The 218,363-nt window shown below is 36.5% G+C and overlaps 7 protein-coding genes, 54 non-coding genes and 1 pseudogene across 64 annotated transcripts; 3 read left to right on the top strand and 59 right to left on the bottom strand.

Annotated features, from left to right (window-relative positions):
- The first annotated feature begins 1,361 nt into the window (after positions 1-1,361).
- Positions 1,362-9,806, top strand: LOC579890. Its single transcript, XM_030972892.1, has 5 exons — positions 1,362-1,712; positions 2,719-2,898; positions 5,980-6,576; positions 7,843-8,007; positions 8,367-9,806. The coding sequence occupies exons 1-5, from the start codon at positions 1,362-1,364 to the stop codon at positions 8,736-8,738; spliced, it is 1,665 nt and encodes a 554-aa protein (XP_030828752.1). The 3' UTR covers positions 8,739-9,806.
- Positions 9,807-15,717: 5,911 nt separating this feature from the next.
- Positions 15,718-59,027, bottom strand: LOC579944 (phosphatidylinositol 4-phosphate 5-kinase type-1 beta). 2 transcript variants are annotated; one of them, XM_011667661.2, is made up of 17 exons: positions 58,644-59,027; positions 51,866-51,912; positions 47,997-48,107; positions 46,613-46,752; positions 43,073-43,190; positions 34,894-35,046; positions 32,707-32,850; positions 30,866-31,021; positions 29,976-30,053; positions 29,364-29,535; positions 28,385-28,511; positions 27,482-27,565; positions 26,905-27,038; positions 24,498-24,533; positions 21,958-22,113; positions 21,016-21,322; positions 15,718-18,583 (listed from the first exon to the last, which is right to left on the bottom strand). In XM_011667661.2, the coding sequence occupies exons 1-17, from the start codon at positions 58,705-58,707 to the stop codon at positions 18,298-18,300; spliced, it is 2,313 nt and encodes a 770-aa protein (XP_011665963.2). In that variant the 5' UTR covers positions 58,708-59,027; the 3' UTR covers positions 15,718-18,297. The 2 variants fall into 2 exon arrangements, with proteins under 2 accessions (XP_011665963.2, XP_785126.4); XM_780033.5 differs by lacking the exon at positions 24,498-24,533.
- A 1,676-nt stretch (positions 59,028-60,703) lies between these two features.
- LOC580004 (radial spoke head 14 homolog) lies at positions 60,704-68,651 on the bottom strand. The gene is made up of 8 exons (XM_780085.5): positions 68,488-68,651; positions 67,492-67,600; positions 67,043-67,129; positions 66,366-66,577; positions 64,091-64,239; positions 62,998-63,114; positions 62,040-62,214; positions 60,704-61,033 (listed from the first exon to the last, which is right to left on the bottom strand). Exons 1-8 carry the CDS (start codon positions 68,578-68,580, stop codon positions 60,950-60,952), a joined length of 1,026 nt encoding a protein of 341 aa, XP_785178.2. The 5' UTR covers positions 68,581-68,651; the 3' UTR covers positions 60,704-60,949.
- Positions 68,652-69,920: 1,269 nt separating this feature from the next.
- On the bottom strand, positions 69,921-83,872 carry LOC580066 (integrator complex subunit 10). Its single transcript, XM_030972575.1, has 16 exons — positions 83,651-83,872; positions 82,412-82,479; positions 81,730-81,833; positions 81,103-81,159; positions 80,594-80,685; positions 80,001-80,082; positions 79,055-79,340; positions 78,538-78,710; positions 77,613-77,737; positions 77,146-77,284; positions 76,359-76,441; positions 75,158-75,295; positions 74,244-74,438; positions 72,625-72,790; positions 71,836-71,929; positions 69,921-71,315 (listed from the first exon to the last, which is right to left on the bottom strand). The coding sequence occupies exons 1-16, from the start codon at positions 83,822-83,824 to the stop codon at positions 71,153-71,155; spliced, it is 2,139 nt and encodes a 712-aa protein (XP_030828435.1). The 5' UTR covers positions 83,825-83,872; the 3' UTR covers positions 69,921-71,152.
- A 1,347-nt stretch (positions 83,873-85,219) lies between these two features.
- On the bottom strand, positions 85,220-103,654 carry LOC580429 (isocitrate dehydrogenase [NADP], mitochondrial). The gene is made up of 10 exons (XM_780487.5): positions 103,344-103,654; positions 98,686-98,780; positions 92,247-92,412; positions 91,579-91,739; positions 90,789-90,932; positions 90,101-90,237; positions 89,006-89,157; positions 88,130-88,242; positions 87,411-87,601; positions 85,220-86,947 (listed from the first exon to the last, which is right to left on the bottom strand). The coding sequence occupies exons 1-10, from the start codon at positions 103,453-103,455 to the stop codon at positions 86,869-86,871; spliced, it is 1,350 nt and encodes a 449-aa protein (XP_785580.4). The 5' UTR covers positions 103,456-103,654; the 3' UTR covers positions 85,220-86,868.
- A 1,257-nt stretch (positions 103,655-104,911) lies between these two features.
- LOC373388 (NAD(P) transhydrogenase) lies at positions 104,912-113,453 on the top strand. The gene is given in 2 exon segments (NM_001123513.2): positions 104,912-105,039; positions 109,643-113,453. A coding segment is annotated over 1 exon segment (3,201 nt). The 5' UTR covers positions 104,912-105,039; positions 109,643-109,647; the 3' UTR covers positions 112,849-113,453.
- A 4,738-nt stretch (positions 113,454-118,191) lies between these two features.
- On the top strand, positions 118,192-156,635 carry LOC594652 (protein FAM214A). 3 transcript variants are annotated; one of them, XM_030973622.1, is made up of 12 exons: positions 118,192-118,400; positions 130,931-131,142; positions 137,728-137,942; positions 139,344-139,469; positions 146,221-147,925; positions 148,928-149,056; positions 149,428-149,495; positions 149,837-149,948; positions 150,540-150,698; positions 151,523-151,591; positions 152,042-152,214; positions 152,671-156,635. In XM_030973622.1, the coding sequence occupies exons 1-12, from the start codon at positions 118,385-118,387 to the stop codon at positions 152,825-152,827; spliced, it is 3,141 nt and encodes a 1,046-aa protein (XP_030829482.1). In that variant the 5' UTR covers positions 118,192-118,384; the 3' UTR covers positions 152,828-156,635. The 3 variants fall into 3 exon arrangements, with proteins under 3 accessions (XP_030829482.1, XP_030829480.1, XP_030829481.1); XM_030973620.1 differs by lacking the exon at positions 118,192-118,400 and adding an exon at positions 127,774-127,995; XM_030973621.1 differs by lacking the exon at positions 118,192-118,400 and adding an exon at positions 129,796-129,882.
- Positions 156,636-160,770: 4,135 nt separating this feature from the next.
- On the bottom strand, positions 160,771-160,889 carry LOC115919598. The gene has a single exon (XR_004061948.1). It is a non-coding gene; the product is annotated as a U5 spliceosomal RNA (small nuclear RNA).
- A 509-nt stretch (positions 160,890-161,398) lies between these two features.
- On the bottom strand, positions 161,399-161,517 carry LOC115919613. The gene has a single exon (XR_004061962.1). It is a non-coding gene; the product is annotated as a U5 spliceosomal RNA (small nuclear RNA).
- A 697-nt stretch (positions 161,518-162,214) lies between these two features.
- LOC115919591 lies at positions 162,215-162,333 on the bottom strand. The gene has a single exon (XR_004061941.1). It is a non-coding gene; the product is annotated as a U5 spliceosomal RNA (small nuclear RNA).
- Positions 162,334-162,846: 513 nt separating this feature from the next.
- LOC115919558 lies at positions 162,847-162,966 on the bottom strand. The gene has a single exon (XR_004061912.1). It is a non-coding gene; the product is annotated as a U5 spliceosomal RNA (small nuclear RNA).
- A 697-nt stretch (positions 162,967-163,663) lies between these two features.
- Positions 163,664-163,782, bottom strand: LOC115919590. The gene has a single exon (XR_004061940.1). It is a non-coding gene; the product is annotated as a U5 spliceosomal RNA (small nuclear RNA).
- A 513-nt stretch (positions 163,783-164,295) lies between these two features.
- LOC115919588 lies at positions 164,296-164,414 on the bottom strand. The gene has a single exon (XR_004061938.1). It is a non-coding gene; the product is annotated as a U5 spliceosomal RNA (small nuclear RNA).
- Positions 164,415-165,111: 697 nt separating this feature from the next.
- Positions 165,112-165,230, bottom strand: LOC115919587. Its single transcript, XR_004061937.1, has one exon. It is a non-coding gene; the product is annotated as a U5 spliceosomal RNA (small nuclear RNA).
- Positions 165,231-165,743: 513 nt separating this feature from the next.
- LOC115919586 lies at positions 165,744-165,862 on the bottom strand. Its single transcript, XR_004061936.1, has one exon. It is a non-coding gene; the product is annotated as a U5 spliceosomal RNA (small nuclear RNA).
- A 697-nt stretch (positions 165,863-166,559) lies between these two features.
- LOC115919597 lies at positions 166,560-166,678 on the bottom strand. Its single transcript, XR_004061947.1, has one exon. It is a non-coding gene; the product is annotated as a U5 spliceosomal RNA (small nuclear RNA).
- Positions 166,679-167,190: 512 nt separating this feature from the next.
- LOC115919596 lies at positions 167,191-167,309 on the bottom strand. Its single transcript, XR_004061946.1, has one exon. It is a non-coding gene; the product is annotated as a U5 spliceosomal RNA (small nuclear RNA).
- Positions 167,310-172,788: 5,479 nt separating this feature from the next.
- On the bottom strand, positions 172,789-172,881 carry LOC115919560 (annotated as a pseudogene).
- Positions 172,882-173,393: 512 nt separating this feature from the next.
- On the bottom strand, positions 173,394-173,512 carry LOC115919595. Its single transcript, XR_004061945.1, has one exon. It is a non-coding gene; the product is annotated as a U5 spliceosomal RNA (small nuclear RNA).
- A 697-nt stretch (positions 173,513-174,209) lies between these two features.
- Positions 174,210-174,328, bottom strand: LOC115919554. Its single transcript, XR_004061908.1, has one exon. It is a non-coding gene; the product is annotated as a U5 spliceosomal RNA (small nuclear RNA).
- Positions 174,329-174,840: 512 nt separating this feature from the next.
- LOC115919594 lies at positions 174,841-174,959 on the bottom strand. Its single transcript, XR_004061944.1, has one exon. It is a non-coding gene; the product is annotated as a U5 spliceosomal RNA (small nuclear RNA).
- Positions 174,960-175,656: 697 nt separating this feature from the next.
- Positions 175,657-175,775, bottom strand: LOC115919553. The gene has a single exon (XR_004061907.1). It is a non-coding gene; the product is annotated as a U5 spliceosomal RNA (small nuclear RNA).
- Positions 175,776-176,288: 513 nt separating this feature from the next.
- On the bottom strand, positions 176,289-176,407 carry LOC115919585. The gene has a single exon (XR_004061935.1). It is a non-coding gene; the product is annotated as a U5 spliceosomal RNA (small nuclear RNA).
- A 697-nt stretch (positions 176,408-177,104) lies between these two features.
- On the bottom strand, positions 177,105-177,223 carry LOC115919584. The gene has a single exon (XR_004061934.1). It is a non-coding gene; the product is annotated as a U5 spliceosomal RNA (small nuclear RNA).
- A 512-nt stretch (positions 177,224-177,735) lies between these two features.
- On the bottom strand, positions 177,736-177,854 carry LOC115919593. Its single transcript, XR_004061943.1, has one exon. It is a non-coding gene; the product is annotated as a U5 spliceosomal RNA (small nuclear RNA).
- Positions 177,855-178,551: 697 nt separating this feature from the next.
- Positions 178,552-178,670, bottom strand: LOC115919552. The gene has a single exon (XR_004061906.1). It is a non-coding gene; the product is annotated as a U5 spliceosomal RNA (small nuclear RNA).
- A 513-nt stretch (positions 178,671-179,183) lies between these two features.
- On the bottom strand, positions 179,184-179,302 carry LOC115919583. Its single transcript, XR_004061933.1, has one exon. It is a non-coding gene; the product is annotated as a U5 spliceosomal RNA (small nuclear RNA).
- Positions 179,303-179,999: 697 nt separating this feature from the next.
- Positions 180,000-180,118, bottom strand: LOC115919617. Its single transcript, XR_004061966.1, has one exon. It is a non-coding gene; the product is annotated as a U5 spliceosomal RNA (small nuclear RNA).
- An 891-nt stretch (positions 180,119-181,009) lies between these two features.
- Positions 181,010-181,128, bottom strand: LOC115919582. The gene has a single exon (XR_004061932.1). It is a non-coding gene; the product is annotated as a U5 spliceosomal RNA (small nuclear RNA).
- A 697-nt stretch (positions 181,129-181,825) lies between these two features.
- LOC115919581 lies at positions 181,826-181,944 on the bottom strand. The gene has a single exon (XR_004061931.1). It is a non-coding gene; the product is annotated as a U5 spliceosomal RNA (small nuclear RNA).
- A 512-nt stretch (positions 181,945-182,456) lies between these two features.
- LOC115919592 lies at positions 182,457-182,575 on the bottom strand. Its single transcript, XR_004061942.1, has one exon. It is a non-coding gene; the product is annotated as a U5 spliceosomal RNA (small nuclear RNA).
- A 697-nt stretch (positions 182,576-183,272) lies between these two features.
- Positions 183,273-183,391, bottom strand: LOC115919616. The gene has a single exon (XR_004061965.1). It is a non-coding gene; the product is annotated as a U5 spliceosomal RNA (small nuclear RNA).
- A 513-nt stretch (positions 183,392-183,904) lies between these two features.
- On the bottom strand, positions 183,905-184,023 carry LOC115919580. The gene has a single exon (XR_004061930.1). It is a non-coding gene; the product is annotated as a U5 spliceosomal RNA (small nuclear RNA).
- Positions 184,024-184,720: 697 nt separating this feature from the next.
- Positions 184,721-184,839, bottom strand: LOC115919615. Its single transcript, XR_004061964.1, has one exon. It is a non-coding gene; the product is annotated as a U5 spliceosomal RNA (small nuclear RNA).
- Positions 184,840-185,352: 513 nt separating this feature from the next.
- Positions 185,353-185,471, bottom strand: LOC115919579. Its single transcript, XR_004061929.1, has one exon. It is a non-coding gene; the product is annotated as a U5 spliceosomal RNA (small nuclear RNA).
- A 698-nt stretch (positions 185,472-186,169) lies between these two features.
- On the bottom strand, positions 186,170-186,288 carry LOC115919576. Its single transcript, XR_004061928.1, has one exon. It is a non-coding gene; the product is annotated as a U5 spliceosomal RNA (small nuclear RNA).
- A 697-nt stretch (positions 186,289-186,985) lies between these two features.
- Positions 186,986-187,104, bottom strand: LOC115919555. Its single transcript, XR_004061909.1, has one exon. It is a non-coding gene; the product is annotated as a U5 spliceosomal RNA (small nuclear RNA).
- A 512-nt stretch (positions 187,105-187,616) lies between these two features.
- LOC115919611 lies at positions 187,617-187,735 on the bottom strand. The gene has a single exon (XR_004061960.1). It is a non-coding gene; the product is annotated as a U5 spliceosomal RNA (small nuclear RNA).
- A 697-nt stretch (positions 187,736-188,432) lies between these two features.
- Positions 188,433-188,551, bottom strand: LOC115919575. Its single transcript, XR_004061927.1, has one exon. It is a non-coding gene; the product is annotated as a U5 spliceosomal RNA (small nuclear RNA).
- Positions 188,552-189,064: 513 nt separating this feature from the next.
- On the bottom strand, positions 189,065-189,183 carry LOC115919574. The gene has a single exon (XR_004061926.1). It is a non-coding gene; the product is annotated as a U5 spliceosomal RNA (small nuclear RNA).
- Positions 189,184-189,695: 512 nt separating this feature from the next.
- LOC115919610 lies at positions 189,696-189,814 on the bottom strand. The gene has a single exon (XR_004061959.1). It is a non-coding gene; the product is annotated as a U5 spliceosomal RNA (small nuclear RNA).
- Positions 189,815-190,511: 697 nt separating this feature from the next.
- LOC115919573 lies at positions 190,512-190,630 on the bottom strand. Its single transcript, XR_004061925.1, has one exon. It is a non-coding gene; the product is annotated as a U5 spliceosomal RNA (small nuclear RNA).
- Positions 190,631-191,142: 512 nt separating this feature from the next.
- Positions 191,143-191,261, bottom strand: LOC115919602. The gene has a single exon (XR_004061952.1). It is a non-coding gene; the product is annotated as a U5 spliceosomal RNA (small nuclear RNA).
- A 512-nt stretch (positions 191,262-191,773) lies between these two features.
- Positions 191,774-191,892, bottom strand: LOC115919608. Its single transcript, XR_004061958.1, has one exon. It is a non-coding gene; the product is annotated as a U5 spliceosomal RNA (small nuclear RNA).
- Positions 191,893-192,589: 697 nt separating this feature from the next.
- LOC115919572 lies at positions 192,590-192,708 on the bottom strand. The gene has a single exon (XR_004061924.1). It is a non-coding gene; the product is annotated as a U5 spliceosomal RNA (small nuclear RNA).
- A 513-nt stretch (positions 192,709-193,221) lies between these two features.
- LOC115919571 lies at positions 193,222-193,340 on the bottom strand. The gene has a single exon (XR_004061923.1). It is a non-coding gene; the product is annotated as a U5 spliceosomal RNA (small nuclear RNA).
- A 512-nt stretch (positions 193,341-193,852) lies between these two features.
- Positions 193,853-193,971, bottom strand: LOC115919607. Its single transcript, XR_004061957.1, has one exon. It is a non-coding gene; the product is annotated as a U5 spliceosomal RNA (small nuclear RNA).
- Positions 193,972-194,668: 697 nt separating this feature from the next.
- Positions 194,669-194,787, bottom strand: LOC115919570. The gene has a single exon (XR_004061922.1). It is a non-coding gene; the product is annotated as a U5 spliceosomal RNA (small nuclear RNA).
- Positions 194,788-195,299: 512 nt separating this feature from the next.
- LOC115919601 lies at positions 195,300-195,418 on the bottom strand. Its single transcript, XR_004061951.1, has one exon. It is a non-coding gene; the product is annotated as a U5 spliceosomal RNA (small nuclear RNA).
- A 512-nt stretch (positions 195,419-195,930) lies between these two features.
- On the bottom strand, positions 195,931-196,049 carry LOC115919606. Its single transcript, XR_004061956.1, has one exon. It is a non-coding gene; the product is annotated as a U5 spliceosomal RNA (small nuclear RNA).
- Positions 196,050-196,746: 697 nt separating this feature from the next.
- Positions 196,747-196,865, bottom strand: LOC115919569. The gene has a single exon (XR_004061921.1). It is a non-coding gene; the product is annotated as a U5 spliceosomal RNA (small nuclear RNA).
- Positions 196,866-197,378: 513 nt separating this feature from the next.
- On the bottom strand, positions 197,379-197,497 carry LOC115919568. The gene has a single exon (XR_004061920.1). It is a non-coding gene; the product is annotated as a U5 spliceosomal RNA (small nuclear RNA).
- Positions 197,498-198,009: 512 nt separating this feature from the next.
- On the bottom strand, positions 198,010-198,128 carry LOC115919605. The gene has a single exon (XR_004061955.1). It is a non-coding gene; the product is annotated as a U5 spliceosomal RNA (small nuclear RNA).
- A 697-nt stretch (positions 198,129-198,825) lies between these two features.
- Positions 198,826-198,944, bottom strand: LOC115919557. The gene has a single exon (XR_004061911.1). It is a non-coding gene; the product is annotated as a U5 spliceosomal RNA (small nuclear RNA).
- A 512-nt stretch (positions 198,945-199,456) lies between these two features.
- On the bottom strand, positions 199,457-199,575 carry LOC115919604. Its single transcript, XR_004061954.1, has one exon. It is a non-coding gene; the product is annotated as a U5 spliceosomal RNA (small nuclear RNA).
- Positions 199,576-200,272: 697 nt separating this feature from the next.
- On the bottom strand, positions 200,273-200,391 carry LOC115919612. The gene has a single exon (XR_004061961.1). It is a non-coding gene; the product is annotated as a U5 spliceosomal RNA (small nuclear RNA).
- A 512-nt stretch (positions 200,392-200,903) lies between these two features.
- Positions 200,904-201,022, bottom strand: LOC115919599. The gene has a single exon (XR_004061949.1). It is a non-coding gene; the product is annotated as a U5 spliceosomal RNA (small nuclear RNA).
- A 666-nt stretch (positions 201,023-201,688) lies between these two features.
- On the bottom strand, positions 201,689-201,807 carry LOC115919603. The gene has a single exon (XR_004061953.1). It is a non-coding gene; the product is annotated as a U5 spliceosomal RNA (small nuclear RNA).
- Positions 201,808-202,320: 513 nt separating this feature from the next.
- Positions 202,321-202,439, bottom strand: LOC115919600. The gene has a single exon (XR_004061950.1). It is a non-coding gene; the product is annotated as a U5 spliceosomal RNA (small nuclear RNA).
- Positions 202,440-202,978: 539 nt separating this feature from the next.
- On the bottom strand, positions 202,979-203,097 carry LOC115919589. Its single transcript, XR_004061939.1, has one exon. It is a non-coding gene; the product is annotated as a U5 spliceosomal RNA (small nuclear RNA).
- Positions 203,098-203,480: 383 nt separating this feature from the next.
- LOC115919614 lies at positions 203,481-203,599 on the bottom strand. The gene has a single exon (XR_004061963.1). It is a non-coding gene; the product is annotated as a U5 spliceosomal RNA (small nuclear RNA).
- Positions 203,600-204,607: 1,008 nt separating this feature from the next.
- Positions 204,608-204,726, bottom strand: LOC115919556. Its single transcript, XR_004061910.1, has one exon. It is a non-coding gene; the product is annotated as a U5 spliceosomal RNA (small nuclear RNA).
- Positions 204,727-218,363: the final 13,637 nt, after the last annotated feature.

Here is a 218,363-nt window from a genome sequence, read left to right as displayed (position 1 = left end):
CAAATGACAATAGGCCCTTCGTTGTGAAATTGGGCCCGTTTGTTAATAATTAATTGTTTCAATTAGGACATCCCCCCCCCCCCCAACCCCAAAAATTGTATTTAAAAATAAAAATTATAAGCTTTTCGACTCTGATGGTTCCCCACTTATGAAGAAACATAAATGCATGGTATATATTCTTGTGCAGAATCAGCAACGATTCTGAATGCATGTTGTTGCATAAATAAGTTAATCTAACCTGCCCACTGACAAACAAGCCAAAAACTAATTTGATTAGGAGTTTATCACAGTACAATAAGTCATTTATTCTTGCTAAACATTTGAATAAGACATCTGTCTGATGATACCCGCAAGAAGGCCGTTTCTGCCATTGAAAATAAATAGCTATAACGGGCAGTTGACGAAATGTACTCAATTGTTATAGGGTAGGCCCTATACATGTTTTATAAAAGTGACCCTTCGTGACCTCTTGAATACACACAAAGTCGTGCTTTCTCAAGTTGTTCTCTCTCTCTCTCTCTCTCTCTCTCTCTCTCTCTCTCTCTCTCCCATCTCCCTCTCATAGGCCCAATAGTGAATTCAACTTAACAAATAATACATAAACGAACAAACTAACAAAAGACATATTCTGTTTGTCTTTTGCCCGACATTTCTCAAGCTGTCATTAATTTGCTTCTCTATTTATATTTCAACTGTTGATAGTCCTACCCCTTTTGCCTGTTACCAAAATGTATATTAGGACTACATTATAGGCAATTATCATGGCAGTCATATTCTCGTAGAGGAGAGACTAGCGCCATCTTCGGTTTGAAGCTATAGCGGTTTTTTTTTCTCTCCATTCTCCGCTGGCATAACAGTATCTGTCCCATTTTGTCCAATAGCGCGTCCCCCCCCCCCCCTTTTTTTTTTAAAGATGATATCAGAGAATTGGGGAATAAAATGGCACTGAAAATCATGATGGTCCCACCCCCTCCCCCTATTTCTGTTTGTGCTCGACAAAGGCACATTTGAGGGCCTTACACGTCCCCTCTTTTACAAAATCCGAGATCCACGCACCCTCCCCCTCGTTCATGACGACCCTTTGCTTGTAACATTGGCCTACCCATCGGCGTTGAATAATAACTGTCTTATCTTCACTAATGGTTAATTCCTGCAAAAACCCAATCGTGATACAATCTGGTCAAAGTCCATACAAGTACAAACTTCCTTGTATTGTTTCCAGACAAACTTTTTGACACTTCCAAACAAACCCTTGCATGTGAAGCTCTGTAGAAGTTGTTTTTCAATAAATTATTCTCCATTTTGTTCTCTCTGTAGATGTAATGTTGTGACCAATACATAGTAAAAGAAAGCGTTCAAAAATGGATATCGTAACAGTGTTCGTTTGGTTACTCACGTGCATCGGCATCGCTCCTCTTGATCCTTCGACTTCAGACGGACTCGTCGATCACCGTAGTGTTGACGACCTCGTCAATTACCGTAGTGTTGACGAACTCGTCGATTACCGTATTGTTGACGACCTCGTCGATGGGAATATTCTGGACGTGCTACGTCAAGCGGGAGCGACCACATTTCTTTCTTACGCTGAACGATGTCCGTGGGTCCTCCACGAACTTGGAAGTCGACCAGGATACACGGTGCTCGCGCCGACGAATAATGCATTCGAGAAGATACCAAAGGTCATTCACGATGCTATGAATTCAAGTGCTCAGGTGAGAATATCATAATCATAAACTCCAATTTGAAATTGTTAACTGAATAAAATCCTGACATGATATATTTAAACTTACACAGAAGTGACAGAACGTAATATAAACATGTTACTTGAAACAAATCATCATCAAAATAAAATAAAATTATTTCAAAACAAAATTGTAATTACTGAGTGGATAGATGAATTAGGGTGAATGGAAGTGCCTTGGCCCCCTTGTTTTTTTTTATAGGGGGAGGGGGAGTCATATCCCGGTGGTGGGGGCAACTCTGGTCAACAGGAAATTCGAGAAAGTTTATCAAAAATAAATCTGCAATTCTGAGAAATACACCAAAGCAGGGGCGTACGCAGGATTTTTTCAAGGGGGGGGTTTTAAAATATTTTGCTCCCGAAAATTTGAAAATCGCGCCGGCCGAAAAGTCGCTCAGTGGGGGGGGGGGGGGGGGGGGGGGGGGGTAAGCGGACACTTTTTTTTTTTTTTTTTTTTGAGGCCAAAAAAAATCGCAACGACTCAGCCGGCAGAAAAGTCGCTCAGTAGGGGGGGGGGGGGGGGGGGGGGGGGGGGTAAGCGGACACTTTTTGGTCTCAAAATTTCAAAATTGACATTTTTTACGTATGGGGGGGGGTAAGGTCACCTTATTTAGGTTAGCCGTGGGTATAATTTTTTTTTTTTTTTTTTTTTTTTTTTTAAATAAAAAAAAAATAAAATAAAAGCCAAAGGGGGGGGGGGGTTTTAGGTTTTTTTAGGGGGGTTTACATACATTAAAATACCAAAGGGGGGGTTTGAACCCCCAAAACACCCCCTGCGTACGCCCCTGCACCAAAGCATAGCGATTTGATTTTGTATGATCATCTTCTTTCCTCGTCATTTTCCTCCGCTCCCTCCCTCCTTTTTTCCTCGCCATTATTTTGATGCATGGGGAGGGGGCATGACTGGGTCCGCGTAACTACACCCCGTGTATATTAATGAAATGATTATAAGTATATGTTTCTATCCCATAATACAGGTGACGGAATGGTACCTCCGTTATCACATAGTACTTGGTGTAATACCACGCTCTGGAATGAGGAATAACCGTCTGGTCCCCACTGCCTTCAAACCTCCACAGTCAATGAATGAACCCGTCCAGATGATGAGGTTTAATATGTACACGGTTTGGAACAGTATGTTATCAGACCCCGAAAAGGTGAGTATGCCTATTAAAGTTTTTCATGAATGTGTAGTGAGTCCATTTTTCTTCTTTAAACAAAAAATGATTAGAGTCTTAACTGTGCAATCCCAAGATTTAGCCGCAAACTGTGTGATTTCCCTCCATTTCCTAATAATCTTCCACGCCTGGGAGACACTAAACTCCCAGGCGTGGAAGATTATTATTATTATTTTCTACATGTACAGACAGTGTGAGTCAAAAAAAAGTTTACACCTAGACAATTGCTAATTATTTTTAAAATCATCCATGAACAGTAACTTATTATACATCTTATGAAAGAGTGTTTTATCCCAAATCTTTTGGTATCATTTTTGTGTTGTATGTGTTCACGCTTGGATGAACAGGTGTCATTGTTTGCGAGAGTGCAAAAATCGACTTGCGCCAAAGTGATGCATACAGTATGTATTATGTTGGGATTAGCGGAGTGAGAGAATGAATTGAATGTATCAATGGAAATGCATTGCATATGTTATTTGCGAAGGGCAAAGTCACACACACCCACACACACGCGCACAAATGTTCGTTGATATTTGATATTCGATATTTGATATGTGTGGCATGATTAATTTTGTTAGGGATGTTATTTGGATCTGCAAAGACCGAATTAATACCCAAGACCGAATTAATACCCAAATCCCAATTGTTTTATTCAAACATCACATAGGAAACTTTGGCGCAAGTCGATTTTTGCACTCTCGCAAACAATGTCTCCTGTTCATCCAATCGTGAACACATACCACACAAAAATGGTACCAAATGACTTGGGATAAAACACTCTTTCATAAGACATATAACAATTTATGTTCATCGATGAGTTTCTAAATAATTAGCAATTTTCTAGGTGTAAACTTTTTTTTGACTCACACTGTACATCGCTTAAGTTCAGTTATCATAAAGAAGTTTTCTTCGGAGGGGACTTAAACAAATTGGGAACTGGAACCGCTACTGGTCTACCCGGCCAGAAAACTACAAAATCTTCCTTCGATCCTTACTCCCTTCCTTCCACCCTCCTCCTCCTTCTTCTTTTCCACTGTTCTTCTTCTTCATCTTCTTCTTTTCTACTTCTTGTTCTATTTCTTCTACTTCTTCTTCTTCTTCTTCTTTTTCTTCTAAATTCTTCTTCTTCTTCATTTTCTCCTTCTTCTTCATCTTCTCCTTCGTCATCATCATCTTCCGTCTTCTACATCTTCTTCTTCTTTTCTTCTTCATCTTCTTCTTCTTCTCCTCTTCTTCTTCTCCATCTTCTTTTTCTTCTTCTTCTTCTTCTTTTCTTCTTCATTATCTTCTTCTTCTCCTTCTTCTTCTTCATCATCTTCTTCATCTTCTTCTTCTTCTTCATCATCTTCCTCTTTTCTTCTTCTTCTTCTTCTTCTTCTTCTTCTTCTTTTCTTCTTCTTCTTCTTCTCTTCTTCTTCTTCTTCTCTTCTTCTTCTTCATCTTCTTCTTTTCTTCGTCTTCATCTTCCTCTTTTCTTCTTCTTCTTCTTCTTTTCTTCTTCTTCTTCTTCTTCTTCTTCTTCTTTTCTTCTTCTTCTTCTTCTTCTGCATCTTCTTCTTCTTTTCTTCTTCTTCTTCTTCTTCTGCATCTTCTTCATCTTCTTCTTCTTCATCATCTTCTTTTTCTTCTTCTTCTTCTTTTTCTTCTTCATCATCTTCTTCTTCTTCTTCTTCTTCTTCTTCATCTTCTTCATCTTCTTCTTCTTCTTCTTCTTCTTCTTCTTCTTCTTCTTCTTCTTCTTCTTCTTCTTCTTCTTTTTCTTTTTTGTTCTTCATAATTCTTCATCATCATCTTCTTCTAAATAATAATAATAATAATAGTGAACATTTATAATGCGCCATGTCTGTCAAAAATGACACTCCTGGCGCAGTTGTGTGGAAGTTGTATTGTGGGCAAGAATTCAAGAAAGAAAGTAAAGTACACATATTAAGTTACAGTTTAACATACTTCAGGACATAATTTGCATTAATACAATAATACAATACAAAGCATATTACAGTAAAGTTATATAAGGGTAGTACAATGTAAGACATAATTAAACAAACTAATATGGGGAGAACAGGAACGTTTTTAACAAAGACTTGAACTGTGAGTAGGAGTTCTCATTACGGAGGTGAGGAGGGAGTGAGTTCCACATTTCAGGGCCAGAACTTGAAAATGAACGCCTTCCCCAGGAGTGCGTGAACGTGGGATGCAAAGAAGTTGGGTACAGAGCGGAGTCGTCGTGGTGGTTCGTAGAGGTGTACTAGGTCTGTACGAGGGTGCAGTGCAGTGCAGTGAATAATTAGTGCTTGATATTATTTATAATTTATATTAATATTATATATATTAATATACTATACTAAATATATTTCACATATTCAAGAGAGAGAGAGAGAGAGAGAGAGAGAGAGAGAGAGAGAGAGAGAGGACAAGAGAAATGAAAAATGAATGAATGACATGAATGACATGAATGAATGAATGACATGTCGGTTCATACTTTTTCATGTTGTATATACCTATGTTTTCGTACGTTATAGAAATTCTACAAATTCATCATTATTTTCCTCTTCTTCCTTCTCCTCTTTTTCTTCTTCTCCTTCTTCTTTTTCTTCTTGTACTTAATATCATTTCTATCATCAGTTTAATGTTGTTATTATTATTATTATCTTTAATAAGTAGTTCTTTTATTTTCTTATCTGTCTGTAAATATACTATTTTAACTTATTAATTTTATACATGTCTGTAAGGGACCCCACTGGAAATAAGCTCTCGAGCTTTCGTGGGTTATCCTGTTCAAGCTGACTTTTTTTGATCTGTTATTAGTATATTGTTGTATGTTGGAAGCTTCGGCTTGTCGAATAAAAATCAATCAATCAAAGGGGGATAGAACGCGCTGGCCCTGGGGTGGGACGTGAGTCACGTGATAAATCACGTGACAATACTTTGGTCATGTGTTTACATTCACACCCCTTGGAAGTTGGAGCTGGGCTGACTCTCTGAGCTGCCGGCTGAGCTGTTTATCAAAATACTCATTTCGGTTCAACTAGATCTAGGTTAATACCGATCAAGCTTTTCTAGCTATTATTACCAGAGGACATGCCATTCGACATGAAGTACATTAATACTTGTGTTATCTTGTGCATTTTAATGGGAGGAAGTGTCATCCATGCTGAGCTTCGGGAAAATGTCCGGGGTGAAAATCCATCTTTTAATCCTTCACTTCCGCGTGTGATGAATGCATTTCTCATCCAGCCAGCAAAATCTCTTGAGAAGCAAGTCCATCCCAAACCTAAATTTGATACTGCTACTAACGTCCTGGACGTGGCTAGGCAAAATTCTGCAACGAAATTTGCAGATTTCGCCACAAACACCTCTTGGTTAAACGCGACGCTGCAGTCCGGTCCCGGGAAAGTGACTGTCTTCGCGTTCTCCGACGAGGCGTACAGTCGCAGCTCCCCGGCGGTGAAGGCAGCGTTGGCAGACGTCTCTGGCAGGAATCAGATTCTGCAGTATCACGTTGCATTGGGGGCACATTTGAGCCATGACATAGCTATCCGTGGTGTGGATAGTGTTGTTTATTCTTTGTATCCATCTCCACCTTTCAAGCCCACCTCCCAGTACCAGCCCATCCATGTTGATTCATATGTGGTGTACTCGAACGGAGAGCGTATCTCGGTATGCCACCAAGAGTGATTTTCTTGCCTTCACATTGAGATCTTCAACTTCACTTTCACTTTCAGTCATACGTAGATTCCTAGTCCAAGTTTTAGATGTGCAAAGTCTTTATTGAATCTCCATTTTAGAGTGATTTTTTCCTCTACTCATTGCCTGACAAACCTATGGCTATCAAGACTTGTAATAAATGAGAATATCCAAATTGAGTAGAAAAACAAAAGAACCAAGGCTAGTGGATACTAGTGCTGTAGTCAAACGTTTAACCGTCCGGTATCCGACCGCCCGTGGTGGATTCCATTTTCAATTGGACGGTTTCGTTTTCCTGTTTTTTTTAATTTTTTAATTTTTTTAAAGTTTCGATTTATGCTCCTTCACCTGGCACTATGCGTGTTGACTCACCACTCCGAAACTAGAACAACACTCCAATTTGTATGTCATCTTGGTTTGAAAGTAATCTTTGTAATAGCTCTCAATATGTAGTTTATAATAATAATAATTCAACCAACTTTTACAGACGACGTAACACAAGGTTCTATCCTAGGTCCTCTACTGTTTTTAAATTACATTAATGATCTTAGACTTACACATTCTTCTAAAAACAACATTGTTACTATTATTTGTTACAAGTTCACAAGCACAAATCAGCGCCTTCAAATGCACCTCGCAGTTAAATGAAAGTCCTTCCCGCTTTTTCACACGGACCTGGCTTGCTGCCGACAGAATCGGGTCAAAACAAAACAAAACAAACAATTTTTTTTTTTTTTTTTTTTTTTAATTCGTTTATCCGAAACAGTCCAGTTTTGACTGGCGGTTAAACGGAATTGGAGATATCCGTGATTGGGAGAGGCCATGTCTAACTTCTTTTTGGGGTTATTTAGATTAATACTGTTGGTCTATGCATCTATCAACCTTGCTTGGTTAGTGCTTGAAATACGTAGTTGGCTCAGTGATTAAGATAGTCAAATATTTAAGCTACCAGGTATAATTTTAGAAAATTGTGATATATCTTTTCGGAAATATTTTGTTATAAAACCTATTAAGGGTTTTTATGTGGATTGTCGCTTTACTGTACCACCATGTACTTGATCACCAGGGCAGTGTTGATGTCTCGCAAAACCATCATCGGTCTAGATCACTAAAGACATCCTCCAGAAAGGCTTGTTGATACCTAACTTTGAAGGTCAATGATTTAATCGACATACAAAGATGCTATTCATCTTATTTGCCTTATCTTTTTCTGTATAAATTTCTTTGATTTTCCCACAGGTTGTGACAGCTAGTGGTTCTCGTGTTGTGAAGGTTGACCTAGTGGCTAGTAATGGGGTCGTCCACATCATCGACAGGGTCATCTACCCAATACCTACAGGATCAGACATGGCCAAGTACCTTGAAAGAGAGCCGAACTACAGCTCACTTTATGCTGCTCTTGAGGTATATTTCAATGCAGTCAGATTCCCTTATATATTGATTTTGGAAACCCTGCATTTGTGGATGTTTGACCAAAGGGCTCAAATGGGGATAAAGTTTTTAACGTGATTGATTAATTGCTCACATAAATTCTTTGTCATTCCACTGCCTGAGTGTGATACCCCTGATACACCAGTGACATACATGTACATGTTGACACACAGATCGACGACGAACAGAACAAAGAATTACATTTACCCTTAGTGGTCAAGATCACAGTTTGTTCGGGGGTGTGACTAGGATATTATGTAATAGAATTCATCTTGGAGGCATATGATTTCAAACCTTTTCTGCCTCATTTCTTATTCAATCCATCTTCTTAGGCCGCCAACCTCACACTGGCCTTGTCTACCCCAGCCTTCAAGCCTTTCACCCTCCTGGCCCCCAGCAATGCTGCCTTTGGAAAGCTCAGCAAGGCTCAGCAGGACCTCTTGAAGAACACCACCATCCTCCAACAAGTGCTTACCTTTCATGTAGTGGTAGGGTCCTACTACAGTGCAGCCATCTATGAGGATTTCCAACTCCATTCCTTGGAAGGATCCACTATCTACTTCCAACAAGGGGCGGGTGGCACCTCTGCTGGAGGGAGGATGGTAGTGAAAGTCGACACGACTGTCACCAATGGGGTTGTTCATGAATTGGATGGTGTGATGTTCCCTCCATCCCTTAATCATCTCCTGTTAAATGATGTGTAAGCTTCTCTCATGAGATTTGTTTTGATTCTTTAAAAGATAAATTTGAGTTCTGGTCATGCGATTTTTGTATGATCAAAATCAGCCTTGCTGAAAGTTAAATGCATTGCACACAAAATAATGTATGTATAAAAAAAATTGCACACAAAGTCTGCTGTGGCGTTATTATTATTTTTCTTCTATTGTATTGCCTTTGTTAACTTTATAAAATACATATAAATAGACAAGGAAAAGTTGTATTTTAAATCGCATACCGGTAGTAGAAATTATTCTGCTTTTTTAACTCGACAGAATACTCTTGAAGAGTTTTAAGATATATATATGTCATTTTTATTTCATATAATGTGTACCCATATACACTTCCTACAATGTTTGCGCCTCTTTCTTTACATATTTTTAAATGCTGCACGCTAAGTAGGAAATGTAGCCTAATCGCAACTCTGCATCATTCTTGCCTAGCACATGTATTTCTTCTCTTTCAAGCTTGCATTTTTTTTGCTTTATCATGTTTTTTATTGTTTGTTACACAGTTAAACAATCAAAATTGCAATTTGCAAATAGATATATGCCATCTATTTATAAGTAACAAAACATAGAGGCACACATATCAGTCCATCAATCAATGTACCGGTACATGAATAATACATGTGAGCCTGATACAGAGAAATAATTGTGAACTGTACTTTTTTTTTAAAGTGATGTAGCTTTGTTTTTTTTTTTTCTAAAAGATATATGTGTATTTGACGTTACTTCCATAAATTTTATATTATACATGTGCATGTATATGCAATATTATTTTATCGATCAGAGGGCTAAAAAAGTATGATACTTGTTGATGACTACAATATGATGAGCTTCAAAGAGGCTGCTTTTCACTTTTATGTGGATTGATTTTAAATGGCCATATAATTTAGAGCTTTATAAATGATTGTTTTCCTAAGATGATACGAGTAGGAATATGGGGATTTGTCAAAGTGTCATCAAATCCTAGACACTGCTTAGCATTGTGTTAGATATTTGTCATTCATTCCATTGAGATCGTTCACAGGCCAATTTTCAGAGAATTGAAAAAACTACAGCTGGGCTGTAGCAGCCAGGTATTTGAAAATGTAGCTTCTTTTCAAAAGCTGTTGTCTTCATAAAAATGAAGGAGATTGTTACAAAATTCTTAGCTTTCTTAACATGAAATGATGGCCCCACATCTGGGAGAGTTGCCACCTGTGCATGATGAGAACCCAATGCACTCTTGTAAAGGAGAAGGGGAGACCCTGGTGTAGTGGTACATACATCTGAACACCCCAATCTGTTATACCGGGAGGAGATACCCAATGGTTATAGTGTCCCCCCATCCAGCACATGTACCTCCAAATAGATATTAATGGTAAATCAAATTTGATTATAATAGAAAATTTTAGGTGATTCACAGATATATGATAATTTAGGGGGAGTCTACAGCTACAGGCCTGTGTTTCATTTTTTAAATTTGTTTTATATTTAAGAATTTAAGGATCTGATTTGTGAGAATTAATGCAATAATGAAGTTTGATATATAAGCATCATATCTTCAGTACTAAAAAAAATGATGATCTTGTTGCAATATGCAAAGTCCAATCATGGTGATGATGTAAAGAATTTTAGATATGTCTTTTGTAAAACAATTGCATTAAAAAGATAATGTTGGTACTGTACATCTGTTTTCAGTGGAATGTTATCATGAGTATGATAGTGTATTGTGAAAACATTATTAAGCAAAGATGACGAGTATGAAAGGGGAGGTGGGAAATGAGAGGAAGGGAGGGAGAGAGAGAGAGGGAGAGAGATAGAGAGAGGGAGAGGGAGAGAGAGAATAAAACCATGACAGAAGATAGTCAAATGAACTATACATTTGTGTACGTGCACAATGTGCAAGTAGGGAGGGAGAGAGGGAGAATAAAACCATGACAGAAGATGGTCAAATAAACTATACATTTTTGTACATGCACAATGTGCAAGTAGGGAGGAAGGGAGGGAGGGAGAGAGAGAATAAAACCATGACAGAAGATAGTCAAATGAACTATACATTTTTTACATGCATATGTGCAAGTCTTGAAGTAGGTGTCATTTAGAAACCTACTTTATCAGATAAAAGACAAGTGTAAATTTACTTGCTGATTGCATTTTGTTGACTAATCATGTTTTTAATATCCAAGTGATTTATAATTACACCTGTACACAGAATGGTCTGCTCTTTTAAAGGGTGTTCACGAAGAATCCCTGAATTTCTATAATTTTATACTGTACAACTGCATCTTTAACAGAATATTTCTTAAGTGTACAATTTCTTTTTTACTTCATCAATTATTAAGCACCATTTTAAATCTCTGGACTATATTCCAGAATGTGAATTTAGAATACTAATCTTGGTGAAAACCAGTTTATCTACTTGACCAGACTTGATAGGTCAAGGATTTCATGAAAATTTATACTTGTTATCTCATATCTGATCTGAGGGAGTTGATAGCAAAAATGTTCTTATACTTTACAGTCTTTATAATCATTAAAATCATTTTCAGGGAGACCATTTTTTTTAGAAGACAAGCCCAAACATGTCAAAAAGCGGTAAAAAGATCTTTCATATAATAATCTGGAAACTAAACCATCTTTTATTTTAGGAAGAGCTATTTGAATTTGAATCTGAATTAAAGAATCATTGGTGTATGACTGTGCATGGGTATATGAAGGCATGAAGCTGCATAAACGGTAGATAGCTCATAAAGAAATCTGCACACACAAAAATAAAAAGTTGGAATTGAGCTTCATTATTAGTCTGTGTTCTCATAATACCAGCCCGATACCTAGAAAAAGCATTCATTTTTTAATTACTTTCCATTTTTCATTTTTTAATTACTTTCCATTTTTCATTTTTGATCAGCTGAATGACAGGAAGAGTTCCCTGCACCCTCTTACTCTTACTGCTGATAATGTATTCATTGAAATGTTCTTGTTACACACTGAAACAACACAAAAACTCCATAAGACAGCAAATTTTGATAAAGTGGTAATACAATTTATTCTTTGCATGGCTTGGTCATGCAGATATGTGTGCTACAGACACTAGTCATTCTATAACACCAAGGAAAAAATGACAGGCATTAATATTTTGGTTATTGGCTTCATATTTTTGCTTTCAATTATTATGTACCTTGTAAGGATATTTGTTCCTTCGCAATAGTTATGAGCTATTATCAGAGATTGATGCAGACAAAACAAAACTTCTTTGCTTTTTTAAATTGATTGAATTTAGTGGTACATACTGGTACCACAAGCAGTAATTTGTGTAAGGTTGAGGTCTATTGAGCATTACATTAAATGTGCAAGCACTATGATATTACATTTCCACAACAAATAACAGTAATATTATATGTTCTACAGAATTGTAAAAAAGCATCCTTATTTTTCAATAACCATTTCTTTGGTGTTTTTTCCTCCTTGTACTTTGTAAATATTGATTTCACAGGAACATTGCTTTCAGCTTGAGACACTCTTTTTTTTAATTTCACAAAAAACCTACAAATGACAGAGTACATTCTCTTCAGAGTTTCGTTTTTAAATTTTGTAATTGATTGCTTTGAATTGATATAATTGAGTAACTACCACTAAATTGCTTTCCCAGATTTCAAAGCTGAAAACCTGGCCACAAACCATGACAAAGGAATATTGTCTGTTTTGAACAAGAAGGGTGTTAACTGTGTGTGAAGTATATGAGATAATGCCCTTCTGGCTCCAAACAGACATTATATTGATAGCATGGTGATTTTATTGTTTTGTCACATATATCCATATCTCATAACAGCTCATAAATAAAATGTTTAGAATATTGATGACATCACTGGCACGAGTCTGAGATACACAGATTTGGTTGTCTACTTTTCTAATATTATAAAGCTTTGTTTTATAAAAACATAAACAAAACTTTGGTGTATTTCTTTGTACCTTTTTCCTCAACAAAAAGAATCAACTGACAAATGCATATACCACAATACCGTTTTGACAAAGGTAATAACAATATATTAAATATATACCACCCAACTTTACAGGGGTAAGTTTATTCATCACAGTATTAAATCCTTCCCTCTTTCCATCTATTTTCTGCATCGAGTCCAGCCATTTTAATTTATACACTTTACATAATTACATTGCTTACATACAAATGTGCACCATAGTTGAAGACAGAGAGGAGAAACAAGAGGTTCTGTTGTCCCCTGGTTTCAAAATGTACAATTATTTACATGGCACACTCAACTTTGAACTCTTGTGCTTCTAAAGCTTGACACTTACTACGAAATACAAATTCCTGACCTACAGAAAAACAATGCTTGGAGAAAGGGGGGGGGGAGGGAGGTACACTACCAAAACCACCACTACCAAAACCACCACTACCCAAATTTGTTCAACAAAATGAGGTTAAGTAAAACACAAAGATTTGTAATGTGGGAACCGTGTTCGAAAACTTCCCAGGCTTGTACATCTATAATGAACTGCACTCTAGAACGTGAGCAGAAAATGTCCCTTGCAACTTTTCTCAGTTTCTTTCCACGGTAAACAACTTACACTAGAGAATCTGAGAATGTGTACTCGATGGAGTACCATTTTACATTAACCAGATTAGAGGCAGTTGTGCCAACACCTTACAAATATAAATAATTTTACTCTGTCTCTTTGAAGCATGTACAGTACCCCCATCCGCCCCACCCCCCTCCTCTCTCTCATGTTCACGAGAGAATCCCCTTTTAATAAAATAACGACCTTTTATTGTTGCTACACTCGTTTTATGCCTCCCATATTGTAATACTCTTGATGTTGGCTCTGAACCTTACACAATAGGAAACATTTTAGTAATTCCTTCTTTGCATTTTCTTGGCAGAATCAGAACAAACACAATTGCAAAGACTTTCGAGAAATCAAGTCAAAGGCAATTTCAAAACCCTATCGTCATGATACATGTCCAATTTAATGAATTAACACAATTGAATGTAGATTACTGATAATGATCATAATAAATTGAAGTTTTATTGCATTCGTACTAAGACTGGCACATAGTTGGAATGACAGGTCCAATGTAAGATAAAAAAAAGAAGTCTTTATTCAGTGTCCAGTAGATTAAGGAACAGTGTGTTGCAGTTCATCTGAAATTTTGAAACATTCCCCCTATTTTGACACCATGAAATCTGCTTGTGGTCTATCTTCTGCAGTGTGTCCTATGCGACATATGACATTTATCCATTTTATTTCTTCAAAAAAATGAAAATCTCTTGATATACCGGTAACAAATTTGCTTACGGTTCTCTACAGAATTGGGAGCACAAAATTTTATTACATTGTCGTACCAAGATATTTTTCATTTTGGGATGAAAATAAATGGGGAACAAAATGCATATGTCATACACAACACATTGCATGGAATCTGCTTTAGCCATCACCTGTATAGAATGACCACCTGCCTTTTCCCCTTTAACCAGTGTTTCTTGAAACATGTGTCAGTGTAAATAAAGACCATCTACCTAGAAAGGCCACTTTTTGTGTCTCTCTTAGAGGTCTTTCTATGCAGGTTTGAGAGCAACAAGCCATTAAAGGAATGATGCACAGGCAGTTCAGAGACCTCCCTAGGCAGTGGGAGTCATGTCAGTACATATAGATTATAGATGCATGCTAAAAACAGGGCCCCACACACTTAACTTTTTAACTTTGTTGCCGTTGTGTGTGTGGGTGGGGGGGTGGGTATGCCTGAGCCCCATGTTAGGATTGAGATGTTTTGGGGTCTAGGCTTACATTTGGGCACCCATATTGTTAGTGAATTGCAATTGTTAGTGGTCAGCTCTGCTAAAGGTGCTTCCATCTTACCCTTAATTTATCTTTAGATATAAAGCAGAAACCATCTCTGCAATTGATTGGGTTAAATCTAATTGAGCCTGCAGGCAGCTTATCTGCAAATGTTCTGCTACTTCCACAGGCAAAGGTTACTAATGTCAGTAATCTATTTTATATACCTCACTTAAGAAATCCAGCCATCTGATTGGTCGAATTGCATTCATAAACTTCAACTGTTCCTGTAAAATTCCCGGTAACCATGCTTAAAACATTTCAATATTTTTAATAACCATGGTTATTAAAAAAATAGGTCAGCCTCCATGGTTACCCCATAGGTTTACATGTTAAAAAATGGTTTGAGCGATGGAGGATACCGTATGTGTGCGAAGGATTGGTCGGTAATTTCAATACAATTGAATCTCGATCGATCTTACCGACAATTTTATCTTGCATTGTTGACATGAAGACGAAGATAAACTTCCAAAAACAAAAAAACAACATCTGCCGATAGATCTTGATCTAAGTTCGTGCCAATATGCATTGCAAAAGTAAAAGAAGAGTCCGTATATGGAGCTTTTGCGAAGCATTCATCACACGCGAAGCCGGTTTCAATTCATTTTAATGTATATATTGTACAAAACCGCCAAGCGTGTGAATAGAGCGCGATGGCCGAGAGGTTTGAGGCGCTGACTTTAGATACATCACCTTTAGTACGCAAGAGTTCGAATCTCATCTTCGACCAAAAAAAAAAGTATTTTTTATTTTTTATTTTTTAGTCTATTTTTTTTCGGCATATAAAAGTATTAATGACTGCTTTAATATTCGAGAAATAGTTGTTTTCATACGCTCTCGGGAAGGTTACAATTGGGCTATTCCCCTCGGCAAGCCTCTGGGAATAGCACAATTCTAACCTTCCCTTGAGCGTAATAAAACAACTATTTCTCTCAAAGCAGTCATTAATACTATACTACATAACTGTAGGGATAACTTTATATTAACAAGTTATCATGTTACTGATGTTTTGCAGCTATTGTTGAATTCTTTCTTAACTACAGTTTGAAGTACTCAAAACATCTGGCATTAAAATGAATCCATGAGACAAGAAGCACGACTAACGTGAAACAACCACCTAACATACAATACTACATTTGACCGTTTATTTTGTTGTTGGTTTTCTTTCACACAGCAAGAGCCTGTACAGTTTGAATCCACAAATTGATCACAATGCTTCATCCACTTTATTGCTTTGGTTATCACATTCATGTGGCACATAGAGAACAGACTTGGTACTGCTGTACAACATGACAATCAATACATAGCTCAATAATCCAGTCAATATACATATCCATCATCACAAACCGTTTAGGCCTGTTCACATATGATGCGGAAAACTGCAGCAGTTTAAAGTGGCAGGTTTTTTTTTTTTAAGTGTAATGAATCGCAGTAGGGATGGAAAAAAAAAGGATCTGCACACAAGGCCCCTTACCCTATAAACTTTTACCTCTGTGTTATAAGATACAGAACTGTTAATCGCACTTCAATTATTTTTTTCCCATGCAGTGTACCGCAGCAGTTTCCCGCGGCATATGTAAACGAGGTTATATTCTTCAAGCTTGGTGAAGTACACAATAAAAGAGGTTGAAATATATACCAATATACAGCAGAGGTAACAACTTGAGAGAAAATCAGGGGGAAGGGGAGAAGAAAATACATCCAATATAAAAAGGTTTGACCTATTCTTAATGCGCCTGCACATAATAAAACAATATAAACAAGTGACAATTGAATAATGTATCAACGTGTTCATGGAAAATGGTTACACAAAATATAGTTGAGATTATGACATAGTCAATACTATTTATAATAATGCTACAACTGAAATATTAAATAGCTGTAGTATATACATCTATAGAGGTGTATATTTTTATATACAATATACACATACGGAAACAAACGAAAAAAATAATACTTGGTCTTACTTTAATGATATGACATTGTTTTGTTTTAAAGTTTTAAATGATACATAATACCTTTTGTAACAAATAAAAACAAAGAAAGTAATATTTCACTTTGAAATTTGATAAATTATAAAGAAAAATATACTCGCTGCATGAACAGCATTATGCCACATAACATTCTGTCTTTTCAATATGCATTGACATCATACAAGGAAAAAATATAAAAGGAGAAAATGGTCATTTAAAAAAAAAAGATAATTCTCACATGAGTTTGGCGCTGTTATAATCCTAGGCTAATAAAATGTTGATATGTAAAGCTAATAATCAGTGCACTAGAATCTGCATTTTTTCTGGATAAACGGAAATGTAAAAATTACTGCTGCCACATTTTGTTTGTTCCTGCTACATATATGAAATAGCCCGTTAATTCCAGACAGTCTTTGATCTATTGAACTGTGCACCTGGTCTGTTCTTCTTTCAAACCTAGTTTACTTTATTGCAGCTCAAAAAAGGCCAAAAGTATAAACAGATAATTTTCTATTTAATTTAATCAAGCATACATGGAAAGAGGGAATGTGATGTAATAATTAATAATCAGAAGTGTGGATTTGACCAAATTAAATGCCGCAAACTGTGCATTTCTTCAAACAGGCTTTTAATTGCAAAATTACTTTTTCATGAATATATTATGTTGCAAAGCAAAGCTTCTTGTTTTTTAAACAAAATATATACACTTACTGAATTCGAGAAATCTTTATGGAAATAATACTGGGTTCTAATCAACTTATCATCTGGATAACAAATTCCACTAAAAAAAGTATGATGAAATCAAAAACATTTTTTTTATAAATAATGTCTGTGGAACAACATTTTGAGGCAGAGGCAATCTACTTTCTGTTGCAGTAGATCTTCATCGTTAGCCTGAAAACTAATGTTCTCATTGCACTGAGTGCCAGAAGCTCTATACACTTCCAACTTGTCAAAGAAAAATCAAGAATGCAATAGAACCAAGGAAGGGAGCAGGGAAAATGAAAGAGGGACTCTCGGATAATTGTGGATTTACAGTAGTTTTCTTATTCGGTATTCAAATCCTACTCTTCAAACTGGGCAGCAGGGAAAGGTCATACTAAGGTCATACTGAGGTCAGCATTGGATCAAGCATAAAGGTCAAAGGACAAAGACTGCAAATATTCAACTCTGTTGCAACAAGAACATTTCTCTCTCTCCTACATTGACAAGCCATTCAAATCTTAATAGGGGGAAAGGTAAAGGGGAAATTTCATAACATGATAATTGGGTCAAGATAATGCATGGATTTGGATATCAAGGAGAACATGCAGGTTAGTTTGTATCATGCTAACATGGATTAGGGGTTAATTTTCAAAGCTAAACACTTTCCATATTTTATTTGTTAAGCTATTGTTAACACACACCCAAAGTCCGTATGTTGATCGTGTTGGATGATGCCATCCATCTGTGATTCCATTTTGCTGCTCTGGGCAAATCATGATAACGGATCAGATGCCACCTGCACAATCTTGAAAGAGTTGATCCATTTAACCAAAACTCAGCACAAACACTTATTTAATGACATGACACCATTACGTATGCACTCACATAGCACTGGCTTGATAACTGACGTGAAGATCTCTCTGCCGTACTGGAAATGACACAACTGCTTTTTAAAGTCATACACCGTTTGCAACATTAGAACCACGTAGCACGGCAAAGTGGAATGCCAACTATGAAGGGCTCCCTCATAGCCAAACGCTTCCTACATTCCCATCAATCTCTACATCTTCCCCTTTATCCTCTTCATGAGTTCTTCCTCCATTTTCTGAGCGTGAAAGCCCATTCACATCCACATCTCCTTGCATCGTTTCTCCTGCTTCTTCCGCCGTCGTCGAGACGCCTCCTACGGACAGGTTCTCCCGGCTCCCTTTGAGGATGATGTCATGGTACTCTGACTGGTGGTAGGGCGAATCAAACTCGTGGGACTTCCTAGGGGAGGACTCGCTACCGGTGTCTAGCGTGCTGCTGCCACTGTAGGAGGGGGGTGGGGAAACAGACGGGGTGGTCACGGTGGGGGACGTGGTTGGGGTGGGATTCGGGGTGAAGGGTAACATTGTCGTTAGTGTCGGCCTGTCACCGCATTCCAGAACAGAGAGGGGGGTATGTATGCAAGCAAGGAGGTCAAGGATAGGTGGAGGAGCACGAAAGGCATGCGTTCACATTAATCATACACAACAGAGCAAGGAGCAACCAAAAAAAAAAGCAAGCCAAACGATAGCAGAAGCAGGTGTAAGTCGATTAATAGGATATAAATGATAAATACAAAGATTATCCGTATGTGAAGGTTGTGTTCAAAGAAAATGAATAATTCATGACGGCAAAGATTGAGGCAGAAAGCAAGGGTCAAGGGTCGAGAGAGAGAGAGAGATGGGGAGAAGAGGAGAAGCATGGGTATTAGTGGTTACAAATAGAATGCAATGCTCTAACCTAGTCTACCAAATGAATGAATGTTAATGTACTATGAAAGTTAGAGATTAACGATTTTAATATGAAGTGAAATATGACAATGTGATGTGAAAGAAAGCATCACTAAACTAATTTCAGCAAAACATATGTCAGACCTAATACTTAAAATTCACATTTCTTCATTGATCTATTTCAGACTGTTTGCCAGGATCTAATTCGGTATAAACTTATTAATTATCCTCTTCTTTCCTTATTAGATGTAGCTTGTCATACTATCAAACTGTAACATTAACAATATATTTTTAATAATGTCAGCCAGAATTTCTTTTACGTAGGTCTCCCCCCCCCCCTCCCGCAAAAAAAAAAAAAAAAAATGCATGAGACTGACGAATACATACATGTACTTTGTAATGTCGTAATATAGCCATGACCTCAATGTTATCTCCCTGATATTCTTTTCTCTTTTTGTTCTCTTCTACTTCATCTAACTCTCAAAAAACATGACCTTGTGAGCAAGGTTTAGCAGACATTACAACTACAGTAAACTTGAATGCATACAGATACATCTACAAATACACAGGTAGGTGTATCTGTTATTCATACGAACATGTCACATGACTCTTACAAAATAAACTCTACAGCCAATCATCTAGGGGCGGACTGGCCATGACCCATGAGGGCTTCAAGGAGTTTCCTAACGCCTCAATATTTTGGCTAGAGCCAGTTAATTAATGTCCAAGGGCCGGTTTGTATGAATCATACATATGTGCTTGTCATATCAAAATTCCCTACCATATTTCAATCCCAGTCTGCTCCTCAAGTCAATTATTACATCGTACGATCCATTCATACGGTATTGAAATTGCTAGAGAGGAGATTTCTTGTAAGTCTTTCAGATCCTGCCAAACCTGTTTTTCTATAAACCTTAGCAAGGGCGACACAACCAGTGCAACTGCAAGAGGATAGCTAGTATGTGCCGTACATAAGCATAGTGTCTGTTGAGAGTCAGAAGGGCGTTAACGCTGTAAAATGGAACGAGTTAAGACCCTTCTGGCTCTGGGCAGACAACACAAGGCATCTACAATGCACAACACCATGAGGGAAAAAAAGTGTAACTACAACTCGAAGATAGAGTGTACCAAGGATACAATGGCCACAGAGGTGTGACTGAATTTTAGATATAATAGGATGAATAAGGGCACACGTTAATGAGGCATGATGGTTGATAAATACAGAATGCTTTTTCCAGTTCCCTTATACTTGGGGAGCAGATGTATCAAAGTAATAATCAAACTTTGACATAGAGGAAAATATTGTTTGCTGAGAGCCAGAAGGGCTTTAACTCATATCATTCAGTCAATGTTAGAGTTAAAGCCTGTCAGGCTCTGAACAGATAAGGCTTGATAAGAAACTTGTCACACGATCTCAATAATTCCTGAATAATTATCTTCCCATTATTCAAAATATATGTCGTATATGACTGATTTCTTTGAACTAATGAAGCCTGAAATTACTAGGTCAAAGGGTTTTGATCTATTTTTAAAGAGAAATAACCTTCCAACTATTTGATAGAAGATACACAAGAGAGCACTGCTAGGGCACTAAAGCCATAGACTAGATTTGTTTAAGTTAGTCAATGATAGCAATATGTAACTGGAAAGTTTCTCAAACCTTCCAACTATTTTTTCCTATGTATGTTCATGTGATCAAGCTCCACATTTGGTCTGTCATATTCTTTTATAATAATGTTATCATAAGGAGAGCTTTCATATCGAGAAACTAATCTCCACCTCCTCCTTCATACATTCCTACAATTCAATACGTATGGTTATCATATTCTCCAGCATGTTTGCAGCTTCAATTTTCTTCTAAGTTCTATGAAATATCTTAAACAGGAATCCCTTGCTTGCCATCCACAAGCATCATTTCCTTCAGATGATTCAACCACTGTCCCCGACCCTCTAGCGTCTCCTAATCTCACATACACTCTCTCTCACCTTTGCGTATAGTCTATATTCTGTTCTAAGTGTGCCGCTGATAGCTTTCGCTCAAGTTCCTGCATGGCTAAGCCACTGCCCTCGGTCTGGATGTTGATGTCCAACAGCGAGGCTTGGTCATCGCTGACCGCTGTAGTAGTCGTTGATTGCTGCTTGAGCCGGAATGCTGATTTGGCGGGCATTGCATTCTCAGCGCTGGCGTCAGACGTCTCTGTTACCTCTACTGAAGGCGTGTAGCCGGAGGCTTCCCCTCCAAGGGGCGGGGTACTAGGAACTAGGTCAGGTCTAGGCTCCTTTGGACGGGCACCTAGATTGTATGTGATATCAAAATAGCTCAGTACAGAGTATGACAAGTCCAATCAGTTCTAAACCAATTTGCAAGATTCTACAAGAAAAATCATTATCATTACATTGCCTATGTTCATGCACAATATCAGAGCAATTTCCCATTTTCAGGTAAAGAAGTTATTACTTCTCTCTCATTCATATTTCTCGCAACTTATATCCAAGTCCTAGAGACTTTTTGTCTATAAGGAAGTTTAAGCTGATGTTTCAGAGTAAGTAGTACTCTCTTAATCCCTTCCTGCCATTCACAATTTTACCAAGAATCCTGGGGCACCAACAACAGCACAAATTACATAGAAATGACTGACGTCCACTCAAGACATGATGCGATAAACCACTCTAAATAAAATGCTGCTGCACAGCAAAACAAATTTATGACAAAGTGAAAGGTAGTTTGGCATTTTAAAAACGAGAGGAGCATTACTCAACAAAAATTTGAAGCATACCCTCTAATCAATAGACATGATCAATAAGATAAAGAAATGAAAAGCACACTTCCCATAAGCCATTTTCTTTTGCTGCAACACTTTTTTGTTGAAATGGTTTAACAAGCCATGTAAACAAGGCTTCAGAAAGATCAAGAGTACCATGATATACCTGTTTCTTCTGTTGGAAGTGTCTTCTTGGAGTGGGGTTCTGAGAGTACAGGTTCAGTTTGTGACCTGGGTCGGTTAGCCCCACTGCTGTCCGCCTGCCTGGAGCTCTGGCTGTACTGACCTGCTTGACCCCTCTTCTTAGATGGCGAGTGTTTCACTGCAAGGAAGATATAAGTGCAGAATGGAATCAGTAAATGTTATAATTATTTCTTAAGTTAATGAGTATTACAAGAAAAGTTTTAGTTTATCAACTTATCTTGTTGCAATAACAAGCCTAGAATACCGGTACATTTTACATGTTTATTAGTTCATTACCCACCCAAAGATAAAGATGGGACTGATCAAGATATTGCTACTATGCATAAATACAATTAGTCATCCATGATATCAAACATATTAAGAATCAGCTATCCTTGTTTAAATCCAGTTTGAAGACCTCTTCATTTACATGGTTGCATTGAACAACAAACACTACCTGTTCCATTTCATCTTTTGAAAACATCAATAAATATTGAACTTTACAAGAAGTTAGATGTCTAATGATTCATTTTTCTACTATACATAATTTATAAAGAAAAATATCTACCAAGTATGGAATACATGCATAGAGCTTTCCTTTGTTTTAAATTTGTAGAAGTTTATTTTCGAAATAAATTGCAAAATATGTGCAGGTATAAAAATGGCCATAAAATCTTCGATATGATATTTTTATGAAGAAAATGTCCTAAAATATAACTACTGCATGACTGAGAAGTTTTCTGCATCTTAACACAGTAATTCAAAACATTCCATTGTATGTTTTGCACCATACTAAAGTGATATGAAAGTTATCCTTTCAAACAATTGAATCAGAACTCTAGAATAAAGTGTACATTCTTCCTTTCTCTGATACATTGTTATTTAAAAAAAGTGATAGTTCCATAAAAAATTAGATTAAAAATATAATCCATATGAATCACGTTAATCCCTAATTAAGAAGATATACACCTTTGATTACATTTAGATACAGTACCGTATGTAAAAAAAAAAGTAAAGAGTTTGGAAAATCCTGCAAATGAAAGAGTTTAAGATCTAGATGACTTATTTGTTTTGTTTTGTTTCAATGATTTGATGGAAGAGGGCTTTTACTTTACCCCCCCCCCCCCCCAAAAAAAAAAAAACTGTTTATTTTGTATTTAATACACCATGTAGGGGATTCAATATATGATCATACATACAGGAAGGGTTACTTCCTGGAAGAGATATTTGTGATTTCATAGTCTATTAATAACACTTGATATTCATATGCGTGATGTAAATTATTCATAAACATGGAAGAACTACAAACACTTGTTGATAACAAGATTTGAATAAGAATTGCCAATGATGCTTCCATTTGGATACAAGTGCCCTGTCATGGACCCATTAGTATAAGCTCTTTCACCAAGTTACACTGCTAACTTTATTTAGTTCATATGGCTGATGTAGTTGACCAAAGGAAACCTGGGTTGATTACAAGTGATATGCAAATGGCTCTTTGGGATCCTCTTTATGGTCTATGCAGCGTTAAGTACATATTAAGAATAAGTAAACTACTAACCTGATATTAAAAGGAAATGATTAACTTGCACTAATTTTGGTATAAAATCTGACAAATGTCAAAATGACCCTCCACCTATTAAAGAAACCATTTGATCTTACTCTAAAAAGCACAAATACAGCAAGGAACTGACTGTCAATGTCAGACATGCAACACACACTCAAAAAAGACTAATAAAGCAGATACAAATTTCATGCGAAATCTAACCAATTATGAAAGATCATTCTTCCCCATTATTTCAGATAATATCCAGCAATAAAAAATACCATATCTTTACCACTGCCCTCTTTCCAGGAAGCAATATAGAGTTGTGAAAAGCTTTTTTTTTTTCCTTCCCGCTACAAATACTACAAGGTAAAAGATGTTACAATGAACTTCCATGAATTAGAACTATATAGTTGAGACTGAATATTTGCAGGGGGTTGGGGAATGAGGGCATTCTGAGGAGACTACAAGATACTAGATTCTGCTTGGTACTTCACTGAATACTAATTAACATCTATCTAAATAATAATGATGAAGTTGATTTGTAAGAAATGCATATTTTATGGACTACAAAGTTTCTATAACTTGATCTATTTCAACACTTATTGTACATTTGTTTGATTCAATCCGAGTATGTATCATTAGTTACATAAATATACATGTAGGTACGCATTGTTCAACTAATAAATAACTACACAGTGCCTGCATTATTTGTACAAGTGACATTGAACTTTTTAAAGCCTTTTTAATAAATAATCCCATTTGTGTTAATAATCCTTTAAATAAGGGAAATACAGTTTTCCATTAAACTTATGAAATATGAGTTACCATATAACGAATAATGTACATCTACATGTACATGTTAAGAATGACTAAACTGTTTTTTATATAGAATACCAATCACCTTTTCAAGCATGGGAATAAGGGCAAAAGGTTGAGTAAAAAGCAATGATTTTGAAGAGAATAAAGTCTGTTACCATTGATTAATGGGGTTGCATCACTCTCTCTTCGAACTGGAGACAAAGCAACGTCAATTAATATAAGAAATTAAATGAAGTACAAATAATAAATACATAGGCCCGTAACTAGAAATGTGCCTGATTTTAAGTCAGATTTAAATTTGCAGTCTAATTATGGAGTAGGCTCTCAAAATCTTGAGTTTGGGTAATGATCAAATAATGAATTCCAACAGAATCCAACATAATCATTAAAAAATGTTCATATTAAGAAACAAATAAAATAAGCATCTCTAAAACACTAAAACAAAAATATGTAATGTCTAGTAGCTGGCAAAATTAACTAAGGCATTCAGCAAAATTTGAGGTCTATGTCCTGGTAAAGCATGTTGTCTACAGTGTATCTGCAGAGCCCTTGATATTGCCCTATATCTGTGTTGGTAATTTTCAGGTATAATGATTTCAGCAGGTTTTCATGATTTTTTTCATATTTGGCTGGTTATCATAACATAAAATGTATTATACTGATAATATGATGATCACTATGACATCTAAAAACATTCCCTCCAAATGTAGTGTCACTGTAAGTAATCATATTTTATCTTTAAACTTGATACATCGATCACAATAATAGCCAGATTTGGGCTGGAGGATTTCTATGATAAACAAAGATACAAGCATGCAATACAGAGCTTCATAATGTACTTAGACTGCTGATTTAAATCTTAGTCTAGGTTACTCAATAAATGTTTACATCGAAAGGTAAGAGGGTAGAGCTGCATGCTACATGAAAGCACAATGGGGTAAAAAAAAAACCACTCAAATAATAAAAATTGAATGATACAAGAACAAAAAATTAAAGCACACAGTAGTTATATAAATACTATTTCAATAATACATAGCCACTTTTATTGTGTAGGCTAATATTATTAGCGGGTTAGGTTAATACAATCATGCACTTCTTTGAAATGTACCCTTACCATTTACATTTAATTGCGTTAAAAGGATTGTTTTTGTTGATAGTGAAGAGCGCAAGTATAGCTCAACATAAAACTATAAAACTATGTTATTCAAAGATTGTGCCATGTGCGCACCTGTTTAGATTAGTATACCCACTGTTTCTAGATACTATAAACACCATTGTGTGATGCGAATGGAGAAACGTAACATGGGGAAACTTTCAATCTGTTTTTATTGCATTTCAATGTTTTTATCTCTGCTTTTAAGTTAACTATTCTAATCTGCATGGAACGGCTGATGTGTATTTCTGAGAAGTCTGCTTTCTGAACTCAAATATATATGTCAGCTTGCATTCTCATCCATATTAAGTGCAATATTGTCTATGCCAAATCCCAGCCAAAACAATGGTGTTCTACATCACTGTTTATGCACCCAAATGTGTCTCTTAAAAGTGCAAAGAAATAAATTTGATTTCTATCATAATTACATGTACATCTTTGTAGTTCAATTGGATAAGGAGTATCTCCCATGGAGCAAAGTTCATAATGAACGAACCTCATTTTTCCCCCATAAAAACATAAGCTTTTCATAGTCTACCATTATGGTTGAACATTATCTGAGCATATATTTTTGTTTGTTTGTTTGTTCACCTGCAGAATAGAAGGGGTGAGTTACATGTTTATTTCTATCACTTTTTCCAATTTCTGACCCAAATAGACAATATTCAATATTTTAATGTTTACGGTCCTTTACAAGAGCTTGTACATACATGTATATGTAGCACCCAAAATTGGAAATTATCAGTAAAATAGGGGAAATGCAGACACACTCACTGTAAACCAAATTCTTCATGGCATTCGAAAGACCAAACCGAACCATACCACTACATTACCCCTAAACGGAAGAAGATCTTGAGAAACGTTATCAAATGAGAATAAATCTACAAGAAAGAAGAAAACATCCATAGAGACAGCATCTCAGATTGTTACTATGGCAACTAAGTATAACCAAGCAATAAAGTACCGAAGTTCTAACGTCATATTGCATGTTGTCAAGGTTAGTGTTTTTTAAACAACAGAGCCTGCGCAAGAGGTTCACTGTGAAATCATTCAAGCAATGGGCTGGAGCAGGGAAAATTAAGTGTTTGGGGCTGGTGTGATCACCAAACAAATGTTGAGCACAAAATTGTTTGGAACCAGCAACCTTGATATTAAACTTGGCCAGTATGATGTCACATTTCAGTACTCTATACTCTTCACATAGTTTGCCTCAACTATATCTTCTTTATATGATGTATCCCTCTCATCTAAATCAAAGAAACATGATTGAACATTTTAATGCAAAGTTAAATCACTATAAATAATAAAATAGAAAAGCACAATATTTATCTCCACTGACCCACAAAATACAAAGCAAAGATATATATATGTATATAATTATGATAAAGACATGAAAAAGATCAACTTACGAGGTATCTTCTTGAAGACATTTTTAGCCATGAATTCCTTGAAACGGTTGGCATAGAAATCAGGTCTGTGAACTGAGACTGTATCACCGTCATGTACAACTGATTTCCATGTGTGTTCTAATTTCTTTGTTAATCTAGGAAATAAGAAGAGCAAGCAATCATCAAATAATCCCTCATATATAACTGTCATGGTTTAGTGCTCTAGCTTCCATATTTTGTAAAATTTCAAATAAATGTCAAATTTTAAAGTGATTTGTATGAAGGTACCATCTCCTTGTTTGCTATATCTTTCTATTACAAAATTAGGAATGTAGTACACACCAGCATTATGAACAGCTGAAGTTGTCTCTAACTTTAATATCAAAGATTATTTGAAATACATTAAATATCATAACTTTGTAGACATAAGGTAACATTTCTACTACTACTACTACATGTAAGTTCCTTGCTTCATGTGGGAAATACACAAATATAATCTATACAGTTCATGACAATATTTCAGTTATTATTGTCATGACTTCAAATACTTCCATCTTTCACTTGAATATTCAGTGTTTTAAGAGATTTTATTACTTACTTGTAACATTGTAAGATGTCTATGATGCCTATGAAGAGTAATAATCGGTCTCCTTTTGAGTTTTTAGCTGGAATACCACCACTCCTAAAAGAGAGATGGAGAAAAATAAAAGGTGAAATACAACTACGTACTGGGGTATTCATATCACAATTAAAATTTCAAGAAGCACCTATTTATATGATACAAGTTAAGAAAAATAGTAATTATTAAGAAATGTTCATCCTGTCCTGAGACAAATGTATTAAGATGGCTGTGGGTGGAATCTCTTGTGAAATTATGTCAAATTTTCCCCTTTTGGCCACTCCATACTAAACTGGTTTTAAACAATGGTTCGGGTTTATATCAACTTTGAGAATTGAGTTAGTAAAGTCTTATTATTCATCATCTCCTCAAGACACTGTGTATCTTAATAGCACTTATCTATGAGCTGGCTGGACATCATTCTTAAACTACCAAAGAACATTGAACTAACAACTAGTGCTGTTTCTTATTTATTTCAATTTTTAAGAACTGAGTAACGTCACTTTTTTCTGATGTCTTGTACACCTAACAAATTTCTCATTTCATGTCATAGAAATGCTTTTTTGATTCTGTATTTTAATAGATTAGTGAAATATGGCATAATCGGAGCACCAGAGAGCTAATTTCATCACCCTATTTGGAAATCTTAGGTATAACCAGATTTCAACAATTAGGCAAATATTTTTTCATACCTGAAGTAGCTATTGTTCGCAACTGCACTGTACCAAAAAGGTAAAAAAAAGTCTAGGTGGCAACATTTTAAAGTTTATTTATATTTTCATTAATAGAACTCGAGATTTCATATCTTTCATTGTCTCCTTTACGAATCTGCAAACCTAAGATTAACAAACAAGACCAAGCTTGAGAAAGTATCAAACTTACTGTTCATCCTCTCCTCCTGACACGTATGTATCAGACTGACCCTGGATGGCTTCTCTCGTCGTTGAGAATGCAGCTACTCTCTGTCTGTTGTTATAGGAACGTGATCTTTCTAACCTTGGAGGTACACCTTCAAACAAGCATTAAAATGGATGAAATGAAAGTATACAACTTATGAATATCAAAAAGAATCCCCCAAACGCAGAGTATGATTTTAAAGTTATACACTTTGAAAAGAGTAACAGATAGATAGCTGATTGGTAGTACATGTAGTAGATTTCAGGGGATAATTCTTTGAAAAAACAAAGCTTATCTGTCACAACGTCCTTTACATACTTGCATCTAAATTTCCAAACCAATTTCATCTGAAATGAAATGCAAGCTTTTAAACAGAGTTTGGGAAGGCGAATGGCGGTTTTGTATTATATACTACCAAAATCGCATTTATATCATAGATATGACAATTTGCTTTTCCCTAAATCAATTATCTAGATTTAAAAAATAAGAAAATGTTTTTCTTTGTCAATTCTTGTAAGGTTGTAATAAATCTGTATCTTTTAGATTTTTCTGCATTTATCCAAAGATATTTGCTGTCAAGGAGTTGGTCCTCATTCACGAGGGCTATTATTTCGAAAATCTGATCACGACCATAACAATTTAAAGCTATAGCATATTCTTTGTAAATGAAAAGTGAAAATTCAAATATCTAGCTGACCATTTCATAATGTATCAAAATAAATGGATATTTCTTTCCTAGATAAAAACAAAATTTAAGAATGCTTTCAACAAACAACTGAATTTCTTTTGTTAAGGAACTTGCTGAGTTCACAAATTATCGCTAAGACTAGACTGGACACATTGACACCCAAAATCTACATCCAGAACCCCTAAAATTTTATCATGAGGCTCATACATATAATCCCTTACAAATTTTGATGTGGACTCCATAAGAAAATAGTCAGAATGTGCCCTGTTTTAATACCTGATGATGAATTTAGAGGATCTTCGCCATTGCTGTTCTCTGTAGGTGTTCTAGGTGTCCTCTCTGTAGGTGTTCTGGGTGTCTCAGGATAGCTACCAGGGTCACCAGGGTACTCTGAAGGATGATCATCTAGACCTGATGGAGTGCCTGGGTTTTCCCTTCCTTCTTTGGCCTGTTCAAATAAATGAGCACATCATCGTATAGTGTTCAATTAGTTTTTGATGATCTCACACAATACATACAAGACAAAAATATTACTCTGTGGATACATCACCAGACTGTTGATCAAGTCTCAGTGGTGGCACTAATGTCCTCTAGCAAAGCATTAATCTACATTTGCTGCTCTCATCACAGGTGCAGTAAATGGGTACCATGAATACCAACTTACATGTAAACTAAGATAACCTTGGCCCCATAATTGTCAAATTGATATTTGTTTTAATGCCACTCAAGTGTTTTTTTTAAACCAAACCACTTTAACAAAACTTTTCAAAATGCATCTTAGTACAAGATGAAAATGAAAGTTTTCAAATAACAGAAAAATTGTGTGTTTCTCTTGCAAGGCTTTGAAATAGAAATAAAAGTGGGCATAAAATGTAGAAGGTCATTTACCATGTCTCGTATTCCTTGGTCAATATTATGAATACCAAGAAGTAAACTGTAGTCCATGATCTTGAAGCTTTCAAGTACCTGCAATGAGAGAAATACGATAAAAGAATCTCTAATGATATTGCTGTATTAAACAATTCAAAAACTAAAACATTCTTTCTATTTGTTTGATACCTGTAAGCTCTGCTATGTGCCACTGTGGTGCACTGTGGTGCAACTGAAAGCCATAAAATCTACTGAAGAGTATTACAATACAAACAATACACAGGATGGCTGGCTTATCTCTATGCAACGAACCAAAATTAATTAAAGGTTAACATAGAATCATTATTACTGCAATTTTTTATGGGGGAAACAACTCTGAGCCAGGATAGAGCATGTTACAGTCATCCCACTCTAGATTCACCTGACAACCCCCTGCAATGGTTTTATGATCCAAGTTTAGGAGCATTTGTACCACAATCAACTTCTTATACTGACCGAAAGTCTGATTTCAACCCTAGCCATGGCACTACATCCTACCCATAACCCTGTATCTTTTTAAAGACATAAGCCAGGGCAGAGAAATTTTGGATCAACCTTGGTGTAGCATGGCAAATACTGGTTAACGCCATCTACGACTTCTTTTGGACAACTGCACATAAACGAATGGACTTGATTAACGGTCAGCGCGCACTAGCATTTGCGAAACAGACAGAATTTCTCCTCACGCTTTGGTTTCGCGTATGTTGAACGCACGTGAATACTGTGGGCGCATCATCTGTAGTCGTATTATACCCAATTGGCCCCAAGTCAGGCCACGGGACAGACACGTAATCTCGTCATGCTACACCCCCTTTAAACTGCATACTCCTCATGCTACACCCCCTTTAAACTGAATACTCAGTACTCACCCTGCAGTCCCGTTGTATCGTCTTGAGTAGAGCATTATATGTTAACGCATCTAGGTGCAGCCCCTCGGGATGTACTACCATGAAATCTAAATCCTTTAATGTTGGCGATTTCTTCTGCTTCTCTCCTTTCGAGGCTTTCCTCTTGTATGTCGAACCCTGAGAATAAACAAATAGAGAAAGATTCATAGCTGCCAATGTCAGGTATCCAAGACGTGAAAATGTTGTCTGCTTACATCCAAAATGGCATTCACTCTATGTAACATTACATAAGTTAACGTCCTTCTAACTCTCATCAGATGACATCTTTTAAATTTGAAGGTGCACTACACTATCTACATGTACTGTACATATTACTCTTTCATATGATGTTAATAACAACATGAGCATAACAAGTACAACAAACACTGAACTGATCGTGAGAGCTCTTTTGGTTGTGGTTTTGTATAAGTGATGATTTCTCTCAGCAATGTTAAATATTTATTTCTTACTTTATTCCTTTTCCAGAGCTCTTTAGGAGCTTTTGAGAGCTGAACTGCTATCTGCTCTCATCTCTATTTTTCTTTTTTTTCCTTCAAACAGAGGTAAGGATGTACAAAAACTACAAATCCTATGATCTACTCATAAATCATTGCATATTTTTCCTTTTTACTTTCAAAAATATATAATTTTTTCTTAAAAAAGAAATGAAAGAAAAATCATTAATTCACATCTATGCCATATCAATCACACCCGACTAGTTCCCTCTACATTGGCAGGCTGAGGGAAAACAAATATACATAAACAATGATCCACACGAGAATAAGCATGACCAACGGAAGTCCCCTACATGACCCTATCCTACTATTTGTTTGGACTTGTCATCCTACTACCAGGCAAACATGCAATAATGATAAGCAGTTGACCGGTCAACCTCACGATCTAATGTTTTCTGACAAACCCTAACCTGCACCGAGTTGACAAATTTCACTGCTAATTGAACGGTGAAGCAAAATTCCTAGGAGATTGTACAAATCTAGTGCCTGGCACAAAGGTCTACAATTATATTGTGGACTTTGGAATTCATGGCACATTGCAATGTCCCTCAATTACTTCATACATGTACATGTCCGTGTAGGGCACTGTATTTATTAAGCTACTATTATTTTGTTTCAAAGTCAAACATTCCCTACTATATCTCATATTTTGTAATATAATTGTAATAATTTGCAAGCCCTACTGAAGGAAGGATCACACAAGATACATGTATCTATTAAAATGATACGTTTGGTGGCAAATTTTTGTCATGATACCAGAATACATGTATGGGAAATAAACTGAACTTGTCCCATAGGTAGGGCTCCTACCATTTCTAAAATATTTTTATATCTGATGATTGCAATAATTTGGAAGCCCTACTAGAGCTTGTATCAGACAGAATATGCGGTAAAATGATAATTTGTTTGATAACATAATGCTTGGTGATTTATAGGACACTTAATGACAAACAGTAGGTAAATGTAACAGAATGGTACAGAAGATATGAGAATGTGGCAACAAAAAGTGTTGAGTCCCCTCTCCTGTCCCCTCCTCATTTAATTTAATAATGCAGGACATTGTAATAAAGTCAGCTATCTATAAATTTGGATCATCTGTCAAATTCATAACAAGTCAAACAATAAAGCTATTTTGATTTACCTCACACCACCCAGGTTAATCATAAATCACGATATTAATCTCCCATTATGCATACAAATATGATCTTTGTACTTTGGAGTGCTCGAGGGAGAATGAGAGAAAACAGTAAATGGCTCTCAATCATCACAAAATATTAAAAAAAACATCAAATTAGACATTATGCTCACCTTCAGATCAAATTTTTGATGCATCTTCAATGTTGAAGGTAGAAGGTTGTTCATGATGACAAATCGGATATTCTTGCCACCGCTTTGGTATGTGTAAAGACCATAGAACTTGGGTAGTAGTGTCCTGGGGTTTTGTACAAGATTCTGCATGAGAAAAAGAAGGAGGGTTTATAAAAGAATCATGATATTTACTTATTAAAAACATGAAGAATACTACACAAAAGAAAGTACCAAAAAATGTCTGCTTTTATTTCCTTTTGTGGATATACACATGCACTCTATGGCAGTCAGAATTGTTTATCTTGCATTTATCTAGCAGAGTCTGTAGCAATAGCAATCTGGATAAATTGCTCATGGCAAATTACATTTACATACTAGAACTACAGCATTTCAAAGAATGACTGACAAGCCTTTCAAAAAAAACTAAAACACAATGAGTATACCACACTAAAAGTGTTGCTACCAGTAGCTTGTTCACACAAGAGTATAAATGGATAGCAAGTGGGGTGGAATAAATAGCTGCATGCAACAAAGGTGTAATACAAGGCTCCATGCACACTAACTTTAATGGAAAGGGGTACGAATTGAACTTTTTAGAGTCTATATGCATGAGCCATACATGTATGTAAAAGAAGTCTGATGATTTTGGGGGGTCTGGACGAGGATTTTGAGGGGTCTGGACTAAGATTTTTGGCACCCATGTGTCTAGCTTTATGCCGGTTGGTGTCGAGCCATGTGTTATGTGTGCTCACTTTATTGTGTAAATGTGGAGCGCATATCACGAACATAAAACGCAGCAGTTCAGCATGTCATATATGTGAACGAGCCTCAACCCTCCTCTGATAAGCAGTTATCATAAAACCCATGCATCATATATTTAATACATATGATTAAACTCATATTCTTGTATATAAACATACAATGTTTACCCATAGCCCTATGAGATCGATATATCATCATGGGTCCTCCAGCGAAGGATACTCAATTAAAGATCTATTGTAGAGGAGGAACGTGCGGGAGGGCATCCTTGATTCTGGACAGAATTAGATTGACCAATTCAATCTCCTCTACAAACAGGTATCTCAAACACATGATGGATTTTTCACCCCACCCCTCCCCCCCCCCCCCCCCCCATTCCCTTTCCCTCTCTTTTCATCTCTCCCTCCCTTAAGTCCCTTCCTCCTCCCACAAACTTCTTCAAGGTCTATGAAACTATACCCAACCTCCATTTTCACATAATGATCTATCATCCATGTCAATTTCTCTTTTACGCAGGACAGGTTTGGAAAACCATTAAAGGGATCCGGTAACTTTGTCTCAGATTCTGAAATAAAATTTTGGATTTAGCTCATGATGCAATGATAATTATAAACCTTTAGGTCAGTCAGGAACCCCATGACTTTTACAAGCCGATCGCCTGTGTGATAATCAAGATATTTATGATTGGAATTACAAACTTTGAAAACCGTTCGCCTGACGGTTTTCACAACACTACAGTCTATTGGGGAAAACGAGTATGGTAAAACCGGTCACTCAAAGATTTTACTTTTTTGAGGCACTTCTTGATCATTTTGAAGCGCAATTTTTTTAGGGCCTCAATATTACACCATATCACAGACACTGATAACACGTAGGGCCGTGTATCTCAGATTTAACATTGTTAAACGATCCCTTTAAGTCAAAATGATAGCAAGTCAATCCCACATCTTTTACATGTATGTCTACGTCATTATATATTGTACATGTTCATCATCTGGATGTTTCAACTGCCACAGCGATCAATATAAACTAGCCTGGCATCAAGGAAACACTTTTTTTTTAAATTCTGTGCTCAAATCACGTCTCCTGGTTTTCATTGTCTTTCTAAACATGTTATACATTTACACAATACAGGTGGAGATGACAAAAATTGAATTTCCTGATTGAGACAATGATTTTGATACTTAGGAGAATAAAATTGACGAAACCTAGCTGAGAGAAAGACTAACACTGCACATGAAAGACAGGTGCAAACGGAGAGAGGTCAATGTTATCACAAGAAAAAATGTCCATGAAACATTGCTGCCTTGGGTTGGAGAAGGGGACATACATGTTTCTCCATGTTAAAACAAGAATCAAATTTATCGAGCTTCACCATGAAAACAACCTCCAAGACAGTTTCCGAACAAAAAAGTATAGAACGCTTACCATGTAATAGCCTGGTAGTAGTTTCTGTAAGAAGTCTGCTTCTTTGTGTTGTGTAGTCTTAATGATGAATTCATCATCCAAAGTCAGGTAGAAAACACTTCCACTAGCACCAGCGTTTGATAATTCTGTCAATGTTCTGTCAACCAATGATATCTGAAAAAGACAAATAAAATTCCTAATTATTGCAATATTTAGTCATTTTATAATATGATCAGGTACATGTAGACTACATGTATGTAGTACCTGGGTTAGACCATTCTTGCAATGTCTCGTTGACAAATGATATCAGGAGAAAAAAGACAAAAATTCTAATTATTGCAATATTTAGGGACTGCATATAATCAGGTAGACTCTACTACTATTATGTATTACTGGGTTTGACAGTTTCGTCAAATTCCTATAAACAAATGATATCTGAAAAGACTTTAAAAATTCCAATTATTGCAATATTTTTAATTTTAGACTTTGCAAGCATATATCCTTCTCGTTCGGAGAAGGACAAACCATTTCCAGTCCAATTTGATCTGTGATATACTTTTTATTTGCAATTAACAATGATTCATTTTGTTTCGAAACTTCGCTTTTCACAATCTTGTATAAACATTTTCTACAGGATAATTGCTTTCAGTTAACCTCCCTTCCTTCCATTCACTCTCTATGTTGTTGTTATTATACATAATTTATGAAATTTCAGTTTCTAAGACTCTTCTATCAGGATTTTGAATGTAAAACCAGAAACTTTTGTGATGAGACACTTTCAGGACTTGGAAACGGTCATTATAATAGCAAGAAATAATCCAGGAAGTTGCAAAAAATCAGTGAAATATCTGTTGTGATTCCATAATTTTACAGCATGGAACTTGATGTATCTCGCAAAATGAAAGCTTCTAGTTTATTAACAGTACACTACTCTATGTGTGAGCATCCACAGTGAAGTTTGTGTAAATAAGCTCACTCACATATCGGCCTAAAATTTTGAAGAACACAGTTTTTAGTTATAAGGTGTGTCACTGTGTTTCCTTTTTGTGTATTTCATATACAGTACGTTGTTATTTTTAACTTTTCACAACTTTTGTGAATTATTGTTCAGAGGTGTATGACTGTATGTACAAACATGTACAGAAAGCAGTCAGGGTTATCGTCTCACAGACAACTTTCCCCAAAATATCTGTTTCTCTCTCTCATCTACAAAAATCCACATAAAAACTATCGGCTGAAACTGTAAATCAAATCTGCAGCACAACAGCTGTACCATGTAAAACAAGGTACATGTATGTATGTAGATGTAAGTTGTACCATTTATTTGTTATTCTTAAAAAATGAAGGCTTACAGTTGATATTTCCCCTCTCCTCATATCTCATGTGTTGCTTTCATATTGAAACATCCTGACATTAATATACTGTAGAACCACAGATTTACCATATTTGTATAAATCTAAACAAAACAGACTAAATTATACATGCATGCCAATGAATTTAATGATCCAAACTTAAAATACATATGCTTACGGGTACAATCCTAGAGACACTGGTATTCACGATAAAAGATCCTTTCCATCCCTGTTTTCTTTTTGTTTCCTTTCTTTATTTTGGTACTTCATTTAACTATTTTCGAATTATTCTATTTATTCATTTATTTATTAATTTATTTATTCATTAATTTAATCACGGATCCATTATACGTATGAAAGTGTCATTATGCCTTACATTTTGTTAGCATCAACACAATATACCATGGTGGTGGTACATCTGATCATAGAGTTATTCAATGAACACAATATTACACAAGCAATAATACCCATGAAGCAAGCACGCACACTAGAATACAAATTTCACCTTCGGATAAGGAAGAAAAATACAGTATCTGACGAGAGAGAGAGGGGGGAGAATGGGAGAGTGGGAGAGTTTGAGCATTGATAAAAGCCAACCAGAGTGAGAGAGTGAGAGAGAGAGAGAGAGAGAGAGAGAGAGAGAGAGAGAGGGAGAGAGAGTATGCTGCATTTACTTCATGCATGTTGCATGTTTGTAGGCATGCATGGAAAATGTCAATCCATTATGCTAGGGACTAGACTGAGCCATCGATCACTTCCAACACTTACCTGCTTACGATAAAATTATCACAATGCGCATGTGTGCATGTACCTTTCGCATTGTCACAATGTCTGCATAATTTTGTGTCACTGGCCATTAAAACCGTGTGTGCATATCATACATGCGCAAGAGAATGTATGTACATGTCCATGTTTAGGGTAACAATCTATTGAAAGATAGCAATGGTAATTTGTTTTAATAAAAAATTGCAATTTCGGTGGCAGGATGCAATTACATGCATGTCCCTTCCTCCCCCTTTGATCGCTTTGATACCATTTTCAAGCTCGACTATGAATAGGCCTATCCTTTGTTGTACATCGGCGCTGATGAGAGCAATAAATGATTTGAGATCCAAAAGTAATCAGGGTCTGCCCTCCTCCCCCTCCCCCCCCAAAAAAAATAAAATAATAATAATTAAAAAAATATATATATGGAAATGGGGGCTGGTGTCAAAGCCCCACAGAATGTACATGTAAATTAAATGTTTTACAAGTAACATTTCGAAGCCAGTAATATGCAGGCATGATTGTATACCTTGCTCAATAAACTTGGGATAAACAAACCTAAAGAGAAATTCCAAGACAAAATTTTTTTAATGAAAATTGGCAATGAAAAAACAAATTGCCTCAATGTAACTGGGGCCAAAGTGATGTGGTAAGGCCTACTAAAATGTATGCATCAACTAATGGACTAAAATCATTACATGCAGTAACCATAAAATCAATTGCATACATGTACAACTGTTTTATCTGCACAATCGTTAATTCAATTAAACCACATTATTATAATGTACAGCAGTCGTCATTGTGAACAGATATCATGAACACCATGAGGGAGTAAAGCCAGTATGGAGTACATTAGGTCCACACTGCACATGAAATGTCTGTAGGTATGTAATACACAATGTGCAGATTGCAGAATACATGTAGTGACACATCTTGTGAAAGATGCTAATCCTACATTATTGAAAATTGAAAGCATCATTAATCAACACCAGCGCTGACATCACAGATGTTACATTATCCACCAAACAGATGCACACTGCGCACCACCGTGGTGTGTGTGATACATCTGTCATTGGATTTGATTCATAAATATGATGTAATGCTACACATACTGCTCAGTGCACACACACACACACACACACACGGCGGCTATACTAAGGAGCCCTGACGCACCTTCAATGTTAAATCACTTTTCTCAGCTGAATAATGCCTACAATGTATCATGTATGAAGCACAATCGTGGCTTTTGTGACAAAAATATCAAAATGAATTTGAATGTTAACGGCCTGCAGGCCTACATACATGTACAAGGGGGAAAAGTAGAAGTGTTTGAAGGCAACTGTGCTAGGTACAAGTTGCCATCAGTTTGAAAACTTGATAGAGATAGATGTATATATATCATTTCATAAAAATGTACAAATTATCAACAACAATTAATAACATATAAAGGTGTTTTTTTTTCAACAAAAAATTATAATTTCCAGTATACCTAGAGATATCTGATATGATTTACAAATCGATACCTCACAATCATCATATCACAGCAGCTGTTACCAAACTCATTAGCTATGTCCTCACGACAACATCGTTGTTATATAAATTCTAATTTTACTCCCAATTTCATTTTTAATGACCCACCAAGTCCTCACAAAGATTAACGCTCCAACAAAACAATGCAGACGTAACAACCTGGCGAAACCCTGAAGTCAAATACCTCCGCATGACACATGCAGTATAATTATGTGCATGTAACTTCAAGTCAGGAGCCTCCAAGCACTGCTTGTAGTTCACCATCAGATTGTTTGCGGTTGAAAATGATATTTAATTCTAAAACCACAAGGGCATCAGGATAACCCAGAAGTTGAAACCATGAGCTAAGCTTAAAGTTAACTTTTACGGACTGTCGTGTTAACCTATCTACACTACGCTCCAAAACCTACATTTCCATCTATTTGCTCCTCATAGAATTGTTTCAGTACACTGCACTGTACTGGGAAATGAAACAAAAAATACTAGGGTCTGCTCTTTCTAGAACCTGTCTATCTTTATCTCTAGCTGAAAGTCAGAAGGGCATTAACAGTATGTAGAAGTACAGGAGTTACCACCCTTCTGGCTCTCAGCAGACATAATATGGAGGCCAGAATAGGTGTGAGAGAGAGGAGAGAGTCTCGATTCTGATTCCAATAAAAGGCTCCTTTGTTATACTACATGTACATGCAGTGTTATTATTCTGTGGCATTGACCTTGGACTTTCAATGACCATGGATTTCTTCACCGTACACTGTACATGTAGGTAGTACTCCGTAGAAGTAGCATGCAGGCCTAGTGTTTACGTTGCTCCAGATCCATATTGTGTTGACACCGGACACGGTCAAGTACACTGTAGGCTTAACAAAACTTATTTCACTGAATGTTCATTCTCTTTTTTATTTCATCTTATTCATTCAGGGATTTTGTGGGGATTAATTAAAATTTCCTTTCATTATTTAGGCCTACTTCTGGAGTTGAAAACTTGGCTGTGGAGCATTTTGAGATATCACTAGTTTGAGAAATACCTCAGTGGGTCTATGGTGTACAGTAAATAGAATGTTGTCTGGGATTTCCACCATAGGTCATCACTTCATTTTATTGGCTATTTCGGTCTGTGAGGTTTTTAACTTTCCCAAAGCCCTTGTTGAATAAGGACAGTTAATATCTAAATTGATCGAAGGCTGAGCTCTAGATGGTTGAAATAATCCACAGAAGAGACTACATGGTCAATCAGACGTGTACACCTTCAACCAGGCAACCATATAGGATATAACCTAGGCCATTACCAAAGGCACAAATGATTGCTACAGTAGATGTATAGTAGGTCTATACATACATGTAGTCCAAACTGAGACAGTCAGATGTGTGACCTTTCCACAAACTCTATACTTGTAAGAGTGTACACCTACATGCTACTACCAGAGACACGTCTCTGATGCTAAAATGTACATGTATGCCAGCCAGCCCGCAGCCTGGAGTTTCTTGTCTAGGTGCACACGTACACATGTGGACACCCTCTGTGAACTTCAAACTTTATTCACAATGAGTGTTGGAAAGGATACTGCTGAACAACTTTCTACTGTAACGGTCACAAAACACCAATCTGCAAAGCATTTCAGCAAACAGCCCAGGAATAGAAGTTACTGTCACCAATAAGATGGCATTAAAACAAAATAAGCAATGAAGTACTAAATTCCTACATGTTGTGAGTAGCCTATCATATGGTCTATTTAAATCAAACATCATTTGGGGAGGGGGGGGGTGGCTAACAAAGGCTGTAGCTGAACAGCTTAAAATTTCAGAGATAAAAATTGATTACATATTTTATATTGAGAATTTTTTTAGCTCTCAAACAAATGTATCAGTATCACCAACACAGACGAACGATCATCAAATCATTTTTTTTTTTAATTATCATTAGTTTATTACAGGTTTCTAAAATGAACTGGAAAATAATTAAATACAAAGCTTTTAGTCAACACACAAAAAGAAAGTAATACACTGTACATGTCTAGTACACATTTTGCCTTTGCAAATGCAGACCAGACACAGCTTCTCATGCCACATTGGGAGCAAATTGCTTGGTTAGGAAAATCAGTATGGTGCTATACCAGCCTACATGTACATGGACATATAAAACGAATCAATTACTAATCACAAAATTAAGTAGTTGCAATAAATTGGGTGCATGTTTGTAACAGCCATTTTGACTCATTCGTTACTTTGAGATTCATTAATCACTCAATCGATGAGTATGTATGTTCAGAGATAAATTACAATTGTTCAAACATCTAAAGTGTTTAAAACTATTAAATATACTTGAAGGCCCCTATCAAATGGCAACAAACTCTATTTAATCTACTCTCTATTTCACATTGCACAGCTATAATAATGAGCAAAGTAGTGAAGTACAATTAAATTATAATTGAATTAGCAACAAATACTTGGCATACAATCCATCCACGATATAAACGCTCCTGGATTTCATCGACTGGCATAATATAATTCAAATTGAATTTGGCAAACAGCCCACAAGCAAAATCAGCCCACTAGCAATCAGTTGTAAAATAGGTGTAAATTTCTTTTCCTGCATCGCTTCATCAATTGCGCATAATATATGCCTCGCAAGTCGCAACACTTTACTACAACATGTTCATTTCTAAGTTCCGACTGATCAATCCTTTGTGATCAACATTCAACATGAAATTTATAAGGCTACATTAACTTTCTACTTGTTCCCTGATTGATCATCTATCCCTTTAATTTTTCAAGACGTCTCCATCAACATTGACTATTCCTCAAGACTGCATGCATACGTGTAGGAGAAGACATCACACGCTCTCCGCATCTGATATTAGCCGAGCAGACTCGTGACCCCTAGGCACGGCATGCAAGCAATAATATTGCGCTTTTCTCTCCTCCACGTCTAATAATAGTGTCCTAGAAAGTACAATATTAATTTACCACCAAAATGTCAAATCCCCATGCCTGATATGAGGACTACAAATCGGCTTTGAAGTGTTTGACAGTTTCTGGCCGATGGGGATAGAATATGGGGGAATGAATTTTGCAATACATGTATTCTAAAGCCTTTCTTCCAAGATCAACACATGGATTTGAACTGTTGGTTGCTACAAGAAATAAACTTAAATCAAACAAACAAACAAAACTCTTGGAACTGAGAGCAGTTTATAATGTATAAATGTTCTCATGTATGTAGCTCAGGAAAGTCTTTTTTAAGAAGAACCCAAACCTTTTCAGGAAAAAACAAAAACAAACCAAGGAGTTCCTACTTCCTACAGAGAAAACAAAATTATGATATGCACTGCCTTTTCAAATTGAAATACTGGTACAGAGAGCCAACTGCACCTTGCTTGCGTATTTTCACAGATTGGATCTACATGTAATAACATTTAGATATTAAATCTTTGATCAAAGCTGATAGTCCTATAAACAGCAACAAATTACTCATTAATTCTGTTAGTTTCCTAGGTAGGATTGTCCTCGGAGATGGGTCTAAATATAGTGCAATCATTGCTGAGTGCTCTGCAATTATAAAAACTTGTTTACCAGGACAACCTAATTTTATCCTGACACAGTTTTATTAAAAGGTAATATTGACTACAAACATGTCAATAACACGATCTATTTTCATGAAAAATGCATATAATTTAACAGGGAGGTGGCTTCATAGATGAGTTCAGTTGAAAGATGACCGCAGCAGTAACATTATATGTATCCAATATTTCCATTAGAATCACTGAGTAAAAATATGCCATATGGGCCAATATTTCCATGTACACATACATATATTTTCATGGATAACAACTTAACAAGGGCAGTTACTCTATCAAGACATGGTTTTTTGTGATGATTATCTCAGGACAGTTTAACATGTTCGTACATGCATTAATGACCAGCTTATTGTATGTGTTAAGTTATCAACACTTTACAAAACTCATGAAATAAATCCTTGCAAAAATACAGTCTATAAATTATACATTATTACCATAAACATGTTAACACAAACTATGAAAAAATAATTTTGTTTTCACTATCATGAAACCCCTGCAGAATTCACAAGTGGTTGAGGTACATGTACATAAAAGTTTCATGCTGCAAAGTCAGTCATCATTGACAATTTGCAATAGTTTCAGGTCTTGAAAGTGTTCAGATTATGTTAATGTATTTTTACGCAACATTGATGTTTCGGCACCTCTTCAATTGATGTTGCTAATAATCAATTTAAAATTAAATACCTAGATAGTAGATACCAAATTTGTAAAGCTACATTAAAAATCAAAGGTAGAATGAATAGATTGTCTAATATCCTTGAGGTATAACACTGAGACAGTATTTGTTTTCAAATGTTTTTTTTTTAAAGTCATAAATATAACTTCTCATGTGCTATGTTTCAGTCTGTGCTGCTGGTAAGTCTTTATACAATGTAGGAAACGCCATTAAATAGATACATAAATAAATCACGTTTCCACCTTACAACGCTCGGACCAACCAAAATGCATTTATCTATGTCATCAACAAGTGGTACTTACCAAAAAATCATCTGGCTGAATACCAAAGAGTTGTCTGAAATATCTGAATGCAATAGGAGCGTAGGTTTTGAATCTGAACTCGGGATAGGAATGAGCAGGCGTGATGTTACTGCCTTCACTGCAATGGAACAGACAAAAGTATATGGTTTAAAAACATTTTAAAAATGAAATCTACTTCATATGCAATTATGAAGATACTGATGAAAAATGGCTGATAAATCTCACTTTTGCAAGGCCAAGTTAAAGTACTACATGCCAAGTTATTTGAAAGTTGAAACCATTCTGTACAACACCAGAGTGAATGAAAACTATTAAAGAGAACAGTGAGCAATGTAGATTTTGTAACATGTGAAGTTTAAAAGGAACTCTGAAAATAGGAAAATAGAAGTCTGGTTAAGAAAAATAAACACAGAAAAATAAACAAAGGAAAGACACAAAATTCACTGTAACTACAGTATGTAGCAAATGACAATGAGATCCCATACAACATAAAAGTATTGTTTTACACTAAAATACATGCATAGAGGCCTAAACATGCACATTGTACACATTGCTCTACTTGAAAGATAAAATGGTATTTGTTTCTCTAAACACAGATAATCATCACTCAGCATACAAAAGGTTTATCCCTCAATTAAGAAGTTTCTGAGGAAACTTTACTTGCACAAAATCCACTTAAAATCCATGTAGGCCATCACATGCAGCTGGATATCTTGCTATGCTCTCACAATAATGACAAATTTCAATTTGTGTAATTGCATCAACGAATTATGTACATGCATGGAGTCTGATGATCAAATTTTCTGATCACTACACACATAAACATTCTGCCCTATCTCATTTCAAATGATAAAAAAGTTCTCAATTACCAGTATGATGTTATCTTATACTGCCATTAATTTTCCCCCAAATCCTCTCATTTTTGCTTTTATACAACATGAATAAACCACACTTCCTTTCCAGATTAAAAATGTTGATAATCATTCAGTTAATTAACTTAGTTTTGCCCAGATTTTAGTTGAATTATTAATTTTTATTTACATTCTTTCCTTACATGTCGTCGCTATTCACAATTATATGCATTATGTACATGTACACAACGTACATGTAGTCTTTTGAAATGTCAACTTTATAACATATAATGAGTTATAAAATAAACTTAATATAGTAATGTACAGTATATATTTAAAAAAACTTAATTTTTAATGTACAGTGTATATTAACTGCATTTAAGCACATTTCAGTTGTTCAAAGCCAAAAAAAAAGGTAGAAAAGTTCATCTCTGTAAATTTTATTACATATCCCTCTGTACACATCTACAAATGTAAATGTAAACGACCATTCAAAACACATGTGTACTCACTGATCATTATCTGTACAAAATATATTCTAGATATGGCTTGACAACAACAAACATTGTAAAACCACTAACAAATCACAAACCAGGTCAATGTGTAAAATAGGCCCCCTTGGATTAACATGCTTGTACATGTAGGCTAATATCAGTTAACCTACATGAATCTATGATGATCAAGAACCATCTTTACAAAGATCAATTTAATCAAAGCGAATCATATCTATGCCTAAAACGGGGCACACCCTCTATCTAGGCAGAAGGTATTTATAAGTCAGATGAAATGAGTCATCATGGCATACATGTACATTTGTTGACATTGTATGTACATGTACATTAGTTTGGTTTTGGAAATGGTCTAATTGTGGTGTTTTTCTGAATTCCATGTTGAGTACTCCCCCCCCCCCCCTTCTTTTTTCCCCTCTCTCTCTCTCTCTCTCTCTCTCTCTCTCTCTCTCTCCTTTTCTCGATATCTCTCTTAGAAAATTGACATAGAACAAATGGTTGTTGTATTCCATATATTTTGCTGAATTGATAAATAGAACTTGAAGATCTACTTACTATCTACATATTTTTGTGTTTGAATTTCACACACACAAAAAACAAAGCTACAGATAAACAAACAAACGAACATGTTTGTTTGTTTCCTCTATTGATGCCTAAATCTTTTTCTTTTTTTCTTTCTTTCTTTCTTTCTTTCTTTCTTTCTTTCTTTTTCACTCTCGCACATTTCCATTAATTGCCCGAACATCTTCTCTGTAATTCCTCCTCTCTCCCTTTCCCATCGACCACACCATTCTCCAATTATGTACATGTACACAACAAGCACCAATCCAAATTTAAAATATCTTTGACAACGATATGCCATTTCATCTTCATTAAAAGTGATCAAACACAGAAAGAAGGATCTCATATCACTAAAATTCATAAAATACTTGTTTGCATGATGGTTGCCACCCATGTTGTTTGTATTTCTGATAAACACCCACTCATACACATTACTAATGGGGCTTCAATCAGCCTGACTGAAAACGCCTTAAATTCACTGATGTACACTCATTCTAGTGTGACGTATGTGAGGTCAAAGGTTGTATTTGTGAATGCTCATAACACAGGGTTGGTCATTTTTCAGACATAAGGAAATTGCATATAGGTGAACAACCTTGATCAAGACATCAAGCATAGCAGACTTTCTCTCATGATTCAGCATATAAGAATGTTCCTATATTATAGCCCCCACATTTCAACTCTGAATCCCTCAAATTTAGAATTTGTATCAGGGGCGTGAGCTTATACATGTACATATACAAACTCTAGAAGAAAAATCAATCTGTATTCACTGTGACAACGGTTAGTATGGTGCCCCTGGGATAAGCATTAATGAAAAGAAATATGTATGAGGCTTGCCTGGCAAAGCAACAACAATGGATGCCATTTAAATTCCATCTAGGTAGATGTATTTTATATATACATATATTTTTGCATGAAATAGTTTGTTCCTAAAGGCTCAAGAAAAAATCAACTTGAATGTGCATACTGTAGATGGGTACATTATTATCAAATGGGCCTATTACAAGGATTCTTATTTCTTGTTTTTTGTTTTTTCATGTTTTTAAGTGCAGAATTCAGAATTCCTCAGGGTATTAAATAATTTGGTACATTTGACATTTGGCCCATCATGTTGTTGTTTGTTCATCTTTATTCAAGAAAGTATACATGTAACATAATAATAAAGATGTGACATAAAACCCAGGACAGAGATTTGTATTACATTAAATGCATCTCATGCAGGGTTGAACAATTACAATACACAAAAACAAAACGGAAAAGAGAACATTATAACGTCAGTGTTTTAAATGAAAACATTAATAATTCCTAACAAAATAACAAAAACAAAAATAATTATTACTTTCTTAGTTAGCAATGCCTCATATACATATATTTTTGCATGAAATAGTTTGTTCCTAAAGGCTCAAGAAAAAAATCAACTTGAATGTGCATACTGTAGATGGGTACATTATTATCAAATGGGCCTATTACAAGGATTCTTGTTTCTTGTTTTTTGTTTTTTCATGTTTTTAAGTGTAGAATTCAGAATTCCTCAGGGTATTAAATAATTTGGTACATTTGACATTTGGCCCATCATGTAATGTCTATGTATTATTCAATGAAATATGAAATTTTACCTGGGAAAGAAGACACTCTCGACCACAGTGAAGTCTTGCAGTAAAACGTCTCTCTCTCTCTGATCTTTCTTGGCCGATATGCTGCCCACTGAGTGACCAATACCCAGCTGTATGGCGGCCATAAGAGTGGACGAAGAGGTCTGGCATAATATAAAAAGATCATTGGTCAGTGCTACAGGTCGTAGCATCAACGATAAAAGATACTGATGATTGACCATAACATCCTCCACAAACATACCTTGGACTTTCATTTTGGAAAGCAATGAGAGCATGATATTCAGACACGTAAACAATCCAAAATGATTTTCCTTTCTGGACAAGCACGACATCAAAGACCTGCTTCTTAACATGAAAATGAGAACAAGCAAATCTCTCTTTGGCAAAGAAAAGTACAGACAGGCCACAAAAGAGGACAATCAGATTACAGTTTCCACTTGTTTTATTTTCTATCATGCTAACACGAGGTGCTGACGTTAGTTCAGAACTGAAAAGGCTTTGACTTTGAGATGAATGTATGTGATAACGTTGCTTTCATTTGAGCTAATTGGGGGTTATCTAAAACATCGTATATATTAAGTTGGAACTACTTATACCCTTCATGTACATATGTAGGTCAGGCAGGTCTTTATGCAAGGAATCCTGGGAGTTATGTAGTTGCAACACATATTTTCACCTTCCTAATGGAAGTAATTTACGCTTACATCAGATAAAATCCACATCAAGTATCATCATTGTAAATTTAAGATAAGAATTTTGTGTGAGTGTCGGCGTGTTATTTACGCTGCAGTTGAACTGGGTTGATCATAGCCACTCCCCGTCTGATTAAAAATGGCAAGATCTAAACATTTTCTGCAGGAAAAAGTAACTTTACATGTAGATGTATGCTCATGCACATGCTAGATGGCAGAATCCCCTTTCTTTTTCTCCTAAAGAGTCCTAAACATTTTAGAGACACAGCTGTACATATTTAGAGTCATTTGTATGATTTAATGTTTGTTTTCCTTTTTGTTTTTGATTTGTCCTTTTTCATTGCAATTTGGGATATGATAAAAAAAAATCAGTGATATTGACCTATTAACTATTGTTCGTTCCTCATCATGTTAACATGTTAACAAAAGGGTATACTGGGCAGGAATGTGGGTACATGTGGGTACATGTGGGGGAGGGTGAGGAGAAGTGAGGGATGGGAAGAGGGAATGAATTGGAAAGGGGAAGTGAGAATTAGGAAAGAGAGTGAGAAAAGAGAGTGAGAAAAGAGAGTGAGAAAAGAGGGTGAGGAGAGGGGGGTGAGGAGAAAAGATGAAGAGATGATCTTAGAAGAGGACGAGGGTTGCAGAGAGGGTTGCAGAGAGGGCTTCAAGAGGGCATTCTTTTATATCCTCACCTTTTTATATGTGACCTGTCCATGTGTGTCCACTCTCCTGTGGCCAAGCTTCTTCTGCTTGGAGGTGCTCCCAGCACGACTGGGATCCAACTCTGAAACCGTCATGCTTTGCTGCAATAGAAAACAGACCATGAACATATTAAAAAGGGAAACAAATAAATATGTGATATATACATGTACAATGTTCATGTAGTAATAATGATATGTCTTGTTTACCCAGGGTAGCCTCGTCAGTATTAATCATGGGCACCTGGTAGATGTTAGGCTTTTTAAAAAAAACACTACTACCAGTAAGAGTCACTAAACTAACACTGATTCACTGCTAATGAATTATTAATACTCAATCTCAAATGTTTTCTTCTCCATATGTTATGTATAATTCTCTCTCAAATAGAAAAAGCTTTTATAATAATACAGGCTAATCATAAGCTCTGCCATTCCCCCTAACCACAACCCCTGAACTATTGAGATGTACTGTTTACACTGTTGGGACACTGAAAACTAAAGACAACAAAAATCACATACAGAAAAAAAAGGAAAAAGAGACATTTGTGTAGGCAATAATCAATTATGTGATTATGTAACAGAAAGCAGTTTTGCTTTTGAACTGATGGCAATTACAAGACAATTGTTTTGACTCATGTTTCATACATGTACAATACATCAACTACACTTCTGGTATGGGGTGGGTTACAGTCAATTACTGTTCGGTCAAACGTGTAACGTATTGTATGTACACCCTGTAAAGATCGCTCAAGGTAGGTGTGAAAAACTGTCTTACAAGGATTGCATACAAAACTTGTTAATAGAGGAAACAAATTAAAAAGTAGTCTTTACAGACCAGTGGTCTTCCTCTTCCTCTACATACATGTAGCTCTAAAGCTAACACACTTTTGGCTTTCATCCTCATAGTAAAGATTATTATTTATGAAGATAACAAAAATGGTGGCTTGTGGCATACAGGACAGTCCATTGACATGGAGTCTGGCAAAATTACAAAAGATGTACAGTGTACAATGTACTTATAATCATATCGTCATCAGATGTCACGGCAGTGTTCAACCAGCATAATTTTAGGTTTGGGTTATACAATGTACAAGTACTTGTACAAGCATATTCAAGACCATACGCTACAGGGGCTTCAATACACAATGTACATGTACATGTACATGTAGTATAATAGCCTATGGATTAATGCATCATTTCTAAACAACAAGTCTCACTCCCACATACATAATGATGGTAATTGGTAATTTAATATGGCAACTACAGTACATGTACATTACATACATACACCTACATGTACATGAAAAAGTTACAAAGAGAATACACAATAGTAGAGACCCCAACTCACAAGAATGAAGCATATATCTACATATGCACATGTACACTGTACATTGAATCACATGCCAAACCAGTAGCCTGGGACAAATTTATGTCTCAAAATATATTAGTGTACATCAATTAATATCCAAAGATGGGACTATGCCTTTCATGAAATGAACATTTCTTCTTGCAAGCAATTGATAAAATATGGACCCTCTAAATCATCCCACTTCGCATTGGGGAGAGGTTTACATTTTCTTTTCAACATATAAAATGTAGTTTATTTAGGCCTAAAGTTTTGTAACAGGCTGACCTTAAAGGTATTACAAAGTTTTGGGAAATTTTGAAAAATGGGTGGATAGTGATTCTTTACAATTTTGATATATTTGGATGCCCCTGTGGATGTATTAAAAACACCAGAAATTTTAGCCCCTAAAACACTTCTGCTTTCGAAAAAATTGAATATAAAGATTTACCGGTACTACCGGTAAATTTTGATAAATTTCAAATAGCTCCTACAGCCGTACAATGGTAGCTGCGACCATGAAAATCTCAGAGTATGTAGTTGTGGTATATAATTTCAGAACGAGAATAGCTAATCGGTCGATTTTAGTCAATAAACATTGTTTTATAGCTTAATTAATATCTTGACCTTGAGAGGGAGCTATTCAACATAAAGTGTTTATTATTTACAATTTCATAACTTTAGAGTCGATTTCGACCGCGACAACGATCACTGAATATTGTAGGATCGTATATGCTTCCAATATGTTCATTGGAACCAAATTCATTACCCCATACCAAAACTTTGTATTACCTTTAATGAACAAAAATATGAGTAAGGGATTGTCCAACTACTAATTTTTGATGGAACAGAAAAATTATCAGAATCAGAATCATCAGAAGAAAAAGAGATCGATGGTTATGCATAAATATACAAAGGAATTTGTATTCTATCTACAAAACACATGTATATTACGTCTACATAATGTAAAGACACAGTGCACGATGTACAGACATTAATCTTGAAGTAAAATTACCAAAAAGGTCCATTAACATGACATTCATGGGCATTGTTTTGAAGTAATCCGAAGCATTTTAACCAACATACAGAAAGTATGTAGGGTATATCGGGCCATTGGCAAAATATCCTGAATGTACATGTATATAATGCTAATAAATCAACACTTCCTTTAAATGAGCATTAATAACTGAACCATTAAAGTGTGTAATCATATCATATTTGATTTTAAACTATTTTGCATGGACAGTTAAACGGTAGACATTCCTAAAGCCGCCCACTCAAAGGTACAAAAGGACTGTTTGAATAGCAAGGTGAACAATTTACATGTACCCGTAAGTACCAGGATACCCAATGTACATGTAGCTTTAATAAATGAACGCCTAGTGTACACTGTATCCTATTCCTTATGTTTTCAGTATTAATAATAATCATAATAATATCCACTTTTATATAGCGCTTCATACAAATGTCTCTAAGTGCTTTACAGATCTATTACCCCAGTCATTGGATTCAATACTTTCAATAGCATTGATTTTATTCACAGTACAATACATGTAAAAACAATGGCATAATTTATATTTCCATGGATTAGGGTTTCTTACTTAATAAGAATATCATGGAAGAAATATACCCTGATAATGATATTCAAATGCACTCATATTTAAAAAAATGAAAAGAAAAAGTTGAAAAGTTTGGACCAAACTTTCATGCCACATTTATTTATATGCAGCGCATACATGTATCACTTTCAAAAAGTCTAAATCAATTTCTTCTAATTTTGATGATTCTAAAACCTCTCAGTAGTCAATACATGTTGAATAGACCCCAAATGAAATGTACAACTTAATCAAAATTGTATCAATTGCTTTCAGAATTTCCTTTTACAGTGTAATTGCATGACCAGTACTCAACTTAATCTTTAAAACAGACCAGTACATGTTATGTACATGTACATGAAGTAACCAGCAGTGGCACACTGACAATACTGGGAATGAGGTAGGTTTACACTACAGCCTTGTACAATAGACTCACAGGGTCAATGGGTCAGACAAAAATCACATCAATTCACACACCATAAAATGTTTCAATTAGATCAAATTAAAGTATTTACATATATCTGCATAAACAGGCCTCTATCATTTTATGGTCACACAACATGCAGAATGATTTTACATTATGAACATTGTCTAACCAGCTGACCAATTTTTCATTTTTTTACAAGTCCATATTTTAATTCATACATCATCTTGATTAGGTAATGTATTTGTATTTAATGTGGGCCTAACACTATTTGAGCCAATATTTTGTAATATAAATATTTTGTGGATGACTTTTCTTGAGTAATTGTTTTTCGCTTAAATAATAAACACATAAACTACTTACAAAGCAGTGCCAATACATTGCCAACTCGTTTTTGCATGTTGTTAATTTTATGTCTCTATAACTCACAGTATTCACAAAAACATAATCCTTAAACAAATAATACACAAAACAAATTTTGTAAAATAATAATACTTACATCTAGGTTTTTCGGTTTTGAAGACAGTCTAATTGATGAGTTTTTTGCTGCAAATAACAAAGAGAAAAGAAAAAAGAAAAATGAGACTCATTGTCATCCTAGTCATACCATTGTCATGTTCATGTAAATTGGAGTGTAAATTTGCCAATTCATAAATGGAATGGCCAAAGATTATTGTAACAACATATTTGCAAATTGGAATGTTAATGAGAGCAATGACACACTACACACAACAAAAATAAAATGACTAGCAGTGTGAAACTTTCAAGCAGCTGAATCACTCCAATTCACAAAGCTCTCTTGTATGTGAAAGTACTGGTTTTACAGTACTCATTTGTCAGAATGTGTCTGTTTGGAGCCAGAAGGGCATTAACTCCTTTATACATGTTAACACAGAGCCAACGCCCTTCTGGCTCTGAACAGAGGAATGGGTTCACTTCATAATCAAACTGCAGTAAGTAGATTCTAAAACGTGATCGGTCTTACAGCAGTACAATTTCCCAATTTATAAATTAGTTAAAAACTTAAAATAACATCCCAAATCATGATATCAAAAGTCAAGAGAAACAGTCCATTGGTTCCCATTTCTCCAGCAAGCTCTACAACACATCACCATGGTAACCTGCCTCAAGATTATTGTTGCCTTGGGAATGTCAGATTTGCCTATCTTGGAGGAGCACCATGCTCTGTAATGATATGAATGGTGTGCATTGTGCATACAAGATGAATGTTGTCTTTACCCAGCATACTTCAACACTGTCTGAATGGGTGGCACTTGAAGGGGCTTGTCATGCATCCCTTGCAGGCTTGCAGCTTTATTCATGTGTAGAGGTTCCACCCTGATTCATCAGGTCTTTGTGCAAGTGAATATGGGGAAGATTAAATATTTCCTAAATATTTTGTGAGTGTTATTTATGGGTTTTTTCATAGAAATTTTTTGTTTTAATTTTGGGCGGGGTCAGATATTTTTCTTAAGAGCCCCATGGCTAAACCTGCACATGTGTTTTCCTACATCATTTTGATGATATTCAACAAGTGATGGGCCATACTTAATATTTCGTAACAGCTTACATATTTGCCAAGAATAGATTTTAAAGGAACAATAATGATGAAACCCACACTTACCCCTTTTAATGTGTTTCTTTTCATCAATATGTCCAATCTTTTCAAAGATGCATGTACATGTAACTGTAAGTTTGTAATTTCAAACATTTACTTTTTGCATTATAAGCATTTGATAGTGATATACTGTACATGTACACTGTATGCTTGAATATAAGGAATACAAATTCTTGTGCGATATCATATGTTTTCATTGTGTTGCATTGCTAATTACTACCTACAGTAGAATTCCACAGGAATTTAAGCAATAAATGCTAATTGGCAACATGAATACATGTATGTTCAGTATTCACTGACATAACAGAAACATGATTCAGAGTTTTAAAAAGAAAATCTGATTCATTTTATCATTAAAAACTACTCTATAGATGAATTCATTCGGTCACAGACATGTTTATTAAGTCATTCACTTACAGTTACATACAGAGATGTAACCTCTTGACACAAAAAAACAGACTGAGTATCCTAAAAATTCAGATTTTTGAGAGAAAAATCAAATTTTCACGAAAACTCGACACTACCACTGGCCCGTCGGCCCCAGGCCAGTAAAATTTTCAGAAAAATGTTTGCTCTTTCATTAAAATTTAATGAGAAAATAGTAAAGCAAAGTTTTTGTTGGGGCTGCGGGGGTTTACTGGTACATGTTTCTACGTTGGTGTTGTTGTTTTTTTTTGCTTGTTTTTTTTAAAGATGAAAAATCGTATTTTAAGATTTTAAGATCGTATTTCACTCTTATTATCATACTAAATACGATTTAATCCTACTGGTTGGCATCTCTGTACATACATGTACATACAAATACAAGTACCGGTACATGTATTATGCTTATTTTCAAGCCTGCTGGTACAATAGTCATTTACCAAAATAAACAGTACATGCTATCTCATTGGTTAAAAATATTGGTATTAAATTTATATATTTTGACACAATACATGTTTAACCTGTAGAAATACTATTACTAACTTTGTTTGCACTCGACTTTCCCCACATGGTAGTCTGAAGTAAGACACAAGACTTTATTTTTGGTGGATATTGTCATCTGTGGGGGGGGGGGGGGGGGTAGGTGGGGACAGAAAGGCACTGACCTACATGTACACAGCATAACATCTACTTGTTTGTAGTTATGTACATGTAAGAGTATAATAGACAAGAGTCAACATCCTTCTGGTGCTTAAAAGATTTTGTCCTTGTTATTATCAGATACTACTCGTAAATAATTGGGCGACTCCATGAGATATGTCCTGTACAAAATGTTCATCCCCAAAAGAAGATTTTTTTTTACTACATGTACATTTGTATGTCCTAAATGGTTATAATATAGACAATGTACAGTGTCATTCATTTCTGGATCCAGTAACTTGTCATTTCCTATACAAGTACAGTGAATTAGGTATAAACTTGTAACAATGTTTCAAACCCAAGTTAAAAGAACTACTGTAATTAACGTGTGTAAACCGCCCTCGTGTAACCGCACCCCTCTTTTTCGCCCTAAAAAAAATAAAAAATAAAAAAATTGCCCACTCTGTCGGCAGCAAGCCAGGTCCGTGGTTAAAAAACCCACGCGGGAAGGCCTTCCTTTAACTGCGAGGTGCAGCTGAATGTGTAAGATCATTAATGTAATTTTTAAAAAAGCAGAGGGCCTAGGATAGAACCTTGTGGTACGCCGTGTAATATAAGAAAAATTGGAGGAATTATTATTATAAACTACATATTGAAATCTATCAGAAAGATTACTTTCAAACCAAGATGTCAGACAAATTTGAGTGTTGTTCTAGTTTCAGAGTGGTGATTCAACACACCGATTACTGAGCTGGGAGACATTGACAGGCATAGCGCCAGGTGGAGGGGAATAAATCGAAACTTTCAAAAAGGTGCGGTTAATACACTGTTAATTAAGGTATATATCCATTTGTACCGTATTTGTCATCCATTTTCTCTGAAGACATGGCGATATCTTGCCAATGTCGACTTAAGACGAACTCTTTAATTAATCTTTGGGTAAACCTTAAGAGTACTGACAGAGCTTGCAGTGTACAGCAAAAAGTATGCCCATGAGAATAACTGGACCTCCATCATCCATGTATTGTGTGCATAATACAAGGTACATGTACAGTACATCATGAATAATCACTTTACTATATATGGGGTGTGATGTGTCATGTAACATTATGATTTCTGCGAGCTTACAGAACAAAAAACAAAACTTCAGCCAACAAATGGGTAAAATATAGAAGAACTATGTTGTATACTTCTGCAATGGTCCAATTTTCTTATGTTGACAATGATGTCAACAAAAGACCTGTCAATGATGGCACTTCTCCTACATCAGGGCTTAAAGATAAACTTTAGTACTGGTAATGCGATTGCATTGTGAAAGAAAAGGTGTGGAAAGGATCAGAAACAGTTGATCATGTAGCATGTAAGTATTGGTGTGCACTGCAAGGTTCTGGAGTCATCAAAATCATAATAAATTTGAGTCTTGGTAAAGTAACAAGCACTCACATAGAAAGCTATATATGGGACAACACACATGGTGTCGGGGCTAGTACTACCTTGATTTCCTTGTCTTTCTATGCTCATTACTCAGCCAGTATGCATTTTCTTCCAAAATTGTTTGGCACATGTCATTTATTTGTAATCTTGAACATTCAGTGTAAGTTTCGTTTGATTATGTGAGAATTTTTTTTTTTTTTTTTTACCAGTACTGGAGTTTATCTTTAAATTAATGTAAGGCCACCAAGGCAATGGCCGTGGATGCCCTTTTGATTGGCCTTAATGCCCCTCTCATTGGCCTTGGAGATTTTTTGTGCCCTTTCCAATTCTTCCTATTTTTCCTATTTGTGCTGTAATATTGGAATGTGCCCTACAAAAAAGTGGCCTTGCCCTAAAAATATTGAAATTTAAGGCCTGCTACATACATGTATTAGATTCAAATCATATGGTTCAGAAGAGTTACTAACAAGTTTGTGTACATAACGTAAACACAGTTTTACAATGCTTTTGTTTTTATTCAAGAGCTATTCGAATACATACCTACATGTGCATGTAAGTTAAGATACCGTACATACATTGTAGCTATCGGTTACAATCTACTACATGTACATGTACAAATGTCCATGCTATAAAGTGGATAAGAGTACTCATCCAATATATGAGGGTACATGTTTGTACATATGTACAGTGTACAGTAAATCTCAACCAAAGTGCAGCAATACAAATTTGACATTATAAATTGTAATTTGCTACCCTCTATGCCCTAATAGTACTACAGTACCAACATACTAAAAGTACATGCAAGTACCGGTAAGTTTATTCAACTTCTGTTACACTGTAGTCCAAATGATTGGATGAAGGGTATAAATGGATTTAACGAAATGTACAAGTACAAGTAGGCACCACATAACACTATCCATCATAAATATTCATCCTTCTTAATATTTTCTAACTAAATTTTTAAAAGATATATGAAATATTACATGTAAACTTCTTTAAATTACCATTTTAAATCAACTGTAAGGATAAACTACCTGTCTGGACACATAACTTCTGGTTTTGTAGTTTGATATATATTGTAGAATAAAACAGATTTGTAGAATGTGATACTTTTTCTACTTTGCATAGCTGCATTTCATATAACTGTTACACCCCTCATGTCTTTTAAACAACTACCATTATTTAATCCAGCTTTAATTTTTGAGATTGCAACTTTTTTAGAAGTAGATTTATCCAACAATTATTTTCTAATGACATCTACACATATAAGTTTGTTGTACATGTAATGCTACAACAATTTTGTCTCACAATGAATTCAGATCAATGAATTAATGTGGACCCTGTGTAACCCTTGGACACCAATGTATCATTTTACGAAGCAGTCATAGCTAAAATTTTGATGAGATCCCATTGAAGCGCTAGTACATGTAGACTATTAAAACATGTTTCAATTTTTTTTGTCAAAACATGTACCGTACATGTACATTGTATGATGGTTTCGTGTAACTATTCCAAGAGTCAAGAGTCTCCAGACTTAACAAAACTTATTTTATATTTACATGAATTTAATTAGACTATAAACTATGAAATAACAGGATTGAATTGAAGAAGGCAGGAGAACCCAGAATGTCTGTATGGATAACGCAAAAAAGTAGCTCTACAGAATATCAGGGCAACCTTTCACCAAACTGTCATTAGTTCTTCAAGTTCGACATCCCATTCAAATGCATGCTAAATTGTCAACACACTTTCAATAGGATGTCGGTGAACTTGTTCTTATGTCCGACAGTTTTGTGAAATGCTGCCCAGATTTGTACAGAGTAGTTGTTGAATTGATGTTAATGATGATGACCCCATATGCAAAATAAGTTAGCAACAGCTAATTTCATTTTGTTATGAATCATAGCCATAGTGTCTACATGTACATGTATGTAATGTCAATTTTTTCATGGTTTTGGAAACCACTCCTTCTTCTGCATGCACACACTTAAAGACTTATTTAGAATCATCGTGCCCAGTTGGGTGGATGCGTTACATGTACATGACCTTTCTTGAAATGTAAATGTTACGGACAAAAGGTAGGGTAACCTACGACATGACCCGACGCAATGACCCGATGATTCGAAGTAAGCCCACTTGTGTGAACAGTCTACTCTTATCTGTAGTCTAGTCTCTAGTCTACAGCTAGACTAGAGTCTAGACGCAGTAGACGGGGTGGGTAAAAACTTTAATCAACACAATGAATGAAGCCCTACTCACTAATGAGTACTGACTGTGTCTCACTCTCTGTGCAGAGCGAATGGTAGTTTCCTATTTCCTGATAATACCATACATGTAATAACAATGTATTCTCACCTATCTACTTACATTTTTTTTAAATCTTAACATATATTTTGATCAGCTGATATTGCATTGTGCTTGCATTGAGTTGCAGTGTGACTGATGTTTAGTCTATCTCTGAGTCTGACTCGGACTGAGCTCTGTTATTTAAAGATAAAGTTGAGTTCTGGTCATACTCATACGATTGCATTGCAAAAGTGTGGAATGGATCAGAAAAAGTTGATAATGTATTGGTGTGTACTGCAAGGTTCTGGAGTCATCAAAATCATAATAAATTCGGCCCAGTCTTGGTAAAGTAACAAGCACTCTGTACACAGAAAGATGTATATGGGCCTACATGAACCAAAGGGTGCCGGGCCTATACCTATAAGACCCCTATAGGCCTAGAGGATCTATCTTGATTTCCTTAGCTTTCTCAGAGTAAGAAATAAGAGTAAGATTAAGAACTAACTAGAGTCTATGCTCATCACCACTCAGCCAGCAACATTTTCTACCAAAAGTATTTGGCAAATGACATTTATTTGTAATCTGGAACATTCAGTGTAAGTTTCGTTTCGCCCGTTTGATTCTGTGAGAAGTCAGTTTCTTTTTTTACTAGAACTCAAGTTTATCTTTATTAATGTTCCATGCACAAATTCCCATTCATGTTCATAGACAACGACTGTAGACCTACGCCTAACACACACAGTTGAGTCTACTGTCACAGGCTCGCTCACATTCCACGGCTCATTTTCCTTTCAAATAAAAACTTAAATCGCATCATAGAAGAGATCAAAATACATTAGTCTTGGCATAAACTATTTAAAGAATAATCTATACATACCACTTGTTTCAGAACCATGCCTTTCTCGCTCACGTTTCGCCTTTTCGGCGGCCGTATCCGCCATTATGAGATGAGAGATCCCTATTTAGAAAACAACGTCACCGACACAGTCAGTTTTTGCATGCACCACCCACACACACCTGCCGGCTGGTTTTCCCTCAGTATTCCGGCAGAGACAGAGAAGAACCCTTTCCAAACAAGCACTTAAATTAAATGGTTTTCACTGCGTTCCCGTAATAAGAAAGTTTAATCTTCAAAAATTGAATAAATACTGCAACAGCTCAATATACTTTTCATTCTTGGGAAAACACATTTTCTGTAAATTATAGTTCTATTCCCGCACATACGTATTCTCCTCCACTAGCACTACTATCGTATGACTGCTTTCTTTTAGGTTTTCAACACCTCGCCAATAAAAGTGTGATGTCGCCATCTGTCGTTACATACCTTACAACCAATACGCTATATGAATGCAAAATTATGCCCATTCTCATCTCAATATTCAGAACAAAAGGATTATTAAACATCGATAGTGTAAAGTATTATTTTGTAGGATAATAATCGTCTGTGTCATGTTGGCTGCTACAGTGCTAGAGACAAAATGGTAAAACAATAAATGCAACAGTGTCATAAGGACAGGTGCCAACTCCCAAGCATGTCCATTCACTATCCACTGTTCTGTGTTTTCCCCCTTTTTCTTGTATAAATATATATATATATATATATATATATAGCAACTTTCTTCTCACACACTTACACTCAGCACACTGAATGTCATACCCCCCCCCTTTTTTTCTTTTACTAAATTGTCATTTTTCTTTCACTTGCTCTTGCAGAATTGATTTATCAGTGGCTATCCCTCTCTCCTTTCCTCCTCTTTCCTATTGTCCCGTAGCCCCCCCCCCCCCCTCCCCCTCTCTCTCTCTCTCCCTCCTCTCTTCTTGTCCTGCTCCTCCATCTATCCCTCATCCTAATCTTATCTCCACCTACCAGAGCCGACATGTTGTTGCCACAATAGAGTAAAACCTTCCCTAAGCATATGGCACTTGCTTTTTCCTCATTAGTTTAATAGGTTTAATTGGGTCATTTCATTTGGTTGAAAGGCAAATAATTGTTTTAAAACAGCATTAAAATAGACACAATGCTTCATGAAGAATAATGGACTGATAGAGAATGTAACATTTTAATCAAAAATAATACAATCATAATAACAATGTGTTATCGAAAGTAAAAGCTTTACCATCTAATATGGAAAAAATAGATTGAACAACTATCTAATTTTTGAAGAAAAAAAAGATTAATGAAATAAAATTTATAAATACGACAGAACCGCATAATTGTCATGTCTGCATTTCATTTTTTTAAATTGAGAAAGAAGCTGTTAATGTTTTTCTTAAGACTTTGAAGGTATTACTATTTACTACTCAGTAAATGTCATTGAGGATGGAGAATAGATATTTTGAATTTCAAAACACCTTGAAATACCTATGAATAACAGTGTCCTAAATGTAAAAATGCTTGTACTTTAGAACAGTTATACAATAAATGATGTTATCTTGAGGACTAAATGACAATGTTTCATGAATTATAAGTCTGTTTATGTACACAATATACATATTATACATACATATACAAAGTATTTACATTACACTTAAATACCGTGACAATGATATTACAAGACACAGTAGATGCAACCATTTTGACAAAAATAAAAAAATCTCTGCTGTCTTAACTTCACACTGGCCATCCCTTGAATTCATTTCCTACAAAATATTAAGTTTTATATTGCAATAACATACCATGGTGATTTTAGATTAACCCATTGACTACTGAATTATCTAATTCCCATAGACTTAACACAGGGACCACCAGGTTCCAGTAAGCAATGGGTTAATCAAATGAAATGCTTTAACTGCTTCCATGCCAAGGGCAGCACACACAGCCCAAGAATGTGAGTGTTGAATAACATATACAGGTATTTGGACTACCAGTTTCCAACACAAAAACAAAATTACCGGTAGGTGTCTTCATTGCGAAGTTAATACCCATGCATTTTATGCCAAATTTATCGAAGAAACAGAGTGTTATATAAAGTGAATTTTACTCATGAAAGTTCATTTACTATCACAAAACTTGGTGGCAAAGAATTGATAGATATTAATCTGATTAGAAACATGAAGACTTTGAGTATTTGTGCATTTTCCCCTCAATATCTCAATTAAAACATTGAATCTAATATGATTAAATATTAAAACAAGAGTACGAATTAGCTGTTTTTTGGGGGTGCCAAGGTTCTTCCTTCTTCTTCATGGTTTCCATGTAATGACTTTGACGGCTATCTCTGCTGCTTTCACTACAGCTGCAGACTCGTCTTCTGTTCTCTTTCTTATCTGCAATTTGAAAGCACAGAAAAAAAGGGAAAATGATATATTTGTAAATGAAGGCATAGCATAACATTTCTGAGATATTAAAACAACTGTAGAGTCAAAAGTATGTAGTTTCAACTGACAGATAAAAATATATCATTATCAAGATATCAAAATAGCAACAGTAATAAGATTTTATAAAAGTGTAAATTGGAAGATAACTTTGTATAAAGGAAACAAACAGCAGTATTACTTGGTGCAATCTTCATAATTCATTATTTTATATCAACAGAAAATTAGTTAATTGTCAACACAAGTAATACTACTTTTAAAAGTATGCAGCCTTTTATGGTACACATTATCACTCTAATTAAACAATATCGATATCAAATGGAAAACCTCTTGACTGTTTGTCTAACCCCCAAGTGTTGGGATTAGAATGATTAATGACTACACTTGCAGCTTTGATATGAAGTTGCAATTATATGCCTTTTGCTAAATTCTGCAGATGAATAACTCTGCAGGTTATTGATCACTGTCACTGATAATCATACGTTTGGACCTCACTAATCTAGCCAACTTAGACATTGCAGGCCTAAAATACACAAAACAAAATCAATTCCAATTATACAATGTCCATTTCTCTCCCCATCCTTATCAATGCCTATACAAACAAGCAAAATACTTTAACATCATTTAACAAAGTTAAATCTGAGATGAACGGTCCTACGTGTTATCAGTGTCTGTGATATAGTGTAATATTGAACCCCTAAAAAAATTGGCTTCAAAATGATCAAGAAGTTCCTTAAAAGAAGTAAAAATCTTTGAGTGACTGGTTTTACCATACTCATTTTCCCCATAGACTGTAGTGTTATGAAAACCGTTAGGAAAAACGCAAAATTTGATTTCGATTTTAATTTTGATTTCCTGACTGACCTAAAGGTTTATAATTATCATTGCAGTATGAGCTAAATCAAGGAATTTGTTTCAGAATCTGAGACAAAATTACCCAATCCCTTTAATATCTTACCCTGTCTACGTTCTCCAGCACTTCTTTTCGTCCCTCTGGTGCCTCTGACAGGGTGGTGATAGCAGTGATGGCGTTGAGTCGTACCTCACTACTCTCATCATCCACTAGCTTAACGAGCTCAGGTATGGCTCCAGCCTTGATGGCAGTGTATTTGCCTTGGGTAGTGATTGTGATTCTATTGTAGAGAAGATGAAATGGTCCATACCAAAGCAAATGTCATTTTATTTAGTGTCATATTCAAGGATTATTGTTTAGTGAGGGCAAGAGGGAAGAAAGCTCATGATATTAAACACATCACTTATGCTATTCTAATAATCAACTGCTTTGATTGTAGTCATCAATGGAAAGACAAGACAAGATGATGTGCAATCATATACATGTACCTAGTAGTTTGCTACTGTTTAAACATAATTTACAGTTCAGCATTGTCATCATGGAATCAATTTCCAACTTGTGCCATGAGTTTCATTAATATCTATTTTTAGTCTACTCAAGTTTACTATAAAGCCTGTGGTGCTTTATCATTGTGTCTATCATCACCCTAGGTCAAAAATGCTTCTAATAAAACAACTCATCAGTTGTTTGTAAATCTTTATCAATAAGCTATATTGGGGCCATTAATATAATATAATCAACAGGACCCATATCCATAAGACCTTACTAAGCCTAGTTGTCAACTAGCTATGTACAGTAATATACCCTATGTAATTAGTTGACAACTAGCTGAGTACGGTTTAAAAAATGAAGGGCCAAGTTTACTTCAATCTTTGAAGTAGCTGGTAATATTATGGGACAAAATACATTGGAGATGGCTTGAAACCATGTGAACATTCCAAGAGTTATCTCTGTGACCCTCAATAAGTTGCAATCCTGCTAAACACAACATAAAACTTCAGTACCGGTGTCTCTTGCACTACCTCCACTGTCCATGCAAGGCATCATAGAGAAGCACACTTACGTCATGATGGCCCCAGCAGCCTTGGATCTGACATCAGGATCTTCGTCGGAGAGGAGAGTGACAAGAGAGGGCAGGCTGTTACACTCACACGCCTTCCTCTTACCATCAAGAGGAACACTGAAAAGATAGAATGATCAAATATTGTACTTATGTATGATACATGGCAAGCACTGAATCCAATGACCGGGGTAATAGTATATCTGTAAAGCGCTTAGAGACATTGTATTAAGCGCTATATAAGCGGAATATTATTATTATTATTATAATTTTACAAAGGATCTATGTTCTAGCGTGGTTAGCAAGGGGTTTAAACAAGTAACAGCAACAGGTCTGAACTTTGATTGTACAGGTTTGAAAATCAATAGCAGGTTAATATTCATTCTCAACCAACAAAATAATCATAAAGTTTTTTTCAAAATGCTTAAAACTATAGCTCAGATTAAACAAGAGTGCATCAAAGAACCTAATTAGAGCCCTTCAGGAAGCCCTGGAGCGGGACCACAAGGGACTTTGAGTTTTGCATACATCAGCTCATACTTCTTCCATATTCCAATTTTATATGTTTTAATTTTAGTTTGTGGACCATCCTGATGCTCCAGTCGCTTGGACATACAAGTATAATTTACAGAGTCAAAAGCTATCAACATAATGTTCATTGAACAACCATGTATGTTCAAACTGTTCAAGTGACAAATCAACCCACTCTTTTGATACCATATTGAGAGCCATAAAGCCATGATGCAATGGCAGTTTCATTCACTCCTATTTGTAAAATTAGAAGTCTTTATCAAGTTTCTTGATATATGCAATGGAAGTAAAACTCATGGCTTTGAAACAAACTTTTACAAAACATATATCAATAATACTATGGACTGAGACTGGTAAATGAGAGATATTGGCTAATAGTGAGTAAACTGGAATAAAGCATCTCTTATGGTGTTTAAGACATGTTTCCCCTCGACCAAATTGTAATAAATGTTTGTGAATGTTGAGTACTAATTCTCAAGCAGCTCATTTATCACATCATAATCCAATACAACTGAACTGGAAGCATCTTATGTCTTTTTACCAATGACACTTGAATGGAACCTACCTCAGGTCCATGACATCCCTTGCAGCCTTTGCTCTGATGATAGGTGATTCATGGAGGAGAAGTTCAGTGAAGACCTCCATTGCTCCAGCAATCAGTGCCTGGACCTGATCTAGTCTCATACAGAAATGAAGGGTGTCCAAAATATATTCCTGCAGAAATAACAGAACGAAAACTTTTATTTGCTGATGAACGATAAATTATAATCAAACAACGATAATTACGAACTCATATAATGTAACTATTTCAAAACAAATTGCAGAGGAGTTCAATTTTACTAAGACATGCATTCAACACAACACTACTCAAAAGCATATCTCAACAAATCTATGTTTCATCACAAGTAAACTGTAAACTGTTTCTACACTTTGGTTGACTTATGGAACAGACAAATTGACTTGTGTCACATGTACAGTGTCTATAAATATGATATACCAATAAATAATATTAGGCAGTCCACAGATTCAGTTCCTGAAAAAATACTGGAAATTCAAAGAATGACCTTCGGTGAAAGCACAACTGCCTACCATTAACATGTGTCTAATTCATTCCAGCAAACTCCATTATTGGTGATATTATGTTGAACTAGATGGAATTCGACTGCGCGCAGTCGAAAATGATGCCTCCGTCATAGAGCAATTTTACAAACCGAAACGGAAGAAATTTTTCAAATTCAAGTTCAATTGTAATCCATTAACATGTTCTCAGAATATCGTGATTACAAGCAATTTCTCATATACATATATGACCCTTTGATCTTTGACCTCATGACCCTAAAATCTACTCAGTTCATTGGCTCTGCAAGATTTCCTGAGTTAAATAGTAATCCATCTGTCAGTTCTAATGAGAATGCGTCCACAAGCTATTTTTGCATACATAATGAGCCCATGACCTTTGATCTTATGAACCATTCATTGGCTCTGCAAGATACATAAATGATCTAAGTTTGGCAGGAATCCATCAATCTGTTCTAATGATAATACGATCACAAGCTATTTTTGCATACATAATGAGCCGCATGACCTTGACCTTTACCTCATGACCCCAAAATCTAATCAGTTCATCAGCTCTGCAAGTAACATACATGACCTAAGTTTGGCAGGAATCCATCAATCGGTTCTTGAGATAAGGCGATCACGAGCTGTTTTTGCATACACAATGTGCGCTGTGACCTTTGACCTCGTGACCCCAAAAACTGATCAGTTCATTGGCTTTGCAAGATACATACATGACCAAAGTTTGGCAGGAATCCATCAATCGGTTCTTCAGATAACGCGATCACAAGCTGTTTTTGCATACATAATGAGCCCTGTGACCTTTGACCTCGTGACCCCAAAATCTAATCAGTTCATCAGCTCTGCAAGATACATACATGACCAAAGTTTGGCAGGAATCCATCAATCGGTTGTTCAGATAACGCGATCACAAGCTGTTTTTGCATACATAATGAGCCCTGTGACCTTTGACCTTTGACCTCGTGACCCAAAATGTAATCAGATTGTTTTCCTATAGTGATACACACTATCACTAAGTTTGAAATTTAAATCTCCAGTGGTTCTTGAGATATCATGATAACAATCTCAATGTATGGAATTTCATAAGTTGACCTCTGTGACCCTTGACCTTTGACATACGTGCTCCAAAATCTAATCAGATCGTCTTCCTATGGTGATACATACTATCCTTAAGTTTGAAGTTTAAATCTCAAATGGTTCTTGAGATATCGCGCTAACAAACTCAATACAAGGAATTTCATAAGTTGACCTCTGTGACCTGTGACCTTTGACCTACGTACTCCAAAATCTAATCAGATCGTCTTCCTATGGTGATAAATACTATTCCCGAGTCTTAAGTTTAAATCTTAAATGGTTCTTGAGATATTGTGATAACGGTCAAACGGGACGGACGTACGGACGTACGGACGGACAACCCGAAAACATGATGCCTCCGGCACCACCTTCGGTGGCGGAGGCATAAAAATAGTTATTCATAATCAGTTTCAAAACAAAAACATTGTCACTGATTGTAAACAAATAAAAATAGATAACTATTTCTCATACTGCTTTTTGACCATACCTCAATTTCATCTAATTACATGTTTAGTTTGTCCATCAAACTAACACTGGACGAGACAAGTTACAGTCTTTATTAAATATAGTACACCAATAAAATCCTGAAGTCCAGGGAAATATAAGCACTTGTACTGGCAAAGATGTCTACTACTACTACCGCCATTTATACAAATTCCTAAGAGCAATCACTATTTTGAAGCCTGTACCTTGATTTCATCCACTTCAACCTTGAGTTTGTCCACCAGGATTGGGATAAGATGGGTTTCTACCACCCCCTCGGCTCCGGGGTGGAACTCTGTTAGCATCTCCATGGCCATGTGGGCGTTCCGTCTCACGATGTCAAGCTCATCATCAAACAGCTTGGAGAGCGGGAAGATGATACTGAAGTCAATGAAGGCATCCCTTCCAATATTGTGACCTGGAGAAGAGAGATGGGAGATGATTGTGATGACCTGTTTCTATGTCATCTTTTGAAAAAGGTTTTACATCAACATATTTGTAACAATATCCAACATTTATTTTAACCATGTTTTGGTCAAATATAACAGTAGCCCTGAGTAAGTGATATGCTAGTCTCTTGTAATAACTAACTCAACTTCTTTGCAGTGTAACTGGCTGAGTTGTATGTTTTTTCCACCTTCCAACACAAACACATTCCCTCACAAATTTCTGAACTACAAAGTTGAGTCCATCGTTTTTAACATATGACCTACACACCAGTATACATGCAAGTTCAAATGATCATCTATCTTTGGGCAAATGTTTTATTTCTGTTAATAATACACTCATTGATCAATTAACAACATATTCAAATAAATAAATCACTAACAACTAGATTACTTTTCTTTGCTTTGTTTTAGGGATCTAGGCCTAGGTAACTTACCTGATATGATGTATAATGCCTCTGTTGCTTTATGCCTAACAGTTCCATCTGGATCACTCAAAAGAGCTTTAAGGCTTTCAGCTACACCTGAGAATTGCAAACACACATCAAATAGGATTATAACACATGCAAATAAGCATGCAGTAACACTATATACTTTTGTATTCTATGTCAAACAGATGTAGTCTATTTATAGACATGATGTAATACCAAACAGTAACCTAAATATAGGGTCATGATGGTAAAAAAATCTGTATAAAAAAGTAATAACAAATCTGATCAAATATATTTACTTAACAACATATATATTTGAAAAAACTGAACTCAATTCAAACTGCATCAATGATTTGAATATTAAGAACAAATTTGGTCTACTCATTTCATTAACATTATTGTCTATTAATAAACTCAAGAGTCAAAATATTATTTGTTACTTTTATAAGGCTTACCAACTTTAAGTAGTGCATCTGCAATGTGTTCTGGATCATGAAGATAGTCACATAACGTCATTAGAGCTCTTTGTCTTGTGATGAGTTCTGGGTCCTTCAGCTCACGATTCTGAACAATAAAAAAAAAGTTTAAGTAGAATGGTAAGAAGCTTGATTTACAAGGAAGATTATTGTTTGTGTAACAAACATCACAATACTAAATAGTTACAGCCAAAAAATGTGCTCAAGCTGTTTGTCAGAGCAGTTCAACAAGCAAAATCATGACACAGCCACTGTTTTCTTGTGAAAATTACAGGGATTTTGAGATCCTTGGCACATAGGAACAATTCAAGAATAAACAGAAAATAGTTTAAAATCCTTTCAAGTTGATCTAAATAGCCGAGCCTTCAAACTGTAAAGTGTGAAGGCTAAGGCCGACAATCCTCCCCCCCCCCCCCCCTCCTTGGACTCATCTTCTTCTTGACAACAGACTAAATTGGAATCTGTAAAATGTAGGCCTAGACTATGTGCAGTAGGCCTATTTCCTGAAGATAGAAGATGGAGTCCTGAATTCAAGGTAGTTCTTCTAATAGAGAAATTATGGTAATTATTCTGACTGAGAGTGAGAGTGAGACTGAGCCCGTTTTCTCTTCTTGACTTGAGAAGTTAAGATTGAGACTTTAAAATTAAAGTTTAAAAAAATAAGACAAAACTGCTTTCGCCTTTACTTTACTAGTCTAGGTCTAGTTCTTATTTTGACATCATAGCCCCCTTTTTTTTTTAATAGTTAGAAATTGAATACACTATTCCATTGGACAAAATATTTCATCAATATTTCTACACAATACAACAACAAAATTACATGACATTGAATTGTGAACTGGCCTGGGTCATGGATTGGTTGCACTGCACTGCACAGTTTGGCTCAATTCAGATGTCACTTCAGTCCCATGCGTTCATTTTACTGTTTGCATTTTACAACTCTCAATATCAATCATCATATCAGGCGATTCTTACCAATTTGGGGAGAGCCCTGTCCCCGTAAGCTAGAGGTGCTTTTGTGACATCTATGTTTGGTGGTAACTGTGTAGTTATTCGAGTTGTAGCCATGTTAATTTAGATAATTTATCCGAGATTTATCCTAGACCACCACTCGCCAGCGCGTTACGTTGCTATGCGATCGAACGTACGTACGTACGCGTACGTACGACGTCGACACGCACGAACGTGGTACGTGGTACTGTACGGCATCCGAGTGGAGAGAGAGAGACAGAGAGACAGGGGGAGAGAGAGGGGGGAGAGGGGAAAGAGGGGGAGAGAAGGGGAGAAAGGGAGAGGAGGGGAGAAGGGGAGGAGGGGGGAGAGGGGGGGGGGGGAGGGGATGTGATCATGAAGGGGAGGGTTTAACAATTGAAACTATCAGAGAAGTAAAACATCAGAGCATTTACTAGGAAATACAGGGGATGAGGGGAACTATACAAAGAGCTTTGATATAAAAGATGCCAGATTAGACAAGAAAAGAAAAAATACTGGTCATGGGGGTCCCTACCCTTAAAGTTTAAACTGTGCCTAAATTGCCTAAAAAAGTTCTAGTAAGTACTCATAGTGGAGAATCGATGGTGTGTCAAGGAAGGGGATATATGTCGTTGTTTTTTACAGTATTAGAAATGTGAGTCAGAAAAATTTCATAAGGGTTCTCAGATTTTGTTTTTAAAAAAAAGGGCGAGGGGGAATGCTACACAAAACAAAGAAATATAGATGATGCAATCCCCAATCACACCTGTCACGTGGTCAGTTGCTTTCTCTTCTCTTCTCTTATTTCATTGATCTAGTAAGACCAGGGGGTGTTTCACAAAGACTAAGATCGACCTTAAGTTGGACATATTATTTATGCCAGGCCATTCATGCTACTAATTGCTCCTTCCATTATGATCTTTAGATAATAATATTTTTTCCTTCAATAATGAATTATCAAAAAAATTTAATGCTGTAGATTTGCGACTATGATTTGTACGTCCCTTGAGAAGCCAATGCCAGTAAATGGTGAGAGCAAACAGTGGCATGAACGGCCTGCCATGGTTAAATCGATCTTAGTCTTTGTAAAACACCCCCATGGGCAACCACCACCACCCCCCCCCCTTCAATTATGGCTAAACTCACACTACACCACTGCATAATTCTATATGCAGTATTTGCCACTCTCCACCCAGGTGTTAAATGTGAACCGGTAGGTGTTGGATCGCCTTGAGGACCTTGCAAGGTCGATATGTGCGCTATATAAGAATCCAATATTATTATTATTAGGCTCCCTTACCATTGCCAGTCCATGAAATTAATTCAAGTTACCTAATGCTTTGAATGGCAAATAAATATATGAAAATATATCACAATTAGCACAAAACAACAATTAACAAAATACAGGTACAATACAAACACAATGGACAATAAAATTCAGGTATACAAGAATGTACATTTATTTACAGAAGTGAGAAATCCATTCCCTTGCTCAAGCAAGACAGCGGGATATGCATGCTGAAAATGAATGGTCTGTACCATTCAACAATATACTGTATTATCAAGAAAGATTTATACACACATGATAAAAAATATAAGGATTTGAAAAAAATGGAATTGCAATGCACTAATTTATTGTAGGAACTGTTTTTTTCCTTCTTAATATGCCTATAATCTTGATAATACTGAAACTTAGAGATATTATTAGAACTTTTTTAAAGTTCTCATTAATCTACAAATATGAGTTTGTATTAAATCACTCTAATATATCTGTTTATCATTCAAAAGTAGGTGGCCAGTTGTGCAACTACCGGTAGTATGACACCACTATGATTCACAGCCAATCGAGGCCTAATCTCAGACTTTCTGCAATTTTGATGCTCTTATCTATACGACAGTTTGGAACCCCAATTAGGAATATCAACATTTTTGAAATCCCATATAAATCCAAATATCAATTTCTTTCAAAGTCAAAAATAGATCTAGCTCATAATGTGGCCATAAGATTTCATGAGACAAAAATTGTCCTACATCAAAATTTCAAATTCATGAAACTTTATAGAATTTTGAGGAGAAAGAAAGGTTTTTCTTAGAAAAATACATCATATTCAGTATCAAAATTTCGGCCCTTAAAACTTTATAAAGCATTGAAAGGGTAAATGACAGACTCCATCAATCTATTCTGTCTCAGCTATCAGAAACCTTGAGATTGAAGGACTCATTCTTTCAAATCATCCCAGGCAACTTTTCTATTTAAATCATAGGTAATTATACAGTTTTATAGAAACACACTCAAGTTCATATTTCCATTACTCTTTCCTTGAAAGACCGATCTCAGATCAGTCATTAACAAATATAAATTTGATGAAATCTGTGTCTTTCATTGAAATGTAAACAAAGAAGGACTACTCTTTGTTTCAAATCCTTCCATTGAATGTTCCTGTCTGAATTACTCATAATTTTCAAAATTCTACAATGTTCATATTTCACTTATTTTACCCAGTCTACTCTCAGCCAGTCTCAGCAAATGTGCTTTTTGATAGAGTCTCTCTTTCCCTTCAAATTCTTCCTTCTAATGTTCAGGTCTGAATTACACATGATTTATACAATCCTACAATATTCATAATGTTATTGCTTTCTCCAGGTCACAGGCATATGTAGCCCTCTCTTAGCTATCAGCAAATGTGAGTTTGATTGAGTCTCTTTCTTCCATTAGGAACTTCATGATGACGGCTTCCACATTATCATTGCTTCTCATCACCTGTCTCTCCATACCAGCACGGAAATCTTCTTTCCCTCCTCTCGTTACTCCTCTCGTCACTGTCCGTTGCCTGGGAGATGGAAGAAAAATCAATCATTCTCATAATATATGCCACAGATATATAATCTTAGTAATATATGCATACTGGTACCAATACTGGTCCTTAAATCACAAGCTCAAGTGTATATACAGTGATCAAACATATGCTACAGGGTATATTTCATCAAAGTTATATGGTTAGGGTGAGCAGTAAATTTAAATTTCTAGTTAGGTTTTGAGTTAGAAATATGGCTAAGTATTGGGGTGGGTTACGATTCAAATTTGGAATTCCACAGGTGTTAGAAATTGAACACAGTTTTCACTGGAGCATCCGTCATGCAATCATACAGAATGTTTTGATTCAGCATGAATTTTTGGGGGGGAAATTGCATACCTTTTATCTTTAATACCGGTAGACGTTTTGTTATGGACATATATAAAAATACTTCTTGATAAGTATCAACTTGCTAAGGGGATATAATTAAATCAAGCAAGTACATCATTTACAAATATATCATTCACAATACCCCTTAGGTATACAATATTCTCACCTTTGGACACCGGAAGAGGAAGGAAGAAGATCCAGATTGACCTTTCCTCCATCTTCTGTTTTCAGATGAGCAAACTCTTCCAGGATATCAATGTCTAGTCAGAATTAAGATAAGGAATGTATCTTTTTCAAAAACATGATTTTTTTTTTTTTGTAAAGAAACTTTTTGCTTGCACCCAGTATTAAAGATCACCTGCATTGAAAACAAGTCAGAAAACTGTTTGGAACCAGCGGGATATGAACCTACCATCTACTGCTTGCCAAGCAGCGACTCTAAGTACTGTCTACTACTTTCATGACAAATTGAAACCATTTAATAAATCAATGAGACACAGACAGTTATAATATATGATATGGTGCTTCACTCATGATTCCCTGAAAACAGCAATTCCTAATCAGATACTTATATTTCATCTTTAGACTCGAGAACAACAAAAAGTGTATAATTAAATTTAAGAAACAAGAGGTCATCAGCATTAATAACAATTTCCAAATATTCTTGCTCCTTTGACACATTGATGATGCCCTACCATTCATCAATTTACTATCACTTTTTTCACAAGTTGATTGCTGTTTAAGTTTTTGCTTATATATTTATTGTAATTCATTTCTCTCTCATCAAATACACTCAGCTAAAAAGTAAATTAGACACTATCTATAATAAAGACTTTAAAATAAATACCTAATATAAACTTACAATACATATATCACATACATTAATCCACCTTAAAATTATATGCAATTAAAATCATTGAATAATTGAAAATATATTTGTAATTAATAAGGATACTGACAACATAGTTGAGAAAGCAGTGGTAGAAGAAACTGCCTTGTTTTCTGATTCTCCTGATGGCCTCATTGAACTGAGGTTCTTCTCTCGACCAATAATACTGCATCAAGACAATCAGGTGACCTAGTCCAGTGTCATTGGAATCTGCTCTGTGAAGGACACGTTTCTACAAGAAAACAAGCAAACCAGATTAGTAAAATTCAGAAAGGAATATTTTATCACATTTGTAACAATAAGAATACTACGATCCATTAATGAACATCAAGGTTGTATAATTACACATCTACGGTTTGTAAAGAGAAGAGCGTTTGGTTGATTATTCATAATGGTACCTATTAATCAACCAAAGCCAGTTTGTCACATGGCATACTCGTGCATTTGTCCATAATTCAAGCTTCATTTCCTTACATCTTTTTTAATCCTCTGCGGGTGTACAAAACCTTCAATCTCATATTTCTCTTATCCATACAATGTGGTCACAGGGCTAAAGTAATTTAAGGGCTCATTTTATAATGTGTCAAGATGCTTAGGCCTAAAAAAAAAAATTGATGACTTGGCGTAACCCGCCCGACCCTATTTTTATCGCCGACCCTACGCTTTTTTTTTTTTTTTTTTTTTTTTTTTTGATAAAGGATTCTGAAATACTGGAGACATTTTTTAACTGTTTGTTATTACAGAGCCATTCACAATTGTAAATATTTTCACAAGTTGTAATTGGCTACTCTTTTCAACCCTCATTCTTCAAGATTTTGGATACATGTTAACATGTTAACATGTTAACCTCTAGACAAGTTATAAAAATGCTAGTCAATACATTGTGAAAATACTAATATTTGTGAACAGCCCCTTCTAAACCTACATATTCACCTGTTTATCCTGTTGAAGACAGTGTCTGAGATATCTTAGGCTGGGGTCTGTTGGAAACCTATTAATGCGTTCGTATGTTTGCATTTTATGTGCATGAGGGTGTATGTACATGTACATGTATGTATGCAGGGGGGGGGGGGGCAGGTGTATGTATGCATCCCCCAGGTCCCAAGGTGATCAAGATTCAACAATTTCTTGCTCACTTTGCTCACACAGTGTGTGTGTCCATATATGTGTGTGTCTGTGTGTGTGTGTGTGTGTGTGTGCGTGGAGTTATTTGAACATATTGTGGTCTACCCTTCTCATCAGATCATCCCCAAGGTCTGAGGACCTATCTACGCCACTGTATGTATGTATGTGTATGAATGGCTAATTTCATGTATGCAAATATAAGCAACAACAAAAAAAAAAAAAAAAAAAAAAAAAAAAAAAAAAATCGCCCTACCTACCCTAATTTTCAGTGACCCGTTACGCCAAGTCATCAATTTTTTTTTTAGGCCTTATGGCATGGCATGTTAAAAACTTGAGGGAAAACGTATATTATACATTTTTTCTATACCAGAAGTAAAGCTGCTGATTAACATCGCCAATAAAGGTTCATACAGAAGAGTTTTGGCAAGGAATTATGAAATGTGTTTGATTCCACTGCATGATTTTTCTTCTTCAATTCTTTCAGGATTACAGTATATTTGCCTGTTCAGCATTCTAGATTGGAAAATGAAGACAATTATTTTCTCTGTTAAGATAGTCACCTTGAATGCAAGCAGCACCAGTTGTATACAGTAAGGTAACAGCATAGAGGGACTGGCTGAAAGGATATGAAGTAGTCTACCAGATCTCCCTGCCCCCGTCAATGATCCTTCACTTACTATGCCCCTGCTTGGATTACCCTCCACATAGGTGGTATTCATGATGGTGATGGCTTGCAGAACACAATCACATGCATCCTGAAAAAGTGGATCAAATTTAATTATTATTTCATTTTCCCAATAATTCCTTTTCTTTTTCCGTTTTTTAAATCTCTTCCCTGACATGGTAACAGGTGTTGATGATCCACTTAACCCATTGTCTATGGGAACCGGTTGGCCCCTGTATTAAGTCAATGGGAATGAAAGAATCCAGTAGTCAACAGATTAATCTACCGGTAGCCATACAAATAATTGTGTGCTCAGATCTGTCTCATTATGTGTCATTCACTTTACTTTCCAAAACCCTTGAATATATGCAGCTACAGATAATATGGGCTGGAGTCTATAGAAAATTGTGTTCTACCAAAACCAAATTGTTACCAAATTGTTATAATTTTCATTGAAGTACACAGGACTAATGGCCCATGAAACAGATAATTTTAAATCTGATCTGCACTTTGAATATACTATAGTCTAATCATGATTACCAAAACAATATCTTCAATCAAAAATAGTTGAAAGATGGACAATTATGTCAAACACATACCAGTATATCCAAATAAAAACAGTACTTACAATATTTACATAACTTAATGTATATGATGTTTACAATGTAATAATTTCAGTCAGTGCTGTTTAGCCAGATTATCATATTAAATAAATGAAACATCAATGTTTTAAAAGATGATACAGGTAGTGCAGCCTGCATTTACTGTGACTTCATCATAACATCACACTTGACCAAGAACTGAACTTACAGCTAGCCTTGCCATAGACTGATAGATACAAGCCAGTTGAATCAGAATCTTCATTCGATCAGGGTTGTCAAGGGCTGTATCATCCTGTTCTGCTTTTAACCTTGATTGCAGCATGGAAATAGCTTGAACATTCTCACCCTGTGAAAACAAAATACAAATTGTTTTATAATATATAAGAAGAATTTATATTTATATAATATTGACTGGCCTTGAGGGGTATATCAGAAATATTGACCAAGCTCAGATCATATTGCCCCGAGTCGAAAGACGAGGGCAATATGGTCTTAGCGCGGTCAATATTTCTGATATCCCTCGAAAGTAAAGCCAGTCAATATTTTTATTGTTATCCAAATCAGACATCTAGAGCAAATACAGAAATCCACCATGACAATCTCAAGAACTGAACAAACTACCAGCACTGTGCATCCAGTGCTTGACACAATTTTCGATACACTGCAAACAGTGTGCATTTGGTGTGATTATTACGTCACAATAGAGTGCGCGCAAAGTGCTCAGGTTCTCGTACGCATAATAGATGCGCAATGAAAATGAAAAAATACGGCGCGGTCAATACAAGATGCCCGGATGCGAGACCGTGGAAAATACCAAGGTATATTTTCACTCGTCTCTACATGCAAAGTCAATACGCACAGGGAGACCAAGGAAAATACAAAGAATATACCCCTCCGTTCCCACTGCTAGTGAAAACTAGGGCAATACGGTTTTGTAAATGACCAGCTCAGATGTCTGATACGGGTAATAATACATCATACCACATGATGTCTAGTAGGATTGGAATTCCAACTGGAGGATAACCTCTTGAAGTTAATCTTGTGTTCTGTTACAAGTAATATATGTATATATATTTTTTTTAATTGTCTCAAAGCAATATTCCATCTATTATCACACAGAAGGTGGGTGGTTTAAACCATAAACAAACTAACAAACACTTGCTGGAAATAACATGTGCCAGAAACTATACTGCAATAATGAGACCATGTGCTGTGTATATGATTATCTCAATATTCTCCTACTTTGTTGCTCATTACACAGCTATTACACATTTTCTACCCAAAATCTGTTTGTAGTTTCAAACCTTCTGTTTGAGGTTATTTGGTTCGGTATGATTTTTCTGTCATAAAAATTCACTTTTTCCATAAAGAGATAATTTAATAATAACCTCACACCAACATATACTTACCAGATAAAAGAGTCTGTCAGCTTGGAAGCTATTGAACCAGGACCATGTATCTGCTTTCCATCTGTGCAACAACCAGGTGAAGTCTGTCAGAAGAAAATATATTCAATCATCTTTAGCACAACCAATCTTTGAAGGTGAAATTTGTATTGGCAGTACTGTGCATAGTCATGGGCAAATATGGAGAATGGTCCTCTCTCATTGATCAAACTATGTAGAGAAGTTCTATTTGGCTTTATGTTTTCCTATAATAAAAAATATATCATTGTAAGATAACTCTCTCTAAATGTGCTGATTTCAATTTAGCCTCTTAACATGTGACATCTTGGTACAAGTTACAGGAAACAATATTCAAGAAGCAAATTGAATATCAATTTGCAAATCTTATTATGGTACAGGTGAGTGCTGCAAAACAAACTCAAAAGAGCACATACTGTAAGACAACATTTTCAGACAGATTACCTACGATAGAAAACATGATTGCAGGATGTGATTACAAGCACTCTACAATTCTACTTGTATTTTCATGGTACTAAGTAGGGCAAAACAATAACTTCTACAAGATACTGATATCTACACCTCTGAATGAATGAATGGATTGAACAGTGTCTTACAAAATACAAAGTGAAACCTTCCTTTAGACCACATGATCAAACTGAAAGATGAGAACAGATTTGCATAATTTACATAATAAAGTAAGATCTGTAAATCCCAATTAATACAGACAATAATCTACATCATTCTATAATTTGGATCATAAACCTTGTGACATGAATCAATGTGAACAGACCTTTGATGAATGTATCGTTTGAGTTGAGTAGTCGCCAGCAGTTCATGGCAGTGTGGAAGGCCTCAGTGATCTCGGCTGAGAGAGGAGTCATCTCTGAGGGTAGGATCACATCAGAGACGTCGTCTGAGCCATCAGAATCCTAACAAAATTATGTAGGATGAAAACTAAATGTTAGATTAAATATGTAATTAGAGTATCAACCACACAAGATATTCTATCAAGCACAGTATAGTAGTTTCTCGTTCTACATGTTCAGATCAATAAAACAGAGTGTCTTCAAAAGAAACAATGTCTGTGATCTGGTGATGTAAATGGGTACCTGGTAGGAAGAAATTACTGGAATTACTGTGATGTTTAAGCATGCAACTATGACACAGAAGTGTTAGTGCTGGTGATTATCTTTTACACAGCAGCAGATGAGCTGGCAGGTAAAGAACTAAAACATGCTAAAAGAATATGTCACTCACTATATGGGTCTCTTTGTCTGCTTCTAACTTGCGCTTCTTGTGTGTGTGCTTGTGTTTCTTGGACCGTTTCTTGGGTTCAAGGTCTTCAAGCAATACGTGGGATTGATGGTGATGACTAGATGAACCTGAGAAATATAGAGAAAGAAGTTTTTTCTAGTAATCATTGTACAAGCTATATACCAGGGACTGATATTCATGTATATGCTCCCATCATGGTGAGTTTACGACTACCAGTAGTCTCACTCTGTCCACAAAGCGTTGTGAACCAGTGTAAATTATCTAGGAGTGGTACATACATTTACCTTGAGAAAAATAGAGTAAAAAAAATAGTGGCTATTTATGTCATTGATTTGCAGTTTAGCGAACAATAATCATTTTCTTTGACTAACCTGCATACTGATGTGGTTTCATGGTGGATGTATAGTGGTAAAAAGACAGAAAAAATCAGCTGGCATGGGGAATTTTAAAAATAAAACTGACATCTATCAACCTTCCCCACTAACTAGCCGATTTTGCTAGAATCAGGCAGAAAGTTTGCTCTTAATTTTCTTTTATCTAGGTTTAGTTTAGAAAAATGATGATTGGAAAGGAAATAGATAGTGGAGCCAGATGTAGTCTTAGCAAGTGGTAGGAAAACCTAATGACACTAAACTGGCAAAGAAGATGGGTACAGCCTCAAATACATTAAAAGACAGAGTTTGAAATAAGGTATTATTAATATTTTTTTACTTCCCAACATAATTTCTAACCCCGTAAAGCACTTGTTGGGCATAGGTTAAAATAGGGTGTATCAACAAAACCTCCTTGACTTACCTCCATACTGTTGAGGACTCATTACGGAGGCATAGTGGAGGAAGTCCTATTGAGTAGCACTAGTTTGGCATAGGTTAGTATAGGGTGTATCAATAAAACCTCCTGGACTTACCTCCATACTGTTGAGGACTCATGATGGATGCATAGTGGTAGGAAGCCCTAAGAAGAAGAACCAGACTGGCATAAAAGGCTGCTTTAGGGGGCACCTTCTCCCCTTCTTCCCTGCTGTTAATACTGTGTCTCTGAACATGTTTTTGGATGATTGACCAGCTCTCCCCTAAGCCACTGTTAGAGACCAAAACAAAAAAGCATGGCAATATGATCAAATGACTCCTTGTACTTGTCAATATTGTATGTTTTAACTTCTAAATTTTCATAATCTTTCGTCCACATTACCGTACTTGAATCCCATATTCTGTTGTACCTCCTCAATAATATTTCTTGTTCTCTCTAAGCTGGTATAAAACTATTCTTTCTTTTCTGTTATCTTCTCTTCTCTTCTACTCTTGCTTCTCTTCACATCTCTCCTCTTGTCCCTCCCCCCTCTGTCATCTTTCTCTCTCCCCCTCTTCTCTTTCTCTAAATATTCTTTCACTAATTTCCTGGAAGGAGGGGTAGGGTATCCTCACCTGCCAGGTGCCGCAATAAAACCGCTCTCCCATTGACAACACTTGGCAAACAATTTCAGTATGTGTTGGAGGTTGACCCACGGTGACCCCCTCGACAGCTCTGACCCTTCAACTCCCAACACAATATTGGTCATGTGATCCCCGCTGGACAGCTTCTGTGGGTGTGGTTGTGTTGCCATGGTGATGAAGAACTCCATAGTCTTGTGCAACCACTTAGAATTGTCCTTGGAGGAGCAGTGCTGGCCGAGTTTGTTCATAGATAGTGCAAATGGAAGTACTTCATATACTGTAGATGGCAGGATTGATGGGGAGGGGAAGAAAAGGGATTCATTATTTCCTTTAACATCTATAATACACAAGTAGCTAGAACTTATTAACTGGTTGCATATACATAACAAAATTTCTTAGATTTTACACATGTACAGGGTTTACATCGTTTTTCAAATGACTAAGGCAATGATAAAAAAAAATACATTTCTTCAATACAAATGACCTAGCTCTTTTGAATTCAAAGATATTGTTATTTTGTGTTAAATACTGTCAAACTGTTTCCATGCAATATTATCTATTTGTTTTCATTTCCTATTTAAAACTCCATGCTCCTTATTCACATCACAGGTTTAAATCACTCCACTCTTTGAAACTGTTTGTCAACATGTCCAGATGAAATCTAATTTGAAAATATTAAAGATTTCAAAAAATAAGGCTTACCTTCAAATCACTTGACCAAAGGTATTTTTACTCTGCAATATTTATCTACTTGCCCTTACGCAGAAATGATATTTACATTCAGTTCTACATCTCCCAATGGAAAAAATTTCATTTCAAATGAAAACAATTTTCAAATAAAATAAATGCAATCAATCCTAAATTCAATCATAAATCAATGTGTAAATAAGGTAATGGTTATTGGGAACAAACAACTTTATTACAAAGATCATCTTACCCATAAGCTTCCTATACGGGTTAGCCACATTTTTGAAGCCCTCTTTCTTCTCAATATCCAAGATACTATTCAACAGAAGAGACTGTCATAAAATGAGAAAAACGCAAATCAATATTTAAAGATGGTTGCAGGAGATATCATAAACTAAGAAGCATTCGAAATGCATATTTGTTTCACATTATTGCATATTCATCATTTTATTATCACACAAAGTCTAATATTTGAAGAAGAAAAACATACCATTCTTGTATTTGCATTATCAGTACATAATAATTATTGAATTACAGGGAATTTTGTGGAGGGTCTTGCACAAGCTAAAAGCCTCTCAGATACCAAACTCATCTATCACTTTAATATAATTATTAAAAAGAGTTCAGTGTTAATCACCAGAAAACCCAATGCAATTTGTGTAAATGAATTCTGAACAACATTAAAGCAACCTAGTACACAAAGCCTTATTTTTGGTCATTGAAGATAAATCAGTTTTAAAGTCAAAGTTCTTTAGACAGGATTGAGCAAGAGAAACTGCACTCAAGATTGGTGAATAAAGAATGATATAGCTATACAACTCTGTCTTTAATTCTACAACATACCACTTCTTTCGGTCCATCTTTGTTAAATCGCTGATTGATGAGAAGCTTGAGACGAAGCTCCTCTAAATCATTGTGGTTCTGCTGGCTTAATTCTAGATGTGGAAAATAAAGGAAAATGAACATAGAGCTCCACATGGAATCGAACATGTTCAGTGATTGGAGGTAAGGTACCTGGTATCAAGCAAATTCTATTTACAACATACCATCAACCACTACAATATCACAAAGTTTGTGAACATTTCTCATAGCTTTCAAGAGATATATATTGATTGTATTGTTCTCAGATCATGGCTACAAAAATTAATTGGGTACAATCTTTACAATAAGTGAATTTGCTTCAGTTACAGGAAAGAAAGTCTTGCCAGTCCAAACAAACATGCATGGTACACCATTGGTGTTCTTGGGCAGGATTTGCCACCAACAGCACAAATGGGATCATCACGGCCCAGTAACATTTAGAACTACATGACCCTGTACTTTTTAAAAAATCCGTAATCACATTCACATACTTGCACAGTGTTCCAGTATTTCCCTCTGTATCTTGGTTGGCAGGTGCTCATACACATCTATCGAAGAAATTGTTAAAAGGCAAGAAAAACATATATGATTGAAAAATAAAATAACTGAATAAACTCAGCATCAGAGTTCGGCTTGATCCTTTCATATATCATATTTACATATATCAAGAGAGATTATTTCTTTTAATCATTTTTTAATAAATTGTTACAATTATTTTTTTAAGAATCTAGCTTCAATGCTAATAAAGTTATGAAGACATGATTCATTTTGTTCCCAGCATTTCATTGGAGGATATACAGGTGTAAGGAATTTTTTTTTATAACTCTATTCACATGGCATAACCAGCACTTACTAAAAATAGCAGAGAGTAGGAGCCCCCCCCCCCCCCCCCACACCATGTTTGGAAATTCTGTTGATATTCGAGGCATGGGCCAATTATGAAATGTTTTGAATATCCAATCTTCTTACTTCTGATAAAGTGATTAACATTTTCACAACATAGATGACTGTATGAGATTTAATCCATTGGCTACTGAATTCTCTCATTCCTACATTCTATATACAGGAACCATCTGTTTCCTGTAGGTAATGGCCTAATGGGTTTAAAAAAAAATCACCTTTGAGAAAAGATGCGTGTGTGTCCTTGGAGTCTCCAAGTAATGACTTTGAGATAGCCTTCAATTCATCGTCCAGTCTGCCATCCAAGGGGAAATTCTTAAACCTTGTAAAAATGGAATAAGACAACAACAAAAATGATTAGTGTATTTGAAAATATACCAATTGCTTGTCATATCTAAGATAAAATTATTTAATTATAGCAAAGTATAGAATCAAATAAATATGGTGAAATTGAGATCAGCACAGAATAGACAAGGAACTATCAACTGCTGGAATATATTTCTTCTAATGAATTCTAATAAATTCTACAAAATGAAGCATATAATTGTTTGTAAATTACACTGCTCAAGATAGCTTGTTGTATGAGCCTATTCACAAGATCTACTGGGCTGAAAGAAACTGATTCAAAAGTCATCTCACTGGAGTACTTGTAACACTATCACTGGCAACAGCCAGTATTGTAAAAGTTTGGGAAAGGTCTCAAGGTATTACCAACTAAGTAACAGTAACAGTAATAACATTTTCATAAAAATAATTGATATTAATCTACATGCATCATTTTCTAAACCTCCTTCTAACCATATATCTGTTTTGACTCAGGAGCACAGACAAATACAAAAAGTAAACTTCAGCATATCCATTTCATATTTAATTTTGTAATTTTACTGTATCCATACTTACATCTCAAGGAGAATAGATGCTGCCTGTTTGACATCTTGTGCTGTTTTCTCAAAGCAGTATGCCTGATACTGTACCAAATAAAAAGATTAGGTTTGATTATCAGATTTTTCGAAATGCCCAACCACAATCAATTTCTCTGGCTCTTTATACTATTTACTGGTAATTGCCGGTTATAGGGTTATGTTCCTTTTGTTCTTCTTCCTGATGAGTTAGGTTCACTATCTGACTAACATTGTTGGGACACAGAACACTGAAAAACCCTGCTTCATGAAATCAAATCAGTATTCTATTTACCTGAGCTATGGCAAATGAAAAAAAGTTTTTCATGCATAGCATGGCGGAGAGGCCATTCAGGTGATTTAGCTATGTACTCAACAAAAATACATGTGACACATATACAATGTGCAAACATCTGGGCAAATAAGCCACAAGGATTTAATTGACATTAGCCCCCAAATTTCATAAGTTTAGGTATATTTCTTGTCAACTTGCTAATAGTTTGAAATTGGTGTGACATCCACTTCAGTCAGCTGCAGAATCTATATTTTGCATTCATGTATCAAGAATGTGGGCGTAGGTTAGGGACCCATTGATTTATTTCAACAGCAATTTCACACATCAAAAAAAAATTAGTGAATAGATCTATCTGTTTTTTTATTTACAATCAATTTTTTTTCAACAAATCAAGTTAATAAAAAATATCCCCTAAAACTATGAATAGTCTAGGCTCCAATGATCTGACTTTGTTAACAAAATGAATAGCGTATGGTCTTGAGTCTTGACATCATTCATACAATATGACATCTCCCCTCCCCCTCTCCCCTTCCTTATTCTATTTAGAAGTCTTTGACTTTGTCAATGCTAATATGGTCATTTTTCAAGAAACTTCTTTTTAAAAATAATTTTGACAAGTTCTACAACAATAATGCAAGAATTAATTCCATGTTCGTGACCATGAGTCATGACATGATTAACTCCTTTAATTTACTTTGCAGTTTAATTTATGTAAAAGATTTTGCTTTTACACCATTATTCCTTAATTCTACAGAGTATAGCAGAAGCCAGAACTTAGATGATCCAACTTCCATCTTTATTATTTTATACTGAACTGGCGCTGCGCTGGCACTGGCAGTGCACTGCATATGCAATTAGGCGAATTCCGACTAGGGGGCAATCAATTTCTACTTCGTCTTCTGTCCCACATACTGAATATCACGTTGGAAAAACTGTCTAACTCACTTGTATTTTGAAGTCATGCGGGCAGAGGATCTTTGCTGTCAGGAGAAAGGCCTTACACGCGAATCGATCATCTTGTTGTTTCAAGCAAGTTTGAGATTTTTCGACAAACCACTGTGAAACGCTTTGCGTGCTTCCCTTTTTCATTTTTTGGTCGGGTTCTCCATTTGTCTCCATGATGATTGCATGAAAGCGGACGGCAATGTACGTCCTAATACGTAGATGGCGCTAGAATAATTCTTCTTTTCCTTTTGTGTTCTTCTCCAAATAAGCTATCAATCCAAATTTCTCTCTATGTGTGTTGATTCAAATTATAAATAATCAAATCTTTGGGATTTGGTGATGTTGATACTCAGACTTGAAATAAACTAAGCCAATTGACACAGATCTGCCAAAAAATTACATCACACAAAGACCGATATTCTCTAGTTGCTATCCTTTACAAAATTAATAACATCATCATCCTCACCATCATCTTCATCATCATCATCATTGTATCCTCAGTGCTAACATCATCACCACCACCAACATCATCATCATCCTCACCATCTTCCTTGTCATCAGCGTTATCGTTGTCACCATTGCATCCTCAGCTCTACCATCAACACTACCACCAACATCGACATCATCATCACTACCATTACCATCATCACTACCACCAACATCATCATCATCTTCACTACCACCAACATCATCATCACTACCATTACCATCATCACTACCACCAACATCATCATCATCTTCACTACCACCAACATCATCATCACTACCATTACCATCATCACTACCACCAACATCATCATCATCTTCACTACCACCAACATCATCATCACTACCATTACCATCATCACTACCACCAACATCATCATCTTCACTACCACCAACATCATCATCACTACCATTACCATCATCACTACCACCAACATCATCATCCTCTTCACTACCACCAACATCATCATCACTACCATTACCATCATCACTACCATCAACATCATCATCATCATCATCACTACCATTACCATCATCACTACCACCATCATCATCATCACTACCATTACCATCATCACTACCACCAACATCATCATCATCTTCACTACCATTACCATCATCACTACCATCAACATCATCATCATCATCACTACCATTACCATCATCACTACCACCAACATCATCATCATCACTACCACCAACATAATCAATCATCACTACCATTACCATCATCACTACCACCAACATCATCATCATCACTACCACCAACATAATCAATCATCACTACCATTACCATCTTCAGTTTAAAAAAATACCATTTGTACAAAACTCTACAATTTTCTTGCTTCTCATAATCAGAAAATATATCCCTCTATGTAACACAACATCAGGGGGCCCCGTTACTTGAAGCCGTCATAAGTCTAAGTTCGTAAACATCCCATTGAAATGTGTGTAATAGAATTAACGCGAGTTTGTATGGGATGTCCACTTCTGACGGTTTCGAGTAACGGCCCCCTGGGAAGTTAAACAAGGAACAACATACACATCAGTGAGAAAAATAAATCAGAATTAGACAGCAGTGGCTAGTGGTTGGTGGTTTATTTTATTGTGCTACACACGAGGCCATACATCTCCAAGATCATTCCATCAAGGGATGCTGAAACATAAAGCTTCCTCCTCAATTTCCTATCTAATACAGTGGCGATCAAGGTGGTACAACTAACAAAACAAAACACAACATTCCCTTTGGTTGATAACATTGGAATATTCTTCTATTTCACATACCCTGGAGGGAATAAGAGAGAGAGAGAGAGAGAGAGAGAGAGAGAGAGAGAGAGAGAGAGAGAGAGAGAGAGAGAGAGAGAGAACCACATAGCACATAGCACAAATCTGATGCCACTAAGATCCCAAACATATTGCTATTCCAAGGATAGTCTCAAATCTGCTGTCTAATATTCAGTCAATTTCATCACATGATCCAGCAGTTAACCTCATATTTATACAGCATAGCTGTTCATAACGATTATTCTAATGTATAATTATGCAAATGTATAAAGTCTACAGAACAACTAGTATTCATGTGTAAAATTGTTAAGGTTTACCTAATCACATATAGAAAATGTTGAGAATCAGTTAATACAATAAAACCTATTAAGTTTAATGACACAAGGAGGTAATCATTTGCCAGTTACACTGTTGTTAAATATTTCTTTCATCTCAATAAACACACTGATACAGCTTCTCATAGAAACATCAGTATCTAACAAATATATCACAATCTATATTTTTAAGTCTTGAATCCCTGAATACTCATGTGATGTATTGCTACATTTGTGACCTTCCATATTTCTTCAAGATGAAATCTCCAATACATAATTGGAGTAATATAATTTATTAACAGTTTGCACAAAGAAAAACAAAAACACTCTTATACCTGTCCTTAGCTGGCCTGCACTTGACTATAAATATATACCACTGCAATAACAAACACAAATCACACTTCAAGTGAAAAATTAAATAATTTTAAAATTAAATAAATATTTCAATATTTTTTAGGAAAAAAAAGAATGTTAAGGGATTTTTAAGTTGAGGTCGTTAAAAGAAAAACAGGAGTCTACTGAATATACACCACATATTGATCATTATGAACGAATGATTGAAATGATTGAAATTCTCTATCATTGTTCTCTGTTATAATATGGGTTTTAGAGAGTATACAGTATAACCTGAACTTTTATCATCTTTGGCAAAATTGCATCTCTCCATTCCAATACTCAAGAGATAAAGTTAAAAAAATAATAGAGAATCACTTCAATTAAATCCTCAATGATTTCAGTAAATGGAATAAGAATTGTTTGATATTACCTTAATAGCTCTCCCCATCCCTATCCCGAGTCCATCCCTGATGATAAATCTATGATCCCTATCTCGCCACATAAACATAGAACATAAAATCTCCCTTGCAAACATATTCCAAGCACAAAAAATAAATCTCATCAATACAGCCTTGTCACTGCAGTTCATTGTCAAAGAGCATTCCTCTTCTGTGTGAGAATGTTAGATTCTGTGATATGACTTCTGTTTAATATTTCATTTGTGAATCCGAGGCACTAGTTCAATTGGCAACAAAGACACACGCTGCTCGGTTTAGGTGATGTATATTTCTGTTGGGATGAAGAGATCCATACAGAAGATGGTTCATGCTTTGTTTGGGTTGGTTTATGTTTTTATCTTTACTTCAGAGCTTTGTCCAGGTTCACAGAGATGGCATTGAGGAAGTCCATGGTGTTCAGGTAGTGCTCTGGTTTCACGCTGCAAAAAGAAAAAGAAACAAAAACACACATCAAAATAACTATTCTCTTTTTTAAAAGACCTATGATTGGGTTTCTAAGAATTTGACATACCTGGTACCATGCTTACTAAAGGCGAGTGTCTTCATTACATTTTGTTCACATCCTCCCATGTTCTTTTCAAGCTAAGAAAGTATAATGGCTGGCAGTGAACCCCTGAAATGTTGAGGCACAGTCTTATAATCTGTCTCCTGGACCATGCCAACATTCACTTAATTTATTTGCATTGAAAATATTACCAATTTCATATTTCAAATCTAGACATTTTTAAATTTGTCATCCTCGCTTAGTGTGCAATTATGTTAGCTTTCCGTTGATTGACTACAAGAAGAATTTTTTGAGTAATTCTCTAACATAATGTTCATTTGCTTACTTCATTAAACAAGAACTATAATCAGTTCAAAAGAGTCAGAAAAATGACTTACTTCTTGAGCCCATGGATACAACCAGCCAAGTCCTTGGTCATCATGCCAGAGTCAACGGTGTCCACACAGACCTTCTCCAGGGTGGTACAGAAGTGCTTCAGGTCAGGGTTATTGTCCAGCTTGGCCCTGTGCTCCAGACCGCGGGTCCAGGCAAATATACTGGCGATGGGGTTGGTGCTGGTTGCGTTGCCCTAAGAGAGGAAGGAAGATGGAAATAGTTAGAACCTCTTCTTGATATGAAGTATAGAGGAACCTCTTTACTACAAAAACATTGTTGTAACAGGGATATAGTTCTCCCATCTGCTGCCGATGACAGTACAAAGCTTTTAAGGCCTTCTTGTTCCCTGAGTTTGATATGATGAGGTTCATGTTATGGGCCTAACAAATGACAGGGATAATCACTACCAAATCAAGTAATTCATTAGTCAGAGATAAGTCAATGTATCTACAATATAGTAAACTGAAAGTTCAAATACCTGATCGTAACACCTGTAGATTTAAAAAGGAGTTTCCAGACTCATAACAACAAATCACAATAATTAGTAATGTTAATAATATTCACCACATAAGTCTCAAAAGAGATCCACATACCATGAAACATGTTTCTTTAAAATAAAACATGTAAATGTCAGTGTGGGGTTACAGGGCCTGAACTCAACCAAAAACAATTAATATCTTCTGAAAGCACAAGTGTTATACCCAAATTTGTGGATAGTTACCTTCTGGTGCTCTCTGAAATGCCTTGTTACTGTTCCATGAGCTGCCTCTGACTCAATGGTCTTGCCATCTGGGCACATTAGCACACTGGTCATCAATCCTAGAGATCCGTAACCTGATGGAGAAAATCAAATTAAGAACTATGAAATTTGTCTTAAATGTATATAAGGATAGAGTAATGGAGAATGAATTCCTTTTCGTATAATTTTTAATGACACAAGGCTTTCGCTATTCCTAAGGGCCCTCCATAAATGGATGAGAGACACCTGAAATGCACTCAAGTTTCAAGTGATGCTTCGCATTTCTACATTACTACGCTTTATAAGAAATAAAACATATAGATTCATGTATACATTGATCGCTAGTTAAGGAGTAAACTTACTGTAAAGGCTAACCTTGGCAAAGTTCTGACAAATATGTACTCGATAGTAACAAATTTAAATAACAAAAACATCTATGGAATACTAGTAGATAATGAAATGATCACTTGCAACATTTTTACTGGAGTGCATTGATTCATATAGAAATAAGAAATAAAACATATAGATTCATGTATACATTGATCGCTAGTTAAGGAGTAAACTTACTGTAAAGGCTAACCTTGGCAAAGTTCTGACAAATATGTACTCGATAGTAACAAATTTAAATAACAAAAACATCTATGGAATACTAGTAGATAATGAAATGATCACTTGCAACATTTTTACTGGAGTGCATTGATTCATAGAATCAAAATATTTGCTTTTGTCTCTTAGTGATGTCCTCCTCCATTTTCATTCTTTTGTTCTACCACTTTCTATCACATAATACTTTGAAATTGATTTTGTATATGTTCTCTAAACCAGTTCCTTGCTCAAACAGCTTTAATCAGGCAGTACCTTGAGCAACGATATCAGACTGGACGTCACCATCGTAGTTCTTGCAGGCCCACACAAACTCTCCACTGGACTTAAGAGCCTGAGCTACCATATCATCGATGAGACGATGCTCATACCAGATGCCAGCTGAATCATAATCCTTCTTGTAGTTTCTAAAGAAAAGAGAACACCAAAAGAAAAACATTGTTGAGGTTTACAAAGCTGCAATGAACCTTAGGAAAAGTGGATGGAGATAAATACTTTTTACTACTTCTGGTCTCCTTTCCAAAATCAAAAACAAAATGAAGATGGTTTAGGCTTACAAATCCATCATGAGCTTTAACAAAAAGTGTCTTGGGACTAATACTTTGTGTCTGGTGGTCACTTCAGAAAAGAAGTGATAGAGTAGACAGCTCCAATGCACTGTTAATTTATAACAAATAGAGATTACTGAGGCTTATAACTTCATAATGAATTTAACAAACTACTTTGTGTCTGAAGGGCATTTCAGACAAGAATAGGATAGACAGCTCTCATGCAGTAAAGAGACAGATCGCCATTGTATTTAATAGTACAGTGCATCTATTCAAAAGACAGTTAACACTGAAGGCATGGGGATTGGAAAGGATTACCAACTTGATCCCTAATCAATAACTGTAAGAAACCAGCTAATTGAAAACTTGAACTGCTTATAAATGCAGTCTTGTTTAAGAAACACTCTTCCATCGATGTCTAAATGTGGTCGGCTTTTCTCATCTCTGAGAATGACCTTTACTTCTCAATTTACCTCTAATTTGCTTCTAATTTCAAATAAGTATCATTCATTTATCTTTATCTATCCATCTGCATGTACCTATCTATTTATCTAAAGCTATGTATCTCTCAACATATCTATCTACCTATCGTTCTTTCTATCTCTTGATATATCTATCTATCAGAGGGGGGGGGGGGGGGGGGGGGGGGGGGGGGAAGAACATCCAAAATTGTAACATGAGCTGAATTAAGCTGCCTATGGTTTCCATTCATCAACCTTCACTGTGAATATGGGACCATACTACATACAGTGAAAGTGAATATCATCCGTTGAATTTGACAGAGAAAACAAAAAAGGCTTACGCTACAAAAATCTCCTCAAAGATATCCTTGAATCTTCCATCGTATCTCTTGAGGATGGTGTTCTTTGTGCTCAGGTAGAGAGGCCACTTCTTGGCTAGAGCATACTGGAAACAGCTGTGTGCAAACCCTGTGATGGACTGGGAGATAAATAGATGAGAATTGAATAACATGTACATGTATATCCATTCTCTTTGCTCAAATGAACTATAAAGAATATTAAACTGGCCATTATATTGAGACTAACTTTACAAGCTAACTTAACATGTAACATCTTGACCAGTAGTAAATGGAGGAGAGATCAGGGAATCTTGTTCATAAAGTTTGCACAAGTAAATACTGATTCATCAAAATTGATTAAGTTGGATTATTTATAGCTACTGAATATTGAAATGACAAAATTGCCCTCACTATCCCACAAGATATATTATATTATGATGGATGCCTCGTAAGAGGTAAAATATTCATCTCTAGCGCATACTTTTTTGGATCAAACACATGGCTCAACATTCATAAGCAAGCAGAACCCAAATCGCTCATTAAATTTCAAACTTCAGAAAATGGGATTAAGTCTAGCTTTGTTTGCAAAATCGTGCATGAGAAGTAAGTTGAATTAAATCTCAACTTGCTGCAGTTGAGCATCCCCAGCCCCCCTCCCAACCCCATTAAAATAAAATCAAGATTTCTTTACCTCGTCTGTGTTGTACATGGCCATGCCACATCCACCTCCTGGGAAGTTGAAGACTTCTGTCCTTGTTGGCTCTGCTCCGCTGGCAGGGCTGAAGACCAACTCAAACTTGCCTGGTTCCTTGATCACCATGTCTGTTGCACGGTACTAAGAGGAGAGGAGAGTAGAGTGAAATAAAATGTTTAAAACACCATTCTCTGATATTCATTTCACAGAATTGAAGTGGACTCTTAAATGTAGAAGACAATTCCCACATGAGAATCAGTATGACACAAAGAAATAATCCACCTCTGAAATAGGCCCCAGGACAGACAGACACATTTTAAAGTTCATTACTCTTCATAATAATCATATCATTTGAACCTCAGACATCATCTGCAATCATATCAAATTCAAGACATTGTTAGTCTTGAGACACTGGAAAAAAAAATTTGCAGCACCACTTTCTATACACAAATACTATAATATTAATGGATAGCTACAAGCGAAATAAAAGATAAAATGATTTCTTATTCTAACCATGCCAGGCAGCCATATTTGCACTCCTAATAACTAGATGTTTCTCTTTCTCTTTGCATCTGAGAACAGATTTCTACATAAACAGCAAAATCAAGAAATGCCCATAGTCAGGGGATAACAACCCTTTCCATAATGTCTGGCATATATAGATGTAGGAAGCATTTGAACTACCAATCTTTTCTTTATCTTTCTTTGTGTGCTTTCGAATCAGTATCCAGACAGTGTTATACAAATGCTCATCTTAATAATCAACTGTTTCCTAATCTGGTCTCACCTGGTCACCGAAAGCATGACGGCCGATGGTGATGGCCTTGGTCCAGCCTGGAACCAGACGAGGGATGGTGTCGCAGAGGATGGGCTCACGGAATACTGTTCCTCCAAGGATGTTCCTCAACGTTCCGTTGGGGGACTTCCACATCTCCTTCAGGTTGAATTCTAATATAAAATGAGTGAAAAAACAACCGTATCACTTTATTTGTGCAAGTTCCCCTTGAAGTGCTATTCCATTGCTAGAACTCAAAATCTGTATAAACCTCGATTTACAAGTACATTGTAAATGAACATCCGTAGCAAAGAATTTAACTCATATCCTGCCATATGTGTGCATGCTTGCTACCGTTATAGTGCTTTGTACACGCAAGGGCGCTTTTGATTGGCTGCTTAATTCAACACGAACGAGCCACTGCTTAGCTGCTTTATGCATGCATGCTCGCTTTCGTAATAGCAGATATTGTTCATGCTCATTGTACAGTGCTGAGTGCTTCGCGCATGCTATTGATTGCACCATCAGATTATCTCATTATCTCAAAATAAACTTGGTACAGGGGGGATTTGTGGCTTGACGCAATGGGGATTAGCCTTGTGGCACTGGGCTGTATTCATTATGGCAGGACAAGAGTTAAGGGTGATCTTAGAATCAACTATGATTCATAGAGAACTTACCCACTACACGTTCTTCGTCTGGGGTGATGGTAGCACACTTGATTCCAACGTTGTGTTCCTTGATGGCCACGGCAGCATCGACGGTGACTTGGTCGTTGGTTTGGTCACGGTAAGGAAGACCCAGGTCATAGTATAAACATTCAACGTTCAGGTAGGGGAAGATCAACTACAAGTGAAGAAAATGAAAGAAAACATTAAATGAATTGATGACAAACTTGGAACAAAAAATAATTTCATGCTCATTGGGGTTTGACAGTAAACATATATCGTCGGTGGGGTGACAAAACCTCGTATCTCAAAAATCATGAATTTTCAGGAGAGCGAAAAAACTTTCCTGTCTCAACAAATTTAGTGCTGTGACACCGTCCTTTCTTTTTAAAACTGGAATATTTATACAATTTTTAATGTCATTGTTGAAATACAGTAAAATAATTGTTTTTATATTTGAAAGTGAGTTTTTAGCATTGATCTACATTGAGATACGAGTTTTCAGTTTTTATTCAAATTGAGATACGAGTTCTTACTTTCAACTCTGAATGAGTTACAAGGATTTGGTTAAATACGTTACGAGGATTTGAATACACTAACTTCGGTACTGTTAGGCCGTGTGTGAGTTGCGAGGAAAAGAAATTACGTATCTTATGTTACAAGGTTTTGTCAGTGCAGTTTCAAAGGGGGTTAAAGTTACGAGGTTTAGTTTAAGGGTGCTTGTGTGGAATTTGTGAAAAAACCGAGAAGGAGGCGTTCCATGGATTTATCAGGTGGTGTCGTAGGCCATTAGGTACAAAATTATGCAAAAAAATCAAAATATCAAAAAATTGAGATACAAGGTCTTGTCACCCCACCGACGATATGTTGATGAGAATTTTTGACATAGAATGACAACTATTGTATAATGAAAATGTAGGAAGGGCTTCACATCGATGGGGGTTGAATCCAGTGCACTCTAGGCCAACAATTTGTCTCAATTTTATGAGAGGTTTGATGCAAACATTTCTCTAAACTGTTTTAGTTTGATTTGGTTTGGTTTGGTTTGGTTTGGTTAGGTTTGGTTTGGTTGCTCTGGACCCACAGAAAAAATCTAAGTGTGAGGCTGCTACAATTGAGCAAACTCATTATTCATGCTGTTTATATTATTGTACAAGAAAATGTGTGGGGTAGTCTAATTTGTGTGTCTCTTTACATAGCCTTTATCCAGTTCCTTAAGCCCCAGTCCCATATAAAGCCGGACCAGCACGGACGAGCACGGACCACTCCGGACCATCCCGGACCATGGTCTGGGGTGATCCGGGATGGTACGGGATGTTTTGTTAAAAAAAAGTGTGATGCTTTTAAGCTACAGTCCCATATATGTCCCGGACCGTCCCGGACCATCCCGGACCCCATCCGGGGTGATCCGGGATTCGGTCCGTGTTGACACCGTGTTGGCACCGGGGTGGTCCTGGATGGTCCTGGATGGTCCTGGATGGTCCTTGGCGGTCAATAACTCACTCCCGGACTGCCACGGATCAACACGGACCGCCCCGGCGCCACTACGGATGACCCCGGACCCAGCACGGTGGCTACACGGATCACCCCGGATCAAACTATTGTCCCGGACCGTCCCGGACCACCCCGGCAGTTTTTGACCGTCAAAAACATCCGGGGTCGACTCCCGGACCGCCCAGGACCATCCAGGACCATCCAGGACCACCCCGGTGCCAACACGGTGTCAACACGGACCGAATCCCGGATCACCCCGGATGGGGTCCGGGATGGTCCGGGACGGTCCGGGACGTATATGGGACTGTAGCTTTAGGGCAGATCGAGGGTGGTCTAATAACATGTTTGATTCATGAGAGACATGTAGAAATTGTACAGTTCCCCCATGATCAATGTTTTGATAATACTTTGTAGGTTATAATCCATATGGGATTCCCCTTCTTTGACTTGGCTACAAGCATAAGGTTTGACACTAGCAGGGGCCTGGAACAATCAAACTACTTTATCAGGCAACCAATTATTTAAGAGAAATCCTTGCGCATGTCAGGCAACATACAAATTTTGTTTGTTAAATATGTGTACATTTACATGTACATCTTAAGCCTTGTTTTTTTTTTTTTACTTTTCACATGATTTTTAAACTATACATGTACATGTAGATACACGTAGATGATAGATCTTCTTTTAACAAATAGAGAAGAGATGCAAAGAGATAAAAGTTTGTATTTTTTAAAACATATAAAGTGAAATTCAGATAAAGAGAGATATACAAACAAAGCAAGATAGAGAAAAATAATAGATTGAGAATATGTCAGTGAAACAATCAACAAGAGCATTTTCATCCATGTTTCTAAGCTACATATCTTGAGTTTAGGCCACTAAAAATATCTAATCAGTCAAATTTTGTTTCCCAAAAGTACAACATGATTTCACTTAATATCAAGCCTTGACTACAGAAAGCACTACACACCATGTACATGTATGATATGTATCTGGTTAATCAAGCCATGCTCTGATGAGCTGAGCACCATATGTTAACTGATACTCGGGTAGAGGGAGATATATTTATCCAGTCTAGTCATTCTGGAAGGGGCAAATTCCTGTGTGACGTACACGTGTAACCTTTCCCTGTGCCTTACCATCAATCATCAATGTTTAAGTCTATTGAGTTGTGTGCTATCTGTCTCATGTTCTAACCAGGGATGTCCCTGTTCTAACTGAACATCAGTATCAGGAAAGCAGATTGTCCAGAAGTACCATAGTACAGTATTAATGGAGGTTAAATCAATACACCTAGTTAAAAAAAAACTTTGTTTGTTGAATAAGTTCATCAGGATAGTTCCAATTGTTCTAATTTATCTGTATTGGTATACACTTGAAAAAAAGTTCATAAGCATTGCAGCAACTGCACAACTACATGTACAAATAGTATGAAAAAAGCAGAATACTTAAAGTAAAACTGATATCATACAGGACAGACTTAGTTGTGAATGGTAAACTCTGAAGTCCTTTCTTAGTGCCTTATCAAATATCAATGAATTAACTATATGAACAAAATCTAAAAGCCTAGAGAATATTTGCCTTCACTCAACTATGTGTACATTCTATATTTTATTTTATTTACTGTTTTTGTTTTTAAAATTTAATTTTTCACCCTTTTGGTGTCACAATATGAAAAGGGTCAATTATGAGTGTCTGTCTGTTTGTTGAATTTGTTTATATGTAATGTCAATTAATTTTGTAGGTGTAATTATAGGTGCATTAATTGGTTTACTTTCTCATAAATATTTTGTGTCATTTGCTTATCTATTGTATTATTTATTGTTGTTTTAATATTGTTTATATATTCAAATTTGTTATGATATTATTGTACAAAACTGTAAAGCGCATAGAGAAATTTACAATTTATTATGCGCTTTATTAATATACTCTATTATTATTAGTAGTAGTAGTCTTATCTATAAATATAAACTTGGCTACATGTACATGGGCCTTGCATAGATCACTGGGACAAAGTTTACATGTAATATGTGAAAAGGGTTCTCACTCTACTCTACACACTAAACTTTGTCTCTTTTACAATGATACCATCCATAGTTCAGTGTGCCTTTATTGCTTTAATTGCCTCTTAACTTACATGTATATATCAGTATTTGATTTAGATTATAACACAATCTTATCATTTCGAGTGTGTAATCAATACAAGACCAATAGTACTCCTTTCAGTATTTTTACATATTGTACAATGTATGCCTGTAGCAAAGAGAAAGAAAAATCTATGTAAATGTTACATTTAACATTTGGACACATACATGTACACTTCATGGTTCAGGTCACTTTCTTTACTCAAACTTTTCAAAGCACATATTTTCTGTCAGACAGCATTCCAAGTGTATACATTTCTGTTCAGTCTTTTATTTGCTTTGTAATGGATGAGTGACAAATGGGTGTATTATTTATACTGAGCATTCACATGTGACCCCATTATCAGTTCACCAGGTGAATGGGAGGATCCTGATGCATTTAATAGTTTGTGTCTGAATTAAACTGCTGAAGTTTTCATTCTATTCTTCTTCCTCTTTTTCTGAATAATTGAATCTTCAAAAGCTCAAAGCTTTGTGTACCTTTGTAAAGATACTTCAAATATGCTTCTGGTTCAATAGAGCTCTAGGTTTAAGAATGATAATCTATTTCATACTCATATCTAGGGCTCAGAATTACTGCTGAAGTAGTCATTTTAATTCTTGATAACCCCAACTGACAATTTTGGGGAATCATATCATCAGGTAAATGTATTTTCTCCAATGAGCAAGCAAAATTACAAAAAAAAAATTACTCTGTGACATGAGAGGGATGTAAACTGTAGCAGATCAGTACAGTATGGGCATATGGGCATTTCCATTTCAAAGGCTTTCACTAAATGATTTCTGTAGCACTTCCAATGATTTTTGAGGGTTGCTTCCTATAAGGTCTGTAATAATAAGTAATTATCTGTCCTGCAATTCCTAAAACCGCAACATTTGTATTCTGTAATTGCGAGTGGAGGGGCAAAAAAAAATTCTTTCAATGATGAATTCATGCTTTGATTATCTTTTCAGTATGGTTTAACTACTTATGCCTTCAAGGCTACTGTACATGGTGATGCGACATGCAACTGTGGAGGAATGACTGATCACTTATGAATGACACATTTTCATTTAACGGAAGGAAAAACATGAATGCTAAAGGGATGTGCATGAAATAGCATGATTGACATGAAAGACGCTTGACTGACTCAAGAGATGAATTATTACACCCCCCCCCCCCCCCCCCCTGTGCACTTACCCAAATGGTGCAGGTTATTCATGGTAAAGACATTGGAGTAAAATATAACAACACAATTGATTGTTTTGTAAACAAAAGTGGGTGATCTGAGTCTAAGGTCATGAACATGTAGGCAAATGATACAGTGTTGGTTGATATTCATAAATCAATTCATTCATTTCAAAGGACCAATTGTTGACATCTGTTCTTTTTCTGGAAGCAACGTGGCAGTTAACAAATTAGTTTTATTACCAGTTTCAAAATTTTGGTTCATTTTTTTAAACAAATAATATTTTCATGATGACAATTTCCCCACTCCAAACTTTGGTTTGTTTGTAATGTACATGTAAGAAGAGGAATATGTTTTAACTCAAGTAATCATATTAATAAATGATCCCCTCTTCCTTGATTGATTGAACTATCATCTCTCAAGTAAATTTGCAATGACATGTCTGGTTACATTGATCACATTTACAGAGCTTCATGTAGCTAATCCATCATACTAATGTCTATTGGTTGCACGTTCCGTTGCCCACGTGTAGCTTTGATAACCCCAATCATGACCTCCATATGTTAGTAATACTATATGCAGGAGCACTGTTATCTCAGGCATGTGAATAGATACAGATGCTTGATATAAGATAGTTCCTTTAGCACAGCTGAAGGACAGCATTGGACAAGGTAATCCTTACACTACCTACTGATTACAGTTGTAGCTGTATAACACATGCTCTGGTGATAATTGCTCAGTCCTACACCAACTGAATTTTAAACTTCAACCCTGGACAAAACATCATTCCTAGCCATAACTCTTACCTAAAACTTAACCTTAAACCCATTTATCTTTGATAAAATATGGCCCTCCAAAATTGCTGCACCACCGACTTCACAATTTGATGGCACAACAGATTAAGGTCGGTAAGATATGTGACAAAATAACATTTTAGAGGTTGTTAAGAAATTTTTATCCAGGGGATCACTTTTGAAATTGACATTTGGTAGAGGTGTACAGGTATGCATAATATCCTCTGCTTTTATATTATATAATGCTGTCAAGCCTCATTATTTCTCTGTATTACATAATTTACATTATGTACATCTGTTGATAGTCATGACTCTGAATGAATTTGGATAGGTCTGTAGAGCTGATTTATATCAATGACCAAATGAAAAAAAGATCTAACCGTTTCTTTTTAAGTACAGTGGTATCTTAAATTCTTAATATACAAAGGGCTTTTGAACCATGAACATTACCTTGTAATATCAGTTATATTATTAATATCAAGGTTAACTTCTTATTTGTGGGTTAGTTTTAAAGAGGTCTTTATAACGTTTCGGGTTTATCTGTATTTTATACTTAAAAGTATAAAGTACACACACAGGACAATAATAAATGAAAGAGCAAGAGATTATATATTTGAGTTACTAGCAGATTTAGGGGGGGTGGGCATCTAGCCCATGCTCCCTCCTTAATTAGTACATAAGAACAATAATGTGCCCCCCCCCCCCCTCCCTTTAAATTGATGACCCTTTTTTCAATTTTGTTTTAATTGTCGAAACATATTAGGAAGACTGTGCCCTCTCTTTTACAAGCTCTTGGGTCTGCTCTTGATATTCTTTGCTGGGGCAAATATTTCATCTTTATCATCCTCACCGTTTCCTTGATCTTCTCCCAGATAACTCTTGTCATCTCATCTCCATCGAGTTCCACCACTGGTTTGGCTACCTCGATACGCTTCCTATCAGAGTCTGTTTGATAAGTCAATGAAAAACAAGACAAAACAAAATAGGTTACTAGGTAAGGCAAGTGATAATGTACGAAAAGAAAAGAGTTCTGATAAGAAGCTGATCATATACAAATTTATATTGAACCATAATTTAAAAGTTACAACAAATTACGGCTCCACACTAATTCTAGTTATAGGGTACATGTATGTGCCATACAATGTGGGAGTTGCAACATTGAAATTTGGGTACCAATGAGGCATGAGCAAAGGCCCCCTGTAAATTTTGAGCCTGGTAATAATGATTTTTACATTTTGAAAAAGAAAAAAAATGTTTAAAATGCTAAGTAAAGATGCGGTATTCCGTATTCTACTGAAAAAGGGTCAGTGCAAGGTCATGTACAACAAGGAGGAAGTGGGCATTATCATACTCGAGAGGAAATGTTGAACTTTAAGTAACCTGATGATGTCATAGTAGATCACACATGTATAGATGGATCTGAGACTTCAATGAAGCCCTTTAAAATACACTAGCTAGTGTGCAATGAAAGTAATGCAAATAAAAGACACTTCAGTCCAGACAAGGGTCTCAAGTTCATGACATGAACACAACGCAGGACCTAAATAAACACTCTCATTCTGTCTAGAACAGCCAAGCTTATCTACAGTTATGATACAAGCAACAATCCAGACTAGTTCAGATAGAAAATCTGTTAGATGTAACCTAAATATAACTAAAACAGTTTCCTTTTCTGCTTCCTTTTGCTATTTCAAGCACAAAAAACCAAAATCTTCAAACATTAATTTGTTTTGTTCATTGAAAGACTACCAAATGTAAAGCAGTCTTTAAAAGGTACACAAACAAACTGTGCTACTTCTTGATGGCATTTGAAGCTCCAATAAGAAATATCTTTAAAATACTCTTCATGATAAAAAAAGTCAGTAATAAATTGCAAAAAAATGTATGCATGATGAAGACTTTTTCCCTGTCCGTTGAGAATGACATATTGATGACTGTACCAATCTGCGTATAACTGTAATGAAATACCAACCACAAATGTGCAGGTATTCAATCAAATATCCTAACTTTGCCTGTTATGTGGTGATGGAAGATTCAAAGGAGTGAACCTTCCCAGGTCCATCATAACAATGATTACATCATAACTTGATTACATAACTGTACTGCCACTGGTGGTATTATCTAGGGTATCAGGATGAAACACTGTTGTTTACACAGTGACCACAAATAGAGGAGGCTGCACTGTCATTAATCTGTTTAGTGCTCTTAATAAACTTGATTAACTAGGCTTAGGATTAACACTTTAAAGTTTAAACCCATTAAAGCTCATTCAAATGAGTGCATTACAGTCTAGTCTACAATGTCATCAGGTGACAGATGTACTATTAAACCAGCTGCTTGATAAAAGCTATTCTTAGAGTTTAATGTTTCAGGTCAATGATATGAGGTACTCAGGCCTTACAAATATATAACTTTTCACTTTCTAAAAATGCACCTGGCCTGGTAGGTAAGAGAAATTCTTAAAATATCTTAAAATATCTTGGGTAGATACATGCAATGAAAAAATTTGCACATCCTCATTTTTCAATATACAGGTAATTGACTAAATTGAGACTTGAGAGGGAAAAAAAATCAACACTGACAACTACATGTAAATCTAAGTTTATCTGCCCTTTTCAAGTTTCTTTGAGAGTGAATGCACACAACCCTGTATTATGTGATCAACATGTGAGTCCCTGTATGAATCACTCTTCCTGGCAGTGAAGATATATTAAGCCACAGACAGTGCTCATACTGTAGACTCCATCCTAGATGGTCTTTGTATTGCATGAAATTCTGTCTTATATTCTCTGTCTTACTATCCTGCACAATCCAATGAGTATAAACTAGAAGACAGAAATATCTACATCAACATTCTGAGGAAACTAATTATGTACACTGTACTTCCACAGTAAATATCATACATACATGTACACCCTTTAATATCTGAAATATGTACTTGCCTTCACCTTGAAAGTTCAATTTGTTGGTTCTAAGATAAGCAGTACAAAGAAATTCAACTACATGTAAGTAAAACAGGAAATATATATATGTTTTCATTGAAAAAAAACAAGGGTCCTGGCTCCCTTTAATCCTAAAGATGATTATTACTCACTCCTTACTCTGGGGATCCATGGAAACAGTAATTAGACTAAATAATACCAAAAAATCACAAGACAGGAAGTAGATCGTATCCTTCGTTGACCCCTCGATGTACTGGGTATGCAAGCAAGCTCAAACGTGAGGTTTAGGCTTCATAGTTTTGACTATGCAGTATACACTGTATGCAGACTGCACACGTGGCCCAAATAATCTGTGTACTGGTGATTGGCAGTTATTATCACAAGAAAAAAGTTGTATGGAAATATCTTTTATAAACTTGTTCATATAGTAGGAGTACTTGTAAACAACATTCTGCACATGATGTAGCAATAATTTACCAAGAATTTGGCCATAATACATGTACACTGGAGATCTACCTATATCTCAATGGTCATTCCTACGATGATGAACGTCATAACATGTAGGTAGAGACAAAGCAAGAAACATTACATCTACGATATAATACGGTGATAAAAAAACAAATAAAACTTAATGGCCTTTACAATATAATGATGAGCATTTACAGGTCTGTTTTTATGTGAAACTTAATATGGTACACGTTACGGATGTATATGTAAAGGACAATTTCTTCGGGTTAATCAAATTTACAGGAGGCCGCTTGCCCTGCACTATGATCATATTACAATAGCCACAAAATGATATCAAGTTTTCTGTTTAATGAAGCAGTAAACATTTAACTTCTCAAGATTTATTTTGTTTTTACTTTTTAACAAGTATATTTGAACTGTCATCATTGTAAAAAGTAACGAAGGAACCATAAATGTAGATGCCTTTATAAATACAAGGCATGTAACTTAATAGTAATAATATATTGAAAAACAATTGAATTAAATTAATAACAAGTTGTCCATGGCGTGTTAAAAATCAAGATTTTATTGTACTACCACTTTTTCTGGGCATTACAAAAAATGTATCAAATATGCTATTGCTAAGTTCCCAACCCTACTAGAACTTTCAGGAGAAGCCTACTGACTTTCCTTGATATTCTTTTACCGTTAGAGATCATACAAGTTCTTTGCAGGTTGCCAATACTCGGTACTCCATGTACATGGCTGGTTTAGGATGCCAACTGTAAGATTTGTGATCTGTAACCAAAGCAATGATTTTGTTACTGAATCAACAAATTAAAAATAAAATCATAAATGTTACACTTCGCACACTATAATCAGCAATTCAGCATCGGTTTTCAAGTTAACTAAACATATTACCAAACCTAAATGTACATGTATGACTACACAATTGTATATACTGTATGTTATTGGTCAGGTATAATGCTGATAAATACATGTACAGCACCTGTACATTTGTGATATTGATGCACAATACAGTCCACACGGATGTACAAGCTTTGTTAGAAGTGGATTGGTTACTATATTAAATTAAAGCTCAAACTCAAAGAGAAGAGGTCATGAGCTGGTCTGTAGCTTTATTATCCTTTACTTTTGTAAATTGGAAAATGCAGTCATTTCTGGGTTCAAAGATCAGTTTCCCACAGCCATCGTAAACCACAATCACAGCAAAGATCTCCTTTTCCTCCTCAACTTCATCTTTCTTCTTATTATTCTTTTCCTCCTCGGATCCTCCTTCTCAATCTGGCTTTTTGTTCTTACTCTTAGTCTTATTTTTCTGCTCCTTTTGACTTCTTCCTCATCTTGTTCTTCTCCTCTTCCTTCTAATTTCTTGTTTTTTCTTCTCCTCCATCTCACTTCTTTTTCTCTTCCTCCCTCCTCTTCTCCTCCTCTTCTCCTCCTCCTCTACCCCCCCCCCCCTCCCGTTTACCATCTCCTTCTTCTCCTTAATCTTTTTCTACTTCTTCTTCCTCCTCCTCTCCAGCTCCCTTCCCTTTTCCCCCTTTCTCCTCTTCTTCTCAAAACCCCTTCTCCTTCTCCTTCATTAGATGTCAAAGATCAGCAGATCCAAGTTGTGTTGTGAACAACTTTTGAGTCAGGTACTGAAAACACCACAAAACAATTCATGTTGCTATCACATTTTTAACATCATTGACACTGTGCAGCACCATATAAATAATATGTAAATATCAGTTATCGAGCTAGGTTTATCTAGACCTAGTTGAAAGAGAACTGAGAATACATTGCATGCGAGTGTCTCCTGACAATTAATGGGCACAGTGCACATAGACCTATCCATAATCATATCATAAATTGTCGGTCATACCTCGCTCACTCGGAAATGGCGCAAGTTAGTACTAGTCTACCAATAATAGGTTTAGGCATTAACTAGTCTATAAGTTTTTAATTGATAATTTACATAGCTTTACAATTTTTAAATACAGAAATGAAAGCACTGCATATGTGCTACACTTTGTACACTGAGTGACAGATACAATGTCAGTAGGCTAAGCCTGCTGCCTAGCCTCAAACACAGCTCAATCTTGAAATAACTTACAGTTTCTTTCCTGGGTGGAACTAAGGGCGACACCAGACTGGACACATCGCGGAGAATCAGTCCTGGTTGCTGCAACAAAAGCACGACCAATCTTTGCAAGAGAACCAGCCATTTTTATGTTTTTTTACGGTTTAGAATCTAGAACGTGCAGTGGAAATGCGGAGGAATGAAGGACAACCGGTACAAAGTTCATGCATCAGAACCGGCGCGGTGCGGCGTTCGTGTACAGTACGTGTGTTTTGCTTTCGCGGGGTCACGTCAGCAATTCAAAGGCTGTCACTGTATACCCATTTATCGATTTTTCACGTGGTACCCACGCCGTCTTAGTTTTAGCAACCGTTAACTCTGCTGCCGGTGTCCGCGCGTGCTGCAAGCTGAAAAGGGATGTTAACTGCATAGGAGGTTGCTTGATCAGCACAAAGAAATTCTTTGACTGAGATGGAAACAACTCTGAAAACATTATTTCCCTTCAGTTCACGTGATACTGATCAATGTAGAGTTTGGAAGACACAGCGCAACAAACTAAATAAAAATATAGACATTGGGCGTTACTTGAGTGTTATAATTATACAAACGTGAGCTTTTTTTAAATATTTGCTCAATAAGCATGCATTCACAGAAATTCATATTCAAACTGTGCACCAGCCTCCACAGGCACAGCGTCAGCAGGTGGTAAGGCTATACAATACATATCATGTATATAAATGAACATAAATATTCAAACAGAACTATATCTAAGAGATAGGGGGAAATGCAAGTTGGTGAAGAGAACAAAAGGAACAAAAGAAATTAACCCGAACCTTTTCCGATTAACTAGATCAAGAGGGAGGGATAAAGAGAGAGAAACACAAAAATATGGATTTTTTTCTTTTTCAAAGGAGTAGTAGGCCTGTAGAAGAAAAAATGAAGGTACAGGTGAAAGTTTGAGCAGAATCCGATTGAAAATAAGAAAGTTATGAAGTTACGATCAAACAAACACAAAAAGGCGACTGTGGCGTATTTTACGACGGTCCCCCCTCATTTGCTCTGCAGATATATTTTTGCCCTACAGAAAAGCGCACCGTAAGTGGTGAAATCTATTCCGTCAAACGTATGAAAGTAATAGTTTATGACATTTTCTGTACAGTCAGAGAAGATTGGAGAGAACCTCACAATAAAAGCGGAGAGTGTATATTAACCCCTAATTTCAAAAAGAAATTTCATAATGATAGAGCTAGGTTTATCGAGTAATTGGCCTAAAAATGACCCGGCCTATATGCACAGACTGAGCTTCACATCAAGCAATAATGAACAAAAATACTGTTACTTTCTTTTGAAGTTCTTTAATACAACTCTGACAATTGTGTTATCTGGTAAGAATTGCCTTTCTTGATCCATTAGAAAGGGGATAATGCGGAAACAAATGAAAAAACAGGCATTGGTTTAATTTCATATGTTTTGTTCAAGATTATAGTTTGGGAGGGGGTAATCTAGTGGGGTGCATTGGTTCCAGTAGTGGTGGCGGTGGTGCCGGTGGCGGTGGTGTACGCGCGCACACGCGCACGTCCCAGGTCATCGATCTATTCACCCGGCATTTTTCGTTGGCTGTGAGGGGACTTCAAACACCCCTACCCCTGCCAAATTTAGGAAGTTTGCCTTTATTTGGACCCGGAGGCGTGATCTTTTTTATATTTTGATCGTCGAACATTTCTCCGAGGTATGTATCACCAAGAATATGGTAGATTTGATCAAGAAATAACACCATGAAGACTGTGAAAATTATGCAGTGTGAATCATGTTCCAAGTCTAGTCGCGAGTCGGAAGTTTCTTCCCTCGCAGATATGGACTCGTGTAATTTACGTGTGCGAATGATAAGGGAGCGTGTCAGGAAATTCTGACGAATCATTTTGATTGTAGGCCTAGACCTATGTTGACTTATATTTTCGGTTATACTCATTGACGTTACAATTTAGTTTAAGACTATCTAACTATTGCTTTTTAGAAAAGATGGGCATAATGTAGGTAGCAAAATGAGGCTTGAAATTGTACTGTCTTACTCATTACTGCAGAAATTGTTGGAATAGACATGATCAGATTTGGATGTGCGAGTGTATGTGTACGTGTGTTTACTGTGTTGATTAGTTGACAACAATACTGAAAGTAACAGAATTAACCATTTTGTCAATCGTAAACATGTACAAACAGAAATGTAATAATTTTTTAACTACTCCCTCTGAGTCCCGTCATTTGATTAGTGCAGCAGCAGTGCAGTGCACGTGCATGCATGGCCAGTTGGCAACTCTACTAGTACTACCGCTTTTGTAGGTTGTGCAGGGGTTTGATTTATTGACAACAATATCAAAAGGAATAGAATTAAGTATTTGTCAATCGTAAACATGTGCAAACAGAAATTTAATAATTCTCTATCCCGCTGAGTCCCGGTCATGTAATAGTGCAGCATGCAGCAGCAGTGCACGTGCATGCATGGCAAGTTGGCAACTCTACCACTTTTGCAGGTTAAGGGGGGAGACTAACGCTTTTTGAGTTTTGGGCTGATAATGCTATTTAGAACAAAATAATGGCATCACCATTAATGTGTTAATTCATTCGCCAGTCTCATCAATGAAATAGGACCTCCAAATAGCCTGAAATTAAATATTTTACCTCTTCTTTTTTTAGATTCAAATGCAGGCATGTATGGCAATTTACTGTCAATTTTATTGAAAAGGGGCTATTTTCATCTCAAAAGTAAAAGTAAAACAAAGTAAAAATGACTTTTGTTATTGGTTTATTTCAAGATAAGGGATGAAAAGGCTTAATTCCTGATTGATCATGGGGCAGTCCGTGGTCCTGGAACAGTGTGTAGCTGATCCGGGATAGTCCGGGTCATTGAACTCAATTTATGTAGATATCTCTTGATCCGGGATGTTCCTTGTTAATACGGGGTGCTCCGTGTTCGGTCTGACCACAGTGTGACTTAGGCTTTAGTCTTTCTGAAACACTGGTCTAACATCACTAGGATTAGGAGCAAAAGTGAAATGCTACGCTGTTGCCCGGAGGCATGTGCCACCGCACTTGCTTCTGCCAGCCAGTACATTAACATCTTAAAATCTCAACATTGAGTATTCGGACGCCATGTTTTTTTATAATTTTTTTGAATTTTTTTGAATTTTTTGAATTTTTTGAATTTTTTATTTTTATTTTTTTTGCCACCACCATACCACTGGAGCAGTATTCCACGTCACCGAAAACGTATGCAATTTTACTTTGAGTTGCAGTTGAAGGCGCCGATTTAATAATAATAATAACAGTAAACAATGCTGTTTTAAAAACCAAAGATGGCAGAATAATCCATTTTCCTCCGAGTCCAAACAGAAATCCAGACATTTAGTCCCAGTTTCTGAGTGGTGAGTTTGACAGTGCTTGAGTTGGGAAACATTTTTACCGACGGTACCATGGCAGCGGCCACCGCTCTTCCTGGCAAGCGTCGGCCTGGATAGTTTTTTTTTTTTTTTTTTGCGGCCGAATATTCGGGTACGAGAAATCGTACTCGTGTAGTTGTCAACCGTGCAGGTACTCGAGCATTCGACTACTCGTCGCAGCCCTAGTTTATACACATTTTATTACTAACGTGAATGCTTGTACGTACCGGTAGTCTAAATGTAAAGTATTCGTTGTTAAATTATTTGTTAAAGGGTCACAGTGATTCAACTCGCTTTTCCCCTCACAGCACAGGTGATGGCAAAGATACAAAAAAAGCAATCTGAAAGGTTATGGAAATTATTAAAGGTAGTGTGCTGATAATGTTTTTAGGACATCCCTTTGAACGGAAATGGGAAATGGGAAATGGAAGTGATAATAGGCCTGATAAAGGGTACCCCAAATCTCTGTGTACATGTATGTAGCACTTTTTTCCGCCGGAAAAATTCAAAAGTCGGTGTGCATCTTACACACAGGTACAGGATAATTTGAGTCCTCAAAATGCTACCTTTTAGTGGTTTTCGAAAATCTCTGTGTCTCAACATGAAAATGCGAATAAAGAATAGGATCTACTATTTGAAGTTAACCTACGTTCCTAATTTGAAGGAAAGAGAGTTTGTTTTTCTTCAGTCTTGATAAATGGTACCCCTTGCGGTTGCCTTCACATAGCACTTTGCCGTCCGAAGCTCACCCATGTCTTCAGCTAACACACCCGTATCATGCAGCTCACTCACACAGGGGATATCGACCCACCACTTGAGAAATAGCCGTAATAAATAAAAGTCCTTCCCTGCATGACCTGGCTGGGTTTCCGAACGTAATGTCTTTAGGAACACTGAAATAGACGCGATCTGATCTGGCTTGCTGCCTTCTGTGTCGGCAAAAACCAAAACCCCCCAAAAAAATTGTTTTCGTTTTTGTTTTTTGGTCTTGGTTCTAAAAAATAAGAGTGCGTCTTATACACAGAGATTTATGGTAATCCACATTGCATTAGGTTACAGCAGTCAACTACTTCAGATGAAAAGGTAGATAACTTAAAACATTAAATGAAAAGGAAGTCTATCCCCATCCTAGAGTCAAAATGTAAACAGTAGACAAAAGATGGAGGATTAATGTAAGTTTTAAGACAATCTGATAAAGGTAAAGTAAACTCTGAAGTGCCAAAACAACTTAGCACTTCAGAATTTACACTACTTTTATTGCTTTAACACAAAGATTTATTGACTCTGTTTCCTTTGTGAGCATGTCTCCATATATGAATGCTTTGTACTTGAAAATGTATTTGATCCCATTTTGCCATACTTTTGCCACGTCTTGATATTGAAAATAGTAAGTGTGTCCTTAAGACAAGTAATCTCTCTGGATACCCTTCAAGAAAACTACACTCATTATATGTCATTGTTTATATTGAGAAGTTAAAAAATCTTTGTATGTATACTGAAAGACCTCCTTTCCCCATATCCTTTTACATAGCAGTGCATGTAGTTAATATAAACTTGGTGCGTCAGTACTTTGCTACAATACTTGAAGGGATTTTGTTCGTGGTTCACAATGACCAGAGGTTTAGAGGTAATACAAAGTTTGGGGAAATTTTGAAAATTGGGTGGATAGTGATTCTTTACAATTTTGATATATTTGGATATATTTGGAGGCCCCTGTGAGTATATTAAGAGCACAAGAAAAATTAGCCCCTAAAACACTTCTGCTTTCGAGAAAAATTTAATATAAAAATTTACCGGTGCTCCCGGTAAATTTTGATAAATTTCAAATAGCGTCTACGGCCGTACATTGGTAGCTGCAACCAAGAAAATCTCAGAATATGTAGTTGTGATATATAATTTTCTAACGAGAATAGCTAATCGGTCGATTTTAGTCAAGAAGTATTGTTTTATAGCTTAATTAATATCTTGACCTTGAGAGGGAGCTATACGACATAAATAGTTTATTATTTACAATTTCATAATTTTAGACTCGATTTCAACCGCGACAACGATCACTGAATATTGTAGGATCGCATATGCTTCCAATATGTTCATTTGAACCAAATTCATGACCCCATACCAAAACTTTGTACACTGTATACCGGAAACCTTTAAGGTCAATGGTTATCAGAAAAATTTTATTCCTCAAGTATGTTTTGTCAGGTTTTATGATAATACAAAATGTGTTCAACCTTTCATGTTTTTAAGTTATTTTTCATAAATGCATTCTATATCAAAAAGCCAAAGATTTCCATATCGATACGGTTCTTAAAATCTCCAAATTGTAATGCCTTTAATGAGAAGGAAAACAACAAAAACAGTGAGAAATACACAGACTACCCAAGGGAGACATGAAATGCAGTCTTTACAGCCAGGTGGCCCGATACACCAGTTTGCTTTTCAGCGAGAAATATTGTTCAAGGGAAACGGTTTTCTTTAAAGACACGTCTTTCTATACAGGTGGTCAGTAAAGCAGGTTTGACTGTAACAACAAAAACATCCCAAAATTCTTCCTTTGTTTTTGGTTTTAGTGACATGGTCATGCATTTATATAGTGAAAAAGCTATAGAAAAGGTATTGTCAAATTGTTTATATCTGAACCAGAAAAAAAGATCTCTACTAAAAATCACATAGAGTAAAAGTGAATATTGACGCACTTTAATTACCATTAGGCATACAAATTTGGTCCAAAGTGTAAGCTATTTATTATATACAGAATTTTAGGGCATTTTCAAGAGCATTGTTTTTCATGTGACAGCTACTGTTGTGAATGAGAAAGCTCACAAAATAGTTGACCGTTATCAGAACTCGACCTTCTCTTTAATTCTTCACTTTTCTCCCTTTTGTTTCTTTATGCAGACATCATGTTTCGCTTGATGCAGTCTGCCTGTCAGGTAGACAGGGTGGCCCTGAAGAAGACCTACACAGTCTCCAAGCTACGCTTTCGTGGGCTCAAAACATCCTTCATCGCCAGGGCAGAGGCAGAGGCTCCAGCCGCCCCACCAGGTGCTATTCCTTATAGCGAACTCAAGATCGGAATCCCAAAGGAGACCTTCCTCAATGAACGCAGGGTAGCAGCTGCCCCCATTGCAGTCAAGAATCTTATCAAGGAAGGCTACAATGTAGTTGTAGAGGACGGTGCAGGGTCCAAATCCAACTTCAGAAATCAAGATTATGAAGAAGTCGGAGCAAAGATTGTGAGCAGAGATGATGCTTTCAAGTCAGATCTGGTTTTGAAGGTACGTGCTCCTAGTATGGAAGAAGTGGGTCTTCTCAGAGATCGCTCAAATCTCATCAGTTTCATGTACCCGGCACAAAACAAGGAGTTGCTGGATAAATTAGCGGAGAGGCAGGCTACAGTATACGCCATGGACTGTGTTCCTCGGATAAGCAGAGCCCAAGTGTTTGATGCCCTTAGTTCAATGGCAAATATCGCAGGCTACAAAGCTGTTTTAGAAGCAGCTAATAACTTTGGCAGGTTCTTCACAGGTCAGATCACTGCTGCTGGAAAGATCCCACCAGCAAAAGCTCTCGTCATTGGAGGAGGTGTAGCTGGACTCTCAGCAATGGGCACAGCAAAGAACATGGGAGCTATTGTGAGAGGTTTTGATACAAGAGCTGCAGTCAAAGAGCAGGTGCAGTCACTGGGAGCCGAGTTCTTGGAGCTGAAGTTTGAGGAATCAGGAGAAGGAACTGGTGGGTATGCTAAGGAAATGTCTCCAGAGTTCATAAAGGCAGAAATGGAACTGTTTGCTAAGCAATGCAAAGAAGTCGACATCCTCATTACAACTGCCTTGATTCCAGGTAAGCCTGCACCAAAGCTGATATCCAAAGAGATGATTGAATCAATGAAGGAGGGGTCTGTTGTTGTGGACTTGGCTGCAGAAGCAGGGGGCAACATTGAAACCACAAAGCCAAATGAGTTGTCTGTTCATAAAGGTGTTATCCACATTGGTTACACAGATCTACCCAGTCGCCTTCCAACCCAGTCCAGCACCTTGTACGGCAATAATATCTCAAAGTTCCTCCTCTCTCTCGGACCCAAAGGCTTCTACCACATTGACCTAGAAGATGAGGTTACCCGAGGCTCTATCATCTTAAAGGAAGGCGAGCTTCTTTGGCCACCCCCACCACCAAAAGTAGTGCCAGCTCCTCCACCACCCCCACCCAGGCCAGTAGCAGTTGAGGCTCCACCACCAAGCCCCTTTAGAGATACCCTGAACAGTTCCCTGATGTATACGGCAGGATTAGGATCACTGTATGGCTTTGGAGTTCTGTCTCCGAATGCTGCATTCAACACCATGCTCACCACCTTCTCTCTAGCTGGAATCGTTGGCTACCACACAGTGTGGGGAGTGCAACCTGCCCTTCACTCACCCTTGATGTCAGTCACAAATGCCATCTCTGGCATCACAGCTGTAGGAGGTCTTGTATGCATGAGTGGAGGTTATTATCCTGACTCCACACCTGCCACGCTTGCCGCCATTGCAGCCTTTATCTCATCCATCAACATCTTTGGAGGCTTCCTCGTTACCAAAAGGATGTTGGATATGTTCCGCCGTCCAGATGATCCACCAGAATACAACTATTTATACCTTCTTCCTGGTGGCATTGGCATTGGATCCTACTTGGGGGCTGAATTGACCGGCTATTCCATGCAGGAGATTGCTTATCTCGCAGGTTCTCTTTGCTGTGTTGGTGCTTTGAGTGGACTGTCATCGCAATCATCTTGTAGAGTTGGTAATTCTCTAGGCATGATTGGTGTATCCACAGGTATGATTGCCACACTTGTTGGGCTCAAAGCTTCGCCAGAGTTGTACACACAGATGGGTGCAGCCATCGGTGTAGGTGGTCTCATTGGTTGCACCATTGCCAAGCGAATGGCCATTACTGACCTACCCCAGCTTGTTGCTGCCTTCCACAGCTTTGTTGGTCTTGCTGCAGTTCTCACCTGTGTATCCACATACATGGCAGAAGCTGCCCACTTTGCTGCAGATCCGGCAAGTGCAGGAATGACCAAGGCTTTCCTCTACTTTGGAACATACATTGGTGGTGTCACCTTCACAGGTTCTCTTATTGCATATGGTAAGCTACAAGGTGTGCTCAGTTCTGAACCTCTTCTTCTCCCTGGACGCAACGCTCTCAACTTGGGACTCATGGCTGCGAATGTCGGTGCCATGGCATACTACATGACAAACCCAGGTTATGCTATGGATATGAGCTGCTTGACTGCAACTAGTGTTCTCTCCTCGGTTATGGGAGTCACCCTGACCGCAGCCATTGGTGGCGCTGACATGCCTGTTGTCATCACTGTGCTGAACAGCTACAGTGGCTGGGCTCTATGTGCAGAAGGCTTCATGTTGAACAACAACCTAATGACCATCGTTGGTGCCATGATTGGTTCTTCAGGAGCCATCCTCTCATACATCATGTGCAAGGCTATGAATCGTTCCCTGACCAATGTCATCTTTGGTGGCTACGGAACCCTGACCACAGCTGGTGGCAAACCAATGGAAATCACAGGCACCCACACAGAGATCAATGTAGAAAACACAGTTGACATGATCGAAGAAGCCGAAAACATCATCATTGTCCCTGGCTATGGTCTATGCGTTGCAAAGGCCCAGTACCCCATTGCTGAAATGGTGGAGGTGCTTAACAAGCGTGGAAAGAATGTCCGATTTGGTATCCATCCTGTTGCTGGTCGCATGCCTGGTCAGCTGAATGTCCTCCTGGCTGAAGCTGGTGTACCCTATGATGTTGTCCTTGAGATGGATGAAATCAATGATGATTTCTCTGCTAACGACCTGGTTCTTGTCATCGGTGCCAACGACACAGTCAATTCTGCTGCTGAAGAGGATCCCAACTCCATCATTGCTGGCATGCCAGTACTGAGGGTATGGAAGTCTAAGCAAGTGGTCGTCATGAAGAGATCCCTAGGAGTTGGCTATGCCGCCGTAGACAACCCAATCTTCTTCAAGCAAAACACCGGCATGTTGCTAGGAGATGCCAAGAAGACATGTGATGCTCTACTTGCAAGATTGAAGACGGTATATGAATCATGAGTAATGTGAAAATTTATGTGCCTAGAGAGTTATGTCTTACCTCAGTTTATAATATAGGCTTGTGGTATGAAATCAAGATGAAATTATTCCAAAAAATATAATCATGACGTTACATAATTTATGAGGAGCTCTTTAACCATCAAATAGGATCATGTGTGAGCACTGTTGCATGTTAAACTGTTATTGATTGGATTAATCATGAATTTAAATTCCAAATGACAATGAATTTATAACCACTTTAGATTTCTGCTGAAAGGAAAATTGTATTTCATGAGAGTTGTAGTCAATCATGTCTATGATTCAGGTATACAGGTGAGAAAGGCAATCAAAGGGTCACCATTAACCATGCAAAGTTTTGTTTCTTTAATTTCTCTGAATCAAGTTTTCCTACCTTTGTGTCAAAACCTGCATCAGGATGTGATCTAAACGTATCAGTTTATTTTTAATTGTATGGAATTTTATTTGATTGACCAATTTTTCCATCCTGTTTCTTTCTTTCAAATGATATTCAGGTGCAAGATTATTAATGAATTAGACAAGAAGGAAAGTAGGTTTTTCATCAAAGAAAGCTCAGATGATGAAAGGATAGTGAGGGTCAGACTTTCAGTGAAAGGTTCAAGAACACGAGATTAGGGAGCAGTATACTGTGAGGGACCATTTTACAAGACTTAGCAATAGTAGTAAGGACATTACAGCTGTCTCCAGTTTTATGTGGTTCTTCCTACAGACTAATGAAAGAAAAATCATTCATACATTGTAGAGGTTTTTTACAGGGTGTATCATGAATATTAATTCTAACTATTTAAGAATACTTCAACAGTTTGGAGGGTATATCGCCTGTTCAGAGCCAAAAAGAGTTTTACTCTGTGTATGAGTTATTGCCCTTGTATCTCCTAACAGAATCAGACTGTATGTATTTCACACGTAAATGTTACATTGAAGTGACTCTTGCTTTTCAGCAGGTATTTTCAAGACTAGGGACCACTTGCTATTTATATGCGTTTCCCTAAATTTCATTAATTTTAATCTTAGTACATGTGATAGTTTCAGATAAGTATTCCGGAAATTATGGATATTTTTTCTTCTTCTCAATACTTACATTCATTGAAAAGTTACTTTGCTACATTATACTTAATTAACATGGTTACGTACACCAAGTCAATGATAGAGAATTGGCAATTTTGCTTGCCTGCCTGCATAGTCAGGCTTTGTATGCTTTGCCCTTTGATTCATTCATAGTTCAGGTCACAAGGCGAAGGGTTACTTTTATGATAATATGAAATATTGGGAATTTGATTATATTAAAATCAATGGATTAAGTGACAGAATGTGATATATTATGTTTAACATATTTGTTATTATTTCCACAGGTACGTTATTCTGAAGGTACATTTTCAAATGTTCATTCATCATGAACCCTTTGAATGATTACTTTCATAGGATTGCTTGAAATCAGATTCATTTGTGCAATTAATGAATCCTCTGGTAAAGGAAAATATATATATATATTTTTTTTTTTGGCAACCTCTTGAGTACCACTCACTCCCATCTGAATTTAAAACACCTTGTTTAAGCCCAAGATAGTATCTGAAGAATCCCATTAGAAATATGTCTTGTTTGAAATTAATTGTTTCCAGCGGATTGATACAACTGTGAGGTCGTATTCAAGACCAGTTCAATGCTGAACACAAATGTCTTAGTAAATATAAAAGTACATTGTTTTTTGCAAATGTATTTAACTATACTTGGAAAAAATCAACAATTCATTAATGACAAAGAGAGACAGCTGTTACCTTCAAGTCCTCTGTCATTTGTGTTTATTATTAATTTCGATTATTTTAAATGATATTGTTCTTTTCTTCAATATATATGTAATGTTATCTTCCTACTCTGTCGTGGGATTTTTCATTTTTCTGCCAAAATTTATTTGTATTATTATTTTTGTTGAAAGACTTGTTTATTTCTGTATGTATGTATGTATTTTGATTGGGAGAACAAGAAAATCACAGATTTCCGTGTGATATGAAAGTTTTTTTGCTGTGATCTGTAATATTTTAACACCTTTTTTGTTGACCTTGACATGTCTATAGTTCAAGATATATTTCCCCCACCAGCCAAAAAACCCATAAAACCATGATACATGGGGACTTCCATATAAGTAGAATTGGCTACAACCTCTATTCTAGTGTTTTTGTGTTGCAACAGTAAAGTATTACAGCATTTTCTTCTCCTTTTAATTTTGTTGTTGTGAAAGAAGTTCATTAGTAGTACATTTGCATTGGTTAAGTGTTATTTTCTTTTGAAATATGTGTCTGATCAATGCACTGTAATTGTATTTTTTCTGGTCCAGGAAAACTATGTTCATTGACCGAAAGTTTTCTTTGAAGTCTGAAGAAATTAAAAACCCTCTTTTGATTTGCAAGACATTTTCAAAGGTGTTGCTTCCATGGAGGAGCAATTATGTGCTTGTAATAATTTGTCTGTACCTATACATCAATATTTACTTTGACAAATTCTGAGATATCATCTTGAGAAAAGAATATCCCACAATAACAGCAAAGGTACCTTCAAGTGAATGAAGTATCTTGATTTATTTTTATGTAAGGCCCATTTAATTCAGAGGAGAAAGTGGAGAAAATGTATCATGCAGAAAACAACAATCAAAGCTTTAAAATTCTATGTGAGTCACAGTGTCCAGTAATGGACCAATATTTACTTCTCTGAATTAGAGCTTGAAGATTGAAAAATGTAAAAGTTTTAGAGTGCAAAATTAAATGATACACTGAGATGGAAATATACCTACATGTTTGATATTGTATTGTGTGGTTCAATGCTTTGTATGAAATAACATCTGTTGAGAGCCAGACTGAGGTTTACTTATTCATGAATGTGTATCATAACCCAGATTTAACTCCCTTCTGACTCTTGGTGATATATTGATTGATTGATTGCTTGACGGAGATGTGAGCAAGAGTCATGTGCTGCAGTGACATGACCATTAATGGTAATGATTAGCATTTCTCCTTCTTTACCTTTCTCTAATTCCTCTTCCAACTTTTCTTCTTCCTCCTTTTCTTGCTCTTCCTCTTCATCTTCTTCAAGTTTGTGCACAGAAATTATTGCAGACTACAGAGATGTAAATGGTGGAAGGATCAGATTTCCAAATATGAAAGTGCTTTATATTTCTTTTTTAAATGATATATGTGACAGTAGACCCGTTGACGGCATTATTCAGGATGATTTCAGAGTGAATGGAATGAGCAGATAAACTGGGATTGTGAATAATTTCAATAGAGTAATGAATACATTTGTTCAGATTTAATAATGTTAAACCTCAAAACAGTTTTATCAATTTGCAGGGCTTTGTTTCCAATACTTTCTTATTTCCGCAAAAAAAGGGAGAGAGAGAGAAGAGGAAGAAGAAAAGGGGGGGGGGGAAAGTTGTAGTTCGGGGCGGGGCAAAAAAAAGGAGAAGAAAGGGAAAGAGGAGAGCTAAAAGGAACAAAAAAGAGAAAGAAGGGGAGAACAGTTGCGATTAATCCCGCCAACAACGTGTGGATCGGGGGGCCGAAAGGCCCTTGCCTCCCTCCAGCAAACCTAAAGCAGATAAAAGGAAGGGAAGGGAAAGGAAAAGAAGAAAGGTAGGGGAGATCAGTTGCGATTTTTCCCGCCAACAAGGTGTAGATCGGGGGGGGGGGGGCAACTGGCGTACTGATGGGGGAGAGGGAGGGGGCTTGGGGGTGATAGATGCCCCTCAAATATAATTCAGACGTGGTTTATTTCTAATTCGATACCGGTGATTTACAAATGTTGCTGAAATCACATGATTTTTCCTCAATCTTTATCAAATTGTACTTTTTTTTATGCATTTGTTGGAAAATGGCAAATTTCGAAAGAAAGAATAGTGACCTGCCTTTGTCACAAAATAATGAGGTATCAAAAATTGCTCATCTGACCGTAATTTGCCTAAAACCCCTTGACTTCTGGTGGCTCTGCCCCCTGACCCCCTAGACCCCGCACTAATTTGTGTCCTGCCAGTGCCACAAATAAGGTATCAAAATATGCTCATCTGACCGTAATTTATGCCCAAATCCCCTGAGCTTCTCGAGCCTCCGCCCCTGGACCCCACACCGATTTGTGTCCTGCCAGTGTCACAAATAAGGTATCAAAAAATGCTTATCTGACCGTAATTTATTGCCCAAAATCCCTGAGCTTCTGGGGGCTCCGCCCCCTAGACCCCACACTAATTTGTGTCCTGCCAGTGCCACAAATAAGGTATCAAAATATGCTCATCTGACCATAATTTATTGCCCCACATCCCTGAGCTTTTGGGGGCTCCGCCCCCTAGACCCCACACAAATTTGTGTCCTGCCAGTGTCACAAATAATGTATCAATATATGCTAATCTGACCGTAATTAAATGCATATACCCCTGAGCTTCTTGGGGCTCCACCCGTTGACCCCCGCCGGGGCTTCGCCCCTCTACCTAATGCCAATTTAATTATTATATTTGTTTTTAACAGTTAATAAATAAGATATACTATAGTATACCATACCCCCCCCCCACCCCCCAAAAAAAAAAAAAAAAAAAAAAAAAATGTTTTTGCTCATTTCGTCTTGCATGTCTTGCATGTCTTGCATGTCACCATTACGTACCAATATTTGGCTCGCATGATTTCAAATTTGCCCCCCCCCCCCCTAAGAAATCCTGGGCCCACGCCTGCTTTCTCCTATCCTTTCATGGTGCCTGATGTAAATGTTTTGCTTTTTCTTCTCAGAACCCCCCCCCCCCCCCCCCCCCCCCGTTGTTTTGTCCTATTACTTATCCTAATAGACTTTGTTAGCATTTTCCTCTCTGAGTTGAGTTTAGACATATCAAAAAGACATTTTACCAGGGAGATGAGAGTTTAAACTCTCTCTCTCTCTCTCTCCCCCCCCCCCCCCCCCCTCCCTCCCTCTTTCTCACCCTCCCTCTCGATCACACCCTTCGTTCGGCCTTCCTCCTTCCTGTTCCTCTCTCTTTTCGTGCATTTGTTTGCACATTTTTCGAGTGGCTGCCCTGCAGCCCCCCCCCCCGGCCCCCCCCCCCCCCCCCCCGACGACGATAGGCTTGCATATGACTGGGATGTGCTGTAGAGATTATTATAACTGCCCTTTTTGCATTTAGGCTTTTGGGGGATATGGTGCAGACAGAAGGACGTCGTTTATTATATTTAGAAAACGCTTCCGTGGACACTCTACGCTGGATACGCCACGAGGGCGAAAACTTTGAACTCATGAATATGCATTATTCCTGGTTGTCAATCAATGGGCTGGCAAACCAGCTGTTGGTCACATGACCACAACATATCGTTGTTATCGTCAGCTGCTTTCTGGAAATCGCAGTCGAAGGAGCGAGAGTTGCTTAACTTTTCAGAGGAATGAGATGAAAATTCGTTCTAGTAGGAGATTCAGCAGTGGAACATTTGATGTTAACTTCATGAAGTAACACAAATTTCACAGAGTTTTCAGGGACAAGAGAAATGAGAGAGAAAACATGAAGTCGTCAGTTGGTAAGTTGGCGCGGACAGGAGTGTTTATGTTTTTCATACCATTTCTATTGACGAAAGAGACCGCTGCGGAGCGGGCTGCCCGCGCCCCCCGAATAGGCATTGTGCGAGTGTGAATAGTGTGTGTTGCTGTTCGACGTAGTGTGTGTATACGGAAGATTAGCCGCCCAGTCTCGCCCGTTCGTCCTCGTTCAGTCTGCTGGTAGTGGTAGGGTTATTGCATCAGAAAGTCGCACTGCCGCTGGTATAAAAAACAGTGACATGATAAACTTATACAAACTTAGACTTGCACTAAATTTTCAGATATTTTTATTTAGAGTCTATGTTCCACCTTAAAATGATGCAAAAACATTTGTTTTCTTTAATGGTTTCAATTGAGCAAATAAATCAATGATTTAACTAGCCTACTAATTAAACTAGAGTAGTTGATTTCATTTTACACTTGGGCCTTTTTGGGGTAATTTGTAAAAAATATTCTAAATCCTAATACACATTTTAACTTTGAGAGTAACATTAAATAAAAGTTCACTTCTTTTCCATACATTTTTTTCCATCCAAAATTGGTGCAAGTACAGTACATGTTTGTAAGAGTATTTTTAAACCCAAATTCTAAGCTTCTTTTAAAAGTATTGCAATTCATATGTGAAATGCCTGATGAATGAAATAGTACACAGGGCTGTCAACCCTCCTGCATTTGGAGGGAGTCTCACACCACCACGCTCATTCTCCCGCTGTCCCACCAGCTCGTAGCGGGAGACTCCACGTCCTTTCTCCCGCAATCTCCCGGTTTATGAAAAACCTCCCACCAGACTTGTAAAATGAACCAGCGTACTCGTGTCCAAGGGGGGTAGTGAGCACTTCAATTTTTTTTTCTTACTCAACACCCCCCCCCCCCTCCTTCCCTGTTGAGCCAAAAAAAATAGCATACGATCTCCCTCGAAGCAGTTCCCAACAAGAGTTGACAGCCCTGAGTACATTAAAGATAAACTTCAGTTCTGGTAAAAAAAAGAAATTTAATTCTCACAGAATCAAACGAAACTTACACTGAATGTTCAAGATAACAAATAAAAAGACATGTGCCAAACAATTTTGGAAGAAAATATATACTGGCTGAGTAATGAGCATAGAAAGACGAGGAAATCAAGGTAGTACTAGCTCCGACACCATGTGTGTTGTCCCATAGCTTTCTGTGTACAGTGCTTGTTACTTCCCCAAGACTCGGCCAAATTTATGATGATTTTGATGCCTCCAGAACCTTGCAGTGCACACTAATACTTACATGTTACATGATCAACTGCTTCTGATCCATTCCACACCTTTTCTTTCACAATGCAATCGCATTACCGTAACTGGAGTTTACTAGTTTTTTTATTGTTTTTTGGTTCATTTGTCTTTAAAATACATGTAGTAGCAGCTAGTGTCTGCTCTTGTTTTGTTAAGGGCTTTACATTTGTTAAAGTTTAGGGTTATAGTCTCGCACATTGTATGCCATACATCAATCTATACACTCATTACACAAAATTGCCATATGAAGTACAAGTTCACTGACATCCCATTGAAAATAATACATATACTATATGTGTTAATCACAATACACACTTTTCAATAGGATGTCGGTGAACTTATGAATTTATGATGGTTTCATGAAATGCTGCCCAGGAAATGAGCTACAGTATGGCTTGGTGAGATCAGCTTATAGTCTGGATCAGGTATCTGATTCATGTACACAGGTTTTTTTCTTCAAAAGTTGCTTGGAGAAATGTTTAAGGTGTTAGTTAATATACAAATAATACACAGCATTGCAATGAGGGCATTAGTAAGAATTACCCTCACAAGGTACCTTTGGAACAGTTTAACACGCCCAAGGCGATAGCCGAGGGTGTTTGAACTGTTTTGAAAGTACCGAGTGTGGGTAATTTGATCAATAATGCCTGAACAAAATCATGTGTATTATTTGTTATATAAAATGATGTTTAATTACATGATTTTACTAATGACCGGTTATTATCAAAATTACGTGTTAGGCAAAATAAATGCATGGTCATGTGTACATGTACGCTCTCAACCAATCATTTGATTAAGATCCACGTCATCATCTTATAACAGTCATACTGGTTGACATCCATCAGAGAAAGACTCGCTAAGATGCTTAGTATGCATAGCTCAACAGTACCGGTAGGCCCATTTACACAGCCTAGAAAAACCATGTTGGAAAACCATTTTATTTTTTGGACTGCTATTTACCCTACTAAAGACAAAACACATAATAAATCTGTCAGTGTTTGAAAATTCTGTTGTTGTTTTGTTTGTTTGTTTTTGTTTTTTTTGTTTTTTTTTTGGGGGGGGGGGGTGAGTTGTGCACATGCCCCACATTTCACTGCCCTGCACGTGGTAGCAAGGAAGTGAGGAGAGTCACATGACCCAATACCGAACTGATTCACCAGTATTTAGAGAATGAACATTTCCAATGCAAAAACTGGTCAAGTTTCTGCTGGCGTTTAAAAAATCACACTCCAGAGGCAGGTTTTTTTAATTAGGCTTTTCGTTGTGATTATGAGTATAACTAGCAACTTACAAAACACCAAAATGTGAATGAAGCTATGTACACTGGCTACCTTCAGGGAATTGGCACTGCATAGTACGTGAATGTGTGATCTCTCATGTCCTGTATTCAGGTCCTATAATTTTGAATACATATATGTTAATGTATAAATGCATACAATTGTTTTTTTTTACACAAAATGCAATGTAATATTAACAAAACTCACCTTCGAATAGCCACAGATGCTAATCAGTGTTTATTGCTGAATGTCAAACTAATGCTAATTACATCAACAAAATATAGAAAAGAAATAGAAATAAACATTCAGTTGTTAAAGAGGTGTGTCTTTAAGATCTTCTTAAAAAGAGTCAATCGAAGTGGAAGTGCAGACAAAAAAGGGAGGTGTTTAGTATTTTGGGGCCATAATGATCGAGAGAGTTGACACATAATATGTTAATCAGATGAGTGTAATGTCATTTAAAGAGCATATAAGAGTTAATATTGTGATCAGATTGTCTGTTCAAGAGAATGGATAGATAATTTGGTGCACAGTGTGGACATGTCTTGAAAAAAAAGGTTGGTTTTGAAAGTTGAGACGAATGGTGGGGGGGGGGGGGGGGGGGGGTCTTACACTTTTATATCCAGGCAAGTATTATAAAGATAAACATGTATGTACAGTGTAAGTATTATAGTAATTGGAACTAACAGGCTTTCCTATATAAATATTTATTATTTTTGCGTAAGAGTTTCCTATGTAAATATTTATTATTTTTGCGTGAGAGTAATTGGAAGAAGAAAAAAATTAATATATGAGTTTGCACGTATCAAGGGAAAAAAATTTATTTGGGCTATGCAATGGATTAACCTTTATATAAATACACAGCTGAATCGAGATACTAAATAGCATGCTGATTGAAGGTACCGACCTACATGTGCAGTACATGTACAAATATGGGCCTACAGTATATTGGTCCTACATGTACAGTACACCTGTACATACTGTACATGTACATGTATGTGTGGGGCTGAATGCAGTCTGCATGGTACATTCATACATGTATGCATGTACATGTACATGCAAGTACTAGTCTCATCTAAAACCATACAGGCCCTCAGGCCATGTACACAGTTACACACAATGCTCTAGCTTCACATACATATACATGAATGTGTATGTTTGTATGCCTATACCCAAAACATGTGTATCTGTAACAATCTCAGACCACTTTATTTATGCCAATTACATTCTCTGGTATACAGATACAGTGTGAGGGACCATAGTATGACATACACATGCAGTACATGTACTTGCATGATCATTAACTTATGACTGTGGTATTCAATTCATATACCTTCATGGTAATGAACCTACTAAAATCAATGCCCATTACGTCTGCTAAAAGGCTTGATTTAGGCTCACATACAGTGTACCATGCTTTCCATTCATGCTCCAGTCATGAAGGAATTTAAATTGTGACTCATGCATAACTTGTATATCTGCTTTTATAATCGTGTTTTGACAGTGAGTCATTTCAATAAAACTAGTTGTGTTCCTTTAATTCTCTGTCATATGACAAGTCAAAACCACAATAACATACATTGTATGTCCTTTACGTGCTGAATAGTCCTAATAGTCTTACCTTCATTTGTAATATAGAAGGCTTAATTTTTCTTTAAATCCAACCACAACAACAATAAAGTATCACAGGAAATGTCTATTTTTTTCACAAGTGTTTGCTTTTGATAATCTAAGTGTCTTAGGCTGCGTTCATGCTTAAATTTTGAAGGCAGAATGAGCGATCTGAAACGCTCATCGTAAACGCTCATCGTGATCGCAGTTCCACGATGTAGTGTTCATGCTTACTTCTCTGGCTCCCCCAGGCAATTCTCAGTGTGTGGCCTTAATTGGTCTTCCAGCTGGATTCGCAAACCTTCACTGTGCATGCTACGTAGACCCACTAGAGGTCAGTGCGTTGACCCCATTTAAACGCGTTTACAAATTGTAAACGCATCTTTTTTGTGAGTTTACGATCGGCGATCGTGATCGCCGTTTTTCGGTGATTCTACAAAAGTGAGCTAAGACGCAACCGTGTTTTAAACTAAACGCGTAACAGATGCCTGATTCTGGCCGTCAAAATCAAGCATGAACGCGCCCGAACAGTAACAATTTCCAGCCATTACACAAATTATTATGTGGGTAAGGGAACAAGAAGAACTGTATATTACTGAAACAATAATTTTTTTTAGCATGAGAAAGGGGAAGTTCTTTTGTATTGTGCATACTTCGCAAAACAAATTTCTACACAAAAATGTTCAAGATCATAGTATTCATTTTTCTAAGGTAAAAAAAAAAGTATTTAAACTATGCACAAATCTGTCCTAAAATGCAAGGAAATCAAACAGGACACTTTTTCAGCAATGTAAAAAACTATATTCTTTCAAGTGCTATCGACATTCTACATAGGTAATATTTGTTCTTTATCCCCTTTCTGTTTTATTTCCTGCAATATTTTTTAATGTTTACTATTGACATTTCTCGAAATGTTACAAATTAAGTAGTATCCGCGTATAGATGGGCCTTTTTAATTTTGCCTAATATGTGATGTTGACAAATATTGTACACATTCGACAGGTTCAGATGACTCATTGTGAGTGTAAAGTGTTGTATTTGAATAACTTCTCTTTCTTGTGCTGTGCGGTTAGGGGGAAAATAACACAAATGGACACACAGGTACAAACCACACCCTGTCCATGGTGGTCCAAGCTGCAATAACAGATTGAAATCTTTGGCTGGTTCAGACTAAAGGACAATATAACTCAAGAACAGAAACATATTTACGTGTATATGCTCCTTTCACTTTACAATGATTCTTTGTAAAGAAGCTGTAATAACAAAATAAGGAGCTTTAATAACAAAATAAGGAGCTGTAAATAATAGTATAATGAAATCTTATGGCCTGTTCAGACTCAGGGACAATTACAAATTTATACAAAATTCATTCGCAGAAACACATTTATATGCTTCTTTTGCCTCACAAAGATTCTTTGTAAAGAAGCTGTAATAACAAAATGAAATCTAATGTCCTGTTCAGATTAATAAAGGACAATTTATACCAAACTCATTCACAGATTCATGTTTATATGCTCCTTTCGCTTTACAATGATTCTTTCCCTTTTTCTTTTTTTTTCTTTTTGCTTTTAAATGTTCCTGTTACCATTCTTTGAGATCAATAATACTAAATAGCCTCATGTCTGTCAATATAGACAACATTTTACCTTTCCTCATCTGTAGTCTCTGTATTTCCCTTGAGTATACTCCGGCCTTCTCTTATGTGCCACATAATACAAATGTCCTTGGATGAGAAATGGTTATGACCTATGTCCTTTCTTTATCCTTCATTCATATTGATTCCCCCTTCCCCCATGGGTAGCATGTCACGCTTCATCTATCCATGGCAGTAGACTGTCGGGCACAGCAACACAGAGTATAAATTCTACACCTGATACATAATAGAAGTCCCTGTAGAAAATGATGACATTTCTGTTTGCAAGAGGTTTTTTTCTCGATTTGCCATATAAAAATGAGATTCCCTTTTAGCAACTTTATGTACCAGTTTTCATTTGTTTTACATATTCACCAGAGCTGTTTTTTTTATGAGATTACCCTATAAGAATTACTATCCTCTAAATCGTTCGCCACGCCCACTTATTTATTTCTCCACTGCACTACCTGTACCTGTTTACACAGTTTATGTCTACAGTAGGTAATCCAAAATATTCCATGAGCCACAAATTACAAATGCAGACTCCAGTTTGTGTACTAGAGCGTTTAGAGACTTTGGTGGAAAGCGCTTTATAAGCACCGTTTTTGTATTATTTTTATTATTACTAGTCCTTGTATTCATCATAGAGTCTATGCATTGTTATTCCTAAATTGGGATTAATTTAATAGGGACAGGAGATTAAAATGTGAAGGTAAATTCCTATTTACTTGTGTATGTTTTCCTTGTAAGTCACCTCAAAAGCTGGCCATTTACTCACAGCTCTACTTATCTCCAGCAAAACATAACAGATCTAAGCAACTGGGTGCTGTGTTTGTCCAGAGAGGTGTATCCTCATGAATATTCATTTATTGATATGATAGATCAATAAACAAGTGGAGAAACAGACACTGCAGATGTGTAGGTGACCTTCATAGATAGTGACTGTGGGTCTGGTGACTACACTAGGGACTGAGTTTGTTTGCAGGCACAAGGTGACAAACCCCTGATGATCGTAAAGTAAATGTAATGTGTAACAATGTTTGAACTGTGAGACTATGAAGACTTCATGGTCCGCTGCACTCCAATCAGGCCCTGTAATTACAGCTGCTACTGACACAGCCAGAGATGACAAAGTTAGACTGAGCTCAAGGCTTTGTGGAATGTTATTAGTATTAAATAAAGTCTGTGCCTGTAGACTACTGTGGGTGTGGATATGGAAGGCCATTCCAAAGACTTGTTATCCCCATCTAGAGGTAAACAAAGTTTTTTATTTACAGTCAACCACACAAGAGTGTGTTGATATGCATGGTTAAACCATAGACGTCTATGGTCAAACCAGAGTACAAACATATCGCAGAACCTAAAGGTATCATGAAGTGGAGGCCTGCAAGTGCCTAGATGGTGAAAAACCTGTGATATATTTCAGTTGCTTTAGCTACATGTAGGTACATACGTAGAAATGGAAGATGCAGTTGTATTTTCTAAAAACTCACAGTACTGTACAGTCCTTTGAACAGCCACGGATGCATGTTTATTTGCCACAGTGTATGATATTTATATGGTTAGCCTGGGGCTAAACCAGTAGCTCGTTACCAAAATGAAATGCAGAACATGCCTGAGGGTATAGATGTACACTTTGATGTAGATGTGCATGTCATACTCTTTCGTTTTTTCTTCATCGGTAGTCTTTAGTACATGTAAGTTTAGACAAGATGCTGTTTCGAATGAGTGCGTGTTAATGGTTTGATTTAATACATATGTTCATATACATGTATGCTTTGATGGTACGATATATGTATAATGATATACATGTATTTACAATGAATGAAACATTGTATGGTTGCCTCAACTGCAACTGGGACTTCCTAGTAGACCTACATGTACAGGCCATGAGACCAAACAAGAAACAAATGTTATTCTACATGTTACAGGAATCAATGAATGCTTGGGACTGAGATATTTATTGAAACCCTATTTACGATTAGTAAGCTGTGTCTGATCTATTAGATTAAAACTGACATTACAAAGCGATGGATGACCTATTCCAACAATGGAAAAGGGCAGCATACGATAACATCTCATTTTAGTAGACTCATACTGAAGCATGCAGGAAACAAACATTTATTTAGGATATCCTATCTACTTTATTGTGTCACAGATTCTCCTCTCTCATTCTCATTCAATCAATGTGAGTATTTTTTTTAAGACAGTTTTTTTTTTAAAGAATCACCTACCGGTATCCTTTTTTCTTTTTTTTTTTTGTTTTGTTTTGTTTTTTGTTGTTGTAGTGTTCAATTTAATGGCATATAAACATTTATCTCTTTATATCCATGTGAAAACTTGAAAGGGCATTACTGTTTATGTTTTCGTAATGTGTATTTCAGAGGGACATGTAATGTTATTTATAATTACCAGTAGGGTATGTAGTTATTTAGTTATGTATAGCCCTACTGTAATGTCCACACACAAGAAAGCACTACAATAGTTTACGTGTATCAATGAACTTTATATTATGTATATGTTGCCAGGTACATATAATCTACAATATGGTACAAATACATATAAATGTACACAGCTTCCTACATACTGTATGTAGGAAGCTGTGTACAGTATGTATTTGTACCATATTGTTTTGTTCTTACTTGGTTGTTTGTTACTTCTTTTTTTTTCAATCTGAAATCTGTATGTATAGTCTCGTGGCCTACTAGAATTAATATAGATAATCCAATCTATATAGGCTAAGGTATTACATCATATAATTGATCAGTATTGCATATGTGGCAGTGGCAGCACTTATTGTATGTTCAGCAACTATTGCTATGCAGGGATGAGCGCTTTACTCTTATTACAAAAACACACTGATAGTGATACCCAGCTACACCATACAAATATACACGCAGAACAGCATGTGTGTAGACAGCTGATCAGGGAGGTTACAGGGTCATAATAATAATAATAATAATAATAATAATAAAAACGTTACTTATAAAGCGCTTACCACCGAAGTCTCTAAGCGCTATACACACAAAATAGACTGATATACAATTACATCTTATACAAAACTAAAAATGCAAATAAACCTACAAATTACAATACATATGGAATACACATCAAAGTGAACAGAGTTAATTAATCATCGAACGCAATTTTGAATAAATGTGTCTTGAGACTAGTTTTGAATAGGTTAACGGTTTGACAGTTTTTTACATTTAAAGGTAATCTGTTCCAAAGTTCAGCAGAAGCTTTGCGAAAGGAGCGATTACCATAAGAGAGAGTTGACACAGAAGTAGATACGAGGTTTAATTGTGAAGAAGACCGTAAATTGCGTGAGGGTTGGTATTCCTCGATTAATTCTTGCAGATAAATTGGTGCCAATTCATGAATGCATTCATATGCAAAGCAGGGGAACCTTTGTCCAATCAAAAGGCCTGAATGCTCCCATGCCCATGTTGTCAAGCCCTCAAATGGGTAGTGCCTTGAAATTTCATGAATATGCATGAGATGTGGGCAGCTCCCTGGGAAAGTTAATGAATAATGTATTTACCACAGTAACACACTGCACAGCAGAGCTATACCCTTCTGCTCAACAAAATTGTGCCATTCTGTGCCTAAATTAGATCAAAAGTGGCCACTTCCCTGTGAAGTTGAGACCTGAAAATGCCTCTATTCATGATTGAAAACCTGTTGGTTTGACGTTTGACGAACCACTTTCATCCTGTAGTGCTGCTTTTTGCAGTTGGAAGCTAAATTGCTATTGAAATGGCTGGCATTGATGTGGAGGGTACATGTTCATGTGAGTTTGCTTATAAAATACAATGCTGATTTTTTTTTTTCATCATTTTTTATGTCTTTCTCTCTGTATATGCTGCCAATGAATGCTTTTTGCTCATTGTAGGGAACTAAAAAATATGTTATATCCTTTCTCACTGGTTTCATCTTATCTACATTTACGTTAAAACTTATTTCTCACATGCCTTTAATTCTTATCATATTTTTTATGACATGCACATCATTTACCAAAGTTACAGTGATCTACTTTTACCTGTATAAGGTCCAAATAATCAGCTTATTAAAATCATGATTTTTTTTTTTTTTTTTTAGTTCATGAATTATTCCACAATAGTCCTGATAGTCATGAAGATTCCATTTGCCTTTTGTGTGTGGTGCCTTTTTAATGAATTCTATTTACACTGTGGTGTATTCCCTGTAAGGGAAGGAACAGGAAGGGGTTTTATATTTTTTCCTCCTGAAAGCAAGATTTATTTTTATCCGAGCTATTTATAAGCTGATGTAGCCATAAAGAGAGTAGGGGATGATCTTGTGTTTCCTGTGTGGAACCTATATTGATTTTCCCAACCTCACATTCACGAGAGGCTTGTGCTATTTTCAGTAATGAACCCATTTTTTCTTATCTGCATGCCCCCCCCCCCTCCCACACACACACACACACACACACACACACATAAGGAGATATTTTAAATAGAGATTTAACAAGCCAGCGCTAATTTTTGTTGAAATGAATCTCCATATTATTGTAATATTTAAATGTTGCATTACCTTAATACAGAACATGTGCAGGTTTTTTTTTTCAATTTGCATTTAAATACATGGACAATAAAAGCTGCAAGTACATAAAGGGTTATTTCTTTCATTCTTGAATGTAGTGTATTTATATCTGTATATATATATATATATCTGTAAAGCGCTTAGGTACATCGTTGGATCGGTGTATTGAGCGCTATATAAAAAACCAGATTATTATTATTATTATTATCGGTTAAATATGAGTTTGATCAAGCTCCATAATTTTGCATCACGATCCTGTGTAGGGGATACACAAAGCCTTTTTTCATGTCTCAATAAATTGATGGACTGTACAACTGTACATACTGTATGTGTGGAAGTAGATGTACCATGTGTTGGTTCAATGTCTGCTCTCGTTACCATACACGTAGCGTGATGAATAAATACATGTAGCAGTAGGAGACAAACATGTTTGAAGGATACTGAAATTGACAAGTTCATAACAGCAGTGAATTGTACATACCATACTGAAACAGTTTATCCATAGGACTACGTATGTCTACAATATTTACATAATGTTTGTGGACATACAAGATTAAATGCAAATGTGCATTGTACAAAAGCAAAATATGATATACTCATGGTGTTTTCTACCTCTCTTGGAGTATAAATTAAAAAAACCTGGATAATCCTACAAGAAATCACTTCAGCAAGATGTTTTGGGATAGGGTGGTACATAAAATGTAAGTTTCCTAAATATTTCCTCCTGACTCCTTTTGAAAAAACAATGTGATATTTCCTGTTCTTTCTCTACCTCAATACCAACTTCCTTCCCACCACCCCAGGACCAGCAGATCATCTTATTTCCTCCTGATTTACTCACCTTTGTGTCACTACCCCCAAGAGTTCTATTTACCTTCTTCTTTCTTTTTTAATGACCAGCAAACCTGTAAATAAAGACCACGTAGGAAATGCATGAAAGAAAGACTGTCTTTAGAGACACTGCTGGATGATGTTCCCATGCATTTTCTCTTTAATTCTATTCAGGAAATAGTCTGTATAAAGACCACCTATACATGTAGATGTACGATATGTGGTCTTTCTATGCAGGTTTGCTGAACATTATCTTACATCATGCTGTACTTACTCATGACAGGTAAATCTATCCAATATTATATTTACCATCTCCACTGAGGTACTTTGTAGTTCCAGAAATTTCCCAAGAATGTTATACTTCATATCTATTTACATACAGTGTATGTAATTATAAATATTTCAGCATGAACATGTTGTTCAAGTATCTTCTTTGTACCTACAGTGTATACTTACATGTATGTATGTGTATGCCTACATGTACATGTAGATACAATGAGTAGTATTCTGTATAACAGATATAGATTTGATACACTGCTAAATCATCACTTTGAAGTCTGTAGTAGTGAAAAGCATGAAATGTCTTTCTTTACTTAGAACACCTGTCTGACTTTAATTTGATAATGATATAAGAGAAAACAAAACTAATTTTACATGTAGGAAGTAGATCTACCAGTACTTGCTTGTAAATATCTGTGATTAAACAATTAGTCACACACTAGTGACACTAACACGGGAGTGCTGTACAAAATTACTTTCATACAATTTGCTTGTCTCTATGATGAGAAGTTGAAGCTTGTTTTAAAATCGCAGAGGGAGACCATATAGCAGTAATTCATATTTAATTGTAATATGAAATGATTGACGATATAAATTGATGGCATTTGTGTATTCAGTGCATTTATGTGCTGAACAATTTATGAGCCAATCACTTGGTTTCGTTTGTCATGTTTACGTCCATTCATTCATCCTAGATGAGCACTTTTGATTTATTGTTATCTTTTACTCATGTAGTGTTTTCCTATGGACAGCAGCTTTAGTTTGTAAACCTACAATTACTTGACAAACTATCTAATCATTTGATGAGGCATAGGCTATACATCTTTTTTCTGGGACGAAGATTATAAATGCATATGGCGTCTGTTCAGAGCCAGAAGGGCGTTAACTGAAAAGTGTGTATTAAAGTATGGTCTATGGTTAATGTATGCATCAATTCCCTTCTTACTCCAAACAGAAGATATGTATGCCAATACCAGGATTTATACCTTATTGAGATGTCACCATTCCCGAAACTCTTTTCTAAATCTCTTTTCTGCATCTCTTTTCTGCAGATTACATAACCAAGGGGGCGAGTAGAGGAGACGTCCCTCTGGACGAAGGTGCGGAATGGGAGTGGCTACCCGCCCAGCTCTGTGCTGACCTGACCCTTCTTATCCTGGAAGGAAGGCAGGCAGAATGGTCAGCTAAGGGAAGGACCGAAGGTGACCACTGCCCACCTGCCCATGGGACTTCCATGCATCAGTGTCGACTTAACAAGGAAACGGTAAGCTCACAAGCTCTGGAACTTGGGGATTTGTGAAAGTCGCTGACAGGAAAAGAAATATGCTGGTACCCATAAAATGAGGGAGTGCAGTTCCCGAAATAATAGCTGAGGGTCAAGTTCAGGTACACTTTTTATATAGCTTATCGCTCAAGTTTTACATATGGGTACTGTACAGATCATGTACATGTATATCAGAAATTTTATTTTATTAAAGACTTTGATAGTAAGCCGATTCATTTGAAAGGACGGCCTATCATCTTTTCTTTTCTAGTGAATGTGCTCACCTCAGTGCTGTATCTACTTGATGTTATTCCTTATCTTGTTAATTTCATATTAAGGAAATATTCTTTTTTTTATGTGAACAGTCAACACCTCACTAAAAGGTGTACTGGTATAGAATGAAATTTGTGAAAACAGCGAGTTTTATTTTTTTTTTCTTAAATTGCCAGTTTTCTGTATACTTTCAATTAATAAGTAGTTAATTACCATGTAAGAAAATCTCACACTGCATATATATCCAGGGGGAGATGTTTTGTGTCGGACCCAAATGTATACATGTAGGCAGATCAATGTGGCCAAACCCCATCTCCGGTCCTCCCTGCCCTTATGAGAAAAGAAAAAGGGAAATTGGGTAAATAAACAAAAACAGAGAATGGGGGAGAGAAAATCCTATTCCCTGTCCAGTACTTAGAGACTATGGGGTGGCGTCCCAATATTATATTATTAAATTTCCTTCGGGGGGGGGGGGGGGGGGGGGGTCATGCATATTAGAAAATTCGACTCTCCCGCTACCATTTCCAACAATCGTGATTAATCCACCCATTTTCCTGGTAGTCGTCATGTTCTAAAATATTTAAAAAATGAAACATATATATATATATATGATTAACAACTAAATTATTCATATCCCTTCTAAATTTGATGGTATCGTGTTGTCCTTACCTCAAAAATGTAAGGTGGACTGCTTGAATTGAGGCCTCTGTGAACACTTCTAGATGAAAGCTTTAATATGTCACATTCTTAAAGAACGTTAATCAGGACAATTCAATTTTTTGTTAAGGGTATGAATAATTTAGTTGTCAATTGTACATGTAGTACAGTAATTGCTAGCCATATGTTATCAGCACCAGCGAGCATAGATGCACTCACTATCCATGATAGGTGCACTCATTTATATGGGTCTGTGGTAATGCCTGCCTGATTATTGGTTGTGACAGAATTATGAATGCGTTTCCTCAATTTAGCCAAAAATAGATCAGAAGTGACAGATGCAGTGTCTAACATGTTTATTACCATGAAGTCACAAACTATGGTACCATAGAGAGATTGCAATCAAAATTTAAAATACATTGTAACTTCCAATAACTTGAGATGACTACGAGGATCGTTCTGATTCAGGTACTGGTACTTGAATTTATTTTTTTCATTTTATCTGATATCGTTTCAAACAATCTTTTTAAAGTAGATATTTTCTGTTTGGAGCCAAAATACATTAACACAGAGTTCATGCCTTTCTGGCTCAGAACAGAGGATATGTAACCCTTTTTAAAAATGCAAGAAATTAGAGAGCATTTAAGTGATTTTATACACACATTTATGAAACACAATACACTGTATCAAGTAGTTAAAGAGAGATCATTGTTAAGGTGTGTTTTTTATCATTTGAAATATTTTGAATATCTTAATTTTCCATTATTTATTACATTTTAAAGGGACAACATATCACAAATCTTTATGTACAAACAACAAAATGTTTTCACAGACTTAAAATGTATACAGGTCTCAGAGCAAATCAATGCACACTTATACCCCCAAAGAATTCCCTGTGGACCCCCTCCCCCTCCCATTCCCCCTCCCCACAAAAAAATATTTGTATGAAGCCCTTCATAATTGATGGATCTTTAGGTTTACAATGCATTGTAAATTGTAAGAAAACAAAATCAAGGGGAGACTACATGTAGTACCTACTCACACATACACATGTAGGTACATACATGTACATTATACATGTTGGCCTAGAGATATGCTTACATATTGCAGTGTGTATACTTTGACCTACAAACAATGGATGATTTTTTTTCCCTTCTTCATTTATTGGCAAAATGTACACATTATGGTGCCAAGAGCATAATATTCTTTAGCAATTGAATTATCCAACAAGAACGTGTCCAGGGCAGCTCTTTTACTACATGTTTTTATAGGGCTTTCCTCTTGTCTTCAGATGTAATTATTTATATATCCAGACTAATTTCCTCTGTTTGCACCACAGTGCAAGACAAAGACATTACGTACATTGTGTTGCCACGACAACTGCATAGACTGCTTGAAGTTCCTCCATTTGGAAATTGAAATGTTGAAGGAGTTCTCAGGACAAAGCTCTTTTGAAGAAAAAATAATGTTACCAAAAACAAATTTTCCTTTATTTAGAGATAACTTGATATAGATGTAAATATACCATTTTTAAAAGGTGACACCCTTATGAATTAGAGAGAAAACATTTGTTATCAATCTTTGTATATATGCATATAGTATACATTCTAGGGCAGTTTTGTTTTTAATAGCTGAACATTATAGGTTGACTTAAAACTACATTTGTACATGGCCCTCACAAATATTTTTCCATCTTAATAAGAGTTTGGACGACGTAGAAATATTGACTTTTCTTCAGTATGTTTGTGCAGCACATGATCAGCGATAATTGCTCCTATTTCCTACTCTAAACGAGTTACAAAAAACTTCCTGCACCCCCCGGACCAAGCACCTAATTCTTACCCTAAACCTGACCTAAAACATAATTGTAACCCTAACCTTAGTACCCTTAGTACATATCTTTGACAATACGTCTGGATCAAACATCTTGCAGATCACCCATCAGTGTACATGTATGTGTGTACAAAAGCAATTTCTTACTATATTTAATCTATTTTAAGGGATAAAATTGGTGATGTTATAATATCTTTGGAGAAAATGGTATATTTCTTTCCCCTCACGCTTTTCATTTTCATTCTTGAAGCAGGATGTATTCCAGTCACGGCTGTGATACTAAATATAAGTGTATGGTCGCTTTGCTAACAAAACAATTTCATTTCCATACGTCTATATGCACTTGGTGCAGCTGCTTGGACTGAAAATATGCCAAGAACATGTTAATGATTTACTTTTCTCACTCTCTCTGTTTGCAAGAATGCTTTCAACCATTTTTTCCCCCTTTATGCAGCTACATGCTTGATATTTGTTCTTGGAAATGTTGCCACATCCAAGAGAGAGGGAAAGGGGGTGGGGAGGGGGTTACTTTGATATTCTGGTAGATCGTTTAAGAGAATCAACATGGTATGTTGTTCTTGTTACCTGACCTAAAGATTTTAGACATTCATAACTAAAAACATAATTATTTATATTTTAGTAAATGCATTAAATGTGGAAAGAATTAGAAGAAGATGAGAAAGAAGAAGCAGGAGGGAGGTGGGGGAGGAATATTGAGATTCCTAATCATATCTGGAAAAAGTATATGCAGGAGTCAACAAATACAGGCGTCTGGGATACATGGGCACCGACATTCTAAGGTCAGATCTAAAAGATTTTGAATATTACATAGGGCTCATGCAGACAGATTGTAAATAGTTCGATCCAGACCCTCTTCCAAAAAAGTTAGTGTGGAGTCTTGTTATATGTTATGCAGTATACACTCCAGAGAATGAGATTAGCAGAAATGTGACTCCGAGTGCAACTGAGCATACATTTATGGATCAAATTCTTGGAATGGTAAGAATGCACAGGTGAAAATATAGGATGTCTGGAAGGGATTCTTTGTAAACAAGATGATTAACCAAAGATTTAGACATTCATGTAGGTATAGTAATAGAGCTGTTCCTTACTCTATGTTGTCTGGCAAACTCTCACTATTACCCCTGGGCAAATATACCTTCCATTTTTTCTTTTCTTCTTCCCTCCCCTCCTCCATCCTTTTTTTTCTTCTTCTTTTCTTATCTTATCTTTAATATGCCAAGGTTCATATCAGTATTGGTGACAAAGGAGAAATTCTCTTTTCAGAGATCGACCAATGCCAGTCTTTTGAGAATAAATTGTCTGCCCGTAATATTGTAAAGATGGCTATTAGTATTGTCGATGACACTGAATAGATTCAATTAATTTGTTGGAGAGAGAAGAATTAGAGAGAAATGAAGCCCTTAGAGGCTCAACCTGTGTGATTGATTTGGCCATGGACTTGACAGACTTGATGCATCCATATTCCATATGTACAGTAGAATCTACAATTTACATGTCGCTGTGTCATCAATATTCATCTCTTTGGGAAGGGTGATGTACCATGCTTATTTCTTGGTGTGTTTTTTGTTTGCGAATACCGCTCTTTCTTTTATTTTTAAAGTCCAAAATCATTCCCGATCTCAAATCAAACAACTTCCCTTGTAAAAATGTGAAATATAATTAGTTACATCCATCTTTTTTACTTTGTGAATTATATATTACCATAGTCGATTCAGGATTATCTTGAGTTTAAATGTTAGTCCTAAGTAGGCTTTTACTACATGCATAATAAATATGTGCACTTTCAGTATGACCAATTATCATCACATTAATGAAATAATTGCCCATATCATTACTACTTTTATAAAAAAAGAAGCAAAAGAAATTCTGAAAAAGAAAATGATTTTAAATGTACTTACATGTATTGCCTGAAATAATACAGTAGGTTGTTCTCTTTAAAAAAAAAAGACATGAGTGAGCTCAAATTTCAGTTTGGTCAAAAAATGACTTTGGCAGTAATTTTATTAGCTTGACGAAGTAATGTGTTACATCTAAATGAAATCTACATTTCACCAATTGAACTATACAAGTTTGCTCATACATGTATATTCTGGAAGTATATGTCTGCATGTTTGTTATTGCTTTTAAAAGAAGAAGAACTTTCCTGATGGCAATTATTCAAACGGTAAATGATCATAAGGTCTGTTTTTAATACTAGTAATAATCGAGCCACATTTATTATTTAGAGGCGCGCACATCTAGAAGTAGAAACTTACATTTCAGGGATTTGTGAAAGGGGGGTTGAAATTTGGAATGCATGTGTATATCTCACATCATAGATCACCTGTGAGTGCTCACATATTTCACTGAAACATACCGTACTATGAATTGCATTCCACATAGCACTATACATTATGAATTTCATTTACCAATGTACTGCTACGATATATGTGAATGATGCCAGGAGGAGTGTATTGAACATGCAACATTGGGTGAAAGATGAGATCATTTTCATTTAAGGCAATGATTTGTGAGCTAAATAGTGATTAATGCCACGCTTGTGGTTAATTATCAATTTAGGTTTATTCGCTTTCAGTTAGCATATATGTTGCGCAGTAGTAATTTATTCCTAAAGCATGGATTATAAATAGGTTATTAAGTCCTTTAAAGTTGTTATTTAACTATTTCTCATATTTGATTTCAAATTCTTAGATTTCAGGAAGCAAATACTAAATAAGTAATGTAGTTTATTAAATGACTGAAACAATACTCTATATAGAACTGAAGAAAAAAAATTGATGTATACTTACGACCTACATAATGTATTATGTGCAAATAATTCCTGTTGGGTACCACTGTTCTATAAATGACCAACAGATATGTGTTAATTATGTACAAATTGGAAGTTTTTTGTTAATAAACATCATATTCCAATTATATTAAAAACTGAGCAATTTCTCTTTGACATTATATTCACAAACATACATTTATCTGTGGCCAGTCTCTCCTGTACGAGAAAAACAAGTACATATTTGGTCTATTCACTTGAATGTTGATTCAGACTTGCTTATACAGTGATTGTACAGTACATGTGGTGTAGAATTCCAAAGACAAGATTATGACAGGAATTGTTTTGTCGAAGGGGATATAAATTGTTGATCAGTAATCAGTATGGTGGTTATTGTTGGCATGGGGAAAAAGTGGGAGTGGGATTGAACATGCATAGACAGATTTAGATTTGATATTCCTAATGAAGGTCATGCAATGCATCAGAATTGGATTGAAACTGAATTAGAATTAGATTGCAACTAAAAAGATATACACAACATGACTTACATGTCTTTTGGTAGTGAAGTTGATATGAGGAAAATTTCAGTTCTTCAATGAATGGACAGCTATGAAGAGAGATCTCATGATTGACTTTGTTCTGAATGATTTATAAGACCTGCAATAGAATATAGGAAGGATATAGATAACCTAATTGTTATATGAAGTAAGTTTACTGTTCCATAACAGCTCCGTCATACCAAATAGAGGCATGCATTGTGCTTGCTTTAAATGAAACATGATCGTTCTATTTCATGTTAACATCATCAATGTCATTGCCAACACATTGTCAGGTTGTTAAGTTGATCAACCAGATTTTAAAGACAAGTCCCCCTCTCCATACATGTATGTGTGTGTGTGGAGGGGGGGGGGGTGTATACTCAAGCCTATATCCTACCTTTTGTTTTCCATTGTGCATTTGGGAATATTCGTTTTTTAGGAATGTACTCCAATCTATAAAAGTATCCTTTCTTTTTTATGTCTGTTTTCCAGTGTGCTCAGATTGCATCCGTCACTGACTATATCAATTTCTTGTGTCGCAATGATATTCCCGTCTCCGTTGAGGCCCTGCTCTATCCGGACTGTTGCTATGGTAACCAGAACCGCATCGAGGTGGGGGCGTCGGCAGAAGGGGGCAAGGAACAGGTTCCAGGACTACAGGAGTATATGGTCCTGGAACAGTGGATTATCCAGATCCTACCTAAGAGGTAGGTCCATTACATTTGGTCCATGTTTGAAGATCTTGTATAGGAACTGGATGTTAGATCAATGTGTAACCGAATGGGAGTCAGCGGGTTTCCCTCGAGTTAAACAAAAAATGAGTGAGAAAATGCATGAAAAGTATTGGTTTTTAAAATTTTGAAATGCTTTTGATGTTACATGTGTGCATATTCCCATAAATTGCTATGTACAGCGCTTTTCACTGAATATGATTTTCAGTAAGATTGAGTCAATTTGTCATTATTTAGATGATTCCAAAACTGCATCAAAGCAAGTTCTAGTTTTTCTTATGTACATTTACATTATTTTGTTTGTGTTAAAATAACTAAAAGACAGCCTTTTTTTCAAATTGCAGTTGCCTAGGATTGTCAATTTACCTGAAGTATTTTCCTTGTCTTTAAAATGTGCAAAAAATATTACCATTATTGATGCCAAAGGCAATCCCTTCTCCTTTTCAAATGGTAATCCAAGATATGTAAACAAAATTTTTTTTTAGAAATGATTGTTTATTTATATGTAACTTCCTGTGAAAAATCAAGGGATATACTCTAAGCTCTCAAGGGTTTACATTTTACTGTGAAACAAGAATGTCATGCATAAGGTAGTAACATTAATTATGCAGTGGGATTTGGATGTCAGAAATTTTAGAGTATTATGTTGAAAGCCACCAAGGGGAAAAAGGCCCTTTGATTAATATTTCTTGCTTCCAGGGAAAATTGAATGATTCAAATCCCGAGATCATGCAAATCAAAATAGCAAATATTCCAGGAAGATGCACTCAATCTGTCATTAAAATTCATGAGAGCTGCAATTTCCTCATTGAGATTTTCCATTATTGTTGCATCATTAAAGATTTATTGGTTCGTAGAATTTTCCCTTCAATTGCATGCATGTAAGCGAGTGTCTCTTTTTATCATAATAATTCATTTTGAGCTTTATTTTGATACAATACATCAGCCTAAACTCATATAGTAACAAAAAACATCAATTGGTATCACAGTATGCATAGAATAGTGGGAGATGGAAGAAATACCATATGTTTACCGGTAATGCAATATGTTGCATTCTCCTTCAACCTTTTGTTTATACAACTCAAGCAAATATTCCCCTTTACTCTGCAACCTATCAAATTAGATTTCCTTGCATAATATATTTTTGTTTGCCTTCTCAGAATGGCTATATCAGATATTTACTGTCAGTCTCTCCACATCTATCAGAATTCAAGGTGAATACAAATACGCCATTATCAGACACTAGAGTGCAAATTATGCACTTTAAATTGGGGCAGCTAGGCCACATTATTTTCTCCTCAAGAAAGAAGCAATTGTAACCATAGAAAACCGTGATGTGCTATTTTTTCCTTTCCATTTCTCTTCGCTTCCTTACAGATTCCCCGATGGCTACAGCCATTTCCATGTGTTAATGCAAGCTGTGAGATCTTTTCTTCACTTTTCTCAGCTCGGTGCTTGGCTGAGTAGCACTCACGGGAGAGCGCCTGCAAATATAGTGTACAGGTGAGGCCTATTTGACTTGTACATTGCTTAAAGGGATTGATCAGATTCGTCAAGGGTGAAAAGGCTCTCCTCTTTTTCCTAAAATGCCTCGGTTATAGAAATTTGTATGTGAAGTAAGAGGAAAAAAAATTGAATAATTTCTTTTTTTTTAAACCAAATGTTAGTTGATGTAGGATTAATGATATGTTTATCATCGATCATACCTAATGATGCATGCTGTATCTGTCCAAAAGAGCTTTAGAAGGGCGGTATATCACATAAATTTTTTTGTGAGTAATGATAAATTCAGTGAAAACACACCCTTGGCTAGAATTAAATTTTGAACTATTGCCAATTTAAGGCATGATACAAAAACATAGTTACAAAATGCTAATGAAAGATGGATACATATTTAACATATGGTGGTAACATGATATTGGATTCAGGCATGGGAATATTCTTTTCTCTTTGATTCTCCGCAGACTTCCAAATGAAAATCTTTCGAAGATTATTTTTCTTTCTTCAAAAAAGAAATGCACTGTTTGTGAGTTTTATGCCAAATTTCTCTAGTGTAGTTGGGTTCATGGGTGGTTGGGAACCGTGGACACTCGTAAGAACTACCTTTCCTGTGACGACCACTCACATAATGACATCCTATAGGGGTATGTTTATTTCGGTGCTTTACAGGGAAAAAGTAGGTCCTCAGGTTATGCAGTAAATCTCCAGATCATCCTCTTGATTTTTTATTCCCCCCAAAATGTGTGTCCTTAAACATGTAATGACATACTGATGTGTACATATGAGTCAGCATTTATTGGGAAATGTCTATCATTAACACATACATGAATGTAGAGTTTTTTTTTTATTGTTAATGATACTTATTGTGTGATAGGTTTCAAAGGTCATTATAAAATCGTGTGAAGTACCAACTGTGATCCTGGATTTATGACATTAGTACCAGGGTATGAGCCTGGGCACAGCACCTGCAAGTAGATAGCCATATTTAGCCATCAGTTAGAGATTAAAGGGAGATCAATTTTCTCCTTACATATGCTCACCATGAATATTGTCCAGACAGATAGAAACACAGATTAAAGGCCTGTATTTGAGCACACAGAGAAAGATATGTGTACATATTATATATAGATAAACGATACAGTCAACATTATTATGCAGATTTCAAGAGAATGTAACTCTCGTGGATGTATGACATTCATCCGTGATATGATTTACTGTGCATTATAAGGATAATCTCCTTCTGTTTGTATATACAATACAATGCATAATGTACATGCACATGTAGACTGGATACTGTTATATTTATCATATAGGTCAACATGTAGATCAATTATCTTACTGGTTCATTTCATTATGATCCTTCCTCAAATCTATATCTGTATATAAGTCAGTTGGTACAGGGTGTATGTCTTTGTATTATTTCTGCTTTTTCTCTTTTGGGGAAGGGGAACGTGAGCAGATATCATGCTATATGTACATGTTCATACACACCTGTACAGTATTGTATCCATGGGTCAATAGGCCTGCACAAATTTACATTTGAATTTGATCGTACGAAAGCTTCTCTTGGGAACATAATTGCTCCTGGGTCAATTTTTCTACACCAATTGAAAACCTAATTTTAGCCCAAGGCTTAACACCAACCCTAAGCCTAATCCTAACCCTCCTTTAACCTAAACCCAAATCGCAACCCTAAGTGTACTTTTGATGAAATAAAGTGCAGGGCAATAGTTACCAGAGCAAATGAATATTCTACAGGTAGGCTTACAAATGGGTGTATCCCGTTATTAATCCCTATACAGTCAGGTTTGTGTAATATTTTGATCATGGACACAGGATGATGATTCATAAATTATCATTGTTTCTTGATAGAAAGTGGTAAGGGTAGTCATAGCGAATATGAAACCACTACATATACCATGTCAAGCTAATATGATCACATTCTTAATTTGCCATCCTGGAGCATTAACACTTGTCATACTTTAAAGGGAGATATCAAGCTAAAAAACCAAAGAAAGGGCTTTGCTTCCTATTATATATATTTGCTGTTGATCAGCCTACAAACCTTTAACAAAAGGCTGCAATGTAAATCGGTGCTGAAATCATAAAGCTAGCTTCACAACTGTCAGTGCAAAATGATTTGTCAACAAACCTTATTCATAGCTATACATGCGTATTATATTGAGCGGAAATCAATTCAGCTGGAATGGCATTGAAATGTGTGTTTATTCATGCATTTGACAATCACGTACTGTTGAGTACTTCATTTAAAGGTACTGGCTAGCAGTTGTATAAATATTTAGATATCATCTGCAGTAGTTCATCCAGATTGTCTGTTTGGAGCCCGAAAGGCATTAACTCATGTCGTTTTAAACATAGCTAACACCCTTCTGGTTCCAAACAGATGACATATCCCTTACATTTGCAAAAATGTCAAGGAAAATTGTATATTTGGAAGATGCCATATGTCATTGAATTTTTTTGGTCATTTATTACCAGTACTGTCAGTATTAACATTAGAAGATTGATGTTACTCATATCATAAGCAAGCAAAATTTGTATGCAAGTGGCTATAATCATGCGATGTAATCCACTGACCAAATTTGCGCCCCAGTGAAATGAAGAGGTGATGGCATGATTTTTTATTTTACAAAGGTGGGGAATCCATCGATTGGTGTAAATCAATACAATTTTGAAGAGGATAATAACAAAGATTTTGAGGGGAGTATCCATAGTGCTAACACGACCTGAGTAATAAAGTACATGTATATATCATATTTGCAGTCATGTGCAATAATTGCCAATTTGCCATGGAAGGTTTGCAAAATGAGCAGTTGGCGATCTTGTCGTTGTAGGCAATCTATAATGTAGCTCGAACCATTCCCGCATTTCTTCCCGGTCAATTCAGTGGGTTCTTGATTGAAGCTCGACAGTCAAAACAAGATTGTAAGGGCATGGAATCCCCTTTAGGAATTTGCAAAGTACACTGGCAGTCAATGATGGATCTGATTTCTGCAGACCCCTTGCTCTAATATGCTCGAGTGTCTATCTCCTTGATTTAAAGAGTTGTCTTGTCTTGGTGTTCAGAATTAATTTCAATGAAATAAGATTTTGATTGTTATCATCTTATTTACAAAAGTATCAGACACACTTTTTTTTTAGTTCAAGTGAAATAAAAGGAGGAAATGAAAAAAAAGTAGAAATATTCATGTACTTCATGTTTTGTAGCTTTTTGATATTCATTGATGTTTACCAATGAAAGCTAAATTGCTACCAATTTGCTGCGAGCCTTGTTACATTAGTTAATTGTTTTGACATAAAATGAAACAGAAACAACCTAAATATAACATGTAGTATTAATTATCTTTTATTCAGCATGAAATTATGGACAAGGCTAATTGCAAACTGTATATACATACATGTATTGACCATTATTTTTCCTGAACAATGAGAGTAAATTGAAATACAATTATTTGTAACAAGTCAATGAAATAATTTGTTATGAAGCGCACTTTTAATAAATGCATTATATTTGATTACATTACCAAAATGGAATTACTCTGAGATTTAAAACGAATGGGTTTGTATGTTGGATATATGCATGAATTTTTTTTGTTTAATGCATTGAAATGTGAAGTGCCTTGATAACCAAAGTAATGTATTGGAATGGCATTGGAAAGCTTTTTAGCCAATTTGAAAGTGTCATTGTAAACGTATCCCATGAGTCATTTTCCATTTGGGCAGAAATGTCACATTGTGAAAGGATATATCTCAATAGCTCATTTGATGCTTCCCCTCAGGCACATAGCAATGTATCACCCGTTTAGAGCCAGAAGGGCATTAAGTCTGTGTTAAATTATATGAGCTGATATGAGGTAATGTCCTTCTAGCTCTCAGCTGATGATTTGTTTTTTTGTTTTCCTGTTCCTAGTCGAAATTGCAGAGAAAAACATGTTATTGGAAGCCATAATTTGGATTAATTATAATTGTGTTTGTGCACCATTGACCACATAATGGCTTTTACATAATTGAGCTGTACATTTACGTGTCTACCACCCCTCACACCCACCCACCCACCCACCCAACCAAACCCAATTATGGTTTGAATACATACTCTATGATGTTGTTCAGTGTTTTCAATTGACTAAATTATATCTTGTAGCATTATTGTGAATGTCAAATTAGCTAGTAGTATGCAGGATTTGTTATGGTTCGGATAGTGCGCATACAAATTTACATCAGTTTGGAAATACTGTATCTGTAGTAGGTGTATCTTAACATATTTTCAATTTTGCATATGATTGGTAATTAAGCTAAAATAGAAATATGCAAACAAATTTTTCTGGCAAAGATGAATTATATTTATATCAAATCAAAGCAAAAATTAATAATTGAATCTTAATCCAGAGAGAAAACAAAAAATGATATCTATGTATAAGTAGCTTTTACCTGTACACATCAGGACTACATGTAACCTTCACTGTGTAATATACATGTAGCATTCCACGTACATATACATGTACATGTATGTGCTTGGGACATGATAAAAAATAAGATGATTTAAAAAAACCTGAGATACACATGTTTATACTGGCTTATAGGATTTGAGAAATTTGTACATAGAGTCCTAAATGTGCTTAGGAAAAATTATGATATTCATGAAGGACATACTGAACATACTGATGTGAATAAGAAACATATGTTATTTAGCCCTGTGCTTGAACCATTGACTTGTCAGGAAACTGGAGGAAGCTCTGTATTTCACAAGCTATCTTCACTAGCTATCTAAATCCTTACAATATACTCCTTCATATCTCCCCCTTAATCATCCAACATACCCTGACTGATGGGTGATTTGGATTCTAATCTCCCCCTTTAATCGTCTAATCTCAATTTCCCTGGCGTTGACAGCAAGCTAAGTGCTTCTGCACAATGTATGCTGTTCCGTGCGATAGCAAGCCCTGGTGACTTTCGCACACAAACTACGTACTATGCCCAGCTGACTGGCCTGCCCGAATCTGTATTTAGCTTGCCTCATTAGATTTCGGTGTAAACCTGTACACGTTCCATCACTGAGCACCTTATACATTATACCTAATGGCATTAAAGGTGGTATCATATTTTCAAATATGCTACATCTATATGTACCTACATGAACCCAGATGTAATGATGGATAATACCATGATATGCAGAATGAAACATCTGTGTTAGGGTATGCAAATGAATGTTAATTTATTAATATTTTGTTAATTAACTAGCTTTGTATACGTACTTACAGCAGCTTATGTAAACTTTATGCAGGAGTGTACTATGGCAATATATATGGGAAAGCATGTTGGTTCCTCACTGTCTCTCATTCTCGACCCCTCTCTCCCCCTCTCTCTATCTCTTTCTTTCTCTCTCTCTCTCCCTCTCTCTCCCTCCCTCTCCCCTCCCCCTCTCCCCTCCCCCTCTCCCCTCCCCCTCTCCCCTCCCCCTCCCCCTCCCCCCTCTCCCCCTCCCCCTCTCTCTCCCCCTCCCCCCTCCCCCTCCCCCCTCCCCCTCCCCCCTCCATCCTCTCTCCCCTTCACAAATGAAGATAAAAATCACAAAGATACATCCTTAAACCACAACAACAAAGATGTTAATCAGTAAATAAAGTTGTAAATTTTGTGATTTCATTCGGTGCAAGAGCAAATTTCTGAAATTGACCTTTTGTGAACTTGGGAAACGTGACTCTTTGAATTGTGTCAGACCTATCCCTATAACATGTGACGATCTATGTTAAGAGTGTATTAGTCATGGGAAGTAGTATCACAAAAAATCTGCTCATGCCTGATTAAATGTGTGGTTGACATGTAATAAAATAGTCAGCTCTTCAATTGTGGTTAGCTTACAGACTAATAATACTCTCCAATAAATGAATTCAAAGGAATTTTGCGATTGCTTTACATGATGAACTGTAATTGCCACCTAAGTTTTCCAACGCATAGATGAGGGTGAATTAATTGTGGTTAATAGTGTCATTAATCACTGATGAGACACACTTACTTTAAAGGGATTGAGTAACTTTGTCTCCCATTCTGAAACAAAATCCTGGATTTAGCTCATGCTGCAATGATAATTATAAACCTTTAGGGGCGTGTTTATGCTTCACTTTTTCTGGCCAGAATCAGGCAGTTACGCGTTTAGTTTAAAACACGGTTGCGTCCATGCTCACTTTTGTAGAATCACCGAAAAACGGCGATCACGATCGCTGATCGTAAACTCACAAAAAGATGCGTTTACAATTTGTAAACGCGTTTAAATGGGGTCAACGCACTGACCTCTAGTGGGTCTACGTAGCATGCACAGTGAAGGTTTGCGAATCCAGCTGGAAGACCAATTAAGGCCACACAAGGAGAATTGCCTGTAGGAGCCAGAGAAGTTAGCATAAACAGTACACCTTGGAACTGCGATTACGATGAGCGTTAACGATGAGCGTTACAAATCGCTCATTCTGCCTTCAAAAGTGAAGCATAAACACACCCTAGGTCAGTCAGGAACCCAATGACTTTTACAATCCAATTGCCTGTCTGATTATCAAGATATGATTGAAAATCGAAAACAAATTTTGTGTTTTCCTAACAGTTTTCATAACACTACAGTCTTTTGGGGAAAACAAGTATGGTAAAACCTGTCACTCAAAGGTTCTTACTTTTTGTTGTCAAGGTATATATTACAGATGAAAGCTATTGCTCACAACCATCTTTGCAATTTTTTTTTTCATCACAGAGTTTGTGCACATGGGGAGTCATTTGCTGAGAACACCAAGGTTCAGCCCGAGCTTCACACCTTCCCTTTCCTAAACATCTCAAAGTCAAGCAGTCTCCAAGTGAGCGTGGCGTCGTTACCACGGCAACATGCCATCCCTCAACCTGCCTGCTTTAATCTGATCCACAACAAAAGGAACAACAGGAAGACAAAGACTTTTAATGAATGTGAGACAAGTCACAGACAGAGGAGTTGTGAGGAATATGGCAGTCAAAAGCAATTTTGTCGCACAGATCCTAGTTATCACACGCGGGGCAGACATGATCCCACGTGCGGTGTGCGGGAGAATACCGAGCCATGCGATAGGCATAGAAGACATAGCCGAGAGTTTCAGGGTGAGAGTGAAAAGCCTAGCATGCACAGACAATTTCCCGGTGTCGGTGAGAGCGGTTCGAGGAGAGGATCGCTGGAGCAGGAGTGGGGGTTTGAAGCAATACAGCAGAAGAAAGCGCAAATGAGGAACAGCAATAAGTTGAGAGACAGTCCCAAATTGATCAGGACTTTTCCTAGCGCTTACAGGACCGAGTACAGCCAACCACCAGGTGAGGCTGAGAAGGTGCAAGAGAGCATAGAAGATATCTTCACTCCTCTCACGTCGTTGTTGGATGTTCAGAATCTGAATACAATTGACAGAATTCATGATATAGTGTGTGAAAATGTGAAGGATACAGAGGATATGAAATACCATGAGAAACTGGTAGAACTAGAGGAAGGCTTGTCATCACTGAAATTACATCATATACCAGCTACACCTTGCAATGTGTATTACACTCCAGAAATAGATAGCACTGAATCACGAAGCACTTCTATATGTTCAACGGATAGTGATCAAGGAATCCTCTTCACTGCCGGGACTTTGTCCGACGTCTCTGGTGTCTTTACTTCAGAGTGGGAGGAGAATGAAATCCTCCAATCTAAAAGGGAGAAGCAATATTCAGATGATCATAGTGTCTGTGAAGAGGATAGTCTGAAGTGTGAATCGGAGGGATTGAGCGATGTGTATGAATATGCAAAGACACAAGACCAAGACTTCTGTAGTTTTGATTCAAGACTTCATCATCACTCTCCTCTAGAGAGATGTATACATTTGACGTCGTCGAATACTAGCCTAGATTCATGTACATATTCACAACTACATGGGTCGTCGAACTCACTGGTCAACCTCGGCCATGATGTATGTCACCAGCCCAACGCTGCTCTGTGCTTTATACCCAGCGATGGTGCCAGAGTGTCAGCAGAAGAGTGCGCGGCACGGAGGCGACACGTGAGCGGGAATTCACAGGACGGTCTAGAGTCGGGCAAGAGTGCCAGCTGCGAGACCCTGACAAACCAAAGTGCAATACAGAGCGACGGCAGCGAAAGTCAGTGCTTCAATGCCGCCATCTTTAAGAAGAACAAAGCCCTCCAGGACTCCAGCTCCATCAAGTCTTCCCCTTCCTCATCACCCATAGCCTCACCCAGGAGGGGCATGAAACCAAGAGGGTGTGGCGCAGGGTGGGGCGAGGATTTCAAGCCAGATATACCCGCTCCGTTCAGCAGTAACGGGGCTGTGCCTCAATTGAAGGATGAGAAGGAGAACTCTGAGAGCGCCTTTCAGTTTCCCCCACCAGGCAAGGGCAAGTCTCTACTCAGGAATGTACTCAGCAAATCTCACCAAGTTGAAGAGGTTTGTTTTATCCTTTTTTTTAATTGTTTTATAATCCTTAAAAATAGGCTTATTTATCAGTTCAGTGCCCCGTCTTACAAAGAATTACCATTGATCCAAATCAATCGCAAGTCCTCCAATCAATCGCAAGGTTGTAGTCTTCTATCTCTTATGTACATAGTTGTGATTGATATCAACTCTTTGTAAGACGGGGCCCCAGGAAAGAACTATTTATGATGATTTTACTAGCAACGTGCAATATTTATATAATATTGACTGGCCTTGAGGGAGATAATTATATTGCCCAAACTAGACCCATATTGTTCCGAGTCGAAGACGAGGGCAATATGGGTCTTGTGAGGGCAATATATGTGGTATCTACCAAAAGTTAAGCCAGTTAATATTGTTATTGTTATCCAAATCAGACATCTAGATAAAATACATAAATCAAGCATGACAATCTCAAAGAACTGAAACAACTTAGTCAAACCAGCACTGTGCATCCATATTAAGTGCTTGACGAAACATTTGATACACTGCAAACAGTGTGTCTTTGGTGTGATTATTACGTCACAATAGAGTGCGCAGGTTTAATAGATGCGTAATGAAAATGACAAAATACGGCGCGGTCAATACAAGACTATATTTTCACTCGTCTCTACACGCAAAGTCAATACGGGCAGGGAGACCAAGGAAAATACAAAGAATATACCCCTCCGTTCCCACTGCTAGTGAAAACTAGGGCAATACGGTTTTGTAAATGACCAGCTCAGATGTCTGATGCGGGTAATAATAATGGATACCTGCACTTTTTAAATTGTCAACTCTCTCGTCTTCTTCAAAGAATCACCTCTTCAGTTACCTAAACTGTCTCAAGCAATCAGTCATTGATTGCTAATGATATAATATAGAATGCCTGAAAACAACGTTTATAAAAGTGAATCATATTGTTCTTACAACCACAGAGTTAGGTGTACAGTGTACTAATGTTTTTTTCCATACATTTTCTTCACCTCTGTTTAGGCTCAAACCGAGATAGGCCGAGCTGTTCCCAAGGAATCCAGTGCTAAGGCCAGTATGAGAAGATCTTTAGACGATTCCAGCTCCTATGTGTTCCATCCAAGAACTGGTCTCCCTATCAATTCCAGTCCAGTAAGTAAAGGAAATCCAATTATCAATTCTAGGTCCATACTTTGCAAATACATAGCTTCATTCAGAGGCGATTCCTCCTTTTTTATGTTTATGTTTCTGTATATGATTAATGTCTATGATATACATCCAGCTCTTTGACTATAGTCTCATATGGAACATTGACAAAACCCTTGCAAAGTAATGCATGCACATATAGGGGCATATAATACGAACAGACCTAAAAAAAGAAGGAATGAACAAGTTTTTAACCTCTGTTCTCTTTTAGCATCCATTTTGTTTGTTTATATGCTTAATTGTCTGTTGTTGGTTTTGTTTACAAAAGAAAAATCTTGATCTAATACTTCTTGTGTTTACTTTTTTGTTTATTTCAGGCACCACTAAGAAAAGCCAAGACAACAAACGACTGCCCTTCACTACTTAAACCAATAGGTCTAACCAGGTTAGTGTATAATCCTTTTCTAAACTTATGCATCAGTACTGTGACTACTACAAAATTCCATATCTTTATGGAACCTTAGCAATTGTGGGGAAATGTTCTGGTGAAACATAATTACTTTTAATGTGTATCAAGTGTCTTTTTCTGGTGTCTTATGTGATACATACAATGTCAACCACTTAATCAAATTACTTTCTACCAAACTAACACTAGACAGATATCTTTTATTAATGAAGCACCAAAGAATTCTCATGACTTTTTAAAAAATAAATATTGTGCCCCTCTTTTGCAAAATCCTAGATCCACCCCTCAAACTTAACATGGTTTGCTTTGTTTTATTTCAGCTCTCCATCGTGCAATAATCTGGAGAAACCCAGCTCTTTGCTCCTAGGTCATCCAATGCGAATGCTCAGTACGAGTGCTCCTGCTACTAGCTGCCTTCTAGGAAACTTTGAGGTACGAAGGTGCTCCAAACTGTGCCCCGAAGACAGTTGCCCCCAGGCTTTAGTTCGTCAAGGGGGTTGCTGTGGGGTTTTTGGCTAGATTTGTGTTGAGAGTTATGGTTATATATAGTGTCGAATCTAGGGTTGAAGCCAGGAATTCAGATCATGTAGGAAGTTACCCACAGAGCATTTGTCTCAAGAACATGCGCTGTACAACCAGATAAAAGGCCCTCTGTGACAGATTTATCTTGATCATTCTCCTCATCCTGTATTACTCTCTGACTCTCAATGCTTGTGACACTTTTATTGTTTGGCATTCAAATCAGCCAATTTCATTTGAAGGGGTAATGAAACTGTACAGCTAATTGGGTCTCTCCTGGTATAACTATGTGCAGGTAACCACTACACATCCCCATACACACACACACTCTATTAGAATACTACTTATTGTTTTGTGCATAATTGCACCGTCAGACGAGCAACCGTGCATAAATGCGAAGAAAGCAACCAAAATGTTAAAGCAACTTGAGGGTTCCATCTCTCTATTTCCAATTACTTTTCAGTTTGTATGTATATAATTCTTTATCCGCTTTCCCCTCTACAGGAGTCTGTACTAAACGGCAGGTTGGAGCCGTTGGGTACTATAGATGGCTTCACTGCAGAGATTGGTGCTAGCGGTGCCTTCTGTCCAAAACACATATGTCTACCTGTAACAACTTTCTTCTATAGTGTGTGTGATGATGATGCCCCTTCTTCATACTTTGTAAGTACTGAAACACGTTCCATAATACATTGGTTCCTAAATGGAAGGATGTGTTTATGGGGTGACACGACATTTGCTCCTGCGACAATTGCTCCGGGCTTTATTTCGTCTAAGATGTAGGGTTAGGGTTAGGGTTTCAATAGGGTTTTATGTTAGGTTTAGGGTTAGGTTTAGGGTAGGGTATAGTGTTGAATCCAGGGTTGAAGTTAGCCATTCGATTAGTGTATGAAATTTACAGCGGAGCAATTGTCGCCGGAGCAAATGTCATGGAATCGTTTATGGTGATGGTGAAAAATATAATTTTGATGACGGTTTGGAAGAAAATCATAGAAATGTATTGTAATAGAATGCAAAAATGATTGACTCACTTGGAATCTACATAATTCATTGTATGGACTACCTTTTGTTATCTATTGGAGTCATGAAGGAATTCTTGTCAAAGATTTTGAATCAAGGTCCATATTCAAACAAAAGTTCTGAGTCATGTTACCATTGATCACAGTTTACAATCAAATCATACATCACAACCATTAGTCAACCCGAATCAAACTTTTGAATTAAGCTGGTGTTTAATAATGCTTGAAATGTTCCGCTTCAGTATATTGAATTACAAATTTCATGCAACATTGCTCGCTGTAGTCATGAAGATGTTTTTTTTTTAATCCTCTTCCTCTTTACTCTTCAACATATATCCTCTATTGAGAGCCAGAAGGGCATTAACTCTGAGTATAAGTACACAAGTGGAGTCAATGACATTCTGACACTCAGCAGACGATATGTAAGCTTTTAATAACCATCTGCCTTCTCTGTTGTTGCTGTTGTAGGGTCACATCAACCTTGAGGGTCTAAGCAAGAGGGGATATCAAGTGCCTAATAGCGGCACAATACAAGTGGTAAGAAACGATTACATGTCATTCTCTCTCTCTCTCTCTCCTGAGTCGTATGGAAGAATCTGCAGTGTTTCTGGCTATCCTTCATCAGGGCAAATCTGGAAACTGTTTTTTATGTTGCTAATGAAACTGAAAAAAATCGAATATCTTTTGGAGGTTGTAGCTTGCATTTGATATTTTATGACATTGAGGTACGAATCCAGAGTTTTCACCTTTACCATCTCAACAGTTGGAGACTGCTCTCGAAGCTGATTTTCAATCCAACTTGAAAATGTGCTCAGGCCATTAGAAATTTTAATGCATGAGTTGCAAACATGTTGATTTATGATGGCTGCTATTTATGCCTCCACTGTACCAATTCATTCTGATTCATGATCTGGTAAGATAGACCTACAGCCTTAAATGACATGGGACCTTTTTATATTAAAATTGTTTAATCTGAATTTTTCCTAGACTCTGTTCAATCCAAACAAGACTGTGGTGAAGATGTTTGTGGTTCGTTACGATCTGAGCGACATGCCACCCAACTGCCAGACCTTTGCTCGCCAAAGAATTTTCTACATGCCCAGCGACGTAGATATCAACGATGACTGCGACAAGGACCTTCGCTACCTCATGCATATCAGGTGGGTGGGGCTTTGTTGGTTACTTAGGGTCAGGGGCAGATCTAGGGTTATCTCACAGAGGTGGGGGGGGGGGGGGGGCTGGGGAGGGGGAGGGGAGGCACATGTGTTCAGAAATGCTAGCAAGCTGAAAAATAAAGGGTTGTCGATTCTGGTAGGGGGAGGGGGCACATGTGCATAAATTTGTGCACATTAGTTTCCTGTTGTGTAGTTAATGTGTATCATATTTGATTTGGGTGGTTTGGGGGAGGTGGGCCCCCTTTGCTCCTCGTGCCCCCTATGGTGCAGGTGGTCATCAGAAGGATCAGTCCATGGCGGAGGCATAATTGCCTCCTGCGTGCAGTGGAATAACTCTTGTTAACAACTTGAGATGATAAACATCATATCTTACCATGATATTCCCGATGTTACCCTTTTGCACACGTCACCAACAAATTAAATTTCTTCTTTTCCTCACAGATTTCTGACATCCAAGTCGGGCAAAGTGTACCTCCATACAGACATCCGTATGATCTTCGCCAGGCACACCCCAGATCTAGAGTCCAGCTTTGGCACTTTTGAGTTGCGTTCCTTCACCGAAGTCCCCACCAACCCAAGATTCTCACCAAAGAAATGACCCCTCCCCATTCTTTATCAAGTCTTTAGAGACAACTAGATAGGTGGAACCAATGGAGTCGGCAGTGTGAGTCTCCTCTACACGTGTATGAGGATATGTTTTATTTTTAATTGAGAAGTCATAGTCCTTCAAGGACTCATTATTATTTAGCAGGTGTTTGTTTGGTAGAAATCCCCAAATGCAAGTTTGCAAATTATTTGTTAATGTGCTTAGCTTTGTCTTCTTCTCGAGTCACTACACAAGCAGAATCTGATCTTAAAGTTAAACCACCCCCCCCCCCTTCAGTTCAAGGGCACTATCAATATTATATTGTTATACCATTTTGTGGAACAGAAATAGTGCTCAAAAGCTCAAATACATTTTTACCAAAGATGCTAAATTTAGAGTCTGAGAACTAAACATACAAAGCAAAGGTGCAGTTACTGTTACAACAGGGTTATAAGTATTATGCCATCCTAACAAAGCTGTTTGTCTATGTCATTGGTTAATTTCATTACCAATTACATATTGGCCATACCATTTACTTGTAAATCTTATAGCAAAAATTTCAAACATCTGACAACTTATTTTATCACCATAGAATCTTTTTAATAGATATCGAACCTTTTTCCAAAAGAATCGATGCATTCTTTCATTCAGCTGAAAATCACCAGATATGCTTTTATTTGCTGCCACATGATTTTTTATTAACTAGAAATTTAAAAAAATGCAATTAAGCTTTCACTGTCCACCCACTGTACTTTCAGTTAGAGAGACTTCACTGTTTTTTGGTTAATTGAGAATTAATAAGTTGCATCTATTTTTCTTTTTTCTTTAAAGAAAGAACTTCACTGTTATTTCAGTGATTTTCTCTTTAAGTTGATGAGTTTAAGATAACATTTCAAACAGAGTTTAAATATCAAGGAACACAGCGTGGGATTTGCTAATACATATACATCCATCACATTTGGCATGAGGTCTATTATTGCCATGCTTGTTTATTTTTCTCAATATTTATTGATATTTATGATCATCAATCAAGGAACAAAATTATAGATCTTGCAAAAGAATAATATATACATTACACATGTTCGTAAGGTGCGGGATATCGTATTAATTTTACTATTTTCAATTTTTATTTTCCCCTTTAGACATATTCTAACTTTCAGCAGTATATTTTCTCTTTTTTTTACCTGATTGAGGAAGGACTCTTGTTTTGTTAACTCTTTAAAAATAGCATGTTTCTGGGCATTTCCTTTATATCTGTTTAAGTAAAAATTGAATGTATACTAATTATAGGTTTACTATGTTTGTTCTCTCTCTCTTTCTCTTTTTCTCTCTAGACTAAAATAAAATTTGTGAAATGTGCAATTTACTTGATGTCATAATTTGAGTTCAAATTTGGGGAACTTTATTGAAATTGTTTTTAAAAAGATTTGGTAAAGGTTTTGCTTGGATATTTTTATTTAGTTATGTTCATGTAGTGATTAAAATTTACTAACTACCGGTAACCCTATTTTTATACAAGAGTTTAGTTGATTATTTTAGTTTATTGCTTTTAATTACTTTTTTATGGCATATATAGTTCAATATATTTTCAATAGGATATGAATAATATACAGCTAATGAAATGCTTATTTTTAAAAATATATATATTTTATTTATTTTTTGCTCATAGATTAACAAAGATATATGTATGAATTTCAAGAACACTTCAAATGCAGCTCATTCTGATAAATCTACTATTAGTTTTAGTTTCATTTCATGTAATAGGAATAGTTCACAAGACAATGTTTTCTGAGTGGATATAAAATGAATTCATGTTAAGCCCACTGCACACTAAACGATCTGACTATGATCCGACTTAGGAAGAATAGTATAGTGGGGTGTGGGCTTTGGTGTTTTCACTTTAATTGGGGGGAGAGATACAAGAAGGCATTTATATTTATTTCTTTCAATTGCATCACAAATTTCACAAATTTAGATTGTATGTAATACATTCTCATTCAATAATTTTTCAATTCATCCATGCATGATATACATGTTATTCCATTGAAAATTCTTTTTTTTCTTTGTCATATGATTATGAACCACCATATGATATCGTACACATGTAATATTTGCATGCATACCGTGAATGGTACAGAATTTTGAGAGAAGTAAGGATGGCATATTTGTACAATGTTTCATGCTAGAGAAATTTGTGTAAATATGATCATAAATTGATGAGCTTTGAAGAGAATGGTATCTGTGTATGATTCACTACATGGTTCTACTGTTGTCCATGACTGAAAATATGTGCGCCATTTCTCAAACTATTAAACGATCGTCTCCGATATTAGTATGCTGTTGAAAGATGCAGAGATCTTTTTTTTTAGCAATGTCGTAAGCAAGACCATAGATCTTGAAAGGTCGAGGGTTCTTTGTGGATAGATGGATCACTTATCCGATGTTCTTCTTCTTCTCAAAACAGAATGTGCTACATATCAAATTCATTTGGGTATTTTTTGTTTTCATTAAAATTAATTGACAACACATTTGACTATTAATATAAAAAATAAAAATAAATGACTCTGTCTTGCAATAAGTCTTGCTCATTGCTATAAAATCATATTGTTTTATAGAGATGTAGACAGAAGTTACTTATTATTTTCATGAGTTCAGGCTATGGATTATGTAGTCTTTAGTGATTGTAAAGAGCATGAATCACTTAAGGAGTGCTTTCTCTGCCCAACTATTCTTAGGTGTCTGAGTGACTTAACATTTAGATTAATCTTGGCCACTAAGCTTTACTATAAGCATGTAGTGACACAGTTCTTTTTTTTCTCTCAAAACTTTTAAATGGGCATTTTACCTACTTTTTCTGTGTGTGAAACAAGATTAAAACATTTGAATGCAACATCATTCAGTGTATCACTTGGTAATGGAAGAACCTCCAATGACTGGCGCGATAGCTGTCTATTGTTCTGTTTTTAAGTGAAGTATTCGACTATAACATGTTTGCAAAGAGTTTTAAATAGTCGACCTATACGTAAGGCCATGTCAATAGCTTTGTCATTGCTATTGAAATATGCAAACATGACGACAACGTATTGTGTAATTTGAATATAATTTCTATGGGGTAAGGAGTGGAATTGCCCTAGAAGTTGAGCAGGATAGGAGTTCCAACAACATAAGAGAATTTATTTCAACAAAGTACTTTCACCCAATATAAACACCTTTTAAGTCCACTCCAATTGGAAATTAATGCAATAAATATTGATTTGCCTTTTAATAATTTTTGAAATATTATATTTAAGTTTTATTTTATTGAAAGTTTTCTTATCAATGTTGTTATGACATACTTTTTTGGTTTGTGAGGTTTTAGTTTTGGTTATAGTTTGAGGAGTCCTTTTTTTTTTAAGTGTGTGATGTTATTCAACCCAAAGGGAAAACCAAAATTGTTATCAATTTTTTTAGCCAGTAGAATTTTATTTTGTAATTGATATCTATTTTCTCAAATAATATATATTCAAGGTCTAAAAAATAAACGGTCAAACTAATGATTGGTGTGATATATAGTACCTCGGTTCTGAAATTTGATAGGAATGTTTGAAGTCAGCAAGGAGATTATTATAAAGTATTATAGGACATATGGAGTACATATGAACCACCCTGTATATTTGCTGTTATATTTTTCATTATAAAGATTATAATCATTAAGTAATATTCTATAATGTAGATGTTTATGTTAATATCAGATAGAAATATATTATTATTATTATTAATATTATTTAACTGAGAGAATAAACTATATTTATTCCAGGATACATGTATTCTGTAAACGTAATGAATGGTTATTTGTTATTTTCATTTGCGTTTATGGAATAGTGAATCAAAAGAAGACAATAAAAGAACAATATGAGGGATAGAAACAAAATGTTATGAAAGGGATGAAAAGGATTGAGTAACAAGATCATATAATGATGAGAAAAGTGATGTGGTGGAGTGCTGTTGGGAGAGAGAGAGAGACAGAGAGAGACAGAGAGACAGAAAGAGAGAGAGACAGAATGCATAAGTGCAAAGAGATAAAGATGAGGGAAATATTGGAAATCAATTTTGTATCATAGAAATCGAAGCACATGGTACAAACAACAGAGAGGGAGATAAACCTTATTGAATCATACACTAAAATTTATTCCAAAGTCTATTTCTTGTATCCAAATGGGTTTACATGAGAAACAAAATGAATCAAGTGGCTCAAAGCCAACCGGCCTAATGAATATCTCATATCGCTCACTTCATTATGACTTAAAATAAAGTTTTAAGATTTAAAAAAAAAGTAGAGAAAATCACTTTATCCACATTGCTCTACTCCTCTACTTCGACAGAAAACTTGAAATACGTTCCTGTAGGAATCATATGAGGCATCACTTCATTTTATAATTAAATCCATCTCAAATTAAAGTGAAATCAACTCCAAAGTACTGTTAAATCCTTTTGGGAGTGGGTGGGACTATTTTTCAGTGTAACACAATCGCAAAGACTTTCAAGAAATCAACTCAAATCATATTCGGATTACGTCATAATACGTCAGTGTAATGTCTGCACATGCAATAGGTGATGGACTGAAAGTACCTTAGGTTTAATGTTTGAAGGTGTTTACGATCACGTTGTCTGGACAGCGTATTGACCCCTCCTTGTATGAATCGTCAATGAGTGGATTTCTACTCCTAACAACAAATTATTTCAATCTGGACAGCAGAAATCCAGATTTACACCGAAATTGTTTAGTTTTCAGGTTCTGGATTTCTCTTTTACTTTTCTTTAAGGGTATATGAAAGATACCAGTAGCCAGAATTAATTATCATTTATCATTACCCTTTAAGTGAGGGTTCTGCCTAATATTAAAATATTTCATGAATTGCAAAATTATCAAATTTATAAATTACACATGAATTGTTAATGTGTTACAATGGCAACAAATAATAAAACAGGCCTTCAATCATTTTGTTTTGGTAATTTTATTTTTATTGTAAAGCAAGACATTCAGTATTGAAAAATAAGCATAGTAAAGCAAAGGGCACGATAATTTCAGAAATACAAACAAAAAAAGATAATTACAAGACTTATGACTTTTATTACTATAGCAACATTAATTGGTTGAGATAAATGTTACATCTATCAACTGAGCACTAAATGGTATAAGCGTTATACCAATCTGCAGGGCACTAAATGGTATAAGCGTTATACCAATTTACAGGGCACTAAATGGTATAAGCGTTATACCAACCTACAGGGCACTAAATGGTATATGCGTTATACCAATCTACAGGGCACTAAATGGTATAAGCGTTATACCAATCTAGAGAGCACTAAATGGTATAAGCGTTATACCAATCTAGAGAGCACTAAATGGTATAAGCGTTATACCAATCTACAGAGCACTAAATGGTATAAGCGTTATACCAATCTACAGGGCACTAAATGGTATAAGCGTTATACCAACCTACAGGGCACTAAATGGTATAAGCGTTATACCAACCTACAGGGCAGTAAGTGGTATAACGCTTATACCAACCTACAGGGCAGTAAGTGGTATAACGCTTATACCATTTAGCGCCCTGTAGATTGGTATAACGCTTATACCACTCAGTGCCCTGTAGATTGGTATATCGCTTATACCATTTAGTGCTCTGTAGATTGGTAAAACGATTATACCATTTAGTGCCCTGTAGATTGGTATAACGCTTATACCATTTAGTGCCCTCTAGATTGGTATAACGCTTATACCATTTAGTGCTCTGTAGGTCGTAATAACGTTTGAACCAATTTAGTAACCTGTAAGTTGTTTTAACGCTTATAGAGGACACTAAATGGTATAAATGTTATACCAACCAACTGGGCACTAAATGGTACAACTGTATATTGACAAATTAAATACAAATTATGCCATCAACTTAGAACCTAAAAATTTCAAAATCCTTAGCTTCCAGCTATCAAAATAACAGAAATATGCAAGTACAATCTTTTAGAGTATACATGTATTTGATGATTGATGACTGTGTCCACTGTGACGTTGACATTTAAAATACAGTCAAACCTGCTTTAGCGACTACCTGCATAGAAAGACCACCTGTCTATAATAATGACCACATTTTACGTTTCCCTTGACAATGGCTTCTCATTGAAACATGTTCTAAAGGAACCTGTAAATAAAGACAACCTGCCTATAAAGACCATTTTCTTGTCTGCCTCGAGCAGTCTTTATATGCAGGTTTCAATACATTTCACGTGTCCCATTCAGAATTAGATTCATCGTCGGAGTCTTCGGGCAGCGGCTCGCAGGCGTAGCATACACCCTGCAGGAGAAAAGAATTGTCAGATTAATTGTAAAATGTAAAAACCTCAAAATGTACGGAAATAAGTCAAGTGCACTCTCCTAATTGAGAGTCAAATTACAGATCCCTTGGTTGGAGTGGAAATCCACTCTCAAATATAGTGGAATCCACTCTCGAAAGAGGTGATCCCACTACTTTCCAGTGGAATCCACTAGCATTTTGAGTAGATTCAACCCTAAAGAAAGTTATCCCTTATATGATTTATACTCCCCTGAATGAAGAGGGAAGGCCTTAAGGTCCAATTAAAATATGGTACAAGCTGCTTACGAAAATGTATTAAAAGTGGACTGGAAGAAATGGATCCACACAAAAAAGTGAAAAGAGAAAATGTGGAAGCAGAAAGAAGAAGAAGCAGATGAAAAAAGATGATGTGATGTGTGGTAAATGGTAGCAAACTTTTGATGGAAAGAATAACAAATTGAGAAACGAGTTTTTACATGATAATGATGAAGAAGAAGACGAAGAAGAAGAAGAAGAAGAAGAAGAAGAAGAAGAAGAAGAAGAAGAAGAAGGAGAAGGAGAAGAAGAAGAAGAAGGAGAAGAAGAAGAAGAAGAACAAGGAGAAGGAGAAGAGGAAGAAGAAGAAGAAAGTTATTATCTCCAATTATCTGACCGTATTTTATATTTATATTTCCTAGAATTATCAATGAAAGGTTTTAAAGTCTTATTAATATTTATGTACGTATTATGAAGAACAAGAGGAAAATGAGTTAAGAATTCAAAGTCCCAGTCCATTTTCGTACAGACAGTATACCTGAACATCTGCATAACACTGTCGACAATACATAAATGTACATCTTCTGTTCTTGCAATGCCTGGCACCCTTGCTTTCCTCCTCAACGCATATAAGACATCTTTTCTTGCCTAGTCCTAGTCTGTACAACCAGCCACACATACGAGGGTAGCTGTGCCTCAGCTCGGCCAGGAAGCCGATGTCCTTCTGTAGAAAGATTTAGATGAATAAAAACCGAAATTATTCAAAATGTCAGGATTTCAATTTCAATGTCCATGTTCCCTTGCTCTACATGCAGTTTGCGATGTGCTGATCTAGACGTTTATTTATGTCTGCTTATATTGAACACAGAATTCGTAAGAAGCAGGTCTAGAGCAAAGAACCCCTTAGATTTCTGCATCCCTTAAAAATATATATTTGATTATTGATCAGCAACTGACCACAGACGAACATACGAAATCTGTAGGATTAAATACCAGTCGGCATGGGCTGCTACCCGCTGATATAAACTTCAGACATGGCTTTGATCTTTTCTGACGTGAAAAACGTCCGCAAGATATCAATTGAAAAATTTGAGAATTTAGCTTTCCAGACATAGCAACAATTAATGTGTGCAGATCGGATTCAGAGAATGTAGTTCATTCATGAATAACAGGTAAATGCAATAACTCGTCAGCATAAGTCCCCAGGAAAGAAACATTGCATTGCACCTTGCATACGGTTATACAGTACTGTAGCTAATGATACCTTTTGGGAAGTCGTCGAAATTGCTTCAAAGCATAAATCACTCAGTAATTGTCCACAGTATCATAGTGAAATATGTGATATCTTTCTTTGCATTATTCTTTTATAGCCTCGTCCGAAGACGAGGCAACGATAAATTGTTATTTACCGATCATAGCGGTCCTCTACACGGAAATCTTTAGTAAAAGGCGAAAGATTTGTGCGTGATGCAGTGAACCCACGGATATTGAATAAAGATCGCGATAACAAAATGTAGGTATAATAAGTTTAGTAAATCAATGGTTAGTAGATTTTCTTAACCCGTAGAACGTGGCATTCTTATTCTAATTACGAATATTATGATAAAAGATTGTGCCCTACGTCCAAGCTATTATCAAAAGACCGGTCCGGATTACTAAAAGATTCCAACGTTATGCATACTGTTTTACTAAACAAAGGTGGTTCTTGAAATCCGGGATGCTTGCCTGAGGCCTGCCCGACATAGAAACAAGTAATGTGTGCAGACCGGATTCAAAGTATGTAGTTCATTAATGAATAACAGGTAATTGCATTAACTCGTCACCATAGGTCCCCAGGAAAAAAACATTGCATTGCACCTTGCACAAGTTAACAGTACTGTAGCTGATGATACCTTTTGGGAAGTCGTCGAAATTGCTTCAAAGCATAAATCACTCAGTAATTGTCTACAGTATCATAGTGAAATATGTGATATCTTTCTTTGCATTATTCTTTGATGGCCTCGTCCGAAGACAAGGCAATGATAAATTGTTATATACCGATCATAGCGGTCCTCTGCACGGAAATCTTTAGTAAAAGGCGAAAGATTTGTGCGTGATGCAGTGAACCCACGGATATTGAGTAAAGATCGCGATAACAAAATGTAGGTATAAGAAGTTTAATAAATCAATGGTTAGTAGATTTTCGTAACCCGTAGAAAGTGGCATTCTTATTCAAATTACAAATATTTAAATGATAAAAGATTGTGCCCTACGTCCAAGCTATTATCAAAAGACCGGTCCGGATTACTAAAATATTCCAACGTTATGCATACTGTTTTACTAAACAAAGGTTGTTCTTGACATCCTGGATGCTAATTGCCTGAGCCCTGCCCGGCATAGAAACAAGTAATGTGTGCAGACCGGATTCCAAGTATTGTAGTTCATTCATGAATAACATGAAAATGCAATAAGTCGTCACTATAGGTCCCCAGGAAAGAAACAATCATCAAGTTGATTATATAAGTAAACTGGTCTAAAAGTTGCGCAGATGTCGAGCAACTAACTACATACGAACGTACGCAATCTGTAGGATTAAATACCAGTCGGCATGGGCTGTTGGACGCTGAGATAAACTTCAGAAGAGTTTGAGAACTTTTCTGACATGAAATACGTCCGCTAAATATAATATGAAAGATTTGAGAATTAAGCTGCTACCTTGCACACGTTATACAGTAGCTGATGGTACCAATTGCTTCAAAGCATAAATTACTCAGTAATTGTCTACAGAATCATAGTGAAATATGTGATATCTTTCTTTGCATTATTCTTTTATAGCCTCGTCCGAAGACGAGGCAACGATAAATTGTTATATACCGATCATAGCGGTCCTCTGCACGGAAATCTTTAGTAAAAGGCGAAAGATTTGTGCGTGATGCAGTGAACCCACGGATATTGAGTAAAGATCGCGATAACAAAATGTAGGTATTAGAAGTTTAATAAATCAATGGTTAGTAGATTTTCGTAACCCGTAGAAGGTGGCATTCTTATTCTAATTACGAATATTTAAATGATAAAAGATTGTGCCCTACGTCCAAGCTATTATCAAAAGACCGGTCCGGATTACTAAAAGATTCCAACGTTATGCATACTGTTTTACTAAACAAAGGTGGTTCTTGAAATCCGGGATGCTTGCCTGAGGCCTGCCCGACATAGAAACAAGTAATGTGTGCAGACCGGATTCAAAGTATGTAGTTCATTAATGAATAACAGGTAATTGCATTAACTTGTCACCATAGGTCCCCAGGAAAAAAACATTGCATTGCACCTTGCACAAGTTAACAGTACTGTAGCTGATGATACCTTTTCGGGAAGTCGTCGAAATTGCTTCAAAGCATAAATCACTCAGTAATTGTCTACAGAATCATAGTGAAATATGTGATATCTTTCTTTACATTATTCTTTTATAGCCTCGTCCGAAGACGAGGCAACGATAAATTGTTATATACCGATCATAGCGGTCCTCTGCACGGATATCTTTAGTAAAAGGCGAAAGGTTTTGTGCGTGATGCAGTGAACCCACGGATATTGAGTAAAGATCGCGATAACAAAATGTAGGTATAAGAAGTTTAATAAATCAATGGTTAGTAGATTTTCGTAACCCGTAGAACGTGGCATTCTTATTCTAATTACGAATATTTAAATGATAAAAGATTGTGCCCTACGTCCAAGCTATTATCAAAAGACCGGTCCGGATTACTAAAAGATTCCAACGTTATGCATACTGTTTTACTAAACAAAGGTTGTTCTTGACATCCTGGATGCTAATTGCCTGAGCCCTGCCCGGCATAGAAACAAGTAATGTGTGCAGACCGGATTCAGAGTATTGTAGTTCATTCATGAATAACATGAAAATGCAATAAGTCGTCACTATAGGTCCCCAGGAAAGAAACAATCATCAAGTTGATTATATAAGTAAACTGGTCTAAAAGTTGCGCAGATGTCGAGCGACTAACCACAGACGAACGTACGCAATCTGTAGGATTAAATACCAGTCGGCATGGGCTGTTGGACGCTGAGATAAACTTCAGTAGAGTTTGAGAACTTTTCTGACATGAAATACGTCCGCTAAATATAATATGAAAGATTTGAGAATTAAGCTGCTACCTTGCACACGTAATACAGTAGCTGATGGTACCAATTGCTTCAAAGCATAAATTACTCAGTAATTGTCTACAGAATCATAGTGAAATATGTGATATCTTTCTTTGCATTATTCTTTTATAGCCTCGTCCGAAGACGAGGCAACGATAAATTGTTATATACCGATCATAGCGGTCCTCTGCACGGAAATCTTTAGTAAAAGGCGAAAGATTTGTGCGTGATGCAGTGAACCCACGGATATTGAGTAAAGATCGCGATAACAAAATGTAGGTATAAGAAGTTTAATAAATCAATGGTTAGTAGATTTTCTTAACCCGTAGAACGTGGCATTCTTATTCTAATTACGAATATTTAAATGATAAAAGATTGTGCCCTACGTCCAAGCTATTATCAAAAGACCGGTCCGGATTACTATAAGATTCCAACGTTATGCATACTGTTTTACTAAACAAAGGTGGTTCTTGAAATCCGAGATGCTTGCCTGAGGCCTGCCCGACATAGAAACAAGTAATGTGTGCAGACCGGATTCAAAGTATGTAGTTCATTAATGAATAACAGGTAATTGCATTAACTCATCACCATAGGTCCCCGGGAAAAAAACATTGCATTGCACCTTGCACAAGTTAACAGTACTGTAGCTGATGATACCTTTTTGGGAAGTCGTCGAAATTGCTTCAAAGCATAAATCACTCAGTAATTGTCTACAGAATCATAGTGAAATATGTGATATCTTTCTTTGCATTATTCTTTTATAGCCTCGTCCGAAGACGAGGCAACGATAAATTGTTATATACCGATCATAGCGGTCCTCTGCACGGAAATCTTTAGTAAAAGGCGAAAGATTTGTGCGTGATGCAGTGAACCCACGGATATTGAGTAAAGATCGCGATAACAAAATGTAGGTATAAGAAGTTTAATAAATCAATGGTTAGTAGATTTTCGTAACCCGTAGAACGTGGCATTCTTATTCTAATTACGAATATTTAAATGATAAAAGATTGTGCCCTACGTCCAAGCTATTATCAAAAGACCGGTCCGGATTACTAAAAGATTCCAACGTTATGCATACTGTTTTACTAAACAAAGGTTGTTCTTGACATCCTGGATGCTAATTGCCTGAGCCCTGCCCGGCATAGAAACAAGTAATGTGTGCAGACCGGATTCCAAGTATTGTAGTTCATTCATGAATAACATGAAAATGCAATAAGTCGTCACTATAGGTCCCCAGGAAAGAAACAATCATCAAGTTGATTATATAAGTAAACTGGTCTAAAAGTTGCGCAGATGTCGAGCGACTAACCACAGACGAACGTACGCAATCTGTAGGATTAAATACCAGTCGGCATGGGCTGTTGGACGCTGAGATAAACTTCAGTAGAGTTTGAGAACTTTTCTGACATGAAATACGTCCGCTAAATATAATATGAAAGATTTGAGAATTAAGCTGCTACCTTGCACACGTTATACAGTAGCTGATGGTACCAATTGCTTCAAAGCATAAATTACTCAGTAATTGTCTACAGAATCATAGTGAAATATGTGATATCTTTCTTTGCATTATTCTTTTATAGCCTCGTCCGAAGACGAGGCAACGATAAATTGTTATATACCGATCATAGCGGTCCTCTGCACGGAAATCTTTAGTAAAAGGCGAAAGATTTGTGCGTGATGCAGTGAACCCACGGATATTGAGTAAAGATCGCGATAACAAAATGTAGGTATAAGAAGTTTAATAAATCAATGGTTAGTAGATTTTCTTAACCCGTAGAACGTGGCATTCTTATTCTAATTACGAATATTTAAATGATAAAAGATTGTGCCCTACGTCCAAGCTATTATCAAAAGACCGGTCCGGATTACTATAAGATTCCAACGTTATGCATACTGTTTTACTAAACAAAGGTGGTTCTTGAAATCCGAGATGCTTGCCTGAGGCCTGCCCGACATAGAAACAAGTAATGTGTGCAGACCGGATTCAAAGTATGTAGTTCATTAATGAATAACAGGTAATTGCATTAACTCATCACCATAGGTCCCCGGGAAAAAAACATTGCATTGCACCTTGCACAAGTTAACAGTACTGTAGCTGATGATACCTTTTTGGGAAGTCGTCGAAATTGCTTCAAAGCATAAATCACTCAGTAATTGTCTACAGAATCATAGTGAAATATGTGATATCTTTCTTTGCATTATTCTTTTATAGCCTCGTCCGAAGACGAGGCAACGATAAATTGTTATATACCGATCATAGCGGTCCTCTGCACGGAAATCTTTAGTAAAAGGCGAAAGATTTGTGCGTGATGCAGTGAACCCACGGATATTGAGTAAAGATCGCGATAACAAAATGTAGGTATAAGAAGTTTAATAAATCAATGGTTAGTAGATTTTCGTAACCCGTAGAACGTGGCATTCTTATTCTAATTACGAATATTTAAATGATAAAAGATTGTGCCCTACGTCCAAGCTATTATCAAAAGACCGGTCCGGATTACTAAAAGATTCCAACGTTATGCATACTGTTTTACTAAACAAAGGTTGTTCTTGACATCCTGGATGCTAATTGCCTGAGCCCTGCCCGGCATAGAAACAAGTAATGTGTGCAGACCGGATTCCAAGTATTGTAGTTCATTCATGAATAACATGAAAATGCAATAAGTCGTCACTATAGGTCCCCAGGAAAGAAACAATCATCAAGTTGATTATATAAGTAAACTGGTCTAAAAGTTGCGCAGATGTCGAGCGACTAACCACAGACGAACGTACGCAATCTGTAGGATTAAATACCAGTCGGCATGGGCTGTTGGACGCTGAGATAAACTTCAGTAGAGTTTGAGAACTTTTCTGACATGAAATACGTCCGCTAAATATAATATAAAAGATTTGAGAATTAAGCTGCTACCTTGCACACGTTATACAGTAGCTGATGGTACCAATTGCTTCAAAGCATAAATTACTCAGTAATTGTCTACAGAATCATAGTGAAATATGTGATATCTTTCTTTGCATTATTCTTTTATAGCCTCGTCCGAAGACGAGGCAACGATAAATTGTTATATACCGATTATAGCGGGCCTCTGCACGGAAATCTTTAGTAAAAGGCGAAAGATTTGTGCGTGATGCAGTGAACCCACGGATATTGAGTAAAGATCGCGATAACAAAATGTAGGTATAAAAAGTTTAATAAATCAATGGTTAGTAGATTTTCGTAACCCGTAGAAGGTGGCATTCTTATTCTAATAACGAATATTTAAATGATAAAAGATTGTGCCCAACGTCCAAGCTATTATCAAAAGACCGGTCCGGATTACTATAAGTTTCCAACGTTATGCATACTGTTTTACTAAACAAAGGTGGTTCTTGAAATCCGGGATGCTTGCCTGAGGCCTGCCCGACATAGAAACAAGTAATGTGTGCAGACCGGATTCAAAGTATGTAGTTCATTAATGAATAACAGGTAATTGCATTAACTCGTCACCATAGGTCCCCAGGAAAAAAACATTGCATTGCACCTTGCACAAGTTAACAGTACTGTAGCTGATGATACCTTTTGGGAAGTCGTCGAAATTGCTTCAAAGCATAAATCACTCAGTAATTGTCTACTGTATCATAGTGAAATATGTGATATCTTTCTTTGCATTATTCTTTTATAGCCTCGTCCGTAGACGAGGCAACGATAAATTGTTATATACCGATCATAGCGGTCCTCTGCACGGAAATCTTTAGTAAAAGGCGAAAGATTTGTGCGTGATGCAGTGAACCCACGGATATTGAGTAAAGATCGCGATAACAAAATGTAGGTATAAGAAGTTTAATAAATCAATGGTTAGTAGATTTTCGTAACCCGTAGAACGTGGCATTCTTATTCTAATTACGAATATTTAAATGATAAAAGATTGTGCCCTACGTCCAAGCTATTATCAAAAGACCGGTCCGGATTACTAAAAGATTCCAACGTTATGCATACTGTTTTACTAAACAAAGGTTGTTCTTGACATCCTGGATGCTAATTGCTTGAGCCCTGCCCGGCATAGAAACAAGTAATGTGTGCAGACCGGATTCAGAGTATTGTAGTTCATTCATGAATGACATGAAAATGCAATAAGTCGTCACTATAGGTCCCCAGGAAAGAAACAATCATCAAGTTGATTATATCAGTAAACTGGTCTAAAAGTTGCGCAGATGTCGAGCGACTAACCACAGACGAACGTACGCAATCTGTAGGATTAAATACCAGTCGGCATGGGCTGTTGGACGCTGAGATAAACTTCAGTAGAGTTTGAGAACTTTTCTGACATGAAATACGTCCGCTAAATATAATATGAAAGATTTGAGAATTAAGCTGCTACCTTGCACACGTAATACAGTAGCTGATGGTACCAATTGCTTCAAAGCATAAATTACTCAGTAATTGTCTACAGAATCATAGTGAAATATGTGATATCTTTCTTTGCATTATTCTTTTATAGCCTCGTCCGAAGACGAGGCAACGATAAATAGTTGAAATATTTAATAGTTGAAATATTTATTGGTTACTGAATCATCATAGGTTATAACAATAATGTGACAATGTCTTTATATGAGTATAAAACATAAGTTAAATTACATTTCCACATTCAGTAAATCATAGATACATACGCTCGAAGAGGTGATGATACAGAAGGGCTACAGCCTAAGCGTGACAGCTTGATACGCTTGCAGCCCAGAAACATTTAAAATCATAACGATTGTAAAGTAAAGTAAATTACAGAACATAATTGGGGGAAAATAACAAAAAATAAACAGTGACTTGCAACCAAAAAAAAAATGGGATAGAGGGTGCATGGGAGGGGGATTTTCCTGCTATATCAAGGAAATGCTGACAAACATTTATGAACATTTATGATATCATGTGTTAATTTAAGAGATTTGTCAATATTTGCTCAATAAAATTGATTTCACACTTTTCTTGAAAGTATATACTGACTTCAAGTTACGGATGTCAACGGACAGTGAGTTCCAAATATCCGGACCAGAATGTCTTATAGATTTCATAGCCATTGTTGTTTTAGGATTACATAAATGGTATTTATTTGATTGTCTGGTTGGGTATGTATGAATATTTCTATTCAAACAAAACATTGGTGGGAAGTGGGAAGGTAGGGAATCATTATGTAGACGGAACATGAACAGTGCTTTTTGTAAAAAGTTAATATCAGTTACTTTCAGAGTTTTTAACCTCGCGAATAGGGGATCAGTGTGATCGCGATATCCAGCATTGGTACACACACGAATCGCTTTCTTTTGTAAAAGTAGCATTTTATCAGTATATACTTTTGAGTCTGCCCACAGTATATTGCAATAAGACATGTAAGGAAGAATCAAGGAATTGTATAGCATATATAGAATATTCAAAGGCACATAATGTTTTAACTTATACAGTAAACCAACAGTGCGTGACACTCTCTTTGAAACGTAATGTACATGATCACTCCATTTCAGATTTTCATTGATGATAGTTCCAAGAAATTTAGTATTTTGTTTTTTCTCCAAATATTCACCATCCAAGACTATTTCAGGTATAGGTTTATCAGTTGCATTTTTCCTGCTTTGAAAATGAATATAATTAGTTTTTTTCAGATTCAGAGACAATTTGTTGCTCCTAAACCACAAAGATAGCTTAGGTAGCTCGGTGTTCAGAATTCTCTGAAGTGATCGAAAATCGGAATTGGAGCAAAACACATTAGTATCATCAGCAAATATAATATATTGTAATGATGTAGTTGAGTTCGAGATATCATTAACATACAGTAGAAACAATAAAGGACCGAGTATCGATCCTTGTGGGACACCACATTTCATAGGCAATAATGATGAATCTACAGATTCGTAGCTTACATATTGCTTTCTACCTGACAAATAATCATTAAACCAGTCAAGAGCAACTCCTCTTACTCCGTAATAATGAAGTTTGCTCGATAGTACCTTGTGATCAAGAGTGTCAAATGCTTTGCTTAAGTCCATGAATACACCAATAACATGCTTTCGAGACGCCAAAGCATTCGAAACCTTATCATATAATTGTGCAAGGGCTAAATCGGTTGAGTGGTATTTCCTGAAACCATATTGATCCTGATTCAGTAAGTCATTTTCTGTTAGAAAACAATATAGCCTATTGTATATAAGTCTTTCCAATACTTTGGACAAACTCGAGAGAATAGAAACAGGGCGATAGTTTGAGACCTGGGAAGAGTCATCCTTTTTGTATATCGGAACAACCTTAGCAATCTTAAATGCTTCTGGAAATGTACCTGTCGTCAGAGAGAGATTAAAAATATGCACTAGTGGGGTTATTATATTTCCTATAACTTGTTTCAAAAGATATGTGCTTATCCCATCATGACCGTTAGCATAGCTTATTTTAAGAGAACGTGCAATATTCAAGATTTCAATCAAGTTTGTTGGTTTGAGAAATAATGACTTGTTGCAGGGAGTTTGAAGAAATTGTGAGAAGTCGACTCCGTTCGAAGCTATTGTATTGGCCTGATTGGGGCCAACCCCAACAAAGTAAGCATTGAAGCAATTTGCTATTTCTTTTGAATCAACCATTGTATTATTATCTTTGGTAATATGACACTTTGATTTACTCTTTTGTTTTTTGAGGGCTTGATTGATCACATTCCACGTTGATGATGCATTTCCATTTGCATTTTCAAACTGCTTGGCAAAATACATTTGTCGAGACTGTCTAATAATGGTGGTTAGTTTGTTCCTATATGATTTGTAATTATTCAAGCTTTCCTCTCCTGGGTGTCGAAGACTATATTTATATAATCTATTCCGTTTTTTAATAGAGCAAAAGATACCTTTAGTTATCCATGGCTGCTTGATTCTATTTCTTGCCGATCTTTTTTTAGTCATTGGGATATGTTTATTTAAAAGAGAGGAGAACAAGTTCCAAAAAAGTGCATATGCCTTATTGGTGTCAGTACATGCGACCACGTCATTCCATGTTACTTTGAGTAGTTCGTCATTAAACATGGCTATTTTTTCAGCTGTGATTTTACGTATCATAGCTTGATTCTTTTCGTCCTCAGGATAATTGCGAACATGATTACAAATCAGGAAAATTGGAAGGTGGTCAGAGATTTCACTATACAAGAGGCCAGAGCCTATATAGTTATTGGTGACATTTGTAAAAATGTTATCTATCAATGTAGAAGAGTTATTTGCCAATCTGGTTGGTTTATCAATCATGGCATTGAATGAATTTGATCGTAACATATTATGAAAAGTATTATCTTCCTGCAAAAGATCAATATTAAAATCACCCATCAAGTAAACATCCTTATTTTCTAGATTGACCTTATGCAGCATCCTATCAAACTCATCCAAAAATAATTCAACATTTGTATGCGGAGGCCTATATATTGTACATATCAAGATGTTTTTCCTTTGAGCCATATTGATTTCAATGCATATCGAGTCAGTACCATCACTCTTCAAACTAAGGTCAGATCTAATTTTGTATGTTAACAAGTTTGAGATAAACATAGCAGCTCCACCACCCCTTCCGGTTTTTCTATCAGAACGTACAATCGAATAATTGTCAATATTACATAAAGTAGATGGAGATGTATCATTAAGCCACGTTTCTGTGACTCCTATGACTGAAAACGGTTTGGTGAGGGCCGACAGCAGAATGTTCAGATATTCATAATTTTTAACAAGACTTCGTGCATTTGTATGTAATAAGCTAAAGGAATTATTTTCACTCTCAAATCTTGAATTAAATTCATGAGGAAGATAATATTTACAATCCACTTTGTCATCCAATGATTCATTCAATTCATCAATATTGAACATAATATATAGTTACATGAAACATCAAAGAATATATTGTCCATGACATAATAACAAAAATGTGTCTACAAAATGCATGATAGCAGGAAAAGGGGGTCGGGGAATGGGTGCAAGTCTTAAAAAATAAAATATAATTAAATACAAACATAATTGAAACTATATGTTAAGAGAAATTAATGTTAACAGTAGTAAAAGTAACTGCCAAAACACTCCTAAAAACATTAAAATGTGAAAATACAGCTAACACAAATCACATGAAGAATTTTAGTAGCAATGGAATAGAGGAGGTAAAATGAAGAAGAGAGCAAGAGCACACATGTGCTGATAACATGCAAGGAGCCATGACTCATTTCTGAGAAGTAAGCCATAAATCAAATAAAACAGAAAGTTGTGTCCTTGAGCCAGCTAGTGGGTGGTCAGTTAAAGTCGCACTATAGTAAAACTAAATTTAAGCAGAGAAATAAGGAACACCTCCATCACCCCTCCAAACTCCTGCATAAAAGCGTAGTTTAGTTCCCTTCATGAACAGATCTTGTACTTGTTTTTTGTACTTCTTCTTTTCTGTAAGGTCTGCCAGCGTCAGATCATCGACAATGTAGTATTTCTCCTTATTTAGGGCCTCCCTTGACTTCTTCATGATGTCGACCTTCTCACGTATTGACAATGTCTTGACCAAAATGTGTCGTGGCTTATCTCCTTTCTTCCCATCACGATGAGCACGCTCAACCTTGATGTTCATGTTAAATTTCGTACTGAGGATGTCTTCCACTTTCACGACACAATCCTCTGTTTGATCGCCTGTTGATTCCTCAATCCCGACGATCCGCAGATTATTTCTCCGAGAGAATCGTTCAGCCTTGTTGGCTTCACGATCTTGTTTACTAACTCTCTGTTCCAGATCATTATAAGCTTTCTCCATCTTTCCTAGTCTGCTTTTCAGCTCCTTGTTCTTCTGTTCTAGATCATTGATCCGGAGACCCTCAAATTCAAGGGCCTTTTCCACTTTCTGAAGACTTTCCAACATATTTTTCATAGCCTTGTTCATCATCTGTTCGAAGTTGCATGATGCACCTTTAATATATTCAGCTAGTGCAGACGGGGTGACAGAGCCCAAGTCATCTTCCTCTGCGGGATTTGAGGTTTCAGCTGGCCCGTCAGGAGCGGCAGCAGCACCATCCAGCTCATCGTCTAAGATGGAGAAGTTTGCTCCCTCATTCTTGTTGGCTTTCTTTGCTCCTTCTTTCTGGCTACGGCGGGTCATGATGGAAAACTAAAATGTTCCAATTGAGAAGTAAACCTTTCAGGAATAATTGCCACTTGTGGATTGTTTGAAGATGTTATCTAGAGTGTATACAAATATATCTTTTGGAGAGGTTAAGAAGCACGTGTGTTGCTCAGCCAGTCGCCATACTTGTTATATACCGATCATAGCGGTCCTCTGCATGGAAATCTTTAGTAAAAGGCGAAAGATTTGTGCGTGATGCAGTGAACCCACGGATATTGAGTAAAGATCGCGATAACAAAATGTAGGTATAAGAAGTTTAATAAATCAATGGTTAGTAGATTTTCTTAACCCGTAGAACGTGGCATTCTTATTCTAATTACGAATATTTAAATGATAAAAGATTGTGCCCAACGTCCAAGCTATTATCAAAAGACCGGTCCGGATTACTATAAGTTTCCAACGTTATGCATACTGTTTTACTAAACAAAGGTGGTTCTTGAAATCCGGGATGCTTGCCTGAGGCCTGCCCGACATAGAAACAAGTAATGTGTGCAGACCGGATTCAAAGTATGTAGTTCATTAATGAATAACAGGTAATTGCATTAACTCGTCACCATAGGTCCCCAGGAAAAAAACATTGCATTGCACCTTGCACAAGTTAACAGTACTGTAGCTGATGATACCTTTTGGGAAGTCGTCGAAATTGCTTCAAAGCATAAATCACTCAGTAATTGTCTACTGTATCATAGTGAAATATGTGATATCTTTCTTTGCATTATTCTTTTATAGCCTCGTCCGTAGACGAGGCAACGATAAATTGTTATATACCGATCATAGCGGTCCTCTGCACGGAAATCTTTAGTAAAAGGCGAAAGATTTGTGCGTGATGCAGTGAACCCACGGATATTGAGTAAAGATCGCGATAACAAAATGTAGGTATAAGAAGTTTAATAAATCAATGGTTAGTAGATTTTCGTAACCCGTAGAACGTGGCATTCTTATTCTAATTACGAATATTTAAATGATAAAAGATTGTGCCCTACGTCCAAGCTATTATCAAAAGACCGGTCCGGATTACTAAAAGATTCCAACGTTATGCATACTGTTTTACTAAACAAAGGTTGTTCTTGACATCCTGGATGCTAATTGCTTGAGCCCTGCCCGGCATAGAAACAAGTAATGTGTGCAGACCGGATTCAGAGTATTGTAGTTCATTCATGAATGACATGAAAATGCAATAAGTCGTCACTATAGGTCCCCAGGAAAGAAACAATCATCAAGTTGATTATATCAGTAAACTGGTCTAAAAGTTGCGCAGATGTCGAGCGACTAACCACAGACGAACGTACGCAATCTGTAGGATTAAATACCAGTCGGCATGGGCTGTTGGACGCTGAGATAAACTTCAGTAGAGTTTGAGAACTTTTCTGACATGAAATACGTCCGCTAAATATAATATGAAAGATTTGAGAATTAAGCTGCTACCTTGCACACGTAATACAGTAGCTGATGGTACCAATTGCTTCAAAGCATAAATTACTCAGTAATTGTCTACAGAATCATAGTGAAATATGTGATATCTTTCTTTGCATTATTCTTTTATAGCCTCGTCCGAAGACGAGGCAACGATAAATTGTTATATACCGATCATAGCGGTCCTCTGCATGGAAATCTTTAGTAAAAGGCGAAAGATTTGTGCGTGATGCAGTGAACCCACGGATATTGAGTAAAGATCGCGATAACAAAATGTAGGTATAAGAAGTTTAATAAATCAATGGTTAGTAGATTTTCTTAACCCGTAGAACGTGGCATTCTTATTCTAATTACGAATATTTAAATGATAAAAGATTGTGCCCTACGTCCAAGCTATTATCAAAAGACCGGTCCGGATTACTATAAGATTCCAACGTTATGCATACTGTTTTACTAAACAAAGGTGGTTCTTGAAATCCGGGATGCTTGCCTGAGGCCTGCCCGACATAGAAACAAGTAATGTGTGCAGACCGGATTCAAAGTATGTAGTTCATTAATGAATAACAGGTAATTGCATTAACTCGTCACCATAGGTCCCCAGGAAAAAAACATTGCATTGGACCTTGCACAAGCTAACAGTACTGTAGCTGATGATACCTTTTGGGAAGTCGTCGAAATTGCTTCAAAGCATAAATCACTCAGTAATTGTCTACTGTATCATAGTGAAATATGTGATATCTTTCTTTGCATTATTCTTTTATAGCCTCGTCCGTAGACGAGGCAACGATAAATTGTTATATACCGATCATAGCGGTCCTCTGCACGGAAATCTTTAGTAAAAGGCGAAAGATTTGTGCGTGATGCAGTGAACCCACGGATATTGAGTAAAGATCGCGATAACAAAATGTAGGTATAAGAAGTTTAATAAATCAATGGTTAGTAGATTTTCGTAACCCGTAGAACGTGGCATTCTTATTCTAATTACGAATATTTAAATGATAAAAGATTGTGCCCTACGTCCAAGCTATTATCAAAAGACCGGTCCGGATTACTAAAAGATTCCAACGTTATGCATACTGTTTTACTAAACAAAGGTTGTTCTTGACATCCTGGATGCTAATTGCTTGAGCCCTGCCCGGCATAGAAACAAGTAATGTGTGCAGACCGGATTCAGAGTATTGTAGTTCATTCATGAATGACATGAAAATGCAATAAGTCGTCACTATAGGTCCCCAGGAAAGAAACAATCATCAAGTTGATTATATCAGTAAACTGGTCTAAAAGTTGCGCAGATGTCGAGCGACTAACCACAGACGAACGTACGCAATCTGTAGGATTAAATACCAGTCGGCATGGGCTGTTGGACGCTGAGATAAACTTCAGTAGAGTTTGAGAACTTTTCTGACATAAAATACGTCCGCTAAATATAATATGAAAGATTTGAGAATTAAGCTGCTACCTTGCACACGTAATACAGTAGCTGATGGTACCAATTGCTTCAAAGCATAAATTACTCAGTAATTGTCTACAGAATCATAGTGAAATATGTGATATCTTTCTTTGCATTATTCTTTTATAGCCTCGTCCGAAGACGAGGCAACGATAAATTGTTATATACCGATCATAGCGGTCCTCTGCATGGAAATCTTTAGTAAAAGGCGAAAGATTTGTGCGTGATGCAGTGAACCCACGGATATTGAGTAAAGATCGCGATAACAAAATGTAGGTATAAGAAGTTTAATAAATCAATGGTTAGTAGATTTTCTTAACCCGTAGAACGTGGCATTCTTATTCTAATTACGAATATTTAAATGATAAAAGATTGTGCCCTACGTCCAAGCTATTATCAAAAGACCGGTCCGGATTACTATAAGATTCCAACGTTATGCATACTGTTTTACTAAACAAAGGTGGTTCTTGAAATCCAAGATGCTTGCCTGAGGCCTGCCCGACATAGAAACAAGTAATGTGTGCAGACCGGATTCAAAGTATGTAGTTCATTAATGAATAACAGGTAATTGCATTAACTCATCACCATAGGTCCCCAGGAAAAAAACATTGCATTGCACCTTGCACAAGTTAACAGTACTGTAGCTGATGATACCTTTTTGGGAAGTCGTCGAAATTGCTTCAAAGCATAAATCACTCAGTAATTGTCTACAGAATCATAGTGAAATATGTGATATCTTTCTTTGCATTATTCTTTTATAGCCTCGTCCGAAGACGAGGCAACGATAAATTGTTATATACCGATCATAGCGGTCCTCTGCACGGAAATCTTTAGTAAAAGGCGAAAGATTTGTGCGTGATGCAGTGAACCCACGGATATTGAGTAAAGATCGCGATAACAAAATGTAGGTATAAGAAGTTTAATAAATCAATGGTTAGTAGATTTTCGTAACCCGTAGAACGTGGCATTCTTATTCTAATTACGAATATTTAAATGATAAAAGATTGTGCCCTACGTCCAAGCTATTATCAAAAGACCGGTCCGGATTACTAAAAGATTCCAACGTTATGCATACTGTTTTACTAAACAAAGGTTGTTCTTGACATCCTAGATGCTAATTGCCTGAGCCCTGCCCGGCATAGAAACAAGTAATGTGTGCAGACCGGATTCAGAGTATTGTAGTTCATTCATGAATAACATGAAAATGCAATAAGTCGTCACTATAGGTCCCCAGGAAAGAAACAATCATCAAGTTGATTATATAAGTAAACTGGTCTAAAAGTTGCGCAGATGTCGAGCGACTAACCACAGACGAACGTACGCAATCTGTAGGATTAAATACCAGTCGGCATGGGCTGTTGGACGCTGAGATAAACTTCAGTATAGTTTGAGAACTTTTCTGACATGAAATACGTCCGCTAAATATAATATGAAAGATTTGAGAATTAAGCTGCTACCTTGCACACGTTATACAGTAGCTGATGGTACCAATTGCTTCAAAGCATAAATTACTCAGTAATTGTCTACAGAATCATAGTGAAATATGTGATATCTTTCTTTGCATTATTCTTTTATAGCCTCGTCCGAAGACGAGGCAACGATAAATTGTTATATACCGATCATAGCGGTCCTCTGCACGGAAATCTTTAGTAAAAGGCGAAAGATTTGTGCGTGATGCAGTGAACCCACGGATATTGAATAAAGATTGCGATAACAAAATGTAGCTATAAGAAGTTTAGTAAATCAATGGTTAGTAGATTTTCTTAACCCGTAGAACGTGGCATTCTTATTCTAATTACGAATATTTAAATGATAAAAGATTGTGCCCTACGTCCAAGCTATTATCAAAAGACCGGTCCGGATTACTATAAGATTCCAACGTTATGCATACTGTTTTACTAAACAAAGGTGGTTCTTGAAATCCAAGATGCTTGCCTGAGGCCTGCCCGACATAGAAACAAGTAATGTGTGCAGACCGGATTCAAAGTATGTAGTTCATTAATGAATAACAGGTAATTGCATTAACTCGTCACCATAGGTCCCCAGGAAAAAAACATTGCATTGGACCTTGCACAAGTTAACAGTACTGTAGCTGATGATACCTTTTGGGAAGTCGTCGAAATTGTTTCAAAGCATAAATCACTCAGTAATTGTCTACAGTATCATAGTGAAATATGTGATATCTTTCTTTGCATTATTCTTTTATAGCCTCGTCCGTAGACGAGGCAACGATAAATTGTTATATACCGATCATAGCGGTCCTCTGCACGGAAATCTTTAGTAAAAGGCGAAAGATTTGTGCGTGATGCAGTGAACCCACGGATATTGAGTAAAGATCGCGATAACAAAATGTAGGTATAAGAAGTTTAATAAATCAATGGTTAGTAGATTTTCGTAACCCGTAGAACGTGGCATTCTTATTCTAATTACGAATATTTAAATGATAAAAGATTGTGCCCTACGTCCAAGCTATTATCAAAAGACCGGTCCGGATTACTAAAAGATTCCAACGTTATGCATACTGTTTTACTAAACAAAGGTTGTTCTTGACATCCTGGATGCTAATTGCTTGAGCCCTGCCCGGCATAGAAACAAGTAATGTGTGCAGACCGGATTCAGAGTATTGTAGTTCATTCATGAATGACATGAAAATGCAATAAGTCGTCACTATAGGTCCCCAGGAAAGAAACAATCATCAAGTTGATTATATCAGTAAACTGGTCTAAAAGTTGCGCAGATGTCGAGCGACTAACCACAGACGAACGTACGCAATCTGTAGGATTAAATACCAGTCGGCATGGGCTGTTGGACGCTGAGATAAACTTCAGTAGAGTTTGAGAACTTTTCTGACATGAAATACGTCCGCTAAATATAATATGAAAGATTTGAGAATTAAGCTGCTACCTTGCACACGTAATACAGTAGCTGATGGTACCAATTGCTTCAAAGCATAAATTACTCAGTAATTGTCTACAGAATCATAGTGAAATATGTGATATCTTTCTTTGCATTATTCTTTTATAGCCTCGTCCGAAGACGAGGCAACGATAAATTGTTATATACCGATCATAGCGGTCCTCTGCATGGAAATCTTTAGTAAAAGGCGAAAGATTTGTGCGTGATGCAGTGAACCCACGGATATTGAGTAAAGATCGCGATAACAAAATGTAGGTATAAGAAGTTTAATAAATCAATGGTTAGTAGATTTTCTTAACCCGTAGAACGTGGCATTCTTATTCTAATTACGAATATTTAAATGATAAAAGATTGTGCCCTACGTCCAAGCTATTATCAAAAGACCGGTCCGGATTACTATAAGATTCCAACGTTATGCATACTGTTTTACTAAACAAAGGTGGTTCTTGAAATCCAAGATGCTTGCCTGAGGCCTGCCCGACATAGAAACAAGTAATGTGTGCAGACCGGATTCAAAGTATGTAGTTCATTAATGAATAACAGGTAATTGCATTAACTCATCACCATAGGTCCCCAGGAAAAAAACATTGCATTGCACCTTGCACAAGTTAACAGTACTGTAGCTGATGATACCTTTTTGGGAAGTCGTCGAAATTGCTTCAAAGCATAAATCACTCAGTAATTGTCTACAGAATCATAGTGAAATATGTGATATCTTTCTTTGCATTATTCTTTTATAGCCTCGTCCGAAGACGAGGCAACGATAAATTGTTATATACCGATCATAGCGGTCCTCTGCACGGAAATCTTTAGTAAAAGGCGAAAGATTTGTGCGTGATGCAGTGAACCCACGGATATTGAGTAAAGATCGCGATAACAAAATGTAGGTATAAGAAGTTTAATAAATCAATGGTTAGTAGATTTTCGTAACCCGTAGAACGTGGCATTCTTATTCTAATTACGAATATTTAAATGATAAAAGATTGTGCCCTACGTCCAAGCTATTATCAAAAGACCGGTCCGGATTACTAAAAGATTCCAACGTTATGCATACTGTTTTACTAAACAAAGGTTGTTCTTGACATCCTGGATGCTAATTGCTTGAGCCCTGCCCGGCATAGAAACAAGTAATGTGTGCAGACCGGATTCAGAGTATTGTAGTTCATTCATGAATGACATGAAAATGCAATAAGTCGTCACTATAGGTCCCCAGGAAAGAAACAATCATCAAGTTGATTATATCAGTAAACTGGTCTAAAAGTTGCGCAGATGTCGAGCGACTAACCACAGACGAACGTACGCAATCTGTAGGATTAAATACCAGTCGGCATGGGCTGTTGGACGCTGAGATAAACTTCAGTAGAGTTTGAGAACTTTTCTGACATGAAATACGTCCGCTAAATATAATATGAAAGATTTGAGAATTAAGCTGCTACCTTGCACACGTAATACAGTAGCTGATGGTACCAATTGCTTCAAAGCATAAATTACTCAGTAATTGTCTACAGAATCATAGTGAAATATGTGATATCTTTCTTTGCATTATTCTTTTATAGCCTCGTCCGAAGACGAGGCAACGATAAATTGTTATATACCGATCATAGCGGTCCTCTGCATGGAAATCTTTAGTAAAAGGCGAAAGATTTGTGCGTGATGCAGTGAACCCACGGATATTGAGTAAAGATCGCGATAACAAAATGTAGGTATAAGAAGTTTAATAAATCAATGGTTAGTAGATTTTCTTAACCCGTAGAACGTGGCATTCTTATTCTAATTACGAATATTTAAATGATAAAAGATTGTGCCCTACGTCCAAGCTATTATCAAAAGACCGGTCCGGATTACTATAAGATTCCAACGTTATGCATACTGTTTTACTAAACAAAGGTGGTTCTTGAAATCCAAGATGCTTGCCTGAGGCCTGCCCGACATAGAAACAAGTAATGTGTGCAGACCGGATTCAAAGTACACACTTCTTTGACCATCCAACTGATAATAGAACCCGTGGCCATCGATACAAGATCGTTAAGAAGAAAGTCTACTCGAAGCTTAGACATGGATCATTTTCACAGAGAAGTATCAATGAATGGAACAACCTCTCCTCTGTAGTTGTGGAGAGCAAGTCACTAAACAGATTTAAATCCAATTTGTTGAAGTTTTGGTCAACAAGAAAAGATCAATTTGACCCAGAGGAGTCCTGTGCTTGTCCATGTTCGTCAATTGCTGTATAGCGCCACTAAACATGTGCCAAAATATGGATTCTTCATCTGAATGTCAACGAGAGGCAAATAAGTTTTTAACTTTAAATGCCTACTTCCAAGGTATATTTCCAAGGTATATAAAGTATGTAGTTCATTAATGAATAACAGGTAATTGCATTAACTCGTCACCATAGGTCCCCAGGAAAAAAACATTGCATTGCACCTTGCACAAGTTAACAGTACTGTAGCTGATGATACCTTTTTGGGAAGTCGTCGAAATTGCTTCAAAGCATAAATCACTCAGTAATTGTCTACAGAATCATAGTGAAATATGTGATATCTTTCTTTGCATTATTCTTTTATAGCCTCGTCCGAAGACGAGGCAACGATAAATTGTTATATACCGATCATAGCGGTCCTCTGCACGGAAATCTTTAGTAAAAGGCGAAAGATTTGTGCGTGATGCAGTGAACCCACGGATATTGAGTAAAGATCGCGATAACAAAATGTAGGTATAAGAAGTTTAATAAATCAATGGTTATTAGATTTTCGTAACCCGTAGAACGTGGCATTCTTATTCTAATTACGAATATTTAAATGATAAAAGATTGTGCCCTACGTCCAAGCTATTATCAAAAGACCGGTCCGGATTACTAAAAGATTCCAACGTTATGCATACTGTTTTACTAAACAAAGGTTGTTCTTGACATCCTAGATGCTAATTGCCTGAGCCCTGCCCGGCATAGAAAATGGTAATGTGTGCAGACCGGATTCAGAGTATTGTAGTTCATTCATGAATAACATGAAAATGCAATAAGTCGTCACTATAGGTCCCCAGGAAAGAAACAATCATCAAGTTGATTATATAAGTAAACTGGTCTAAAAGTTGCGCAGATGTCGAGCGACTAACCACAGACGAACGTACGCAATCTGTAGGATTAAATACCAGTCGGCATGGGCTGTTGGACGCTGAGATAAACTTCAGTAGAGTTTGAGAACTTTTCTGACATGAAATACGTCCGCTAAATATAATATGAAAGATTTGAGAATTAAGCTGCTACCTTGCACACGTTATACAGTAGCTGATGGTACCAATTGCTTCAAAGCATAAATTACTCAGTAATTGTCTACAGAATCATAGTGAAATATGTGATATCTTTCTTTGCATTATTCTTTTATAGCCTCGTCCGAAGACGAGGCAACGATAAATTGTTATATACCGATCATAGCGGTCCTCTGCACGGAAATCTTTAGTAAAAGGCGAAAGATTTGTGCGTGATGCAGTGAACCCACGGATATTGAATAAAGATTGCGATAACAAAATGTAGCTATAAGAAGTTTAGTAAATCAATGGTTAGTAGATTTTCTTAACCCGTAGAACGTGGCATTCTTATTCTAATTACGAATATTTAAATGATAAAAGATTGTGCCCTACGTCCAAGCTATTATCAAAAGACCGGTCCGGATTACTATAAGATTCCAACGTTATGCATACTGTTTTACTAAACAAAGGTGGTTCTTGAAATCCGGGATGCTTGCCTGAGGCCTGCCCGACATAGAAACAAGTAATGTGTGCAGACCGGATTCAAAGTATGTAGTTCATTAATGAATAACAGGTAATTGCATTAACTCGTCACCATAGGTCCCCAGGAAAAAAACATTGCATTGGACCTTGCACAAGTTAACAGTACTGTAGCTGATGATACCTTTTGGGAAGTCGTCGAAATTGTTTCAAAGCATAAATCACTCAGTAATTGTCTACAGTATCATAGTGAAATATGTGATATCTTTCTTTGCATTATTCTTTTATAGCCTCGTCCGTAGACGAGGCAACGATAAATTGTTATATACCGATCATAGCGGTCCTCTGCACGGAAATCTTTAGTAAAAGGCGAAAGATTTGTGCGTGATGCAGTGAACCCACGGATATTGAGTAAAGATCGCGATAACAAAATGTAGGTATAAGAAGTTTAATAAATCAATGGTTAGTAGATTTTCGTAACCCGTAGAACGTGGCATTCTTATTCTAATTACGAATATTTAAATGATAAAAGATTGTGCCCTACGTCCAAGCTATTATCAAAAGACCGGTCCGGATTACTAAAAGATTCCAACGTTATGCATACTGTTTTACTAAACAAAGGTTGTTCTTGACATCCTGGATGCTAATTGCTTGAGCCCTGCCCGGCATAGAAACAAGTAATGTGTGCAGACCGGATTCAGAGTATTGTAGTTCATTCATGAATGACATGAAAATGCAATAAGTCGTCACTATAGGTCCCCAGGAAAGAAACAATCATCAAGTTGATTATATCAGTAAACTGGTCTAAAAGTTGCGCAGATGTCGAGCGACTAACCACAGACGAACGTACGCAATCTGTAGGATTAAATACCAGTCGGCATGGGCTGTTGGACGCTGAGATAAACTTCAGTAGAGTTTGAGAACTTTTCTGACATGAAATACGTCCGCTAAATATAATATGAAAGATTTGAGAATTAAGCTGCTACCTTGCACACGTAATACAGTAGCTGATGGTACCAATTGCTTCAAAGCATAAATTACTCAGTAATTGTCTACAGAATCATAGTGAAATATGTGATATCTTTCTTTGCATTATTCTTTTATAGCCTCGTCCGAAGACGAGGCAACGATAAATTGTTATATACCGATCATAGCGGTCCTCTGCATGGAAATCTTTAGTAAAAGGCGAAAGATTTGTGCGTGATGCAGTGAACCCACGGATATTGAGTAAAGATCGCGATAACAAAATGTAGGTATAAGAAGTTTAATAAATCAATGGTTAGTAGATTTTCTTAACCCGTAGAACGTGGCATTCTTATTCTAATTACGAATATTTAAATGATAAAAGATTGTGCCCTACGTCCAAGCTATTATCAAAAGACCGGTCCGGATTACTATAAGATTCCAACGTTATGCATACTGTTTTACTAAACAAAGGTGGTTCTTGAAATCCAAGATGCTTGCCTGAGGCCTGCCCGACATAGAAACAAGTAATGTGTGCAGACCGGATTCAAAGTATGTAGTTCATTAATGAATAACAGGTAATTGCATTAACTCATCACCATAGGTCCCCAGGAAAAAAACATTGCATTGCACCTTGCACAAGTTAACAGTACTGTAGCTGATGATACCTTTTTGGGAAGTCGTCGAAATTGCTTCAAAGCATAAATCACTCAGTAATTGTCTACAGAATCATAGTGAAATATGTGATATCTTTCTTTGCATTATTCTTTTATAGCCTCGTCCGAAGACGAGGCAACGATAAATTGTTATATACCGATCATAGCGGTCCTCTGCACGGAAATCTTTAGTAAAAGGCGAAAGATTTGTGCGTGATGCAGTGAACCCACGGATATTGAGTAAAGATCGCGATAACAAAATGTAGGTATAAGAAGTTTAATAAATCAATGGTTAGTAGATTTTCGTAACCCGTAGAACGTGGCATTCTTATTCTAATTACGAATATTTAAATGATAAAAGATTGTGCCCTACGTCCAAGCTATTATCAAAAGACCGGTCCGGATTACTAAAAGATTCCAACGTTATGCATACTGTTTTACTAAACAAAGGTTGTTCTTGACATCCTGGATGCTAATTGCTTGAGCCCTGCCCGGCATAGAAACAAGTAATGTGTGCAGACCGGATTCAGAGTATTGTAGTTCATTCATGAATGACATGAAAATGCAATAAGTCGTCACTATAGGTCCCCAGGAAAGAAACAATCATCAAGTTGATTATATCAGTAAACTGGTCTAAAAGTTGCGCAGATGTCGAGCGACTAACCACAGACGAACGTACGCAATCTGTAGGATTAAATACCAGTCGGCATGGGCTGTTGGACGCTGAGATAAACTTCAGTAGAGTTTGAGAACTTTTCTGACATGAAATACGTCCGCTAAATATAATATGAAAGATTTGAGAATTAAGCTGCTACCTTGCACACGTAATACAGTAGCTGATGGTACCAATTGCTTCAAAGCATAAATTACTCAGTAATTGTCTACAGAATCATAGTGAAATATGTGATATCTTTCTTTGCATTATTCTTTTATAGCCTCGTCCGAAGACGAGGCAACGATAAATTGTTATATACCGATCATAGCGGTCCTCTGCATGGAAATCTTTAGTAAAAGGCGAAAGATTTGTGCGTGATGCAGTGAACCCACGGATATTGAGTAAAGATCGCGATAACAAAATGTAGGTATAAGAAGTTTAATAAATCAATGGTTAGTAGATTTTCTTAACCCGTAGAACGTGGCATTCTTATTCTAATTACGAATATTTAAATGATAAAAGATTGTGCCCTACGTCCAAGCTATTATCAAAAGACCGGTCCGGATTACTATAAGATTCCAACGTTATGCATACTGTTTTACTAAACAAAGGTGGTTCTTGAAATCCAAGATGCTTGCCTGAGGCCTGCCCGACATAGAAACAAGTAATGTGTGCAGACCGGATTCAAAGTATGTAGTTCATTAATGAATAACAGGTAATTGCATTAACTCGTCACCATAGGTCCCCAGGAAAAAAACATTGCATTGCACCTTGCACAAGTTAACAGTACTGTAGCTGATGATACCTTTTTGGGAAGTCGTCGAAATTGCTTCAAAGCATAAATCACTCAGTAATTGTCTACAGAATCATAGTGAAATATGTGATATCTTTCTTTGCATTATTCTTTTATAGCCTCGTCCGAAGACGAGGCAACGATAAATTGTTATATACCGATCATAGCGGTCCTCTGCACGGAAATCTTTAGTAAAAGGCGAAAGATTTGTGCGTGATGCAGTGAACCCACGGATATTGAGTAAAGATCGCGATAACAAAATGTAGGTATAAGAAGTTTAATAAATCAATGGTTATTAGATTTTCGTAACCCGTAGAACGTGGCATTCTTATTCTAATTACGAATATTTAAATGATAAAAGATTGTGCCCTACGTCCAAGCTATTATCAAAAGACCGGTCCGGATTACTAAAAGATTCCAACGTTATGCATACTGTTTTACTAAACAAAGGTTGTTCTTGACATCCTGGATGCTAATTGCCTCAGCCCTGCCCGGCATATAGAAACAAGTAATGTGTGCAGACCGGATTCCAAGTATTGTAGTTCATTCATGAATAACATGAAAATGCAATAAGTCGTCACTATAGGTCCCCAGGAAAGAAACAATCATCAAGTTGATTATATCAGTAAACTGGTCTAAAAGTTGCGCAGATGTCGAGCAACTAACCACAGACGAACGTACGCAATCTGTAGGATTAAATACCAGTCGGCATGGGCTGTTGGACGCTGAGATAAACTTCAGAAGAGTTTGAGAACTTTTCTGACATGAAATACGTCCGCTAAATATAATATGAAAGATTTGAGAATTAAGCTGCTACCTTGCACACGTTATACAGTAGCTAATGGTACCAATTGCTTCAAAGCATAAATTACTCAGTAATTATCTACAGAATCATAGTGAAATATGTGATATCCTCTTTGCATTATTCTTTTATAGCCTCGTCCGAAGACGAGGCAACGATAAATTGTTATATACCGATCATAGCGGTCCTCTGCACGGAAATCTTTAGTAAAAGGCGAAAGATTTGTGCGTGATGCAGTGAACCCACGGATATTGAGTAAAGATCGCGATAACAAAATGTAGGTATAAGAAGTTTAATAAATCAATGGTTAGTAGATTTTCGTAACCCGTAGAACGTGGCATTCTTATTCTAATTACGAATATTTAAATGATAAAAGATTGTGCCCTACGTCCAAGCTATTATCAAAAGACCGGTCCGGATTACTAAAAGATTCCAACGTTATGCATACTGTTTTACTAAACAAAGGTTGTTCTTGACATCCTGGATGCTAATTGCCTGAGCCCTGCCCGGCATAGAAACAAGTAATGTGTGCAGACCGGATTCAGAGTATTGTAGTTCATTCATGAATAACATGAAAATGCAATAAGTCGTCACTATAGGTCCCCAGGAAAGAAACAATCATCAAGTTGATTATATATGTAAACTGGTCTAAAAGTTGCGCAGATGTCGAGCGACTAACCACAGACGAACGTACGCAATCTGTAGGATTGAATACCAGTCGGCATGGGCTGTTGGACGCTGAGATAAACTTCAGTAGAGTTTGAGAACTTTTCTGACATGAAATACGTCCGCTAAATATAATATGAAAGATTTGAGAATTAAGCTGCTACCTTGCACACGTTATACAGTAGCTGATGGTACCAATTGCTTCAAAGCATAAATTACTCAGTAATTGTCTACAGAATCATAGTGAAATATGTGATATCTTTCTTTGCATTATTCTTTTATAGCCTCGTCCGAAGACGAGGCAACGATAAATTGTTATATACCGATCATAGCGGTCCTCTGAACGGAAATCTTTAGTAAAAGGCGAAAGATTTGTGCGTGATGCAGTGAACCCACGGATATTGAGTAAAGATCGCGATAACAAAATGTAGGTATAAGAAGTTTAATAAATCAATGGTTAGTAGATTTTCTTAACCCGTAGAACGTGGCATTCTTTTTCTAATTACGAATATTTAAATGATAAAAGATTGTGCCCTACGTCCAAGCTATTATCAAAAGACCGGTCCGGATTACTATAAGATTCCAACGTTATGCATACTGTTTTACTAAACAAAGGTGGTTCTTGAAATCCGGGATGCTTGCCTGAGGCCTGCCCGACATAGAAACAAGTAATGTGTGCAGACCGGATTCAAAGTATGTAGTTCATTAATGAATAACAGGTAATTGCATTAACTCGTCACCATAGGTCCCCAGGAAAAAAACATTGCATTGCACCTTGCACAAGTTAACAGTACTGTAGCTGATGATACCTTTTGGGAAGTCGTCGAAATTGCTTCAAAGCATAAATCACTCAGTAATTGTCTACAGTATCATAGTGAAATATGTGATATCTTTCTTTGCATTATTCTTTGATGGCCTCGTCCGAAGACAAGGCAATGATAAATTGTTATATACCGATCATAGCGGTCCTCTGCACGGAAATCTTTAGTAAAAGGCGAAAGATTTGTGCGTGATGCAGTGAACCCACGGATATTGAGTAGAGATCGCGATAACAAAATTTAGGTATAAGAAGTTTAATAAATCAATGGTTAGTAGATTTTCTTAACCCGAAGAAAGTGGCATTCTTATTCTAATTACGAATATTTAAATGATAAAAGATTGTGCCCTACGTCCAAGCTTTTATCAAAAGACCGGTCCGGATTACTAAAGGATTCCAACGTTATGCATACTGTTTTACTAAACAAAGGTTGTTCTTGACATCCTGGATGCTAATTGCTTGAGCCCTGCCCGGCATAGAAACAAGTAATGTGTGCAGACCGGATTCAGAGTATTGTAGTTCATTCTTGAATAACATGAAAATGCAATAAGTCGTCACTATAGGTCCCCAGGAAAGAAACAATCATCAAGTTGATTATATATGTAAACTGGTCTAAAAGTTGCGCAGATGTCGAGCGACTAACCACAGACGAACGTACGCAATCTGTAGGATTAAATACCAGTCGGCATGGGCTGTTGGACGCTGAGATAAACTTCAGTAGAGTTTGAGAACTTTTCTGACATGAAATACGTCCGCTAAATATAATATGAAAGATTTGAGAATTAAGCTGCTACCTTGCACACGTTATACAGTAGCTGATGGTACCAATTGCTTCAAAGCATAAATTACTCAGTAATTGTCTACAGAATCATAGTGAAATATGTGATATCTTTCTTTGCATTATTCTTTTATAGCCTCGTCCGAAGACGAGGCAACGATAAATTGTTATATACCGATCATAGCGGTCCTCTGCACGGAAATCTTTAGTAAAAGGCGAAAGATTTGTGCGTGATGCAGTGAACCCACGGATATTGAGTAAAGATCGCGATAACAAAATGTAGGTATAAGAAGTTTAATAAATCAATGGTTAGTAGATTTTCTTAACCCGTAGAACGTGGCATTCTTATTCTAATTACGAATATTTAAATGATAAAAGATTGTGCCCTACGTCCAAGCTATTATCAAAAGACCGGTCCGGATTACTATAAGATTCCAACGTTATGCATACTGTTTTACTAAACAAAGGTGGTTCTTGAAATCCGGGATGCTTGCCTGAGGCCTGCCCGACATAGAAACAAGTAATGTGTGCAGACCGGATTCAAAGTATGTAGTTCATTAATGAATAACAGGTAATTGCATTAACTCGTCACCATAGGTCCCCAGGAAAAAAACATTGCATTGCACCTTGCACAAGTTAACAGTACTGTAGCTGATGATACCTTTTTGGGAAGTCGTCGAAATTGCTTCAAAGCATAAATCACTCAGTAATTGTCTACAGAATCATAGTGAAATATGTGATATCTTTCTTTGCATTATTCTTTTATAGCCTCGTCCGAAGACGAGGCAACGATAAATTGTTATATACCGATCATAGCGGTCCTCTGCACGGAAATCTTTAGTAAAAGGCGAAAGATTTGTGCGTGATGCAGTGAACCCACGGATATTGAGTAAAGATCGCGATAACAAAATGTAGGTATAAGAAGTTTAATAAATCAATGGTTAGTAGATTTTCGTAACCCGTAGAACGTGGCATTCTTATTCTAATTACGAATATTTAAATGATAAAAGATTGTGCCCTACGTCCAAGCTATTATCAAAAGACCGGTCCGGATTACTATAAGATTCCAACGTTATGCATACTGTTTTACTAAACAAAGGTGGTTCTTGAAACCCGGGATGCTTGCCTGAGGCCTGCCCGACATAGAAACAAGTAATGTGTGCAGACCGGATTCAAAGTATGTAGTTCATTAATGAATAACAGGTAATTGCATTAACTCGTCACCATAGGTCCCCAGGAAAAAAACATTGCATTGCACCTTGCACAAGTTAACAGTACTGTAGCTGATGATACCTTTTGGGAAGTTGTCGAAATTGCTTCAAAGCATAAATCACTCAGTAATTGTCTACAGTATCATAGTGAAATATGTGATATCTTTCTTTGCATTATTCTTTGATGGCCTCGTCCGAAGACAAGGCAATGATAAATTGTTATATACCGATCATAGCGGTCCTCTGCACGGAAATCTTTAGTAAAAGGCGAAAGATTTGTGCGTGATGCAGTGAACCCACGGATATTGAGTAAAGATCGCGATAACATAATTTAGGTATAAGAAGTTTAATAAATCAATGGTTAGTAGATTTTCTTAACCCGTAGAACGTGGCATTCTTATTCTAATTACGAATATTTAAATGATAAAAGATTGTGCCCTACGTCCAAGCTATTATCAAAAGACCGGTCCGGATTACGAAAAGGTTCCAACGTTATGCATACTGTTTTACTAAACAAAGGTTGTTCTTGACATCCTGGATGCTAATTGCTTGAGCCCTGCCCGGCATAGAAACAAGTAATGTGTGCAGACCGGATTCCAAGTATTGTAGTTCATTCATGAATAACATGAAAATGCAATAAGTCGTCACTATAGGTCCCCAGGAAAGAAACAATCATCAAGTTGATTATATAAGTAAACTGGTCTAAAAGTTGCGCAGATGTCGAGCAACTAACCACAGACGAACGTACGCAATCTGTAGGATTAAATACCAGTCGGCATGGGCTGTTGGACGCTGAGATAAACTTCAGTAGAGTTTGAGAACTTTTCTGACATGAAATACGTCCGCTAAATATAATATGAAAGATTTGAGAATTAAGCTGCTACCTTTCACACGTTATACATTAGCTGATGGTACCAATTGCTTCAAAGCATAAATTACTAAGTAATTGTCTACAGAATCATAGTGAAATATGTGATATCTTTCTTTGCATTATTCTTTTATAGCCTCGTCCGAAGACGAGGCAACGATAAATTGTTATATACCGATCATAGCGGTCCTCTGCACGGAAATCTTTAGTAAAAGGCGAAAGATTTGTGCGTGATGCAGTGAACCCACGGATATTGAGTAAAGATCGCGATAACAAAATGTAGATATAAGAAGTTTAATAAATCAATGGTTAGTAGATTTTCTTAACCCGTAGAACGTTGCATTCTTATTCTAATTACGAATATTTAAATGATAAAAGATTGTGCCCTACGTCCAAGCTATTATCAAAAGACCGGTCCGGATTACTATAAGATTCCAACGTTATGCATACTGTTTTACTAAACAAAGGTGGTTCTTGAAATCCGGGATGCTTGCCTGAGGCCTGCCCGACATAGAAACAAGTAATGTGTGCAGACCGGATTCAAAGTATGTAGTTCATTAATGAATAACAGGTAATTGCATTAACTCGTCACCATAGGTCCCCAGGAAAAAAACATTGCATTGCACCTTGCACAAGTTAACAGTACTGTAGCTGATGATACCTTTTGGGAAGTCGTCGAAATTGTTTCAAAGCATAAATCACTCAGTAATTGTCTACAGTATCATAGTGAAATATGTGATATCTTTCTTTGCATTATTCTTTGATGGCCTCGTCCGAAGACGAGGCAATGATAAATTGTTATATACCGATCATAGCGGTCCTCTGCACGGAAATCTTTAGTAAAAGGCGAAAGATTTGTGCGTGATGCAGTGAACCCACGGATATTGAGTAAAGATCGCGATAACAAAATGTAGGTATAAGAAGTTTAATAAATCAATGGTTAGTAGATTTTCGTAACCCGTAGAACGTGGCATTCTTATTCTAATTACGAATATTTAAATGATAAAAGATTGTGCCCTACGTCCAAGCTATTATCAAAAGACCGGTCCGGATTACTATAAGATTCCAACGTTATGCATACTGTTTTACTAAACAAAGGTGGTTCTTGAAATCCGGGATGCTTGCCTGAGGCCTGCCCGACATAGAAACAAGTAATGTGTGCAGACCGGATTCAAAGTATGTAGTTCATTAATGAATAACAGGTAATTGCATTAACTCGTCACCATAGGTCCCCAGGAAAAAAACATTGCATTGCACCTTGCACAAGTTAACAGTACTGTAGCTGATGATACCTTTTGGGAAGTCGTCGAAATTGCTTCAAAGCATAAATCACTCAGTAATTGTCTACAGTATCATAGTGAAATATGTGATATCTTTCTTTGCATTATTCTTTGATGGCCTCGTCCGAAGACAAGGCAATGATAAATTGTTATATACCGATCATAGCGGTCCTCTGCACGGAAATCTTTAGTAAAAGGCGAAAGATTTGTGCGTGATGCAGTGAACCCACGGATATTGAGTAGAGATCGCGATAACAAAATTTAGGTATAAGAAGTTTAATAAATCAATGGTTAGTAGATTTTCTTAACCCGAAGAAAGTGGCATTCTTATTCTAATTACGAATATTTAAATGATAAAAGATTGTGCCCTACGTCCAAGCTATTATCAAAAGACCGGTCCGGATTACTAAAGGATTCCAACGTTATGCATACTGTTTTACTAAACAAAGGTTGTTCTTGACATCCTGGATGCTAATTGCTTGAGCCCTGCCCGGCATAGAAACAAGTAATGTGTGCAGACCGGATTCAGAGTATTGTAGTTCATTCTTGAATAACATGAAAATGCAATAAGTCGTCACTATAGGTCCCCAGGAAAGAAACAATCATCAAGTTGATTATATATGTAAACTGGTCTAAAAGTTGCGCAGATGTCGAGCGACTAACCACAGACGAACGTACGCAATCTGTAGGATTAAATACCAGTCGGCATGGGCTGTTGGACGCTGAGATAAACTTCAGTAGAGTTTGAGAACTTTTCTGACATGAAATACGTCCGCTAAATATAATATGAAAGATTTGAGAATTAAGCTGCTACCTTGCACACGTTATACAGTAGCTGATGGTACCAATTGCTTCAAAGCATAAATTACTCAGTAATTGTCTACAGAATCATAGTGAAATATGTGATATCTTTCTTTGCATTATTCTTTTATAGCCTCGTCCGAAGACGAGGCAACGATAAATTGTTATATACCGATCATAGCGGTCCTCTGCACGGAAATCTTTAGTAAAAGGCGAAAGATTTGTGCGTGATGCAGTGAACCCACGGATATTGAGTAAAGATCGCGATAACAAAATGTAGGTATAAGAAGTTTAATAAATCAATGGTTAGTAGATTTTCTTAACCCGTAGAACGTGGCATTCTTATTCTAATTACGAATATTTAAATGATAAAAGATTGTGCCCTACGTCCAAGCTATTATCAAAAGACCGGTCCGGATTACTATAAGATTCCAACGTTATGCATACTGTTTTACTAAACAAAGGTGGTTCTTGAAATCCGGGATGCTTGCCTGAGGCCTGCCCGACATAGAAACAAGTAATGTGTGCAGACCGGATTCAAAGTATGTAGTTCATTAATGAATAACAGGTAATTGCATTAACTCGTCACCATAGGTCCCCAGGAAAAAAACATTGCATTGCACCTTGCACAAGTTAACAGTACTGTAGCTGATGATACCTTTTTGGGAAGTCGTCGAAATTGCTTCAAAGCATAAATCACTCAGTAATTGTCTACAGAATCATAGTGAAATATGTGATATCTTTCTTTGCATTATTCTTTTATAGCCTCGTCCGAAGACGAGGCAACGATAAATTGTTATATACCGATCATAGCGGTCCTCTGCACGGAAATCTTTAGTAAAAGGCGAAAGATTTGTGCGTGATGCAGTGAACCCACGGATATTGAGTAAAGATCGCGATAACAAAATGTAGGTATAAGAAGTTTAATAAATCAATGGTTAGTAGATTTTCGTAACCCGTAGAACGTGGCATTCTTATTCTAATTACGAATATTTAAATGATAAAAGATTGTGCCCTACGTCCAAGCTATTATCAAAAGACCGGTCCGGATTACTATAAGATTCCAACGTTATGCATACTGTTTTACTAAACAAAGGTGGTTCTTGAAACCCGGGATGCTTGCCTGAGGCCTGCCCGACATAGAAACAAGTAATGTGTGCAGACCGGATTCAAAGTATGTAGTTCATTAATGAATAACAGGTAATTGCATTAACTCGTCACCATAGGTCCCCAGGAAAAAAACATTGCATTGCACCTTGCACAAGTTAACAGTACTGTAGCTGATGATACCTTTTGGGAAGTTGTCGAAATTGCTTCAAAGCATAAATCACTCAGTAATTGTCTACAGTATCATAGTGAAATATGTGATATCTTTCTTTGCATTATTCTTTGATGGCCTCGTCCGAAGACAAGGCAATGATAAATTGTTATATACCGATCATAGCGGTCCTCTGCACGGAAATCTTTAGTAAAAGGCGAAAGATTTGTGCGTGATGCAGTGAACCCACGGATATTGAGTAAAGATCGCGATAACATAATTTAGGTATAAGAAGTTTAATAAATCAATGGTTAGTAGATTTTCTTAACCCGTAGAACGTGGCATTCTTATTCTAATTACGAATATTTAAATGATAAAAGATTGTGCCCTACGTCCAAGCTATTATCAAAAGACCGGTCCGGATTACGAAAAGGTTCCAACGTTATGCATACTGTTTTACTAAACAAAGGTTGTTCTTGACATCCTGGATGCTAATTGCTTGAGCCCTGCCCGGCATAGAAACAAGTAATGTGTGCAGACCGGATTCCAAGTATTGTAGTTCATTCATGAATAACATGAAAATGCAATAAGTCGTCACTATAGGTCCCCAGGAAAGAAACAATCATCAAGTTGATTATATAAGTAAACTGGTCTAAAAGTTGCGCAGATGTCGAGCAACTAACCACAGACGAACGTACGCAATCTGTAGGATTAAATACCAGTCGGCATGGGCTGTTGGACGCTGAGATAAACTTCAGTAGAGTTTGAGAACTTTTCTGACATGAAATACGTCCGCTAAATATAATATGAAAGATTTGAGAATTAAGCTGCTACCTTTCACACGTTATACATTAGCTGATGGTACCAATTGCTTCAAAGCATAAATTACTAAGTAATTGTCTACAGAATCATAGTGAAATATGTGATATCTTTCTTTGCATTATTCTTTTATAGCCTCGTCCGAAGACGAGGCAACGATAAATTGTTATATACCGATCATAGCGGTCCTCTGCACGGAAATCTTTAGTAAAAGGCGAAAGATTTGTGCGTGATGCAGTGAACCCACGGATATTGAGTAAAGATCGCGATAACAAAATGTAGATATAAGAAGTTTAATAAATCAATGGTTAGTAGATTTTCTTAACCCGTAGAACGTTGCATTCTTATTCTAATTACGAATATTTAAATGATAAAAGATTGTGCCCTACGTCCAAGCTATTATCAAAAGACCGGTCCGGATTACTATAAGATTCCAACGTTATGCATACTGTTTTACTAAACAAAGGTGGTTCTTGAAATCCGGGATGCTTGCCTGAGGCCTGCCCGACATAGAAACAAGTAATGTGTGCAGACCGGATTCAAAGTATGTAGTTCATTAATGAATAACAGGTAATTGCATTAACTCGTCACCATAGGTCCCCAGGAAAAAAACATTGCATTGCACCTTGCACAAGTTAACAGTACTGTAGCTGATGATACCTTTTGGGAAGTCGTCGAAATTGTTTCAAAGCATAAATCACTCAGTAATTGTCTACAGTATCATAGTGAAATATGTGATATCTTTCTTTGCATTATTCTTTGATGGCCTCGTCCGAAGACGAGGCAATGATAAATTGTTATATACCGATCATAGCGGTCCTCTGCACGGAAATCTTTAGTAAAAGGCGAAAGATTTGTGCGTGATGCAGTGAACCCACGGATATTGAGTAAAGATCGCGATAACAAAATGTAGGTATAAGAAGTTTAATAAATCAATGGTTAGTAGATTTTCGTAACCCGTAGAACGTGGCATTCTTATTCTAATTACGAATATTTAAATGATAAAAGATTGTGCCCTACGTCCAAGCTATTATCAAAAGACCGGTCCGGATTACTATAAGATTCCAACGTTATGCATACTGTTTTACTAAACAAAGGTGGTTCTTGAAATCCGGGATGCTTGCCTGAGGCCTGCCCGACATAGAAACAAGTAATGTGTGCAGACCGGATTCAAAGTATGTAGTTCATTAATGAATAACAGGTAATTGCATTAACTCGTCACCATAGGTCCCCAGGAAAAAAACATTGCATTGCACCTTGCACAAGTTAACAGTACTGTAGCTGATGATACCTTTTGGGAAGTCGTCGAAATTGCTTCAAAGCATAAATCACTCAGTAATTGTCTACAGTATCATAGTGAAATATGTGATATCTTTCTTTGCATTATTCTTTGATGGCCTCGTCCGAAGACAAGGCAATGATAAATTGTTATATACCGATCATAGCGGTCCTCTGCACGGAAATCTTTAGTAAAAGGCGAAAGATTTGTGCGTGATGCAGTGAACCCACGGATATTGAGTAGAGATCGCGATAACAAAATTTAGGTATAAGAAGTTTAATAAATCAATGGTTAGTAGATTTTCTTAACCCGAAGAAAGTGGCATTCTTATTCTAATTACGAATATTTAAATGATAAAAGATTGTGCCCTACGTCCAAGCTATTATCAAAAGACCGGTCCGGATTACTAAAGGATTCCAACGTTATGCATACTGTTTTACTAAACAAAGGTTGTTCTTGACATCCTGGATGCTAATTGCTTGAGCCCTGCCCGGCATAGAAACAAGTAATGTGTGCAGACCGGATTCAGAGTATTGTAGTTCATTCTTGAATAACATGAAAATGCAATAAGTCGTCACTATAGGTCCCCAGGAAAGAAACAATCATCAAGTTGATTATATATGTAAACTGGTCTAAAAGTTGCGCAGATGTCGAGCGACTAACCACAGACGAACGTACGCAATCTGTAGGATTAAATACCAGTCGGCATGGGCTGTTGGACGCTGAGATAAACTTCAGTAGAGTTTGAGAACTTTTCTGACATGAAATACGTCCGCTAAATATATAATGAAAGATTTGAGAATTAAGCTGCTACCTTGCACACGTTATACAGTAGCTGATGGTACCAATTGCTTCAAAGCATAAATTACTCAGTAATTGTCTACAGAATCATAGTGAAATATGTGATATCTTTCTTTGCATTATTCTTTTATAGCCTCGTCCGAAGACGAGGCAACGATAAATTGTTATATACCGATCATAGCGGTCCTCTGCACGGAAATCTTTAGTAAAAGGCGAAAGATTTGTGCGTGATGCAGTGAACCCACGGATATTGAGTAAAGATCGCGATAACAAAATGTAGGTATAAGAAGTTTAATAAATCAATGGTTAGTAGATTTTCTTAACCCGTAGAACGTGGCATTCTTATTCTAATTACGAATATTTAAATGATAAAAGATTGTGCCCTACGTCCAAGCTATTATCAAAAGACCGGTCCGGATTACTATAAGATTCCAACGTTATGCATACTGTTTTACTAAACAAAGGTGGTTCTTGAAATCCGGGATGCTTGCCTGAGGCCTGCCCGACATAGAAACAAGTAATGTGTGCAGACCGGATTCAAAGTATGTAGTTCATTAATGAATAACAGGTAATTGCATTAACTCGTCACCATAGGTCCCCAGGAAAAAAACATTGCATTGCACCTTGCACAAGTTAACAGTACTGTAGCTGATGATACCTTTTTGGGAAGTCGTCGAAATTGCTTCAAAGCATAAATCACTCAGTAATTGTCTACAGAATCATAGTGAAATATGTGATATCTTTCTTTGCATTATTCTTTTATAGCCTCGTCCGAAGACGAGGCAACGATAAATTGTTATATACCGATCATAGCGGTCCTCTGCACGGAAATCTTTAGTAAAAGGCGAAAGATTTGTGCGTGATGCAGTGAACCCACGGATATTGAGTAAAGATCGCGATAACAAAATGTAGGTATAAGAAGTTTAATAAATCAATGGTTAGTAGATTTTCGTAACCCGTAGAACGTGGCATTCTTATTCTAATTACGAATATTTAAATGATAAAAGATTGTGCCCTACGTCCAAGCTATTATCAAAAGACCGGTCCGGATTACTATAAGATTCCAACGTTATGCATACTGTTTTACTAAACAAAGGTGGTTCTTGAAACCCGGGATGCTTGCCTGAGGCCTGCCCGACATAGAAACAAGTAATGTGTGCAGACCGGATTCAAAGTATGTAGTTCATTAATGAATAACAGGTAATTGCATTAACTCGTCACCATAGGTCCCCAGGAAAAAAACATTGCATTGCACCTTGCACAAGTTAACAGTACTGTAGCTGATGATACCTTTTGGGAAGTCGTCGAAATTGCTTCAAAGCATAAATCACTCAGTAATTGTCTACAGTATCATAGTGAAATATGTGATATCTTTCTTTGCATTATTCTTTGATGGCCTCGTCCGAAGACAAGGCAATGATAAATTGTTATATACCGATCATAGCGGTCCTCTGCACGGAAATCTTTAGTAAAAGGCGAAAGATTTGTGCGTGATGCAGTGAACCCACGGATATTGAGTAAAGATCGCGATAACATAATTTAGGTATAAGAAGTTTAATAAATCAATGGTTAGTAGATTTTCTTAACCCGTAGAACGTGGCATTCTTATTCTAATTACGAATATTTAAATGATAAAAGATTGTGCCCTACGTCCAAGCTATTATCAAAAGACCGGTCCGGATTACGAAAAAGTTCCAACGTTATGCATACTGTTTTACTAAACAAAGGTTGTTCTTGACATCCTGGATGCTAATTGCTTGAGCCCTGCCCGGCATAGAAACAAGTAATGTGTGCAGACCGGATTCCAAGTATTGTAGTTCATTCATGAATAACATGAAAATGCAATAAGTCGTCACTATAGGTCCCCAGGAAAGAAACAATCATCAAGTTGATTATATAAGTAAACTGGTCTAAAAGTTGCGCAGATGTCGAGCAACTAACCACAGACGAACGTACGCAATCTGTAGGATTAAATACCAGTCGGCATGGGCTGTTGGACGCTGAGATAAACTTCAGTAGAGTTTGAGAACTTTTCTGACATGAAATACGTCCGCTAAATATAATATGAAAGATTTGAGAATTAAGCTGCTACCTTTCACACGTTATACATTAGCTGATGGTACCAATTGCTTCAAAGCATAAATTACTAAGTAATTGTCTACAGAATCATAGTGAAATATGTGATATCTTTCTTTGCATTATTCTTTTATAGCCTCGTCCGAAGACGAGGCAACGATAAATTGTTATATACCGATCATAGCGGTCCTCTGCACGGAAATCTTTAGTAAAAGGCGAAAGATTTGTGCGTGATGCAGTGAACCCACGGATATTGAGTAAAGATCGCGATAACAAAATGTAGATATAAGAAGTTTAATAAATCAATGGTTAGTAGATTTTCTTAACCCGTAGAACGTTGCATTCTTATTCTAATTACGAATATTTAAATGATAAAAGATTGTGCCCTACGTCCAAGCTATTATCAAAAGACCGGTCCGGATTACTATAAGATTCCAACGTTATGCATACTGTTTTACTAAACAAAGGTGGTTCTTGAAATCCGGGATGCTTGCCTGAGGCCTGCCCGACATAGAAACAAGTAATGTGTGCAGACCGGATTCAAAGTATGTAGTTCATTAATGAATAACAGGTAATTGCATTAACTCGTCACCATAGGTCCCCAGGAAAAAAACATTGCATTGCACCTTGCACAAGTTAACAGTACTGTAGCTGATGATACCTTTTGGGAAGTCGTCGAAATTGTTTCAAAGCATAAATCACTCAGTAATTGTCTACAGTATCATAGTGAAATATGTGATATCTTTCTTTGCATTATTCTTTGATGGCCTCGTCCGAAGACAAGGCAATGATAAATTGTTATATACCGATCATAGCGGTCCTCTGCACGGAAATCTTTAGTAAAAGGCGAAAGATTTGTGCGTGATGCAGTGAACCCACGGATATTGAGTAAAGATCGCGATAACAAAATTTAGGTATAAGAAGTTTAATAAATCAATGGTTAGTAGATTTTCTTAACCCGTAGAAAGTGGCATTCTTATTCTAATTACGAATATTTAAATGATAAAAGATTGTGCCCTACGTCCAAGCTATTATCAAAAGACCGGTCCGGATTACTAAAGGATTCCAACGTTATGCATACTGTTTTACTAAACAAAGGTTGTTCTTGACATCCTGGATGCTAATTGCTTGAGCCCTGCCCGGCATAGAAACAAGTAATGTGTGCAGACCGGATTCCAAGTATTGTAGTTCATTCATGAATAACATGAAAATGCAATAAGTCGTCACTATAGGTCCCCAGGAAAGAAACAATCATCAAGTTGATTATATAAGTAAACTGGTCTAAAAGTTGCGCAGATGTCGAGCAACTAACCACAGACGAACGTACGCAATCTGTAGGATTAAATACCAGTCGGCATGGGCTGTTGGACGCTGAGATAAACTTCAGAAGAGTTTGAGAACTTTTCTGACATGAAATACGTCCGCTAAATATAATATGAAAGATTTGAGAATTAAGCTGCTACCTTTCACACGTTATACATTAGCTGATGGTACCAATTGCTTCAAAGCATAAATTACTAAGTAATTGTCTACAGAATCATAGTGAAATATGTGATATCTTTCTTTGCATTATTCTTTTATAGCCTCGTCCGAAGACGAGGCAACGATAAATTGTTATATACCGATCATAGCGGTCCTCTGCACGGAAATCTTTAGTAAAAGGCGAAAGATTTGTGCGTGATGCAGTGAACCCACGGATATTGAGTAAAGATCGCGATAACAAAATGTAGATATAAGAAGTTTAATAAATCAATGGTTAGTAGATTTTCTTAACCCGTAGAACGTTGCATTCTTATTCTAATTACGAATATTTAAATGATAAAAGATTGTGCCCTACGTCCAAGCTATTATCAAAAGACCGGTCCGGATTACTATAAGATTCCAACGTTATGCATACTGTTTTACTAAACAAAGGTGGTTCTTGAAATCCGGGATGCTTGCCTGAGGCCTGCCCGACATAGAAACAAGTAATGTGTGCAGACCGGATTCAAAGTATGTAGTTCATTAATGAATAACAGGTAATTGCATTAACTCGTCACCATAGGTCCCCAGGAAAAAAACATTGCATTGCACCTTGCACAAGTTAACAGTACTGTAGCTGATGATACCTTTTGGGAAGTCGTCGAAATTGCTTCAAAGCATAAATCACTCAGTAATTGTCTACAGTATCATAGTGAAATATGTGATATCTTTCTTTGCATTATTCTTTGATGGCCTCGTCCGAAGACGAGGCAATGATAAATTGTTATATACCGATCATAGCGGTCCTCTGCACGGAAATCTTTAGTAAAAGGCGAAAGATTTGTGCGTGATGCAGTGAACCCACGGATATTGAGTAAAGATCGCGATAACAAAATGTAGGTATAAGAAGTTTAATAAATCAATGGTTAGTAGATTTTCTTAACCCGTAGAACGTGGCATTCTTATTCTAATTACGAATATTTAAATGATAAAAGATTGTGCCCTACGTCCAAGCTATTATCAAAAGACCGGTCCGGATTACGAAAAGGTTCCAACGTTATGCATACTGTTTTACTAAACAAAGGTTGTTCTTGACATCCTGGATGCTAATTGCCTGAGCCCTGCCCGGCATAGAAACAAGTAATGTGTGCAGACCGGATTCCAAGTATTGTAATTCATTCATGAATAACATGAAAATGCAATAAGTCGTCACTATAGGTCCCCAGGAAAGAAACAATCATCAAGTTGATTATATAAGTAAACTGGTCTAAAAGTTGCGCAGATGTCGAGCAACTAACCACAGACGAACGTACGCAATCTGTAGGATTAAATACCAGTCGGCATGGGCTGTTGGACGCTGAGATAAACTTCAGAAGAGTTTGAGAACTTTTCTGACATGAAATACGTCCGCTAAATATAATATGAAAGATTTGAGAATTAAGCTGCTACCTTGCGCTTCAAAGCATAAATCACTCAGTAATTGTCTACAGTATTATAGTGAAATATGTGATATCTTTCTTTGCATTATTCTTTGATGGCCTCGTCCGAAGACAAGGCAACGATAAATTGTTATATACCGATCATAGCGGTCCTCTGCACGGAAATCTTTAGTAAAAGGCGAAAGATTTGTGCGTGATGCAGTGAACCCACGGATATTGAGTAAAGATCGCGATAACAAAATGTAGGTATAAGAAGTTTAATAAATCAATGGTTAGTAGATTTTCTTAACCCGTAGAACGTGGCATTCTTATTCTAATTACGAATATTTAAATGATAAAAGATTGTGCCCTACGTCCAAGCTATTATCAAAAGACCGGTCCGGATTACTATAAGATTCCAACGTTATGCATACTGTTTTACTAAACAAAGGTTGTTCTTCAAATCCGGGATGCTTGCCTGAGGCCTGCCCGACATAGAAACAAGTAATGTGTGCAGACCGGATTCAGAGTATGTAGTTCATTAATGAATAACAGGTAATTGCATTAACTCGTCACCATAGGTCACCAGGAAAAAAACATTGCATTGCACCTTGCGCATGTTATACAGTACTGTAGCTGATGATACCTTTTGGGAAGTCGTCGAAATTGCTTCAAAGCGTAAATCACTCAGTAATTGTCTACAGTATCATAGTGAAATATGTGATATCTTTCTTTGCATTATTCTTTTATAGCCTCGTCCGAAGACGAGGCAACGATAAATTGTTATATACCGATCATAGCGGTCCTCTGCACGGAAATCTTTAGTAAAAGGCGAAAGATTTGTGCGTGATGCAGTGAACCCACGGATATTGAGTAAAGATCGCGATAACAAAATGTAGGTATAAGAAGTTTAGTAAATCAATGGTTAGTAGATTTTCTTAACCCGTAGAACGTGCCATTCTTATTCTAATTACGAATATTTGAATGATAAGAGAGTGTAGCCTACGTCCTAGCTAACAGGGAAATTTAGTTTTGACGACGAGAACGTGGACTGCTATGTGTGACATCCTTTTAAGGCAATTTGACGTCCTTTTAAGGCACTTCCGGGCACTGCCAGTGCCTTAAAAGGATGCCACACGTGACAGTCCACATTCTCGTCGTGCAAATCTAAAAGTCCCTATCATGAGACCGGTTGACTAAAAGATTCAAACGTTATACATACTGTTTTTTAAACAAAGGTTATTCTTGAAATCCTGGGTTCTTGCACGAGGCTTGCCCGACATAGAAAAAAAGAAATGTACGCAGAACGGATTCCAAGTATTGTAGTTCTTTCATTAATAACAGGTTATTGCAATAATTCGTCACTATAGTGAAATATGTGATATCTTTCTTTGCATTATTCTTTTATAGCCTCGTCCGAAGACGAGGCAACAATAAATTGTTATATACCGATCATAGCGGTCCTCTGCACGGAAATCTTTAGTAAAAGGCGAAAGATTTGTGCGTGATGCAGTGAACCCACGGATATTGAATAAAGATTGCGATAACAAAATGTAGCTATAAGAAGTTTAGTAAATCAATGGTTAGTAGATTTTCTTAACCCGTAGAACGTGCCATTCTTATTCTAATTACAAATATTTGAATGATAATAGATTATGCCTTACGTCCTAGCTATTATCAAAAGAGCGGTCCGGTTTACTAAAACATGTCAACGTAATGCATACTGTTTTTTTAAACAAAGATTATTCCTGAAATCCTGGATACTTGCACGAGGCTTGCCCGACATAGAAACAAATAATGTGTGCAGATCGGATTCCAAGTATTATAGTTCATTCATTAATAACAGGTTATTGCAATAATTCGTCACTATAGTGAAATATGTGATATCTTTCTTTGCATTATTCTTTCATAGCCTCGTCTGAAGACGAGGCAATGATAAATTGTTATATACCGATCATAGCGGTCCTCTGCACGGAAATCTTTAGTAAAAGGCGAAAGATTTGTGCGTGATGCAGTGAACCCACGAATATTGAATAAAGATTGCGATAACAAAATGTAGCTATAAGAAGTTTAGTAAATCAATGGTTAGTAGATTTTCTTCACCCGTAGAACACGGCATTCTTGTTATAATTACAAATATTTGAATGATAAGAGAGTGTAGCCTACGTCCTAGCTAACAGGGAATTTTAGTTTTGACGACGAGAACGTGGACTGCTATGTGTGACATCCTTTTAAGGCAATTTGACGTCCTTTTAAGGCACTTCTGGGCACTGCCAGTGCCTTAAAAGGATGTCACACGTGACAGTCCACGTTCTCGTTGGACAAATCTAAAAGTCCCTATTATCATGAAACCGGTTGACTAAAAGATTCAAACGTTATGCATATGTTTTTTTAAACAAAGATTATTCTTGAAATCCTGGATACCTTTACGAGGCTTGCCCGACATAGAAAAAAATAAATGTACGCAGACCGGATTTCAAGTATTGTAGTTTTTTTTTTTTTATTAATAACAGGTTATTGCAATAATTCGTCACTATAGTGAAATATTTGATACCTTTCTTTGCATTGTTCTTTTATAGATAAATTGTTATTCTTAATTACAAATATTTGAATGATAAGAGAGTGTAGCCTACTTCCTAGCTTACAGGGACTTTTAGTTTTGACGACGAGAACGTGGACTGCTATGTGTGACATCCTTTTAAGGCAATTTGACGTCCTTTTAAGGCACTTCTGGGCACTGCCAGTGCCTTGAAAGGACGTCACACGTGACAGTCCACGTTCTCGTCGTGCAAATCTAAAAGTCCCTATTATCATGAGACCGGTTGACAAAAAGATTCAAACGTTATGCATATGTTTTTTTAAACAAAGGTTGTTCTTGAAATCCTGGATACTTGCACGAGGCCTGCCCGACATAGAAAAAAGAAATGTACGCAGACCGGATTCCAAGTATTGTAGTTCTTTCATTAATAACAGGTTATTGCAATAATTCGTCACTACAGTGAAATATGTGATATCTTTCTTTGCATTATTCTTTTATAGCCTCGTCCGAAGACGAAGCAACGATAAATTGTTAAATACCGAACATAGCGGTCCTCTGCACGGAAATCTTTAGTAAAAGGCGAAAGATTTGTGCGTGATGCAGTGAACCCACGCATATTGAATACAGATCGCGATAACAAAATGTAGGTATCCTGCCCGACATAGAAACAAGTAATGTGTGTGCAGACCGGATTCCAAGTATTATAGTTCATTCATTAATAACAGGTTATCGCAATAATTCGTCACTATAGGCCCCCAGGAAAGAAACATTCCTTAACTTGAATATGTTAGTAAACTGGTCTAAAAGTTGGGCAGACGTCGAGCAACTGACCACAGACGAACATACGCAATCTGTAGGATTAAATACCGCTGGACGCTGAGATAAACTTTAGAAGAGGCTGGGAGCTTTTCTGACATGAAATACGTCCGCTAGATATAATATGAAAGATTTGAGAATTAAGCTGCTACCTTGCACACGTTATACAGTAGCTGATGATACCTTTTGGGGATTCGTCGAAGTTGCTTCTAAGCATAAGTTACTTAGTAATTGTCTACCGAATCATTTTCATATTTGAATATCCTTCCATTTTTGCGTAGGCAGTAACATTTAAGGAGGGAAATGGCCATAATATTCAAGATCCCGATCCCGATCCCGATCCCGATCCATATCCCGATGCGCTGCTGTCACGTCAGATATACCTCTAAAATGCGCTGGTTTTATCAAGACCTTCGGAGTAGACTAGATAAACCTTTTGTTTAAGAAGCATGTTTGGAATACTTAAATGAATACTTGTATATGACATGTCGTACGTTTATATGAAAATTGTATTAACATGAAATCAAGAATGGTAATAAGTTGTTGTTCTGCAAGTCTATTGTACAGTACCCCTATCATAGTAGATGTTAATTATTAAATCCCATCTATTTGAAAGAATCATGATAAAGAATCAAAATTATTGAACAGGCGCTGTACCAAAACAGGAGCAAAATTATCACAAGTCAAACAGGCGATAAATTCATCTCCATTTCCACGGAGGGTGGGGGGGGGGGACTCAGGGGAGGATAGCAGTTATCATTTTCCCTATGTAATTCAAAAGTCTTTACGATTCCTCTTATTAATCTCTCACTAACTCACCATGAGATTCTGCTCCTTGACCATTCGGCGCACTTTAATACGAGCATGTTTTAGGAATCCCGCCCTTTTCCTAAGTTGCTCGTTGTATAGAAATAGCACTCGTTTCTTCTCCCTCTGACAGCAAAAGAAAGACAGAGAACAATAAGTTTCAAATAGGGAGATTTGCTGTTTTTTTACCGTCATAATTGAAGAAATCGATCACTTTACACAACTATAAACAATTAATATTTATATTATTTATTAGTAGCATTGAAAAATGAGCGCCTAAGAAAATCGAAATGAATTATGAAAGCAAGAACAATATCATTTTGGAAATACTTTGCCTTTATCAATTCATCAAGCGTTCACTTTCATGTATTTAATAAAAAGGTTAAGTATTTCTGATTGAGTTTCATGAAATATGATTTTGCAGTATTTTGTACAATAAAATGTATTCGATTTTGCTTGCTAAGAAAGAAATAGAATCAGAAAAATAATAAGATTTAAAAAAAAGAACAGTAATGAATGACGTTATCGTATTACTTGCACATTTTCTCCATCTAATTTATATTGAGTAAATAATGACCCGAACAATTCCTGATTAAGATTCTTTCCCGATATAACAGTGGGGTTAAGGTTTATACTATACGTGATCATCGTTAATCTCTGAATGTACAAATCCACGAATTTCTAGATTGACAGCGCTATATAAATGCCTATTATTATTATTATTATTATTAGGGATCACTTAGTTTGAAGTGGAAAAAACACCCTCAAAATAGTGGAGTCCACTCTCAAAAGGGATAATCAGCCACTCCTTTTAATTTAATTCCAATATATACAACTCCAAAGGAAGTGATACTTATCGTGAAACCAAGAAGAAACTGGACTTCCACTCATCTGCTTGTAGAGAGAATTATATATATTTTAAGTAGAACACGTTTTAGATTAACACGTTTTAAATTCAATTGCGTGTTCTATTCTTATAAGACTAAGGAGGGTAATAATAACAAAAGGGGGTAAAGAACAATATGCAAATTACCTTTGGATAAAAGAAAGCACATATCACTCTTCTGATCCTCAATCCGAATGCCTCAAAGTAAAGGAGCGCCAACACAGATATCCAGAGCCCAACAATGAGAATATTGGTACTTCTCTGGACTTTGTTTGGTACCGGTAAGCAGTCTGCAGTGTGAACAAATGGAAAAAGAGTTTCGGCATACATTGTTAGCAAGTTTACATGGTTAGTACTAGCAAGGCGGCTCCAGGGTTATGTAATAGGGGTCCCCTAGATTCTGACAAGCAAGGCAAGAAAAAACAAGTTGGGGAGCTTTAACGGGCAAAAAAGTTAGTCTTACGCACAACCTACTACAAGACAAAGGATGGAGATAACATTGTAACATTGTCTTTCTTATTAATTTATTACAAATAAACGAAAACATTTAAACAATTAATCTATAACTCGATCCACCGAACAAAGCCAATTTAATTATTTAAGACTACAAGGGTTTTAATTATTATTCTCTGAACACTTAGGCCTACTGCTTATTATTGCCTGTCATAATACAGACATACATTATACGATTTTGCTCGTGATACACAAGTTTCATTGCTATTGCACAGCCGAATGATAAGTAAAGTAGTTTAATTTGACCTCGTACCAGTTTAGCCAGAACCCCGTTGTGAACTTACGTTTATTGGACGACACCCTCGCTATCCGATGCTCGCTGCTGAATGTCAAAAACACTGTACGAAATACAGTGGCCACGGCGCCGTCTCCGTGGATGGCAAAGCGGATCACGTGATGACCTTAGATAACCAATCAAATTTCAGAGTAAGAAGGAAAAGTGGGGAATGGGGTGATGTACAGCATATTTTGTACGTTACGTTCTGTAGCGGAGAAGGAAAAAGATTTATCCCGTTTTTATCTGCATCTCCCCTACCCTTTTCCCTCTTATTTATCCTTATAACTTTATTCCTCTGTAGTGTTTTTCCTTTCGTTAAGTTCACCAATTTTAGATCACTTTTTCTGTAAATTCATAATGTCATTATTGTTTGTTTAAACAAGGAGTTATTAGGCTTAGTACTCCTTGGTTTAACGTACATATGCCATACCTCCGCTCCGTCACACATTCATTCTCTCCCTTCTACCCCCACCCCTCCCCCACCCCCATATCCTGACATTAAACTCCCATATTCATTTCGTTAAATATTTAACCCATAATTGAATAATTAATTGTATAATTACAATAATTGAAATACCATCTTGTATAATACTTTGAAATAGTTAGAAACGTTTACGTTTACCATCAAATTTAAAATCCACAAGACTATGACGTTCTATGAGATCGAGCGCGGAGTAGAAAAGGTGGTCGATGGCGATGATGAACACGGTGACGAGGATTTGAGGCAACAATCGAACAATACTCTTAATCTGGATGACGTCGTTGATATAGTCAACGATGAGGTAGTTCAATAACGTAAGGAAGATAAAACGAATATATGCTATATTAATGCTATTTCAAGTCAAGTTGAAATCTCGTAAAAATAATCCTGATAAGGTTGATATGAATTACATGATTGATGGGAGCAGTTTGGCATATTGGTGAAGACTCATGACATTCATAGGAGAGGTCCCAAGTCCGATCCTTGCTCGGTGCTTTTATCCTTAGACATGGTCTTTTGTCCACATTTCGTCCCACTTCACCTGTCCCACTCCACCCAGGTGTAAAGCGGTACCTTTTGGTAACCAAATCATAGATTGATTTAACTTATTTTTGGACATGTTATGTACAAACCGAGCTTATCAACTTGTCCTACTGTTTGTCAAAGAAATGTATTTCCTAGAAAGTTGCATTTCATATACTCTTAAATTATTGAGGTTAAATTACTTTTTACTCAGATTTATGAAACACATTATTTTAATCTGGATTTTTTTGATGCTATGCATTCTCGAGGTTGTCAGATTAATAGAAAATGGTAACTAAACGAATTTAAATCTGAATCTAAATTCTTACCCATTTACTTTTCTCAGCCTTCTGCAGAGAGCATTTGAACGGTTCGATTATGTCCTTCTTTTCTGATTTCTTCAAAGGCAACAAACAATTCCGACCCTAAAAATAAATGGAACAAAAAAAAAATCGGAATAGACTTTTAAGAAATCAAGCTTCGGCTATTGCAATAGCCTTGTCCATCACCTTTAGCAATGTACGAACCTTAAAATGACAAATTACATTAGCTGAACAGTATTTGTATATGCAATAAGGTACTGAAAAGCCATTTAATTGATTTCTTTAAAGTCTTTGCGTGGACCCTAATAGCTACTAGTAATCACTATTTGTTTTCCCTCAGACAAGACATGTTTCCAAATTATGATTAGAAAAATAGAAAACATATGTTAAAACATGTTTTTCCGAAATATTCTATTGTACACTGTCAAACTGAGCAATAATATTGTAGTTAAATTCGCATATAATAATGTGTAGACCCTTTATTCTATTTCATTTTTTTTATTTTATGTGGTTTCGTAATCCAGCACAAGAATAGATCATGAGTACATCATATTCATGATAAACAATAATGATTGATATATGAATTGAAGGATGAATTATTTCCCAGTATGATCTTTTGATGAGGACAATTAAACATTATAACTCATAAGTGTGCAGACCATGGCCTTACATAGTAGGAAGGGCAAACAATCTCAGCCTCCTCTGTTCCATACATGTATGGTCTAGTAACTCAAACTTTTCTTGAAGCCCTACTATGTGTTTGGGGTATCATCCAAAAATATTTTGTAAATCAATATTTTGAAAAATGCCTACGAAATGCACGTATAGACTTATAGCTAATGGTGTGTAAAATATGGCTGCATTTGTTTCTTCTCGGTCGGATATCAGTCAGGAGGGGGCGAGTACGCCGCACCTCTTGCCGCTCCTTCAAATATCTTCGTGGTAATCCCGGATGTCTCTGGAATGTCTCATGAAATTTATCTCAACTCACCTCATTCCGTCGCCTTCGTTCTATCTTCATAAAGTACGATGTCATGTAAACATTGTCGAAGCGAATTTCTCGTAGATAACTGTTGTTGTAGTCAAACGCGCTGTAAGAAAGATAAATGATTTGCCACTCATTTGGAATGGAAAGTTCAGTTTTAAGAGCAACTGTTCGAATTGCTTATCAACTTGTCTTATAATGTTAAGAAATACTCTACCCAAATCATAAATCATCAATAACTGAACATTTAATACGGAAAATAGTCAGGGGTTCATTTTCAATAGGAGAAACAAGAATTTTAGAGATCATATCCAAACTGAAAAATGAAATGGATGACTTAATATATTTCAACTGAAAGCTTATAAGCCATAGATTACAATAATACAATTACAGTTATATGGCACTTTTGTGTCTGTCAAAGGAGTATCAGCTCTTTGAAAACTCAAAATCTAAATCTAAAATGAGGTTTCAATTTGCTTTTGTGCAATAATGAAAGGATAAATACTTTTTATTCCTTTATATTTGTATTCTACATTCACTAAGTTTTCCATTTATATCAAGTTGTATTTTCATCGGATAGAGTCTTTAACTTTAAAATTCTAGAGCGAGAATGTTAGTTTGTGTTTAGTTTGTTTAGCTTGACAGTAATGGAAATGTACTACCTCTTAAAGACGAGGACGAATGTGACGGAGAGCACGGACCTGGCGATCCCGAGAATGAGATCAAACCAGAGCTTCTTCCTTGCGATCTCGTGGTTGACGGCGGCTTGAAGTTCTTGTACAGAGACTCGTTCGACCAGCTCGAGTAACTGTGTCACCTGAAAAAAAAAAAGTTCCTAACATTTTGATAAAAGGAAGTAGGTTTTTGCAATATTATAACATGGAAAATATTAATTACTTATTTCCAACTTATGTTATGCTCCAGTAAACAAAGATCAAGTATTCTAAATGTTGACAAGCGGAAAATAAAGTTTATTGGCCAAAAAAAACAAAAGGGGGCCTAATCACCCATAACAAGCCCCCCACCCCCCTCCAAAAAAAAACATCCGCCCCTGCATACTTTACCTGCCATTTAAAGTCTGCCTTGAAGTTGTTGCCAAAAGTTTTCAAGGCTCTCTTCGTTTCATAGTAAGTGTCCATCAAACCGTTTGTGTCAACCGGTGAGTTATCACACAGAAAATCAAACGCTGGAAAAGAAAAGAAACAGCAGAAATTCAGACTCATCATAGCAACGAGAGAAACTTGCTATTCCGAAGATTCGTTCTTTGCGAAGGTTAGTAATTCCGAACCACAAATTCCCCACATCAGGGGGCTCCATAATTCCGAGAATGAAATAAGAATTCTTTATTCCAAAGGTTCGTAATTTCAAAGAAGAAGAAAAGAAGATTCGTGCAGGAATCTATGTCATTTTTGGAATTCATGAACCTTTGCAATTATGAACCCTATTTCATCTTTGGAAATAATATAGTAATATCATGTAATTAAATATTTATTAAGAAGACACTAAGCAAAATATAGTCTACTCTGTGATGAACATACTTTCGGAATTATGACCCTTTAGAGTAACGATACTTCGGAATTTTCGTACCGACTTTTTAACAGAAATTGCAAATGATACTTATTTGAAAGACTGATTCACGTAATTATGACAAAGTACGATATGTGAAAAATTATTTGTAATTTTGTAAATGAAATTTGAATCATTATTTGCAATTCTGTTTATGAGAGGAAAGAATGAAAGCTTTTGAAAAGAAAAGAAAACAAATCTTATCATGAGCAATACCTTGAACGATACGACATAGAAAAGTCATCTTGAGTGGCAAACATATCAAATGTTTTATTCCAGGAATTTTTATCAGTCTGTAACAATCCTTCTCCTTCTGGCGGAAAACATTTCGACAATTGTCCACACCCTTTGTAAATATATCTGTCAAGATATGGAGATAAAGCAGCATTATTCCTGCAGGTGTTGTTGCTATTCTTATCATTAATGTTTAGGAATTCTTCATCTTCTTCTTCTTTTCCTTCCTCCTTTATTTCCTTTATCATTATTGCTAGTACTGCATTATTCTTATAATATCATTACTAATATTATCATTATCATCATGATCATTATCTCACGTTTGTAAAATCATGCATACCTCTATCACTTTAAAAAGTTTGACTTTTAAGAAAAATAATTGCTTTTTGATCAAACTTTATGTTATATTTTTCAAGTAGCATAACTGTAAAATAAATAATGCAAAATTGATTTTTATTTTGACTACAATTTCAATTCAAAATCGATTAAAGATTAGGCCTAAAACTTAAACGACATTTTCTAACGTGATGTATCCATATTAATTTGTTTTGGTCCAAAAGGAATAAATATAATGATGAGAAATATTGAAAAATGGATCGATAAGTACCTGCACATCTGAATTCCATTTTCTTTGCAAAGTCTTTTTGTTCCTTTTCCTCCCGGCCCTCGACCTTCTTTTCGAGTTCATCTTGGAAGTCCTGGAACTGACCCTTAACTTTGTCCGCTAAGGCTGACATTTTATCTTTCTGGAGCTACACAAACATGATACTCATCAAATCTAAATTGTATGGATTCTTGTAAGTTACTTCCTTTCTTAAACTCGGTGACGTAGCTACAGGGGTCAACGGGACACGTGCCTCATTCCCCCCCCCTCCATCGAGTAGTGATATCAAAAAGTGATAAAGAGATAAAGGGAAACATGCCTGGACGATCTCTCGTACCCTAAGCCTAATCAGTAAACTTGTAAATTGGCCTTCACTTTCAGAGTGAGTGCCCCCCCCCCGTCCCACCATGATTTAGTTTCCCGTCAGTGGCATCCAGCCTTAGACTGCACACACCAGATCAGCTAGTTCACCATACAAAAAGGTTCGACCCCAAAACAAGTTGATAAGATTAAAAGCAGAAGAAAAAAAAACAGATTTCTTTTAAGATTTTTTAGGGTGAGAAAAAGTCAGACAGGTAAATAATTTTTAGATTTTTGAATGCATTGAAGATGACTGAGATAAAAATTTAAACAATTAAAAAAATCATCTGTAACTCCGTCGTGATAATGTTACGTCATATTAACACTAGATACAGTACCATTTGTTTTTGTATTATTTTGTATTGAAATTCTACTTCTATTCCCAGGAAACTTCCTTATAGCGCTGGACTTTATATGTGAAATGTAGGAAATGGGCTATACTATAGGCTCATTTAGGCATGATACTGTGATATCAATAATCTGTCCATGATTTAAATGCAAAGGTGAAAAGCTTACAAACATACTGGAGTTTCTTTTTATTTGTATATGATATGACTTTAACAATTCTTTCTAAATAAACAGTAGTTTTTTCGAGTGTTTCTACGAGTCCAAGATAGACTTACCTGTATATTTTTAAAGGCGTTGGTGAAAGGTTTGTGAAGCAAGTCAAATATCTCCTTACTGTGATTGAAACTCAGCGCTGCTGTGCAAGATATTGAGCGAGCCGACTCTTGACCGTTTGCAACTATATTTTGAATTGGACCTACATCAGGAAAGATTTCAAAAGAATACACTGTTGTATAAATGTAATTCGTTGGAGTAAGTTTTTCTGACATCTTTTGATGAAATGATGGTGACAATGTGGTTCATTCTTGATAAATAAAGTTTAATATTTGAGGACTTATCAATCTCTATATCAAGAATAAATCATATTCTCACAATATCTTCATTAAAAGAGGTCAAAAACATATATATATTCGAACTCTATGGGCAACAGTGGAATCACTTTATGAAAATTATGAAAATTGACAATGCATAACTCAAATGTTAAATCAAGAGTGACAACATTTTCTAAATGGTAAATTAACATTTTTTAACAAACTGGATTTAACATTCAGTAAATAATGTTGGATCTAGCATGCCAACATTTTAAAATCAACCCGTTTGGAAATATTGTCACTACTCGTCGGTGCTTAAATGGTTACATTTTAGTTTTAAGAGTGTGATCTAGATCAAAACAGATAGGATAAGTACTATTTTAATACCAGCCAACAAGTAAACGACAGCGAGCGACCTCAGAATGCCTCGCCCGTTTTTGCCGAAGAAGTTTGGGAGAACGAGACACAACATGCATCGTATCTGCACCGAAACACCGAATCCTAAACCGAATAGAACGGTGATAGTAGCTCCGAGGATGGACCTCTCAAACCATGGATATGGGAGATTCTCGATCACAGCGTAATGTAGAGCTGCATGTATGAGAACAAGGTAACAACTAGTTTAGTTGAATTGTGAGTTAGAATAATAATTACTATTTGATATTGATGTCTTGTTTGCCCAGAGTATCGTCATCATTATTTATAGAGTTCTCCCTGAGGGTCATGCAAGGTGATTGGGCCTAAGCTGAACAACCATGCTCGAAAATTCAATGGATTTCTCCCAACCAGAAACCCATTAACTTCACCTCGGTGGAGAAAGGTAAGTGTAGATGATCGTATTGCGAAAGGACATTAGTGCCGTGGAAGAAATTAGAACTTGGTTTACTGAGCTTCAAAGTCCAGTGACTCATCAACCAGGGCCCTGTATTACAAAGAGTTGATATCAATCGCAACTTATTTGTAATTGATATCAATCGCAACTATGTACATAAGAGATGTGAGACTGCAAACTTGTGATTAATTTAGGGACTTGATATTGATTCGGATCAATATCAACTCTTTGTAAGACGGGGCCCAGACCAAGATATCTCCAGATACATACATAGTCTGAAATTTAAATTCAATTATATCTATCTTGCTTAGTCTATGTTACTCTATTTTGTCCTTCTCTCCCTTCTCGCCTATTCTTTTGATCTCCGACTCCCGTCCTCTCATTCTCTCGCTCTCCGATATCTGCTATCCTTCATCCTTTAACACGCTCTTTCAATGTCTCTCCCCTCTGCACCCCATCCCCACCACCCTTTTTGTTCAACCCCCTATCGCAACCATTCAATTTCATTGTCTTTTCCTTTCCTCTCTCCCTTCTCAATTTCTCTCATTTTCTCACCCCTCTACCACCCTCTCCCCCTCATCATCCCTTCCACCGTACCACCCCTACCTCTCCCCTCCCCCTACCCCTCCTTAAACTTTTTCAAAATATTCATATTAAAGAGACATTCGCATACATGGAGGAAAAATATATATATATTGTATTGTTCTGGCCATCCCATCACAAGCATCGTGCTTTCGAAGAGTTTAAATTTGTCTTCTTCCTCTATATTTAAAACAAAATTTCTATTTTGTATTCAATTTGTTTATAAGAAGGAATTGCCTTTAACAATTACAGATAGAAAATAAACATTCAACGTACCTGCACCAAGTCCTGTTCCGAAAACGATTCCGAAGATGAATTTACAGAACAGATATTCGTTGTGTCTGCTGTAGAGACATTTATAAATACAAGGGCAGCATCGACGTAGAATTCGGCCTGAGGTGGATAAGAAGTCATTTATTTACAAGAATAACTGCGAGGAAGGTCAACATTATCTGTGAAAGGTGAATAGGCTTGATAATACTCTTTATTGACAAGAGGTAGAACTCCGATGTCTTCGCCAATATATTAAGGCTTTTTCAGCTCATTGAAATCTTACAGTTTATGGCTTCTGCTTATAAATAATTCTTCCAAGATCTACACCAATCAAACCGATGCGTCTCCAGCCCCTCCCCTTTTTTCTCCTAGAGCCTGGAGCCCCAACAAAGATTAGAGTTTTCGGGTTTTGAATAAGTTGAAAAGGTTTAAATAATAATTACAACTCTTGTGCCAAACATATCCTGTTCAAACAAGACTAGTAAAGCTATAGCACTTTTAAAAGGATAAGTGGTTTGAATGAGGCATAATTGTCCAAAATAAGTCTTATGAATTAATGAAGGGTTTCATTGTAAGAATTTATGATGTATTACATGTAAACTTCTTCGAATTATACTCTTTGAAATCAACTATCCTGATACTATGGTAGCCAACCTGTCGGGAAATTATCTACACCAAGATCTATTATAATCTACAAAATCTATCAGAAGAGAATGAAAATTATAGCATCCACTTGTTATTCCGTTTAACTTCGGTATTAATATCTATTAAACCTAAATTGTTTTATCAAACAGTAGACTTTGTTCCTCCACCCACCCCGCCCTCATATACACTACCCCTGTATGGGAGGGGGGTTGTCCGGACGCTTGACAAAAATAAAGTTTTAACCTTTACCTTCGGAATTAACGAAAATGACGCATCAAATAGCACAAACATAAATATTGTCCTTTATGATGTTATCAAACATAAGTTTTAAAATAGTTACGAAATAATTTATTGTTTTTAAAGTTCTTCAAATTAGGCTAGGCTTATAGGCTAGATCTAGTGTTTGAAATCAACTGTTCGGATAACAAACATGTATGGACACACGACGTATGACAATAAATGATAATTTTGGCCGAATTTAGGGAACTTGTTATAGAGCTCGGAAGGATGACAAAGGAGGCTCGCATCCATTTTGTCACTGTCTACTCCTCCTCTGCCGCCATTTGTTTTAGATTTTAAGCTAGGCCTACCGGAATTATGGTTAAGATATAGACTCAGTGTAAGATCACTCAGTCACACTTGAATCTCATGTCGATTATTTTAATGATGCTGTATGACTGTATTTCAGTGATCAGTGACAAGAATGTGATGCAAAACTTTATCAATCTCAAAATTGAAAACAACCCTGTCAATAACCCGGTCAATGAAATGTATAAAAACCTAGATCTATTGGCTACTCACCAGGGGCACAACGGCGGCATATCACTGCAAGACATCCCATGATGATCACGTAATTCTGCTAGACCAAGAAGATCTCTAGATTTACAATAAAGTTAGATCTGAAGGATGTATCATATATAAGAGGCAAATCAAATGCAACCAATAAATTCTTACACCGGTAACCTTTTTTAGGGAATGGAAATAAAAGGATTTACATTACAGAAATATTTGCACATGAAGTATGCATTGCGCGGTTTAAGTAAAAGGCGCGCAATATTTTGGAGAACGCGCCTTGCCCTTTAATGGAAATTGCCCGCGCAGCGCATGCTCAAATCAAGGGCTAGCTGCAGAAAATAAGCTCAGGGCCCCGTCGATTGCGATTTTGATCCAGATCAATCGCAAGTTCATCCTCATCATTATTATCAGAGATAGAAGAGGGCATAACAGGCAATTCCAACAGACCCACTCAAGAACGGACACATTCGCGAACTCCTTCTTCATGAGAACAGTGCGTGATTGGAACCAGCTTAAACCGGAGACTATCGCCCACACTAACCCTGTCAAATTCAAAATTGCCCTGACGTCCCCCCGTCTACAATTTAATACACCCTACCCGCACCTCCAGTTAAAACTGAGACGAGTATTTTGGAGGACCAACCAACCAAGAACCAAGATCATCACGTAAATCATCATCACCACCGCCGCCACTATCATCATCATCATTAATCATCATTATTAATGATCATTAATCTTCATCATCATTAATATTAGCATTATCAAAAAATGTCGCTTTCATCGCCACCAGCACCACCACCATCATCTTTATTCAACATTAATAATCAGTATTAATCATTTTGATTTTAATTATTTGATTTTAATAATTATTAATCATAATGAATCATCACCATCTGGCGTAACCATGTCCATGATACAAAGTTATTTTTCTAACATAATAATTTGTGTCCACAAATAAAAATACACTTTAACTATTACATGTACAATGCAAACAAAATTTGAAAACACTTTATTAATACAATCACGTGAAAACATTATGATCGATTGATTTTAGAGATAAAAATATAGTAATGTGAAGAATACGTTTGTTCTGAGAGGAAACAAAATGTTTAATTTAAAAAGAAAAAAGAAAAAAAGGGAATAGAAGAGAAAGAAAGTTAAAGCCCTAAATCCTAAGGAATGAAATTAATTCATTCTCCCCTACCGGAAAATCTACACCAGCCCACCCTACTCCCAGGAAACCTCACCCCAATAAATAACTTAAATTTTTCTGAGAGATATATTATATTCTTTTCCATTAATCGACATGATTCCACTCCAAAATTTATGAGAGAGGCATAATGCAAGAATAATGTACAGATTCTCAGCACGGCATTGGCATCGCCATTTTCTTGATAACGTGACGTACTATGTGAAGTTGTTTATTAATGTATTCAAATTTATGGATGTTTCCTTCCCACGCGTGTGGTGATAAAGCATTTCATTCGCCTGCTATTATCCTTCCTACTAAAATTGCCAGAACGCAAATTGCATGAATAAGTTGTTGCTCTTCTGGGGTGGAGGTTTCTCATAAATGAATATAGATTTGTCAACTGCTATATTTTAGTATTTTTACATGAATCAGTTTAATACAATAGTTCCCCTGTTATATATTTTCACCAAATATAATTTCTACATGTATCTTCTCAGCTATGATTTTCCTCATTGAAAAGTAAAGGTTTTGCTATTGATTTGGAAAGTCTTTCCAACTGAAGCTTGGCGCATGATACAGTCATGTACAACTTCCCAAAGTTCTTCACATTAAAAAAAATGTTCATATGTTTCTTCCACTTTCTTACAAAAGGAACATAAATCATTTATAGAAGTCTGAAACAC

This window comes from Strongylocentrotus purpuratus, unplaced genomic scaffold (assembly GCF_000002235.5).
Source record: "Strongylocentrotus purpuratus isolate Spur 01 unplaced genomic scaffold, Spur_5.0 spur5_scaffold_6, whole genome shotgun sequence".
Classification (NCBI taxonomy): domain Eukaryota; kingdom Metazoa; phylum Echinodermata; class Echinoidea; order Camarodonta; family Strongylocentrotidae; genus Strongylocentrotus; species Strongylocentrotus purpuratus.
Note: the sequence above shows the minus strand (reverse complement) of the source record. Positions and strands in the feature narration are given on the sequence as shown.

Coding starts and splice junctions, on each gene's coding strand:
- LOC580066 (XM_030972575.1), bottom strand. CDS start 83,824: ATGGAGACAAATGGAGAACCCGACCAAAAAATGAAAAAGGGAAGCACG. Junction 80,083..80,593: donor AAGATGGACCGAAAGAAGTG/GTATGTTGTAGA, acceptor ATTTTATGACAG/TCTCTTCTGTTGAATAGTAT. Junction 77,738..78,537: donor GAGTCCTCAACAGTATGGAG/GTAAGTCCAGGA, acceptor TATATTTCTCAG/GTTCATCTAGTCATCACCAT.
- LOC579944 (XM_011667661.2), bottom strand. CDS start 58,707: ATGGCGGATACGGCCGCCGAAAAGGCGAAACGTGAGCGAGAAAGGCAT. Junction 48,108..51,865: donor CAAAACCGAAAAACCTAGAT/GTAAGTATTATT, acceptor TTTCTATTGCAG/CAAAGCATGACGGTTTCAGA. Junction 43,191..46,612: donor GAGAGTGTCTTCTTTCCCAG/GTAAAATTTCAT, acceptor GTTCCATTGCAG/TGAAGGCAGTAACATCACGC.
- LOC580004 (XM_780085.5), bottom strand. CDS start 68,580: ATGGCTACAACTCGAATAACTACACAGTTACCACCAAACATAGATGTC. Junction 67,601..68,487: donor ACAGGGCTCTCCCCAAATTG/GTAAGAATCGCC, acceptor TTTATTGTTCAG/AATCGTGAGCTGAAGGACCC. Junction 66,578..67,042: donor GGCATTATACATCATATCAG/GTAAGTTACCTA, acceptor TCTCTTCTCCAG/GTCACAATATTGGAAGGGAT.
- LOC594652 (XM_030973620.1), top strand. CDS start 127,962: ATGGCTGGCATTGATGTGGAGGGTACATGTTCAT. Junction 149,057..149,427: donor TCCCTATCAATTCCAGTCCA/GTAAGTAAAGGA, acceptor TGTTTATTTCAG/GCACCACTAAGAAAAGCCAA. Junction 149,949..150,539: donor GCCTTCTAGGAAACTTTGAG/GTACGAAGGTGC, acceptor TCCCCTCTACAG/GAGTCTGTACTAAACGGCAG.
- LOC580429 (XM_780487.5), bottom strand. CDS start 103,455: ATGGCTGGTTCTCTTGCAAAGATTGGTCGTGCTTTTGTTGCAGCAACC. Junction 91,740..92,246: donor AGACGAAGAACGTGTAGTGG/GTAAGTTCTCTA, acceptor ATTTTATATTAG/AATTCAACCTGAAGGAGATG. Junction 86,948..87,410: donor TGTATCCATGGGCTCAAGAA/GTAAGTCATTTT, acceptor TTCTTTTTGCAG/CGTGAAACCAGAGCACTACC.
- LOC579890 (XM_030972892.1), top strand. CDS start 1,362: ATGGATATCGTAACAGTGTTCGTTTGGTTACTCACGTGCATCGGCATC. Junction 6,577..7,842: donor CGAACGGAGAGCGTATCTCG/GTATGCCACCAA, acceptor ATTTTCCCACAG/GTTGTGACAGCTAGTGGTTC. Junction 8,008..8,366: donor CACTTTATGCTGCTCTTGAG/GTATATTTCAAT, acceptor CCATCTTCTTAG/GCCGCCAACCTCACACTGGC.